We start from the raw sequence: 246,755 nt of genomic DNA on the forward strand, positions 1-246,755 counted from the left end.
GCCCCAAGGTATACAGGACTTCTCCTCCTCTCCACCTCTTCAACAAAGGACTCAAGAGTCATTTTCAAAAATAGAGGCAGGCTCTTCCCGTGCCTAGATTGCCATAGTTTACCTTAAGTTTTCCAGAAATGTGAAATGACTTTGAGTTCTGGTTGTAGGCAATGAGCACCTCCCTTTTGAAAGTGCAAAGATGATTTCATTCAACATCAGTTAGGTTCAGCTGTGTCAGGAGTTCCTGAAATTGCATCCTCTGAATTTGGGATAGTAGGATAACCAGTATGCTTGGTGCTGGCTGGTTGCAGCAGTCAAGTTAATGAGGTGGGTGTCGAGCTTTTGCTCTTTGATCTCTGCAGAATATCAATCTGGCATGGGTTCCTTAAGCAATACAATTCCAATGCAGGTTTTCCAGCACAATCTTAAGCTCTCCTGTGCACTTTATAATCTTGTAAATTTAGTACTCTGCCTTTATCACCTTGCAGCCATTCTAAATGATGGCTACCTTATCATACTCTCCAAATTAAACTTGATGCTGTAATTCATTTAATTTGTTCCCCATACTCTCTGAATTTGTATAAAACATAATTATTTGAGCCACAACTTAGCCCGTCCTGCTCTAATATTTTACTCACACATATTTCTCTCCCTTTGTTTATGCCTTTACAACTTTATATCATTAGTTTTTCATGTACTTGTGGTGTTTAATGTAAAATTTCTGATATTACCCTAATTATTTTGCTTGTTTTGGAACTTTTATACTATCTTTCCCTTAAACCTTGCCTCCATTTATTGGCTTAAAGTCCTCATGGCCAGCCTACTTGTCCTTTTCATGAGGACCCTGGATACAGCCCTGTTAAGATAGAACCTGTCCTGATAATACCATTCCTTCCAATTCCATTACTGATGCCATTTTCAATTTATTTATTGATTTTTCAGATCTAGTTGGTATTCATTGCTGATCTCTAATTGCCCATGAAATATTGGTGGTAAATGCCCTGCTTGAACCACAGCAATCATTCAGGTACTCCCACAGTGTTGTTGGGCAATTCAGAGATATGGAGGAAGTGAACGTGATATAATTCCAAATTAGCATGCTGTGTGACTTGGAAGGGAAGCTACAATTGGTGGTTTTGCCAAGTGGCTGCTGTCCTCATCCTTCTTGATGGTAGAGCTTGAAGTTTTGGGAGGAGCTGTCTGATTATCCAAGGCAAGTAACTCCACTACAATCTGGAGATGGTACACACTCCAGCCAGTGGTGGAAGGAATGAATGATTAGGGTGGTGGATGGGGTACTGGTCAAGCCAGCTGTTTTCTTCCAGAGAGTCGTTAAAGCTGCACACATCTGAGCAAGTGGAGAATATTGCATCAAATGCCTGAATTATGTCTTGTAGTTGGTGAGGTGTTGGGAGGTGAATTACGCACTAAGGATACCCAGCCTCTGACAAACATGTAGCTATGATATTTATGTGGCAAATCCAGTTGGGTTTCTGGTCAATTGTGACCTCCCCTAGAGGATGATGGTGGGGGATTGTCAAGGTTAGGTGATGAGACACTCTCATGCTGAAGATGGTCATTGCCTGGCACTTTTGTGACAGGAGTGTTACTTGCCACTTATCAGGTCATGAATGTTGTCTAGGGCTTACTGGATGGAGGTATAAATTGCTAGGTATCTGCCTCTAGACTGCTTCCAAATTGCTTACATCCTTCCGTAAATAAGGAGACCAATGTTGCTAAGTAAGCAGCCAGCACTTAAGTAAACTTAAACTGTACACAGTACAAATATGCCAGCTACCACATTGAATTAACACACCAATTCATTGAAATTCTGCCAATTATTTTCTCTCAGACGAAGAAATTCAAATCTGATTGTTATCCTCAGGTCAAGAGTAGGAGGAACCAGTAATGAGGATGCATTACCCTGGGTCATTGTTACTGGATGATTATTAGAAAGGGAACTGCAGACGTATTATCATCAGAGAAGAGGGAGGTTATTGCATCATTGAAGGTTCCCCAAAGGTTGCAGCCTCAGGAGTGACTTAACTTAATAATATCATCATTAAAAACATTAATAATTGTGAAAATTACAATCCTTTTCTTTCTTTTTCGATCTTTTTATTAGTTTTCAAATTAATACAGATTAATATATCAATGTTTATACATGTAATACAAAGAGATCAGGAGAACAATCAGGACATAGATAATCATAAGGAACAATAAAGTATAAAAAATGTGTAGATCCAACGACACTAGTGAATGAATATAATATGAAAGAAAAAGACTTATTATAAAATATAAAAGAAAGAAAAAAAATCCCCAAAACAATAAGAAAAATTATAAACGAAAATTACAATCCAATCAAGTCATAATTAGCTAGGTTTTGTCTTCAATGGCTAAATTGCCATATTTTAAAATTATGTGGAAGAATACAGAACACTTACATCGCAGACACTGACAAAGTCCAAGTTTCCACCCCACCTTTCTTTTGAAAAAGCATCCAACAAATGGAAAGTACTTGTTTCCGTCTAGTCCATTCTCCCATCATAATTCCATCTGCTGATTTAAGCTGTAGCAGTTAACATTTCATAAAGCCAATTAATGGTAGACATTGAATGTTTGTCTACTATTGAAGTTTAGTTTTACTGCTGCATTGTTATTGGCCAGAGTTTATTCATTATTGAAAGTGGGACAGGAGAAAACAAATGAAAATGATGAAATCCAATGTCTCCATAGCCATAAAAATTTATTACAGATAAAACCTAGTGTTATAAAATGTAAAACATTCATCTTGCTTTTTTTCAATTTCTAAATATTTTAAACATTTCAACTGAATTAATCCAAGCATCAATAACCATCAGTATAAATGAACTACACAACCTGTGTATACTGGTTTAGCATTGTACAGATTAATGAATAACTAAATGATGTTGAATTGAACAATAACATAGGTCTCCCATGAAGATAAAGAATTTAATAAACATCTTTTTCATAAAACACATTATATTTTGATGCTAATTGAAATATATATCAACATCATGTTTTCTCTATTCCATTACCTTATGTATGACCTGTACTTTTCGAACAAGATGGCCCAGGTCACATAGATTTCCAGGGCTTCTGCCAATATATGTGCCTTAAATTACTAACTGGCAAACAGAACACTTATGGGAACACTGAATATGAACATTAATCAAGGTTATTTTTCTATTTAAATTTGTCATTTCCCAGACATCGCTCGAACTATTTTGTTTTTGTGGGCTACATGCAAGTGTACTACATAGTTTCAGGGGCATATATGAAGTTTAAATTCATGTTCATATTAATTTCAAATATATCAATGCTTGCACGGTCTTAATGTTCTGTCAGCAAAACTTCTCGCTCTAAGTCAATTCTTTACCAAACCTTCAGTCCCATTGCATTCAATGGGATAAATAGGCTAATAAGACATCAGATATTTATTTAGATATTTATTTATTAGTCACATGTACTTCAAAACACACAGTGAAATACGTCTTTTTGCGTTACTGAGAATGTGCTGGGTGCAGCCCGCAAGTGTCGCCACTTTTTCAGAGCCAACGTAGCATGCCCACAGCTCCTAACCTGCACATCTTTGGAATGTGGGAGGAAACCGGAGCACCCAGAGGAAACCCACGCAGACACAGGGAGAACATACAAACTCCTTACAGATAGCGGCGGGAATTGATCCCCAATCACTGGCGCTGTAATAGCGTTACGCTAACCGCTACACTAGATAGCATTGAACCGAACAGCATCAAATGCTTGATTGCCAAGACTCATAGACCATCAGTAATCCTATCATAGTATGTTGGACCCAATGTTCTCGGGGAAAAACACGGTAAAGTAAACCACCAGCACATATGGTCATAGGCAAGGTCAGTTGACACTTATAAAACTTTTCCAGACTTCTCTAGCAAAATAATGGTTTAATACACCACAAGTGCTGATACAAATTTCCACATGAAGTACTAATTTTCTTTTCGATGGAGTCCTGTAGTTTTTGCATTCTACTTTTATTTGAGTGGCCCAGCATATATGACTTTTACTTCTTAAGAGAATGGTTATAGATTATTGTTCCTAAAGTTAAAAATAGCAATTAACTGCATCAATAAAATTCAGCTGAAGGCTGTTTCCAGCATTTTCTGTTTTTATAATAATAAAAATCATTTGGGGAGTTTGAGGAGTTTAGGGAGTTTGACTATTTTTTTCCAGCAACCTCTTAAACTGGCATATTTCTTATTATTTTATTTAGCTTTGAAGATCAATGAATATGCATACCCTACTAGGGTACTAGGGTACGTATGAATATACATACCCTAGTACAATAAGATGGACTCTTGATCTCACAATCAACCTCATAATGACCTTGCACCTTATTGTCTACCTGCACTGCACTTTCTCTGTAGCTGCAACACTTTATTCTGCATTTTGTATTGTTTTACTTTGTACTACCTCAATGCACTGTGCAATGAATTGATCTGTATGAACTGTATGCAAGACAAGTTTTTCAATGTACCTCGGTACAAGTGACAATAATAATCCAATTCCAAACAATAATTGTTTAAGATTATATTGTGCATTCTAAGGTATACGGTTTCTCACATTATAACATTTTGTAGTACATGTTATTATACAATTGTATTGTCTTGTCTGTAGAATGCAAAATGTTTCCAATGAAACTATAACTGTATTTCAAATTACAATTCAAGGCATGGTCTTATTTATTGTTAAAATGATTGCAAAACCTTGAGAATGAAAAGCTATTTTAAAAATCAAGAAACTATTAAAGACTGGAAAACAAAAAAAAAGATTGGAAAATGGAAAGAAAACGAAGGGTAGGAACTGAAGTCAGATGCCAATCTTGGATTTAAAAAAATACAGAGATGGAAGAAGAGGAGTTCAGCAGCTTTGACACCAATGGTTAAGAGAAACAAAGAAGGAGCAACAAAAGTTTCTAAATTCCACTGTACTGTTGTGCATGGTGGATTTTTCTGAGCTTGTCTTTCGAGAGAAGAGTAACACTCATTCAGACACAGAGCTTCGTGTAACGCAAACTTCTTTTGGAGCAATTAATTTTCATCTGATCTGTAAGCATGGTACAAGCAATGTTACGAGATATGACCAAGTGACACAGTTAGGTAAGGTTTTAGCAATGCATCAATTTTAAGATAGCACTTACCCCAGTAAACACTACTACCTCTAAAAGAAATATTCAAGATTACTGATAACACAAAGGTAGGTGGCAGTGTGGGGTGTGAGGAGGATACAGAGAGGCTTTGGGGATATGGACAGGTGAAGTGAATGAGCAAGGACATTGCAGATGGTACACTGGCCTTTATTGCAAGCATTTGAGAACAAGAATGAAGACAATGTACTACAATTAAATGCAGCCCAGGTGAGACTACACCTGGACTGTTGTATACACTTCTGGTCTCCCTGCCGAAGCAAGGATAAACTTATGACAAAGGAAGAGCAGCAAATATTCACCAGATTAATTTCTAAAATAGGTTTACCCTCTGAAAAGAGATTAAGCAGATTAGCTCTATAATCTTGAGTTTAGAAAAATAAGAGGTGATCTCATTAAAATATACAAAATTCTTCAGGGGTAGATGTGAGGTTGATATTTCTACTGTTTGCCTGTGTGGAACCAAGAGTCACAGCCATTCAGAACAGACAAAAAAAAGGGTGTGAATCTTGGAATTTTCCACCTTATATAGGCAGACAGAAGCTGGGTGGTTTCCTGACATTGGCTATAGGACCTCCTGTGTTTTACAATCACATGATCTGCAGTTTTCAATTCCCTCATGCCTCTGAATGCTCTTAATGCTCACATGACCTCATGGAAAGGTAATGGCTGACATTGCCAATACTGCCCCTGTAGTTTTCCCCAATAAACACACATCTGCCTTGGACTGGCTCAAGCTCTGTCATGATACTCAGCAGCATTTTCATTGAAAATGTAATTCTTATTACCCAAGTAAGGTCTTGCTTTTTAAAGACTTTGGCCTTTATATATCATCATCTAACCCACACACCAATCTCTCCTCAATATTGTGGCCCAGAATGTTCTGAAATTTTGCTCATTCCCTCCAAATGACAACATAATCCCCAACTGCTTCTTCTGGCATCTGTTAATGAGTACCAAAGGAACATCTCTAAAATATTTCAGATGGTGTTGGTTTCAAGTCTACTTCTTGCTTCATGAGAATTTAATTAACAGCTTAGTTATTAAACATCATGGTGCCAAAACATTTGCTTGAGTCATGTATATATCATAATCCACCTACACTTAGAAATATTTTCCATTTTTGCATCAATGCATTTCGCAAAATTATCACTCATAGCCTCTGCAACATTGTTAGCCATAAAAACATGGAATCATAATACTTAATGCCTCATACATAAAAGCATAAGAACATAAGAATCAGGAGCAGTAGTAGGCCATCTGGCCTGTTAAATTTACTCCACAATTCATCAAGATCATAGCTAATCGTCTATCTCAACTCCAGTTTCCTGCACATCAGCTTCTCCCTTGATACTTTTAAAATCCAGAAAGCTATAAATTTTTGTTTTGAATAAACTTAATGATTAAGCCCTCTGGGGTAAAGAATTCCAAAGACTTCCCATCATCAGAGTGAAGAAACACCTCATCACCTCAGTCCCAAAAGTCTTACCCCTTATTCTGAAACTGTGACTACTTTTTCTAACTCCTCAGCTAGGAAAACATCCTCCCTGCATCTACCCTGTTAAGCCCCGTAAGAATTTTATAAGTTTCAATGAAATCACATCGCTTTCTTTCAAACCCTAGAGAATATTGCTCAAGCCTACTCAATCTCTCTGCATTTGGCATCCAGAATAAGTGCGGTAAATCTTCATTGCATTTCCTAAATGGCAAATATATTGGTTTTTTTTTAGATAAGTAGAGCAAAGCTGTACACAATACTCCAGGTACAGTCTCATTAAGCCCCTATATAACTGCAGAAAAACATCTTTAACCCTTTGCTCGGATCCTCTCATAATAACAACAAACATACCATCTGTCCTCTTAATTGAATCGGAATTAGAATCAGGTTTATTTTCACTAACATACGTCTTGAAATTTGTTGTTTTGTGGCAGCAGTACATTGCAAGGCATAAAAATTACAACAAGTTACAAAAAAAATAAATGCTTTATTTTAGTTCCTGAGCTTTTAAGTTGAGTCATTCCCGAGGGGGTTAAGCAAGTAATTCCAGAGTAATAAGAAATGAAGCAAATGTAACTCTTCCACAACTCTTTCTCTGCTATATTCATGACTACATTGGTGCCACCTCTTACACCAGTGTGGAACTCGACAGTTTCATAAGTTTCACCACAAATTTTCACCCTGCCCTCCAATTCACTTGAACTATCTCTGACACCTCTCTCTCCTTCCTCGATCTTTCCATCTCCATCTCAGGACATTCTTTATCCACCAACCCCACAGCTACCTTGATTACAGCTCCTTCCACCCTGTCTCTTGCAAGGACGCTATCCCTTTTTCTCCGCCTCTGCCGCATCTGCTCCCATGATGAGGCTTTCCACTCCAGGATATCCGAAATATCCAACTTCTTTACTAACCATGGCTTTCCCCCTACTGCGGTCAGAAGAGCTCACACGCGCATCTCTGCCATTTCCTGCACCTCTGCTCTCACCACCCCCCCCCCCCCACCCACCCCTCCCAGACCCAACAGGAAAAGGGTCCCCCTTATCCTCACATTTCATCCTACCAGCCTACATATCCAACACATCGTTCTCTGTCACTTCTGCCATCTCCAAAGGGACCCCATTACCAAGCATATCTTCCCCTCCCCATCCCTTTCTACCTTTCACAGGGACCGCTCTCTCCATGACTCCCAAGTTCACTCCTCCCCCCTCCCCCCACCCACCCTGCTCCTACCTTGGGAACTTTCCACTGCCCCTGCCATAGGTGCAACACCTACCCCTACACCACTTCCATCACCTCCATTCAGTGACCCAAACAGTCCTTTCAGGTGAGACAGAGATTCACCTGCACCTCCCTTAATATCGTCTACTGCATTCAGTGCCCCAAATGTGGCCTCCTCTACATTGACAAGACCAAACACAGGCTAGGTGACCATGTCACAGAACACCTGCACTCTACCTGTAACCATGATCTGCATCTCCCCATTGCCAGACACTTCAGCTCCCCCTCCCACACCATCACAGATATGTCAGTCCTCGGCTTCCTCCACTGCCAGGAGATTTCCAAGCGCAAACTGGAAGAACAGCACCTCATTTTCCATCTTGGAATCTTGCAGCCTAATGACATGAACATTGAATTTTCCCACTTTAAATCATCACTACCCCCCCACCCCGCCCCCCACACACACACCCATCCCCAACCATGCCTCTTCTTTTCTTCCCTTTTCTAGCCTCTCTCTCTTTTTTCTACTTCTCCTTTTATTCCTCCTTACCTTTGACCCATCCCTCAGTGGACCTGCTCTCCCCACCTCCCCTGCACCTGCCTATCTCTATCTCTCACCTGCATCCACCTATCACCATCTTGTGCCCACCCCACCTCCCCTCTTTTGTCCACTTATCACTGCTCTGCTTTTCCCTCCTATATATTTGGTTTGCCCTTTCCCTATCTTCAGTCCTGAAGAAGGGTCCTGACCCGAAACATTGACTGCTTGCTTTTCTCCACAGACGCTGCCTGGCCTGCTGAGTTCCTCCAACACAATAGTGTTTTTCAAGCAAATGTAAAATTTAGTTGAAAGGAGCTGGTAAACAAAAATACAGAAACTTTCAAAATAATACAAAATAACCAATGTGTCACTGATTCCTTTGCTTGGAAGTTATGTTACAGGTGTACAATGCTCTGGTTGGACCATAGTTGGTGTACTATGAATGATTCTGGGCATTTATTGGCCTTATGGGGGTAGGTGGAAGTATCTGTATTGATTAATCTGAATGATACACATCCTACCCAGCTTATGAACACCAACTTATGTACAGCCCATACATACAAAAGAGCTTTTTTAAGACCGGCAGGATGGATTTGCCGGCTGCTGCAGGGGCACAGGCATCTTCTGCCATGTGGGAACTCAGCTCGTGGCTGCATTTCCAACTTGTGAACCATTTGGGTTACAAACAGTTCACAGGAATGGAAACGTGTCATAATCCGGGGAGAACCTGCACTTGAAATTCCGGGGTTAAGTAATGGAAAGAGATTATGCAAGTGATAGAAAAAAAGATATTGGTTGGAATCTAGAATTTTGTGGATGGTCTGATTGACATATTAACCAGAACTCTTTGGGTAGGGAGTATAGGACTAGGAAGCAGAATCAAAAAATTAGAGGCAGTTCTTTTTGGAGTAAAGCTAGAAAACATTTCTTTGTGAGAGAAATATTAGAAGTTTGGAAGTCCTCTTAAAATATCAATTGAAGTTGTGTCAATTACCTGTGTTAAAATCTGAGGTGGACAGATTTTTATTGAGCAACAGTGATATTGGCAAAGGTCAAATGTAAAAAGTCACAGATAATCTTTGATCACATTGAATGTCCAAACAGGCTCAAGGGACTAAGTGTCCTAATCTTGTTCCTATCTACCTATGAACTCAACCAATGCAAAATATTGCATACTTTCTTATCCATTCTGCATGTTCAAACTGCTGTCAGTGTTGGACTGTCCCAAAATTCATCCTGTTGATAATGGTAAACAAATTATGAAGTAATGGCTTCAGGTTGCATTCCACTTGTGAAATCTGATTCTATTTACATCAAACAAATTGAATTTCAGAAATGCAGTGCAATACACATCCACTATGATAAAGCTCAAAAAATGCTACTGACCAAAGATTAATTTCTCAGCTGTGAAGTCAAATGCAGAGTCAATCTGCATAAAAATCAAAGAGTAAATGCCTGTCACATTGATCAGTAGTGTTTTAAAATCCCATATACCTCTTTACTCTGCAAAGCAGATCATATGAATCAGGTGCACCTATCTCCAGGTGAAGGGTTTTGAGCCGAAACGTCAAATGCCCATTTCCCTCTAGAGATGATGCCTGACTCATTAAGTTCCTCCAGCTTTTTGCTTGTTGTACCTATCTCCATGCTCTGTATACAAGCCAGCACGTTTCTACATCACAATAATTGACATGAAATTTACCCTTTACCCCAAGACATTAAAATGATAAAATCAGAAAAGGACAAACAAAATATAATAAAATAGGCTTGTAATTGTAAGTTCTAATATACTGCTAACTTTATAATGCCACATATTGCATCAAATGCCAAAGATTAAAAATGGCTGACTTTATAAATGATGCCAAACTATCATTTGTAACAATTTTCTTCAAAACATAAAGAAACATATAAGCTGAACTACAAAAAATAAATCTGTATCACTTTGGAACTGAATAATGTTTAGGCTCGATAATTGTGTGTGTGTTTCTCTTAGATAATTTCTGGGTTGGGAAGGACTAAGGCACAGCCCATTATTTCCAGGCACAGAGTGCTGCTGCAACACTGAGGGGATGCACCTGCATCATTTTCAGATACTTGCTCCTGGCGAGGTGCCACACCATGGCTGAACTTAAAAAACATAATTTCGAATGATTTGGCTCTGGCTGGATTAAAACTATTTTCAATAGGTACAGTAAGCAATTCTGTAACTTGCTTTATTTTCTCAGTTCAGTGTCAACCAGTTCTCAACCTGAGCAGATATATTACCTCCATCCCATGTGCTTTAATTTTATCTTTTAATCTCTTAAAGGGAACCTTATCAAAAGCTTTCTGAAAGTCCAAATACAGCATATTCACTGGTCCCTCCTTGATGAAACTCTACTAGTTACATCTTCAAAATAATCCAGTGATTTGTTAAGCATGATTCCTCTTTCATAAACCCATGCTGACTCCACAACTCCATCCTATCCCAGTAATACTTTCCAAGTATTCTGTTATTGCATCTTTTAAGATAGATCTCACGATTTCCTCCACTACTGATATTAGGCTTACTGTCTATAATTCCTTGTGTTTTATCCCTTCCGCCTTTTTTAAATAGTGGGATTACATTTGACACCTTCCACCTGCAGGAACTATTCCAGAGTCTAAAGAATTTTGAAAGATGACCACTAATGCATCCATTATTTTCAGGCTCACTTCCTTTAGTCTTCCACATTGTGGATTATCAGACTCTGGCAGAACCACAGTATGCATTTAATTGTTCTGCCATTTCTTCATTCCCAACTATAATTTCCCCTGTTTCTGATGGTAGGGGGCCAATATTTATTTTCACTTACCATTTTACCTTCACATGTTTATAGAAACTCATTTAAATCGGTTTTATGTTCCCTGCAAGTTTCTTCTCATATTCTATCTTCCTTCTCCTAATAAATATTTTTGTCTTGCTGAATTCTAAACCGCTTGCAATCCTCAGGCTTGCTGCTTTTTTCTGGTAACTTTATGCCTCAGTTTTAGAATTAATACTATTCCCAATTTCCTTCATAAGCCAAGATTGATTGTTCATTTCTGACTTATTTTCATGTCAGATTGTAATGAAAAATTGTTGTCATTCATGTCTACATTCTTTAAATATGATCCATCAACCATCAACCTCCAGCACTTTGTGTGTTGCACCAGATTTCCAGCATCTGCAGTCTCTCTTGTGTCTCCATTTTGCTGCTCCACTGCAAAGTCTCTTTGAGGTATGCCTACCTTGAAGAAGTTTTCCTCCTCTCTTCGACAGGAGTTCCATGAGATCCTCTCTCACTTCTATTGGTTATCTCCCCTCTTTCTTTCCAGTCCTGATGAAGAGTCTCAACCTGAAATCTCAACTGACTATTTCCCTCCATAGGTGCTCCCTGACCTGTTGAGTTCCTCCAGCATTTTGTGTGTTGCTCCAGATTTCCAGCATCTCCAGTGTCTCTTGTGTAACCATCAACCCATTTAGATTATCTCTTCTTTATCTTCTTCCTCATCTTCTTCTTAGGCAATCCCTTGGGATTGAGGATGACTTGCCTGCACTCCAGTTTTGTGCATTCTAGGATAGCTCAGGGAGCCAGTGTGGGATCCACAGACTCTTTCACAGATGGGACTGCAGGTGGCTGATGAGGTAGTTTCTGAAGTGGTGTGCACCTTCCAGCACTTATGCAGAGCTTCTATATGTTTCTAATGCATTGTTCACAAGGTTATGAATTCCATCTTGAATGCTCCTTCTCCATTTTAAGCTGTTATGGACGAGAGGTTCCCAGGAGTCAGTGGGGATGTCGCACTTCTTCAAGGAAGCTTTGAGCACATCCTTGAGTCTTCTTCTCTGTCCATGTGGTAATCTCCTCCCATGACAGAGCTCAGAATCAAGTGTCTGTTTCTGGAGTCTGGTGTTAGGAATGCAAATTATTTGGCCAGCCAATGTAGCTGACTGGAAGCAAGGAAGGCCTTAATGCATGGGATGTTAGCCTGGGAGAGGACATTGACATTGGTTTGCTTATCCTTTCAGTGAGTTTGGAAGATTTTGCAGGGATTTCACTGGTTGTATTTTCCATGCCTTGAGATGCCTGCTGTAGATAATCCAGGTCTCAGAAGCATACTGGATGACAGGGATCGCAGCTGCTGGGGATACCATGGTCTGGGGTTTTGATCTTTAATTACATAGAACATAGAACATTACAGCACAGTACAGGCCCTTCAGCCCACGATGTTGTGCCAACCTTTTAACCTGCTCTAAGATCAACCTAGACATTCCTTCCCACATAGCCCTCCATTTTTCCATCACCCATGTGCCTTTAGAGTCTCTTAAATCTCACTAATGTATCTGCCTCTACCAGCACCCCTAGCAGCACATTCAACACACCCACCTCTGTGTAAAAAACTTACCTCTGACATCCCCCTATACCTTCCTCCAATCACCTTAAATTTATGCCCCCTCATGTCAGCCATTTTCGCCCTGGGAAAATGTCTCTGACTGTCCACTCGATAAATGTCTCTTGTCATCTTGTACACCTCTATCAGGTCACCTTTCATCCTCCTTCTCTCCATCGAGAAAAGCCCTAGCTCACTCAATCTATCCTCATAAGACATCCTCTCCAATCCAGGAAGCATCCTGGTAAATCTCCTCTGTACCCTCTCTAAAGCTTCCACATCCTTCCTATAATGAGGAGACCAGAACTGAACACAATACTCCAAGTGTGATCTAACCAGAGATCTATAGAACTGCAACATTACCTTGTGGCTATTGAACTCATTAACCCAACTAATGAAGGCCAACACACCATATGCCTTCTTAACAACCCTATCAACCTGCATGGCAACCTTGAAGTATCTATGGGAGTGGACCCTAATATCCCTCTGTTCCTCCACATTGCTAAGAGTCGTGCCATTAACCTTGTATTCTGCCTTCAAATTTGATCTTCCAAAGTGTAGCACTTCACACTTTTCCGGATTGAACTTCATCTGCCACTTCTCAGCCCAGGTTTGCATCCTGTCAATGTCCTGTTGTAACTTACAGCAACCTTCTACACTATCCACAATATCACCAACCTTCATGTCATCTGCAAACTTACTAACCCACTCTTCCAAGTCATTTATAAAAATCATAATGAGCAGGGGTCCCAGAACAGATCCCTGTGGAACACACTGGTCGCTGACCTCCAGGCAGAGTACGCTCCATCTACAATCACCCTCTGTCTTCTATGGGTGAGCCAATTCTGAATCCACACAGCCAAGTTTCCCTGGATCCCATGCCTTCTGACTTTCTGGATGAGCTTTCCATGAGGAACCTTATCAAACGTCTTACTATAATTCATGTACACCACATCCACAGCTCTAACTTCATCAATGTGCTTTGTCACATCCTCAGAGAAATCAATCAGGCTCGTGAAGCATGACCTGCCCCTCACAAAGCCATGCTGACTATCCCTAATCAGACTATGCTTCTCCAAATGTTCATAAATCCTGTCTCTAAGAATCTTTTCCAATAATTTGCCCAACACTGAAGTAAGACTCTCTGGTCTATAATTCCCAAGGTTATCCCTATTCCCTTTCTTGAACACAGGAATAACATTTGCCACCCTCCAATCATCTGGTACTACTCCTGTGGTCACTGAGGACGCAAAGATCATCGCCAAGGGCTCAGAAATCTCTTCCCTCGCTTCTCGTAGTATCCTGGGATATATCCTGCCCAGCCCTGGGTACATATCCATCCTAATATTTTTCAAAAGTTCCAGCACATCCTCCTCCTTAACATTAACATGTTCTAGCTTATCAGCCTGTTTTACACTGTCGTTACAAACGTCAGGGTCTCTCTCACAGGTGAATACTGAAGCAAAGTATTCATTAAGGACCTCCCCTAACTTTTTCGACTCCAGGCACATGTTTCTTCCTCTATCCCTAATCATTCCTACCTTCACTCTGGCCATCCTCCTGTTCTTCACATCTGAGTAGAACGCATTGGGGTTTTCCTTAATCCTACTGACCAAGGCCTTCTCATGCCCCCTTCTAGCTTTCCTGAGTCCATTCTTAAGCTCCTTCCTGCCTACCTTGTAACTCTTTAGAGCCCTGTCTGATTCTTGCTTCCTAAACCTTGTTAGCTTCCTTCTTCCTCTTCACTGGATATTCCACATCTCTTGTCAACCATGGTTCCTTCACCCCACCATCCTTTTCCTGCCTCAATGGGACAAACCTATCCAAAACCCCATGCAAGTGATCTCTAAACAACCTCCACATTTCCATTGTGCATTTCCCTGAGTACATCTGCTCCCAATTTACTCCCAATTTCCTGCCTAATAACATCATAATCCCCCCTCCCCCAATTAAATTACCATTATCCTTAATCAACCAGAGGTGTGTTGGTGCATGAAGGCAGTGGTGAATTTCATCATCAATATTTGTCATTGCTGAGAGGTGACTTCTGAGATATGGAAGAGGTGGGGTTTTGTTGTGAAACTTTATTGCCTAATTAGTAAAGGCATAGCCAATTCGTACCCCACAGCCTTGGACTTTCCTTTGTTCAGATTCATGTTACTTGTTTCTGATTCTACTACTTCATCCAGCTGTTACATCTTCACTTTCCGCTGAACACAGAACTGAAAACAAAAACAAAGCAGAAAATGAGAATGTAAAAATAATAAGGGAATGAGCAGAAGTAAAACTGGAAGACTAAAAGCAAATAGACGCAAAAGAAGGGAAAATATGCAAAGCACAGTAACGGGCAAGAGAGAATTTTTTACACAAAATCACAACATGCTGCACACGCCGCCCTGTCTTGGAAATATGTCACTGTCTCGTCATCATCACTGGGTCTATATCCTGGAACTCCTTGCCCAGCAGCACTGAGAGAGTATCTTGAAGAGAAAGGTTGCAATGGCTGAAGAAGGTGGCTCACCGCTACATTCTCAAAGACAATTAGGAATGGGAAATGATTGTACTAGACACTCAGATCCCACAAAATGAATACACAATTCATTTTCACAATAATACTTTAATTCTGTCGAATTAAGAATCTGATGACCAAATCTGAATTTTGTTTACAAAGAAGTTCTGTTTGGAACTTAAAACTATTGAAAATAAAATAATTGTATGCCATCATGTTTTTGTTTTCCCAACTATCACATTTATATTGTTTATTTATTTTCTCAGATTTTTTTTAATCCTCTCTAATTTCCAATTCTCTTTTGCTCTTTACTGTGCTTTTCATGTTTTCCCATCTTTTACGTCTACTTGCTTTTGGTCTTCCAGTTTTACTTCTGCTAATTCCCTTATTATTTTTACATTCTCATTTTCTGTTTTGCTGAACTCTTTTGCTCCTACATTACAGATGAGAAAGGTAACTTTACATTAGGGAGCTCTGAGTCTACTGCCATAACTTTGACAGGAGAACATCAAATACTCTGGAAAAACAGAGCAAACTGAAAAGTTGTTGAAAAAGAATTGAAGTAGGTTGAGGTGGGTGGGTTAGTTGAAAGTAAAGCAAAATTCATCCAAAATGCCAGGAAAGATTGCCTAGCTTGTCATTTTCATTTTTGGATGTTTCACAGAAGATATACACAGCCTAGATATCTTCTGCAGTTTCATTGATAGTACTTCCTCTGCATTGTGGGGAGCAGTGCTGTTCATTGATGATTCTGCACTGCTCAGCTCCATTCAAATTGCATCTAATAATACAGCAGTTCACATGATCCTACAGCAGAAACTAGAAAACATCTAAACTTGGACTCTTCCAACAATATTCACCATAAGTTTAAGGAACAGTATCTCATCTACTGACTGGGCAGATGATAACCCTCAGGACTCAACAATTAATTTAACTTCAGATACCAGCCCACCATGAGTTTTCCCCCTCCCTGCTTGCTCCAGTCCAACATCCCCTTGAGATTGCTATATTCCTCTCATGCTGACTCTCATGTACCCCTGATTTTCTTTGCTCCGCCAAAGTCAGCCACTCCCTCAGCCACCTAGACTTAAACACTGAACTTTCCAGCCTAACTTTTTAGCCTTTCTCCACTTTCTCCTCATTTAACACCCTGCTTAAAATTTACATCCTGGACCAATTGTTTTTCAACTGTGTTAATATCTGCATATACAACTCAGTGCAACACAAAAAGCGCTGGAGGAACTCAATGGGTCAGGCAGCACCTATGGAGGAAAGTGGACAGGTCGAGACCCTTCATCTGGACTGCATGCGACTCAGTCATGCTTTATTCAATTGTGAGATATTTTACGATATTCAAGTGCTATTTAAATAGAACTTGTTTTTGTTTTTGTGGTAGCTCCATTATAGCCAGAATTGGTGACAATAAATGTCTATGCACAAAAGTGAGTCTTGGCTAAAATGTACCAATGTTACATGAAACATTTTTTTGTGTGCTTTTAAGATACATCATCAAAGTGTGTGGAAAGTACATCATGGTGCGGAAAACTGTAGCTGAGATCTTGTTTAGTTAAATAACGCAAAACATAGTTTGTTCCTTAACTAGTAGTATCTATACCAAGTTTTAAATTTACTACAAATAAAGTAACATCCCATTGAATTGTACTGCTCCATAGAATTGTTCAGATTCACTGAGAAGTTTGACATGACTCAGTAGAATTACACTCCAACCTTTGAAGGGAATAAAATAACAAATTTTTGATATTTCTTAAATAAACAAATTTCATAACAATGTTTATGAAAAGAAATACACAGGAGGTAGTCTGATAAGTGAAATACTGTAAGATAAATCAAATTTTTTTTTATTTGGCAGAGAGTCATAAACATTATTTTTACTTTTGGCATTGTGCATGGCAAATTTTAATGACAGAATTTCTGTGTAAACAGGAATCTCTGTGTGAGTCAGGAGACTTGGTATTGAAATGACATTGTTGTATCAGGCAGGATCATTTTCCAGAAGAGTCATAGATTTCTGTTTTGAAAACTCTGTTAAATTGCTATAATGATGTCAGCTGCAAGAGATATGACCTTTGTAATGCTGCCTTCTGATTTCTGTCTTAGATTTTATTTTACTTCTTCTATTAAAAAAAGCAGCAGATACAGTCTGTAATTTGATATAATTACAAAATTGTCTGCATCATTCCAAGTTCCTGTTTAGACAGCTACAAAAGGGTGGAACATTATCTAATGAAACATGTCACCAGGGTATTCTGGTGACGCATAAAGCGCTTACAAATATCCACACCCGCAAAGTTACTTGGCAATGAAATGTATTATCTTCCACTGGCTAATATTTATTCACATAAGTAAAAGGATTGTATGTACCTTGAAGGATTATGGAGTTGTGCATTGCAGAATCAGTAATTTAGCACACAGGAGGAATCCATTTGTCCTATCAGGTCAAAGATGGGCAAGAAAGAGCTAAGTCCTCAGTGTGTAGCCTTGTAGGTTATGGCACTTCAGTTGCACATCCATGTATGAGATGTGATGAGAGCTGCTCCTGCTCTCACCCTTACATACAATGAGTTTCAGACCACCAGCACTTCTCTCTTATTAGGATGTAAATTAGAATTGTGAGAGTACACATCTGAGGAAACAATGAACTTGACAGGTCTCTTTACTTTTTGAGTAAAGAGGGCCAAAGTGTAACTGATTTAAAATTATGTGAGTTTTGATGGAGCAAATGCAGAGGGTATGTTTCTATGTGGGAAAAAAACACAACCAGAAACCATCAAGATAAGATTTCTGTTCACAAATTCTGGCTTCCTGTGACTAAGGTACTGCTTAGAATATCTAGACACGTGGACTAACTTTCCAGATATATGAGTTCAAATTTCTCCAGCTAAGGAACTTAAATTCAGGAAATTAAAGAAAGCTTGAATGAAAAATATAAATTAATAATAGTAACATTGAGCATGAAACACTGAATTGCCCTGGTGATCATTTCCAGTGTGCTAATAATCTTTAGGGAAGGAAATCTGCCATCCTGACTCATCACGGAATTTGGCCTGTATGTGAATCCAGACATACCAATGTGGTTATTTCCAAACTTCCTCCTGAAATGACGCCTCAAGTCATTCAATTCAGTGAGAATTTGAGATGGATAATAAAAGCTGGTCTTGCCATGACACTCACATCCTATGAATGAACATATTTAAAAAAAACACACATTTTGGAATTCCTTCCATTAAGTCTTCCACCTCTCTACTCTTGCTTTAAACTCTTTCTCAAAACATAGACCTTTAGCCAAACATTTATTCACTTTTCTCAATGTACTCCCTGCCAGCATCCAGGGTTTTTTTTTGTTTTAATCTCCATTAAAAGCTTTGGCATACTCTTCTCTGTTAAAAAAATAAATAAGTTTTTGTTGACATGACTACTGCTATTTTAACACACTACAATCAGAAGACAGTAATGAGTGACTGAATATTTCCTGAGACTTATCAGAGCCAGGCAACTGGGCATTGTTCTTCCCTGGACAGGAACAGCAACTAAAAGGATACTGACAAAGTATTAAATGAGCCAAGCAGCACTTAAAAGTTCAAGGCAAGGCTATGTACAGATAAGAAAACAATAAAGGTAAGTAAATAGCTGATTATACCAAAACAATTTGCATGTGTATTGTACTATTAATATTAAAAACAATCAAGGGGCAGCAGTATCTTCAGATCATTCCACCATTACTGACCTGCCCACCATTAAGAAGTCATAAAGGTCACAGCTGATCAAACACATAACTTCACAGCAACTGTAAGGACGTTTATGGCATGTTGTTCACATCTGGAATACTAATAACGCTACCAGCATTAGCAGAGATCATGGGAGGAGGCTCATGGAATACTCACCACTTGCACAGACAAGTCCAGCTGCAGCAAAAATCAAGAAGCTTGACAGTTATTCAGAATAATGCACGTAACTTGCTCAGAGACCCTGCCACAAGGCTCAATATACACCCACTACACATAAAGCAACAACTCATCATCTGCCTCATAAAAACTTCAAAACTCTATAATAATCAATGAGAAGGACAAAGCATCATTAAAATCATCAAGACCTTCACATTACCATCTTGCTTGTATACACTTTAAAACCTTCTAGGTCCCCATGTTAGCTGACATTGTTAAGTGTTCTCTCTCCTCAGGTACTGCCTCCATCACCTCCAAATCTACTACCACCACCCCTCACATCAACTATTCTTGATCCCTCTATCCTTCCAAATTATCATGTTTTCAAATTAATCCATGGTCTTGCACCTTCCTATCTCTGTTATTTTCTTTAGCCCTGTAAACCTCTGGGATAATATTGCTCCTCTAATTCCAATCACTTGATTATTCCTGAATTTGTTCCCCCTATTGATGATGTATCTTCAGCTCCCTGAGGTTCGAAGCCCTGAATTTCCCTTCCTAACAACTCTTGCTTTTAAAATGCTCATTAAAACTTACCCCTTTGACTGAACTTCTGGTCATCCTCACTAATAGGACAAATCTTATTGGTCTCAGCTGCAGTGATTTAAAAGCTTTTAGATGTATTAGACATTCATTAATATTTAGAAACTATTAAAATTGAAGTAAAAAATGAAAACATTGTTGGAATTATTTTCTTAAGAAAATTAGCCAAATACGAAGATAATTGAAAATAGACAAAAAACCTGAAATAAGAGAAATTTATCTTTCCCTTTGCCTTATATCTGTAGTCGTGAAACCTCCACTCAAGTCAATTGGATCATGGATCATGTGCCAGAAGTAACTTGGTACAGCATCCAAGAGGTGACTTCCCAACATAAGTGTTAGGAAAACACAGCAAGATGTCGTTCCGAGTCCAGCAGCAGAGCAAACTGACAAATGTATCGTTCAAAATCTATCAGCACATTTAGGACTTTCACATTTGACAGTGAATGCATGGAAGTCCTGGACTTGCTTACATGTAAATGGTCAAATGCCAGCAGCTTAGAATGGAGCCATTGACATTTGCTGGCAAAATCCAGGCCAACTACTTCTTATTGGCTGAGTGTCAATTTTTGTTTGATAGTGTTCATTTGAAGTGCCTTGGGGCATCTTGCTGCATTATTGGCATTATATAAATGCAAGATACTGTTATTATTCCTTTAGTAGCAATGGTCTAACTCTTGTAGCTCCCTACATAACAAAATCATGGGAGCATAATCATTGTCAGGAAAGTAGCTATTCAAGGACAGTTCACCAGCACGTTTCCAGGGGAATTAAAGATGAGCACCAAATGCAGTATTTCACACATTCTTTTATTTTTAAATTTTAAGGCCTCCCCACTTAAGAGTCATGAAGTTTCCCAGTAAAAGAAAATGTTCACATTCTCTAATATTTGCTGCAAAGCTATTTCTCTGAACCAGTTCTTTGCTATCCAAAAGGAAATCTCAGATAGAAACAGAAAATGCTGGAGCACTCTGCAGATCAGATGGCTACAGTGGAAAGAGAACAATTATTGAACAATTATTGAGAGAAGAGATAATGTTTCAGATTAGTGGCCTTTCATTAGAATTCTAATTTTTAATGTTCTGCACAACTTCTCTCAGCAAACTATCTCAGGGCAAAATTAAATATTGCAGATGCTTGAAAACTGAAGTAAAAACAGGAAGATTTTAAGTTGTTATTTGTCAAGAATCCAGGGGTCCAGACGGATGATTTGGAAACATGAGACTGAATCCAACTAGACCCACTGAGGAATTTAAAGTCAAGTAATTGTATGAAAAGCCAATATCAGTAATGGTGACAATGAAACTGCCAAATTGTTTACAACAAAACATTTAGTTGCTGATGTTCTTCAGGAAATGAAATCTGCTATACTTACTGGGTTTGGCTTATATGTGACTTCAGACCTACAGAACTACAGATGTACTGTTGAGAGTATGCTGACTGTTTGCCTCATCATCTGGTACAGCAATTTGAATGCGAAGGAATGTAAGAAGCTGCAGAGAATAGTGGACTCAGCCTAATACATTATTGACATATCCCTCCCCTCCATAGAACGTATCTACATGAGGCACTGCTTCAAGAAAGCAATATCTGTCATCAAAGGTCCCCACCATCTGGGCCATGCCATCTTCTCGCAGCTACCATTGGGCAGGAGGTACAGGAGCTTGAAGTACCACACCACCAGGTTCAATACCAGCTACTTCCCTTCACCCATTTGATTCTTGAACCAACCTGCACAACCCTAATCACTACCTCAGTACAGCAACACTCTGACCACTTTGACTGTTTTGCACTACAATGGACTTTGTTTTTTATTGTTCTAATTGTATTTCTTATAAAAATTTATATAATTTATGTTTAATTTATGTTTTTTCCTGTGAATGTTGTGTCTCCAATGCAGTGTGCCTGTGATGCTGCTGCAAGAGTATTTTACATTGCACCTGTGCATACGTGTACAGTAAACTTGACTTTGACGTTGAGACCCACCAATGATGGTTGACATTAAGTTCAATGATAAAAATACATAAATATTAAATGCTGACCTAGTCAGTGATGAAAATTTTTGGTGAATTAAAGTATGCTGGAAATATTCACTAGGCCAGCCAGAGTCTGAAGACAAAGTTAATGTTTCTGATTTGGTGATGTTTCATTGTAAGACAAAATTGTTATAGATATACAGCATTATAGGAAGCATAGATCCTGAAAAACAGAGGAAAGCAGAAAGAACAAAAAGAGAATGGCTGTGATAGGGTAAAAGGCAGCGGAGATTAAACGATGAAAGAAATTATGACAACAAACAAAGGGAGTACAAGGAAAGAAATAAGACTGGTGCCTCACAAGGCTGTGTCCTCAGCCCCCTACTCTACTCCCTATACACTCATGACTGAGTGGCCAGATTCTGCTCTAACACCATCTACAAGTTTGCAGATGATACCACCGTGGTGGGCCATATCTCAAATAACAATCATTCAGAGTACAGGAAGGAGGTAGGGAGCTGTCATGACAACAACCTTTCCCTCAATGTCAGCAAAACAAAAGAGCTGGTCATTGACTTCAGGAAAGGGGGCAGTGCACACGTGCCTGTCTACATCAATGGTGCTGAGGTTGAGAGGGTTGAGAACTGGAAGTTCCTAGGAGTGAACATCACCAATAGCCTGTCCTGGTCCAACTGCGTAGATGCCACAGCCAAGAAAGCTCACCAGCACCTCTACTTCTTCAGGAGGCTAAAGAAATTTGGCATGTCCCCCTTGACACCCATCAACTTTTATCGATGCACCAAAGAGAGTATCCTATCTGGATGTGTTACTGCTTGGTATGGCAACTGCTCTACCCGGGACCACAAGAAACTGCAGAGAGTTGTGGACACAGCTCAGCACATCATGGTAACCAGCCTCCCCTCCATCGACTCTGTCTATACTTCTCGCTGTCTCAGTAAAGCAGCCAGCATAATCAAAGATCCCATCCACCCCAGACGTTCTCTCTTCTCCCTTCTCCCATAAGACAGAAGATACAAAAGCCTGAAAGCATATACCACCAGGCTCAAAGACAGCTTCTACCATACTGTTATAAGACTATTGAACGGTTCCCTAGTACAATAAGATGGACTCTTGACCTCACAATCTACCTCATTATGACCTTGCACATTATTGCCTACCTGCACTGAACTTTCTCTGTAGCTGTGACACTTTATTCTGCATTCTGTATTGTTTTATCTTGTACTATCTCAATGCACTATGTAAAGAATTGACGGTATGCAAGACAAGATTTTCTTTCACTGTACCTCGGTACAAGTGACAATAACAAACCAATTCCAATTCCAAATTTATTTTTGAGATGTGAAACCAGAGTAGCTCTAGATACAAAATCAGAATCTACCATCTGCTATTTGAAAAAAAATGAAAAGTGGTTAAGATCTGAAATTTTGAACCCAATGTTGAGTCTGAAGCATTTTAAAATGAGTTTAGTAGCAAGGGAAACAAAAGACAGTGGAGGTGAATAAGGCTAACAAAAATGCAGATGAAAATCACAATAGAAAGAACAATATTACTTCTTTAAGGTATACAGTCTTCAAAGTGAACAGGCAATGAAATGCACAAGCAAATTACCAGAAGTATGAAATTATTGCAAATAATGGTGGGAATACTTATCAATTTAGGCAGCATCTGTGAAGAAGATGTTTCTGGTCTGTTCTATTTTTATTTCATACTTTTAAAGAGCCAGACAAAGTGTGCAGGGTACACAGAATCCCGAGGCTAATAAAGCAACCATCCAGAAGGATATCCAAAGAGTAACAGTGGTACAAAATACACTGTTAAAGTATGCTGTATGCCAGTAGCACAAAGACAAGTTCTAGATTAACATGATCAAAATTGCTTAGTAGGCTGCAAGTTTATGAGTTGCAAGAAAGTAATCACTTAACCAGATGTAAAATTATTATTTACAAATGTGGTTTAAATTGTGAATGTATTATGTTATTTGCCGGCCATGTAGACTGTAATCAAATGGCTTTCTTTTAACTTTCTTTCTAACATTATGGAACAAAATATTAGCTGGGAAATTCCTCACAACTGGTACCACTTTGCAACCTCAACCTAACCAGGAGGAGAATTCTGAGGTACTTCCAGTATAGTTATAGTGGCAGAGTGAAAGAAATTCCTGACCACAGCACATTACTTGGTATAAAGCTTTGAATATTATAAACAGTGAATCCTCTATTTTTAAGAACAATATCATAGCAGGCTTCCTTTATGCAGGGCAGTGTAAGAAATCAATAATAAATTTGACAGAATTGTAAGATTCTAATAAACGTTCCTATTTAAGGTAGCCTTGTTATCCTTCCTTCAGATGCAAACAAAAAAAAGTTTTATTTTAGATTTTCACATTCAGTTTTCTTTGCATCTCTATGTTTACATTCCTGTTTTGTTTATTCTTAAATCATGGGTTAGAATTTAGTTGCTTTACCAAGAAGAATATACTTCCACTTGGCACAGTTAAGATTAAAATAAACAATGACTGCAATACAATATTTTTCAAAGTAATCTGAGGATATTGTAGAATTATGTCATTGTAAGGTTGGGTAAATTAGTTAGACAAGGCTTTGCAGCAACTATATAGGGGAATAGAGATTGTTTGCTTGAGGATAAAAAAATTGTTGTATGCATTTAAATAAATAGCAGATTGAAAAGCAAATCGTTTGTTCACTTCATTAACTGTCAGGGAAACAGAGCAACAGATATCAAAGACAGAGGAAACTCAAAAAATTTAAAAAGAGACATCATCACCAATGTGCAGTTCAAGTAAGTCATAGATAAATTTTGTTGTTTCACATTTTTATTCGTATTTTCTATTTAGTCATTAGTGTTTGTGCTGTTGGAGTTAGACAAAGAGCTAAATAACCTTAAATCTAAAATGAATTGACGAATGAATATTGCCTTTGGATAAATATCAATGAACATATGGCAGAGCAGATTTTGTATATGGACTGCAGAGTATGGGAAATAATGCACAACTGACTCAAATTAACCCTTCTGCAGTGGATGACTCTGCTTTGAATTTCTCCTAGCTCTGAGTCATTGAGCTTCTAATGCTGGTTAGAAATATACTAGCTTTTAACTAGAGCAACTAACTGGAAATCTGAAATCAAAATCCAGGATCCTTCATCAAAACTGACATAAACAAAACTACAGTTCTGATGAAGAATCTTGAACTGAAATGTCAACTATTTCACTTTGCGCAGATGATGCCTGACCTGCTGAGCTTTTCCATCATTTTCTGTTTTGATTTCAGACATCCAGCATCTGCAGTTTTTTTAATTTTCATTAACTATCAGAAAAGTCTTCTCCAGACTTCTGAGAAAGGCATGGGATCAGACTCAAATTGGTTGAACTGATCATGAAAACCAGACGAGACAGAGAATAAGGAAAAATTGGGGCTAACAACTTGCTTGGATAGCAGTGAAAATTGCTGGCAGGCCAGTAAGTGTGTTTACCCTGACACCCTAGAATGATAGCCTGTCCAAAGGGAGACTGAGGAAAGCATAATGTGATAGTCGCAAGGGATTCAACAATTTGGAGATTGATAGGATCCCTTGGAATCATTGAGATTTCTACCTGAAAACTTGATACCTGATGCCAGAGTTAGGGACATGCCAAACAGACATGAAAGGATATTGGAAAAATAGTGGGGGGATAATCTAATTATTGTTGCTTATAACAGGATCATTAATGTAAAAAAGAGACCTGAGAAAAAAGTAACAAGAGCTAGCAGGCAAATTTTTTAAAAAAGACTTCAAGGGTTTCAAAGTCTATACTGGTGATCCAGCTGCATGAAACTTGCCAAGAGGATACATGTGGATGAACATGCAGCTAAGGGGTGATGCCAAATGAGATCCTCTACATGGGATTCTGGCACTTGCACAGAGACAGAAAAAAACATTTCCTTTGGGACAGGCTGATCCTGACTTGGACTAGAATCCCAGTAGGAAAGATAAACAGGACAGTAACAAGGGTTTTAAATTAGCAAATGGTGGAGAAGGGTCTGTTGTAAAAGACAATGCAAGTGATAATTCTAAAGCAAGTGAGAAATAAAATGAAAATAGCCAGGAATCATATGTTGATCATTATTGGTAAAGGGAATATTCAAAAAAATAGAGCAAATAAGTCAGCAGAAAAGAATAAGAAATATCTCCCAAACATTCCTCTGACTCCATTACCATCTCCCCAACCCCCGCAGCCATCTCCTGAGTTCCACCAGCCCTGACTCCCACTGCCTCCAATTCCCTCAGCTTCCCAACTCCCTCTGCTGCCTTCACGTTTCCACAGCTGACCCTGACTTCCTCTACAGGTCCAAATCTCACTGCTGCCCCCGAATCCCATTGCCCTCTCTCATCACAAGCTGTTCTCCCTATTGACCCCAGCTCCTGGTGCTGCTCTCAATTCCCTCACCTGCCACTGATTCCAGCTGCTGGCCTCAGCTCCCCCACCACCTGACACCCAGAAGCAGAGAAAGGTAGCAGTAAGAAAGCCGGGGGCAGAGCGAGGATGTGAAGACGTAGGAAAGCCCAAACTCTGTCAGTCACAGATTCTGAACTTGGAAAATAAATGAAACTGCAGGTGTTGGAATCGGAAACAAAAACCAGAAATGCTAGAAGGATTCAGCCAGGCAAGCAGCATCTGTGGAAAGAGTCAACCCATCAACATTTTGGGTCAGTGACCTTTTTTTTAAGAACTCCTCCTTTGAGTTCTGATGAGGAGTCACTGACCCAAAAGTTTATCTGGTTCCTCTTTCCACATTGCTAAGATATGTCTAATGGATGGTGAAATTGTAACTGAAGATACTCAGTTAGGTCTACAAGATTAGGGATTCTTGTAGGGACAAGAGAATAGGATTGGAGATTTAAAGGTGGAATTACTTCATAAGGGATGTAAATAATCAGAGGTATGTGGGTGTTGTGTACAGGCTCCCTGATAGTAGCTGGAATTCCAGAATGAGTTAATGCAGATTTAAATTAGCAGAATGGTTTTCACTTCAATATAGACTGCTTTAAAGAGCTTTGTTCATGCCAGAAAGGTTGTAAGTTTCTTGAGTATGTTTTGGATAATTTGCAACAGTATCAGACACACTTGGAAAGAAAGGAGTTGATTAGGGATAGTCAGCACAGTTTTGTGCGTGGGAGATCATATCTCACAAATTTAATTGATTTTTTTGAAGAAGTAACCAAGAAGGTCAATGCGGGCAGGCTGGTAGACGTGGTCTGTTTGGACTTCAGTACAGCCTTTGATAAGGTTTCCCATGGTAGACTGCTATGGAAAGTTAGATTGCATGGGATCCAGGGAGATCTAGTCAATTGGATACAGAATTGGCTTGATGGCAGGAAGCAGAGGGTGATGGTGGAAGGTCGTTTTTTGGACTGGAGGCCTGACAAGTCACAGGGCTCGGTGCTAGGCCCATTGCTATTACCAAACTCACCAAAGACTCTTGCAAATTTCTATCGATGTACGGTGGAGAGCATTCTGACTGGTTGCATCGCCGCCTGGTATGGAGGCTCCAATGCACAGGATCGCAAGAGGCTGCAGAGGGTTGTAGACTCATCCAGCTCCATCACAGGTACAACCTTCCCCACTATCAAGGATATCTTCAAGAAGTGGTGCCTCAAGAAGGCAGCATCCATCAATAAGGATCCTCACCATTCAGGACAAGCCCTCTTCTCGTTGCTACCATCAGGGAAGAGGTGCAGGAACCTGAAGACCCACACCCAATGATTCAGGAGCAGCTTCTTCCCCTCTGTCATCAGATTTCTGAACAGTCTATGAACCCATGAACAGTTTCTTTTTTTTGCACTATTTGTTTGTTTGGTAATTTATAGCTTTTTATATATTTGCATGGTACTGCTGCCACAAAACAACTAATTTCATGTCATATAAGACAGTGATAATAAACCTGATTCAGACTTCTGATTCTGGATTCTATTTGTCATCTATATCAATGATTTGGATGAAAATGTACAAGACATGGTTAGGGCTAGTAACTTTACCAATTATTCAGAAATAGGTGGTGTCATTGGCAGTGAAGATGGTTATCAGGATTCACAGAGGGATCTTGATCAGCTGGGTAAGTGGGCTGAGGAATGGCAAATGCAGTTTAATTTGGATAAGTGCAAGGTGTTGCATTTTGGGAAGACAAATCAGGATAGGACATTCACAGTGAACAGTAGGGCCTGGGGAGTGTTGTAGAACAGAAGGCCTTAGGAGTACAAGTACATGGATCTCTGAAAGTGGCATTGCAGGTGGGCAGAGTGGTAAAGAAGGCTTTTGGCATGCTGGCCTTCATCAGTCAGTATAGAAGTTGGGATGTTATGTTGCAGTTGGACAAGGCATTGGTGAGGCCACATTTGGAATATTGTGTTCAGTTTTAGTCACCCAACTACAGGAAAGATGCCATTAAACTGGAAAGAGTGAGAGGAGACTTATGAGGATATTGCCAGGACTCAAGGGACTTGAGTTATGGAGAAAGGTTGAACAGGTTGGGACTTTTTTCATTGGAGCTCAGGAGAATGGAAAGTTACTTTATAGGGGTGTATAAAATTATGAGGGGCATAGATAGGGTGGATGCACACACTCTTTTCCCCAGGGTTATGGAATCAAGAACTAGAGGGTGAGAGGAGAGAGATTTAATAGGAACCTGAGGGGCAACTTTTTCACCCAGTGATCAGTATATGGAATGAGCTGCCAGAGGAAGGGGTTGAGGCAGGTACATTAACAACATTTAAAAGGTACTTGGATAGGGAAGGTTTAGAGAGATGGGGTCCAAACACAAGGAAATGGGACTAGCTTAGATGGGAACCTTGGTCGGCATGGACCAGTTGGGCCAAAGGGCCTGTTTCCCTGCTGTATGACTCTATGACATTCTAGAAACATGCAACAATATTTCTCCATACTAGATTTAATAATGATTAACATACCAGATTTCTTTAAGTGTAATAATATGAGAATATATAAGTTACAGAAACCATAATGTTATGTTTTTTTCCAAAACAAACTTTATTCGTCATAAAAAACATACTATATACAACAATATGTGTTTGCGATTGTGCTGGCCATTTTGGATTTCAGAGGAAGTAGCAGGCAGCATCCAGTGCCGAAATTTGTGATGGGCAGACATGTCTGGCTCACATCATTGGCTAACTCAACAATATCATTAATCATTCCACTGAAATCAAATTATTGCTTGCTCACAACTGCTGGGTGTAAACCCACGCGAAGTTTGTCTCTTGATGAAGAACTGGGCACAGACCTAAAAGTTGTGTAACAGCGTGCTGTATCTAATAGATTCATAACAGAATTCCAAATACTGGTAAACCTGACACAATATTTCACATAGATGCTGCCAATCAAGCAAGCCTGCGAACAAAGCAGATCTGCCCTTATTTTGTGAAGATTGTGTTTTTATGCTAAAACAGAACTGCTTGGGGCTGCGGTGACTTTGCTGGGTAATGAACTGGCAGCGACATGTAACTAATCACATTGCACTTTCAAAGAGTTTGCATTCCAGTTGTGGCACTCTCCTTGCACTATTGCAGAATTCCACGCGGCCGTACCTCACGGCCAGAAATAGTGCGTGGGGGGGGGGGGGCTTGTGACCAGACGGATTCACCCGTCACGCACAATCGCACTTCAGCGACTTTCCGAGCGAGCAATCGCCCAGAGTGCGAGGCCGGACACCAGCGCTGGCCACATCGCAGGGCAGCCGACCAAGCCGATGGAACGCGGCGCCGGCCGGGCCCGTCGGCGCGGCGCGTGCTCGTGCGCGTTCGTTGCGGATGACGTGAACACGCTGAGGAGGAGGGGGGTGGGGAACAATGGCACGCGCTGCCGTTGCCTTTTCCGCCGCGAGGCACTAGGAGCGGTGTTAGAGAGGCGCTCCAGCAATAGGCAGGGAGGGAGAAAGTGCGTGCATGTAACTCGGCTCTTTACAACTTTACACAGGCACCGGCAGCTGTCGCGCCGGGGTATGGGGTGAGTTCACTTTTGTCTTTTTTTTAAATATACGGTTGCAATAAGCCAGAATTTTTTAAAAAAATTAAAAATGGTATGTTTTGGTTGCATTTGTCTCGTCGTCTCTTTCTCTTCCCTCCTCGAATTGTAAATAGAGCAGACGAGCGAATGAATGGGTTTATTGTTTGGAGCAGTGAAAGTTTCACCGCATGCATTGGGGTTTCCGAGGACTGTCACCCTCGAGCGGAGGGGAATTGAGTGAGGGTTGGGAGCAGATGGAGGGAGTTTGGGGAACGGGAATGAATGGGAGAGCTACGTACAGACACAAAAAGAAACACGGCGCTGCCTAGGAGGAGCGAGGCGATGATTTATTTAAAACGAGGAACGTCTTTCTGGAAACTGCCTTGGGAATAATCAAGCCGCAAAAGTTTCTCTATGAAGTTTGAGTAAGAAGCTGAAAGTTGTGTCAAACAAGGACTGTCAAACGGGCTCTCATTACTGTGAATACATGTTTCAACACCTCCGTTCGTTGTTTATTAAACTCGCTCTTTTCTCTTAACAATTTTGATGAATCTAATGCACATAACGTAATAAATGCAATGCTAGTTTTGGCAGCTTTTAACTTAAATACTAGTGAGTGAATGCACGAAAAGAACAGAAATCCAATTTTGTTAGTGTCGTGCAGTCAGTTCATGGGTATTGTCTGCCAACTGTGCAGAAAATGTTCACGGATTATGAGCAACCATTGAAGGTACCGTCATAAATTTCGCGAATTATGAAACACACTTCCCGATAATGTTGTTTTGTGTGTTTGTTTAGACTTATTTGAGGTTTGGTGCTCTGCCGTGACGTTGGACGAAAATGAAAAGCTTAAAAGCCAAGTTCAGAAAAAGTGATGTGAGTACTGTAGAACGCCTTCATGACTGTAACTGGTTGACCTCTCGCAAAGAACAATAGCTTTGATTTCGACACTCACAAGTTGATCAGAAATCTGTGGGAGTTTGACTCAGTGACATGAGTTTGTCTCCTGAATCTGCAGAAACGTTTAGCGTGCAGATATGTTGGGGCTCAAATTATTTTTCATTTATTAAATGAATATAGTTAAATCAGCAAAAACAGAAAATATTGCAAGCACTTAAGTCAGACAGCGTCAGAGGGGAGTGAAACCTTCATCAGAATCTTTACATAGAGGAAAAAGAAGTTTTCTAGTCCTGAGGGTCCTTGACTCGAAACAATAACCGTTTCTCTCTGCTAATGTTGTCTGATGCTGTGCACTTCCAACATTTTCTGTCTTTCTGTCTATATTTCCAGCATCTGTAGTTTCGTTTTGCTCCATATTAAAATGTAAAAAATGAAAATAGTTATTCTAATACCTCCAGAATAAGGACCGCTATCCTGACTGTAATCAGGGCTGTCCCGCTGCTCTCAGCCATGAAATTATAACGGGTGAAGTAGTTTGGGGCACTAGGGCTTACTAAGTTCTCCTGTTACTTCCACATAGTTGGTGACTGTACACTATTATTGGTAGTCTGCACAAAACTCCCGATGTTTGTAATAGTTTCACGTCCCCATGTAAAGATCCTTGGGGATCGTCATTGAAATTGTCCTTTTTTCACCACAGTTAAATAATGTTAGTTCCACACTTTTATTTGAAGTATTGGAATATTTCCTGTGGAAAATATTTATCAATAGGACAAAGTGTGTTGCAGTTGCAGGGCAGATGTCGGAAACGCTTTTCACTGTTTAACTTGCACTTGGAGAATATTTTAATAAATTTCTTTAAAATAAAGAATTCTGAGAAAAGTATTTTGGCTTGCATAATCCTGCACCTTTTCAGTTGTTATGTTAACTTAATTATCTAATTTTGATTACAATGTCACATTGTTCTATTTATTTTATTGAAACGTTGACTTCATTGGTACAGAACTTTTATTTTCTTGCTGTAATTGGCTTCATGGATGTTTTCCTAAAAATCAAATCAAATTTATGCCCTGGATTTGTGGTAAAAAGTGTGCTGTCATGAAATAAACAATTCTAAAGTTGACATGATTGAAAGATGGGTGTGCATATTTTAAATGAAAAAAGGGACAAATCGAAATTCTAAAAGTAATTGCTGACTTTCGCGCGTTAGTTTTCGCAGTCCTTGGATTAATCTAAACTTTATTTGCACATATCTTCATTCTGATGACATTTTCCAAAGCATTGTCAGTATATTACTTTTCAGTTACTTAATGCCTATTATAAAATCCCAACCAGTTTTGGTCTTGATCTTTAACTTGTTTTGAATTTGCTTGCACCTATTCTGTTTAAAGCATGGGCAAAAAATTTTATTTTGTGGTGGGGGGAGGTGGTGTCAGAGGCTTATTTCACTCCAACAATAGGAAACCTTCTCGATGTTCTCCAGCTGGCTACTGTATGGATAGCCTTAAGTTTTCTACTAGTATGATCTCTGACTTCAAAACATGAGCAATTCCTTCAGTGCTGGCTTGGGAGGTAAAAGCAGTGCTGGTGGTTGAAATTTGGGTTAATCCAGAGTGGAGCAATCTTGTGAACATCTAACATCTGATGGGAAATTTGACTCCTAACTCTTTGGCAGGATTTTCACTCACAATAGCACTTTAAGTATAAAGCTTTCCCAAAGGACTTTGTCAGCAGAGCAGTAGGGTTGTTCTAGCTAAGCCACTGTTTACTGTTACTTTTCACTGCTCTATTGAGAATGTCACCCAAAGTGCATACTCAAGCTCAGAAGACTTCATTGACATTCCTTTCAGCTCAGAGCAGACATGTGGATTTGTCTGTATTGCAAACTTCTCCACAATGTACCCACCCACTGGCTGCACTATGTTGTAATACTCCTTACAGATCTATGCTTGGAAACCTCCTGCCAGGAGCACCTGGCTCAACTCCAAGAGGATCTCTGTGGAGTCTAGACACTAAAATGTGCATCCCTTGGGTACTTTATTCTCTAGACACTCCAGGTTCCTTTTGAGCCTAGAATCATCATTCCATCCTCTGGCATCATTGCAGCATGCATTAAGCAGAAAAAAATCTCTTGTGGCTGGAAGACTATCATGTGTATAGTCCTTTAAGGAATGACTATCAAGGTTGTTGCAGTTGCTGGGCTAAACAAGCAGCTGCAGGAACTTGCAATAGAGCAAAATGATACCACCCACTCATATAGTGATGTTACCTAGGAGAAGCCAACAAGGCTGTTATGTGACACTTGCAATCGAAGTTAGTGATATTTAAGAGACCTTTACAGATGGTTTAACACCATAAAACTTTATAAAGTAATTTCTAAGCCTGAATGTTTTACTGAATATCAGTATGGGTAGTTTTGCTACTGGTGACGACCTGTTATTTTTGTGTTTTAGAACAATTTTAAAAGTAATGTATAGTTGTATTTAGATGACAGGTTGTTAAAGCAAAATATAAAGTGTCTGCTATCTCTCCATCACTTATGTTAAATTTAGAAATTATAAAGTTTGAGAATGAAGCTAGACTGATCTATTATCCTGTGCATGGCTGAACTAGGGAAGTATTGCCACTGTGTAGAAATCTATTAGGTTTGAAGATAGACATTCTCAGTGGTACCGAGAAGACTCATTTGGAGTGCATGACTGTGGATCCCTGAATATACCAAGATGGGTAGATACTGTAAAGTAATTGTGGAGGCTATTATTAAAACTAGAATATTAGAATTGGGAGGCAGTACTAGAACTGTACAAAACACTTGTTACTCCACAGAGAAATGCATACAATTCTACTCGTGTTGGAGGAAGACGGTGATAGTGGAGAGAGCACAGAAGAGATTTAAGGATAGTGTCAGCTGGACAACTCTAGCTATGAGGGAAGATTTGAATTGGCTGGGGTTGGTTTTTCTGAAATGTTGGCTAAGTGAAAATTTAATTGAGGTATTTAAAAATGAGAGGCCTAAATAGAGGGCGTAGGAAAGACCTAGTTCTTTTAGAAAAGAGACCAATAGCCAAAAAATTAGAATTATTGATAGAATGATTAGAATGGTAATAAAGACATTTTTCATGCAAATGCTAAGTGGGATCTGGAACCTGCTGTCTGAAATGTTGGTAGAAGTAGAAACTTTCATTGTTTTTTAGGGAGTACCTGACCTAGGTAGAGAGCTGGAAAGTGGAAATAGGCCAGATAACACTTTGGCCTGCATGTCCGTAATGGACTGACTGTCTGACCTGTGTGCTGTCAATTCTTATGGTTCTCTGAGTATTTGTTTATAAAGATACATTAGTGAGGCCACAGCTGGAGTATTATATGCAGTTCCAGTCACAATGTTTACAGAACGATTTGATTGCAGTGGAGAGGATGCAGAGGAGATCTGTTGGGATGTTGCCTGGAATAGAGTGATTTTGTTATGAGGAGACTTTGAAAAGGCTGGGTTTGTTTTCCTTGAAGTGGAGAAAGCTGAGGGGGGAACCTGATTGAGGTGTGCAGAATTAGGAGGGCCATGGATAGAACAGAACGTAAGACATTTTTTTTCTGTGTCTTAAATTAGGGGGGATAGTTTTAAGGTAAGGGGTAGGAGACTTAGAAGGCACCAGAGGAAGAACTTTTTCACCAAGAGGAATCTTCAATATATTGCCTGAGGGGGACGGGAGACTCACAGCATGTAAGGAGTATGTAGATGAGCACTTGGTCCATAGCATTCCATACCCTGTTGATCCAAGTGCTGGAAAATGGTATGGGTATAGATGGGTGCTTGATGGTTCACATGGACATGGTGGACAAAGGGTCTGTTTCTAAGGCTGTATGCATCAAGAGGTGAATGCCATTCAGAAAATAAAGTTTGGCTTGGCTAACTTGCTTTAAGCCTGAACATGTCCTCAGTTTTACATCCTGGTTTGGGTTTCATAATGTTTCATTTCTACTTGGACACAGTCTCACAAATGAAAACTGTTTTGTTATGCCCTATTGGTTGGTGTGTAAAACCACTTTCTTGCAATCATTGCACAAACACTAGCCTCCAGAGAATGGTTGGCATTTAGTTACATGTTGTGATAGCTCAGTAAAATGCATGGGAAAGGGGAAACCTACATCAGTACTTCAGCTGCACAACAGCATGAACGAATTCCTTAATACATTTGGTTAACCCTTTTAAAAGTTTTTCATTGTCATCTTATATGTATATCTTGTTAATTATTTATTTAATATACTGCAATATCTCAAGTCTTGACTTAATTTTGCATTTTTTAACAAAGTGAATTATTATATCTTTATTATTTGGCCAGGCATCATTGGCACTTGTACTGTATTATTTATTCTTGAGTCTATTAATACATAATTGTTTGGCAGACTGGGGAATATCTGGAGTGGATGATGGAGATAAGGGAAGGCAGCTTGTGGCCTCGAACTGCTGCATTGGACTGATTGCTTGTTAAAAATCATCGGCAAAGTGATCTCGTGTTGCTTTTGTTGTTTATAAGAAACAAATAATCTTTTAAGGTCTAGGTTAGACAGCTCTGAATCCTTTTTTTATGTAGTAATGAGGAAATGATGTTTCCCTTGGCTGGGATGTCTAGCACTGGGGATTGTAGTCTCTAGATAAGGGATCAGCCATTCAGGACAGGTGAGAAGAAACTTCTTTTCCCAAAGGATAGTGAATCTGTGGAATTTTCCACCATGGAGGGCTATGGAAATTCATTTTCTGAGTACATTCAGGAACTGATAACTTCTTAGATATTTGGGAAATCGAGGGAGAGTGCTAAAGGTAGCACTTGGGTAGAAAATCAGCCATAGTCCAATCAAGTGTTGCAGCAGGCACATCGGGGGTGACCAGAATGGTTTTCTCTCATTTCTGCTTGTTACGTACAAAAGGACAAAGTCTGATTTGCTGACTGCAATCATGCTGTAGCTTCCCTTCTCGCAATGTTGCATATGGTTTTCAAAATAGTGAACATAAGATCAACATGAACTTATTCCAGTGATGGTGGGTGAGCGAGCTTTCTCAGTAGACGTTGTCTAATGACTTCTATTATTTTCACTCTCCAACTGACTTAGAAGCGATGAAGTTATATAGTGGCTGTATAAGGAGCTGATCCATATTTCTAATGCAGTGGCAGAATTGGTTCATCATATCATACAAAGTGCATGATCAAACCAGCTAAACTTATGATATTGTTTTCAACTCTTCCCTCCTCCCTCCCCTGGCCTTCCATATTTGCAAATGATGCAGTGTTCTCTATTGCTGTTTTCTGTGTAAATTCCACATAGGAGGTCACAGAAAGCTCAATATAAGGTAGGCAGTGCATATGCACCGTTTTCTTTCTTACCACTCCAACAGTTTTGGCTTACTCACAGCAAAGATTTTACTTGCTTATTAAGCCAGTTGGAACCATCATTTCTCCAGCAGACCAATGTTTTTGCTCTGCAGTTTATTATCTCTCTGTGTGCCTGTCACTAAAAGCTCTTGGGTTTATTTACCACTTACCTACACTAAGGAGAAGCTTACAGAATCCATTTAACCTACCAGCATGTCTTTGGGGGTGTGGAAAGAAATTGAAGCACCTAGTGGAAACTTGTATGGTTGTGGGGAGAATGTGCAAACTCTGCACAGGCAGCACTTGAGGTGAGGACTGAACCTATGTCCCTTGAACTCTGAGGCAGCAAAATTTAACAGCTGTACTACTGCTACTCTTTTGATATTTATAGTTTCAGTATGGATTATACAAACTGACAACAGAAGAAAATTGGCTCAAGGGTGGCAACAAAAATTCCCCAGCATGATTTCCATCCAGCTACTATGTTGGTTGTAAGGCCCCTCATTGTTATATTACATTGCAGCCTCTTCTGTTTTCTTTTGCTTCTCCAGCACCATAAGCTCCTTCAAACATTTAATTTACTTCAATTTCTCCTGTCTCTCTCCGTCTAAAATCCTGTTGCTCAAGCTCAATGATGACTTCTCTAAAGAGACATCCTGGGTTCCTCTTCCCTTCTGTACTTTGACTCCTAATCCACTGTGATTACAATCGGCATCTCAACATCCCTAGCTAGACTACTGATAAGACCCTGTGCAGACTAATTGGGTGAGTCCAATATTGTCAAGGAAATTTACTGTGGATAGGTGTTAAACTGCTAATATTATAGAATAATCGTTGGTTAATGAGTAATCTAGTTCACTGTAAAATATAGTTGAAAAATTCTGCAATGTATGGAATAAGTAAAACTGAAGTACATTTGGGTAAATTCTTCTGATTGCATTATGATTTGGATGGTTATCCTGCAATAAGGCAGCAATATAAAAGCTGAGATTTTTGACTCATTCTCCAAATATGTTCTTAGTTTTCTGTGGAGATCTGAGTAATTTACTTTGGAAGTTGTATTTTCTGTAATTGTTATTGTTAGATGCATCTGGACCAGGAGCCTTTTACATTCCTGGTAGATCTAAATTTGCTTCTCAGAAGAATGACACTTTTCTACTACATGCTAATTGCAAATAGCTTTTTCCTTGCCTGCACTTGTATCTATGATTGTGACAGATTGATCACCTTGTGCTGTGTCCACAACTTGTCATTTCACTTGTCTATTAATGCTTTACTAGCCCAATTTTCTCAGACTGTGGATTTTGGATCAAGAATATAAGAAATAGGAGAAGTAGGTCACCTGGCCATTTGAGGCTGATCTCCCTCATCAACATTATGGCTGATATTCTACCCAAGTGCCATTTTCCAGTACTATCATCAGCTTGCACTCTTCACATATTCCACTGGTTGTGAGCTTCAGACTTCACGTCTCATTCCTAACCTGGTTCAAACCCAATCTCAGTTTCTTGCTGTGGAGACTCTTACCCATTTTTTTTTACGTAGGTTCATTGGTTCTTTTCTGAATTTTCTTCTCTTGCTCTCCCAAGTTCTTCCATGGATTACTCTGATACCTCCAACGTTGCTTATGTCATTATCTCTTGCATGTCACCCAAGTCCCTGCCCCTGCGTGTTCAGTAGCAATATTGTTTCCTTTTTAGATGTGCTAGATATTTACCTGCTCAATATTATACTTGACAGAATTTCAAGCAAAACCTTAAAAAGGAAGCAATGCCAGCAATAGGCAGTTTTCACATACTATGTCCATTAGTGGTCCATGCTTTTTCACATCCAGAATGATGGTAAGACTCAACCAAAGAAGAATCATTGTCTTCTCTAATATAACCTGCGGCGCTGCTCGATTATCTTTGCCTTTGGGAGTTTGTGTGTTTTCTATCATATAGAAACATGGGATGTGTAGCAGCAATTCATTTAACAAAGACCAGGCAATAATTCATGAACTTTGCCTTACTACTTGCAAGTTTTCTTGGTTTATTCAGGTCCTTATCTACAAATGAGAGGCTTTAGTTGGCTGAGTACAGGGGCTAGGAAATTTCTCTGCATGGTTCCCAAATAAGATGCACAGTGCAGTTGAATGTGGGCTTAATGTGTACAGCATTATTATGTCCATTTATGGCTGTTGGAGCTTTTTTTTTCTGGAGGACTTCATCTCCTGAACATTAGGTGAGCTTTTTGTTTGCCCTGACATTAATTTTCTAAGGCGATTTGCTCCCAACATGCAAAATTTATCTCGAGCATGATTTTCAACCTCGCTCATCTGAAAAGTTACAAGTTCTTATTTACCAACTAATTGAATTGTAACTTGTACTGAGATACAGTGGAAACACTTGTCTTGCATACCATTCATAGAGATCAATTCATTACACAATGCATTGAGGTAGCACAAGGTAAAATGATACAGAATGTAGAGTAAACTGTCACAGCCACAGAGAAAGCGCAGGTGGGCAATAAGGCGCAAGGTCATAATGAGGTAGATCCTGAGGTCAAGAGTCCATCTTATCGTACTAGGGAACTGTTCAGTAGTCTCATAACAGCGGGATAGAAGCTCACCTTGAGCCTGGTGGTATGTGCTTTTAGGCTTTTGTATCTTCTGCCTGATGGGAGGGGGAGAAGAAAGAATGTCAAGGGTGGGTGAGGTCTTTGATTACGCTGGCGGCTTTACCAAGGCAGCAAGAAGTACAGACAGTCCAAGGGGGGAGGCTGGTTTCTGTGATGTGCTGAGCTGTGTGCGGTGGAGGCTGTCGGGGTGGGTGGTGACATACCAATCCCCTTCTGTTCAAAGCATTCATAGAATGCATTAAGCTCATTGGGAACAACCAATATTTAGAAGTGGGACCCAATTGTTTATAATTTCCATGTGGAGGTGGCATATAAATATCATTTTGGGTATATTAGATGATGATAGTGCATGATAGGTTGATTAATGAGCTTCGGGAAATTGGCCTAGGCACTTCCTGGCAAGATTCATCTTAGTGCAGCTGATGACATCACAAGGTTGTGCAGCACGTATTTCCTTCACTGCCAATTGAATTTGGAGCTTCTGGAGGAAACCTATGACTCTTGTCAATAGTTCATTGAAAAAGAAAATCCAAGAGATTACACTGGCTTTGGAAAATAAATGGCAATTAAAAATTGCACACGTTACACTGATGTCCTGCACAAAGCAAACTCGCTTTTCAATGGCCAGCAATACATGAGATCATCCTCTGGAACTCCTTCACCACGGCCTTTTCTTGTCACCTGCATGCAACGATTCCTGGCACTTCATCAGCTTCAAGCTCTGGCTTGGGATTGGGCAGCAATATTGGGATGCTTTACCCTACACGATTGCCATGTTTTTTCTTCCTTTCATGGCAGCCTAATGTGCTGCTCTTCTGTGGGGAAACATTTTTAAGAGTTGATTCATTTTCCAGCAGGCAGCATGGCAATTCTGAGGCAACTGCTATTGAGAAATGCATATGCAAAGTTTTCTACATGATTCAGGGTATAAGACACCCACATTTTTTTTTAACTGGCTTTTTCACCAATTTTGCACATTTTTCATGGTTACCTTCTTGGGTGCAGGGCATGGAGCCCATTACATGAAAATTTCATTTTCTAGGTGTAGGTTTTTTCTAACTTGATTTCTCCTGATATGATCTACTTAAAGGGCTAACACTCAAACTGTCTCACTTTGTGACCTCCTGCAACCTCAAACACAACCTTGTCCTTGTTCCCGATCTACTTTGCCTGTGGAGTTTTGGCTTCCAGGATCAATCAATGCTGTGGCTGCTGTTGAACTATGCCACATCTCATCTATTGTTCTTGGCTGCATTAGGAAAGTCATCAAAGTCTATACACAAGGAGAGAAGAGAGGTTTATTATTTGCAGAGACCTCCTTGAAAACTACCAGCTCTGCTCCTTTTCACAAAGGAAATTTCTTCTACAGATACTATTCTTCCTGATGCTCATCTGGAACCCTCTAACCCTTGGCTTCACTCTTCCTTCACCTCTCCCCATTAGGGCAGCATTAAATAGCAACATTCTCTTAAAGCTGAAAGTGTGATGCTCATTTTGTGGTATGTGCTGAGATTTGCTTCTGCAAAACTCTTTTCTATCAGCTGTGAGAACTTGCATTAGATCAAAATAATAGTGCATGCTTTTGAGGTTTTACATAAAATATCCTGTTTTGGGAAACTTGGAAGTGAAGATGTAGATCTTCATGGGACTTTCACAAACAGCATTGGGATAACCCATAGTGTGTATTAAAGCCATTAGAAGATAGCAAGGTAACTTCTAAGTTTTGGCATTTTGGTTCAGTTTATCAGTAACTGGAAATTAATTCTTCATATTCTTTCACTTACTGATTGCTTGGTGAGATTCTGAATGCTGAAAAAAATGTATAATTAAAAAAAAGATGCATAATTTTTCCTCCATGAATCAAGTGAACAGTATTCCTAAAACAGGACAATAAAATTTAAAATTATTAAATATTGCAGGAGAAATTTGTGGCAGTGAGGAGAACAAGACAAGGTAACAAAAATAAGATGCTTGAGTGTTTTTGTATTGTGACTATTTTAGGATAAAGCTGCATGTCATTATCCTGCCTTATTGCTATATTGGTTTGTCAAGATGATCCATTATCCTGAATTGTGGGTGGGGCAGGAAGCAAGTCTAAGGAAACTGGGATGTTCCTGACTAATCTCAAGTGTAAGAATTAAAAGTATTGATCTAGCTAATGACGACAACAAATATTAATCATTTATCAATACAGCAGAGACAATCTTTCTAGTTTGTAAGTGATTTTGGAAAATAATCAAGTATTGATGTTTGAACTTTGAAGGGTTTAAAAGCTGATTTGGTTTTAATTCAATTTTAGGGATTTGGGCATTGCTGCCAATGCCAATATTCTTGCTGATCCTTAATTGCCCTTTGTAAGTTGGTGCTGTGCCGCCACCTTGAAGTACTGCAGTCCTTCAAGTGAATTACTTCTACAAAACTGTTGGATAGGGAGTTCCAGGGTTTAAACTTGGCAACAGTGAAAGAACAACAATGTATTTCCAAGTCAGGATGCTATGCAACTTGGAAGGGAACATACAAGTGGTGCTGTTCCCAGCCGCCATCTTTGTTTGTGGTAGAGGTCATGGATTTAGGAGGGGCTTATTGGGGTAGCCTAGGTGGGAAACTAGTGTGCATTTTGTCGATAGTATAACACTATATTGTGCTTGTGAAGAGAATGATTGTTTATGGGGTTTGGAAGGAGTCCAGTTAAATAGGCTACTTTGTCCTGGCTGGTGTCGAGCTTCTTGTAGTGTTGGAGCTGTGCTCATTGAAGTGAGTGGAGAGTATTCATTTATGCCCCTGACTTGTGTTGTCAATGTTGAAAGGCTTTGGGGTGCCAGCAAGTGAGTTGCTCACTTTAGGATTCCATCTCTAACTTGTTCTTGTAGCCATGGTATTTATATTGATGACCACAGGATTTTAGTGATGGGGACTTCCGATGATGTTTGTCACGGTTATGTGGTGAAACTCTTATTGAACATGGTTACTTGCTACCTGTCACACTATGCCTGAATGATTTCCCATTCTTGATGTGTGTGGGTATGATTGTTTCATCTCTTGAGGAATTGTGAATGGTATTGAATGTTGTATAATGATTGGTAAATATGCACATTTCTGATGTTTTGGAAGGAAGGCCATTGATGAATCAACCAAAGAATGTTGGGTCTAGGAAACTGCTCTGTGGAACTCTTGACACTCTACACATGAATGATAGAAAAATAGGGGGCTATGTGGCATGGAAGGGTTAGATAGATCTTAGAGCAGGATAAAATGTCGGCACAATATTGTGGGCCGAAGGGCCTGTACTGTGCTGTAGTGTTCTATGTTCTATGTCTTTGGCTGGGATGATCACCTTCCAACAAACAATACACATTTCTGTCTTCTGTATTGTACTCTGTGCGTGCTGGCTCTCAGAAGAGCAATCTGATTAAGTTGCTGGTGCTGTAAAGCGTTACGCTAACCGCTACACCACCGTGCCTGCCCATATCGTACCGTACTGTACCATGTCATTGATCAGACAGCCTTCCTCCATCATCCTTGTCACTCATGCTGTTCAGTGGGGAAAAATGTGAAAAAATGTAAAGATTTGCTGTTGTTTCCAAGCAAAGCCAAGAGATGCTCCTGTGAAATGTGTTTGGATCTGATTAAGTGGATGTATGAAGAAAGTTTGCAATAACAAGATGACATGAAAGCATCATTCTACTTGTTCTAAGTTTCCCAAGTTTCATGCAGTGAATTTTAAGTATATCTGTTAAAGTACAAATTTTTGTTCATCTTCATACAGTCTTTTTCCCAGGGAGGGGGTGCTAAAAACAAGAGGGCATAGGTTTACAGTCAGAGGCAAGAGATTTAAAAAGGACATCGGGGGCAGCTTCTTCACACAAAGGGTGGTGCATATTTGGAATGAGCTGCCAGAAATAGTGGTTGAGGCAGGCACGTTAGCAATGTTTAAAAGCCACTGAGATAAATCCATGGATAGGAGAGGTTCAGAGGGCTATGGGCCAAACGCGGGCAGATGGGACTAGCTCGCTGGGCAACACAGTTGGCATGGACCAGTTGGGTTGAAGGGCCTGTTTCCATGCTATGTGACTCTATAAAGATAAGATGAAATTTTTATTAGTCACATGTACATCGAAACACACAGTGAAATACATCTTTTGCGTAGTGTGTTCTGGGGGAGCCCACAAGTGTCGCCACGCTTCCGGCACCAACATAGCATGTCTATCACTTCCTAACCCGTACGTCTTTAAAATGTGGGAGGAAACCGGAGCACCTGGAGGAAACCCATGCAGACACAGGGAGAACGTACAAACTCCTTACAGACAGTGGCAGGAATTGAACCCGGGTCACTGGCGCTGTAATAGTGTTAGGCTAACTGCTACACTACTGTGCCTGCTGTTAGTCCCACTACTCGTCTCCTTATTTTCCTCTGTCCATGCAACTTATTCTCTCTCTCATGCTCAAAAACTTTCATTCTTTTTGCCATTAACCTACACCAGGGGGTAATTTATAGTATCCAGTTAATATATTAGCGCAGCTTTAGTATGTGGGAGGAAACCAGAGCTCACCCACATGGTCACAAGGAACGTACAAACTGCATAGATGGCATCTGAGGTCAGGATCAAACCTGGGTAGGCAGCAATACTAACTGCTGCGCCACTGTAAAATAATTTCATTTTCTTGTATGCTGTAGTTAATTTGACATCAAGAACTCCTAACTTGCTAGTGAACGGCCATTGTCCTACACTATTTTGCAGTTTTGATGAGATTTACATTGCACTTAATAATGCTTACTGTCAGGAAAGTTGCATTTGCGACCTGTTTTAGAAGTGCCTATATTTCATGTGTAGTTTTGTTTAGTAATTTTTGGGCATATTTTGTACAAACCCATCATTGAAGCTGTGTCAGTGAAGCACAGACAGTAAACTTGGAAAGCATGGTGCAGGACTTCCTCTTTCTCTTCATTATCTGAGATCTGGTCAAGCCCTGACTTACGATTCTGGCTGTGTTAGTATTATGCAGTGCATAAGGACACAAGAAAATGGGAGCAAGAGTAGGCCATCAGCCCTTCAAGCCTGCCCTGCCATTTAATATGATCTGTGTTGGCTTCGACGCCTCTCCTCTTCTGTGCCACCTTGTTATGTTGTGGTTTTGGATACTGTGGATATCATCATTATTCCAAAATAGAAGTGAGGTTAATGTTAGTTTCATGAGTAGATTAAAATATAGATGTTAAAGTTGTCTCCTGACATATGCAATGTATGAAGGCTGCACAATAATTACAATACAAGTGATCATAAAGAATTAAAACTTGTGATCTTATTTTACTTATCAACACTGCTGCATGTAATTTGCAATGATTTGATTTCTTTCTTTCCAGAAATAGTTCTGTATTGATGTAACATTGATTCTCTCTCCTCAGAGCAGTGAAATTATCTTTTTGTAAGTGCTTGATCAGTGCTGTTCTGATGTCTTGTGGGATTGCAGAGAAAAAAACTGGCAATGGACCAGACCATGTCATTTGTGCTCATACTGGTGGCCACTTTTCTTGATGGTTAATACAGAAAGTTAAGCCATTGACATTTCACTTTATAAATAAGTGTTTGTTCTTGCATTTTATAATGGAAAGATTGCATATTTTATTGGTTAGTTTGTTGATTGAATTTTTATTTTACAGAAAGCTTTGTTCATTTGACCATATTAATAATTTGTATATAAAGTGAAACTTTTAAATATTTTAGAAAATGCTGAATTTACATGAAAATGGGCACTGATTCCTTTTTTTAATTAAGTGGGCGGGAAATTCATCACTGAATAAAAATGCTTGTGCTGAAAACTTGCTATCAAAATATTCAGGAAAGTGGCATTAGCTATCCATGTTCAGTATTTCATAGTTTGCCATTTATAGCTTCCTGCTTATGAGTTATGGCCCTATTCATGGTTCCTTTTATACATCTTAACTGGTATTATGAAATGGGGCAAATGCAACGTAAATACACAATAAATATTGTTTTATGGAGTATTGACATTTTGGAGGAAAACAGACCTGATGCAGTTATCGTTTATGATTTTAAGTGATGGCAATTGCTGTAATAAAGTGTAGAGCATTGTGGCACTGAAATTTATGCTTCATATCCTCTTTGAGTTTGTTACTTGCAAATCCTATAGAGAGAGAGAGAGAGACTGATGCAGTGCAGACGGGATGTGGCCCAGTCTCTGACCTCATCCCTGGAGGAATAAAAATGTCCCAAAAGAATGGAAATGAACTTATCACTGAGTCAAAAAGGAAACAGAAATGTGTGGGGCCTTCAATTTATGGTTATTTGTAATGACATTCCTTTGGATTTATTCATAACGTCATTCCATTTGATACTCTGTTAAAGAGCTTATATAATTGTCTTGTTTTAGTATTTTAGGCAATCTGCAGGGGGTTTGGTTAGAACTTGACCAGCTGCCAAATATTCATGTCTAGATTTTAGCCAACTTCAAATTGTAACTATGCATCAATATTACCTCGCATGCATTCTTTGGCAGGCTGGTATATTGCAGCAGTTGAAGTTTTAAATAACTTGATCAAGAAAGGAGTTGATTCTATTTTAGACATCTTGTGGGTTTTTCACCAATGAAGGTCATAAATGAACTGGAACTTCTGGGAGAAAATATGAAAACAAAATAGGAGATCCATTTTGTTGTAGAAAGCACAAATTTCTATTTATGTAAATTGTCATAATCCCAATGTCCCCAAAGACATTACAGCCACAAAGTTAATTGTGCAGTTTGTAGATGGATGAAGCAACAAATCCAAGCACAGCTGAGGTCTGCAAATAAGGTAACAAATGCACAGTTTATGAGGGAAAAATTGTTGGCCAGTACATTGAAAGAATTATTTTGCTCTTCTTTGACTTGTACACCCTTTTATGTGCCTATGAGCAGTCAAATGGTGCTCAGATTAATTTTGCATCTAAAACTGGCATTCCCTCCATATAGCTCTGAACTGTAGTTATAGATTTGGTGCTATACATTTGGAATAAGTTAATAGGTGACACGGTGGCATGGTAGGGAATGCTGTTGTCTAACAGTTCCAGGCAGCTGAGTTCATTCCTGATCTCTGGTGCTGTCTGTGGAGTTTGCACATTCTCCCTGTGAAGGTGGGGGTTTCCCTCAGGTGCTTTGGTTTCTTCCTACATCCAAATGGTGTACTGGTTGATAGGTTAATTAACTACTGTAAACTATCCCCATTGTTGATAGATGGTGGGGAGGGGGGAGAAGCAGCATGGAGTTAATGAGCAAGTGAATAGCAATAAGTGGGGGAAATTGGTGCAATTTCTCTGAAAGCTGGCATGGACTAGATAGGCTGAATGGCCACTTTCTATGTCATAAGAAAAATAGTAGAAATCTGAAGCAAAAATATCAGAACTGACTCAAACAGGCATTAAAAAAAATCTATATTGTGAGAATAATTTTCTAAGAACCTGTTATACTAAGAAGCACTTTTCAGAATTAAGCCTTCCTCAATTGCTTTTAAGTGAAGACAAAGTGTTGATCATGGATCTGTCAGTACCTCGATATTACAATACCCTTCATCAGAACTTCTCCTTTTGGTATTTCATATTCCACTTATAAGAACATAAGAAATGTATCTGTCTTTCTGTCTGACTCTCCTTGTTAAGGTGGGGGAACAGAGGTTTTTTTCTGTTGCAATCTCGTTACAGGCAAGAATTTCTCTTTTATAATATCCAAAGGGTTTATTCTAAATATGTTTACTTAACCAACTAAGTGAGATTTTTCCTGGCCTGGTAGTTTAAATTGCAGATGCAATGCGTTATGTTTTCTTTTGCCTCAATTGAACCTACTTACAGGAAGTAGAAAAACAAGATAGCTGAATATCAGAAGTAACTATCTGCCTAATTACCTGCTATTTGGTATCTATTGAGTGTAGTAATTCGGTAGGGATTATACCACAAATGACATAATTGCAGTGTATACCTAATTACAGTTTTAGTTTAAAGTAGTAATTTGGCTTGTTTGTACACCAACACATCTGAGCCATAATGGATTAAGTCTAGTTTGGGAAGTGAGAATTTTCACTTATCTGCCCCAGACAGGATCAATGTATGCTTTTAACATGTGTATACTATTTTCTGTGTTTCAAATCACTTGGAAGTTACAGAGATATGTATTGCAAATCTTGGATTTGTGTCAGATTCTTTTACAAAAACCTCTACCTGTGTTTGTTGCTAAATAAGTATACCAGATATAAAATTTCCAGTACAAAGAGAACACTGGCAGATGGACTGGAAGCTCGGAGGTTATGCCACTTTCTTATGGAGGGTGAACTATAAAAGAAAAATAGAGAGAGGATGGTAGGGTGTGAATTATGCTGCACAATTTTATAGTGGAAACTTTACAGTGAGTGGTTTAAATTTTCAGAACTTTTATTCTGGTATATACAAGACTCGCTAGAACAAATGCTGATGCTGATTCAAGGGCTGTCTTTAATGATTAGCACTGCCCTTTTAAAGTTTGTCCCAGGATTGAACTTCTATACTCATTTTATGGGAGGATAGAGTCTAGAATTCAAGTAGTTTATGTCATTGTCATTTGCTGGATTTTTTTCTGCCATCTGAAGCACATTATGGAAGGACTGCAATGGGATTTTGTGCAGTAATCCATCTTTGCAGAGAATGTGGTGTAAATTTGTTAAATGGATAAAATTAATTCAGCTAACATCCTTCCAATTTTAATTGATGACAATTGAAGTCAGGCAGTTGAATCAATTTTGCACATTATATGCTTTCATTTACAGTCCAAGTTCCCATCGCCATCCTAATTACGTAGAAACATAGGCCTTTAATTTATATTACGCTATTAGTACACTGACTATTGGCGAGTGGTGCTACCTAAAGTTTAAAAATCTACTATGTTATAAAACTGCATTCCTTACTATATAAATTTTTTATTTCCGTTTAACTGATGCAAGTGTTGCTGATGAGGGCAATATTTATTTTCCATCGCTAATTGCTCTTCGAGGTTCTGCTGACCAGTTTTTATTTTAACTACTACAGTCTAAAAATGCTTCCACAATGCTGTTAAGTGGGAGTTCTAGGCCTGGGGTTTTGGGTTCAGCAATGATAAAAGGATAGCTATATCTTCAAATCAGTATAGTGTTCCCAGAAGCTTACCCCTCCTTAATTTCTCTCAGATGTTTGGGCTAAGGTAATATTGAAGAAGGCAAGTGTGTTTTTGTAATGCAATTTGAAAGTGGTATTCCTTGTAACCATAGCACACCAGAGGTTAAGGGACTTGGCCACGTTATCTTGCTTGACCGTTTGATGTGTAACCTAAAGGTTTGAAGTTCTGTTATTTCTAACCTGCATTGAGCTTCAGCATTAATTATGATGTTTTCTGACTAAATCACATGTAGGAAGAGCTTTACAACAAAGCTTCCTACAAAATGTTGGATAAGGAAGATAAGCAAACATTTCGGAGAAGTCAACCCTGCTGTAATAAAACCTGAGAAGGCAATTTTGGAAAGAGTTGAGCAGTAGAGGCTGACTTTGGAACAAAACTGGAAGAGTAAATTTTGGACCAGGGTAAAATATCATTTGTCCATTGCAAATGGATTTTGGGAAATCAACATTGTTTCAAAAACATTGCACTGATGGAGCGGTACTCTAATAGAGCAGGATCATCTGGAGGTTTGGAATTTATAATGTTTTGTCAATTAGGAGAATTGATTTTTGGGTCTCATTTCAAGGTGACATAAGTAATTAGGGAATCTATGACCTACATCCAGTTCAGTCCTCTATCAACTGGACCAAAAAAAACCCCTGCACTGATTACAAAATCTAGTATAGCTGTAGTTCTATTGAAGATGTGGATATAGCATCTTGGGAGGAAGCATTTCCCATTTTTTCCTGTTAAATTTGTCTCAGACCCAAACTTGTTTAGGTGGGAATAGGAAATTTATAAACTGCTCTTATTATGGATGTTCAATTATGAGCTTGATCCTTTAGTTAGCATCTGTACACATATCTGTTACCAATCAGGAGAAGGGAAGTGGCCCAATATTTGCATTTTATAAGCCAAGAGAGCTATTGTGGTACCCGTATGGTTTCCCTGGCTGTGATAGACTAACATATGTTATGAATCTCTGTAGGCTGGAGGGACATTCCATGTCATAGTTTAACTAATAACTTCCAGAGTCAAGTTGTTTTCACTTGAAGAGGTTTTTGTTTGCTATGGTGTTGCCGCCTTTATTCCACAGCTCTGAAATGGGTCATTCTTTGCAAGCTTTTGTTCATGCTCCAGACAGCATAAATTACAGATGAGCACTCAAATCCAACTGTCCACCAATTTTTCTATTTTTCCCCAAAGCTGGAATAATATTTCTATAGTAAATGCCTTAATTAAAAGCTTGTTAGTGTGTATTGGTGCACTTTGACATGGGTGAAGACAAAGGAGACTGCACCAAAAATAAACACAACACTGGAAGAACTCTAGGTCAAGCAGCATCTGTGGAGATAAAAGATGTAAATTGAAGTTTTCGGTCAAGACCTTGTGTTAGGACTGAGAAGGAAGAGAAGAGATTGCCTGCTGGCCTGCCTTGCCTCCTCCCAACCCTTCTCCATTCCCATTTTTTTTGTCACCACCACCTTGTCCCTGCCCCCTCCCCACCACCTTAACTACTCCCAAGTCCTCTCTTCTGTCTCCCTGCTCTGACGCCATGCCTCACTCCAGTTCTAACCTCTACCATGTCTTTACATCCCTCCCTCCCTCCCCAAAAAAAAACCTGGTGACCTCTCCCTCTCTGATCCTCAGTGGTCAGTCCTCTGTAGATGCCTCGCATTTGTACCTCTGTTCCTGCATCTCAGATGTCAAGCTTTTCTGTCACTACATGCCTACTTCTTCAGCAACGCCAGTGGGAACAGATCTTAGAAATAATCATGTACACTTGGATTTGTTTATAGGGCTACAGTAGTCAGCAGATCTGTGAGACTATTTCTTTACTGTTGGCACCTGATTGTGTTTGAATAGGCAGATCTATTAACCTCCATTAAAACAGCTGGACTGTGATATGCAGCCGCCTGTACAGAGCAAAGGCAACTGGCTAAGTATGTCATTTTGCCTGTTATCCTGTCCTTCTTGTTAAATATTTAAGGTTAAATGTTAGTCGTCTCAAATAAATAAGTAAATATTAAAAATGACTTGCTGCTATTCAATCTTCATTAAGGTATGTCATCTTCACTTTTGTTAACAGTCGTAGACATATGGTGTTCTCAATTTGCTTTGTGTATTCAGTTGCATGAATAATTTTTATTTTGTTTATACATGAAATTTTTAATGCCCTAATTAGGATACCATTGCCACTTGTGCCCATTTGTTATGTAATCTTCCAGATGCTGACTAAGTATTTTGTACATAACTCCTTGGTCCTGAGATGCAAGTTAAGGACAAGAAATTCTTTTGTATAGTCCAACATATTTCCTTACAAAACAAAAACATGCTTACTATGTAGTTTATGGAGAAGCAAAATTTGTCCTGGGTCCTTTGTTGCATTTACACAAGGAGTCATCCAGCCTGATGCAATAATGCAAAATACCGGAAGCAGACCTTCACAATGTGGTTGAGGCCTGCTTTCACGTGACCTAAATGGGATGACCACGATCTGGATTGTCATCAGGAACTGAGTGCATGGATTCTCTGAGGTAGGTCACTTTTAGTGTTTATACTTGTCCACTTCCTGCTTGCTTCAATCACGCACTTTCACTTACTATGAATATCCTTCATGTCTACTGCCTTGTCGCTTGTCCCATCCCTCATCCCATCGTAATGTGATCCTCAATGGTCTGCTCTTTATTCCCTCCTCCCCTGCTGCGGTCCGTCTTGTTGGAGGTGGTCATGAGTCAGTACTTGGGGTGCGAATATTAACTTGTCACTTTTTAAGCATAGAATAAATATTATCTGTCCTTATCTATGGAGTTGTGAATGGAACTTTCTGGAATCATTAAGGTGCATACCCACTTCTGAGTTCATGATAGAAGCAAGGTTCATTGCAGGTGTTGAAAATAGTTGGACTTGGAGCATTCCTGAATTGATGTCTTGGTGATGAGATATGTTCCATGAAAATCCGTCATAATTTTAAAGGTGTCTGTTAAGTCCTTTTTCCACTTCTTTGTTTGAAGTAATTCTGAAATCTAAGGTTTCTTCTAATAACCACAGGAGAAATTTGGGCTTAAAGTGTAATTCACAAGTTAGAGTTCAGTCATGGCAAGAGAGAATTGTTTGCACATTTTTAGATGGATACAATGGAAGCAATGAGTGAAAGCCAGAGTAATAATTACAAGAAAAGCTTATCATAAAGTGGGACCTGGGAACAGAAATATCTTTTGGCATGGGGAGGTCATATTTTGACATTGTGGAGTCTCCTACATATACTAAGTTAATGTTCATGGAAACTAATATGAAATTCAACTATTCCAAAATACTTTATAAAAAAAAGTGTCAGAAATTAAAGTTTCTTCTCTGGAGAATTCTTCTGACGTTTTTGTAGAGAATGGGTTTTGTAATATCAGAATTTTCTAAGCCCATTGCTACGAAATGTACATGAGCAGGGAGCTGAAGTCCATGGGATATTACTGTAGTTTTGTTCATGAGTAGTTTATCCCAGGCTGCATTTACTCATAATTCCTGACAGGAGCATCTGCTATTTGGTTTTCTGTTGACAAATACTTTGCATGCTTTTATTTTCAGTTTGAGGTATAAACTTCTGAAACTTTCTGAAAACTCCTGTGGGATCTTGAGGTTGTGTGAGGCGATATATAAATACTTCCTCTAAGAGGGAAGTTTGTAATGATATCTTAACATTTATAAGATCAATGGGCCCATGTTAATTTACTGTTCCTCAGCAGAGCCATCATATTTTAGGTCAATGTTCATGTAATCACATCTGTAAAATTGCTATATGTGTGCAAGACTCTGAGATGACAGTGAGTGGTGTTTATTAAAATTGACTAGCTATATGTGTATCATTGAGACACAAAAATGCTGGAATCCAGAGCAACAAACAATCTGCTGCAGTTGTATGTATTTCATGCTTGCATGAATTAAACGTCAGCAGCTATTACAGTTGTTTTGTTCCATGATTTATATATAGTTTGTGTGCTTTTGACAGACTTGAGTTGGGTGGAGACCATTGTATAATGCCGTGAGGAAATGGTATCCATAATGTTTGCTATTTCAGACAATGATATTTTGGTTAACTGGTTCATAAACTGTCACTGCAATGTGAACCATCACAAAGTACTGGAGGAACTCAGCAGGTCAGGTAGCATCTCTGTAGGGAAATGGACAGTTGACGTTTCGGGTCGAAACCCTTCATCTGGACTGGGCTCCTGCCTGGGTAGTAAACTTGTCTCCTCATACCTTGACTCCATCTTGTAATTCCTCACTCCCCACCGCCCCCCCCCCCCATCCAGTCCCTCACCACCTACATCTGTGACACCTCTCATGTTCCCCACCACTTAGCTGCTCCACTGCAATGGGAATGCTGCTCTACTGTTTGAATGTAATGAAGGTGTTGTAACGCTGCATGTAACCCAGGAGAATTATTTTATGATATTTTTGGTGTTCGTTTAAGAGCTGATTTAATATTTTTTTCAGGCTTATATTTTGCCTAAAATTCGAGGCTGCTATGGAGATTTCCAATATTGCTCTAGTCCGACTATATGTATTGGCTTTTATCCTTCTTATCATACAAAAGTTCTTCCTTTTTGTGTTCCCAAGATTGAAATTTAGATATCCATTTGAATTGGGTGCTCAGTTTTTGGGTTATGTGGGAGTTTGCTCATCCTCAGAATTCAGATGTCCTTCAATTCAATTCACTTTAAGTCTTTGAAACATAATTGCCTATTGATTCTCTGAGAGTTTGTAATAAATTCCATTTGCAATTCCAAAGCAAATGAAGCAGTCCATCCAGCAAGAACAAGAAAATGTGCAGAGATAAGAGGCAAGTATCATTTATGCATTGACGATTGCCAGTGGATCGACACTGGTGACAGAGAATCTAACAGCCTACTCTGGATATTAAGTGCATTGTCATTACCAAATTTGCTGCTATCAATGAATTTCTTGCCAGAAATTCAATTGGGCTGCCTTATAAATGAGTGGCTACAACAGCAGGTCAGAGGCTGGGTGTCTTGTAGCAAGTCACCTCTCGACATTCCAAAGTCTTTCTACCATCTACAAAGTACAAGATAGGAGCACGATAGAGTAATCTTCACTTGCTTGGAGGGATGCAGCTCCAATAACACTTGAGATGCCATCCTATCATCCAGACCAATGCAACTTGATGTCATGCAGGGCAAATCAGATTCCTGATTTGGCACCCCTACCATCCATCACTCTAAGTATCAATGGCCTCCACCACCAATACACAATGCTATAGTGTGAGCCATCTATAAAATGTATTGCAGCTGCTCCCAAAAGCACTTCCTAAACACATGGCCTTGACCTCCAAGGTCAAGGTTCTCATCTAGGACCCACTACATCCTGACTTGGCTTTTAGCTGTTCCTTCATCAGCACTAGGTCTACATCCTGGAAGATCCTACAACATTGTGTGTATACCTTCATTAGAAGGACTGCAGCTGTTCAAGAATATGGTGCTCCACCACCACCAAATAGGGATGAGCAGTAAATGATGGCCGTATCTTGAAAAATGATTTTTTTTGATCAGTATTAATCTTTTTTCCCCAAAGTACCCATAATGATGACTGGCTTGGTGTCTGTTTTGTGTGCCTTTTGTTTAAAATAGGTTGAGCAGCACATTTGACAATAGTTTGTGTGTATTGCTTTGGATTCTGCAGATAAGCCTTTCATGTTTTCTTTTAAAACGGCTTTCTAAAATTACTTAGTCCTACTTTCTGTCTATGAAACATGAATCACAGCAGTGCTCAGCTTTTCATGATTGAAGAGAGACATTATGCCTTTCATAATCTCAGTTTTCTTTATTTGAGTGTAAAGTACTTTGAACATTCTTGGTGTTGTCACTATTACAATGTAAAAGTAAAAATGCCACAGCCAATTTGATTAAAGCATGGTTCCAAAAGCAACCATGTGTAACTGACTAGATAATCTGTTTTGTGATGACACAAGAGACTTCAGATGCTGGAATACACAAAGGCACTAGAGGAACTCAGTGGGTCAGGCAGCATCTATGGAGGGAAATGGTCACTCGACATTTCGGGTTGAGGCTCTTCATCTGGACTGGAAAGAAAGAAGGGAGATAGCTAGTATAAAAAGTTGGAGGGAAAGGGTGGAGCAAGAGCTGGGATCATTCCCAGTCTCCTCCCTCCCTCATCTGCCTCACCTGGATCCATCTGCCAGGTGTTGTGTTGAATCTGTTTTGTGATGTTGGCTTGAGGGATAAATATTGGACACCACAGAATGGGGGCGTGCAATCTTTTATGTCCATTTTGGAGGACAGGTCAATTATGAGTTAGCTTTGTTGGGAAGTTAATGCAGAGCACTCTGCTGCATTGGATAGCATGCCTGGATTTTGTGCTCTGTTCTCTGCAGTGTGATTTGAGCATAACAACCCTCTGACTTGAAGAGGGGTCTTAATTTTTTTGGCATGTTGCTGCGCTAGAAGTGGTAATGGCCTGGCTTATTGAAAACCTGCAGTTCTTCCAGTGTTAGTACTCTCTCAGTGGTTGGGTAGGCAATTCCAGGGTGTAGACCCAGAGCCAGTACAGCAATAGTCAATGTTAGGAAGGTACATGACTCAATGAGAGCCATGGCCTTAGTGATAGAGTTGTGGGCTTAGCGAATGCTGTTGGTGTAGTCTAGGCACAGAACTGCAGTACATCTTGTAGATGGTGCACACTCTACCAATGTAGTTTGCTGCAGTATAGATCTTTCTGCATGCAGACCTGGACTGCTTTATTTACTTTGCAGTGTTCAATTCTATTTGCAATTCCAATCTACAGCATAGATCCTCACTCTGACCTCGTGATGGAAGGAAGGAATGCTGATGCACCAATTGTACTGCGATTGTTTTGAGACTATGTTAAGGGATAGATGGAGATCACAGAAGATGGACTTGATTTAACTGTTTTAAATCATTTAGCAATTGTATAATGAGGGTTTTTCATCAGCTTTTAAGAAGTTATTGTAAAAGCTGCTAAAAGTCCTTTGGAGTGGGGTAAAATAATAATCAGGCTTTAAAGTGCATTCTGTATAGTTTTTCTAGAAATTCATCTCTAGTTTGATATATTTCAATGGTACTGAATTTTGGAAGTGTATTGGAATGCATATTTGCTATTATATAGTGTAATTAGGTATACTACCCCAGTTTGAATTTCAGGATACTGGAATTAGGATCTGCTTGTGAAGAGACGTAGGATTCAACCAATCATCGGATTAAAATATTGCTAAACTTTGTGTCATAAGACTACTGAAACAGTGTTACTGTTGAATAAGACTTGTATCAAATAGTTTAGTGGAAATATTCATATAAATTCATAATGTTGGTGATTTATTTCTTGAGCAGAGTTAGTGAAAATAACACTGTACTGGCATGTCTTTTGTTAATCAGTTTGTCACTTATTTTCAACAGCACTTTTTGATTTCATTGGGAGAGGTCAATCTCATATTTAATGTGCCTAATTTTGTGAAATAGCTTGTGGTGATTTGATGTACTTGGACAGAAAGGAAAATGTACATGCATGTGGATGTCTGAAATTATTGAATTGGCTGTGATACTACTTACAGTCACATGTTATTGGTATTCATTGTGCTTTGTGGATGACTAACTATTTGGATGACATATGATTATGGAAAACTACATGTAAGTAGTGATGGTGGATTAAACAACAAAACCTGGAAAGCAGCAAATAATAATTAATACAGATTGTTGCTTCTCTGTCCAGAAAAATGGGACGATGTGATTTTATTTTTCTGGCACTACAAAGTTATGAACAGAAAATGAGTCCGAAACTTGTTCCATGCTTGCTGTACCTGTTGTACAACCTTGAATTTAACCTTCCTTTTCGTTCTTTGCAGGATTTGTCTTTCTGACTACCATTCACCTTTTTATGCGCTTATGGTCAAGTCAGTGTGTTTGAACTTTAAGTGTTAGGAATAGTGCCCAAGATTGATATTTATTATGTTGTAGTAGCATTGACTTGTAGAAAGCTAACATTGAAACAAGTATACTTGTAACCTGTTGGAATTACAGCAGACAGCACTGTTCATTTCCTTGGTCGCTTGTTTATATTTGCAATTTGATCATAAAGCGTGTGACTGTATTACACATTCTATTTTGCAAAATATTGTTGGAGTTCAGGCAATCTCTTCAATGTTAAATTTAGTGAATATCCCTGACCCTTGGCATATGCAAAAATAATAGCAATAGTATTACTGTTTGATTTAGCATGATGCAGAAGAAAATCTTACTTAGCAGTTTTGTATATTGCAAAGATGTACTAAAATCTCAAGAAACTGCTTAAATCATTTGTGTGAATGTGTTCACTATAGTAGGACACATCTGCCAGCAACTATGTCTACCATTAGCTCTGAACATTTCCTTTTCAATGTATTTTAGCACGAGTGGTTTTGATTACATTATGCATGGACACATTTTGTATATCATGAGCTAGATTTGAGGGCTAATATCTTCTCTGCCAACATTTAATAACTAAAATGCCTGTTGTACAGTATTTGCTGAACTAATCAAGATGGATAGGTTTTGGGGATCAAGATGCAAAAAAAAATCAAAATTCTATTATGATTGACTCCAGATTTGGATTTTTGTAAGCTTGTCGGTTGCAGGGGAGAAAGATTAAAATGGAAGACATCCACAGTTGTGAGCCGGATTATAAATGGAGTAGATCAATGTATGAAAGGTATCATAGTGCAAATTTAGAGGGAGAAAAGCATATAGGGATATTTGGATATTGTTTAAATGAAAAGGTTAACTTACTGACTACTCTTAAAACAGAAAAACTAATGAGGGTGTAGTAAGAATGAGAGGCTACAGATGAAAGAATATGATGTATTCAATCAAAATTACTTTGTAGAATTGAATTTTTTGTTTAATAATCAATTCCAAATTTTCTTTACCAGCTAGATTTGTCGAACTTTGTTAGCTCTGGGGCAGAAGGCTACTTTGCTTTATTCTTAGAACAAGGTTTAGACACTTGTGCTATCTTTAAGGGGAAAAATTAGAGCCATTACTTTTATTGAATTATTGCTTGGCTGTCATTATCCAATTTTAAATTGATATATTTCCAAAGAGTACTAATAAGGTTAATTCTTCACAAATAATTTGAACACAAGAAATAAAAGGAAAAGACCATTTAGCTTTTAGTGCCTGCTATAGCTCCCATTAATGTCTTGGTTGATCTTTTCTGTGTTCCTTCTTTCTCTTGGTATTGAAAAATCTGTTGATATTGGTCTTGAATATAGTCAGCGACTGAGACTCCACAACCCCCTTGGGTAGAGAATTTCAAAGATTCACTACCTTTGGGGTGAACAAATTTCTTTTTGTGTTTGGTTCTGGATGTTATTTTGAGACTCTGGCCCCCATCCAGAGGAGAAACCATCCCTGTATCAATCCTATCAAGCTCCATAAGAATTTTGTATAATTCAGTGAGATGTGATCTCATTGCCTCTCAACTCTAGAAAGTGTAGGCCAAATCTGCTTAAACTCTCATCATAGGACAATTCTATTTCCCTCCCCCTCTCCCCAACCAATTGATCCCAGGAGTTAATCTGCCGAACTTTTGTTGCACTACCTTATTCACAAGTATGACCTACCTTGGGTAGGAATATCAGAACTGCAAATGATATTCCAAGTGTGGTCTTACTTGGGCCTCATAGAATTTGAGTAAGACATCTTTACTCTTAAACCTTCTTGCAATAAGGGCCAACATACAATTTGCCTTCCTATTTGTTTGCTGTACCTTCAGAGTTGTACAGCATAGAAACAGGCTCTTCGGCTGACCCTGTCTGTGCTGGCCATCATGCTTATCTTTACTAATCCCACTTGCCTGCAATAATCCCATATCCCTCTGTGGAATTCTTATTCAAGTACCAGTCCTGATGCCTCTTAAATGTTGTTACTGTTCCTGCCTTCACCACCTCTTCTGGCACTCATTCCAGATATCAACTACTCATTGTGTGAAAAATTTACTCCACAGATCCTCTTTAAACCTCGTCCCTCTCAACTTAATCCTCTGCCTTTTGATTTGAGACACCCCCACCATGGGAAACAGATTCTGGGTATCTACCATATCTATGCCTCCTGTAATTTTATATATCACTCCTGTGTCACTCCTTGGCCTCCTTTGCTCCAGGGAAAACAGATCTGGTCTATCCAATCTCTCCTTGTAACTCAAGCCCTCCAATCTGGGCAAATTCCTTGTGAATCTTTTTCTGCACCCTCTCCAGATTCATCACATCTTTTCTGTAGTGTGGTGACCAGAACTGCACACCATACTCGAAGCGGATCCTAACCAACATTCTATACAACTGTAATATGATGTCCCAACTCTTGTAGTCAATGCCTTAGCCATTGAAGTCAAGCGTGCCATATGCCTTCCTCACCAGTCTACCTGTGTTGCCACTTTCAGGGAATGATGTACTTGTACCCCTTTGTCCTGTTTAATATCACTGCCTGGGTTCTTGCCATTCACTGTCTATGTCCTGCCCCAGTTTAACTTCCCAAAATGCATTACTTCACACTTGTCTGAGTGAAATTCCATCTGCTGCTCCTTTGCCCACTTCTTCAGTTGGTCAATATCTTGTGAACTTTTAACCTAGATCTTATAATCTATACCCTTAGACATCCTTTATCACTGTCCACGATACCACCAAATTTGGTGGCCATCTGCAAACTTGCTAATCATGCCACCTACATTCTTATTAATGTATATGACAAACAACATGACAACCCAACACCTATCCCTTTGGCACACCACTGGTCACATCCAATTGGCAAGTTCACTCTGGATCCTATGTGTTCTAACCTTCCTGACCAGCCTACCATTTGGGACCTTGTCAAGGGCCTTGCTAAAGTCCACATCAACAACGTCTACTGCCCTGCCCTCATCAATCCTCTTCAAAAGTACTCAATCAAATTTGAGACATGATTTCCCATGCACAAAGCCATGTTGACTTGTAGTGACTTGTGTAAAATGACATGCAGACTGTTCAGTGTCTCACTTTCTGTATTTTTTGTCTTTTATTGCATCTGCCATATCATCACCCATTCATTCCAGTCTCTCTGCATCCTCCTCAGCGCTCACATTGCCACCTAGCTTTATACCATTGGGAAACCTGGTCCCCTTGTGCTTCAGTTTGCTATGGGAACTACCATAATGAGCTTAATTGATAGATGATCAATTCATTTGCTTGAGAAGGTAACTGGAGCTTTGCAAAAAAAATCAAGAAGGATATTGGCTCCCAGACTCTCAAGCAAAGCAAATGAGCTGAGTGCCTCAAGAAGCTTACTAGAGGAACTGACAATGTGATCATAGGGAGGCAGACAAATCTGCCAGACGTGTGCTGTAGCAGTCCCTGTCAAAAGCATCCTATAAATATGGAACATAGAATTGTACAACACAGGAATAGGCCCTTTTGGCCCATCATATCTGAACCAACCATGATGCCAATTTTACTAATTCCATCTGCCTGGATATGGTCTACATCTCACTATTCGCTGCTTGTTCATGTGTCTGTCCAAATGCCTCTTAAATATTGCTATTGTATCTGCTTCTGCTGTCTCCTCCTGGCAGTGTTCCAGGTACCTACCACTGTGTTTCTTAAAAAAAAATACTTGCCTCTTGCATTCCTTTAAACTTTCTCCCTCTCTCCTTACACCTATGCCTTCCAGTGTTTGACATTTCCACCCTTGGAAAAAGACTCTGACCCTATCTACATTTCTCATAGTTTTATGTACTGTCAGGTTGCCTTTCAGCCTCCAATGCTAATACTCTCCAATCCTGGCAATAATCTTCCCATACCTTAACCCACCCTTCCAGTTTTGAGCGGATCTGAGTTTTATCAGCATTTCAGTTTTCTTTGGTTTAGTTATCTAATTGCTCGTAACAAATTAAAAGGTACTTAGCTATCAGCTTGCTTTCTAAACTCCAGGTTATAGTCAGGGTAAATTGTAATATTGTAACTGTAACAGATGGAAAATCATTTTCCTATCACATGTAGGTTCATAGCATCATTCATTTATAAATTAGATATGTGGGTACTTAGTATTTCTCAGTTAGAAACTCCATTGATCTTGGGCCGTTGACTGAATGTTTAAGTGTTGTGTTTGTTTATTACTCTACTTATTTGGAACTGTTTGCCTAAAGAAATGATATTATGGCAAAAGTATAGACATTGTGTTGATGTTCCTCACTTCTAGAGAATACCAGTGGGTTTATGAACAACTTTCTCATTGTATTTTTAGTGATGATTAATTATGAAAATGGTTGGGTTGGTTTTACCAGATGGACTTTCTAATGGCTGCTTGCTTTGTTCTGCTTATGATTCATTAAGACATGAGATGCTTGCAGTCAAGTGGTAGATGTATTTGGGTGTGATTTCGATGGATATTGCTGCCATCTATTGAGCAAATGATCTCTGGATGCTGCAAACTTTATTTCTCTCTCCACCCGTCTGTCTTTTGATTTGAAAGTTACCTTGTTGACGCTGCTATTCCTGATCAAATTGGACATCTGGCAAGTTAAATATAGTGGTAAGTGTCTGTGCAACCTTTTGAGCTTGCACCATTAATAGAAACTGGCTTATAAGGGACTTTCCTAATTGTCTGCTTTACGAGAACTATCTTTGATGGTTGCCATGTAGTAACTTCTGAGCAAAAACAACTGCTACTGGAAATAATATCAGGGTATTAACTACTGAAATCTTAAGGCTGTTTTTTTTCTGCTGTGATTTATTGGAATGTGTGCTGATTTTTATCCAAACTGAAGTTCATGTTGAGTAAATAGAACTATTGGGCAAATGTTTGAAAAAATTTAAGCAGAAGTTCCCATAGCTTTTATTTTGACATTAATATCATGTGTGTCTACAGTACAGATTAGACATAGTGTAATTGAATGGTAAGTTAGGCTTGAACGGCAATTGATCTTTTCCAGTGTTTCTCATTTTACAATTGCAAAGGATCTGCATACAGAAAAATACCCCCCCTCTTTCCCCCCCCTCCCTTAACCAATTTTCTCTTTGTAAAAATGGGTTTCTCCCATGTCTCTTCCAGTTTGTCTTGATGTTTCTTTGCAAGTTGATCCAGTCAAAGTCATCTCAGTTCTTTGGCTAATCCAAGTTCTTTTGTGCTTTGTTTTATTGTGCCTCCACTAACTTTACCATTTGGTGTACACATTTCTGTAACAGTGAGAACAATTTATGATATAACTGAATGTCTGGAGCCAACTCTAGCACCAACGTATTCTGATTCTTTATTTGTGTGATGTTTCAACATGTGTAGTATGGCATAGCATATTCTGAGATGGAATACTACATTTTGGCTTCACTATTTATAACATGTAATGTACTTGTTTTGATTTGATAAATCCTTTATTTTCATTGCTCTTGTCTGTGCAGAAGTATTGGGGACTAAAGGCCAGTGGTTGGGAGTTTGGTCATCCCCTTGTACATTCAAGGCTTCTTACGTGGTTATGTCTCGTCCAACCAGTTCCACAGTTGTAGATTGTGGCCCAGACTATTAATTTTCATCTTGGTATGTTCCTTTTCTAGGCAAAGTTTCCTTTTAATCACCTTCATCATTTTCTCCTCCTGTCTCCTTAAAATCCTTGTTTGCAAACTTTACAAAGGTGAAGTTTCTTACAGATATATCCTTATTGGTTTCATCTGTCTTTACACTAATAGACTTTTAATCCTCTGTGATTTCACTCTGCATCTCGAATCTTGCACCCTTCCCTGTTCAGAGCTCTCTGGACTAACGTAACTACTTGTTCCTTATAAACTCTCACCCTTATTCATGGCTACTTGCAGCTTTAGCATATCACAAGGCCTTCTATCTCTGTCATTGCAATCACAGTAAGAAAACCTTTGATTACTATCCTGTATGTCTGACCACTCTCATCCACGTTATAGCTCCAGTTCCTTCCTTATATACTGTGGAAAAAGAACAACTCTCCAGCCACTTGCAACCTCGCTTTTGATTTTAATAATCTAACTTTTTCCCTTCATTTGGCCATGGCCATGGTTCGTGGAAACAAGTCCTTCAACTCACCATGTGCATATTGGGCATCAAGTACCTATCTATTGCCAGCACTTGGCAAGTAGCCTTCTATCTCATGGTGTTTTGAGTGCTCGTCTGAATACTTAAATGTTGTGAGAGTACCTGCATCTACCACCCCAATAAAGATACCACAATTGCCATCCTCCAGTTATCCAGCACCTCTTCTGTGGTTGGAGAAGATTTGAAAATTTCTTTCAGGGCCCAGCAGTCATCACCCTTGTCTCCCATAACATCTCACCAGGGTCTGGGGGAATCTGTCTCCCACTTTAAACCTACTGAGACATTTAATATTTCTTTTCACTGGTTATTATTTTTTTGTCATAAAGTCATATAGCAAGGAAACAGGCCCTTCAGTCCACAAATCTGCACTGACCATAAAGCAGCCATTTAAATTAATCTCATTCAATTCTTCCCATTAACGTGCCCCAGATTCTAAAATTCAAATATGTTAGCAGTAATTTACAGTTGCTAATTAACCCACCAAACAGTACATCCTTAGAATATGGGAGTAAACTAGAGCACACTGAGGAAACCCCTGCAGTCACAGAAAGAAAATGTAATCTCCACACAATGCCAGAGGTCAGAATCAAACTTGGCTCACCAGTGCTTTGAGGCAGTGGCACTACTAGATGCACCGCAGTGCCACCTTGGTTCTATCATTCAGCAGATTGTGAATTCAAATCACACTCTTTAGCCATGAGCACAAAATTTCAGGGCTGGTTTAAAAATAGAAAATATTCTGGAATTCTATATAGCCCCCTCCTCACTCCCACATTCTTCAACTGCAGTGTTCTTCTCCATGGTGAATGCCGATGAGAAGTATTCATTTGAGACCTCACCAATGTCCTCTGGCTCCAGGCATAAATTGCTACATTGGGCCCTAATTGGCTCTGCTATTTCTCTGGTTATCTGTTTGCCCTTGATATACTTTTCTTTGCCACAATATTTCTTGACCTGCTGAATCTCTCTCTCTCCCTTTTGATGGTCCATCTCCAGTACAACATGGTTCTGAATGCCTGGTCATGTACCTTGGTGTACTTGTCTTTGCTTCCTAGGTCCCAGGGACATAAAAGGATTGACAGGAAATTGAGGATTTTTTTCTCATTCAGTGATGGTGGGCCTGGAATACATAGCTGGATAGCTGTGATGGAGACAAGAATCCTGATCACTTTCTGGCTTGATTATCCTTGAATTGATTTGCTCTACTGTAGATGGAAATGACTTGGCCCTGTACTCTGCTCTGGGATTCTCACCCACAGCATCTTTAACTCTTTCTTTGTCTTTGGGGCATTTCTTAAAGCCTACCTTATTCATTGAAATTTGGTCATTGGTCCTGCTATCACTTTTTGTGGTTTGGTTTGACAATCCCCTGAAGCAAATTAGGAAGTTGTACTCTAATACGATCCCTCATAAATGAACATTACTATTAACAACAGTGGAAAAGCAAAAGTTGTTTTTGACAAACATGGGGCAGAATGCATACTTGAATTGTGAGTATCTGGCACTTGAGGAGATAGTGGGAGTAGATGGGCCCACGCACAATAAGGGTAATCTAAAGATGCAGAGAACTGCAGTGTATGTGATGATTGAAGGAACAGTTGGAATTTTGGGCAGACAAACCTGTCGATAACAGATTATTTGGTCACTACCACATTGTTTGTGGGAGATTATAATACATAAATTAGCTGCTGCCTTTGTTACTTTTCAAATGTGACTGATTTTTATAATCTTAACTCTTGTTCTCTGTTTGACAGCCAACTTTCTATCTACAGTTATAATTCTCATACCAATTATAGCTGAATATATGCAACAGACCTGAGGAATGACTAGAACAGATGAAATGAATTTGGTAGGAACACATTATACAGTGGCATGCAAAAGTTTGGGCACCCCGTGTCAAAATTTCTATTACTGTGAATAGCTAAGCGAATAAAAGATGACCTGATTTCCAAAAGGCATAAAGTTAAAGATGACACATTTCTTTAATATTTTAAGCAAGATTACTTTTTTTATTTCCATCTTTTACAGTTTTAAAATAACAAAAAAGGAAAAGGGCCCGAAGCAAAAGTTTGGGCACCCTGCATGGTCAGTACTTAGTAACACCCCCTTTGGCAAGTATCACAGCTTGTAAATGCTTACTGTAGCCAGCTAAGAGTATTTCAATTCTTGTTTGGAGGATTTTCATCCATTCTTCCTTGCAAAAGGCTTCTAGTTCTGTGAGATTTTTGGGCCATCTTGCATGCACTGCTCTCTTGAGGTCTGTCCACAGATTTTCGATGATGTTTGGGTTGGGGGGCTGTGAGGCCCATGGCAAAACCTTCAGCTTGTGCCTCTTGAGGTAGTCCATTGTGGATTTTGAGGTGTGTTTAGGATTATTATCCTGTTGTAGAAACCATCCTCTTTTCATCTTCAGCTTTTTTTTTTACAGACGGTGTGATTTTGCTTCCAGATTTTGCTGGTATTTAATTGAATTCATTCTTCCCTCCACCAGTGAAATGTTCCCCGTGCCACTGGCTACAATACAAGCCCAAAGCATGATCGATCCACCCCCGTGCTTAACAGTTGGAGAGGTGTTCTTTTCATGAAATTCTGCACCCTTTTTTCTCCAAACTTTCCTGCATTGTCACCACAAAATTCAGCGTCAGAAGTTTGCAAGGGAACATCTAAACAAGCCTGATGCATTTTGGAAACAAGTGCTGTGGACTGATGAAGTTAAAATCAAACTTTTTGGCTGCAATGAGCAAAGGTATGTTTGGGGAAAAAAGGGTGCAGAATTTCATGAAAGGAACACCTCTCCAACTGTTAAGCACAGGGGTGGATCAATCATGCTTTGAGCTTGTGTTGCAGCCAGTGGCAAGGGGAACATTTCACTGGTGGAGGGAAGAATGAATTCGATTAAATACCAGCAAATTCTGGAAGCAAACATCACACCATCTGTAAAAAGAAAACTGAAGATGAAAAGAGGATGGCTTCTACAACAGGATAATGATCCTAATCACACCTCAAAATCCACAATGGACTACCTCGAGGCACAAGCTGAAGGTTTTTCCATGGCCCTCACAGTCCCCCGATGTAAACATCATTGGAAATCTGTGGATAGACCTCAAGAGCAGTGCTTGCAAGATGGCCCAAGAATCTCTCAGAACTAGAAGCCTCTTGCAAGGAAGAATGGACGAAAATCCCCCAAACAAGAATTGAAATACTCTTAGCTGGCTGCAGAAAGCATTTACAAGCTGTGATACTTGCCAAAGGGGGTGTTACTAAGTAGTAACCATGCAGAGTGCCCAAACTTTTGCTTCGGGCCCTTTTCCTTTTTTTCTTATTTTGAAACTGTAAAAGATGGAAATAAAAAAGTAATCTTAAAATATTAAAGAAATGTGTCATCTTTAACTTTATGCCTTTTGGAAATCAGGTCATCTTTTACTCCCTTAGCTATTCACAGCAACAGAAATTTTGACCAGGGGTGCCAAACCTTTGCATGCCACTGTATGGGCTATTCCTGTGCAGTTTGTTCTATTTGGTCCAACTGGTCTGCTGGATTTTATACTTGTCCTTTACAGTCTCGTTCCATTCTATTTGCTCCTTCTCAGCCTTTTTAGTGTATTTTTTTATTCCATTTTTACAAATGCACCTACCTAGTTTCCTTTGGAGGCCATCTAACCTATTTGCTTCAATCGAATCTTTTGGTTGTGTGCTACACGTTCTAACCAATCTGATTTAAGAGCATTCTCCTCAGATGGTAATTCAGATGGTCAACTTTTATTTAATATGCCCAATTTTATGTTCCTTTAAAAGTGGAAATGTTCTCTCTTTGCCTATGCTGTCATATCTTTATAAACCTCTGACATGCAGTTTGGGTCTTTTCAAAATGACAAATACTTCTTCAGTTTTAGGCCTTATTTCCTCTATTCTTTTACCATCCTTCTAAATCATCCCCCAAACCCCTTTCTATACACTTTACTCATTGCTTCTTATACATGAAGACTAGAAATTTGCACTCCCAACATGGCTTGACTGGGTCTTATATATAGGTTTGTAGTAACAACAGTATTTTGTTTGCAACTTAAATTGCTTTGCTGACTTGTGCTGTTTTTCTATATCTGTATCATAAATCCCCATTTGTTCAGCTTATTTCCAAAGTGTTTTGTTTATTTCCTACCATAATGTGTCACCTGGCATTATCTTTGTAAATCTTAATTTGCCACTCAACTGGACAGTCAGCAAGTTTTCTGATATCTTCCTGTTTGAGTTTGTTACTGGTACCTAAACCCAAATAATCCCTTTAAATTTAGGAACAGTGGTGTTCTGGCACACATCCTTCTCCTTTTGGAACACTGCTTCCTGCCTTCCTCTGGATAAACATCGTTTACTCCCATTATCTGTTTTCTCTCTTTTGCAAATTTGTTATGTATTTGGGCATTCTAGCTATTTGCAAGCATCTGTCTGTAGTTTGTAGAGACAAGTAAAAAATCAAGCATTTTTGCATTATACAAAACCCAAGTTTGAGTGTAATAGAAAAGCATGCATGCATCACCTAAAACGTGCTGCTGTAAAAGCCGGGACTTTGACAAGCATTATTTATAATGCAAATTGGACACAGTCTTAATTTTACTTCAACTATAGAACTTTTGTTATGCTTGGCTACAGTTGTTTCCTGCCTATGTAAACCTGGCTTCTCTGGAAATGATTGAGTGTGCATGTATGTTCTTAATGTTTTTAAATTCCAGACAATATTTGACTAATTTCCTTTAGACTTCTACTTTACTGTTATTTCCTTTTCTGATACCTTATACAATATATTTTATGAAATGGTGTTCTAAATTCCTTTGCAAAATTTCCTGTTACCTGCAGGAAATAGATAAACTACTTACTCTTTCCTAGATAATCAAAAAAACAGAATTATATCTTACAGCAGAGAAGCATTGAGAAAAAATGTATTAAGTTGCATATTAAAGCTCACACTGCAAGTGTCAGAATATCTTAAAATGGAGATGTGAGACTGCAAATGCTGAAAATCTCGAGCAACACACACAAAATGATGGAGGAACTCAGTGGGTCAGACAGCATCTATGGAGGGAAATGAACAGTCAACTGTTCAGACCGATGAAGGGTCTCAGCCCAAAATGTCAGCTGTTCATTTCCCTCCATAGGTGTTGCCTGACCCGCTGAGTTCCTTCAGCATTTTGTGTGCATTACACATAACACCTTAAGTTTTGTTCTATTGTAGTTGTCTGTTGGAAATTAGATATACAAGATTAGGCCTGGTCATTTCTAAGAACCTGGAGCTCCATACTTCAGCAAATACCAAGGAACTCGTTGGATGCAGTGCATAGTTTGCTAATTAAGTATACATATTGAGTGGTAGATTGTTGGATGAACTGAATAACTGTTCTCATGAAATTAATTTAGATTACTGTGCTTCAAAAATTTTATTCCAGTAATCTAGCAGGTTTTTGTGGATATTTTTAAATTAAAATTATTAAGGTAGAAATGGACTTTCTCTGAAGGTGGGCTAAGCTTCAGCAGTCATTTGGCTCTTAATCATTTAGATTATGTAAGTAGTTAATGTTTTATTCAGTTTTGTCTGGCTGGGTGTTATAGTATTTACTTTCAGTGGGGATATTATAAGGAAGAACAGTTTGGTTTCAGTAAAAATACTTCAGGCTTATTTTTCTCACAAAAGAAAACTTCCAGTGCAGCATTTCCAGCGATTCATTTCTTCTGCAAGTTTACAAAGTTCTTCATAGGTTGAAAGAATCTCTTTTTTTAAAAGGAAAAAAATGCATGTTTCTGTTATCTTTCCACTTTTAGTGCTGAACATGGAGGATAAAAATCCAAACCTCAGGAATGAAATGGATTTTATTTTTGTACTGTTAATATAGAAACTGGAGTTCGCCAACAAAAACATTTGTAACGGTATTATGTCTGGCAAAAAAAGTCTGGACTCTTTTGTGGTGTTTTACCATTTATCTGAACCCTGAAAATAAAATTGTTTATTTCAATTAAGTGACCTATAGATAATACATTTAAGTATCATGGGGAATACAGTAATGTAGTCAAAGTAGTAGCCTATAACTGGGGGAAATAAGTCATGGTAATTGACTAACATTCCTTATATTTACAGATATTCTAAGAATGTGAAACCTTTGAACTTTTTCATGTTGGTTCAAATTGGGATATTCTTGGGTCCAGAGCATTTGAGTTTCCAACATTTAAAATGTTTGAGTTTTTTTAAATATGCTAATAGGAAATCTAAGCTGTGCTTGATACTAATTGATTTAGTGTAAAACATGTTTAGATGTTTGCATTTTGTGTGTGGATACAATAAGGATATGAAATACATCTACAGTTGCTAAAATGAGTTCCTTTTTAGTACATGTACATGTTTATCACACATTTTCCATTGCAGTTTAATTTGGAAATTAAACTGCAATGTTTAATTGCAGTTAATTAAACTGCAATTTTAATTGAGTGCTATGGGACACTGAGTTACTGTAAATGGTTTTAAAAAAAAGCTTGCATACAACTTTCAAAATTTTACAGGTAGTGTAGTTCTGCAGCATTTGCTTCTAATAAACTTGAATGATTGCTGACCGTTTGTGACCAGAAAGATTGTAGTGGGGGGGAGAAAAGAGAACATGCAAGATAAATGAAGAGCTAATGAAGTGATGCAGACTTTTGCAGATTAAATGAGGTTGTACAAAAGTAGGGTGGTTTAGAACTAACATCAATCAAAGAAATAGGTGGTTCAATCTTTGGCAGCATAGAAGCATTTTATAAAAACAAGGAGTAGGCCATTCAGTACATGATTTGCTGATCATCTATTTCAGTGCAATATTCCTGCTGTCCTTCCATATCCCTTGATACCCCATGGATCTAGAAATATAATTTTAAACTTTTCGGTTCCTTGGCCTCTATGGCCCTCTGTTAGTGAATTCCATAGGTTCACCACCCTGTAAATAAAGAAATTTCTCTTAATCTCAGAATCACTTTCCTTGCCCTGTAATCTGAGACCATGACACCCTTGTTTTAGACACTCCAGAGAAGAGAAATATCCTACCCAATTTGTCTTTCCGGCCCTATCAGAATTTTGTAAGTTTCAGTTAGATCCCTCTTCTAAGCTTCAGTGAATGCAAGCTTAGTGGAGTTGTTTTCTCCTCGTATGGCAGTACCACCATTCCAAGAATCATTCTGGTGAACCCACAGTACATTCCTTCTCTGGCAAATATGTCCTTGGAGAAAGAGACTAAAGCTGCACCCTACAGTCCAAATGTGGTCTCATCAAGGTTCTGTAGAATTGTAGCAAGATGGCTCTGTAAAGAAAGTAGTATTTGCTAGAATAGAAAATAATATCAAGGCATTAATGTTTATGCAAAGATTAGGCTGCAATTTGAATATTGTACTTTTGAATATTCCATTATGCTAATAATATAAGGGCAATAGGAAGGTTGCAGAGTAGTTAATTGGGAATAAGCTTCATCTTCTCTATTAATAAGTTATTTGTTAGTTTGCTGTCATTTTAGACTGGGAATCAAAGATGTATACACCATTCAAAGAAGCTTTGTGCTCTATTTTATTTGTGACATTTGTTTGCTGAAGAACTTCTGAACTAGTTCCATGGGCTTGCATCTTCTCCTTCAGAATCAAAGCTTGTGCAGAAACAACTATTGGAACTTTATAAATGTGCGTTTTATTGAGACCTTAATCTGTATACACATTACAGAGAATCAGCTAACCCTCGTGTTTTGGTGAAGGCAGGTGTAAGAAACAATACATGGATGGCAAAACCACTATCTTGATAACTTGCTCATGTTTGCTCCAGAAAATCTTGCATTAGATCTCCATTTGTCTCTGAATTGCAATGTCAACCTTTTGCCTGTCACTTTTATTGTATTAAGCATGAAGTTTCAGCTTTCAAAGATTTTTCTGTCCATTTTCAATTGCTAATCTGAGAGTTTTGTTTACACTATCTGGAGGAATTTACATTCTTTTTTACTAGTTATAGTGGCTCGGTCAATAGGGCCACTATGATCTAATGCTAATACACATCCCAAAAGTCCTCTCTGCATAAAATTCAATCAGTAATAGTATGGAATAATGTTTCTGAATTGAATTGGCTTGAACTGTGTACATGACTCTAAAGAGAATGAGGTAGGTTTTAGTGTAGCGGTTAGCGTGACGCTTTTACAGCACCAGCGACCCAGGTTCAATTCTGGCTGCTGCCTGTTTGTACATTCTCCCCATGTCTGCATGGGTTTCCTCCAGGTGCTCTGGTTTCCTCCCACATTCCAAAGATGTACAGGTTAGGAAGTTGTGAGCGTGCTATGTTGGCGCCAGAAGCGTGGCAACACTTGCGGGCTGCCCCCAGAATACGCTACGCAAACGATGCATTTCACTGTGTTTCGATGTACGTGTGACTAATAAAGATATCTTACTTTAAGTGTAGTAACATTACAATTATCTCATGTAGATACAAAATTGACCAGAGATTGGACATATTCTCTTGTCTCCTTTTAATCAAATAACTAAAGTTCAAATATCTTGTGCAAGAATATTTGTTCTTAAACCTGAATGAAATGTCTCCAGTCTCCATATCCAATGTTTGACAGTAGTAAATCTTGCGGCTTGGGATTTCAAAGTGAAATGGTTACTCAGAATAATTGGATTTGATATCTTAATATCCATGATGTCGTATAATAATAAAATCTGTTTTCCTTTTCTGAAAACTCATGCATTCCAAAAGTTCCATCTGCATTCAGTTGTTTGAGTACTGATTGATTGCCTTCTAAATCATGTTCATAAACATTTTTAATGTCATTTTGAAGCTTATTTATTCTCATAAATCTTAGGGAAGTAAATGCTTATCCATCTAAAACGTGCAACAATAAACCATGCAGAGTCATAAAACTAAATAAATACAATACATTTGACAAAATAACCAGTGTGTAAACATGAGTTTTGTAGTTTCCTTTAGTAATGGAAGTATGGTTAACTTGGTATGCATTTCTTTCTCTGAACTGTCACTTAACTATGTTGGGATGATCATAACCACAGACTCCAGTCTGACTGGAGTTTATAGTTCCAGCCATGACCAAGCATTTGACACATTGAAGGAAAAATATTTCAAAAAAATTCAGTTTAATCTAGTCACAATGATGGATGTTTTTTTCATGATGAATAGTTTTCTTACTTAATTAGCTATAAATATTTAGAAGATATGAGCCCCTGACTTCAGAATAAATTGTAAAACTGATATTGCTAGCTTGTATACAATGTTTGCAAGTAATGGTATCGTGATCTTCAGTTAATTGAACAAGAACATTAAGTGATGTCCGGAATATATAGTTAAAGATGGTGGGAGAATTGGAAGGTTGCATTCCAAGTTGAAAGGCTTCCGATCCTCCATCAGATTAACTGTTATCCATCCATCCTTTTTATTATTGTAAGCAAATTTTCTGAGGCAGTACATCATTGCCCTTTGAAATTTTCCCTTGCAATAACTAACTCTTCTAGTTTCCATAGAATCATAGAACGGTACAGCACAATACAGGCCCTTTGGCCCACAATGTTGTGCCGACCTTTAAACCTCGCCGAAGGTTTAAACCTCTAACCCTTTCCTCCCACATATCCCTCAATTTTAAATTCCTCCATATGCTTATCTAGCAATCTATTGAATTTGACCAATGTACCTGCCTCCACCACCACCCCAGGCGGTGCATTCCATGCTCCAACCACTCTCTGGGTAAAAAAAAACCTTCCTCTGATATCTCCCTTGAACTTCCCACCCATTACTTTAAAGCCATGCCCCCTTGTATTGAGCATTGGTGCCCTGGGAAAGAGGTGCTGGCTGTCTACTCTGTCTATTCCTCTTAATATTTTGAACACCTCTATCATGTCTCCTCTCATCCTCCTCCTCTCCAAAGAGTAAAGCCCTTGTTCCCTTAGTCTCTCCTCATAATCCATACTCCTCGTAATGCATACTCTCTAAACAGGCAGCATCCTGGTAAATTTCCTCTACACCCTTTCCAAAGCTTCCACATCCTTCCTATAATGAGGTGACCAGAACTGGACACAGTACTCTAAATGTGGTCTAACCAGAGTTTGTAGAGCTGCATCATTATCTTGCGGCTCGTAAACTCGATCCCACGACTTATGAATGCTAACATCCCATAAACTTTCTTAACTACCCTATCCACCTGTGAGGCAACTTTCAGGGATCTGTGGATATGAACCCCCAGATCCCTCTGCTCCTCCATACTACCAAGAATCCTGCCATTAACTTTGTACTCCACCTTGGAGTTTGTTTTTCCAAAGTGTATCACCTCACTTCTCTAGATTGAACTCCATCTGCCACTTCTCAGCCCAGCTCCCCATCCTGTCAATGTCCCTCTGCAATCTTCGACAATCCTCCACACTATCCACAACACCACCAACCTTTGTGTCATCTGCAAACTTGCCAACCCACCCTTCTACCCTCTCATCCAAGTCATTAATAAAAATCACGAAAAGCAGAGGTTCCAGAACCAATTCTTGTGGGATACCGCTAGTCACAGCCTTCCAATCTGAATGCACTCCCTCCACCACAACCCTCTGCTTTCTACAGGCAAGCCAATTTTGAATTCACATGGCTAAGCTTCCCTGGATCCCATGCCCTCTGACCTTCTGAAGAAGCCTACCATGTGGAACCTTGTCAAATGCCTTACTAAAATCCAGGTAGACCACATCTACTGCACTACCCTCATCAATCTGCCTGGTCATCACCTCAAAGAAGCCTATCAGGCTTGTGAGACATGATCTGCCCTTCACAAAGCCATGCTGGCTATCCCTGATCAGACCATGATTCTCTAAATGCCCATAGATCCTATCTCTAAGAATCCTTTCCAACAGCTTGGCCACCACAGACGTAAGGCTCACTGGTCTGTAATTCCCTGGACTACCCCACTACCTTTTTTGAATAAGGGGAAAACATTTGCCACCCTCCGATCCTCCTGTACCATTCCCACGGACAATGAGGACTCAAAGATCCTAGCCAAAGGCTCAGCACTTTCCTCCCTCACCTCGCGGAGTAGCCTGGGGAATATTCCATCAGACCCCGAGGACTTATCTGTCCTAATATTTTCTAACAGCTCCAACACATGCTCTTTCTTGATATCAACATGCTCTAGAACATTAACCTTACCAACACTGTCCTCAGCGTCATCAAGGCCCTTCTCCTTTGCGAATACTGAAGAGAAGTTATCATGGAGGACCTCACCCACTTCCACAGCTTCCAGGCACATCTTCCCACCTTTGTCTCAAATTGGTCCTACCTTTTACTCTCGTCATCCTTCTCTTCACGTAAGTGAAAAATGCCTTGGCAAATCCCTTAACCCTACTCGCCAAGGCCTTTTTGTGTCCCTTTCTTGCTCTCATCAGCCCCTTCTAAAGTTCCTTCCTTGCTACCCTATATTCCTCAAGAGGCCTATCTGATCCTTGCTGCCTACACCTTGTGTATGCTGCCTTCTTCCTCCTAACTAGTTGTTCCACCTCTCTTGTCACCCATGGTTCCTTCACCCTGTCATTCTTTCTCTGCCTCACCGGGACAAATTTATCCCTTACATCCTGCGAGAGATCCCTGAACATCGACCACATCTCCATAGTACATTTCCCTTCAACAATGTCATCCCAAGTTACACTCTCAAGTTCTAGCCTTAGCCTCATAATTTGCCCTTCCCCAATTAAATATCTTCCTGTCCTCTTTGCTCCTATCCTTGTCCATGACAATGCTAAAGATTAGGGAGCGGTGGTCACTGTCCCATAAATGCTCACCCACTGAGAGATCTGTCACCTGACCTGGTTCATTACCTAATTCTAGATCTAATACGGCATTCCCTCTAGTCGGCCTGTCAACATACTGTGAAAAGGAATTTGTCCTGGACACACCTAGTAAACTCTGCCCCGTCTAAACCTTTGGTACTAAGCAGGTGCCAATCAATATTTGGGAAGTTGAAGTCTCCCATAACAACCCTGTTATTCTTGCACCTTTCCAAAATCTGCCTCCCAATCTGCTCTTCAGTATTCTTGCTGCTGCTGCTACCAGGGGGCCTATAGAATACTCCCAGTAGAGTAACTGCTCCTTTCTTCTTCCTAACTTCCACCCATATTGACTCTAGAGAGGATCCTTCTACATTATCCACCCTTTCTGCAGCTGTAATAGTATCCCTGACCAGTAATGTCACCCCTCCTCCTCTTCTCCTCCCCCCCCGCCCCCCATCCCTTTTAAAACACTGAAATCTAGGAATATTCAGTATCCATTCCTGCCCTGGTGACAGCCAGGTCTCTGCAAGAGCCACAATATCATAGTTCCGTGTATGTATCCAAGCTCTCAGTTCATCACCCTTATTCCTGATATTTCTTGCATTTAAGTAAAAGCACTTTTATACCCTATACTCTGCTTCTCCTTCCTCAAAGCCTCTCCATATGTTTGATCTGGCTTTACTCCATGCACTTCTTCCACTGACCTATCCCTCTGGTTCCCATCCCCCTCGCAAACTAGTTTAAACCCTCCCAAACCACCTCGCAAATCTGTCTGCAAGGATATTGGTCCCCCTTGAGTTCAGGTGTAACCCATCCAGTCTGTACAGGTCCCACCTTCCCCAGAAGCGGTCCCAACGATCCAAAAATCTAAAACCTTGTCCCCTGCTCCAACTCCTCAGCCATGTATTCATCTGCCATCTCCTCCTATTCTTAACTTTACTATCACATGGCACTGGCAGCAATCCTGAGACTGTTCTTCATCCTTCTGCCTAGCTCCCTAAACTCACTTCTCAGCACCTCATCCCCCTTCCTACCTATGTCATTGGTACCAACATGTACTACGACTTCTGGCTGCTTTCCCTCCCACTCAGGAATGCTGTGGACCCGATCAGAGACATCCTGGACCCTGGCACTTGGGGAATAGACTTTCTTTGGAATAGACTTTTTAATTGGGAGCAATGAGAGTGTATCAGGATAAATCTGTGTGCAGGGGTGCAGGTGCTGGGTCACTGTTTCCCAGCAGGCATAAAAAGTATAAGATTTGTGCTTGATAAGGGATTAATTATGTGACCTTTTGACTTTGAGTTGAGAACTGGCAAATCAAGCATATAGGTCCATATAAAAATGCATTTTAGAAAATGTTTTCCAAACATTATTAAATAAAAACTTGTCTTATAGGAGTCTTTGTTCATCTGCTGGTGGGGGTTGGTAAGCTTTGTCAAGAAAATACAAGCATAAACCTGTCCAGGCTCTTTTTATTTTGTGCATCAGGAGCTGCATTTTATTTTGTATAATTTGTGGTACACTAGTTGAAAATTGACAGTGGTGGCAGTGATTAACTGAGTCCATCCATGTTTGACCTTCAACTTTTGGTGAACCAATCTAATTTTGGGTTTTCAACAGTCGGGATTGGGATTCATCACCCAAGTTTTTCCATAACTGCTCATCTCAGTGTATCTATGTGTTGAGGAGGGAAAGATATACTACTTGTCTCAGCAAACTTTTTAAAGGACACTACTCACCAAAGAACATATAGGTGCTTCAAAGGGAGTGAGGGAAAGGGAAAGTGAAAATTTGGAAAGAGAATGAATAGGACACACTGTGCCAAAATTTCAAAAACTTTGAAGAAAGGAACTTTGGAAACTAATTGCATGTAAAACAAAATCGTGATGAGCATGTATGAGAATCTTGAGGTGCAGACTGTCTGTGCCTGGGCAATCTTCCCCAGTTAGAGCAAGGAGGATCCTGAACTTGGGAAGATTGGTGGAGCATAAAGCTGGTAGTTGTGTGCGCTCTGGATCAGAGGAAACGTTTTTGAATTGTATATGTAGGGCAGTTAGTGGGGAGTATATTTGGAAAAATCAATTGATAAAGGTACTAAAGGCTGAAGAAATCAGAACATATCAATGCTGCATTTTGTTGAAGATGGAAGAATTGCCTTTGGCCACCATCTGCAAAGGAATAGGTAGATTAAAATGGATCATGTTTCCTCTTAGTTCACTAATCCCATCGAGACAATCTCATAGTATGGTGATGTTTATTAATCCTAGGAAGTGATCTCCATCATTTAGTCTGCAGAAGACCCAAACATGATGCATGAGGGAAATGCAGTGGTGGACAGCAGTGGGAACTGTAGATCCAAAATCCTCTACTGTTCCAAAACATGCTCTGTTACCAAATCATGAATCAGATTACTTGGATTTCTTTCGGAGAATACAATGTATATCGAATCTAGTCAAAATAATTTCAATCCTCTATTTCATCAAGGAAGATGGGTTCAATTGGAGCTTTTTTGTAGCTGACTTCAGTTTGAAATAATTAATATATAAGAAGTACTGGATCAGCCAAGATTGCTACTTGAAGGACATAGATCTAATGCTGATGGGAGAAAGGTAGAGTGAGCCTCTTGCAGATATTTTTGGTATGATCTCCATGGAGCTTTGGAGAAAAAGAGTTGGTTTTGGAGGAGGATCCAGCAGAAAAGACCTCGAATAAACAGGAACAATCCAGGATATGCCATGGCAAATTAAAGAGGGGTAGATTGTCAAAAGTAGCATGGTTAGCAGAATGAGGGGCAAGTTTTTTTTCTCCCCCAGAGTGATAGATATCTGGAAAGTGCTCCCAGAGGAGGGGGTGGAATCAGATACTATGTAAGAGGTATTTGGACACTTAGAGGCAAGGCATTAGAAGGATATGGACCAAATGCAGGCAGATCGGAATAGTGGAGATGGACAAAAAGGTTGGCACCAATGTGGTGGTTTGAAGGGCCTGTTTCTGTGTTGTATGGCTCTTGATGATATTTGCAATTTTTCACTAGGACATTCTTGGTGCTGTTAGTCAGAACCAAACCCAAGTATTATAGTTCTGAGTTCTGGACCATTGATCCAGAGATGTGAATTTGAATCCTTCCTTATGCATTGGGGCTCATGAATTCAAGTAACTAAGTTTGGAACTAGCTTATTTTTTGAAAAAATCCTTGCCTAGAAATCTCAATGTCTACTTCAGTCAACAAACAAGGTTGAAGGAAGTGCATGTGAATTTCTGCCTCACCTGGTTGGGCTGATTAGAGCCTGGATGGTGAGGGGAGAGGTGTAGGGACAAGTGTTAATGTGTTACTGGCAGGGAAAGTTTCTAGGGAGGGGGAGGGATGGACCATGGGGGTGGTTGGTGGAATGCATGGACCAGGGTGTCATGGAGAAAGTTGTCACTGTGGAAAGCAGAAAGGGATGGGGAGGGGAAGATGTGATTCCCTGAATCTCGGATTCACTCAATCCTCCCCCCACCCCCACGCTGACCTGTCTGTCCTTGGCTGCCTCCACTGCCACGGTGAGGCCAAATGGAAACTAGAGGAGCACCATCTCATATTCTGCCTGAGTAGTCTACAACCCAACAGCACAAACATTGAATTTTCCACTTTCAGGTAACCTTCTCTCGCACGCTCTCTCGGTCTAGCCTCCTCAGTTCCTCCTCCACACAGTCAACACATCTTTCTCACCCCTTTCTCCCCTCCCCCCCCCACCCGATCACCCTGTTTCTTTCCCCTCCACCACTTACTCCATTTGCCTATCACCCCTCCTCACTTGGAGCTATCCATCAGCTTTGAGAAGAGGTGAGCCTCTGTGCATGTGCTTGTGAGTTTTACCTTGCAAGAGTCTACAAGAGGCACATTTGCAAATTGTTAACAGTTGATTGGCTAATTAATAGCAGCGAATAAAAGGAAATTAGGTATAAGTGGAGGGGCCATTGGGGAGTGGCCGTTGTTGAAGTGGGCCAGGGTTAGAGTGGAGCACCTGAGGCTTTGGCTCAAGAGGCTTCAGTGAGAAAAGGCGGAGGCAAAGGTAAGTCTCTGGCAAGTCCCTCCCTCCCTTCCTAGGCCAGAGTAGTTACAATGGCTCCAGGGTCAGTGGTGTGTTCATCTTGTGAGATGTGGGAGTTATGGGAAACCTCCAGTCTTCCTGATTGCACCTCGTGGAGATGTAGCTATCCGCTGCAGCTCATTGCAGACCATGTTAGGGAACTGGAGCTGCAGATGGATGACTTCAGCTCTTACGGAAGAACAAGGAATTCATAAATGAGAGCTACAGGGAGGCAGTCACTCCTAAGCTACAGGGAGCAGGTAGCTGGGTGATTGTCAGGAGAAGGAAGAAGAGTAGGCAGGTAGTGCAGAATACCCCTGTGGCCATTCCCCTGGATAACAGGTATACCGCTTTGGGTACTGTTTGGGGGGGGGGGGGGGGGGGTTGGTGGGGGAAGGACCTACCAGGGGAAAGCCGCAGTGACCGGGTCTCTGGCACTGTGCCTGGTTGTGTGGCACAGAAAAGAAGGGGGGGAGAAGAGGAAGCTGGTAGTGATAGGGGATTCAATAGTAAGGGGGCAGACAGGAGATTCATTGGATGTGAAAGAGACTCCCGGATGTCATGTTGCCTCCTGGGTGCCAGGGTCTGGGATGTATCAGAGTGGGTTCACAGCATTCTGAAGGTGGAGGTCGAACAGTCAGAAGTCATGGTACATATTGGTACCAATGACCTAGTTAGGAAAAGAGATGAGGTCCTGAAGAGGGAATATAGGGAGCTAGGTAGGAAGCTGAAAAACAGGACCTCAAGGGTAGTAATCTCTGGATTGCTGCCTGTGCCACACACCAGTGAGGGTAAGAATAGGTTGATTTGGCAGATGAATGCATGGCTGAGGAATTGGTGCAGGGGGCAGGGTTTCAGATTTATTGATCATTGGGATCTCTTCTGGGGAAGGTGGGACCTGTACAAAAAGGACGGGTTACACCTGAACTGGAGGGGGACCAATACTCTTGTGGGCAGGTTTGCTAGAACTGATGGGGAAGGTTTAAACTAGTTTGACAGGGAGATGGGAACCAGAGTAATAGGTCAGAGGTTAGTGCATTTAGTGTATAAGTAGAAAAACTGAGGAAGGATAGGTAGTTGAAAAGGCAAAATTGCAGTCAGTTGGATGGGCTGAAGTGTGTACTTTAATGTGAGAAGTATCAGGAACAAGGGTGATGAACTTAAAGCACGGGTAATTACATGGAACTACGACATTGTGGCCATTGAGTTCAAGAGTTGCAAGGTAATGTTGCAGCTCTATAAAACTCTGGTTAGACTACATTTGGAATATTGTGTTCAGTTCTGGTCGCCTCATTATAGGAAGGATGTGGAAGCTTTGGAGAGGGTGCAGAGGAGATTTACCAGGATGCTGCCTGGATTGAAGAGCATGACTTATGATGATAGATTGAGCGAGCTAGGGCTTTTCTCTTTGGAGTGAAGGAGGATGAGAGATGACTTGATAGAGGTGTACAAGTTGATAAGAGGCAAAGATTGAGTGGACAATCAAAGACTTTCCCAGGGCAAAAATGGCTAACACGAGGGGGCATAATTTTAAGGTGATTGGATTAAGGTATAGGAGATGTCAGAGGTAAGTTTTTTTTACACAGGGTGGTGGGTGCGTGGAACGCACTGCTGGCAGAGGTGGTGGAGGCAGATACATTAGGGACATTTGAGAGACTCCTAGCACATGAACGATAGAAAAAGGGAGGGCTATATGGGAGGGAAGGGTTAGATAGATCTTAGTGCAGGATTAAATGTCAGCACATCGTGGGCTGAAGGACCTGTACTGTGCTGTAATGTTCTATGTTCTATCACTTGGCAGCTCTTGTTTCACCTCTTCCCCTCACGTCTTTATACTTGCTATCTCCCCTTTACTCTTTCAGTGCAGGTGAAGGGTCTCAATCCAAAATGTCAACTGTCTATTTCGCTCTACAGATGCTGTCTGACCCACTCTATTCCTCCAGCAGTTTGTTTTTTGCTGTTGTAGTAGTGGTCTTGCCTTGGCTCCCTCCCAATTATCTTCCTGTACTTTCATTTCCACTTAAGGTCCTAGCTGACATTTTGTTGTAAGTTGATATCTGTCTCTGCCCAGGGCTATTCTTCAACTCTTGGGGTATTACGGAATTCTAGGATGCTCAGGAAGGGGTGTGACAATTTAGGTAGCTTTACCATTTCCTTAGCAACCATCATTTTATTCTGTGTTTCCGTTGCTCTGTGAAAAGTGAGGTGATATTGCCTCGTGATCACAAAGTTGTCTGCTGCGAACTGTGGTTTATTATCTATCAGAGATCACATGTGGCAAATTATCCTTTGAGCTTGCAAATGCTCATCAAAGAGTAGGTGGTTTTCTGAGAAGTCTACCTCTCAGAAATTTGATATGAATAATTTAGTATCACCAGATCACTTTTTTTTCCTTTTGATCAGGTCTCCCTGAAAACTGATGAAAATGAGTTCTTTTGATTATTTCTGGAGATCTGCAGGGTTTGTTTCTGTACATGGTCCCTGATCTCCCCATCTGTCCCTATACAATAAATGTTTTCTCTTGATCTCTGAAGGCAGCCAATCATTCCCAGGTCCAAGGAGTGATTACGATTCTTTTTATAGCTTGGGATTAATTGACCAGTTGCCTCTGTTTGGAAGCTACTAATAGTAACTTGATCTCCCTGATTTACTTCCTGCTTGAGAGCCATTGGATTACACCTTGGTGAATGCCTCCACTCATCTAGGATAAATGGCATTTGCCTTTTAGTCACCCTGGTCCCTGCTAGGTATCAGCATACAGTATTCATCTGTGAATTGCAAAGCTGAAATGAGTTCTTGTGTTGAAGTTATCTTTATGATCCTTATGCAGTGCACCTTTATTTGTCCCACCTGCTGTGCTGTACTACTTCCAAGTTCAGGTTTGAGATCTTTCTGGTTTACCATGATGATATCCACATCGTGCCTCGATGTTTGGTTCCACCACCATCAGAGAACATCTCCAGCAAGTTTCAGCATATTCTGGTGGTGCATCTGCTGCTCATGATCAGTAATGTCAGCATCACTGACTTGAAATTGATGACTTCTTTTGGGAGGACTTCTACATCATGCTCTGGAGTCAGGTTGAATTTCATTAGTTACCTTTGCACCATTATGTTGCATAGGTGCATCTAGTGGCTATTTCTTCCACAGAATTGGCCTCGCTTATCACCAAGTACAGTGTTTTCAACTGGTAATCTGATCCTGCCTCTGTCCCTGCATAGTTCATCTTGTCCACTCAGTGGATATTGTTTTTTTTTGTATACTTTTTTTGTACAAATGAGGTTTCAATTCACATTGTGGATATGCTTTCCCATATATGGAGCATTCATCTTCAGCAGCATCCTGGTAAAGGGTCTTGGCCAGAAACGTCACCTGTTCATTTCCCTCCATAGATGCTGCCTGGCCTGCTGAGTTCCTCCAGTGCTTTGTGTGTGTTACTCTTCATTCATTTTCAGCACTTGTGTTGCTTTCTGCAATGCTTGCAGCATTTAACTAATCTTTGCCGTACTTTTCCTCTTTTGCATTTTCACGTTTCATGTGCTTCTTTCTACTGCCAATCAAATATTTTTTGTCCAGTTCTGCAAACTGGTATACACTTTCCTAAGTTTAATTGTAACTTGCATGATTCTCCTTGCCACTGGCTGGACTCCTGGATTCCACAAATAACCCAATTTCTGATGGATTAGTCATTCAAATCTATAAAATTGCAATTATCTACTGATGATTTTAGTTCCATTGAGAAAGAGTCAAAGGATTTATTCTGCCCTTTATGCGTAATGGTCAACTGTTTCATTTTTAGGTGGATTGCAATGTGCTTTGCCATGCTTTATAATGGTACAGTTATCTGCCCTTGTGACAAGATTTAAAATATCCTTGAAATGCAAAGGGGCAGTAGACTGATAAGATAGGATTAAGATATCTTTATTAGTCACATGTACATCAAAACACATGACAAAAAGCATCTTTGCGTAGAATGTTCTGGGGGCAGCCCGCAAGTGTCGCCATGCTTCCGGCGCCAACACAGCATGCCCACAACTTCCTAACCTGTACGTCTTTGGAATGTGGGAGGAAACCAAAGCACCCGGAGGAAACCCACACAGACATGGGGAGAACGTACAAACTCCTTACAGACAGTGGTTGGAATTGAACCTGGGTCACTGGTGCTGAATCTTGGGGTCCAGGTCCATAGCTCCCTAAAAGTAGCTGCACAAGTTGATAGGGTGGTAAAGAAGGCCTATGGCATGCTTGCTTTTATTAGTCGAGGCAATAAGTTGAAGAGTCAGGAAATTATGTTGCAGCTTTATAAAACTCAAGTTAGGCTGCATCTGGAGTATTGCATTCAATTCTGATTGATTATCCCATTATAGGAATGATGGGGAGGGTGCAGAAGAGGTTTACAAGGATGCTGCCTAGATTAGAGGGCACGTGCTATAAGGAGAGGTTGAACAAACTTGGGTTGTCCTTTCTGGAGAGGTGAAGGCTGAAGGGAGATCTGATAGAAGTTTATAAGATTGTGAGAGGCATAGATAGGGCAGACAGCAGGCATCTTTTTCCCAGGGTCGAAATGTCTAATACTAGAGAGCATGCATTTACAAGGTGAGAGGAGGCAAGTCCAAAGGAGATGTGCAGGGCAAGCTTTTTTTTACAGAGTGACAGGAGTGCACTGCCAGGGATGGTAGTGGAGGCAAATACCATAGAGGTATTTAAGAAGCTCTTAGATGGGCCCATGAATATGCAGAAAATGGAGGGATATGAACATTGTGTAGGCAGAAGGGATTAGTTTAGTTAGGCGTTTAACTAGTTCAATGCAATATTGTGGGCCAAAGGGCCTGTTACTGTGCTGTTATATTCCTATGTTTTAATTTCATCTCCTCTGGTTTATGGGACATAGTCAGTTTTAATGTATGGTTTAAATAGTTCTATCCCCTCTTTTCAGTCTTTGGACAGGTTCCTCGCCTGGAGACCATTGGTTCGGGTAGCTTTGTTTGTTCCAATGTAAATTATTTTGTTTATTGTTTATTATTGTCATATGTACCAAGGTAGAGTGAAAAACTTGTCTTGCCTACCATTCGTGCAGATCAATTCTTGACAACAGTGCATTGAGGTAGTAGAAGGTAAAACAATAACATTGCAGAATGAAGTGTTACAGTTACAGAGAAAGTGCAGCGCAGGTAGACAATAAGGTGCAAGGTCATAACGAGGTAGATTGTGTGGTCAAAAGTCCATTTTATACTAGGGAATAGAAGCTGTCCTTGAGCCTGGTGGGGCGTGCTATCTGACTTTTGATTCTTCTGCCCGATATGGGGGGGGGGGGGGGGGGCGGGGTGGAGGGAGAATGTCTGGGATGGGTGGGGTCTTTGATTATAGTAGCTGCTTTACCGAGGCAGTGAGTAGTTTAGAAGTATACCATGGAAGGGAGGCTGGTTTCCGTGATATGCTGAGCTGTGTCCATAACTCTTTGCAGTTTCTTGCAGTCATGGCAGAGCAGTTGCTATACCAAGCCATGATGCATCCAGATAGGATGCTTTCTACGGTACATCAATAAAAATTGGTGAGGGTTGACAGGGCATCCCAAATTTCTTCATCCTCCTGAGGATGTAGGGGCACTGGTGAGCTTTTTGGCCATGGCATCTGTGTGGTTGGACCAAGACAGGCTATTGGTGGTGTTCACTCCTAGGAACTTGAAGCTCTCAACCCTCTCGACCACAACACCATTGATGTAAACAGGAGCATGTGCACTGCCCCCCCCCCCCTTTCTTGAAGTCTTATGTTTTGCTGATATTGAGGGAAGGTTTGTTGTCATGACACCATGTCACTACATTCTCTGTCTCCTTTCTGTACTCTGCCTCAGTGTTATTTGAGGTTCAACCCACTATGGTGATATCATCTGCAGACTTGTAGATGGAGTTAGAGCAGAATCTGGCTACACAGTCGTGAGTGTATAGGGAGTAGAGTTGGCTGAGGACGCAGCCTTGTGGGGCACAAAGTGGCAGCAAACCTGAGGACTGGGAATAGTTTAGAACCTGGCGAAGGATGAATAGAGATTAATTGAGAGGGGGAAGTTTGAGAGTAAGCTTTCAGGGAACATTAAAACTGATTAAAGCCTTCTATAGATCTGAAGAAAAAAAAGATTAAGATTCCTTACAAATAAAAATGGCGATTTATGATATTAAAGAAGAGAAATTGCAGACTTGTTGAAGAAATACTTTGGATCTGCTCTCACAAGGATATCTTCTCACAAATAACCCCTCAAATGTTAGGGAACCTTGGGACTACTTTGAGGGAGGAACTGAAGGAAGTTGGTATCTGTAGAGAAATGGTGTTGGGAAAATTGTTAGGATTGAAGGGTGATGCATTGCCAGGGCCTGATAGATTTCATCCCAGAGTACTTATGGAAGTGACTGTAGAAATAGAGGATGTATTGATTTGTAATTTACCAACATTCTTTGGATTCTGGATCATTTTCTGTGGAGGGGAGCCAAACTACACTATTTGAAAAAACGAAAGGGAAGGAAAACAGAAAATTATAGATGAGTTAACCTGATGATGGTGGTGGGGAAAATGCTGTACTGCATTATTAAAATATAACATTACAGCACTTGGAAAACAGTGACAGGATTGATGAAAGTCAGGATGGATTTATGAATGGAGACTTTTAAAAGACTTAGTGGAATGTTTCTGAGGATGTAACTGGTGGATTGAATGAGTGTGAACCAATAGCTGTGGTATATTTGAACATTCAGAGTACCATTTTCAACAAAGTGCTACATTAAAGATGAGAGGGCAGAATTATCGATCGTGGTATTGGAGGTAATGCATTGATGAGGACAGAGAAACTGGTTGGCAGATGGATAGCAAAAATTAGAAATAAATGAGTGGCAACAGTGACTAATGAAGTGCTGTAAGTGTTCAGTGCTTGGACCCAAGCTATCTATAATATGTTTTAGTAATTGGATGAGGGAATTAAAAGTAATATCTCCAAGTTTGCAGATGATGCAAAGCTGGGTAGGAATGTGAGTTGTGGGGAGGATGCAAAGAAGCTCCAGTATGATTTGGACAAGTTGACTGAATGGGCAAATGCATGGCAGATGCAATATAATGTGGATAAATATAAGGTTAACCACCTTTGTGGCAAAAAAGAGAGAGGTAGATTGTTATCTGAATCCCAATAGGTTAGGAAAGGGGGAGGTGCAGCAAGAACTGGATGTCAATGAAAGTAACCAATTAGATACAGCAGCTGGTTAAATAGGCAAATGTATTGGCCTGCCTTGCCATATGAATTGAGAATAGGAGCAGGGATATCTTACTGCAATTATACAGGGCCTTTGACACCACACCTTGAGTATTGTATGTAGTTTTGGTCTAATTATCTGAAGAAGGGTATCCTTTCATTGGAGTAAGTACAGTTAAGGTTTATTGGACTCTATCCTGGGATGGAAGAACAGGCATATGATGAGAGATTAGCAAGAGGTTAAAAGAATACAAGGAACTTTCATTGTAATTTATGAAATCCCAAGAGCACTGAACAGACCAGATGTAGGAGGAAGGTTCCTGATGGTGGGGAAGTCTAGAACTACAGGTCACAGTCTTAGAGTGCAGGCTAAGTCATTTAGGACCAAATGAGAAATTTCAGTGACTTGAAGAGTGGTAAGCCTGTAGAATTCAGAAAGCAGTTGATGCTAAATTGTTAAATGTATTTGGGGAGTGAAATACAGCTCTTATGGTTAAAGAGTTCAAGAGATACGTGAAGAAAGCAGGAACAGGGTCCTGAATTTTGACAATAGCTGTTGAATGATGGAACAGTCTTGAAGGGCTGATTGGCTTATTCCTCCATGTTTTCTCTGCTACTTTTGATTTATTTGCACATCAACATCTTTGGCATCAGTATTACTTGTCTCTTTCTTTTAATTTTTAACTTTTTTCCACTTGATTTTTCTCTAGAGTTTTACTCATAGCTTCCAACTTTGCTCAGCTAATCTTCCATGAGTGTTTTTCTTTACAAAGCATTACATAACTGGAGAAACATTTCATGGAATATAAATGGAAGAATATATTAGACTTGTGTCTCTGACTTGATGTACAGAGAATAAATGTCTAACACTGATGCAGAAACTGAACATGGATACTTGGTATGTGCTATGAGAATATTTGCCATCCCTGACAGAACAAATTTAGCAGGTTGAAGCATTGAAAACTTGTGGCAAAATTTCACATGCACTGGCAAACTAATTTTAAGTACGACATTGTTTTGTATTGTGTTACGTATGGTTTAAAAACCAGAATGAATCTTCAGTGGAAAAGTAATGAGTTATGATATAAATGTGTAAGTATAAGAGAAGCCTCATCTAGAAATTCATCTTCGCTTGGCAGCGCCAAAACACATCATCTGTAACATTAACACATTGTACTCTGCCTCTGAAATTCATTCTATTGAAGTCTGTAATGTTTAACACTAAGAAGGATGAATTGATAAGCCTTTAAGCTTGTCAGTGCAGACATCAAACATGGATGCATAAGTATATAGGTGGGTCATTTGGCCCTTCTAATCTGCTCTGCTGTTCAATATAATTATGGCAAATCAAGGAAAGGCGATCTCAACAGTGTAAAAATGATCTCAATAAAAGTAACCCAGTTAGTTGGTCCCTCAAAGTAAGAGTATGACGCATGGAAGTCAGTAAAATGTTTGTTTTAAAAATTATCTTTACTAATACTTGCTGTAATCTGTTGGACAAGAAATAGAAAAAAAATATTGAGTTGTTCAGATTGTATTTGGGAGAAGTTTCAATTACCTTAGTGCAGGAATCACTGAATTTCCATATTAAACACTTGGTTGCTATGTAAAAAAAAATCTGAAAGGTGTGTGACAGGTGGTTGATAGTGATATGGTTTGAATCTACAATTCTGGCATTAATATAAACTTTAGCTCAGCAGATCACAAGCCAATCTACAGCCTTGTATGGTCTGCCATGGTATTTGTTTTTCATACATGCCTTTTGTAAATGATTTTCTTCCCATTTAACCCTTAATGTGGCAAGCACAGAAGGAATGGTATGAATTTTAAAGGAAAGTTAAAGAATGGGGGTTGGGAATGTTCTAAGATTTATCTCAATTCATTATCATAGTATGGTTCTCAAACTTTTTTAAAAAAAAAAGTATTGTAAACAAATGTATTGCATTACATGTTGAATACTGAAGCCACAATTGGTAAAGGTGCCAGTTTCATTTAATGAATTCTATCCTTAAATGAGAACTAGATAGGTTTGTTGGTTTGTGAGTATGTACACTACAAAATGTCTTTGCTTAGAGATGTTCACTGGTCTGTTAAAGTCTGCAGTCTCAGAAACCTGTTGGATTCTGTAATTTTGTACCTGCAGTGGACTAAAATAAGTTAATTTTCTTATTACCAAGGTAATGTAGTGATTCTTGATTGCAAATTCTTTTTCACAAAATTGGAAGAGCTTGTGTCTCATGTGGCAAATAACATTCTACACCCCAACTCATTCCCAGAACCCTGCATTCTTGGAGCCACTTCTCGCACCTTTCCCCTCTTCTCATAGCTAAGGGGTCCCACTCTCTTCAGAACTTCAGGGTGTGTTTTTTTTTGCCCATTAATTTTCAAGCAATCAGTGCCTCCCTTGCAGTCTCCTGAGGGAGTTTAGTGATTTATTTTTATTTCTTTCTCCTTTGCCCTTTTCTATTTCAGTGACATCCTTTCACTCCTGTGCTTGCTAATATCAGTCCCGTCCAGCACTACCCTGATACTTCTGTTCAACCTTTTTTCCCCTCTGACATTGATAACTCATTGTGGTGTAAGTTGGTATTACCGATGTGACAAATTTTTATTGAGATTGGGTATTCTATACAGTGTGGTTATTAGTCTGCTGCTAGATTGATGTAACTTCAGGGTGTAGGCAGAGGTTTTGATTAGCAGAAAACAAGTATTTAGAGATCAGCCCAATAAGAAGCTTCTGAGGTTGATCTTGTGGTTTCCTGCCTGTAATCCTCCCCTCCTCCCCCACCTCTCCTTAGACTGGTGTTCATTTAGTACATGGGTAATGATACAGTAGTGGAGGAAAAATGATTTTGTAATATACAGCTAACAGCTTTGTTAAGGAATTCGAAGTATATTCTCGAGACTGAAATGAAGAATCAAATGAACATTGTTTTCCCAAAATTTATTTTTAAAAAAACTACCATGAAAATTTCAGATAGGTACCAATGCACTTCATTGGAATTGAAAAACAATACTTGGAATACCACTGCTAATTAATGGAATAAAATTGCAATAAAAACAAAACATGTTTTTTGACTTCCTGTGTAGTTATTGTACCTGTAAAAAGGGAAACAGCATTAATGATGTACACGAGTGATCTTTCATCAGAACTGATTTCTGTTGAAAGGTCATTGACCTATAACGTTAAGATGTTATCTGCAGATGTTGCATGACCCAGTGCATATTCCCAATTTCTTCTGTTTTTTAGTTTAGATTTTGGGCAAAAACGATGTGTTGCTTTTGACTGAATTGCTCTCTTTATTGACACAAAGAAATAGGATTTTTTTTTGTTCTAATTGCCAGCAAAGTATGAAATTAAAATCTGCTGCTCTTAGTTTGTTAATTCTGGAGCAACATTTTTGTTTCTCTGCTTGTCCATTACCATCAAAGTTTATTTTGGATTCTCATTCCTATTATCCTTTAATCCTTCCTGTCTTTCATCCCATCACAAACCTTGTATTTTGTTCTACCTTCGCCAACCCCAATTCCTTTGCTGCTAAGCATTTTATAGCCAGGATATTCCTAACTTTTTCCACTTCTGATGAAAAGTAATTGATTTGGAACATTTGCTTTGACTTGTTTTTGGGTAGTTGCTATGTTCTGCAGATTTGCCATTTTTGTATTTCTGTTCAAGGGTTTATAATGTTGCCAATGGATGCTGTTTTCTCCAACATAATTGTACCTTCTCATTTTTTAATGAATTCTTTTAAATGTAAATACATCCATTCAGTGACGCCTTGTAGTTAGCATTGATACAGTTGTAGACCAAATGTTTTTGATGTGATTGGAGCAGTTACCAGTACAGTTTCCTTCTCTTTGGTGCAGTGAGATATGAACACTGTGCTTCCATTTGATTTACTGTGATGACAAATGAGCCATGAAAATGAATAAATCATTTTAGTGTCATTAAAAACAACTGCACATATTCCATCAATCTTATTTAATTGTGGCACCTGAACAACGTTGTCACTAGGTTTCCATTCAGGTTAATGGTGAAGCAAATGAAATTTTCATTCAATATTTACCTGAACAGCTTTTAAGGGAAAACAGTATTATGATTGGCCATTTTTAAATGTTTTTGGATTAAATCTGGAGAACCTATTGTGCTATGCAACATGCATAGATGCTGGGAATAACTGCGGACAATAAATATTAAACAAAGGAGCAAGACACTAAATTTTGCCCAATACTATGTTGCCACCAATACACAAAATCAATGTTTTGCAGGGAATGTGGGTAGTGCACAAGCATTTAAATCTGACAGTGCCTGGAGAAGCAAGTTAGACGTTTATGTACATATCTGTTCTTACTGTGTTTCATAATTATTGTAAAGGCCTGCTCTTCCACTGAGGAATGAATGCTGATCCCTGGGGACGAGGGGTGGAGGAGGGGTTTGTGGAGAGAAGGGGAGCAGGGTGAAACCGGTTCACTTTCCGAAGCTTTTTCTTCTGAGCTGATATTTTCTGCTGCCTGAAACTTCTTTCTCCTGTTTAAAACCACTTCAATCCAGCATGGTTGACTGTCTCCCACAATTGTGGGAATTCCTTTTCCCAGTAGGATCCACCATATATGGAAAGTAATTCAACCAACATGAGAGGAACAATGACTTTCAAGCTCAACAGTACACAGGGATGTCATTTTTGACAACCCTGCTTTATGCCTATAACTTGGACCACATGTTAGATTCAGAAACTGAGATTAATCAGTAATCAAAATAAAACCACTGAAGCCCAAGTGTTTATTTTCAAGAAAAGAAATGATGTGCCAAGCAAAGATACTCAGGGCATGAAGACTTGGCTAAAGTGGTCAAGTTACGTGATGCAAATATCTGATGAACAAATGCGGAAGATGGTTTGTGGTTGCTGCAAAGAAGGAATAAAGACAACTTTATGACACAAAGATCGGTGGTGTAGTGGATAGTGTGGAGGGCTGTCGAAGTTTACAGAGGGATATTGATAGGATGCAGAGCTGGGCTGAGAAGTGGCAGATGGAGTTCAATCCGGAGAAGTGAGAGCTGGTACACTTTGGAAGGACAAACTCCAAGGTGGAGTACAAGGTTAGTGGCAGGATTCTGGGCAGTGTGGAGGAGCAGAGGGATCTGGGGGTTCATATCCACAGATCACTGAAAGTTGCCTCACAGGTGGATAGGGTAGTTAAGAAAGCTTATGGGATGTTAGCATTCATAAATCGTGGGATCGAGTTTAAGAGCTGTGAGGTAATGATGCAACTCTACAAAACTCTGGTTAGACCACACTTAGAGTACTGTGTCCAGTTTTGTTTGCCTCATCAGAGGGAGGATGTGGAGGCATTGGAGAGGGTGCAGAGGAGATTTACCAGGCTGCTGCCTGGATTAGAGAGTATGGATTATGAGGAGAGACTAAAGGAGCTAGGGCTTTACTCATTGGAGAGGAGGAGGATGAGGGGAGACTTGATAGAGGTAGACAAAATATTAAGAGGAATAGATAGTGGACAGCCAGCGCTTCTTCTCCAGGGCACCAATGCTCAATACAAGAGGACGTGGCTTTAAGGTAATGGGTGGGAAGTTCAAGGGAGATGTCAGAGGGAGGTTTTTCACCCAGAAGGTGGTTGGTGCATGGAATGCGCAGTCTGGGGTGGTGGTGGAGGCTGATACATTGGTCAAGTTCAAGAGATTGTTAAATAAGCATATGGAGGAATTTGAAATAGAGGGATATGTGGGAGGAAGGGGTTAGATAACCTTAGGCGTGGTTTGAAGGTTGGCACAACATGGTGGCCGAAGAGTCTGTATTGTGCTATGTTGTTCTATGGTTCTATAGTTTAATGGAAAGGTTGCTGTGTAAATTGATAAAATTAATCCCACTGAGTAGCTTTCAGTTGAATTTGAGGGAGCCAGTTTGAAAACTGGAGTGTTGGATCTACTTGCTGCTCGAAATACTTATTTCCTTTCTATTGCATTCCACTTCTGAATTCTTGGGAAGTCAGGTCTGATGTGTGGGCTTGACATAGCTAGAAACTGAGGTATAATTGTCATGTTTGAGAAAGGTTGGTGTTTCCTCTGATTATTTGTTTCCTGTATTTCAGTACAAGTTTATATATAAATTTAGTAATTGTACCTTGCTTGCTCAACTATGATATTGTGGCTCTTGCAGAGACTTGGCTGACACCAGGGCAGGAATGGATATTGAATATTCCTGGTTTTCAGTGTTTTATAAGGGATTGGAGGGGGAAAGAAAAGGAGGAGGGGTTGCGATACTGGTCAGGGATACTATTACAGCTGCAGAAAGGGTGGATAATGTAAAAGGATCCTCTCTAGAGTCAGTATGGGTGGAAGTTAGGAAGAAGAAAGGAGCAGTTACTCAGAGTATTCTATAGATCCCCCGGTAGCAGCAGGGATACTGAGGAGCAGATTGGGAGGCAGATTTTGGAAAGATGCAAAAATAACAAGGTTGTTATCATGGGAGACATCAAATTCCCAAATATTGATTGACACCTGCTTAGTGCCAAAGGTTTAGACGGGGCGGAGTTTGTTAAGTGTGTCCAGGACGGATTCCTGTTACAGTATCTTGACAGACTGACTAGAGTGAATGCCATATTAGATCTAGTTTTAGGTAATGAACTGGGTCAGGTGACAGATTTCTCGGGTGAGCATTTGGGGGACAGCGACCACTGCTCCATAATCTTTAGCATTGTCATGGACAAGGATAGGAGCAAAGAGGACGGGAAGATATTTAATTGGGGAAGGGCAAATTATGAGGCTATAAGGCTAGAACTTGCGAGTGTAAATTGGGATGACATTTTTGAAGGGAAATGTACTGTGGAGATGTGGTTGATGTTCAGGAATTTGCTGCAGGATGTTAGGGATAAATTTGTCCCAGTGAGGCAGAGAAAGAATGGCAGGGTGAAGGAACCATGGTTGACAAGAGAGGTGGAACATCTAGTTAGGAAGAAGAAGGCAGCATACATAAGGTGTAGGCAGCAAGGATCAGATAGGCCTCTTGAGGAATATAGGGTAGCAAGGAAGGAAGTTAAGGGGCAGAGGAGAGCAAGAAGGGGACATGAAAAGGCTTTGACGAGTAGGGTTAAGGAGAATCCCAAGGCTTTTTTCTTGTACGTGAAGAGCAGAAGGATGACGAGTGTAAAGGTAGGTGTGATTAGAGACAAAGGTGGGAAAATGTGCCTGGAAGCCGTGGGTGAGTTCTCAATGAATATTTCTCTTTGGTATTCACCAAGGAGAGGGGTCTTGATGACGCTGAGGACAGTGTTGGTAAGGTTAATGTTCTAGAGCATGTAGATATCAAGAGAGGATGCATTGGAGCTGTTAGAAAATATTAGGACAGATAAGTCTCCGAGGCCTGACGGAATATTCCCCAGGCTGCTTCGCGAGGTGAGGGAGAAGATCGCTGAACTGTTAGCTAGGATCTTTGAGTCCTTGTTGTCCACGGGAATGGTACCGGAGGATTGGAGGGTGGCAAATGTTGTCCCTTTATTCAAAAAAGGTAGTAGGGATAGTCCAGGGAATTACAGACCAGTGAGCCTTACGTCAGTGGTGGGCAAGCTGTTAGAAAGGATTCTAAGAGAGAGGATCTATGAGCATTTAGAGAATCATGGACTAATTAGGGACAGCCAGCATGGCTTTGTGAAGGGAAGATCTTGCCTCACAAGCCTGATAGTGTTCTTTGAGGGGGTGACTAGGAAGATTGATGAGGGTAGTGCAGTAGATGTGGTCTACATGGATTTTAGTAAGGCATTTGACAAGGTTCCATGTGGTAGGCTTCTTCAGAAGGTCAGAGGGCATGGGATCCAGGGAGGCTTGGCTGTGTGGATTCAGAATTGGCTTGCCTGTAGGAAGCAGAGGGTTGTGGTGGAGGGAGTGCATTCAGATTGGAGGGCTGTGACTAGCGGTGTCCCACAAGGATCGGTTCTGGGACCTCTACTTTTCATGATATTTATAGATAACTTGGATGAGAGGGTGGAAGGGTGGGTTAGCAAGTTTGCAGATGACACAAAGGTCGGTGGTGTTGAGGATAGTATGGAGGGCGGTCGAAGCTTACAGAAGAATATTGATAGGATACAGAGCTGGGCTGAGAAGTGGCAGATGGAGTTCATTCTGGAGAAGTGTCAGGTGGTACACTTTGGAAGGACAAATTCCAAGGCAGAGTACAAGGTTAACGGCACGATTCTGGGTAGTGTGGAGGAGCAGAGGGATCTGGGAGTTCATATCCACAGATCACTGAAAGTTGCCTCACAGGTGGATAGGGTAGTTAAGAAAGCTTATGGGATGTTAGCATTCATAAGTCGTGGGATCGAGTTTAAGAGCTGTGAGGTAATGACGCAACTCTACAAAACTCTGGTTCGACCACACTTGGAGTACTGTGTCCAATTCTGGTTGCCTCATTAGGAAGGGTGTGGAGATGTTGGAAAGGGTGCTGAGGAGATTTACCAGGCTACTGCCTGGATTGGAGAGTATGGATTATGAGGAGAGACTAAGGGGGCTAGGGCTTTACTCTTTGGAGTGAAGGAGGGTGAGGGGAGCCTTGATAGAGGTATGCAAAATATTAAGAGGAATAGATACAGTAGACAGCCAGCACCTCTTCTCCAGGGCACCAATGCTCAATACAAGAGGGCATGGCTTTAAGGTAATGGGTGGGAAGTTCAAGGGAGATGTCAGAGGGAGGTTTTTCACCCAGAGAGTGGTGCATGGAATGTGCTGCCTGGGGTGGTGGTGGAGGCTGATACGTTGGTCAAGTTCAAGAGATTGTTAAGCACATGGAGAAATTTAAAATAGAGGGATATGTGGGAGGAAGGGGTTAGATAGTCTTAAGCGTGGATTGAAGGTTGGCACAACATGGTGGGCCAAAGTGTCTGTATAGTGCTGTATTCTATGGTTCTGTGGTTTAACTTTAAAAAGCTAAAAGGAGCAAAATAGACATTGATAAGAGGGAACAACTTGCTCAAGATGTTGAAGTAGATTGGACAAATTGATTTCTGTCTTCAAAAAAGTGATCTCTGAAAACCTCTGTACTTTTCAACAATGAGTAACTGTGACTGAATAAGCATGTCAAATTTGGAAGTCTTTTCTGGCTGTGGATAGAAAGTGTCAGCCATTGCATTAATTTTTGTAACCTGATGCCAAACCCAAGCATCGTTTGCAAATTTTTTTGTCCTGAACATTGAAGCCAGATGGGCTTAAACACCTGGTCCCTGATTTGATGTATCCCCTAGCATATTCTCCTGAGACACAAGAGATTTTAGTTATACACGCCAGAAGTGGCTGTTAATAGAGCTGGGCTGTAATAGCATTTTTTGAGTGAGCTTATTCAATAGTTTTTGCATCATGTATTGATCTGAAAATCTGGTTCTATTAATACAATTTTTGCAATGTTGAGCATTTTTGATAACTTAAAACAATATTTGACAACTTATCATAGATTTAAATTCAATCAATTTCATGAATTCAGATAAAACATGATAAATGGTCAGAAATAGCAATGTTAAATGTACATGCGGTGGTTACAGCTGTCCATGGCTAATATATTTGCATATGGTTTAATATCACAGCAGTAATATTGGTGGGGCAAATATTTTAAGTAATTTACTGTAGCAATGATAAAAGGGAAGAGAAGGTTTGCATTTGCAACATCCTGTGAAATTAGATGTTTTATGTGTGACAATAAATCAGATGCACAGTGAGACCCCAGGGAAGCAAAGGTACTGTTAGAAAATTCTATTCTGAAAGCATTGATTATTTATCAAGACCCATATCATGTGCCAAGCAAGGGAGACCTTCATTTGACCTCGTCTTAAAGAGCGACATCTCCAAACCAACTGTGCACCTCCATTAATATTTCATTAGATTGCTATTTTGATGGATGAGGTCAAATCTTTGGCTTTTTCCCAGTCTCTTCACTTTCACACTGGATTGCAGCATTAGTACAATATGTTAGATTTGAAATTGGTGATCACTAAAGAGATGATCAAAATCGTGCTCAAAAGCAGGTGATTGTTGAAGGTTCTTTGTAGTGTGTGGATTACATTGTAATTTTCTGTTTACCATTGATTAAACAAAGTAACTTTGAATGTAAATTAGTGTTTTAAAACAGGTGCCTAAACTTTTGAATGTGTTTTAATTTCAGAATTCTTAATCTCGTTTCTATTGGGTGTAAAACACAGGATGCTACTTACTGACCATTTTGGTACTGATCTTGGCCTAACATAGTGGAAGTAAAATTACTTATTCTTGGTAATTGAGTGGCAACATCACTCCCATAAGCGATTAATTGGTAGGGGAGAGCAGTTTGGTACTAATTCATTATCCTTGGAAGTAATAACTTCTAGATAGAGCTGTCCACTCAAAAGGACTATAACGGATTAGGATCTATCCATTTCAGAAATCACTTCAATGTTCTCAGTGTAGAGGTGAACTTTGAGAGCTTCCCAGGACCTTGTAGGAACAATTGTATGTGATTTAGTTCCTTCTCTTGATGGGTACACCATTTTGTTTTAACTTGGATTTGTCTTGCAACTAGATAATCAAGGAACCTGGACATGTAATGGTGAACATCAGCCATTCCAGTGATAGTTTGCAATAAACAAAAATCAGAAGGCAGATCGTGGGCATTCTTTTGCAGTATGCATTGATCAGTTGTAAACTCACCATCTGTCTAATTCCAGATACCAAAAATATGAGAGGGAAATAATAGACTTTGATGGGAAGGGGAGGCAGTGGGGAGAATGATTCTGAACCAGTCCACTTCAATGATGTGTGCAAAGTGGTTAATAAAACCTAAAAGGACCCAAGTAAAACAAAAATAGAGGAATGGAATACTTGAACGTATTGAAGAGGGTATTAAAGACATTTTTCAGAATAGAACACAGAGCAATAGAGCACAGTACAGGCCCTTTGGTCTACGATGTTGTGCCAACGTTTTATCATAATCTATCTAACCCTTCCGTCCCACATAGCCTTCCATTTTTTCTATCATTTGTGCCTATCTAAGAGTTTCTTAAATGTCAGGAATGTATCTGCATCCACCACCTCTGCCGGCAGTGCATTCCATGCACCCACCACTCTGTGTATATTAAAAAAAAACAATACCTTCCTCTAATCACCTTAAAATTTATGCCCCCTCATGTTTAGCCATTTTCACCCTGGGGAAGAAGTCTCTGACTGTCCACTCGATCTATGCCTCTTATCATCTTATACACCTCTATCAAGTCACGTCTCATCCTCCTTTGCTCCAAAGAAAAGCCCTGGATCATTCAAGCTATGCTTTCTAATCCAGGCAACATCCCGGTAAATCTCCTCTGCACCCTCTCCAAAGCTTTCACATCCTTCCTATAACGAGGTGACTAGAACGGAACACAATTCTCCAAATGTGGTCTAACCAGAGTTCTATAGAGCTGCAATGTTACCCCAAGATCCCTCTGTTCCTCCACACTGCTAAGAGTCCTGCCATTAACATTGTTTTCTGCCTTCAAATTCGATCTTCCAAAGTCTATCACTTCACACTTTTTCAAGTTGAACTCCATCTGCCACTTCTCAGCCCAGCTGTGCATCTATCAATGTCCTGTTGTAACCTACAGCAACCTTCTACACTATCCACACCGCCACCAACCTTCGTGTCATCTGCAAACTTAGTAACACACCATTCAGCATCTTCATCCAAGTCATTTATAAAAATCACAATGAGCAGGGGTCCCAGAACCGATCCCTGCAGAACACCAGTGGTCACCAACCTCCAGGTAGAATACGCTCCATCTACAACTACCCTCTCTCTTCTATGGGCGAGCCAATTCTGAATCCACACAGCCAAGTTTCCCTGCCTCCTGACTTTCTGAATGAGCCTTCCATGAGGAACCTTACCAAATGCCTTACTAAAATCCATGTACACCACATCCACTGCTCTACCTTCATCAATGTGCTTTGTCACATCTTCAAAGAATTCAATCAGGCTCGTGAGGAATGACCTGCCCCTCTCAAAGCCGTGCTGACTGTCCCTAATCAGCCTGTGCTTCTCCAAATGCTCATAAATCCCTGTCTCTAAGAATCTTCTCCAGTAATTTGCCCATCACTGAAGTAAGACTGGCCTGTAATTCCCAGGATTGTCTCTACTCCCTTTCTTGAACAACATTTGCCACCCTCCAATCATCTGGTGATACTCCTGTGGCCAGTGAGGACGCAAAGATAATCACCAAGGGCGCATCAGTCTCTTCCCTTGCTTCCTGTAATAACTTGATTATATCCTGTCCAGCCCCAATGACTTATCTATCCTAATGTTTTTTTGAAAGTTCCAGCACCTCTTTCTTCATGGCGACATGCTCTAGCATATCAGCTTGTTGTACACCATCCTCACAAATGTCAAGGTTTCTCTTTCTGGTGAATACTGAAGCAAAGTATTCATTAAGGACCTCCCCTATCTCTTCTGACTCCAGGCACGTTTCCTCTTTTATCTCTGATCGGTCCTACCCTCATTCTAGTCATCCTCCTATTCTTCACATACATGTAGAATGACTTGGGTTTTTTTTAATCCTGCGCACCAAGCCTTCCCATGCCCCCTTCTAGCTCTCCTCAGGCCATTCTTAAGCTCCCTCCTGGCTACCTTGCAACTCTCCAGAGCCCTGTCTGATCCATGCTTTCTAAATCTTGGGTAAGCTTCTTACTTCCTCTTGACAAGGTATTCTATGTCTCTTGTCAACCATGGTTCTTTCACTCTACCATCCTTTCCCTGCTTCAATGGGACAAACCTATCCAGAACCCCATGCAAGTACTCCCTAAACAACCTCCACATTTCCGTTGTTCACTTCCCCAAGAACATCTGTTCCCAATTTACACTCAATTTCCTGCCTAATAGCATCATAATTTCCCCCTCCCCCAATTAAATACTTTCCCATATCATTTGCTCCTATCCCTCTCCAAGGCTATGGTAAAGGTCAAGGAGTTATGGTCACTATCTCCAAATGCTCTTCCATTGAGAGCGCTGAAACCTGATCAGGCTCAGGTACTAGGTACTGGCTAGTAGCAGGTCCAGTATGGCCCCTCTTCGTTGGCCTGTCCACACACTGTCAGGAATCCCTCCTGGACACTCCTAACAAACTCTGACCCATCTATCCCCTTTACACTGAGGAGGTGCCAATCAATATTAGGGCAGTTGAAATCACCCATGACAACAACCCTGTTGTTTTTGCACCTTTCCAAAATCTGCCTCCTAATCTGCTCCTCAGTGTCACTGCTGCTCTTGGGGGTGGGGGGTGGTCTGTAAAATGCTCCCTTCCTGTTTGACTTCCACCCACACTGACTCGGTTGACGATCCCTCCAGGACATCCTCCCTTTTTACAGCTGTGACACTGTCCCTGATCAGTAAAGCCACTCCCCCACCTCTTTTACCTCCGTTCCTGTCCCTTTCGAAACGTCCCACTCCAGATCTCTCTCCAACTCCTGACTCTGCAAGGTGAAACTCACAAGCACAGAGACTCTCCTCTTTTCAAAGTTCCCTCTCCAGATACCTTCAGGATGTGGGATTACATGAATAAACTAGAGAATCTGTAGCATACAGAGGTATTAAACCATTGGAGCGCTTAAAGCCAAGGGAATCTATTTACAATGGCTGACAGGTCAGCAACCAGGTAGCATCAATTTAAGGTAATTGGATTAAAAAAAAATAGGTGATGTAGTACATATTGCTGCAACAATTGGGATTTGAAATTCACAGCCTGATTGGTGAGATAAATAGATTCAATAACAGCCTTTAAGGGAGAATTGGATAAATATTAATGGAGAATATACTGAGTGATTATGGAGAATATACTGAAAAAATAGGTGGGGGAGACTGGATTGCCCTTTGAAAGATCTGATGTAAGCTCCATTGGCCAGATATCCTCCTTGTGTTTTGAAATGTTATGTTGTTCTAATATATAATTCAATGTCAGATATGTATTCTGAGAAGACAAGTTTGAAGCAAGGTTACTAAGAGATGTTCAAAACTAGAATGGATTTTGATAAGACTAAGGAAGAAGAAACCAAAGGATTCCCAGTGCTCTGGCAATATTTATGTGCTACTTCTGTGTTGCATTCCCTTCATATAACAGAAACTATACTTAATATGTTTGCTGTAAAGCAGTTTGGGTTGTTCTAAAGTTGTGCATAATGTAACTCTTGGCTGGGCCAAATTGGCTCTGTGGAATGTTATGAAAGTAACTCGATCATTCATTCCAGTTTCAAATAATGGAACATAACACTTTTAGGGAAATTCTCCATCTTGTATCGGTTTCATAAGTGGTTCCAGCATCAGGGATTTCTCTCACCAATTTAAGAGTGTGCTAGATGGATTTGAATTGGATATAAAGTTTAAAGTAATCGCAATGATATTGGTATTGCCTCTTCTCTGATAATGATTTATGAATGTATTATACAAGAAGTATTGAGTGCCCTTATCTATTCTTAAACTCTCATTTGGCTGGCTGAAAAATAAAGCATTTCTGGCATGCTGAGGGAGTAAGAGAAGTTGAAGTACACACTTCTGTAGAACACTCATGTTGCAGATGTATTGAAGGAAGAAATGAATACTGAATGCTTGTGATTTAAGTAGAAGTGAAAAAATGACTTTGCATTTCACCATCAAAGAAAGTGTGTGTTGTGCCTATTCTTTGAATCCAGCCTAGTAAACAATTTCAAGAGACAATTATTTGAAATAACTGAAATGAATCAAAATCCCTTTTCAGTCATTTTGGTCAATCTCAGTACCCCATTCATTGAGTTGGGTAATTGGTAGTTGGCATATACTGTAATTTAGAAAACAAAGATTAGTTGTATAGTTTCCTGGATAGTACATCATTCTGGAGTCTCAGCTTCAATCATTTATTTAGAAAAGCTTTAAAAGTTCTGAGCTTATGTTTTTAACTTGCAAAAAATTATAAGAAATAACTTTTTAGACTTGCGCTTGCACATGCTATTCATGATCTCAACGTATACCAAAAAAAATCAATCAATTTGTACATAGCCAGCTGTCTCAAATAGCAATATAATAATGAGTAGATGGTCTATTATTACTTTTAAAAAAAAGAAATAAATTGCCAGGAAATTTTAGCAGAAATGTTCCCTGCTGCCCTTTAAGTCATTCTCTGGATCTTTTGTATCTGTCTGAGAGAGCTAGGTTCAATATCTCATCTGAAACGGAGTACCTCTGACCATGTAGTATTCACTCAGAATGTTACCAATTGGCAGTTAGCACTGTGCAGCCAATGCAATGCAGTGAGGCTTATTTGAAAGAGTGGATATTGTGATATTGGGGTCTCTAAAATCCAAATGTGTGAAATGAGATAAATAGGGAAGAGTTGCAACTACAGCCGGGGACATTAGTTATAGACCATTCTTTGGATTTGGGTATCACCTACAATTGATAGTGTAGCTTCAATGCATTTATTTGGGGCAACCAATCCATGTTTTCACATTTCTGCTGCAGTCTATGATCTACTTAAAAATTACTGAAAGTATTCCAGGAACATGATAGTTGTCGAGATGTCTGTATGGCATTTTACTTTTGTCTTATCCACCTCTCCCTTCCCCCAGTGATGCTACAGATTCCAATCAGCACTTGCATGATGAGGGGAAGACTGGTATGTCTAAATTAAACATCCTCTCTGCTACTTTTGTGTTGAGTGGTACTGCTTTGATCCTTTAGATTTTTGTAAATAATTGAACATCTCCCTAAATGAAGTTTTGTCAAGTCTTTTAATGGAGCTCGGTTTTAATTACATAAATATCGTGGTCATGGTGTTACTTAATACATGCTTTCAAAAGCACTGCAATTTGAAATTTGACTCTTCTACAGCTGTGAGTTTAAAATTTGGAGGGGAAAAAAAGTTAGCCTCAAATCGATATTTTGTTTTTTGTTTCGTTCTAGTTGACAGCTAATGGACTTTTGTATAAGTATGAGCTCTGAAGCCTAATTTCCGGTTATTCCATGCATTAAGGTTCCATGCCACTGATGTCTCTTATTGATGGACCCACAACAAAACTCTGACGTCTGCTCTGGAGCTTGTCTGAATAGTTGGTGTATTTATGTGCAAGAAATAATCAACTGAAAAAAATCACTTGGTATGGCAAAAAAAAACAGTCCTGCTGTTCCATGATGAACAAAATTACAAGAAGCTGTCATATTACTTTTATTTGCTTGGGCATCACAGGTGATATAAGCATTATCATGTAAGTAATCATAAAGCTCCACAATGGGTGGCACGGTGGTGCAGCGGTTAGCATAATGCTATTACAGCACCAGTGACCCAGGTTCAATTCCTGCCTCTGTCTGTAAGGAGTTTGTATGTTCTGCCTGTGTGTCTGTGTGGGTTTCCTCTGGGTGCTCCGGTTTCCTCCCACATTCCAAAGATGTACAGGTTAGGAGTTGTGGGCATGCTATGTTGGTGCCGGAAGAGTGGCGACACTTGCGGGCTGCACCCAGCACATTCTCAGTAACACAAAAAGATGCATTTCGCTGTGTTTTGATGTACATGTGACTAATAAAGAAATATCTTGTGTCTTATCTGGACATTTAAATTGTGCATATTTTATATGCACCAACTCTTCCCTAGACCTTATCTATAAAACTGCATTGTAATAAGTTATTTCAGAATACTCAGTGATTTGTGAAATAGAAAAGCTTTTCATTATATTTGATACCGTGAAACATGCACACTGAAGTGCAGTTGCTGCAGATTTCAAGTTTATTTTTCTGAAGTTCCATTGGTTGCCTGACACATTACTCTTCCCAAATATTTGGGACTGGTAAGCTGACAATAATGTTGGGTCGTTTCCCTGAGGTTAATATTTCCTTGTAATTAATTTAGTCTCTGAGTTAGTTTTTAAGCTTCCCATATCCAAAATAACTCAAGTTCTTGAAGTAACTTGGGCTATTTTTATACTTGTCAGTAATTTACTTTGCCATTTTGAGGCAACTCGCTCTTCTGCGGATTGCTGAAGAACCGATTTCGATCTATGATCATGTTAAACCACATATTTGATATTCTTTTCAGTGTAACCAATGATCTTAAGGGATTTTCAGGTTTAACTTGGTGCCAGACATCTCAAATAGAATTCTGACTACTTTCTGAAATTTTTCTGATACAGCATAACTGTGAGCACAATCAGGGATATTTGCTGGCTTTTACATTAAGTATTGAAGTGAAATCAATAAATTGTCTGAGACCATGAAAAGTCAATATTTTCAACCGTTGCTAAGTGGCTACTTTTTGTTCAAGAAAATAAATAGATTGGACCTTGGAGATGCTTTGAGACCTTTGAGTATTGTGTTCATTTCTGGTCACCTCATTATAGGAAGGATGTGGAAGCTTCAGAGAGGGTGCAGAGGAGATTTAGCAGGATGCTGCCTGGATTGGAGAGCATGCCTTATGAGGATAGGTTGAGTGAGCTCGGGCTTTTCTCTTTGGAGTGAAGGAGGATGAGAAGTGACTTGATAGAGGTGCACAGATCGAGTGGATAGTCAGAGACATTTTCCCAGGGCAAAAATCGCTCACATGAGGGAGCATAATTGTAAGGTAATTGGAGGACGGTATAAGGGGGATGTTAGAGGCAATTTTTATTTTACACGGTGGGTGCGTGGAATGCACTGCATGGAGAGATGGTGGAGGCAGATACATTAAGGACACTTAAGAGACTCTTAGCCACATGAATGGTAGAAAAATGGAGGGCTATGTGGGAGGGAAGGGTTAGATAGATGTTAGAGCAGGATAAAATGCTGGCACAACCTCGTAGGCCAAAGGGCCTGTACTGTGCTATAATGTTCTATGTTCATGAATTAGTATGTGCCAATTTAGTCCCTTACTGTTATTTCAAAGGATGATTAACATCACTAAGCAGACATGCAGTTGCTAGCAGGAAAGTTGAACTTGCTCAGAATGATTTGTAAGACTGATCTGTATATAGATTTTTACTTGGTCAAGAATGTGTAGTTTGTGTCCTAAGTCCTTTGGGAATGACAATTTTCTTACCCCAGTGTGGACAGTTGCTTCTATCTATCTGGTGATTTAAATTTCTAGGACCAGGAGAAATGCATTTGTATGAAACATTTTTGAGTTGAGGATAGTAAAAGTTTTGGAAGCTTTATGCAACCTTTTATGTGGACATAAAGACTAATTAATTTTTGCCGAAAATGCTATTCTTTGTAATTTTAATCAGTAACGTCCCTTAAATATTGACTTGGCGTCTTGAAATAGTGCCAGTGATAATATAACAATTTGCAACTATTATTGTGCAAAGTACAATTTTGGCATTAAGTCTTGCAGATTTTGAGGAGGAAATGTTTTATTGTCTTCATCAAAGAATGTATAATTTTCTGTTCAGTGCAGAAACCGCACTTCAAACGCTTATGTATTTTTTTAAAAAATGATTGTAGGACATTTTATACAAATGCACAATTTACACTGGATTGGAGATAACATTCAAAGGAAGGAAATAGAAACTGGAAGTGTGTTGGAGATGGGTGCCATGAAAATGGTTTATGATCATCTACAACTTGATATGAAGTTGTGTGGATGGTACAACTGGGCAGTTAAGTTTGATTGCTTGAGGTTTGTGATGAAGTATGCACATTATTTCCTTCCCTACTTCTGAATTTGCCAATGCATTGTTCTCCTTTATGCACGGACTAGTTGCTTATACATACTCGGGCTTGTATAGACTTGTTCATGCTGATGCTTATTAATTGCTGCGCTTCCCTCAATCTTTTTTGTGCACATCCATTCCATCCTAATTGTAGTAGTGCTTTGCATATTAATAAATTTTAAAATGTTTGGCTGCATTTTCAAATTGCGATGTTCCTTCATGTTCCCCCTTTTAGAGTAATCCTCTCCAATCAATTGATATTATCGGTCCTCCATAGCCATTTATCCAAGATCCTTCTTTCTCACAAACTAATGCTCCTAAGCTTAAAATCTCAACCCAAACTTCCTCACCTCGTTAATTTTTCTCACCATTTTTCAGAAGTGCCTCAAAACCTATCTGCAACAATGCCTTGAATTTCTGTTTCCTTTCAGTGTAGATCTTGCTTGCAAAAGTTTTTACATGTGCACTTTAAAAGTGTACTTGAGTGCAAAAGTATGAATGTTATGATGATCACTCTTTCCCTTTCCCACCCCCACCCCCCCCCCCCCCCAAACACACCTCCCCATCGGCTATTTTCTGGTGTAGGAAAGGAATTTGTTGAGAAGCTGATGGATAAAAATAGTTGGCTAATATTTGTGGTTTAATATTTAACTGAATTCATTAATTCTTTGCACGCTTGCCCAATATTTTATTGTGGAATGCACTTTTTGTATAAATGAGATTGGAGCTAATTTATGATTTCTTTGATGGAAAGTCATTTATTTGTTTCACTATTACACAATTACTACTGCAGTAACAGTGGTCCATTTAAGAAATTTAAAATTTAACTCGCATTCTTTTGGGGAGAAAAGAGTTTAAATTACTCTATTCAACTATTTTTGCCGACACTAAGCTTCACTTTTATCAAACATCTATGGCTGAGCAGGATTTATTGTAAAGGTCAAACCTATTAAAGCATGCATTGTTTTAACAAATTTACAGTCAGGCTGTGTTTTCCAGTGAAAAGAACCATGTCGTCATTGAAAGCTGAGCAGTATAATGTACCATGCAGTTTTATATTTTTTAGAACATTTATTGAATATGGAAGAATGTGATTATGACAATTCAGCATAGTAGATTAAAGAAATAACTTTATAGAATCATAGAATGCTATCATACAAAGATCATTATACATATGCTAGCTCCCTGGTGGAGCTGTCCAACAACCCAACCCTCCTGCCCTTCTTGTATTTTGTTTCCCTTCAAAGACTTACCCAGTTATTTTTAGAATCTATCTACTAAATTTGCTTCCACTGCCCTATCGAGCAGTCCCCTTTAAAATATTCTTGATTTCAGAATTGCTCTTGTGCCTCATTTTCTCCTTAAAACTGAAAAGGAAAATAACCCCAGCTTCTCTGTTCTTTCTTTGAATATTAGTACCATTCCATTAAATCTATTGTGCCCCCTCTCCAAGGCCTTGACATCATTCTAGAATTGAACACAATATTCAGATTTGGGTCTAAACATTATACAGTAAGTATTTAGCATAACTTCCTGCATTTGTGCCCTGTTTCTCTTCTAATAAAACCAGCAAATTTCTCAGTTTTTCCTGTAAGCATTGCTATACCCTTCTTCTAAAACACTAGCACTTTAGTTAAGAATAAGGTTTATTATCATTGACACATTAAATTTTCTAAATTTTTGAAGTCTTATTTACTGCGTGGTAACAGGCCCTTCTGGCCCAACGAGTCCGCGCTGCCCATTTTAAACCCAAATTAACCTACCCGTACGTCTTTGTAACGTGGGGGGAAACCGGAGCACCCGGAGGAAACCCATGCAGACACGGGAGAACGTACAAACTCCTTACAGACAGCGACGGGAATCGAACCCCGGTTGCTGGCGCTGTAATAGCATCATGCTAACTGCTATGCTACCATGATGTGAAATTTGTTGTTTTGTGGCAGCAGTACAGTGCAAAGGCATAAAAATCTATGAATTACAAACATTCTTTTTGGAATAATGGGGTAGTGTTCATGGGTTTGTGGATCGTTCGGAAATCTGATAGCGGAGGGGAAGAAGCTGTTCCTGAATCGTTGAGTTTGGGTCCTCAGGCTCCTGTTCATTTCGCCGATCTCATCCTTTACCAAAATATGTCACTTCATTTTTTTTCTTCTGACATTTAAATTTCATCTCCCTTCAGTACAGCATCTTGCTACTTTGTCTGCTTCCCTGGGAGTTATTACTTATCTGGTTCATTGTTCACCAGATTTTCAATATGCTTCTCTATTTACTTATGTCCAGGTCACTAATATATATCCAGTTCTGGACCTGAGAACACTGATGTTTATTTCTCTCTGGTCATTGCAAACCACAGTTCATTGCAACTTTCCTCCCAGCCCCTTATCCAATTGCCAGTGTCTCAGTTATCCAAAGATCTTTGATTTTAACCAGCCTTTACTTTGGTACTTTGTCAAACACCTTTTGAAAGTTCACATACACTGTATCAACTCTTGTTACTTATTGAAGATAATTGGTTGTGTTAAGCATGTTTAGTTTTTAACAAATCTATGCTGGCTTTCATTACTCCACCCATTTCACAATAAATAATTTCTATGCTAAAATAAGTCTTTTCCCACCACTGCCTTTATGTTAACTGGTCTATGGTTCATCTGCTCATGTCCTTTTTAAATGGGTGTAGCATTTGTTATTCTCCAGCCTGCTGCCACCATCCCAGTGTTGAAGGAAGTTTGGAATATTGAGCTAAAGCCTTAGAATTTTCCACCCTGGGTTCCATCCATAATTTTTAATACATCTCACTGGGATTACATATGTTTTTCTTTGAAAACTGCTATTCATTTAAGTGGCTCTTCATTTTTACCCTATCTTCACCCTTCACTGAGCCTCCACAGCTTTCTTGATGAGAGTATTCTCATGATTCACTGTCCTCTCTGTTAAGAATGTTCTTTCATCTCTGCTGTGAATGACTGACTTTTTTTTTAAGACTCACCCCTGGGTCTATACACCCCAGTAAGGGGAACATCAGCTCTACATCTCCCCTGTTAAGTTCTTAAGAATTTTGTAATTTTGAAGGAGGTCACTTCTGATTTTAAACTCTTTAGAGTACTGGCCCAATTTGCTTTATTCCACCATTCCAGAAATCAAAGCTGGTGAACCTTTGTTGCACTCCACTTATCACAGTAATCTTTCCTTGGTCAGCCTCACCAGGGCACTATATAATTGGAACAAGAAGACACCACTTTTGCACTCAGTTTCCTTTAGGATAATGTCCAATGTACTATTTGTGTTCCTAATTTGTTTGTTCCATGTGACTATTAACTTTCAGTGACACGCATACAAGGACACCCAGGTCCCTCTGAATATGTATCTTTCGGTTTCTCATCAGTTGAAAAATGCTCTGCCTTTCTGTTTATTTTTCTACTCGTATATGTCCTCACATTTTGCACATCTTTTTATTCCATCTCCATGCCCTTGCTTATTCAATTAACCGGCTGATGCCCTGGACCCTCCACCTCGCCCTCAACCCCACTCCCTTCCCCTGCAATTGTTTGCTGTACATACATGTAAGTTAGCAGTTTTTTTAATGTGAAAGGATACTCTGGTTCCTGTAAACAGTGTTTGATTTATTACCTCTTTTTCCATGAAATGCCATCCAATTAGCCTGTCCATACCCTTAAAGTGTCTCTGCCTCCTCCTCACAGCTCACATTGGCACCTGTCTTTATATTATCTGCAAACTTGGATATATTGCAGTTGATCAGTTGAGTGCACAGGTTGATAGGTTCCCTGAAGGAGGCTGCTCAGGTTGATAGGGTGGTAAAGAAGGCTTATGGCATGCCTGCCTTTATTAGTTGAGGCATTGTGTATAAGAGTCAGGAAGTTATATTGCAGCACTTATAAAACTCTGGTTGACTGCATCTGGAATATTGCATTCAATTCTGTTTGCCCCATTATAGGAAGGAGGTGGGGGCTTTGGAGAGGGTGCAGAAGAGGTCTGATCCAGGATGCTGCCTGGATTAGAGGTCATGTATCATAAGGAGAGGTTGGACAAAGTAGGGTTGTTTTCTCTGGAGCAGCAGAGGCTGAGAGAAGCACATAAAATTATGAGAGGCATCGAGTAGACAGCTGGTATCTTTGTCCCTAGGGTTGAAATGTCTAATACTAGAGGGCATGCAGTTTAGGAGAAAGGGGGTAAGTTCAAAGGAGATGTGTGGTGCAAGGTTTTTTTTTACAGAGTGGTGGGTGCCTGGAATGTGCTGCCAGGGGGTGGTGGTGGAGGCAAATACAATGGAAGTTTTAAAAGGCTCTTAGGCAGGTGAATGTGCAGAGAATGGAGGGATTGTTTAAACAGAAGAGATTAGTTTAGTTTGGCATTTAATTACTAGTTTAATTAGTGTGGCATAACATTGTGGGCTGAAGGGCCTGTTCCTCTGCTGTACTGTTCTGTTTTTAGATTCAGATCATTGATCTAGAATGTGAAGAGCTGGGTTCCAGCACTGGTCCACTGAGTTCCAGTCACAGGCTCCCAACCTACCTTCTGCTTTTTATCTCCATTAACCAATTCTTAATCCACAAAACTATATTACCTTTAATACAGTATACTCTAATTTTGCTTAATAGTCTCTTGTGTGGAATGTTATCAAAGGCCTCCTGAAAGTTCAAATACACCACATCAACTGGTTTTCTCTTGTCTATTCCACATTTTACAACCTCAAAACTTTGAGTTTGTAGCAGCTCTTTGGACATTTTGGCCACAAATTTGCCTGACCTTGGCAGGTAAGTGCCCAAAATGATGTGCAACCAACTTCATTTGAGAAGTGCAGAGGAGATATTCCAGCTTGGCTTCCTCCTAAGGTTTCCACCTCACTACAGAAACTAGTTTTCAGAAAATTTGATTGAGTGCCTATGCTATATGACTGCAAGGACTGGAGCATAGCAAAGGCTCTTGGACTGGGAAACATTGTGCTGTAGTGAATATAAAGCTGTGCTCTGGAACTGACCAAGCTGTTCCAAAATTTATAACATTGGCATCTATTCAACACTGGAAGTTTGCTTGGGGATGCTCTGTCCACAAAAGATAGGACACATCCAATCTGACTAATGACCATTCAATCGATCCATTTTCATTCATTAGCAAAGTTAAGGATGCTTTGAGATGCTTTTAAGGGCTATTGACTCAATGAAAACGGTAAGCTTTAGGTTTTGCTAGAGGTACCTGTACTTTTTTTTACATCAAGGCAGTATTTGATCAAGTGTGCCTCCAAGAACCCTTGATTAAGAATGGAAGTTGGTTTGAACTGATGAGAAAATTTTCCATTGGCTGGAGCCATTGCTTACACAAAGGAAGATTGTTATGATTGCTGGAGGTCAATCATCTCTCGTCCAGGACATTGAGTGGAGACCCCGAGGGCAATGTCCTGAAGCTAATGGTTAGCTTTCTTCAATGAAGGTAATTAGTAAACCAATATCTCCACCCAATTTGATGTGCATGTGACACAATATCTCATTATGTGCTCTACTTTGAAGCAACCCCATAAGGTACTCAGTAATATATTTTTAAAAAACTGCTACTCAAGATGGACAATAAACCTAGCCTTTCCACAATCACGGATTGAGATGCCATTGTTACCTTTTATTGCTTTAACAAACTCTTTGAAGTAGGATGCGGAGAAGGTTCCATCTGATTTTGGCCTTAACTGGTAACATTTTTGCAAAAAATCTATTGGTCACCTAGATAGTACACTTTTCAAGGTGTAATTGAAATAACATGTACATTTTATATCCTGCAGACTGTTATGAAACTGGAATCCGCATAGAAAAGAATAGGTTCCTTGGTTGGCTGAGTACGAGTTTCAATGGTTGGCTTTACAGTCAATCAGATTACTGAACGTAACCTGGCTAGCTGCATCCAAGTTTGTCATTGCAAGCAAGCATTCAAATGCTTTATGCTTGATGAAATAACATGCCAAAAAAAACACGTGCACTGAAACAAGTTCTTAGAAGACCAAAGGTTATAGCTATACTGAAGCAGACATCATGTAATGGCTGTAATGATGCAGAAGTTTGGAAATTCTTTTGCGTTGAGTTTGCATATTCTTCCTGTGATTGCATGGAATTCCTCTGGGTCCTCCAATTTCCTCCCACACCCCTACGGTGTGTGGATTGGTAGGCTAATTGACCACTGTAAATTACCCATGGTGTGTAGGTTTGTGGTAGAATCTGGAGGAAATTGCTGAGAAAGTGGGGAGAATAAAAATGGGATTAGTGTCGATGGATGGTTGATAGTTGGCTTAGACTAGGAGGCTGAAAGGCTTGTTTCCATGCTGTATCTCTATATCTTGCATTTCAGTAAGCAGAATCTAAAGGCAGACTATTATCCAAATAGAAAAAGATTGAAGGTAAGTGAAGTATAGAGCTACGTGTTCTTGTGCATGAATTGCAAAAGGTTTGCAGGCATATGCAGCAAGTAGTTCGAAAGGAATATGACATCTTGTTGTTTTTTGCAAGAGGGTTGGAGTTTAGAAATGGGGAAGTACAGTTACATTTGTGCAGCGTTCTGGTGATGCTGCACCCACACAGATTTGGTCCCCTTATTTAAGAAAGGATGTACTGGCATTGGAGGCAGTCCAAAAGAGATTTACTAGATAATTCCCAGGATAAGAGATTTATCCTATAACAAGAAGCTAAGGAAATTAGATTTGTATTCTTTTGAGTTTAGGAAAATGAAGGGTGATCTTATTGAGATGTGCAAGATCCTTGGGGGACATGACAGGGTGGATATTAAGATGTTTCCACAAGTGGGATAATCTCAAATCAGGGGACATAGTTACAAGGATCAGAAGTGGTTATTTAAAACTGAGGTGTGCAGGAACTTGGGCTGAGTGGTGAATCGCTGCAATTTTTTTTATCCCAGAGGGTTTTGGCAGCCTTATCCTTGGAGGTATTTAAAGAAGAAAAATTTTGGAACATCAGGGTTATGCAGAAGTGGCACAAAAGAGTTGAAGCTTTGGGTAGATCAGCCATGATCTTGTCGAATGGTGGTGAGGGAGGGGCTGTGACTTCTGCTCCTATTTTTTACTGTTCTTGAATCAACTGCATTACATAAGTTGTTGCCTTCTGTCTCGCAGTTGTTCAGTCATATATCAATATATATGACTCCATTGATGAAAGGACTTTAATGGAAGTGAACAATATCTGCAAGTCCTGGTTCAATTAATTTTCACTCTCAAATCAGCTTCTTCTGAAAATTGTGCTTGGTCTAGTTCTCCATTTGAAACCTGATAATAGGTTGATTATTACATTAGGAATCTACCAAATGGTCGCCAGCCATAATTACCCTTAATTCCTGCATGACAACTTTTGTATGATGCATTGGGTAACAACACAAGAATCATAACCTAACATTTATTACGGGGAAAAACCCTGTGTCAATCTTTGTTGATCATGCTGTAATTAAATGTTTCCTGTCAGCAGCTGGTATGGCTGGATCTTCCCTCTACCTCAGCCACAATGGGCTGCAAAACTTCAGCCACTTTTTTGTTTCTTTTGACATTCATCATTTGTTCTAATGGTGTAAGATTCCTGCTGCTATAAATGGCACCTACCTTCATCCACATTACATCTGACTGCTTAACCTTGCGCTCTTCTGATGCTCTTGCAAAAAAAAATGCTCATAACCTGGTTCTGCTTGTGATATTGTAGACATCTCCATTCATTATGGAGATTGTGGACCTTTTGAATATATGTTCTGAGCTACCTACCTGTGTCATCCGCTGCTTTTTCAAAATTCTTTTGCATAGCTTAAGTTTCACAAAAACTATTAAGGAAATAAGATATTTTAAATTTTCAGCAGGGTAGTTGAGAGCCAAGTCTGAGGATGTTGTACAAAGGAAAAAAGGGAGAATTGATGCACTACAGTCCTTGAACAATGAATGAATGACAAGTATGGTCATACATTGCTGTGGAATGGGCTATGAAAGCATTGAGGTGTAGAGAAGGGGAGTTGAGTTCATTAGCACATTGTATGAAAATGTATGGGAAGAGAATTGGAACAGACTTTGAGTCAGGTGAAGAGGTAATGTCTGTGAGGATGAAAATGATGGATAAAATTCTCATGGTATGAAATAAAAGAAAATGAAGCATAAATTTGAGGAATGATGGTTTGCGTTCATTCTGTTTATTTGACTGAAGTTGCATCCCACAGTGCTTTGCACGTAGACATAAGAAAACTGGTGCCAAGCAGGAAGGATGGGTAGGAGATGTCACTGAAGTTTGACTTTTCTGAAGCATTTTAAAGGATAAGGAAATGGAGAAGTGCAGAGGTCCAGGTAAAGATCAGTGGACAGTACTTCTCGGGTTGCTGAAGGCTATAATGTCAAGAGTATGATGGGGAAAAATAAAGGTTGTATTGAAGGTGTGCTAAGCCAGTGAATTGGGTTGTTGAAAAGGGGAGGTGCTGGGATTTTGCATACATTTGTATACATACTGCTATATTTCATATTGTTACCATTTCACTGCAGATATTCAGCAAAGAAAGTATCGAGTGTTTATTACTCGTATTAAAAGACAATGCTTTGCAGAGTTGTAATTAAGGTGAGGGAATATGCTCATTTAGCAACATTGTGGTCCAAATTTCCCATCAGACTTTTGTTGATTATTATGATGTTTGGGTATATATCCACTAATGTATGCCTTTATACATAATTATAATAATTATGTTAGAATTAGAATGGAAGAAATTTTATATACACTGTGAATGCTAACAGAGATCATTTGAGCTAATTATCCTGTGTTTTTTCCTGAAGGTTCTAATTAATATTCTTGCTGCCTGTTCCTATGGCAGTGGTAAACTTGCAAAATGACCCTAGAAACTTTAAATAAACATAATGGCAATACATGTGTAATGTCGAAAGGGAAGTTATGCTTGATGAATTGGTAATATCACATTTTAGCTACCTTGGATTGTCTTGCTGGTTTCAGTTTCTGATAGAGATACATAGTCATACATCATTGAAACAGATTGTTTGTCCCACCAAGTTTGTGCCAACTATCGAGCATCCATTTTACACTGGTCCTATTCTAACCCCATTTTATTTTTCCTGCATTCCTTTCGACCTGCCACAGATTCTATCACTCACCACACACTGAAGACAATTTACAATGACCAATTAACCTACTGACCCACAATCTTTTGGATGTGGGAAGAAATGGGATCACCCAGAGGAAACTTGTGTAGTTACAGGGGGAACATGCAAACTTTGTGAAGACTGCACCAGAGCTCATGAATGGACCTGGGTCATTGGACCTGTGATGCTGTACTGGGCTTGAGTAGCACTTTCTGCTATCTATTGAGAATTAAAATACAGATCATAGTTGCATTCATTCACAAGGTTGGTGACTTCCACATATTCAGTTATGTATCTGTGCCTCATTCTTCTGGACTCACTGTAAGAAAGTTGATCTGCTGCCCCTTTCATCATTTTAAATGCTTGTCAATCACCACACTAATCTTCTCTTTGCAGTTGTAAATAGTTGGTTCAAAGGACAATGTGCTATAAACTGATTAAAGCAATTGGTGGACTTGTGTACTCTTCCCAGTAGAAAGACATTGGAATCATTAGATTTGGTCCGTGCTTGCAGAAGCTACATAATAAAATCTGTTTTTTATGGATGGCACTTTGAGACGAGGTTATGCTGTGGAATAACTCACTTCACTATAATATGTTGTTATGCTATGTTGTAGCAGAGAAAATTTTACCAAAATCAAGAATAGCATACTATGAAATTCAGGAAGTGCATGGAATGCATTTTACATATAGTAAAAGATATAAAAAACACATCAATAATGTGCTAATAAAAATAGAATTTATCAGCTATGATTTTTTATAGGTGAAATCTATCTGGGAACTTTTAAAGCCAGTGTTCATTTTTCCTGAAAAACTGCACCAAGACTAGTTGCTTTAATCTTTTATAGTTTTGGTTTGAGGTTTTAAACATTGCATTTCATGGCCAAGGGTTAAGCAACCATGGGGACTGAGAGTTCAATGGAAGATGGCATTTGAGATTCTTAGCAATCTCAGGCTGCAAGGTTCAGGAACCATCAGATTCATGTGATATGCATGCCAGCTATGCAAACATGTCTCTGTCTACTTGAGTACATTATGGCTGTTTGGAATGGGGAAATTCTCCGTTGCAGAATTCACAAATCACATCCAAAAATTTAAGGTACAAAATAAAATTTGCTGTCACAAAATTTGTGTGGGGAAAAAGTAAATACATTAATATGAATCATGTTCTTAATGCATGTACAGATGACGTGGCTTTGTAGTGCGTTTTCTAGGATCACAGCCTCACACACTCCCATAATGTGGGGGGTAACCTGTAGTTTATGTTCTGGACTGCTTACCTGCTGACACTTAATAGTTGTGTTAGGCACAAGAATGTTTCAATTGATCATTGCAGTCCTATTTTTCAGAGCTGGTGAAAATGAGCAATTGAAAATATTAAATATTTGTGCCACACGAAGAAAAATAGGGAAGTGAAGAGTGTGTGCATGTGCACATAAACTAGAAAATGCTGACGGTAACATTGTGTGTGGTGTAATAAAATTGCCAATTTTTAAATTGTTTAGTTATTAATATTTTACTTTACAAGTTTATGGTCAAATGCTAACCATTTGATGGGAAATGTTCACTTTCCCAAGACGAGGTCAAGAGAAAAGTACTGGGTAGATTTCCTTGGCTCAGCAAGAGGGCCAGAACTAGTGGGGAGAAACCTGCTTTAACTTTCTTATCTATTGATCCAATGCTGCTATGTACAGAGCAAATAATATGTACATTGGCTCATGAAATATAAATAACAATGCTTGAAAACTTTATAATCACAGCATGCCTCTTTTTTTTAAAAAGAATCCTCATACAGTTATAGGCATGATTTTGGTTTTTAGAACCAAGCTTTTAAAATAACCTCTATGATCTACAAGTAAACATGAAGCTAACACATACCTTTTCCCTATTGTGTATATTAGACTAGCTGGCTGATCAGCCTATAATGCATTTCTTTGTTCTTGAAATATCTCATGTCCTTGGGTGTTGGCTTAAAGGGCAATCCGCTGAAAATATTCTGCACATCTCCAGTCGATGATCACAGTTGTGCAGTATTATCAATGTCTGGCAAAACCTGATAGCTTCTTTATTGCTGCTGAGTGTTCAAGAATGTGGCTGACCACCACCACCTTGGAGTATTAGAGATGGGCAATAAATGCTGACCTCGCCATTGACACCCGCCATTGAAAAATAAATGAATAAAGAAAAAATCAGTTTACTTAAGATGTGTGAAAGGAAAGGGATAATCCACCTTTGGATTTCAGATGATATTTCTTTTGTCCACCTCCATAGCTAATGATATTATGATTACTGTTCCCCAAATGTTCCTCTATGGACAGGTGCACCACTCGATCAACCTTGCTCCCTGGAATCCTGCAGTACCACCTTCCTTGTTGGGTTTGGAAAATACTGGTCAAGGAATTAATCCAGAAGACACTCTACTCTTTACATTACTAATATCCCAGTATATGTTAAAATAATTGAAGTCCCCATTATCAATGGTGCTTTTACCTCTGAACTAAATTGTCCTTCTGTGTCCTTTCCACTGGCTGGTAAGCCTATATCATACACTTAATAGTATAATGGCACTTGTATTGTTTGTTAACCAAGCCAAACATATCCTGTCCTTGATCCCTCTGTATAGTACTGCAATGTTCTCTTCAACCAATACTACTGCTTTGCTTTGCTGAACACCTTGGCTTACAAATTAATCTGCATATTTTCCACTGTTATCGCAGTCTTAACAAATGTGCAATTCCTTGGCATCGGTTCCAAAACAGCAATACTCTGAGGAACAGCAGGTGAATGTGTCTTATTTCCTGCTTTAATAATGCCTTTCTTCACAACTCTCAACTAGGAATGATGCTATTTAACAAAAAATCACACTACTACACAAGCCAGCACTCTTTCTAAACTACTGGGAGGGCTTGGTAGAATTCTCAAGCAGATGAAGGAACTCAACAGGCTTTTGAAGAATAATGCATGAAAGGGGCATCTTCCTTGTACGAAGGCACTCATGGCAGGAAATTGCCATGGATGTAATTGTCCTTTATAAATGTGGGCACTCTGGGATATCTGCACTGCCCCTTTATGGGTATGAATACAAAACCTGCATTTATCAAATATGAAAGGATTCCATTTTACAGTGTAGAGATTTTCTTGACTTGTGCAATGTAGCAGTGTGTCATATCTCAGGAGGGAGGCTACAAGGATCTTGAGACAAGTTCTTTGATGGTGAAGATGATGCTGACTTTCATGTTAAGAGCAGTGTAACAACTTGCGTTTGATTACTAGAGAAACCTCCAATAGTAAACAAACTCAAGTGCCTGCACTGCCCTCAACTTGAAAGTTATGGTAACCCTTGCTGTCAGAGAGTTTGCCTCAGGATCTTTACAGGATTACTCTGCTGAGTTATATCACATATATGACACTTTACTGCTGGTTTCAGCATTACAGAATTCAAGAGAACTCTCATCTCAAAGCTAAATTTGATGATTTGCAGATGTCCCAAAAGTGTAAGCATTCATTGAAGGCAGTCATGCACTTGCTGTAACTTTGCTGACAGCTTCCTGCCCAGTTAGGGTCAGCCTAAAGTATGTTTGGCAAGAACTCAATCTACCTCTGACTGCAGGAGAGCTGTCCAACCCTTTAAATAATATTCGTTTTGAGTCTGTGATGTTAATCGAAGCTGTTTCACTGTGAGCAAACAGAACCAGTTGTAATTCTATATAATATGGTTAAAATTCTAATTTTGAGTAAAAACAGAAAATGTTGGAAACATTCAGCAGATCAGACAGCATGGAAAATGAAACAGTTATTGGTTTGGGTCCAAGACCCTTTGTCAGAGCTTAAACTCCCCTCTTTTGCTTGTTTGCACTTCTGTGGGAATTTGTCAGTGGGATTGGCTGTTTCATGTGTCAGATAGTACCTCATTCATATTTGCACTCCCATTCATACACATACTCATCCATATTCATGCTCGTCATGAGATAGACCACTATTTGCCGTTCACTCTTTCTGCAAACCTCCCCATTCTTCTCAACACCCCTCTGCCCTTGTCCTATTACATTTTGCCATGACTCCATGATAATTTGTAACAGGCACCTTAGAATACAATATATTGCATATTGTTTTCCTTTCTTGATTTTTGTCTTCTTCCCCCCCTAAAGACATTGACTCTCGGCAAGGATGAGTATATGTGTGCTGTATTGGTGAGTGTGTGCATCCCCTTAAACAGTGCAGGAACAAGTCTATTTTTTATTCGATGTAGTGTTTTAATAATGTTGGTGATGTCAGAATTCTCTTAATGGCAGCATTGAAGTTGGATGTGGATTTAACTGTTGAACCCAAGCAAATACATAGAAACACTCCAAGCTGTGAAATGTGCCCTAGCCCTTTCACTATGTTTGTTTTAAATTGTAACAGGACCTGCATCACACCACCACTCAAGGTTATGATCTAACATAAACAATATTTTCTATTCTTAACTAATATCTGTGGATAAAGCAACAAATTCAAAGGACTTTAATGCAATATCGATAACCTGTGTACTGTCTTATACTGCATAAATATTACTACTCGTCTGCTTTTGTAAGACTATTAAAATTTGGTATTTCATAACCACTCTCTGTCGGTTTAACATTCACTTTCTTCAAATGATACGACCTGTGAACATGAACTAATAAAAACGTCATCTGATATCAACCATTCCTTTTCTATTAAAAGTTTCCAAAGTCAACAAATGAACTATGCCTTACAGCCAAGATATAATTGCCCAATTCCGGCTGCTATCATTTGTTTTGAAGCAAAGCTGTCTCATTCTTTTCTAACTGTGCCAACATGGTGTCATCCTCCTCCTTGCCTTGTTTGCTTAATATGAATAGTATGTCATTACAATTTGGTATCTCAGTAACACACAAATGGCTGGTTCCAGATATCCTCTTGTACCGTCGTACAATAGAAATTCTTTATTGTATAAAACTGAATGACATTAGGCTCTGAAAGACGGCAGAGTCCTATTGAATAGGGTCTAGTATATGTATTCTCAATGCATTGCTTTGATTTAACAGTACTGAGAAAACTTGTTTCCTCAGTACTGTTTTTAAAATTTTAAAGCAGCATACTTTCTACCAGATTTTGACAAGTGAAAAGCAGGAGATAAGTAAATAACCACAGCAACACAATGAAATGCATGTTTCTGTGCTCGTTTCTGTCTGCTGGTGTAAGTACTCCAGTTGAAATTGGAATTAGGTTTTTTTCCTTTTTGTATTTTAGTAGTAGTTATGTTTTAATACTTTTCTCTGGTTGCAAATTGCATCATTGATTAGGTTATTTGTTTGTAGATCTCTTGTGGTTGTGGTCTGTAACAAAAAAAATAGAGTTTAGAAATCTGGATGGATTTTTGGATTAAAGTAAGGCCACAATCCTGAAACATTTAAGATGTCCATCAGGGTGTTTTTTTTTTAGTGCATCTGAAATTTTGTTTTGGTTGAAATTGTCCATCTGAACTTGCCAGCTTTTTGGAATTGTAAAGTTATTTTCCTTACAGCCTGTAAATTTACAATGTAACAGTAAATTGTTGGATCAATGCAACAGTCACGTTCAAAATTCTTGATGTTATCTACATTGTAAGTGTGAGATTTGGATAGAGGATATGAAAATAAGAGGAAAATTCAGATTTTGCTTTCTATTGAAAGGTGAAAGTAAATGGCTCATCATACTCCATTCTAGGTATGTTTACATGATAAAGCTTGAAGATAAGAGTGGAATATCTATGATGAATTAACTGATTTCTGAGCAAGATAATGAAGGCAGAACTTCATTAGCTCTAACGTTCATGTTTTAAAATACTTTGCAACAAAACAGTAATCAAACACAATTGTTTTAAATCTAATGTAAAGTGTTTTATTTCAGCAATATGGTTTACTGCAATCATCCCACAATCAATACCTTAGATAGTATACTGTTAGAGTGTTTTTTTTAAAAAAAAAGGAATCCTTTGAGGTGAAAAGCAAAAATGTTGTATATTCACAATTTAGCAATTGAGGGAAAACGCAATGATGCTGGAGGAACTCAGCAGGCCAGGGAGCATCTGTGGAGAAAAGCAGGCAGTCAACGTTTCAGGTCAAGACCCTTCTTCAGGACTGAAGATAGGAAAAGGGGAAGCCCGGTATATAGGAGGGAAAAGCAGAGCAGTGATAGGTAGACAAAAGAGGGGAGGCGGGGTGGGCATAAGGTGGTGATAGGTCGATGCAGGTAAAAGATAGTGATAGGCAGGTGTGGGGGAGGTAGGGAGAGCAGATCCACCAGGGGATGGGTTAAAGGTAAGGAGAGAAAGGAAAAAAAAGTCACGGGAGGTTAGACTGTGGTTGAGAAAGCTTGCACCCATATTTCTGCTCCCACCCCCACCCCTCCCAGACCCAACAGGGATAGGGTCACACTTGTCGTCACATCTCAGCCTACCAGCCTATGTATCCAACGCAGCATTCTCCACCACTTCTGCCATCTCTAACAGGACCCCACTACCAAGCATATCTTCCCTTCCCCACCCCTTTCTGCCTTTCGCAGGGACCACTCTCTCTCTGCGACTCCCTAGTTCACTCCTACCCATCCCGGGAACTTTCCACTGCCCCTTCCATAGGTGCAACACCTGCCCCTACACCACCTCCACCCAGGGACCCAAACAGTCCTTTCAAGTGAGACAGAGATTCACCTGCACCTCCCTTAATATTATCTACTGCATTTGGTGCTCCGGGTGTGGTCGCCTCTACATTGGTGAGACCAAACACAGAGAAGGTGACCGTTTCGCAGAACACCTGTGCTCTGTCCGTAACCACGACCTGCATCTCCCTGTTGCCAGTCACTTCAACTCCCCCTCCCACACTATCAGATACGTCAGTCCTCTGTCTCCTCCACTGCCAGGAGAATTCCAAGCGCAAACTAGAGGAACAGCACCTCATTTTCCATCTTGGAACCTTAGTCTAAGGGCATGAACATCAAATTCTCTCATTTAAGTAATCCGCAAAACCCCTCCCCCCAACCATACTTCTCTTTTTCCCTTTCCTAGCCTATCTCTTTTTCTACCCCTTTTTTCATTTTCTTTTTTTCCTTTCTCTCCTTACCTTTGACCCATCCCCTGGTGGATATGCTCTCCTCCCCCGCACCTGCCTATTACTATCTCTTAGCTGCATCTGCCTATCACCACCCTGTGCCCACCCTCCCTCCCCTCTTTTGTCTACCTATCACTGCTCTGCTTTTCCCTCCTATATATAAGGCTGCCCCTTTTCCTGTCTTCAGTCCTGAAGAAGGGTCCTGACCCGAAACGTTAACCACCTGCTTTTCTCCAGAGGTGCTGCCTGGCCCTCTGAGTTCCCCCAGCATCATAGTGTTTTTCATCTACATTCCAGTATCTGCAGTCCTTTTTGTTTCTCTTCTTTAACAATTGAGGGCATTGGATATGGTGTATATGAATTTGTTTCTATTTTTTCCCGATGTGAACCTGAGCACTATTCTCACTTTGTTTAGACAGTCCCATTATTTTCCTTGTGGGCTGTGTTTTGGAATTCTAGTTGAATGTTCTGAAAACATCTCAGTCATGAGATTGACACTTCCCCTGAATGGTGAATGATCAGTTTCAAACTTGACACACTCATTAATAAGTGTGTTTAAATCCAGTGTAGGATAATGGGGAAGAAAGCGTGCTTATGATTTGTAACCCTTGAGGAAAGGAACAAAAAGTGCCTTATGGGAGTTTTTAGGATCAGAATTTCTCACGATTGCCTGCTACTACACTGGTCCAGATCTTGGACCTGGCCTGCCACCTGTGGTCCCTGCTCACCATCAATCATCTCACCTGGATCTTGGTGGCCTTCTGTGCACTCAGGCTGAGCAATGAGGTCTCAGCAAAGAATAGGCTTCAGATATTGTAATGGTGAATTCTTGCTCCTGACAGACTTCATTACAAAAGCAGATCTAAGATTGGGGCTTTGGGTTTAACCAAAGCTGACATGTACTTTATTAGTTTTTAAGTGTCTCTGACATTCATGGATGTTGAACAAATTATTAAATCAAATGTATCAAAAATGTTTTTTTTAAAACAAACTAATAACTAAAAACACAGATCTGGAAGTTCATCCAAAAACACCACTAGTGCTATAGTAAATGGTCTATCGCAACTTAGACCAACTTTGTGCATGTTTCTAGGTCATTAGAGATGATCAAGAAATGTATTCCCTGAATTATTGATGGATTTCTGTTCTCTGTAGCACCTATTTTCCCGCAGCGTAAGATTTTTCTAAATGACATCAACAGCAGTGCAATGTGCAAATTCGTCTCCAGTGAGATATTTAACCTTTGATCTGAAAAAACGATCTGAATATTTGTTGTAGAATCATACAGCATGGAAACAGGTCATTCGGCCCAACTCATCCATGTTGATCAGTGGTACCTGTCAGTATTAATCCCATCTGCCAGTTTTTGGTCCAGTGCCTAGGTGATTTAAGTGCTAATTTAGACCATTCTTAAATGCTGTCAGTGACCCAGCTTCAACCACACTCTCAGGAAGTGCATGCCAGGTACTTGCTCTTTGGGTGAAGAAGGTCCCCCTCGGATACCCTCTAAATCTCTTCCCCCTTGCCCTAAACCTATGTCCTCTAGTTTTATCTCCCTCTCATTTCGGGAAAAGTTTTCTGCAGTCTACCCTTTCAGATGTTAACAAAATTGGTGGCGTGATGGACAGTGGAAAAAGGTTGTCTGAGGTAACAACAGGATCTAGATCAACTTGGAAAGTGGGTAAAGGAATGGCAGATGGAATTTAACTTGGATATGTGTGAAGTAATGCATTTTGGGAAGTTAATCCAGGGCAGGATGTACTCAGTGAAATGACAGGACCCTGAGGAGTATTATAGACCTAAGGGTGCAAGTACATAGTTCCCTGAAAGTGGCGACACAAGTAGACAAGGTGGTGAAGAAAGCTATGCGGCATGCTTGCCTTCATTGGACAGGGAACTGAGTATAAGAGTTGGGATGTCATGTTACAGCTGCACAAGACATTGGTGAGACTGCACCTGGAATATTTTATGCTATTCTGGTTGCTATACGACAGGAAGGATGTGGTTAAGCTAGAGAGGGTGTAGAAAAGATTCACAAGGACGTTGCTAGGACTGGAGAGCTTGAGTTTTTCCACATAGTGTGGTAGGTATATGGAATGAACTGCCAGAGGAAGTGGTAGAGGCAGGTAAAATTGCAATGTTTAAGACATTTGGACAGGTAAGTGGATAGGAAAGGTTTAGAGGGATATGGGCTTAAATGCAAGCAAATGAGATTAGCTCAGGAAGACACCTTGGTCGGCATGGATGAGAAAAGCCTTGTTTCAGACTGTGCTGCCTTAGCTTAATCAGCAGGAGTCCAGACTGCTAGCTGTTGGTGGAATGGCAGTGTTGGGAGCCCAAAGACTTCTGGATCCACAGAGACTTTGACATTGCTCAGAAATTGTTGGAGGTTAGGATGCTAGATTCCTGTACTGGCGGGGTGGATGGATGGGTTTGTGAGGTGGGTGCACTCCTTCCACCACTTTGTGTAGGGTTTCTGTGTGCATGGCCTTGATATTCTCAATATCATCCCAAATGCTCTTTCTCCAGTTTGAGTGGTCATGGGCCAGGGGTTCCTAGGAGTCAGTGGGAATAGTGCACTTTTTCAAAGAATCTTTGAGTACATCCTTGAATCTTGCTCTCTGTCCTACTGATAATCTTCAATGACAGAGCCTGGTTGTCTGACTGTTTTGAGTGTCTGTTTTAGGAGTCAAGCATGCAAATGATGTTGGCTAACCCAACATAACTGGATAAAAGCAACTTGGTCCTCAATACTGAGGATGATGGCAGGGGCGAATATGCTGATGATATTTTTTCCAGTGAATTTGGAGGATACGTGGGAATAGGATTGTTGCTATTTTTTTTCAGTGCTTTAGCATGTGTGCTACAGATAGTCTACGTCCTGAAGAATATAGGAGGGCAGAGATCAGTGCTGCCCAGTAGATCACAAGTTTCAGATCAGGTCTGAGGTTTTAATCTTCAAGATCCTTTTTCCTCAGTTGACCAAAGGCCATGCTGGTGCATTGGTAAATTTCATCAATATCTGCCTTTGCCGAGAGGTGGTTCTAGAGGTAGGGGAAATTTTCTAGGTTCCCGTTGTGATCTTGTATTATATTTTAACATTTAATTCTCAGTCAATACCTTCAAAGCATACTATTTCGTAGCGCTAAGCATTGTAATCTTTGAGGCTGTGCTGGTATATTGAACTGTTTAACAATAGTAGTAAAACCAGAAATAATCCACTGGCTGTGGTTTACATACACCTGAGGATGCGAAAGTGCTGTACAAATTCAAGTTAATTTTTTAAAATTACTTATTCAGGAACTAGTTGTTGCTGGCAAGATCAGCATTTGTTGCTCTTTCCGTAACAGCCCTTTACCTAACAGTCGAATGGCTTAGCAGGCCATTTTAAATGGGAGATTAAGATTTGACCACATTGATGGTCTGGAGTTGTACAAATCATAAAGATGGCAGATTTCTCTCCATCAGTATATCAGATAGGATTTTGTAACAAACCACAATCACTCATTACTTATGACTATATTTTTGATTTCAGAATATGAACTAACTGTAACTTCTATAGCTGCCATGGTAGGAAATAATTAGTTTCTGGTTGTTAATCAAGGCATCTAGATTACTAGTCCAGCAAATTACTCCTGTATTACCACCATTTGACTTTTTTCTAGTGTACCATTGGAAAGTATAGACAAATCATCAGGAATTATTGAATGGTTGTTATTACACCATGTGTAAATTTCATTTCTTGCTGAATTATAATTATAAATCCTGTTAACTAAAACATCTGCAAATACATGTTCATGGACTAGAGAAATTATTGGATAAGTATAGATAATAAAACATGTTGTACTTTTTATTATTTTCAGTCATAGTGACCATGCACCACTTGAAGCTCCAGGTAATGCTGAAAACATCCTAATATAGTATTAATACCCTTAGATGCTATAAATAGCTTTTCATTTTGGAAAAAAAAATCCCTTCCTCTCCTCTGTGCCAACTTGGCTGGTCGATAGCATTCTCTGCTTCAAGTTAGATAGCTAAACATTCAAGCTCCTTGAACACGCATTCTAAGCTAACTTTCCAAGTACAATACCGAGGGAGTGGTACATTGTTGATTGCACCATTTTTCTGGATGAAAAGTTTAGCCAAGTTTTTGGTCTGCCTATTCTGTGGACTAAAAATATAATTGGATGCAATCAAAGAGGAGGGAGGGCTCTAGCACTACAGCCAACAACTCTGCCACATATAATGCCATGTTTTATTTTAATAACTAGTTGTTAGTCTCATTTTAAAAAAATCACTGTGGGGAAAATAGCTACATATTTGTTTTATGTAAAGTCTTTTCATTCAAAGTAATTATACCTGAATACTTCTGTGGTATATTTCTGAGCTCTGGCAGCCTTTGGTATTTGTCTTAGAGATTGCTCATGTAATGTTAGATGTTGAATAGAGTAGGGTATCGTAGTTAAAGCACACATGCTTTCAGCTTGGATTACGGGGAGAGACCAGGCCTGGAAGCCATGTTAAAATTTCTTAAAATTCCTTTGCACCAAAACATGAGAGAGGAGATTAAATACTCATTTTGAAACTCAGAGAAAATGTATTTAAATGTCATTCATTTCGCTGCTCGTCTTTTTTTTGTCATGGGGAGGAGTTTAATGTTCTGTTAGCTTCTGACAAGTAGTCCTGTTCAGTTCACAGTCCTGAAGTTTCCACTTCCCTGGTCCCAACAGGCTCATCTTTACCATGGATGTTCAATCCCTTTACACCTCCATTCCGCATCAGGATGGTCTGAAAGCCCTCTGCTTCTTCCCTGAGCAGAGGCCCAACCAGTTCCCTGCCACCAACAAACTGGGTCGCATGTCTGAACTTCTTGCACTGAACAATTTCTCCTTCAACTCCACTTGCTTTCTGCAGACCAAAGGTGTAGCTATGCGCACTAACATGGGCCTAAGCTATGGCTATCTTTTTGTGGGATGTGTGGAATAGTCTATGTTTTCAGTCCTATGTGGGCCCACTCCAACTCCATTTTCTGGTATATTGATGACTGCATTGGTGCTGTTTCCTGTACTCGTGCAAAACTTGACAATTTCATGACTTTTGTTGCCAATTTCCACCATATTCTCACCTTCATGTGGTCAGTCCTTTTATGGACCTCTGTCTACATCTAAAGAGAGGCTAGCTATTAACATACAAGCCTATTGACTCCCACAGCTATTTCAACTTGATGACATCTTATCCATTTCTTGTGCCCCTGTTTTCATTCTCTCTCTTTGTTGCAGAACAACGTTAGAATTCCCCAGGTCCTCACCATCGGCTCCACCAGCCTCCACGTTCAACAGATTATTCTGTTCAATTTCTGCCACCTTCAAAGAGTTTCCACCACCCAGACACATCTTCCTCTCCCCTCCCCTTCTGCCTTTTGCAGGGACCATTCCCTTTGTGACTCCCTGGTCCACTCTTCCATTCCCACCAACCAATTCTTGAGGCACTTTCCCTTGCAACAGCAGGCGATGTAAAACTTGTCCCTTCATCTCTTCCCTTCCCACCATCCAGGGACCAAAACAGACTTTCCAGGTGAAACAGCAATTCACTTGCACTTCTTCCAATCTCGTGTACTTTATTTGAGGTTCAAAATGTAGTCTCCTCTACACTGGAAAAATCAAACACAGTTTGCATGGCTGCTTTGCGGAGGACTTGTGTTCAGTCTGCAGGAGCAACCCTGAAATAACCGTTGCCTACCAATTTAATTTTCTACCCCATTCCCACTCTGACCTATTGGTCTGTTGCCTCCTGTACTCTTACAATGAGGCCCAATGCAAGGCATGTCTTCCTGCTCTGCATTTCACAACTCCTGTATTCTTCTGCCTATATTCTCACTCTCTAACTGCTTCTATTCGCTCATTAACCAGATAACCTTGTTTAAAGCTTATCCCCACATTTCATCCTTGTCTTGCCTTATCGGAGACCTCCCCATCCCCCACCCTTCCTGCAGCTTAATGAGCTTCTTTTCTCACCTTTCCAGATGTGACAAAAGGTCTTTGACTTGAAATGTTCGCTCTGTTTCTTTTCCCACAGATGTGACCCGACCAGCTGAGTATTTCCAGCACCTGCAGTTTTTTTTGATTTTGTGTTCAGTAAAATGCCTAGTTGACTTGGCGTTCTGAAACCAGTGATTAAGATTCAAGAATTCTTCCTTGGAATGATTTTTTTTAAATAAACCCTCTTTAACCTTTCTATGTGTCCTCACAATGATATGGATCCATTTAGAAGCTCAATTAATAGGGTTGTGGGAGTGAACTTTTGTACTGTTGTTCACTGATCTTTACTATTGATGCTTCTAATGTTACATTGTACTCTCCCCATCCCAGCACCACCAGAATGTTTCTCAATAATTCCATGAAGGCTGGAAGTCATAAGAGTTCTCAGTTAGCTATGATTTGTATGAATGAATATCAGATGATATGATTCCAGTTGATTTGCATCCCAACCTTGCAGTATGCTTTTTATTTAAGGGGTCATTGAATGACGGGAGCAGTCACCTTGGCCCATCTCCTTCGTTGTTATTATAGCTAAGAATGCTGATGGCTAATTATAGTGGGATAAAGCAAGTTTGTTGGAAACTAATAAATAACTTGAAATCGGTTTGTTGTTTGAATTTGGTTCATTGCAAGCATGGAATTATCTGAAGCTTTATTTGAAGCTATAAAGTCATGGTACTACTAGTAATGTTAGCATATGCTTACGTTGATAGTAAAATTAAATGGATTAAGAGAGAAATTATGCTTGAATAGAAAACAAATTCTGGAAATGTCTCAAATTTGTCAGCATTGGTCGGGGAGAAAAAGATAAGCTTGTATTTTCGAGTTTGTTGTTAGTCCATTGAAGGTGCAATGTATAGGCTGATCAAATGCTGAACAGCCAATGAATTAACGTAATACTCATAACTATGATGATACTTAAATCTCAATTAAATTACAAGCATGTAGTGCAGTCTTGGGTGCAGAATCCACTCGTCATATTATTTAATTACATCAAGTATTTTGTTGTACAGGTGTTAAATAAATGAAAATCCATACTACAAAATCAAGTATTTGCATTAATCACAATAGGAAAATACGTTTGCAATAACAGATGAAGTTTTGTTATCAGCCTTTGTGTCTTCGAAACCACCTTGCATAGAAATTCATAATGCTATTCCCACGGGATCAGTTTGGGCAGAGAGCCAGTCAGTATCTTAAGCGGCTGATGTCAGCAGTTTTCAGTGGCATTCGTGGTGCAGCATATGCAATTTGATGGGTCTCTGACTAGTGCAGCTAAATGTTGTTATGGAGAATGCCTTGCAAGATCTGAAATTCTTTTGTCTAGATATGTGTGTCAACTGTAAGGTCTTTTCATTCAGCTTCCTTTTCAGATATTTGGGGCCTGGGAGGGAAAATCTGAAACCTATCATGGATGTGCATCATATTCTTCGAATTAGGTTTCTGCTTAATGTATTGCTTGTGTCTGAGTAGTTTAAGTGCCTGAACACACAATCCTATATCTCTGCACTCATTCTGCTTCTCTTTCTGCATTGCAGGCACATGAATGGAACAAAAATGATGAGCGACTACTGCAAGCTGTGGAGCATGGCGACACAGAGAAAGTGGCAGCTCTCTTGGGCAAAAAAGGGATCAGTCCCATCAAGCTGGACAGCGAGGGGAAATCTGCGTAAGTGAATCAAATACTAGACCCTGTTTTTAAAAGGCTGTGTGTGTATTGGTTATCAACCTTTGTGAAAATTCCTTTTTAAAATGTCCTATCTATTTTTAATAGTTCCTTTTTATTGGTACATCTTCAGTATTAGATCTTAGTACAACTTTAAGTAGTAGAAAACAAGGCCAGAGTTGCTGCATTGATAGTGATGCCTCAAAATATATTGATTTTTTTTTTGGTTAGAGTTAAATATTTATTATAGTCCAATAAATATGTGGCTTCTTTCATTTCTATCCTCAGATCTCCATTCTAAATTATCCACAGTATCTGACTTTGGGGGAAAAATATGTATTAGTGACGCATCCATTGTTATAAATTATTGCAATCATATTGTGAAATTATTGATTCCTCCATAAATTCTACTTCATTGGCATTGATGGCTGACATGTTTAATATTAATTGAGAAATTTATCTGCATTAGTTGTATTGTAATGAAATGTGGCATTTTGCATCATAGTGGTTTTGATTTTTATACATTTTGCAAAAATCTTATTTAAAATTATCTTTGTAGTAAATGTGATTTATTGCCGTAACTGTTAAATATTAAATTTATCCTGTATGGTTAGTCTACACCTATCCTATCTTTTCAGAATAAACCAGCAGCTTAGATAAGGAGCAGCTGCCTTCCATCACTCATTTAAAAAAAAATTGCTTCACTTTGTTACTGGTACTTGTACAATCAAAATTTAGAAAAATGTCAAATCAGGTTAGGGTTCTATCTCGTTTTTGCATTTTGATCTTGCCGAAACTACTTAATCTTGTTTACTTCCGAAGATGATCATCATTTACTTGGTAGCAAATGTCTGTCTTAAAATGTAATTAATACACAAATTATTTTGGACATTCCCACCACCAGTTGGATTGAGTTGAATGTAGTGATAGGTCATTTTAAGGAGTGAAACAAAATCATTTATTTAAAGCTATATGCATGCCATTGAAAATTGATGCTTCATCTTCATGCATTTAATAGAATTTGAAGAAATTAGCCAGTTCTACTGTGCAAAGAAGCATACTTAGCAAGGGCCGGTGTGTTACAGTTGGCCTATGTATCTCAGTGATAATGTTATAATGGGATTGGGGGTGCGTGTGGAATCAGAATCAGATTTATTATCACTGACATATGACGTAAAATTCGTTGTTTTGCGGCAGCAATACAGTGCAAAGACACAAAAATCTATAAAATATTCCTTTTTTTGCACTATTTAGTTAATGAGGTGGGGTTCATGCATTGTTCAGAAATCTGATGGCGGAGGGGAAGAAGCTGTTCCTGAATCATTGGGTTTGGGTCTTCAGGCTCCTGTACCTGATGGTAGTAACGAGAAGAGGGCATGTTCCAGATGGTGAAGGTCCTTGATGGATTCCACTTTCTTGAGACACTGCCTCTTGAGATGCCCTTGATGTTGGGGAGGGTTGTGCCCATGATTGAGCTGGCTGAGTCTATAACCCTCTGCAGCCTTTTGTGATTCTGTGTATTGGAGCCTCCATACCAGGTTGTGATGCAACCAGTCAGAATGCTCTCCTCTGTTTGTCTGTAGAAATTCATAAGAGTCTTTGGTGACATACCAAATCTCCTCAAACTCCTAATGAAGTAGAGCTGCTGGCATGCCTTTTTTGTGATTGCATCAATCTGTTGGGCCCAGGATAGATCCTCTGAGATGTTGAATGCCCAGGAATTTGAAGCTGTTCTCCCTTTCCACCACTGATCCCTCAATGAGGACTAGTGTGTGTTCTGGTGAACTGGTATGTGGAAGAACATTTGTTCCACTAAGTATCATCCACTCCTTCCTGCTGAACAATGTGCACAAATAGATATCAGGAGAGGACCTAAGAGATGAATTCCAGAAGTGAGGTGAAAGTGTTGATGAGGCTCTACGGGGCACTAGTAAGGCCTCATTTGGAGTACTGTGCACAGTTTTGGGCCCCATATCTTAGGAAAGATGTGCTGATGTTGGAGAGGGTTCAGAGATTTACAAGGATGGTTCCCGGAATGAAAGGGCTTACATATGATGAGCGTTTGTCGGCTCTTGGACTGTACTCACTGGAGTACAGAGGAATGAGAGGGGACCACCTAAAGATATTTAAAATGTTGAAAGGACTGGACAGAGTAGATGTGGCCAAGCTGTTTCCCTTGGTGGGTGAGTCCAGGACCAGAGGACACAATCTTAGAATTGGAGGGTACAGGTTTAAAACAGCTATGAGGAGAAATTTCTTTAGCCAGAGGGTGGTAAATTTGTGGAATTCCTTGCCACGTACAGCAGTGGAGGCCAGATCATTGGAAGCGTTTAAGGAAGAGATAGATATCTGAATAGTCGGGGTTTCAAGGGATATGGTGATAAGGCTGGAAATTGGGGTTAGAATAGTGTGGGTTTTTTTTGCCCCCCCATTTCTCATTTTCTTTTTTCCCTTTTCTTTGGAGCAGACTCAATGGGCTGAATGGCCTACTTCTGCTCTCTTGTGATCTTGTGACTGCATTGACCTCAAGGCAGCATTGACAGAGTGTAACATCATGAGCTCTGGAAGCATTTAGATCAATGAGACTTGAGAATAACTTTTCACTGGCTCAGTCAGACTGCACACAAAGAGAAAGTTGTGCTTGTCGAGGGTCAATCATCCAAGGATCAGTGCATCACTGTAGAAGTTCCTTGGGGCAGGATCTTAAACTAAATCCTTTTAAGCTATTTCATGTATGATGTTCTGTTCCCCGTATGGCTGGAGTGGGATGTTCATTGATTTAATGCAGTTAATACATTTGCAACTCCTTGGGTAATGAAACTGTCCGTGCATATTGTAACATCTAAGTAATATTCAGGTATGAAGTGGCATGTAACACTTGCACTGCTCAACAATGACAACCTCCAACATGAGAGCCTAATCCCTTACCCATGACATTTGAGCAACTTTATATTACTGAGTTGCTCGGCATCAATATCCTGTGCGGGGGGCTGGGGGGGGGGGGGTCACTGATCAAAAATTTAACAGCATCAGCCACATAATTATGACAAGAGCAGGTGGTTGGATATTGTGCAGTGGGTGACTGCCCTCTTGACTCTCTAAAGCCTTTGCACAGTTAACCACATTGGGAATAGCATAAGAATATCTTGCACTTGTCAGAATTGATGGGCACTTGAGAGAATAGGTTACAGTGAAATAATTGGGGGAGTGGAGTTGGTGGGATTGCTCCGAGATGGAAAATGACTCGTTGGGTCAAATGGCTGCAGTCTGTGTGATTAGAAATGTGAGTGGATGCTTCTGGAGTTGATGTTAAAATGGCGGGAGGAATGCTTGGAGCCCTCAACATTGACTTCAGGCCTCGTGAAGTTTCCTGACATCAGGACAAATATGGACAAGCAAACCTTCTCTTCTCGAGGACCCCCTATTGTCCTCTCAAAAGTGATGAATTAGTGCTCCTCCATGTTGAACAGCACTTGGAAGAGGCACAAAGTATCAAGGGTACAGTGGGGGACTTTAATGTTCATGACCATGAGGTAATATTCATCACACCTCCTGCCTGAAGAGGTGGGGGAATCGGATACAATTAATACACTTAAGAGGAATTTAGACAGACATTTAAATAAGCAAGGCATTGAAGGATGCAGTTCAAATGCAGACAGATGGGATTTAGTGTAGATGGGTAGGAAGGTTATTATGGATGTGATGGACTGAAGGGCTCATTTCTATGCAGTACACCTCTGACTATGATTGGCTTGGTAACATACAAGTGCTGACTGTGCTGGCCAAGTTCTGAAGGACATAGCTGTTAGACTGGATCTGTATCAGGTAATGAGTGAATCAACATGTGGAATAAACCTACTTGACCACGTCCTCATCACTCGGGACAGATGTAAGTGCTCATAATGGCTTTGGTAGCATTGACTGGTGCAGACGAAATCTGGTCTTCAAACTGAAGACACTCTTCATCCTATTGGTGGCACTACAGTTGTGCTTAATGGAATGGACTCAGAAGAATTCTGGCACCTCAGAGGTGGGCATCTATAAGACCTTGTGGATGACCAGCAGCAGAAACATTCACCACCACAATCTGTAAGTTCATGCCTGGCATATCTCACTCTAGTGTCAAGCCAGGGCATTGATCTGGGTTCAATTAGAAGTGCAGAAGGGAGCAGTAGCAGCTTACCTAAAAATCAAGATGTCAACTGATGAAGCTGTAATACAGGACTGCCTGCATGCTGAACAGTGTGTGGTAGACAGAGCCCACTGATTATGTAACAAATGGGTTAAGTTGAAACTCAGTTCTGCCTCATCTTTTGGAGGAAAATTAAACAGATAATGGGAGGAGAAGGATCCAAGAATAGCCCCATTCACAGAAGAGCCCAGCAAGTGAGTGCTAATGACAAGGCTGAAGCCATCATTAACAATGCTATTAAGTGGCAGTTATTAATCAATAATGGACCTGCTGATGCCTAGTTTGGGTTTCACCAGGGCCACTTTGCTCCAGACCTTATTGCAGCCTTGGTCCAAGGAGCTGAATTGGAAGTGAGAGGAGAATGATTGCTCTTAATATTGAGGTAGCATTTGACTGAGGAGAGCATCAAGGTGTACTGGTAAAACTGGAGTTAATGGGATCAAGGGGGAAAATAACATTGGGTTGGAGCCGTATCTCTCTCAGAGGAAACCGGGTGCTTGTTGTCGATCTTCCCAGCCATGGGACATCACTGCAGGAGTTCCTCAAGGCAGTGTTCTATCTTCAGCTGTTTCATGGCTGTCCTTCCAGTGTAAAGTCAGAAATGTGTTTTTTTTGTGCTGGAGATTGCAATATGTTCAATTCCATTTGTAACTCCTCAGCAAATGAAGCATACCATGTCTGCATGCAGCAAGTCCTAGGTGGCATTTGGGCATAGGCTGATAAATGGGAAGTGAACTTTGCATTGCAAAAGTGCTATTCATTGACCATCTCCATCAACTACTCAACATGGACATGTAGTGGCATTACTATTGCCGAGACTCCACTGTCAACATCTGGTCACTGTTAACCAGAAACTCAACCTGACCAACCACAGAAATAGCGTAGCTACATGTGTCAGTCAGAGACTGGGTATCCTGCAGCAAATAACTTACCTCCTAGCACCCAATGGCCTTTTCAACATCTGCAAGGCACAAGAACAGGATGGAATACTCTCCTTTGCCAAAAAGAATGCAAGTCTGATGCTATTCAAGAAGGCAATGTCATGAAGGGCAAAGCACTCTGCTTGATTGGAAATAAAAAGAGAAAATGCTGGAAATACTCAGATCAGGCAGCATCTGTGGAAAGAGAGAGAATTAATATTTTGGGTTGAAGAACAATTCTATTCTGATTTCAGTTTTCTAGCATCTTTTAATTTTCATTTGCTGCTTGGTTGGTAATCCATCAATCACCATAAATATTCACCCCTTCTACCACCGGCACACAATGACTGCAGTGTGTACTATGGAAAACACTGCAGTTACTTGCCCGAATCTGCAACCTTTACCACCAAGAAGGACAAGGGTAGCAGGCACATGGGGACACCCCCACATGCAAATTCCCTGCCAAGCTGCACACCATCCTGGTTTTGATCCTTCATATTTACTGGGTTTAAATCCTCGAACTCCCTATCCAGCAGCACTGTGGGATTCACCAGAAGGACTGCAATAGTTCACCAAGGTGGCTCACCACCATCTTTTCCTAGGCATTTGGGGATGCACAACAGATGCTAGTCTTGCCTTTAAAGACCAGTTCCCAGAAAATTAACAAAACACTGAAGCTCTGCCTTATTCAAAACAAAGCTGTCCTACTGATTAGCATTACATTTTCTCTCCCAAGCATTCATTTTGTATACCACTGGAACACTATGGTTGCAATATGTACCATCAATAAAATGCAAGTTGCCAAGAATTCCTTAACAGCATCTATCAAAACTGCATCTTTCATCTAGAAAGGCAGCAGACATGGAATTTCTTCAAGTTGCATTAGATTAGATTTCTTTATTAGTCACATGTACGTCGAAACACACAGTGAAATGCATCTTTGCATAGAATGCTCTGGGGGCAGTCCGCAAGTGTCGCCACGCTTCCAGTGCCAACATAGCATGCCCACAGCTTCCTAACTTGGAAGTCCATTACAGTTGCTTTCATTTGCAAAGTCTAAATTCTGGAAACATCTTTTCAAAAGCATTGTGAGAGGTTTTTAAACCAGATGAATTCCAGGGATTCAAGATGGGGACTTTTAACTGTGCTTGAGAAGGCGGTTATAAGGGGGAAAATTGTAGCTTTCCCACATCCCATTAATGAATTGAAAATTTTGGAATATTGATACTTCTATCTTTTTAAGCTTTTTTGCCTTTTTATTTGAATTTGTTTATTGCTTTATTGCCTTTACTGAAATATTTACAACCTTTCCCTCAATGCCAGAAAAACAAAAGAGCTGGTCATTGACTTCAGGAAAGGGGGCGGTGTACATGCACCTGTCTACATCAATGGTGCTGAAGTTGAGGGGGTTGAGAGCTTCAAGTTCCTGAGTGAACATCACCAATAGCCTGTCCTGGCCCAACCATGTAGACGCCACCGCCAAGAAAGCTCACTAGTGCCTCTACTTCCTCAGGAGGCTAAAGAAATTTGACATGTCTCCTTTGATACTCACCAACTTTTATCGATGCACCATAGAAAGTATCCTATCTGGATGCATCATGGTTTGGTATGGCAATTGCTCTGCCCAGGACTGCGAGAAACTGCAGAGAGTTGTGCTTGCAGCCCAGCCCAGCACATCACGGAAACCAGCCTCCCCTCCACGGATTCTGTCTATACCTCGCTGCCTTGATGAAGCAGACAGCATAATCAAAGACCCTACCCACCCGGGTCATTCTCTCTTCTCTCCCATCAGGCAGAAGATACAGAAGCCTGAGGGCATATACCACGGGCTCAAGGACACTGTGATAAGACTAATGAATGGTTCCCTTATACCATATGGACTTTCGACCTTGCAATCTACCTTGTTTGACCTCGCACCTTATTGTCTACCTGCAATGCACTTCCCTGTAGCTGTGTCACTTTACTCTGTATTCTGTTGTTTTTACCCTGTACTACCTCAATGCAGTGTGTAATGAATTCATCTGTACAAATAATATGTAAGACAAGTTTTTCACTGTATCTTGGTACAAGTGACAATAATAAACAAATACTAAAATGTGAAAATGTGATCTGTAAATGTATTAATACTTAAGGGAGTGTGGGAGAGTTCTGGATTTGGGTAAAACTAGAACTTGGCCTGCTGAGTTCCTCCAGCATCATAGTGTTTTTCATCCGGTTTTGAGTAGCATCCCTACAGCAACCTACTCCACTTGCAGTTCATTATTTGGCTCAGTGCTGTTTTGCTTGTTCAGTTCCATTCTTAAATGATGTTGTAAAATACATGACATTTTATTTGTGACTGTCTTCCAGCATTTTTGCCTCCTTGGATTCCTCATCTAATTGTTTCTCCTTGGGAACATTTGCAGACAAGACAGTCAATGCCCTATCCTTTTCACACTTCAACTCCTTTCCATGAAATACTTAATCTTCCCATTCTGCACATTTTAAATTTTCTCTTTGGTCTTTTTAATTGTGTGGCTACACAGTCACAAGTTTACCCCTGCATCAGATAAGATGTTAAGGTTACAGTTTGGCTTGGTCACAGACTGCAGAATTCTAATAAGGTAACTCACTTCATCTTTCTTCCCTGAGATTACATTATCAATTAATGTGGCACTCAGTTCTTTACCAGAATAAAATTGGACCGGGCATGCAAATTTGTCTTTTTGCTCCAGTGCCTGATGTTTTTTTATGTAGAGACTGGGAAAAATAGCTAGAAGTTAGTTCTAATAGCCTATTGGTGACTGAGTTTAGTGATTTTTTTTTATATATATGTACAAAAATATGTTTGATCAGCCTAAAAGTTGGAAAAGATACTGAACAGGTTACAGATTTAAATTTTAACACAAATTTAAAGCAAAAGTTCAGAAATTTGGTGAATGCAGAAAATGATGAGTTTGGAGAAAATGTTCAGAGCAAAAACATGATATTTGAAACTTTAAAATCTGCTTTGCATTATTAGTATGGCATTTCCTGACATTTAAATAGCTTTTCTGTAATCATCACTTCATGCACATCCTGTGAAATTTCAGAAATTCAGAAACAGTGTTCCTTAGTTTCCAGCAGTTTGAGCTCGAGGTAAATCTTAAATGAACATTATTGCTATAAACACACCACAGCATTTCCTCAATCTACAGTGAAATGTAAGCTTCAATTACATATGTGTATTACTGAAACACTACCTTCTCCCCTTGTACTCTGATTTTGTGATTCATGTGTGTTTGTATGTGTACATCTATGCACATATACAAGCACATGTAAACGTCAGTTGGAATTGGTTTATTATTGTCCCACATACTGAGCTACAATGGAAAAACTTGTCTTGCAGAAAGTTCATCCAGATCAATTTATTACACAGTACATCGAGGTAGTACAAGCTCACACAATAACAGAATGCAGAATGAATTGTAACAGCTACAGAGAAAGTGCAGTGCAGGTAGACAATAAGATGCAAGGTCATAATGAGGTAGATTGTGAGGTCAAGAGTCTATCTTATTTTACGAGGGAACCATTCAATAGTCTGATAACAGTGGAGTAGAAGCTGTCCTTGAGCCTGGTGGTATGTGCTTTCAGACTTTTGTATCTTCTGCCTGATGGGAAAGGGGCGAAGAGAGAATGTCTGGGGTGGGTGGGTTCTTTGATTATGTTGGCTGCTTTACTGAGGCAGCGAGAAGTATAGACAGAGTCCATGGATGGGAGGCTGGTTTCCGTGATGTGCTGGGCTGTGTCCACAACTCTCTGCAGTTTCTTGCCGTCAGGGGCAGAGTAGTTGCTATACCAAGCCATGATGCACCCAGATAGGATGCTTTCTGAATTGGGGCGGGTTGACAGGGACATGCCTAATTTCTTTAGCCTCGAAGTAGAGGCACTGGTCAGCTTTCTTGGCTACCAGGACAGACTAGTGAGGTTCACTCCTAGGAACTTGAAGCTCTAAACCCTCTTGACCTCAGCACCATTGATGTAAACAGGAGCATGTGCACTGTCCCCCTTCCTAAAGTCAATGACCAGCTCTTTTGTTTTGCTGATATTGAGGGAAAGGTTGTCATCATGACAATATGTCACTCAGTTCTCTATCTCTTTCCTGTACTCTGCCTCATTGTTATTTGAGATATGGCCCATTACGGTGGTATCATCTGCAAACTTGTAGGTGGAGTTAGAGCAGAATCTGGCCACACAATTGTACGTGTATAGGGAGTAGAGTCAGGGACTGAGGATGCAGGGGCATCAGTGTTGAGAATAATTATGCTTGAGGTGTTGCTGCCTATCCTCACTGATTGTGGTCTGTTGGTCAGGAAGTCAAGGATGCAGTTGCAAAGGGAGGTGTTGAGTCCCAGGTCTTGGAGTTTGGTGATGAGTTTGCTTGGAATTATAGTATTGAAGGTGGAGCTGTAGTCAATAAACAATAGTCTAATGTAGGTGTCTTTACTGTCCAGATGCTCCAGAGATGAGTGTAGGGCCAGGGAGATGGTGTTTGCCGTGGACCTGTTTCAGCAGTAGGTGAATTGCAGTGGGTCGAGATGTTCTGGGAGGCTAGAGTTAATGTATGCCATGACAAGCCTCTCCATTTCTCTTATTTCAATTTAATGTTTTCAAAGTCAGAACTAGGAAACTTATTTCACATGTAAAGGATTTTCTTTATTCCAATTTTTAAAACCTTAGTGTGGCACCAACAAGTGAGGTCTTAATCGTGCTGCATCTTTATACTTAACCCAGCACCTTCAATGAAGATTTCTTTTAATCTGCACATTCCAAACATAATGTATCTCATTTAATAAAGCAATATTCATATTTAATTTTACATCAGGGGTTTTAAACTAGCATTGAATAAAACGTGCTGTGCCTTCTGTAAACTCTGTAGTTGTTGGCTCTATCTTTTCTTCTAAACAGTTCTGGTGCTTTTGTTACCTAATGCTTTCTTTATACAAAGCTGCTGTGTTCCATTAATCCTATTTGAAGGACACACCCGGTAAAATAACAATGTTCCGAATAGTCAACTGTAACCAGAGTCACTGTATGGCCTGTTAAGTCTTCTACTCTATGGCCAGATGGATGTGGCCTAAACATGTACTTTTAAACATTTATTACATTTCCACTGGTGTAATTCACTAAAACTACAAAAGCCACGATAAAACAAACAATGTAAATTGACTGCATTTTATTATTTATGTAAGCTGTAACCCATCTACAAGAAGGGAAATTGGCAAACTGAGAAGTGTGTGCATTAGTCAAAAATGAAAGGAAGACGCATCTTGGATCACAATATCGTGTATAGACAAGTGGTCAGATATCGGGCACGTGACATTTGCACTGAGGAAACTATCACTGTTCACATCTAGCAGACGAGCTGCAAAGTCACATATGTTTGAGGTATATGACCTGCTGCGACTGTTTTCTTTTCCTCCTCTTTGGCAACTGCCAGAGATGAGTGGTTAAATGTGTCTGGTGTGTCTGTTTCAGAGCAACAGATGATCACATGTGAATCTAATTATCTAACAGTTTTTCTAAGACTTTAACATGGAAACTATAGTTGATCTTGTGCACTTAGATTTTCTATACACTCTTCGGTTTATGCCAAAGGGCCATGGAATAGGAAATAATGATGCACTGAACCAACGCAAAGTATCATCATAACTTCAACCTTTATTCAGCTCTCAGATGTTTGGGGCTATTTGTTAGTTGAACATATTACAGATTTGGGTAACTGTGCAGCAAAAATAAAATCTACATTTGATGGAAGGTGGGTACACGAGCACCTAAGTCTATTCATCCTTTTAAATACTACTATTGGAGCAAATAATGAAGGAACATATAACTGAATTCAGAAATGGGTAACTTTTTAGATAAATGGACCAAAAAATGGCAAATGCCAGCCATTCTATAGAGAAATAGAATAATCAGATGTAAATAGAAGTAAAATTATTAGCATGGCAACAAAATCAGTGAGAAAAATTAAACCAGACAATGCTATTGCAAGCTGATCATCCAAAAGTATAGTGATCGGAGTGGATTAATATGTAATATCATCACACTGCTTGGTTTCTGGGGAGGGAAGAAGGGGGCTAAGGGTACTTAATTATCAAGGAGATGAGAGTAAATTTAACAATGTTGTAATTTTGCTGCATGAATAAATCCGTACCCAATCCATAATCTGCCAATCTTATCTAATAAATTTATGGTAATGTTTGCCTTGAAAAGGTGCAAAGTTGAAGAAAGTATATTCTGCAAGTTATGAAGAAAAATTGAAAAGGCTAAGCATGTTTTCAGTGGAAAATGAAAGGCATTAAGATGGACTAATTGGTAATGAAAGAGATTGACAAATTTGATAATGGGCAAATAGTTCACTACAGACAGGCTCTGAACCAGAGGATGTAAATGAGAAGCCAGTCAGATTATTCTTTTGTATGTAATAGAAGATGAATATGAGAGGTTTTTGGATGCTGCTGAAAAGAACAATATAGTGGGGCTGACATACAACTGAATGTATTTCTGAATATCAATTATTGTGGTGCACTTGTACAGTCCTCTAAAATTATCCATTGCTTCAACATTGCTCTGAATCTACACCTTTGCTGTTTGTCATCTCATATGGTTCAAAGGTCATTTTAGTCCAATTGTGCTTCTTTAAAATGCACTGATTCACTACTTAGTGCTGTTAACAAAAAACATAAATGCAGGTTATTCTAAACTGAGTCATAACTTGACTTCTAGCAGAGAAGTGAAGGCTGACATCAATGTAAAGGTGTATGCTTCAATTAGTCAGTGACATTTGAACTGTTTTGTTTGATATTGGCTGAGGAAATGAATACTTGCTGGTTGCATGTCATCACTATTGTGCATGGTATTCATACAAGAGCCTTTTCATGGAGGTGAGATAATGGCTAATAACATTTTTTTAGATAAATCAGTATATGCCACTTCAACTTGGATCCCCACAGTGTAATGTTTAATGCCGGATAATATTTTTGAAGCAGCCCATTTCATCAAAACACAATATATTGCATCTAGGTAAAAGAAAAGCTTTATACTTTAGCTTTTATTTTATCCTCATGCTCTAATAAATTCTCAGTATGCCGCAGTATTGCAATAGGGGGAAATATGAATTTTGAACCTTCAAATTCCCATCACTCTAGATAATGGAATGCCTTTATATCTGGTCGTGAAATTCTTGGGTGTCCTCTTACACTATAATTTCACAAGCGTTTATTCCAGTTCAGTCAAAGTTAAGTATGCCAAATTCTGTGCAGTTCTGAGCTGTGGTCAATTTTAAACTTCAAGACAAATTTGGTGTTTTCTTTTGTGCAGAGGGACAATCTGGATATTTACCAGAATTGCCACTGAAGCAAGGAAACATTATAAAGAAATGCAGTTTGAACACTAATTTCTATCATTTTGTATGTTCTTTTAATGGAGGTTTATTTTTGTATCTTAAAGGAACATTCAGACATTTAACAACAGTGAAAGGAAATTAGGTTAATGGACAAAGGTGGTAATTGGCATCCTGCAAAATTAACATTCCATCCCTTCGAACACAGATTAGTTCTTTAGTAGCCTTTACTAGAACTGCTGTGAGAGCAGCTAATGTGGTGGGCAGCCATACAGGACCTAAATGGGGTTGAGAGACCAAGCAAGTGTGGGCTAGATGGGTCATGAGTTTACTGAGACTGAGTTGGTTTTCAGTGAGTTGAATTTCATTGACTTGGTCTACTGTGCTTGTATCCATTGTGTTATGGCATAGTCAAGTCATAATGACCACATTTGATACTTCAGATTCTTTCAGAGTTCATTCAAGTAATGGATTGAACGTTTAGAAAAGATCAAACAGTTTTCTGTTGCAAATAAGATTTCAGAAGCAAAGAAGTTATTATTTTGCTCTTGTATGTGCTAAGCCACCAATTGATTAAAAAAAATCTTGCTGCTTCCATCCAAACAGAAGATAACAAGAGGTTAGTGCAGCTAGTATAACAACTTCCTCAGACGTCCAGCGACTGTATTCAGTCCTAACCACCGGTGATACCCTTGTGCACACTCTCCCTGTGACTGTGTAGGTTTCCAAAGATGTGCAGGCTGGTAGGTTAATTGACTATTGTAAATTGTCCCAATTGTTAGGTAAGTGGTAGATTCTCGGTGGAGTTGAGAATATGAAGAGAATAAAAAAGATTAGTGTAAATGGGTGTTTGATGGTAGGCGTGCACTCGATGGACCAAAAGGCCTATTTCAATGCTGTATGACTCTGATTCTTAGCGAGTTGATTAAACTAGTTGAACAATATGAGAACCCTTCCACAGTCCTCATTAAACCTTACAGGTCCAAAGTCTGCATCAGCATCCAGATGAAACCTGCAGATTTGAGGTGGACTGCTGAACGCTGCAAGTATTGTGCAAGCTTGGAGATGCTTGCACAATACTTGTGCAATGCTTGGCCTCTGACCTTCTGAAGAAGGTCAGAGGCCAAGGGATCCAGGGAAGCTTGGCTGTGTGGATTAGGAATTGGCTTGCCTGTAGAAAGCAGAGGGTTGTGGTGGAAGGAGTGCCCTCGGATTGGAGGGCAGTGACTAGTGGTGTCCCGCAGGGATCAGTTCTGGGACCTCTACTTGTGATATTTATAGATGACTTAGATGAGGGGGTGGAAGGCTGGGTTAGTAAGTTTGTGGACGACACTAAGATCGGAGGTGTTGTGGATAGTGTGGAGGGCTGTCGGAGCTTACAGAGGGATATTGATAGGATGCAGAGCTGGGCTGACAAGTGGCAGATGGAGTTCAGTCCGGAGAAGTGTGAGGTGGTACACTTTGGAAGGACAAACTCCAGGGCAGAGTACAGGGTAAATGGCAAGGTACTTGGCAGTGTAGAGGAGTAGAGAGATCTGGGGGTTCATATTCACAGTTCACTGAAAGTTGCCTCATAGGTGGATAGAGCAGTTAAGAAGGCCTATGGGATGTTAGCTTTGATAAATCGTGGGATTGAGTTTAAGAGCCGCGAAGTGATGATGCAGCTTTACAAAACTCTAGTTAGACCACAATTAGAGTACTGTGTTCAGTTCTGGTCACCGCATTATAGGAAGGATGTGGAGGCGTTGGAGAGGGTGCAGAGGAGATTTACCAGGATGCTGGCTGGATTAGAGCGTATGGAATATGAGGAGAGGCTTAAGGTGTTAGGGCTTTATTCACTGGAAAGGAGGAGGATGAGAGGAGACATGATAGAAGTATATAAAATATTGAGAGGAATAGATAGAGTAGACAGCCAGCGCCTCCTTCCCAGGGCACCAATGCTCAAGACAAGAGGGCATGGCCTTAGGGTTATGGGTGGGAGGTTCAGGGGAGATGTCAGGGGGAGGTTTTTCACCCAGAGAGTGGTTGGTGCATGGAATGCACTGCCTGGGGTGGTGGTGGAGGCAGATACATTGAACAGGTTCAAGAGTTTGTTGGATAGGCATATGGAGGAATGTGAGATAGAGGGATATGCGGGAGGAAAGGGTTAGATAGTGTGAGGGTGGTTTGATGGATGGCACAACATGGTGGGCCGAAGGGCCTGTTTTGTACTGTGTGGTTCTATGTTGTGGGATTGCATAGTGTGTGGAATCCATGACTTTTACTACCCTCTCACTACAGTGAGAAGAAATTGATTTACAAATAGGGATTTAGTATTAACAAGGCAATGGAGGCAGTTCTCAAGCAAGTGGTGGATTTGCACTATCACTCAGCAAAGACGGTGCTCACAATTTGATGTCTAGCTATATGGTAACTTCTTGAAAAGGTTAGAAAAACTTGATGGGGAATTGTTACCATTGTAGTAACATGCAGCATTGGGCTAATAAGTGCAGATACAGAGTCTGTTTGCAACTATAGAGGTGTTCAGGGACCTCTGTCAAAAGTTTGGTTGAAAACAAAAGCAGGCAATCAAGTAATGTGAAGCCTGCTGGGAAGAAAAGTAAAGGTATTTGTATATGGGAGCTTAGGTGAAGGTGGTGGTGACCTGAGTGGATCATATAGACTGTTCACATTGTCAGAATTTTACTGAACCTTTCCTGACATCAATGTATGATGTATTGTTGGAAATTGATATTGCTGTTGGAGTATGGGCATGGATTTAAATGACATTAGCCAAATGGTGCAATGAAATTCAAGGAATCTTCCACTTCCTTCCCCCAGTGTAGCTATAAGATCCAAGTTATGGGAATATAAAGTCTTATGGTTGTTCCAGGGCAAGGATCAAAATTGATAGGTAGGAACTGGCTGTTGATGATAAAACTAGATGAAGCGATTAAGAGCATGAAAGGACTGTCTGTATCAGCAGTATGTGATGAGTCCCAAGGTATTTTGTTGTGAACTTAGAAGCATTCAAGCTATGAAAGCCAAAATTAGCCCAATTGGAACACATTAGTCCTATACCACAGAGTATGCAGGGAAACAACTGCTGGAATGAGTTGAGCTTTCTGACTGGGCTGCTCCATTTGTTCTTGTGCTGCCATCTCGCTTTGCTATCGGGATCTGTGGAGATCGAAAAATTTACCTTTAACAGAGAAGCAAAGGTAGATGTGTACCCCTTACCTCTGGTGATTTGTTAGCTCAGCTAGTAGGCAAACGAGCCATGACATGTCGCATGAATAGCAGCTGATTGAGTTAGGCAAAGATTCAAAGCAGTACTCAATGATAGGTACTTGCGTAGGACAGTCCCAATACAATAGACTTCCGGTTGGAATAGCATCAGTTCCACGTATTTTCAAAAGGTTGAGGGATAAACTGGTCCAAAGTTGCCCTGGTGCACAGCCTTACAAGATGATGTATTGCTCTCTAGAAAGGTATTGGTTTATTATTGTCACATGTACCAGGAGACAGTGGGGGTTAAAAAAAACTTAGTTTTGCAGGGCATCCATATAGATCATTTCAAAACATAATTACTTTGAGGTGGTACAAGGGAAGGCAATAAGAGAATGCAGAATATAGTTCCACCAGACTTAAGGACAGCTTCTACCTCACTGTGATAAGACTATTGAACGGTTCTGTTATACCATGAGATGGACTGTGACCTCATGATCTACCTTATTGTGATCTTGCACCTTATTGCACTGCACTTCCTCTGTAGCTGTGACACTTTACTCTGTACTGTTATTGTTTTTACCTGTACTACATCAATGCACTCTGTACTAACTCAATGTAACTGCAATGTGTAATGAATTGACCTGTATGATTGGTATGCAAGGTGAGCTTTTCACTGTCCCTCGGTATGTGACAATAATAAACCAATACCAATTACAGTTGAGAGAGTGTAGGTGGACAATAAGGTTGCAAGGGCCATGATGAGGTAGATTGTGAAGGCAAGAGTTCATCTTTATCATACAAGAGGTCTGCTCAAGAGTGTTATAGCAGCAGAATAGAAGCTGTCCTTGAGCCTGGTGGTGTGTTTTCAAACTTTTCTATATTCTGTCAGATGGAAGGGCGGAGAAGAGAGAATGTCCGGGGTAGGAGGGGTCTTTGATTATGCTGATTGCTTTTCCGAGGTAGCAACAAGTGTAGACAGAGTCCATGGAGGGGTGGCTGGCTTTTGTGATGACTGAGCTGTGTCCACAACTCTCTGTAATTTCTTGCCGTTTTGGGCAGGGCAGTTGCCGTACCAAACTATGATGCATCTGGATAGGATGCTTTCAATGGTGCATCTATAAAAATTGGTGAGAGTCAAAGGGGATAGTCCAAATTTCCTAAGCTTTTTGAGGAAGTAGAAGTGGTGGTGTGCTTTCTTAGCCATAGCGTCATGGTTTGACCCAGGATGAAACTATTAGTGATGTGTACACCGAGAAACCTGAAACTCTCCACCTCTGCCCCGCTTCCTGAAGTTGATGACCAGCTCTTCTGTTTTGCTGACATTGAGGGAAAGATTGTCTTGACACTGTGCCACTAGGCTCTCTATCTCCTTCCTGTGCTCCGTGTTGTCGTTATTTGAGATCCATTATTCGAGGCAGCAAGAACAAAAGGAAAATCTAGAAGACCTTTTATTCAGGGAAATGGGAGTGAGTTGAGGAATATCTTTGTTGCTTCAGAAGTAATCCATCTTGATGACAGATGCTGAAGGAGTTCTTCTAGTTGAGAACAAGATCCAAGGTGCTGGAGGAACATGGTGGATTAGGCAGCATCTATGGAGGGAAATGGACAGCTGACATTTCTGGTTGAGACCCTTCATCTGGACTGGAAGAAAAGGGGAGATAACCAGTATAAAAAGCTGGAGGGAAGGGGTGGAGAAAGAACTAGTGGGTGATGCATGAGTCTAGGTTTGGGGGCGGGGGGGGGGCGCGTGATAGGCAGATGAGGGCAGGAATGATGTCAGAAGCTGAGAGGTGATCGGTGGAAGTGACAAAGGTATGAAGATGGAATATGATAGGGGGGATGGTGGAGCATGGAATAAAGGCAGGGAGGTGGGGAGGGGAACTGGTGGGAGGAGTGTGTGGGCAATGGACAGATGGGGAGGGGAGGGGAAAGACATGGGGTGATGGGGGCCAGTTGGATCAGGAGATGAGAGAGAAAAGGGAAAAAGGGACAGTTTGTTCTTGCTCCACCCCTTCCCTCCACCTTCTTATACTGGCCATCTCACCCTTTCTTCCAGTCCAGATGAAGGGTCTTGATCCAAAATGTTGACTGTCCGTTTGCCTCCATGGATGCTGCCTGATCTGTTGAGTTCCTCCAGTGTTTTTTCTATGTTGCTCCAGATTTCAGCATCTGCAGTCCTTTGTGTCTCCAAGGTGCAAGGAGTGTTGAATCAGAACCAAGTTTATTATCACTGACATATGTCGTGAAATTTGGTGTTTTGTGGTAGCAGTACAGTGTAAGACATAGACATGAAAATTACTATAGGTTACAAAAATAAATAGTGCAAAAGAGGAATAATGAGGTAATGTTCATGGACCATTCAGAAATCTGATGGCAGAAGAGAAATAGCTGCTCCTGAAATGTTGGGTGTGAGTCTTCAGGCTCCTGTACCTGCTCCCTGATGTGAAGAGGGCATGTCCCAGGTGGTGAGGGTCCTGAATGATGGATGCTGCCACCTTTTAGGTACTGCCTCTTGAAAGTATCCTCTGGTGGGGAGGGTTGTGCCTGTGATGGAGCTGGCAAAGTCGACAACCCTCTGCAGCCTCTTTCGATCCCTCACATTGGATGTTCTATACCAGGCGATGATGCAACCAGTCAGAATGCTCTCCGCCGTACATCTGTAGAAATTTGCTAGAGACTTTGGTGACATATGAAATCTCCTAATGAAGTAGAGCCGCTGGCATGCCACCTTCATGATTGCATCAATGTGTTGGGCTCAAGATGGGTACTCTGAAATGTTGATGCCCAGGAACTTAAGGCTTCTCACCCTTTCCACCGCTGACCCCTCAATGAAGACTGTGTTCTCCTGACTTCCCCATCCTGAAGTCCACAATCAATTCCTTGGTCTTGCTGATGTTGAGCGCGACACCACTCAACCAGCTGATCTGTCTCCTGTATGCCTCCTTTCAGTGATTCACGTGTTAGAACATCCCGGTCTCTCTGAATACCGACAATCTTTCATCACTTATAGTTTTAAAAAAATGCTGCACTTTTCCATTCTACCAAATTGTAAGACCTCACACTTTTCAATATTCCAATTGCTGTATCCTTAACCATTCATTTCATCTATATCTCCTTGAAATCTCTCTGCATCTTCTCGCAACCTACACTACCACCTAGCTTTGTATCTTCACAAAACTTAGATCTATTAAACTTGATGCACTCAACCAAATCATTGATGTAGATTGTGAACAGCTTGGTACCCCAGCACCAATCCCTGTGGTACCCCACTACTCATAGTCTCCCAGTCTGAAAATGACCTGTTTGTTCCTATTCCCTGTTTTGTTTGTTAACCAATCTGTAACCCATGCCAGTATATTACTCCCAATATTGTGCTTGTTTGGAACATGCATGACACCAGAGCTCATAAGTATATTAACAGCAAGATGAATAGTGCCAATAATGGACCAAAGGGGCAAACTGTACTTGGAGCCAGAGAACATTGGTGCAGTCTTAACTGAATACTTCTCATCTGCATTCACTAAGGAGAACGACTTTGTAGTTGGAGAATTCAGGGAATGGGTCAGTGAAATTCTAGAACAAGTTACCTTTAAAAAGAAAAGCGTATTATGTGTCTTAGTGGGCTTAAAGATGGATAATTTGCTGGGGCCTGCTAAGGTCTATCCCAGGCTGTTATGGTAGGCGGGGAGGAGATTAGTGATGCCCTGACAGATTTTTAAATCTTTGCTGGCGGTAGGTGGCAAAAGGTAATGGTGGAGGGTTGTTTCTGTGGTCGGAAGTGTGAGATCAGTGGTGCACCTCAGAGATTGATGCTGGGACCCCTACTATTCATTATACATAGATTTGAATATGAATATAGGAGATTTGATTAGTAGGTTTGCAGATGACATGAAAGCTGGTGGTGTTGGTAGAGAGAAGAGTAGTGTTAGGCTACAGTTTGATATTGATGAGTGGATAAGATAGGCAGGCAAATGACAGATGGAATTAAATCCTGATAAGTGTGAGATGTGGCATTTTGTGAGGACTTTAGAATGCTTCATGTGCTTTAGAAATTGTTGAGGAACAGGAAGTCCTTGGTGTACATGTGCAAGGATCCCTGAATGGTGCAACGTAGATAATTAAAGCAGTGAAGATGACATTTGGGATGCTTGTCTTCAGTAGCTGGGGCATAAGTGTACCAGAGAAGGGAAGTTATGGTTCAACTTCATGAATCTTTGGTTCGTACACAGCTGGAATATTATGTGCAGTTCTGGTCCCTGCGTTATAGGAAGGATGTTATTGCACTAGAGGGAGTGCACAGGAGGTTCCCCAGGATGTTGCCTGGGATGGAACATTTCAGTTATGAGCAGTGGCTGGATAGGCTAGACTTGTTTCCTTTTGGAGTGGAGGAGGATGAGGGGGGAACCTGACTGAAATATACAAAATTTGAGGGTCTTAGGATAAATAATAATAAACTTTTCCCCATGGCAGAGGTGTCTAAAACCAGAAGGCATGCATTTAGTTTACGGGCAGTTCTGGTACATACTCATCTGGTTGAGTCATAACTGATGGACTGCCTGGGGGGATGGAGAGGCAGAGAGACTTGCAACATTTAAGTAGTATCTGGATGAGCGCTTGAATCACCAAGGTATTGAAGACTCCTGGCTAAATACTGGAAAATGGGATTAATATAGAAGGGTACTCTGGTCTTCACGGACATGGTGGACCAAAGGGCCTGTTCCTGTGACTCATGACTACCACCTGGTAGTAAATGATCCTATATTTATGAGATATAACATGTAGAATCCAGTTGTTGGAACACATCATTGATTTGTTTGATTTGTGATTTGTCTGGATAATGGTTGCATGATGAAACATCAAGCCAGCCTTGGATGTTGTGTGATAACCATCAGCTCAATCAGATGAATATGTGCTAGAACTAGAAAGTTACTCATCTTTTTACTGAAAACAATGTAATGAAGGAGTACATAAATAAGAGGCTTTCTATATGTATCTGCATAAATTAAACTGCTTAATAATAAGTGGTGTTTCTACTTGATGTTGGATTACATTGCTGTGCACATTCACAGTTTAAGTAGGGATTTGGGGGAAAGGGAGGGTTATTGGTAAACTGTCTTGAGTTTTCACTTGTACTGTGAAGATTAAGAAACCTAAGATTATGAAAAAGATTGTGATTGCTTATACTGACTGGCAACATATAGAACGTAGAACAGTACAGTACAGAACAGGCCCTTTGGCCCACAATGTTGTGCCAACATAGCTAATCCCTCCTACCTACAGAATGCCTTTATCCCTCTATTTTCCCCTCATTCATGTGCCCATCCAAGCCCCTCTTAAAAGCCCCCAGTGAATTTGCCTGGTATCTAAAAAGCATGCATTTAAGTTGCTCAAGTTGATCCTTGACAGATAATGCAGAATTCCTGTATGTACCATTATTAGGTGCATGTTCCTTAAATAAGTATTAAAATGAATGATGAATATCAGAGTTGAACTAGATGGGTTGAATTGGAGGAAAAACCCCTGGATAGACTTAAAAGACCAAATTATCTATTTGCTATAATATTCTCTGTTTCAGATGAATAGTATAACACCTTCTTATAATAGTGTTGTGAAGCTAGCCCTGTGCCAAATTAAAACAACTGCCAGTAATGTAACAACTGCTTAAAAGCAGCCAACGCTCACGGCTTCTGTAAACCAGCAAAATAGTGTAATTTAAACAAAATTATGATAATGGAGATGTTTTCAACTAGATAATATTTGTATTGTGTAATTTTTTAAGTGGGAGTTTTCAAAAGTACTAAAATAAAAGTGTGCATGTCAGCAATGTATAAGTATTTATGGTTCATCAAAAGTTTTTATCATGTTAATATTAATTTGGGCAAATGATGGAAACATTGGTTACATAAAGAAAAAGTGATATCTTTGCATTTGCCTGAGAATATTGCAATAAAATGTGTAGTAAATCTGAGTTCTGTAATTGTTGTGTTCAATTCGTGCTTTTTTGCAAATTATGCCCTTCTAGACTGAACTTTTCTGTTTTAATGTGGGGACAGTGATTTCTTTTGGGTGCAGCTGGAAGAAGAAAAAGCTATCAATCTGTGAACAGCAATTTCCCACAAATAGCAACATGTCACGAACCAGCAACAAAAGAAACACACTGAGTCATAATTCAGTGTTTAAAAACTTATTTTATTAATCACTACTTATGATAATACGTAAAATAAAAGTAAGAATGTTAGTATGTTAGAAATTCAAAAAATGTTAAACCTTGAACATTAACCCCAAAAACTAAAATCTTCGTGTGTGTGTGTGTGTGTGTGTGGCAAAGTCCCAAACTCCAAGTCCAGGAATGGTTCTTAAAGTTCAGCTCTGCAAGCCATAAGGTGAAACATGAGCAAAGTCTTCTTTAACAACCACCGTTGTCTGAAGATAAGACGTAGATGTAGAGAACATAGGGAGAGTAAATACGAAATCCAAATGTTCCACGATGGAACCCAAACGACACTTCAGTGTTTACTCGGTAGTGACTTCCTCACCCCGAAAAGCATTCAAATCGTGGTCGTCCACACAAATACCTGTTTCCTTCTACAGGTCAGCAACAAAGTGAACTCCACCGGATTACTTCCAATTTCCATACATGGATTTCTGTGGCAGACACAGTTATTGTTTCTCATCCATCGATAGAGAATACTAGCAGGCTGGTGTCTCTCTCCCTTTTCCTCCCTCTCTCTCTCTCACTCTCTCTCTCTCTCTCTCTCTCTCACTCCCTCTCTCTCTCTCACTCCCTCTCTCTCTCTCACTCCCTCTCTCTCTCTCACTCCCTCTCTCTCTCTCACTCCCTCTCTCTCTCTCACTCCCTCTCTCTCTCTCACTCCCTCTCTCTCTCTCACTCCCTCTCTCTCTCTCACTCTCTCTCACTCTCTCTCTCACTCTCTCTCTCACTCTCTCACTCTCTCTCTCTCACTCTCTCTCTCACTCTCTCTCTCACTCTCTCTCTCACTCTCTCTCTCACTCTCTCTCACTCTCTCTCTCACTCTCTCTCTCACTCTCTCTCTCACTCTCTCTCTCACTCTCTCTCTCTCACTCTCACTCTCTCTCTCACTCTCTCTCACTCTCTCTCTCTCACTCTCTATCTCTCACTCTCTATCTCTCACTCTCTATCTCTCACTCTCTATCTCTCACTCTCTCTCTCTCTCTCTCTCACTCACTCACTCACTCACTCACTCAAAGGGACTTTCACCGAGTCCGTAACAAACATGATAACAATTATATAGTTGCATTTAATAATGTTTCAGGGAAAAACCTTAACCAGGATAACATTTGACAATATTTCATTAATTATTTCAGTATCTTAACAGGATGGTGATTTAGTTTTAAATAGCCCAGCTTCTTGTATTTGAATACTCTAATTTTTAATTGGAATTCTAGTTTTAGTAATACATAACCTGAATAAATATTTCCCATAACCATTTGTTCACCATTTACTTGTGATTGAGAATTTGATTAGCTATGGCTCAGTTAGTAGAGCACATCTTTTGGTCTTAATTTGGATGCTTGCGAGCAAAATTCTAAACTAAGTACAATATTGAGAGATAGCTGCACTATCTTTTGTTTGAGACAATAAACTGAGGCTCCATCTGCCAATTCCATTAACATAAGATTCCATATCACTTTACAAAAAAAGAGCTTGATTTTGATCTTGTGTACCTTGGCTAATGTTTATCCTTCAATCAACAATGCTAATTATCTAAACATTTATTACATTGGTGCCTTATATGTCTAAGATAATAATTATAAGCATCAGGTATTTTGAGGTCAGAGGGTGTTGCCAAGATGGAGGCTTGTAGGTGCTCAAAGTCATAACTCACCCAAGCATCCATAGATTGTGACAATAGTGCTTGATTGAAGAAAGGACGAGCTGAGACTGTAGTGAGACTTTTGTATGCATGATTTAGCTGCCACATTTCCTACACTGCAACAGTTATCACACTTGAAAGTACTTCAGTGGCTTTAAAGAACTTTGGAACTTCCCAAGCTCATAAATGGTGCTATATAAATGATAATCTTTATCTTTTTCAAGAAGGCTGTCAGATTTTCTGTGACTTAAATAGGTCAGTGTAATTATGGTCGTACATTCCTGATTTATTCAAAGCACGCAAAAGTATGCCCATGGATTTCTTGAACTTCTCAAAACTACCTCATTTATTTAATTAATTTTGTGACTGCCAGACAGTTGAATAGTTTAAAGACTGAAAATGACATTGTGTTATACAGTGTCAGTGCAAGATGACACTTTATTTTGATGAAGTCCTGATAACTTGCACTCTTTCTGTTTGTAAAAGTAATGAAAATATAGTGATGCATTTTTAGAAAGTATAATTGCATTTTATAGACTACAATGGTATGAGCAGAATTTTTTTTGATATTATTGAAGAACTACAAGCTGTGGTCACTAGGTGCTTCATTTTCAAGGGTACAAAATAGGTTTCTTAAAAATTTGGGATTACAACTTCAAATCAGCAGTGCCTTTTTGTACCTATGTAATCCAAGAAATCACCACACAGCAACTACTTGCACTTTAATTCGACTTGAGCAGAGAAGTCTCAAAGCACAACAAACTTTGGTCAGTGAGGGAAAAGAGAAAACATGGAGTATGTTAAAATGGATAATTGTTTAAAGGAGGTCTTTGAAAACTGGTGGGATTTGAAGATTTAATGATGTTGAGAAGGACAAGGCAGAAAGACAGATACAGGCCTATCAGCCTACCATGTACACACCAACCATCAAACATCCAATTTTTTTTTACACTAATCCTACTCTAACCCATTTTATTCTACCCACTCTTTCCTATAAATTCCTTTCCAGATTCTACCACTCATTCATATATGAGAGGCAATTTATAGAGGCCAATTAACTCACCAACTTGGAGCTTTTTGGGATGTGGGAGGAAAATAAAATACCAGATGAAACCTGCGTGGTCACAGGGAGAAAGTGCAAACTCCATGCAGATAGCACTGGAGATCAGGATGGAACTTGGGCTGTTGGAGCTGTAAGGCAGTAGCTCTACTGCTGTGTCACTGTGCTACATGAAGAAAAGAAAGTAGATCCAAGACTGAGAAGCGGCAGGAACCCAATTATGTTCCAAACAAGGAAAACTTGGAAGTAAAGGGACTGTCTAAGAAAACCTAGTGCTATGACATTAAAGTAGAAGGTACTGTAAATGCACAGCAGCTTAGACAGCATCTGAGGAGAGAAAAACAGGCAGTATTTCGGGTCCATGACCTTTCATTAATATTAAGAGTTTTAAGATGCAGCTAAAGTGATGGAGCAATGGATTGTACGGACAAAAGGATCACAGGTACATTTTTTATGTAAGAACGTTAAAGATGGTTTTCCTCAATACCTGAGAGAGGGATCCATAGTTAGGATTGGGACCAGAGGGAAAGTTAATTGGTCAAGAATAATCAAAAGACTTTACAGATCAAAAGATTTTATGTTGAAATAAATAGCCTGGGATAAAATTTCACACATACTTGAGAGCGAATTTAAGCAAAATTAAAACACCTGTCATCTTGTTTGAATCTGGACTGGAAGTCTGGCCAGCAGTTGTGGTGTTGAGGAGAGATGTAAAAACAGCTGAAACTGATTTGTGCGGCTGGGAGTTAAACCAGAAAGAAAATGGGCAGCCTATAATCAATAACTGTCCAAAAATATTTTAAAAGGAAAAGATTAAACTATTTTATGCATACTTGAGAATAAACGCTAGTCTGAGCCTTCAACCGAAGTAACATTCAAACCATGTTTTCCTTCACTTCTGATGTTCTTGCAGAAGGATTAAGATGTTAAACATGACTAAATTTGGTCAAGAAAAATTTAGATGCCTCAAGTGCCAGAAGAAATTCAAAAATAAATGTAAAAATGTGGGCACATTTTGTTTACTCTTTCTTTTCTTTTAGTTTTCATTTGGCTGCCACCAGGGGACAGGTGGACTGTTTGGGAGCGATGCTCACTCATGGTGTTGACCTAACGGTACTGGATGGCTCAGGTAATCAGTTTATTTCTGACATTGTATGTGTTACGGAAGATTAAAACACAGGTAAAACTCACTGGATTGCACAAGGTTTTTTGAAGTATTAAGGAGCCATGATAATGCTAATCCTAATTTTTTTTTCTTTTTTTACATGATCAATGTCTCTCCTCATCACCTTTAACCTCTGACATTTAACCAAGTTGTTCACTCCTTTCTACCATTCCCTTATCTGCATTTGACTGTTGTTCCATGGCTCCACTCTTCCTTATAACTCCAGAACCGGCTATTTTTTCAGCCACCATGGGATCACCTTCAGAGATGCAGCTTTTGGCTCACTTGCTTCTCCTTATCTACATCCAGAACCTGGATATTATCGTTTACCAATTCTGCCTGCAAACTGACAAAACAAATCTCCATTTGAAGATTCAATAAACTGAAGCTATAGTTGCTACAGTTTTTGTCCCTTGAAGCAGGGACAAAAATATGCACAGTTTCCATTTGATTCCAAGCCCCTTAACTAGTCACCAATAAGGTTTCAAAAGGATGCCTGAAATAGTGGTGGAAGTGGATTCAACCATTGAAGGATAATATATTACAAGGCTTTGGGGGAAAGAATTAGGGAAGGGGATTGACAAGATTGCTCTTATAGGGAACTGATAGGTCCCCTTGGGCTGAAGGACCCCACTCTTTGCTGTAATGATTGTTTAAAGGCTTCTGATAAGTTAAAGAAACTTGTTTCTGTGACCATGAAGGTTGGTAATGAGAGAAGAGTGGGGGTTTATTCCAAGGTTTACAGGTCAAGTTCTGATCTGGAATATATAACATGAAAGAGTGATGTAGAGAGATTACATTGGAAATCAAAAAAAGAAATGGTTATACATTTGGAGGTAGAAAAAAAATTGCACATCTTTAGGGAATGAGGAAGGAAGTGGGTCAAAGTGGAACACTTATCCAAAACGCAGATTAGGGAGATTAGCCACCTTCTTGTGGCGAATGAGTTAATAATTCTAATCTCTCCATTCTTTTTTGCTGGAGATTAAATCAAACTCGAAGCCTTATCTTTAATTAAGCTCATTATTTGAAACATAGGAAATAGAAGCAGAACTAGGGCATTTGGCCTGCACTGATTCCTCTGCCTTTTCATAAGATCATGACTGATTTTTTTTTAATATCAGGGCCACAATCCTGTACTAACCCCATATCCATTGATTCCCTGGATATCTAAAAATCTGTTGCTCTCTGACAATATATTCAAGGGCTGATCCTCTTGGGGAGAGAATTCCAAAGATTCATTACACTCTGGGTAAAGAATATTTCTCTCATCTCAGCTTTTAATGGCTGATGCCTTTTTTTGAAGTTGTGACCCTTGGTTTTAGATGCCACAGCCTAGTGACACATCATCAACTCTACATCTACCCTGTCAATCCTTGTACATTTCACCTCCCATTCTTCTAAACTTGAGAATATAGGTCTAGTCTGCTTAATCTCTCCATTAATGATAAACCAATTATTCCAGGAATCAATCTGTTTAATCTGTACTGCTCTTCCACCATTGCAAATATATACTTCATTAGGTGAGCAGTCAAGACCTGTGAACAATACTCCAGATGCACCCTCACCACAGTGCTGTAGAACTCCTGTACTCAAATCTTTTTGCATTAAAGACCAATGAACTACCTGGCTTCCTAATTTGGTGGTTGTACCTGCATGTTAACATTCATTGATTCGCATATAAGGATACCCAAACACACAGACCTTTCAATCTCTCACTATTGGGAAAACAATACTCAATCTTTTTATTTTTTCTACTGATGTAAATGACCGTTGCCTTTTTCTTTCACATTGCTTATATCTGCTAAAGTTTCCTGCATCTATTTGCAGCCCACATTTGCCACTTAGTTTTCTATCATCAGTAAACCTAGATATATTATTCTTGATCCACTCATTGAAATCATTGAATCATACAATCATAGAAACATACAGCACAGAAACAGGCTCTTTTGGCCTACCTTGTTCAAAAATTGATATAGATTGCCATCAGCTGGGTCCCTAGCTCTAAAACTGCAGTCACATCCTAGCACTCCCGTCTTCCCAACCTAAAGATGACCCATTTGTTCCAACTCTAAACAATCCCCAATTCATGCCAGTATACTACCCCAATACCCTACTCTCTGTTTGATAATTTCTTGTGTGACAGTTCATTGAAGGCCTTCTGAAAATCCAAATAAACCACATCAATTGATTTGCTCTCATCTATTCTACTATATGCAAACTCAAAGAAATGCAGAAGTTTCGTCACACACACACTTTCATAAATTCATGTTAACTCAGCCCAATCCTATTATTATCCTTGTATTAATCCTCACTGCAGCTGAAATCCTTTTGCCACTGTTACCTTGATATTTCTGAAGTTTCTTTACTGTCGTATACCCTCTCTTAAATATGTGTAACGTTTGCAGTTTTCCAATTCTATAGCAGTTTCTGCATCTAAAGGATTTTGAAAAATAACTGACATCTGCAATTCTCTAACCATTTTCTTTTCATATTTTGAGTTAATTTATCTGAAGCCCTTATTTATTCTATTACTGTTTTTTCTATTACATATTAAATACTCTAAAAGTTAGAAACCTTGACTGACTTCTGGTTCCCTTGCACCTCTGGGGAAAAATGCTGTCATTCATTACTATCTCACCAGCATCCATCCCTTTTTGTGCCTCTCACCACTTCATTATGTATTACTTCGTTTCTTTTAATAGCTTTCCTAATTCACTAAATCTACCCTTGTGTAATAAAAAAGATTTACTGTGCTTTATGTATTGGTTGGCCAAAATTGTTTGATTCCACCAGTGAAGTCGTATTGCTCTTTAGAATTCGGTTCAGTTCATTTCTTAACTCTTCAAAGTTTCCTTTACTTAAACTTAAATCCTTGTTCCAAAACCCTTGCATTTTATCTTAACCTAAACTGTAACTCAGTCATTGTATAGTCCATATTTACTTGATAGTGTAAATTTTCCTTTGTGATATATCATGGCCAAGAGTGTGAAGAACAATGTGCTCATGTGACCTTCACAAGCAACCCATCAAACAACTTTGACTTTTCAGAGTTTTGCCTTTCACTTAATGCTAGCCCATAGCAAGGTGTTCAATGTTGTGAATGACGTCACCTGAAGGAATTGTGCTTTCGATGTGGGTACGATCCACAACATTTTTGTATTCCAATGCTGACTAGTTTAATTTTATTTCAGAGATAATGTATAATGTTATGTCTGAGGGGAAATAAGTCAAATTATTATTCAAGTTAAATTGGAAGGTTGATCATTGGATTACTGCAGCAAACCTGAGTAACAGAGCTTTCTAGCTTTTGTGTGTTGGAGCTGAGAAATTTAAATGGTCAGCCCAAGGAGCCTCGGCGTTTCCTGATTTTTGCTGGCAGTCCTAAAGAGAATATTTGTAATGCAAACATGATTTTATCTTGGCTTTCATCAACAAGCTGAATATTTTGATGAAGCTTTGATAAGCCTCTTTTATACTGTTAATCTGTCTGTCTTTCTGTTGTTGGTAGTTGCACACGTTTCCAGTGTTCCTAACTTTCACTGGATTTCCATACCAGCAGCATTATTTAAATGTAAAAATAATTCCCATTTAATTTTAGTTATCTCGTAAGAACTTCCTTCTGTTACTGATCATCTTTCTGGCAGTTGGTGATTCAGAGAGAAAAAAATAAAATGCATGTTATCTTTTAGGTTGGGTTTCTTAGCAGTACAGATATTTGTAGCTAAAAATGTATTATCACCTTTCTCGATTAAAGAATCTTTTAGATGATAAATGTAACTTCTGCATTTAAAGCTTGGGAACTAATATTTAATTGGCACTTGTGTATTCTATAGTTTCAAATGTAACCATGGGTTCAAAGATGTTAACTCTTTTCCCCTTGTTTGAATTGCAGGCTATAATGCTTTACATCTTGCTTCAAAACACAGTCATCAAGAATGTGTGAGAAAGATCCTTCAGGTAGCAGATACTCATATTTTTGTCAATGATTTATTAAACATGTTGTTCTAATTTCCTGCAGCTTAGATTACAGAATACCAGCACATGAGAGAATAGGGATGCAAAATGCATTAAAAGTCGAAACGGAGCCAGGTTTATTTTATAATGGGTACATATCACAGCACAATTTTCTCCTCACCTCTTATCTCAGACTTAAAGTATTTACCCATTACTTTAAGTTTGTGTCCCTGGTTACTAGCGTCTTGGCTAAGGAAAATCTACCCTTCCTATGTGTCCAGGCCCTTAATTTTAAAACTTCAATTAAATCTTCCTTTGCCTTCTCTACTAAAGAAAACAAACATAGTCTAGCCAACAGTGATTGAAACAACTTAAAACATTAACTCCACTTCTCCTTCAATAGATGCTACCTGACCTGCTGAGTTTTTCCAGCACTTGTATTATAGCCCAGCTAACCTTTATTCACAGTTAAAATTCTCATGTCTTTGCAACATCCTCATAAATCTCCTCTTTTAGTGCGAAAACATGTTTAACAGACTGAACATTGCACTCTAGTTGTGGTCTAATGAGTGTTTTATATAATTCTGGTGTAACGTCCCTGATTTTTTTTTAAACTTTATTCCTTGCATCTTGAAAAGAAGCATCCCATGGATAGTGATAAGATTAGATAGATTTCTTTATTAGTCACGTGTACATCAAAACACAGTGAAATGCATCTTTGGCGTAGAATGTTCTGGGGGCAGCCCGCAAGTGTTGCCACGCTTCCAGCACCAACGTAACCTGCTGCCTTTGACCATCTGTGGCCAAGCCTGTACTTGTCAGGTGGGCAAAATAAGAAAGGGAATCCTCTTCTTTATAACCAACATTTATTATGTATCCCTTTGTCTCATTGGCCTCATCAATCCTTCTTAATATTTAACTTGTAGCCAGTAATTGTCAGTGTTTAATACATGAAAATTTGGCATTGCTTTTAACTTAATCCATTTGTTTTGTTGGCACTTCATTGACTTCATCAAACTTCTCAATCCAGCCATCACTGATTGGTAAACTGTGGAGGTTTGGAATATACACTATCCATCTTCTAGTTTCGATGAAAATTCTCAGACATAGACTCATTCTAACACTTTTATTTTGCTGCCAATTAGATAGTCATCAACCCTCTACTTTCTGTCTTGGAAGAGATCAGCCAAATAGAAAACAAATTTGAGTTTAAGCTACATTCAAACCTCTGCCACCCACCACTAAAACAATGCAAATTGAAGTAAAAGTGCTGTTGTTGCAAATAATTAAACTTTTTAATACAAGTGTGAATAACTTTTGATATTATTTGGTTCATTATGGAAATGTTTTCTAATCTAATTAAATTCTAGATGGCTAATTTTCAATATATTAAGCTTATTTGTTCCCAATATTGTGAAACTCATCAGAGAATACACTCCACCATTATAAGGGTGCATGTGAGTTTCATCATATCTAAGTGCATCATTTCAAGATGCAGTCGCAACTCAGTATTTAACTTCCACTAATGCACAAATTCTATATTATATATATTGGAGGAGATTGCTTTCCAATATATCTCTTCTGTAAATATCCTCCTTTCTATTTCTTCCTACTTTGTCATTTATTTAAATTCTGTTCTCTCTCAATTCTCTCTCCCTCTCCGCTTCCTGTGCTTGCACTCATTTCTTTTCTCCCCCACCATCCTTTTATTGCCCATTCTTTGAATAACTCTCAACCCTCCCCCCCCCCCCCATTGGTCTTTTCTCTGCTCCCTTTGTGCTTTTCCATTCGAACATACAAAGTTGAAGAATGGAGTACAATTTTCCATTATTTCTATATGCTGCCTTTAGTGCTACTGACAGGATAAACCTGTGTTTGCTTTTCTCTTATGTGCCCCATCCTTTTTGTCATTGGACGGGTTTGGATGAAGAGGACCAAAAAAGATGTAGATGGAACTTTAAGGAGTAAAAGAGTAATTGCAATCAAAGCTCTTTTTACTGTTGGTATAGATGCTTTGTGATGCACCCTTCTTTCACTGTCCACTAATGCACATAAATTGAATATGAGAATTGAAAATGGCAACTAGGTCAAATTATTAAAGACCAGTGTTTAATGCATTATGAACAAAAAATGGAATCAAAAGGATTAAAATCATTTTCTACCAAAAAATGTTAACTTGGGATATCATCTTTAGGCAAGCCCTTTATTGTTACGTATGCATAGGGAATTCCCATTGTTTTTGTGGTGGGTGGTAAAACTCTGAATCCCGGCCAATCTCATATAAAATGTGTGATTTACATAGATTTCTGTACGGCTGATCTTTTCTGAACCAGCAAAGCAAAAAGACCAGATTAACTATTTTATTGGTATCAAAATAAAAGTGTCAGTGTAGCTACTGCCAGAGAATTTTTATTGAAACTAGAAAGTGGATATTATATATACTGAACTTTCCCATAAATTGCCACACAGCATAGTGAATAATTTCAGTTTTGTAAGATTGTTTCTTCTGGTACTGACAATTTAATGACTTTTAGGATTGGCACGAAGGACATGTGGCTTGGCTTCAGCTGTTTATGTGCATTGTAAAGGCAACATAGATTATGTAGGAATGTTTTCACTTTTCATCCAGAAGGAAACATGGTTACTTTCTCCCTCGTTAAATGGTGCCTGTTTCTTGTCCAAGTGAAGTTGAAAGCCCAGTTTCCGATATTAATGTAATTTGATCATTTATTTCTGAAGCTACTAAACTGTTATTGTCATAACTTTTGGCTAAATTTATTTCTCCAGGATAAGGCAAGAAAATTATCAAAAATGAAAATGTGTTGCTTCACAATTGCTCATGCTTAGAATTGTATAAATGAACCTCATTATTTTAGTTTGCATTTTTTGAAATGGATTATGTCACCATTCAAAACAATTGGTGATCTGAACAATTTGAATTTATTGCCCAAGGTATAATAAACTTGAGAGGTTAAGTATTTGAGCAAATAACCATTGCAATGTTTGATTTTAGAAGTCAAGGACTCGTTATGTGGTCTCACCACCCACTGCACACTACACTGTGGTATTATAATCATCAGCATATTCATTTTGAGGTCAGTCCTGCAGGATATGTCAGACTGATATAAGGAGTATATGGTGACATTTAACACTGGAACATCTGTTCTGGATACAATTACAGAGTAGAGCAGTAAACTGAATTCTGTCTTTTTCTTGTTCATAGTACAAATGTCCAGTGGAATGTACTGACAGTAATGGGAAGACAGCATTGCACCATGCAGGTAATGAAATTTCTTTAACTTTTTGAAGAAATTGTTCATTTTACAATTGAAGGACTAGTAGATAGTTAAGATCTCACTGGTCATTTACCCCACAATACTTAATGAAAAGTGGTAGCTGGCCAGCATTAGTTAATAAACATTGCAATGACCTTTTGCTTTGCAAGGGAAGGTGAGTGAAGGGAGAGGCATCAAAGGCTCATCTTCCTTTGTAGGGCAAGGAGGTGCTTTCTTCACTTAAATTTTTTTTCAAAACTTTAAGGAATCCCATCAGCCTAGTAACAGTTTACCTGGCCTCAGAGCAGGTTCCCATGTCAAACAGGATGAAATACCATTTATGATCCTCAATGGCATTTCATAATGAGCTTCCTGCTGTCACTGATAATGAGCTTGCTGCTTTATTTTGTGTTCTTCTGCCCCATTTGCACTATATAGAAAATGTTAAAATTCCCTTTTTTTTAAATGTTACATTTGTGATATTCAAAAATATTGGATTGCTTCACATGCCTGTATCTAGCTAAATGGTTATTAAATTCTTAGTTCAAATAGGATGTGAATAAATTCTGAATAGTTATTAATGAGTCTTTCAGAACAGCTGTGATAAAATTGATTAATCTGCTTGGAAAATCATGCAGATTAGTGAGTTTGTAACCAAGTGGTGAATAGCCAAGGTGCCTTAAGTTTGAAATCTACCAAGGTAAATTACATAAGTGATTTCAGTAAAATTGGTCTTCTGTGAGCTGGTGATAGCAACAATGTAAAAAGAACTAGCTTATTAATATCCTTAAGATCACTGAAATATCTCTGGTGATGTGATTCCCATCTCACCATAAAACTGACTTACTAAACCATCATAATGGCCAGAAATGGGGAGTAAATACTGCTTTATAAGTACATTCACATCCCAAGAACAATTGGATGAAAACATTCAAGCTTGAAATATACCTGCAAATTTACAAGGAGTCCACCAAGGGAAATTCTTCTGTTCATGTGCAGAATGTTACTGCCAAAGGTAGTAGGGGAGCTAAAATGAACAAGGACCCCATAGAGCAGAAAACAAAAGAACATTCTGCTGGAAGGACTCAGAGTGGAGCAACCTCTGTGGAGGCGAAGGAATGGTCAATGTTCAGACTCGAGACCCTGTATCGGGACTGAGAGTGCAAACAGAAGGTGGCCAGTATATAGAGGCAAGAGGGTGGGATCCACTGTGACCTCGCACAGCAGAGTGATCTGTATTGGGTTACAGTGAATCACACCCTCTGACCTCTATATACTGGCCATCTTCAAGGAATCCACTGTGACCCCATACAGCGGAGTGACAATAATCCATTCAGATGAATCTAGCTTTAATATTAATTTTATGCACCTTGAGATGAAAAACTGAAATAACTGGTCAAATTTCCTAGATGAACGTGTTTTAAAATTATTTTCTTATGTAGAAGTGAGTTCTGTTTTTAAACATAGCAGTTTTTTTAGTTAAGAAGAGTGTATCCTTTTGACATTAGTTTCATACTTGTGCTATAAAAACATTATAAAGGCCATTGGTGTAAGTAAATATATATATAGGGCATTGTACTAACTCATTATTTTTATTTCTAGCTACAAGTGGTTCTATTTTTATTGTTCAACTGCTGTGTGAACACAAGTGCCCTGTTAACACTAAAGACACAGTATGTATTTTCTTCTTTCAAAGAACAATAGAAATGCAGTTTGTAGAATCCATCTGTGCAATTTTTGAATGCTTGATCTCACAACTGTAAAGTTTAACCTATGTCTATGTAATATTATCAAAGATCTCATGTATAATTGCACCATTCCTTTAACTTTCATCCCAAATAAGCATATGATTTTGGTGTGCTTGAAGCTATCTATTCATCTCCCTACAGTCTATTCTATAACGCAGAAAGCTAGAAAGGAGTGTGTTGAATAAGGCAAGTCAGTATAGAAGTGAAAGAGGCAATGATATGGATTTGGCCACAGAAATTTGAGTCACATGGGATCTGTGGTGAGTTGATGAGTTGGATCCAAAATTGGCTAGGCCATAGAAGGTAGAGGGTAGTGGTGGAAGGGTTGACAGGAGAATAATATACATATAAGATACCTTGGGATCCTCCTTAATTGTCCTTGCAGCGCATCTCATGGCTTCTTTTTGCCCCCCTAATTTCTTCAAGTTCTTTACTGCTTCCTTGATATTCCTCAAAGGCCTTGTCTGATTTTTGGGTTCCTAAACCTTGCATGTGCTTCCTTTTTCTTTTTAATTAAACTTGCAATATCTCTTGTCATCTAACGTTCCCAAACCTTGCCATCCTTATCTTTCATCCTCACAGGAACATGCTGGTCCTTAACTCTAATCAACTGGCCTTCAAAAGACCCCCACATGTCACATGTGGATTTAGTCTTAAACAGCTGACCCCAATCGACTTTTTCCCTGTTCTTACCTAAGACTGTTATAATTAACCTTCCAACCCCCCCCCCCCCCCCCCCCCCCCCCAAATTTAACACTTTGACCCAAGGAACAGTCTTGTCTTTCTGGATAACCATCTTAAAATTTAAGGAATTTTGGTCACTATTCCCAAAATGTTCCCCACTGAAACTTCGGCCACCCTGCCAGGCTCTTTCCTCAAGATCTAGTGCAGCCCCATTCTTAGTTGGGCTTTCTGCATATTTTCATAGTTATACAGGCCTAACTCATCCATGATGCCTATCTACGCTAATCCCATTTGCCTGCATTTGGCCCATATCCCTCAAAAGCTTTTCTATCCATGTGCCTGTCCAAATGACTTCTAAATGTTATAATTGTACCTGCCTCTGCCACCACCTCTGGCAACTTGTTCTATATACCTACCACCCTCTGTGTGGAAAAACTTAAAGAAGATCTGAGTGGCAAATCTTTCCTTCTCACCTTAAACCTCTGCCCTTATTTTTAGATGCCTCTACTGGTGGGGGGGGGGGGGGTGGTGTGGGTGTGGAAGAATGACTATCTGCCCTATATATGTCCCTCATAACTTTATAAATCTCCATAACATCACCCCTCAGACTCCTTCACTCCAGGGAAAACAGTCCCAGCTGATCTAATTGTTGCTTGTATCTCAAGCCCTTTGGTTCAGGCAACATTCTTGCAAATCTTTTCTGCATCCTCCTCAGCTGAATCATGTCCTCCTTATGGTGAAACAGCCTGAACTGTACACAATACTGCAACTGCAGCCTAACCAAAGTTTGTACAGCTGTAACATGTCATCATAAATCCTATACTCAATGCCTTGGCTGAAGGCAAACATACCTTCATTTTACAAGGTCCTTCATGGTAGGCTGATCCAGAATAATAAATGACCCAGCACTGATCCCTTTGGCAGACTACTGGTTAGAGGCCTCCAGTCTGAAAAGCACCCCTCCACTACCACCATCTGCCTCCTATTGCCAAGCCAATTTTGTATCCAGTTTCCTAACTCTTTGTGGATCCCATGTATTTTCACCTTCTGGACCAATCTACCGTATTGGACCTTATCAAAGGCCTTGCTTAAAGATCATTTGGGCAACGTTCACTGCCCTGCCCTTGACAATCCTCTTTGTCACCACCTCAGAAAAAAACTTAGATTTGTGAGATGTGATCTCCCACAAACAAAGCCACAGTGACTATCCCTAATCAGTCCTTGCCTTTCCAAATGCAAATCAATCAGAACCCCTTCCAGTAACTTCCCTAATACTGATGTAAGGCCACCAGCTTGTAGTTCCCTGGCTTGTCCTTGCAGCATTTCTTAAACAAAGGCATAACATTAGCTATCCTCCAGTCTTCTGATACCCCATCTGTGGCTAAAGAAGATACCAAACCTTCTGCCTGGATGCCAGCTTCCCACAACATCTGAGGAAACACCTGTTCAGGTCCGGGGATTCATTGATTTTTATCGACCAACACCACCACCTTCATAATGTTGATGTGCTTCAGGATATCACTATTCTCTTCCCTGAAATCATTTGCTTCCATGTCCTTCTCCAAAGCAAATACAGACAAGGTTTTATGTGGACTTGTTGGAGGCATTTGACAAGGTCCTTCATGGTATGCTGTTCCAGAAGATTAAGATGCATACGATCCATAACTTGTTAGATTGGATTCAAAATTGGCTGGCCATAGAAGAGGGTAGTGGTGGAAGGGTGTTATTCTGACTGGAGGTCGGTGACCAGTCATGTTCCACAGGGATCAGAGCTGGGACCTCTTGTTTGGAAGCAAATGACTTGGATGAAAATGTAGCAAGTTTGCAGATGACACAAAAATTGGTGGAGTTGTTGATCGTGACGAAGGTTGTCAAGGGGAACAGCAAGAAGAATATCGGTTGCAGATATGGGCAGAGAAATGGCAGATAGTTTTATTTGGGCAAATGTGAGGTGTTGCATTTTTGAGGGGTCAAATGTGAGGGGGAAGTAAACAGTAAATGGCAAGACCCTTAGGAGCATTCATGTACTGAGGGATTTTGGGGTCCAAGTCCATAGCTCCCTGAAACTAGCAACACAAGAAGGTAGAGAGGTAAAGATGGCGTATGGCATGCTTGCCTTCATTGGTTGAGGTATTGAGTATTAGAACCAGGAAGTTATGTTGCAGCTGTATAAAACTTTGGGCAGCATTTGGAGTATTGTGTGCAATTCTGGTTGCCTTGTTACAGGAAGGATGTGGAGGTTTTGGAGAGGATGCAGAAGTGGTTCATCAGGAAGCTGCCTGGATTAGAGAGTATTAGCTATAAGGAGAGGTTGGACGAACTTGGAGTGTTGGAGGCTGAGTGGAGATTTGATAGATGTTTATAAAATTCTGAAGGTCGTAGGGTAGGTAGTCGGTCTTCTTCCCAGGGTAGAACTGGCAAATAGTAGAGATAAGATATCTTTATTAATCATGTACATCGAAACACACAGTGAAATGCATCTTTCACATAGAGTGTTCTGGGGGCAGCCTGCAAGTGTCACCACACTTCCAGTGCCAACATAGCATGCCTACAACTTCCTAACTCCTACGTCTTTGGACTGTGGGAGGAAACTGGAGTACCCAGAGGAAACCCACACAGACACTGGGAGAACGTACACACTCCAGTGGCCAGAATTGAACCTGGGTCACTGGCGTTGTAATAGCATTACGCTAACTGCTACACTACAATGCCTGCCCCAGGACGTAGCTTTAAGATGAGAGGGGGAAAGAATAAATGAGATGTGTGGGGTAATTTTTTTTTTAAACAGAGTTGTAGGTGTCTGGAATGCACCACCAGGGGTGTTGGTGGAAACAGATGTGATAGTGGTGTTTAAAATGCATTTAGACAGGCACATGAACATTCAGGGAATGGAGAGATACCATGTGCAGGCAGATTGGTTTAGTTTAATTTGGCATCATGGTTGGCATAGACATCGTGGGCCGAAGAGCCTGTTCCTGTGCTGAACTGTCTAGCGAAACAATGTTGGCAAATACTGTGCAGTTTCCATTGATGGATATATGGCAAAAAATTAAAATTCTTTCATAGTATTTTCCCAAGCTTAGACTTTAATAGTTCAAAGTTGAGACTAAAATACTCAGTTTATAAAATGCACAGTAAAGATTGACATTTCAGCCTTTATTCTTATGGTATGGTCACACCGAGATGTATTTGTAGAAAATTCACATTACACGTGTTAAGATTCCAGAACATCCACAAAACCCACAGAGCGTTCAAATGAAAGAGGATTTTTCTTCAGTTTAAAAAGCTCTTTTGTTTCCATGGCCGGAAAGGGGAATTTTGTTCTGTTCAGTCACCTCTTCCTGCTCAGAAATACTGTGTGTATTCATCATGATTCATCCATTTTTAAGATGGATTACTTGAGAATTCTGTTTCAGATCCTTTCAAAACTATACGTGGAATTGTTGCAGTTGTTCATTTATTGACGGAATATATTATTTTTAAAATCTGTATTTAAGTCACAGATGCGAGTAAAATGCTCTTGTCTATAATTCACATGCTAACACTCTAAAGTTGGTAGAATTGCTTTCTGTTCCCCCACTCGACTCCCTCCCCCCCCCCCCCCCCCCCCCCAACCCATTTGATCATGTATCTCCATATTACTCTCTGGGGTGATTCTTCAACTGACAATCTCCAAAGAATTGAAATTTTGTTTTACAGACAAATATAAGTGCAAGGCCCTGTGGAGCAAGGAATTTTTTTTCCTTCATTCTTTTATGGTCGTAATATTGGCCATATGTGAGATGCAAGTAAGCAAATGTCAGGCATTTCACTAGAGGAGGGAATGAAACAATCTTTGGGGAAACTGACTTGGCAGTCCAGTTTGGAGAATAGTGCAGAATGAAAAAAACAGCTCCCTTCTGTACGCGTAAATGCTTGGAGGAAAATTTAAGAGTGCTGAATTTTTAGTTTTGTTAAGAGCCTTAATTGCATTGCAGTCCACGTGCTTTCCAGGTTAACAAGTCTGAAAAGTCAACATGTGTAACCCAAATATGTATTCTAATCGTATTTTTCAATGGAATTAGGGAAGACGATATTTTATTAGTTGATCATTGTGGCCATTTGTTGCGCTAAAGGTCGTGACTAAGTATTGTACAAGTGTGTTTGAACACTTGAAACTTGTTGAACAAGGATCAGCTTTTCAATTTTCGTTTGATAAAACTATGTGGAAAAATGTTAGAACTTGTATCCTTTGTCGGCTTTGAAATGATTAGTTTCATAATCAGGTGAAACTATACCTCTCAAAGTGAACTCACAAGTCTGAATTAAGAGCCTCACAATATTGTTTTGGCGTATCTTTTTTCCAAACCAATATAGCGGAAAAAATTAAACCAGAAATAAATATACATGCTTTCACATTTCAAAGCTCACAATTGACATGGGCAATTAGTACAGTTCAAACCTCAGATTAATAAATTCCTGGTATAGGTTTGCACTCATTTCTAATGGTTAGCCTAGCATTTGCTTTGTCTGTAAAATAATATTTTCATGGCTATGACAAACTTTAATATATGTAATAAACTACTTGGTTTTAAAAAGCAGTGTTTACATAACATGGGTAACCTACAGTCATCAATTGTGACATTTGATCAAGCAACATTGAAGATAGACCCAACATTGCTTCATAGACATGTAAAGTCAACAATTATTAAGTAGTTGGTATGAAAAGGAAAAAGTTAAAAACCAAATGTACTTGTTTCTGGTACACTCCCTTTGGAACTGAGAAAAAGAGAGCTCTAACTGGTTTTGAAGTTTCCCAGAATGAGATTTCTCCTCATATCTTTGAGGCTTATTATGCTCAGCTCATTTTCCATACTTGTTTCACAATTACAGAAGCTCTCCTTCTCAGCTTCTACCAATTGGCCTCTGTAGCTGCTTATTTTGTTTCCAATGCTTTGCCATCTGTGGCCTAATCCCATCAGGAAGAAAACATTTTTTCCCCCCACTTAGAATTTTTTTGATGAACATCTGCAACATAATTGTTCACTAGCTTCAGTGCTTTACAGCTATTCCTCATAAACTTACAGTTTACAGTCACTCTCCAATAAGCATTGGCATGGGTGACCACCATATGCTTATGAAGACAACATACCATCTTCACATTAAGAACCCTTTCCATAATTTAATGTGGCACTATTCCACTATGTGAAGCAGAATTAGGAATTATCTATCAGGACAAAATTGAGCATTTGTAAGATAGTAGCTGAATTGCATACCTTCATAAATTGAGATTTTATGAACTGACATATCACCACCTCTTCAGTCACCATCAAAGTGTGGAATTGCCAGTTGATTTAGTTGGGATTTTGGAAGAGCCTACCAGGAATCAGATCTGATACTAATTTAGTGAAACTGCAACAGAACTGCCTACATGTTGAATACAAGCAGATTATTGAAAGAGCTGAGCAATCCAAAATTATCTGCGACAGAAGTTCTGAATCTCCTGCATTGGGGAGTGATGACAGGCAATTGGCAACTAACAGGAAGAGGAGGAGGCTTATTGAACATTGCCATCCACATCTATGACAGAGTCAGAATGTAGTCAGGAGAAAAGGCAGAAAAGTTTTCAGGGTTGCAACCAGAAGTGGTAACTGAGTGATCATTTTGGTCTTATCTTGACATTACCATGAAACGGATGCCAATTTCTAACATTTAATTGATTCAATATGGCATTAGGATGCCCTGATAATTTGTGAATGCAGTTTTGAAGCCCTGTGTACCAAAGACTTTTAATGCCAAAAGACTGTTGAAAATAGCTGCCTTCAAATCAAGCTGACATTTGACTGAGCAAGGCAGTACAGAGCCCTAGTAAATTATCTAGCTCAGTATTAGACTGCTGATGAAACCTGGTAACATCCTGATCATTATGGCTCAGTGGTGTACTTAGGGTCACATTTTACCTGTGAATTCATTAAGGGACCCTTTTACATATAAAAAAATAATTTCTTCAATTTCAAATCCACTTTAGATAGCGAGTCATTTGTTCTAAAATGAAAAATCATCAATGCAAGATCTTACCTGTGCAGAATTAACATGCAAAGTTCATTTATTCTGTAACCCTGCATTTATTTGAAATTCTAGGAAGGTTTTACACCACTGATCCAGGCTGCACAGGGCAACCATGCTGAGGTGTGTCTTTACCTGATAGACCAAGGAGCGGATATTGATGCACAAGACAAGAATGGCAGGTAAAAAATGGTGTTAACTCAAGTTTTAAATCATAATTTGACAGTATTGGAGATTGGATAATTTTAATTTATCTCTTTTTCTCATGATCCTCCTCTTCCTCCTGAAACCAGTGAATTATATCTTTGCAGCAGGATTAAATTGTAATTGAAAGCAATCTGAGAATAGTTGCACCAAAATATAATCTGTGATTACTATGTTTTCAAGACCCTTGATAGTCATAGAACAATATAGCACAGATACAGGCCCTTTGGCCCAACCAGTCCATGCTGACCACATTGTCCACCCAACTAGTCCCAACTTCCTGCGTTCGGCCCAAGCCCCATTCCTCCATGTACCTATCCAAGTGCTTCTTAAATGATACTATTGTATCTGCCTCAACAACTTTGTCTGGCAGCTCATTCCATATACTCACCAACCTCTGTGTGTGAAAAAGTTGCCCCTCGGGTCTCTTTTAAATCTTTCCCCTCTCACCCTAAACCTATGCCCCCTCGTTTTGGAGTCCCCTACCCTCGGAAAGTCTTACCATCTACCTTATTTATGCCTCCCATAATTTTAAACAAAAATAAGGCTCTTGAAGTGCTCAGCTTTTGGCATGTGGGCATTTAAATGCATGTCTCTAAACAACTGAAGAGTATAATTTCTTTAAATGGCTATTTTAAATCCAGCATTTTTCCAAATTGCCCTTAAGTATGAAGTCTGGAACCACTAAACTGATGCAGATCATAATTTTTCTTGATTTTATTCATGACTTTGCAACAATGGATTATTTGTGTGTCCAGTCAAAATTAAGAACTGGTATTGTCATTAAGAAACCCAGTAAGGAATTCAGTGGAAACGCTGTTAATTGGAATTACAATGTGGAGCTTCCAACCACATGCAATAGTTGAAGTGAAGCACATATATCAATAAGGTTTGAAGAAGAAAGGAGGGAAGATGTGGAGCATAAAAGTTGGCAGAGACTTTTGGGCTTTGTGGCTTTGTTGTCAATGCTCTGAAATTTAAAAATGTATAGACTACTATGGCACTTTATAGGGGATTCTACAATACGTGCATAGTTTTTAAAGGTAGTAATCAAACCAAAAGTTGGCTATGTATTCCAGTACATAAATCTGGCTCAAGTAAAAGTATTAACTGTCCCACTGTTTAGCACAGTCCAACAAACTATTTGCCCTCACAATCCTTCTACTGTACAATCCTTATAAGTACTTTCAAACATTCCCTTGATGCAAGTTGTTTTAAGGGAGCATCTAAATCTACAATGGTTTAAAAGTTATTCCTCTGATCCCGTTTGCCCCACCCATTTAACCCCTGTTCTAAGGTGTTATCTCCTCTAATCTATTTGATTTATTCTCTGTCTAGTTCTGTTTGCACTCTAGTTCATCGGCTATCAAAAGAATATTGATATATCTCTTGAATAGGTTCTAATGCTGCTTTTGATTAATTATGTAATTATGGCACAGAGGTAACACAATAAAAATCAGCTTCTGTGAAATTACAGCCAAAGTTTTATACAGAAATATAACCAAATCTAGCCACAAAATGAGGTTACAGTCAAGGTTACAAATTGAACAGAATCAAGACACAAAAGTAAAAGTATATTTTCTCCAGTTGGTGAGGATAAAGGTAGAAAGCAGAATGGCAAAGTGAACATCTTTATAATCCATATTTAGAACATTAAACATCCATTTTACTTGTTTGTTGGAATCACTTTGACAGGACTCATTAAGTTTGTCTTCTATTATTAAGTTATGAACAGATGCTTTTAATGTTGCTGAGATGTTCTGATGTTTTTTTTCCTCTTTCCAGACGGCATCTAAAATATTTAATTCCTAAGGTTACAACAAGATGTGGTGTACCATCAGAAATATCAGTTTCTATTGCATTTTGTGTTAACTTTTAAAGGGCATTCTTTTTATTTTGTCTATGGTATACCAATTGAGGCAATGACCTATTACAAGCATTTATTGATGGAGGAATGCCGTTTTTGAAATGTCACTTGTTACAGATTCATAGTGGATAGCACCCAGTGATGGCGAAAGAGGCAGTCACACAAGCAAAGCTTTGACCAATTCACTTGCAGATCCAGTAGTGATCTGAAGAATGATGTAAAAATAATGGAATCAACAGCCAAATTTAAACTTTGTATATTGCCTTTGAAACAACCTGATGTAGTTTAAGAAAAACAGACTGCCACATTCAGCTGCATCACTGTGCAGTTAAAATTCAGTTTGGTCTTTACCAGATAATAAATGCAGCAAACACATTGCCTACATCAGGTATCTTTTATAGCCTTTTCTGAGTGTAATTTAGAAAGGCAGTTTGGAACGTACAAATATTTTTACTTCATCATTTACATTGGTGCTCCTGTTTCAAGGATGATATATAAAGTTTAAAATGATTGTTCATTAATTTATAAACATCACAAATTGCTCAAATAAATCTTGGTGATCTCATTTCAGATTTGTTCAGCAATGACAAAGGAATGCACTTGGCAAACTTTTTCAAACCTTCGAGTGCGCACAACACAAACCAGTTGCTTGGAAATCAAGGGTGGGCTGCAAGGAATTTAAGCCACCATTAGTTTTAACCATGCTTCCACTGCTTTCATGTAACACCACAAGTTAAAGATGGATGCCATGGGAAAAGGATAGCAAATACCAGTGGCTGCAAATAGCTCAGCAAAGCGAGTTTGTAGCAGCCCAGAATGTTAATCATGGGGTACAGCAGCTTGTTTAAAGTATTGGACTTGTCTCCAGAGGTTTCATTCATTGATTTGGTGATGGGAATTAGAGTCTCATCACAGGAGCTGAGTGCTTTAAATTCAATTGATTACATTAACTTGGAATTAGTCGTATGACATGATTGTTGTTAAGACCCATCTGGTTCACTGGTGTCCCTCAGGCAATACGCGGTTGGCCTTTACAGATTCCAGACTTGACAGTGTGGTTGACTGGCCCCTGAGATGATCCAGTAAGCCAATCCGTTACAGGGGGAACAAGGGATGGACAATAAACATTGTGCTTTGGCTGCAGTGTCTGCCTCTTGTGAATTAATTCAAAAATGAACTGAGTCTTGTGATATAATCAACAAGCTTTTATAGTACATTGCATTTTGGGACTTAAAATTCTAAACTAATGTATGACATGAAAACGTGCATGAGAGGTGATATTGAGATCAGAGGGTGAGGGTTATAGATAATTCAGAGTTGTGGTAGTGAAAAAAGCTTGGCAAGAGAAAAGTAATCACAGCTTTAAATCAGGATTGCTTTTTTGAAGCCATCTGTTCTAGAAACTTCCCATCGCTTGGGCCTGAGAGGCAAAATATTTTCAACCATTCCACTGATTGTTGAGATATATGCTAGAATAAGTCCTTCCTTGGCTCTATCCTTTAGTGACATTGGAAACTTGGTTTCAAAAACATGTCTGTGTTACATTATATTGGAGCAGCAAACTAGGGTATCATATTAAATAAATGAAAATGCGACAAACACTCAAACTCCGGCAACGTGTGTAGAAAGAACAAGAGCGTTAATGTTTCAGATTGAAGACTCTTCATCGGAACTGGAGAAAAAAGATAACAAGCCAGTTTTAAGTTGCGGAGAGGTGAGGGAGGGAGATGGATAGGACAAAGGGAATATCTCTGATAGGGTGGGGCCAGGATTGCTGTGGGGATAATTTGTAATGGTCATCCAATCAATGGATTAATGTAGAGAGAGAGAGTGAAAATGGAACTAAAATTATGAGATGGGAACAGTTAGAGACTGAGATTACAGACAAAGGAATGTGAAAAGATGCAAGATTTCCGGCTGTAGGTAATGCCAAATGGGTCAGGCTGTGCTCATGGAAAGAGAAAAGCTGAGATGGATAACATGCAGTAGAAATGGCTACTTCTGATACAGATTGAGAAAGTGGATTACCTGAACTTGTTGAATTCAATATTTATCTGGAAGGCTGCAATTTGCCCAAACAGAAGATTAGGTGTTGTTCTTAGTGCAGGAGGCCATAGACAAATTGGTCATAGTAGGAAGTAGGATTGGGAACTAGGCAACAGGCAGCTCAGAGTCGCCCTTAAGGACAGACAGTGCAGGTGCTCCGCAAAGCAGTCACGCCATCTGCATTTCTGCCATCTCTGTGGTCTGCTCTACATTGTCATCATCAAATACTTGGAGGGTGGGGGGGAGCTGCAAATAAATCACTGCTTAACCTGGAAAGGCTGTTTCGGTTTTGAGATGGAGGGAAAGAAAGATGTGAAAGGATGGGTGTTGCATGGGAAAGTGCCTCAGGAGTGGTTGGTGGAGATGGAAGAGTGGATTGGGCAATTCGAAAGGGAATGGTCCCTTCTGAGTGATGAAAGGGGAGGAGAGGGGAAACGTTTGGTGGTAGAATCCTGTTGAAACTGGTGGAGATTGTGAAGTATGACCTGTTGAATATGGAAGCCTGTGAGGTGGAAGATGATGACCAGCAGAATTTTATCCTTGCCCTGTCCAGAAGGAGAGAGAGCAGAAATGTGGGAAATCAATAAGGTGGTCAAGGGTCTGTCAGTTATGTAGAGGAGAAGCCAAAGTTCAGGAAGAAGTGTGACGATGCAGAGCCACTGCTGTGAAAAGTCTCTTCATCTGATCAAATATGATGGAGATGGAGGAACTGGGAGATTGGAATGGAGTGTCTACTGGAGGCAGGGTGGGAGGAAATATAGTTGAGCTGGCTGTGGGAGTCCGTGGGCATGTAATGGATGTTCGTTACTTGCCTATGTTCTGATGCAATAAATCCAGAAAAGGGAGCGAAGATTCAGAGAAGTGTAGGTGAAAACAGGAAAAGTAGTGACAATCTTGAATTTTGTATAAGTGCAGGAAGGAGCACCAATGCAGTCCTCAACATACTAGAAAAGGTGAGAGGTGACTTGAGCCACACTGAAACAAAAACTGCTCCATGTGTGCCATAAAAAACTCAGCATAGCTTGGTCCTTTGGGTTCCCACAGCTATGCCTTTGATCTGCAAAAAGTAGAGTTGATGGAGAAATTGTTCAATGTAAGGACAAGTTCATCCAGGCAAATAATTGTGTTGTTGGAGAGGAACTGATAGGGCTTTTGTTCAAGGAAGAAGTAGAGGTCCTGTAGATCACCCTGAAATGGGATAATGGTATAAAGAGAGTGTGCGTCCTTGGTTACAATGAGCTAATTACAGCCAGGGAATTGGAAACTCTCAAAATGGAAGAGGACTTCAGATTCGTTACAGATATGGGTAGGAAGGGACTGGATCAAGGGAGAAAGAGTCTAAATAGGCGTAAGTAAATTTGGTGGACATGAGCAGGTTGAAGTAATGGTTTTGCCTGGACAGTCCTACTTTTGGATCTTGAGCAAAAGATAAAAATGGGCTGCGTAGAAGACTACAAGGTTGGAAGGTGTGGAGGAAAGATCTCCTGGGGAAGTTAGTTCTGTGTCTGTCATGGTGTTATGTTGCCCCTGCAATAAGAACAATGTAAAACTGCAGGTTTAGGCAAAAGGTAACAATAATATTATTTCTACAGAGGCAACAATTAAATCTAGCCATTATCATTGTTTTTAGCTCTATCCTAAATGCTTTTGCATCTGTCAAACATTTTGGCCTTATGGGTGTTGCAGCAGGGCACCAGTGGTCAACCAAGGCCAGAATGATACGAGTGTGAGCAAACTGAATGAGGTTTTAGTAAAGTGTTGTGTTGGAAAGAAGTTGTCAGTTTGAAAGATTATCTTGGTCCAGGAAGTACCTAGTTAAATTTCTGGAGAGTTGTGGAACAACCTGGAAAATATCCTTTTTTCATTTAATTCTGGGGGAGGTGGGGGGGAGACGGAGGAGAAACTACTTTTCATATACTGTACACAGTGCTAGACAAAGTCATGTGCTGTTGAATTTCTAGGCCACTGTCCTCAAACTATTTTTACATTGCACCTTAGCTGAATGTGCCTCTGAGACTGCAAAGTTACGTTCCACAGCAGCAGTTGTTTAGGTGGTGCAGATGCCAATTACTTCAGATTGCTTGCACATTCCAATCATGTCTATATTCAGAAAGATGGTGGTGCTGCTCGAATTATAGATGTATATCAACAAGTATTTGCGGACATATTCAACTTCTCCCTGCTTCAATCTCAGGATCCTTCCTGTTTTAAGAAGACCACCATCATCCTGGTACCAAAGAAAAGCAAGGTAACATGCCTCAATGACTACCGACCAGTGGCTCTGACATCCACCATCGTGAAGTGCTTTGAGAGGTTGGTCACGGCACACATCAACTCCAGCCTTCCAGACAACCTGGACCCATTGCAATTCGCCTATCAGCGAAATAGGTCTACAGCGGATGCCATCTCCCTGGCTCTTCACTCAGCTCTGGAGCATCTGGACAGTAAAGACACATACGTTAGACTATTGTTTATTGACTACAGCTCTGCCTTCAATACAATAATTCCAAGCAAGCTTGTCACCAAACTCCGAGACCTAGGACTCAACACCTCCCTCTAACTGGATCCTTGACTTTCTAACAAACAGACTGCAATCAGTGAGGATAGGCAGCAATACCTCTGGCACGATTATTCGCCACACTGGTGCCCCACAAGGCTGTGTCCTCAGCCCTCTAACTACTCCCTATACACTCATGACTGTGTGGCCAGATTCTGCTCTAACTGCATCTACAAGTTTGCAGATGATACCACTGTTGTAGGCCATATCTCAAACAGCGATGAGTCGGAGTACAGGAAGGAGATAGAGAGCTTAGTGGAATGGTGTCATGACAACAACCTTTTCCTCAATGTCAACAAGACAAAAGAGCTGGTCATCGACTTCAGGAAAGGGGGCGGTGTACATGTACCCGTCTACATCGATGGTGCTGAGGTCGAGAGGGTTGAGAGCTTCAAGTTCCTGGGAGTGAACATCACCAACAGCCTGTCCTGGTCAAATCACGTAGATGCCAAGGCCAAGAAAGCTCACTAGCGCCTCTACTTAGGAGGCTAAAGAAATTTTGGTTTGTCCCCTTCGACTCTCGCCAACTTTTACCGATGTACCATAGAAAGCATCCTATCTGGATGTTTCACAGCTTGGTACGGCAACTGCTCTGCTGAAGACCGCAAGAAGCTGCGGAGAGTTGTGGACTCTGCCCAGCGCATCACGGACACCAGCCTCCCCTCCTTGGACTCTGTCTCTACCTCTCGATGTCTTGGTGTAGCAGCCAGCACAATCAAAGATCCCACCCACCCGGGTCATTCTCTCTTCTCTCCTCTTCCATCTGGTAGAAGGTACAGGAGCCTGAGGGCACGTACCACCAGACTTAAGGACAGCTTTTACCCCACTGTGATAAGACTATTGAACGGTTCCCTTTTACCATGAGATGGACTTTGACCTCACGATCTACCTTGTTGTGACCTTGCACCTTAGTGCACTGCACTTTCTCTGTAGCTGTGACACTTTACTCTGTACTGTTACTGTTTTTCCCTGTACTACATCAATGCACTCTGTACTGACTCAATGTAACTGCACTGTGTAATGAATTGACCTGTATGATCGGTTTGTAAGACAAGCTTTTCACTGTACCTCGGTACAAGTGACAATAATAAACCAATACCAATACAATCCTCATGGAGTACTGACTTGTCTCTGGTGTAGCCAAATTGTACTGCAGCAATCCAGCTAAAGCTAAATGTTAAGCATGAATGGAGGACCCAGCTTTTAGCAGCAGGAAGAGCCAATCCAACAAAGCTCTTAAGGGATTGTCTGTTGTTTGCATCTTAGTTTCTGCTGTAGTTTCTTTGTCCTACAACGTTCAGGCTTTTAAAACTGAGTATTGGAATCAATTCATAATTGTGTCAATTATGTCTTCATTTATGCCATTTTACTTCCCAGTCTCAGAAACAAACCTGTAATATGCAGGAATACTCTCGAGTTTTGTTGGGTAATTATCAAAAGATTTTCTATGTACAAAAGAGATTTGAGTGAATCACATTTTTTTGTTCTTTCTCTTACCCCTAGGACTGCTGTAATGCTGGCCTGTGAGCACGGTAGTGGAAACGCTGTCGAAATTTTAGTCAAGAAGGGTGCCAATTTGAAGTTAGTAGATGCATTGGGTCATGATGCACTTCATTACTACAAGCTCTCAGGAAATGCCGATATCCTAAATTTCCTGCAGGCTGCACTTAAAAAGGTCTCTGAGGATTCTGGTACGTGCCCTATCTTATAATTGAGGAAGCCTTTGAATTTATGCAAAATGAATTTGAGAGTTGTCAGTTGTAGATCAATGTTCTAGAAATATGAAGCATCAGTTTGAATATCCTACTTCCTGCACTTAGCATAATTGCATGTAATTAAAAAAAAGCTCATTGTTAACAGTTCCTCTAAGTTGAGCATCCTAGTGATTTTGAAAAAAAAACACTTGTATATGTCTAGTCTCTTTATTACCTCCTAGATGTCCCAAAGCATTTACAGCCCATGAGGCACTTCTGAATTGTAGTTGCTGTTGCAATGTAAGTAAACACAGACTGGATTTGCATCTAATGAAATCCCCTAGGCAGCTGGTTGATAAGTAACTAACTATTGGCACAACCTCCAATTCTTGGTCCAGGTCAATAAGCATTAGAACTTCTTTCTCCCATTCCACTCCTTTGTTTCTGGTGCTGACCTGAACCTGTATTTAAAGTTCTGAGGCCACCACACCCTAATCCCATTCATCTACAATTCCTGTCACCTCCATTTCTCCACAATGAAGTCAGGGCTGAAGTCCAAAATCGAGGAGCCTTAGGCCTTGCCATTCACACACACCTTTTAATCTTTTAAAGGTGAGTTGCAGATGATTCTAACTTTATTGTAATAAAATCCACATTTTTCAAACAAAGATCACTCATTGTTGAATTAGAAAACTTTGGATTTTGAAAATTGTAAAGGGACCAATTATTGAAATTATATTTGTGGGTTTGTAGAAATTACATTTGTGTTTTGCTGCCATCTGGTGGGTATAGGATAAGAGTGAGTTCATACACCAGCCTTTTACTTGATTCTAAATGTCCAGGGAACATGTAGTTTGTCCTCGCCAACAGAGGAAAAAGAGACTGGATCAGTTCATTGTTTTTAGAATACATTCTCCGGTCATGACCTGCTTACCAGGTTGACCTTTTAATAATGGTGAGCTACCTTTTTTAACCACTATAGTTTGTGATGAGGATGCAGCCAGTGAACCAGATTGTCCAACTGGATGTCCATCCACCACTCACCTTGTGACGATGGCTGTAATGTGCAGTGAACACAGTGTTTGACAAACCGACCCAGTGATGTATTCTGTGCTGCGCTAGACCCATCCACAAGTTGGGGATGTTATGTGACCCCTCTGTCGACGCAACAAGGATGTAATTTCCTCTGTTTCTCAGATGACTGCCTTGGAGAACTTGGCTTTCTTTGGTGTGCCTTTTTTTGGGATCAGATGTAGCCTTGTACCCATTCTCAATCCCAAAAGGAAGTCTGAGAAAGCTAACAAAAGTTTCATTTGTAGCGGTTGCTACCGCGAAATAAAACAAGACGCTAGTCGAAGGATTGCCAAACAAGAACTGGTTTATCTTCCCGCCTTGCGTGGGCCTTTTAAGGGAGACTGTTCCCGCCCAATGCAACCGGCAATGACGTATATGCTACGTCATCAAGTCTTTCCCGCGCGCGGGTTCTCCCCGTCACTCGGGGAAGACGAAGGCCCGCTGCCATCTTGGGCCTCGTCGCTCCGACGCCGTGCGACCTGACGACCGAGCTGGTTCGCTTGCCCGGATGGTGAGTCGCTACACAACCACCCCCCCCCCCACCCCCCCAGAACCGGCGATACAGTCCCCAAGGTCCGCGGGCTGTGCCAGCCGCCGCTTAGGGGGTCAGCCTCTGCGTCGTGGCGTTGAAACCTCGACCGGTTGTTGCAGATCTAAATGGGCCGGTTTGAGGCGGTCCGTCGTGAAAACCTGTTCCCTGCCCCCATGTCCAAAATAAAGGTGGATCCATTATTCCTGATGACTCGGAACGGTCCCTCATATGGTCGTTGCAATGGCGCCCGAGGTGTGCCCCTGCGAACGAAAACAAACTTACAGTCTCATAGTTCTTTGGGCTGACAAGATGGGGCTTGACCGTGCTGCGAGGTGGGAATCGGGGCTAAGTTGCCGAGCTTCTCGCGCAGTCTTTGTAGGACTGCTGGGGGTTGTTCCCCTGGGTCTCGAAGGGCAGGTATGAAATCCCCTGGCACAACTAGGGGCGCCCTGTACACAAGCTCAGCTGACGAAGTGCGGAGGTCTTCTTTAGGGGCAGTGCGTATGCCGAGCAGGACCCAAGGCAGTTCGTCAATCCAGTTAGGACCCTTCAGGCGGGCCATCAAGGCTGATTTCAGATGACAGTGAAAACGTTCCACTAACCCATTTGATTGAGGATGGTAGGCCGTGGTGGTGTGCAGCTGCATCCCTAGCAGGTTCGCTAATGCAGACCAGAGACTGGAGGTGAATTGGGTTCCTCTGTCTGAAGTGATGTGGGCTGGAACACCAAAACGTGAGACCCAAGTTGTGAGCAGTGCCCGGGCGCAGGAATCATTCATGATGTCAGTCAGGGGGGTTGCCTCTGGCCACCTCGTGAACCGGTCCACGATGGTAAGGAGGTACCAGGCTCCTCTTGAAACCGGCAGAGGGCCCACGAGGTCGATGTGTATGTGGTCGAACCTCCTACGGATAGGCTCGAACTGCTGTGGCGGGACTTTGGTGTGTCATTGGATTTTCGATATCTGGCAGTGCGGACAAGTCCTGGCCCACTCACTGACCTGTTTGCGCAGGCCATGCCAGACAAACTTGCTGGCGACCAGTCGGACAGTTGATCTGATGGACGGGTGCGCCAACCCATGTACCGTCAAAAATGTGTCTCCGCCAAGCTGCAGGGACTATAGGGCGGGGCTGACCAGTCGCGATGTCACAAAGTAGAGTCCGCTGACCTGGACCAACCAAGAAATCTCGGAGCTGCAGGCCCGAGACTGCGGTTCTGTAGCTGGGCAGCTCGTCGTCGGCTTGCTGTGCGTCAGCTAGGGCCGTGTAGTCGACACCCAAGGACAGGTTGTAGGTGGTCGGTCTGGAAAGTGTATCAGCAACGACATTATCCTTTCCGGAGACATGTTGGATATCCATTGTGAATTCAGAAATGTAGGATAAATGTCTCTGCTGACGAGCTGACCAGGGGTTGGAGACTTTGGAGAAGGCAAAGGACAAAGGCTTATGATCGGTGAAAGCGGTGAAAGGCCTGCCTTCTAGGAATTACCTGAAATGCCGGACCGCCAGATACAGCGCTAGAAGTTCCCGATCAAAAGCGCTGTATTTCAGTTTGGGTGCTCTGAGGTGCTTGCTGAAAAATGCCAAGGGTTGCCAATGGCCTTCGATTAGCTGTTCCAATACCCCACCCACCACGGTGTTGGATGCATCCACCGTGAGGGCGGTTGAGACGTCTGTCCTAGGGTGTACAAGCATCGTGGCGTCTGCCAGGGCATCCTTGGCCTTAACGAAGGCAGCCGCAGCCTCGTCAGTCCAGGCGATGTCCTTGCCCTTACCAGCCATCAGTGAGAACAGAGGGCGCATGATACCGGCTGCTGCAGGGATGAACCGATGGTAAGAGTTGACCATCCCAAGGAATTCCTGTAGGCCTTTGACCATGTTGGGGCAGGCAAAATGGCGGATAGCGTCTACCTTGGCGGGTAGGGGTGTTGCCCCGTTGCTGGTGATTTTGTGGCCGAGGAAATTGATAGAGTCTAGTCCGAATTGGCACTTGGACGGGTTGATCGTGAGGCCGAAATCGCGGAGATGGGAATACAGCTGGCGGAGGTGGGAAAGGTATTCTTGGCGGTTACGGCTGGCGATCAGTATGTCATCTAAGTTAAATGAACACGAAGTCCAGGTCTCGGCCTACCGTGTCCATCAGCTGCTGGAAGGTCTGCACGGTTAAGGCCGAACGGCATTCGAAGGAATTCGAACAGGCCGAATGGGGTGATAATCGCAGTTTTGGGGACGTCATCTGGATGGACCAGAATTTGGTGGTATCCCCGAACGATGTCCACTTTGGAAAAGATGCGGGCCCCATGTAAGTTCGCTGCAAAGTCCTGGATGTGAGGGATGGGATAGCGGTCCGGGGTGGTGGCATCATTCAGCCTGCAGTAGTCGCCGCAGGGCCTCCACCCTCCGGTGGCTTTGGGGACCATGTGCAGGGGGGAAGCCCAGGGGCTATCTGACCTGCGAACAATCCCCAGCTCCTCCATGTGACAGAACTCTTCCTTTGCCAGGCGGAGCTTGTCTGGAGGTAGTCATCGTGCTCGGGCATGAAGGGGTGGCCCTGTAGTAATGATGTGGTGTCGTACCCCATGTTTGGGCCTAGAATTTGTAAACTGAGGTGCCAAACTTGATGGGAATTCAGCTAGGAGCTTAGTGAAATCGTCGCCAGAAAGGGAAATGGAGTCCAGGCGCGGGGCTGGTAGGCTGGTTTCTCCCAGGGGATAGGGCTGGAAAGTGCTAGAGTGGACTAACCGCTTCCCTCGCAGGTCAACTAACAGGTTGTGGGCCCAAAGGAAATCGGCTCCTAGGAGTGGTCGGGCGATGGTGGCAAGGGTAAAGGTCCAGGTAAAACGGCTGCTGCCGAATTGTAATTGAAATGTATGGGTACCGAAGGACCGTATCGTTGTGCCGTTGGCGGCATTGAGTACAGGACCTGGTTGCCTGTTACGAGTGTCGCGGCTGGTCGGGGGCAAAATACTGACCTCTACTCCAGTATCAACGAGGAAACGCTGTCCAGATTTCTTGTCCTGAACGAATAGGAGGCTCTGTCGGCGGCCAGCTGCCGTAGCCATCAGCAGTGGCTGGCCCTGGCGTTTCCCTGAAACTTGCAGGGTGGGCGGCATCGACGGGCCTCTGCGCCCCACCTCTGATGGTAGAAACACAGCTGGTCGCCCGTGTCGTCGTCTGTGTTCCTGGGGTGTGGCTGCTTGGTTGCTGGGACTGGACGAGGCGGGCGTTGGGCTCGCGGCCTGGTGATTTGGCCAACGGATGAACTGCTCTCGTGTTTGGCCTTCCACAGGACATCTGCCCGGGCGGCTACCTCACGGGGGTTGCTGAAGTTGGCGTTGGCTAACAGCAGGTGGATGTCATCGGGGAGCGGTTCGAGGAAGGCCTGTTTGAACATCGGGCATGGCTTGTGTCTCTCGGCCAATGCCAGCATCTCATTCATTAGGGCGGATGGGGATCTGTCCCCCAGGCCATCCAGCTGAAGCAGGCAGGCGGTGCGCTCCTGACGGGAGAGGCCAAAGGTCCGAATCAGAAGGTCTTTGAAAACCGGGTACTTATCTTCCTCCGGAGGCGACTGGATGAAGTCTCCGACCTGGGCGGCTGTCTCTTGGTCCAGAAAACTAACCACATGGTAGTACTTCGTGGAGTTGGAGGTGATCTGCTGAAGGTGGAATTGTGCTTCGGCCTGGTCAAACCAGATGCTGGGATGAAGTGTCCAAAAGGTGGGCAGCTTGAGAGCCACTGTGTTGGCTGCTGCGTTGTTGTCCATTGTGCGGGTCCAAAATCTGTTTGGACCGTCGGCGTCACCAATGTAGCGGTTGCTACCGTGAAATAAAACAAGACGCTAGTCGAAGGATTGCCAAACAAGAACTGGTTTATTTTCCCGCCTTGCGCGGGCCTTTTAAGGGAGACTGTTCCTGCCCAATGCAACCGGCAATGACGTATATGCTATGTCATCAAGTCTTTCCCGCGCACGGGTTCTCCCCGTCGCTCGGGGAAGACGAAGGCCCGCCGCCATCTTGGGCCTCGTCGCTCTGATGCCATGCGACCTGACTGCTGAGCCAGTTTGCTTGCCCGGACGGTGAGTCGCTACACATTGTCAATTATCTGGACACAAGCAGAAATTAGACATTTTTAAAGAATATTTAAAAACCAAATATTAGGACCAGCTTGTGTTCATTTAAATTTTTATGCAAAATATCTCCACCACCTTGGCAGTATTTTGGGCAGACAATTACACGAACACATTGTTTACAAAATTCCTTCCCTTGGAATCCCAGACTGAGCCAAGAGACTCCAGTCTTACCTGAGTCTTGCTCAGCAAGAAGCCTCCTGCCACAGTGGTCAAGTAGGGCTGAAAATTTCCAGCAGAGCTAGATTGTTCAATGGCATGGATTGCCTATAGACAAAGGGGCCAGCAGATTGTAGTTTCAAGCAGCTCAGCAAGGGACTGGCTTCACTGCCAACAGGTGGTTGAAAGGTGTCTGGCTCAGTGATCGGCAGGTCTGTCTCCTCATTTGGCTAGCATCTTGCATTTGTTGGTGGAAGCTCATTTAGAAGCTACTGCTGAAGATGTCTTGATGATTTGCACTGTCAGTTGTTTGCACTGTAAACTGTAGTTAGTGCAAACAACTGACTTGGTGAGCTGATGGTGGTGTTTAAGATGGTGGTTGAGTTGCTGATTAATCTGATTGCTTTGTCTTTGATGTTAAGCTTCCAAATTATTTTTACTTGCAGTCACATAGCAAGTCATTTGTAGTCCACTGTGCCTTGCAGATGCTTGAAAGACTTGCCACAGATTGGTATTGGTTTATTATTGTCACTTGTACCAAGGTACAGTGGAAAAACTTGTCTTGCGTACTGATCATGCAGATCAGTTCATTACACAGTGCATTGAGGTAGTACAGAGTAAAACCAACAACAGAATGCAGAGTAAAGTGTCACAGCTACAGGGAAGTGCATTGCAGGTAAACAATAAGGTGCAAGGTCATAACAAGGTAGATTGTGAGGTCTAGAGTCCATCTCATTGTATAAGGTCGATGCCGTTCAATGGTTTTATCACAGTGGGATAGAAGCTGTCCTTGAGCCTGGTGGTACGGTATGTTTCCTCAAGCTCCTGTATCTTCTGCCTGATGGGAGGGGGGAGAAGAGAGAATAACCCATGTGGGTGGGGTCTTTGATTATGCTGGCTGCTTCAACAAGGCAGCGAGAGGTATAGACAGAGTTCATGAAGGAGAGGCTGGTTTCTGTGATGTGCTGGGCTGTGTCCACAACTGTCTGCAGTTTCTTGTGGTCCCAGGCAGAGCAGTTGCCAGATAGGTTGCTTTCTATTGTGCATGGTAGGCTTCTTCAGAAGGTCAGAGGCCAAGGGATTCAGGGAGGCTTGGCCGTGTGGATTCAGAATTGGCCTGCCTGTAGAAAGCAGAGGGTTGTGGTGGAGGGCTGTGACTAGTGGTGTCCCACAAGGATCGGTTCTGGGACCTCTACTTTTTGTGGTCTTTATTAATGACTTAGATGAGGGGGTGGAAGGGTGGGTTAGCAAGTTTGCAGATGACACAAAGATCAGTGGTGTTGTGGATAGTGTGGAGGGCTGTCGAAGCTTACAGAAGAATATTGATAGGATGCAGAGCTGGGTTGAGAAGTGGCAGATGGAGTTCAATCCGGAGAAGTGTGAAGTGGTACACTTTGGAAGGACGAACTCCAAGGCGGAATACAAAGTAAATGGCAGGATTCTGGGCAGTGTAGAGGAGCAGAGGGATCTGGGGGTTCATATCCACAGATCACTGAAAGTTGCCACACAGGTGGATAGGGTAGTTAAGAAAGCTTATGGGGTGTTAGCTTTCATAAGTTGTGGGATCGAGTTTAAGAGCCGCGAGGTAATGATGCAGCTTTACAAAACTCTGGTTAGACCACACTTAGAGTACTGTGTCCAATTCTGGTTGCCTCATTATAGGAAGGATGTGGAGGCATTGGTGCAGAGGAGATTTACCAGGCTGCTGCCTGGATTGGAGAGTGTGGATTATGAGGAGAGACTAAAGGAGCTAGGGCTTTACTCATTGGAGAGAAAGAAGCTGAGGGGAGACATGATAGAGGTATACAAAATATTAAGAGGAGTAGATAGAGTGGACAGCCAGCACCTCTTTCCCAGGGCACCAATGCTCAATACAAGAGGGCATGGCTTTAAGGTAATGGGGGAGAAGTTCAAGGGAGAGGTCAGAGGGAGGTTTTTCACCCAGAGAGTGGTTGGTGCATGGAATGCACTGCCTGGGGTGGTGGTGGAGGCTGATATGTTGGTCAAATTCAAGAGATTGTTAGATAAGCATATGGAGGAATTTAAGATGGAAGGATATGTGGGAGGAAGGGGTTAGTCTTAGGAGTGGTTTGAAGGTCGGCACAACATGGTGGGCCGAAGGGCCTGTATTGTGCTGTATTGTTCTATGGCATCGATAAAAGTTGATGAGTGTCAAAGGGGACATGCCGAATTTTTTTTAGCCTCCTGAGGAAGTAGAGGTGCTGGTGAGCTTTCTTGGCCATGGTGTCTATGTGGTTGGACCAGGACAGGCTATTGGTGATATTCGCTCCAAGGAACTTGAAGCTCTCAACCCTCTTGATCTCAGCACCATTGATGTAGACAGGTGCATGTGCACCGCCCCCTTTCCTGAAGTCGATGACCAGCTCTTTTGTTTTACTGACATTTGAGGGAAAGGTTATTGTCATGACACCATGTCACTAGGCTTTCTATCTCCTTCCTGTACTCCGACTCATCGTTATTTGAGATACAGCCTACTACAGTGGTATCATCTGGCAACTTGTAGATGGAGTTAGAGCAGAATCTGGCCATGCAGTCATGAGTATCTAGGGAGTGGAGTAGAGGGCTGAGGACGCAGCCTTGTGGGGCACCAGTGTTGAGAATAATTGTGCCGGAGGTGTTGCCTCCCTATCCTCACTGATTGTGGTCTGTTGGTCAGAAAGTCAAGGATCCAGTTGCAGAGGGAGGTGTTGAGTCTCAGGTCTCGGAGTTTGGTGACGAGTTTGCTTGTAATTATAGTATTGAAGGTGGAGCTGTAGTCAATAAACAATAGTCTAACGTAGCTGCCTTTGCTGTCCAGATGCTCCAGAGCTGAGTGTAGGGCCAGGGAAACAGCGTCCACTGCAGACCTGTTTCAGTGATAGGCGAATTGCAGTGGGTCGAGGTTGTCTGGGAGGCTGGAGTTAATGTGTGCCATGACCAACCTCTCGAAGCACTCCATGATGGTGGATATCAGAGCCACTGGTCAGTAGTCATTAAGACATGTTCCCTTGTTTTTCTTCGGTGCCAGGATGATAGCGGTCTTAAAACAGGTGGGAACCTCGGATTGAAGTAGGGAGAGGTTAAATATGTCTGCAAGTACCTCTGCCAGCTGATCAGCACACTATCTGAGCACATAGCCAAGGACTCCATCTGGGCCAGATGCTTTCCTCAGGATCACTCTCTGGAAGACTGATCTTGCGTCCTCGACGGTGACCATGGGTTCAGTTGCATTGGAGGCTGTCAGGGTGGGTGGTGACAATCCACTCCCCTTCTGTTCAAAACGTGCGTAGAATGCATTAAGCTCATCAGGAGGGGATGCACTGTTGTTGACTATGCTGCCCCACTTCATCTTGTAGCCCATTATAACGTGTAAGCCCTGCCACAATTGACGGCTGGTCTGGGACTCTAATTTGAACTGGTATTGTCTCTTGGCATTCCTCATAGCTTCTTGGAGGTCATATCTCAATTTCCTGTTAAGGTCAGGGTCACCTGATTGGAATGCAGCAGTCCTCGACTTCAGTAGGGAATGGATCTCCCATTTCATCCATGGTTTCTGGTTTGGGAACACCCATCTTGTCGTCTTTAGTGCACAGTTCTCAACACGCTTGCTGATAAAGTCTATGATGGTAGTGACATACTCATCAAGGCTGGCAGGTGAGTCTTTGAACATGGACCAGTCCACTGAATCAAAGCAGTCGCGTAGATGCCCAGATTTTGACCTAGTCTAATAGCCATGACATTTTTGTGGCAAGTCTGTGGTGTGACACTTATCTATCACTTATCTGATGTCCCCCGATTGCAAACAAACTGCTTCATTATCTGAGGTGATACAAATGGAGCTGTATAATCATCAACAAACATTTCCACTCATGACCTTTGCAGGGAAGATCATTGAAGCAGCTAGAAATAGTTAGGGCAAGGATATTGCCTTGAAAAAATGCTTGCAGTGAGTCTGTGATTGGTATGATTGACTTGCAGCAAAAGCACTTTCCTCGTATGTTTCAATTTCCTATCTCCATTTTGTTGGTACGGGCAGGAAAAGAAATTAGTAAGAAAGAATAAACCAACAAATATCATACTGAGGCTGTGAGTAAATTCAATGCTAAGCTCATCAGAAAATTTAACAGAATGATCAGAATTTGAATGAGCAACAGTGTAAGGGCAGGGTGGAGGGAGGTATTGAACAATCGAGTGTAATCGTGCTGATTTTGTTTACTGATGTAGCTAGTTGATGAAAAAGAAAACTATTACTTAGGAATTTAACACAAAATTACCAGCCAGTTTCCTGGTTTGATGCTTCAATTCTCAAATGCCTTCAACCTATTTTATAATTTATAATGTAGCCATTATGCCATTTGCGTGTTTGAGCCTCATTATGGTGTACTGTGGAATGGTTGCTTCTATACTCCAACTGTCGGTTTAATTTATAGTTTGATCAAGTTGGAAATATTGAATACCAATCTGTTTTCCATTGTGCTAAGATTGCAAAAGGGTGGGAACCACTCTGCTATACCTTGTTTTGTTTGACCACACAATTGCACACCCTCTTTCAGCATCTAACCTCTAACATCCATTGCAAATATATTTCTCCTTAAATAAGGAGACTAAAGCTAGGAGTTGGCTGCTGTCTGTGGGGAGTATCCCTGATACCATATGGGTTTCCTCTGGGTGCTCTGGTTACCTCCCACGTCACAAAGGCCTGAGTGTCGGTTGGTTAATTGGCTACTGTTAATTGACCCTGTTGTGTAGATGAGTGGTAGAATCTGGGAGGAGTTGAAGAGAATGTGGGAAGAATAAAAATTGGGATTAATGCAGGATTAGTGTAAACTGGGAGGCCGATGGTCACTGTGGACTCAGTGGGCCGAAGGGCCTGTACATCTCTCTGACTCTATGAATAAGAAAATCCTTTCTTTTGAGCTACTGAATTAGATCATTATTTTCTTTTGATTGTTTTCTCCTTTTAATTTTATTTTTCATGATCTGTTACATTTTTAATCGTATTTCTCACTTCGCAATATGCGATGCCTAGCACCATATTTTGACTCATTTAATCTACAGATTTACACTATTTTTGATGAATGAGACATTGTTTCAATTTAAAAACTCCTGATTAATATCTCAGTGTATGCAAGTTTGCACGGATGAAGACGTATTTTGTATTTGTTGCTGGTACATTCACTTTACAATTTGTGATTATTGTTCTAGGACCCCTAAGCAGAAAATCCTTTTCATTTGTACTCCAGAGAAGATTTCACAGCATCAGAACAATATGAAATAAATGTAGCTTGAGAAGCTGTCATGCATGAAAGCCTAAAATTAAATTTATTTACTGCAGTTCCTCTGACTCGTGATGCACCATGGTTAGTGTTGATGTGCAAGCCCGTATCACATTCCCATGTAGATGTCTTGTGATACAAGAACACAAGAAAATAGGAGGAATAGGCCTCAACTCCTCTTCTGTGCCAGTTCCCCATAACCCTCAATTCCTCAATCTTTCAAATATTTATCTGTCTCCACCTTAAGGATATCTAATAATCTGTCCTCCACAACCCTTTGAGGCAGAGAATTCTAGAGATTCACTATCCTCTGAGAGGAGAATGAGGCTCAGATCTGCAGTCTTCCTACAAGTGTCGCACTTGTCAGCGCACAAGACCTCAGACGCAACAGGAAGGCAGGTAGATCAGAGGGATTAGGTTTGTCTGCTCTCAATTTAATTCCTACCTGGTCACTTGTCAGGCAGAGCAACTTGAGACTTGGCCTCTTAGTCATTGAAGGAAGTCTTTTTTTTTAATCATTCCTATTCAGCTTTGTACCCAGTCCCTAAGAACTATTATAAGAAAATAATTAAATGAGAATCTAATATGAAATGCAACTAAAATCTGCAGCAAACAGCAATGTATCTTTCACAAACCTATTCCATTTAGTTTGAGTAAGCAGGAACAACTACAATATTTAAAAGACATTTGGACAGGTACATGAATAGGAAAGGTTTAGAGTAATAGGCGCCAAACACTGGCAAATGGGACGAGCTCAGGTAAAGCACCTTGGTCGGCATGGAGGAGTTGGGCCAGAGGGCCTGTTTCTGTGCTGTATAACTCTGTGACTCTGAGTACTAGCCATCAGTTTCCCCAACAAATCTTATAAAGTTAGCTTGGCAAAATGTTGAAGCAATAAATCTGGGATAAATATATTAGTGGTTATTAATGTAATTGCTTGAACATTACTCTCTAAAAATAGGGTACATGTTATGCACATGTGTTACAAGAGAGATCCGTAACTTGGTGCTGGTGACCTGGTCCAAAAAATTGCAGTCTACAATTTCCACAAACTTGCAATTTGGATGCCTTTATTTATCTTTCTATTGACTTTAACTTTAAACATTTCCACTTAGATTAGGAGAGATAAGAACAAGAGGACATGGCTTTAGGGTGAAAGGGGAAAGGTTTAGGGGGAACTTCTTCCCTCAGAGTGGGGGGACTGTGGAACGAGCTGCCATCTGACGTGGTAAATGCGGGCTCACTTAAGTTTTAACAATAAATTAGATACATGGATGGGAGAGGTCTGGAGGGTTATGAACTGGGTGCAGGTCACTGGGACTAGCAGAATAAAGTTTCGGCACAGACTAGAAGGGCCGAATGGCCTGTTTTCTGTGCTGTAGTGTTCTATGGTTCTATTTAGTTTTTTAAAAATCCTTCACCAGTAGTAATTAGAATAAACATAAATCATTATCTTTCAAAAAAAAAAGCTTTAAATATATTCAATTGTAACAATTACGTACACTTAACAATGAGAATTAACTTGGAATAAATGAACTGCAGAAGTCTAGAACATAAGAAATCATATGTAGTATGTATAATTTTAAACACATGATCTGGTCAACATGTTAATTGAAACAGATTATGGGATGGTGATAAGACTTGTGCGTGAAATATAGGCAAGCTTATTTCCATGGCGACATAAAAAGCCTAGTATGACACGTTCACGATAACAATGAGTCGTGCAGGGCTAACTAAGAATGAGCAGCATCATTCAAAATTTGAGGTAGGGAATTAAGACCAGTGTAATTATGTCATGCTGTCAGATGACTTAGTCATTATAGTTGCTAGACTTGAAACAAATTACTAAATTGATTTGTTTGTATTGTATTTTGTCATAATGTATTAATTTTCCTTTTTTAATTTTTTTAACCAGATATGAAATCTGCACAAGTGTCGAAACAGGTAACACTTAAATTTCTGACGTAACATGACAGCTTGTTTAAAGATGACATTAATAACAACTGCAATATAGTTCTAGCACATTTCAAGATAGACTTATCAGCAATCAGTTACTTGCTTTGACAATTATCTTTCACACCATTTTTGTATTAATAACAATGCTAGGTTTTTAACACTTGCTACTTGTCTTGATCTGCTTAAAAAATCATCTTTCTTGTACTCATGTTTTTATTCTGCATTTAGCTGGTGTCCTTCAAGCTAGAGTGTGACGATCAAGGCAAAAAAATAATTGTCTGACGTACTAATTCTAGCAGTAAATTAAGCTTTGCAAATTTTATTAAGGTGCTTAAAACCTTAACTGACTTTGTAAAAGATGAAACAGTTCACTTTTATTCAAAATTCAAAATAGATTTTTTTTATTGTATGATGTTTCTGGTCTGCACAAACTCAATCAGCTTGATTGAGTTTTCAAATCAATCTTCCAAGAATTTACACTATGGTAAGTGCCTTGCATGGGCACTTCTTGGAAGTCTGGAGAACATTAAGTGCAATTATTAAATATTTAGATTTAGATCAATATTTAGATCAATTGAAAGATTAACTTACCAGGACAAAGAGCATTTGTTGGCCTCCAGCAGTTCTTGTTCAGCCAACCTGCGTCCTTCAAGTACCACCATATCCTTAATGTCTTTTGCCATTAAGACGATTGAATGTTCACTACAGCTGTGTGTGCCTCGAACCAAAATACTGTTTAAGAAAGACGCTTGTCCCTGCATGAATTCAGAATGTTGCAAGGTATTTAAAACCAAATGAAGTACATTGAAAGTGTATTCATCAAGTAGTCATTGATGTAATGTAGGAACCCGACTGACCTGCAATGTAGACACCATGGTCCCATAAGCAGTAAACTGAGATCAAGGCTAAATATCTATTGTCGATAATGTTGACTGAGGAATGTTGCCCTGGACTGTATGGATGAATTCTCTTTTTTTTTCAAAATAGTGCCAAAGGATATTTTGCATATGCTTGAGGTGCAGATGAGATTAGGGACAATCAGCAAGGCTTTGTGCAGGGCAGGTCATGCCTTACAAACTTGATCAAGTTTTTTGAGGAGGCAACAAAGGAGCTTGATGAGGGTAAGGCAGTGGGTGTCATCTATGTGGACTTCAGAAAGGCATTTGATAAGGTCCCTCATGGTAGGTTGATTCAGAAAATAAAGATGATTCAGAAAATAAAGATGCATGGGATCCAGGGTGAGTTGCAAGTTTGGAGTCTGAACTGGCTTGCCCATAGAAGATGGAGAGTAGGGGTAGAAGGCTGTTGTTCTGGCTGGAGGTCAGTGACCAGTGGTGTTCCGCAATGAAAATGTAGGTGGGTGGATTAGCAAGTTTGTGGATGACACCAAGATTGGTGGAGTTGTGGACAGTGTAAAGGATTATCAAAGAATACAACAGTATATCGATCAGTTCGAGAAATGGGCAGAGAATTAGCAGATGAAGTTTAATTTGGGCAAGTGTGAGGTGTTGCACTTTGAGGTCAAATGAAAGTATGCAGTTAATGATAGGTCCATTAATAGCATTTGAGGTACAGAAGGATCTTGGGGTCCAAGTCCATAGTTTGCTGAAAGTGGCTACGCAAGTGGATATGGTGGTAAAGAAGGCACGTGGCTTGTTTGCCTTCATTGGTAGGGGTGTTGAGTATAAGAGTAAGGAAGTCATGCTGCAGCTATATAAAATTTTAGTCAGACCACACTTGGAATATTGTGTGCAGTTCTGGTTGCCCCATTATAGGAAGGATGTGGAGACTGGAAAGGGTGCAGAAGAGGTTTATGAGGATGCTGCCTGGATTAGAGGGTATGAGCTGTAAGGAAAGGTTGGACAAACTTGGATTGTTCTCCCTAGAGTGTCGGAGGCTGAGGGGAGGCCTGATTGAGGTTTTTAAAATTGAGAGGCATAAATTGGGTAGAGAGTCAGAATCTTTTCCCCAGGGTAGAAAGGTCAAACACCAGAGGAGATGCTTTTAAAGTTAGAGGGGGGAAGTTTAAAGACAACATGAGGGGCAAGTTTTTTTATGCAGAGAGTAGTAGGTGCCTGGAATAAGTTACCGGGGTAGTAGTGAAAGCAGGTAGTTTGGTGGCGTTTAAGAGGCTTTTAGATGGACACATGAATATGAAGGGAATGGAGGGATATGGATGATACAGGAGGAGGACATTTTGTATAAAGTAGCATCAAGATTGGCCGGGCATCGTGGGCTGAATGGCCTGTCCAGTGCTGTACTGTTCCATGAGAACTTATTAGCATTACACTGGATTGTTAGCCCAGCCTTTGTGCTTAAGTCTCTGATGTGGGCCTTGCACCTACAGCCCTCTTTCTTGATCAACAGTGCTACCGACTGAGCCAAAATTGACATCCACCTTGGCCAACATTGTACAAGTGATTTTCTATCACCTGTGGCTGTCATTTGTTGTCCTTCCTTTCTACCTAAACTCTGAATGGTGTTTCCTTTTGTCAATATAAAGAAGCCTGGTGTCTGCAGGAAGTATGCAAAGCAATGCAATACTGATTTGAAGTTAGCACTATCATTTTGGGGAGTTGGAGATGAGCATCAGGACAGCAGCTCCAACAGATGAGGCCATTGAATGCATTCTGCAGATGGCATATTCATCACCCAGAGCATCCTGAGCCAGCTGCCAGAAATGCACAGCAGAGGTATTGGATGAGAATGGGTATGCTGTCACCCTGAGAGAGGAAGGCTGTGCGTTCCATGGAGTGTGAAAAAAGTCATGGTGCTGTGCTGATGAATATCCAAAGGATCATAGAAACCTATAGCACAGAAATGGGCCCTTCTGGCCCATCTCATCCACGCCAACTGTGATGCCTATCTATGCTAATCCCATTTACCCACATTAGACCCATATTCCTCTGTGCCTTTTCTATCCCGATACCTATACAAATGTCTTTTAAACACTGTAGTCATATCTGCCTCCACCACCTCATCTGGCAGCTAATTCCAGATATTCACCACCCTCTGTGTGAAAACTGTATCCCTCATCCCTTTTAAATTTCTCCCCTCTCACCTCACATCTGTGCCCACTAGTTCTAGACTCCCCTGCCCTGGTGCTTCTCATAATTTTATAACCTCTGTAAGGTCATCCCTCAGTCTCCTATGTTCCAATGAGAATAAACCTAGCATATCCAATTTCTCCTTATAACAACAGCCCTCCATTCCAGGCAACATCCTGACGAATTTCTTCTGCACTCTCTATTGTTACCATATCCTTCCTATAGGTGGTGACCAGAACCGTACACAATATTCGTGGTGCGGTCTAACCAAGGTTTTGTACGACTGCAACGTGACATTCCAATTCTTATATTCAGTCCCTTGGCCTATGAGGGCTAGCAATACAAAATGCCTTTTTTCACTACCCTATCCACATATGTCACCACTTTCAGGGAGCTGTGTACTTGTAATCCAAGTTCTCTCTGTACATCAACACTCCTAAGGTCCCTGCCATTTACTCCATATGTCCTACCAGGATTTGACTTCTTAAAGTGCATTACCTCGGATTTGTCGGATTAAGTTCCATCTGCCACAGTTCCACCCAACTTTCCAGGTGATGTGTTTCCTTGGACAACCTCCTTCACTATTTACAACTCAGTAATTTTTGTGTTGTCTGCAAACTTACTAATCGTATCACCTACATTCTCATCAGGTTCCAACACCAATCCATGCAGTACACCACTCTCTACAGATTTCTAGTCAGATGAACACCCATCCACCACTACTCTCTGCCTCTTATCACCAAGAGTGCAGTGTTGTCCTGTAAGTCACTTTCCATGTTCTCCAGATGAATTTGTGCTCTCCGAAAGTGGATAGAAGAATGGGGACGTGCTCAATTCCAGAGCCACGGTGGCAACAATCAGAACTCTGGCTGAAGTTCTTTGAATTCTTGTTGGAAGTTGTAAACTCTCCACTGCAGGGCTTAGAGTTTTAAATTTCCTCCTCTGTTGTCTGAATGGCTTTCATGTGGTGCTCAACAGAAACTGGAGTTAGACTCCATCATGCTCTGTAATATTGGGCTCAGTCTCTCCAATTGGGTGGAGGGAAAAAAGACTTTCCTTAATTTGAATGAAGAACACTTGAATTAAGATGGGGCCATTTACAAATTAGGAAATCCCAAGGAACTTCACAGTCAGTCAGTTTGGAGCGTAATCATTTTATTTAAACATAGAAAATGTAGGATGGAGAGACAAGAGGCAGCTGATGTTGGGATCTGGAGCAAAAAAAAAACTGCTGGAAGAACACAGCGGGTCAGTCAGCATCTGTGGAGGCAAAGGGATGATCAGGTCTGGGTCTGAGTGTAGAAGAAAGCCAGTACATAGGAAGGGTGAGATGGAGGCTGTTAGGTGATAGGTGGAACCAGAAAGGTTGGGGGGGGGCGGGGGGGTTGATGGGCAGATGCAGCCAGGTGGGGGAGGAGGAGAGGAGAGTGCTGAGACAACAGAGGCTTGCCACAAAATTTCTAGCCTCTACCATAAATCTGCCCCTTCCTGTCCCACACCCGGCTCCATCTGCTTTTTTTTTCCTTATCTGTATCCAGCTAGTACACTAATGCATGAATACATTAGCATTTTAATTACTTCTCATCACTGCCATTTTAAAAGTTACTGGGTGAATATACTTAAGGTCAATATTTTAAAACAATTTATTCTTCCCATACCTCACCTGTGAACAAAAGTTCCAAAATGCAACAATACTTTGCTGTGCCTCAAAACCTCAACCTTTCCTGTTTTTTTAATATTCAAATTCAAACTTGGACCCTTTTGATTCTTAAATCTGCTATTCTGTTGCAACTACAATGATCAGGACTTTTCTATTCCATTAGAGTATTGCAGAATAGTCATCTCAAATGTTAAGATGGACTAAATATAGCTCTCCCAGTAGTTAAGCATCGTGATGGTTTGTGAGTAGTCTTGTCTTTTAGATGTTCCAGTGAATCATGGACCTGGGGAGTAGCTAGTGGGAATTGTATTCTTATTTTGTTCAGATCTTCTTATGACATGGAAGGAGGCCATTTTACTCATGAGGCGAAACTGCAGATGCTGGAATCTGACTCCATCGAGTCTGTGGCACTTGGAGGAATCCCATACCTCTCCTTATTTCCCTGTAGCCTATCCTGTCTCACATATCCATCAACTCCATCCTAGTTTTCCTAATACCTACCTACACTGGAGGTAATTTACTGTAGTCAATTCATCTCCAAACACATCTGTAGGATATGGGAGGAAACTGGAGCACCATGGGGAAATCCCACACATTCACAGGGAGAATATGAAAACTTCTCACAGAGCATCAGAAATTAGGATCACACCTGAGTTGCAGTTGAGGCAGCAGCACTACCTGCTGCACCATTGTGCTGTAAATTAATCAATGTTACTTTTACAAAAAAAACTGACCATTGCAGTGACCATTAAAAAAACTTACACAAATGTAAAAGCAACATCAAGCAATGGTCTGGATTATCGCTTGGTCGTCATTATTGTCGAAGACCAGGACTTGCTGAGGGATTTGGAAGATCGATTCTATCAGTTATTCTGCCACTGAACTCCATTTGAAGTCCAGTGGCAAAAACTAATCTTGCTGACATTCTCTTGTATTGCATTAGGAACCGCCTCTCAGCTGTCTCTCTGTTCCAGCTAGCTTAGGAGTCTTTGGTCACTGGGACATGTGAAATTTGTCTTTGTACTTCTGTCAACTGTATTTGCAAATTAGAAGCCTGTTGGTGGCAGTGATTTTTGGAGCCTTGTAAATGATTTCTGCATATTTCTACCTTTTCAAGCCTGTTCAAAAGGGTTATTAACCCTTTCCTTCAGAAATCTATCACTACTATAGCAGCTAATCCATGTGCTTCAAACTTGTATGAATCCAGCATTATTACCTATTTTAAATATAGATTTTTCTAATGCATGATAAACTCTCAACTGAGTGAACACTCACGAGCCTGAACAAATAACTGAAGAAGGCATGTATTAACTCATTGTTTCAATTTAACATTCACAATCTTTACTAACAGAATTAATTCCTCTACGTTTCTGATCTGTAAAATTTTCAGCTGGATCCTGGCATTAAATTCAATGCAGATAGAAGTGGAACTCCCAAAAAACGAAAAGCACCACCACCACCAACCAGTGTTCTGCAGGTAAAAGTAAAAGCAAACTGATGGCCCTCTGATTTAATAATAAAAATAATTACAGAATGCAAATCAGTTTATGTGAAATATATTAAAAATGGTTTGTCACTAGCTTTGTCATAGTTTTAATCCATGCATAAAGGTTTGATTTTTCTTCAATTACTTATGAGGACCTATTACTGGAGTCAGTTCTTTAATGTGATATTTTATCCTAGGGGCCACAGTCTGGTGAAGTACCTTCTCCAGAGTCCCATAGTTGTCGTTCATCAAAGCCTGCACCATCTGAAGAGGAAGAAACATCTGTTAAGGTGTTTTTTTAACCTAATGTTCAACATTATTATTTCTGTAACCCAAAGAAATATTACATACTTGACTGTAGAGATCTGGGTTACAGGATTTTAACTTTGCTTCAACAGTCAGTGGATTATGCCGAGTATCAATCGGGAGGAAAAAAGACCTATTACGGACATTTCAGTGTTTGGTACTGATAGTTAACTGAGTTCAGGTGACAGCTGATGCATCTTACTATGCTATTTTTTTCATGCTAGAGGGAAAAGGGATCTGGTACAATGACTTGTATAGACTTGCAAGAAGATTTGCGGTACTTGAATCTTATCCAAAAGGTTCTTTTTTTTTTCTGCTTTACCTGGAGTTTAAAGAAATATATCTAGTGTTGTCTTTGCAAAGTAGTAGATAATATGGTCTGTTGGGGAGCCAAGGACTAATCAATTTATTGCATTTTGGACCAAAAAAAAACTTGATCTCCACAGCACTCGGAAAATAATGCATGAACCACAATTGTAGATGTTCTTTAAAAGCAAGAGGTTACATTTTTTTTGTAAGTTTCCAAATGTCAATTGCGGTCGCAGAACATGTACTATTTACAAGCAATATAACATTTTGTTCCCATTCTGAGATGGTCTTTGTTCATTTTGATATAATTGTGGGATAGGAAGAAGAGAAAAATGATGAAATGAGAAAACTTCAAGCAGAAAAGGCAAATCTATTGGAGGTGATACACAACCTAAATCAACAACTGCGGGACAAAAACTTGCAAGAGGTAATTATGTTTGAATAATGTAAGAAACAAGCAGAAGTATGTCTCGCAGCACTTCGAGCCTGCTCTACCATTGAGTCGGTTAAAGTCGAGTTAATTGCCATATGCGCAAATACATGTATGCACAAGTGCAATGAAAAACTTGCAGCAGCATCACAGACACACAGCATCAGATATAAAGCATAAATTAAACATAAATTAAACATAAATTGTACATAGTTTTTGCATGGAAGAACACAATTAGAACAAAATAAAAGTTCATTGTAGTGCAAAGTGGTCAAAATGGTCAGTATTGCAGTACTGAGGTAGTGATTAGGGTTGTGCAGGTTTGTTCAAGAACCAAATGGTTGAAGGAAGAAGCTGTTCTTGAACCTAGTAGTGTGGAACCTCGGGCTTCTGGTACCTTCTGCCCGATGGTAGCTGCAAGAAGATGGCATGGCCTGGATGGTGGGAATCTTTGAGTATGTCATGGTCAATCTGAGCTTGGCCTATACTCCTAGCTCCTGTCTGTTCCCCATAACCCTTGGTGCCTGTAACCCTTTTAGTCCAATATGTATTTATCTCTGCCTTGAATATATTCTGTGATTCAGTCCCTATGGCTCTCTAGAGTAGATTCATGATCCTCCAAGAAGGGATGGATCCTCTGAGAAGGAACTTATCCTCCTCTCTCTCTTAAATTCTGAAACTATGCCTGTAGTTCTAGATTCCCCACAATGAGAATACATCCTCTCAGCATCTACTCAATCGGGTTTCCTCAAAATCTTGTGGAAAGACAAAGTCATGTTTCATTCATCTAAACTGCAATGAGTATAGGCTCAATCTTTCCTAATGAGATGACAACTTCATTCCAGGCATCAACTGGGTGAATCTTCCCTTGAATTGCCTCCTGTTTAACTATTTCCTTTTAATACATGCTGAGGACTTCCCTGATTTCAACATTTACTTTTTATTTCCAGACTTCTTTTAAAAAAAAAGGTTGCTTCTAGAAATTAGTCAGTCTTGAACTTGGATACAGTATGTCTGGGTCGTTAAGCACTGTATTTAGGCCCTTTGAAATTGGCATCAATTGCCATTATTTGACCTTGTTTGTACTCCACTGTCCTGCCTGTTCCCCATAAGATGAGATATCTTTATTAGTCACATGTACGTTGAAACACAGTGAAGTGCATGTTTTGGGTAGAGTGTTCTGGGGGCAGCCCGTAAGTGTCGCCACGCTTCTGGCGCCAACATAGCATGCCCACAACTTCCTAACCTGTGCATCTTTGGAATGTGGGAGGAAACTAGAGCACCCAGAGGAAACCCATGCAGACACAGGGAGAACATACACAGTCCTTGCGGACAGCAGCCAGAATTGAACCCGGGTTGCTGGCGCTGTAATAGCATTACGCTAAGCACTACGTGTACCAATTTAGTGTCCATAATCCATTACCTTATGAACATGTTTGTGGGGTGGTGGCTTCTGGCTGCCTCAGATCTCCAACTTTGGAATACCTCAGCCAAACCCTCCAGTGTAGTGATTAAACAACATGGAGACCTTTGCTTACCAATATTGTACCATTCAGTGATTGTCAGTACCTCTCTTTTTTTTTAAAAGCACTGGCAAGTTTGTGTTTCTCCAAGGAAAGATGGATGTACAGTGTCTTCAAAACATTAAAGCACCACTCATATGATATGTGTCTTCATCAGTGCAGTATTTCTCAGTCCAAGCTTGCTTCAGTTTTTGCATTTTCTATCATGTCTTTCTCCTGCATTCTTTTCATATTTGGGCTTTGCTGTCTTGGGTGCTCACTTTTCTGGCTTTTCCCAGTTCTCTCCACCTCTGTTGTCCCTTTCCATATTGCCAGTGGCCTAGATGTCTCCCTCGAGCTTCCCTCTGATTAGTAGAGAGAGTTTTATATGAATGGCACAATCAGCAATAAAGCCAACACTGACTTGATGGGTCCAATGATCATCTGTGCTGTAATTTTAGATCTGTTGATAACAGATGGGCATAGATGTGGTCCATGGGACATTCTTCAGCTTAAATTGTTGCATCAGCTGATGTGGATGAACCTCTGTGTAGTTAGTACACTGGCTGTATGCTTGAGTTATTGAAATGAGCAGATAGCAAGAAGTTAGTGTTGCCTGCTTTGCAATCATTGAGTACGAGTTGAATATGTATTGCAATCTCCACATTCACTTTCTGTGGTGATCCAGACTGGTTCCCGAATGCTATTGAAGTGTTGTCGGACCTTGAAACTGATTCTCCTTTAGGTTAATGCTTTTTCTTCTTCATTTTAGGCACAACAAAATGACCTCAAAAGAAAAGTATGTAGGAATAATGAAGAAATACCAGTTGAATCAATAGGTATAACGAGTTTGTTGACCTGCTTGTGGCTAATCTTGATTATTTGTGTGTAGTATGTCATTCCCAATTCACCTCCATTGTAAAAACAGGCCAAATTCAGCACAACTGTTCAATTTCCAGTGAAGCAGTTCTATATTATAAATTCAAAATGAAATCTGTTACTGGTTTAAGAAGTTGAGCTGGACTCTCTATTACTCTTGGCAACTTAGAGTCATTGAAGGCAACATTAGCATGTATCCCCCAGCTAATATTCCTCCAAGCTGTGTGTCAAACTCTGAAAGCCCATCAACAGGTATTAGCTTTTCTTTTTAATAAGGCCTGTTTTTTGAAATCAACGAGGAGATTGCTCCACCTACCATGTAGCTATTTGATTTAGATATTGTACATGGAGGGAATCAAGAATGTGATGATGGGGAATTGCCTACAAGATATTGGAATCTTGCTGTTTTACAATTTTGAATTGTGATCTGCAGAACATTTTGTAAGCCAAGCGTACAACAGTTTCTGCCTTGTGGAATTACTTGAATTTTACAGCATATCATTCACCCCATTGCGCTTCTGTGAGCTCAAAGTTGTGAACTATGCCTATCCCTGGCAGTTCCTGATATCCTTTAACTTTTCAAATGATTTTCCAATTCCCTTTTAAAACATATGATAAATTCTGCTTTGACTACTGTTTGTGTATGGTCTTCATGTTCTGGCAATTCTTTCCTTTCTTTAAAAAAAAAGGGCAGATTACTCCATTCAATAATCTGGCTACCACCTCAATAATCTGTGGAAAATATGTATTTTCTCAAAACTATTCATAATTTTAAATACCTCAATTAGATCTTTGCTTGGCCTTTTGTTCGTATGTAGGCTAAGAGTTGGTATCTTTAGTATTTCATCATAAAATAAGTATCTCATTCCTCAACCTATGATTAATTTGCAACCTAGTCATAAAATCACAAATTTGCGGCATGAAGGGACATGTGTCCAAGGTGGCCAAAAATGAACATCAGGTTAATCCCACTTACTAGCTCTTGGTTCATGGTCCTGCAAGTTATGACTCTACTTCCACTCATCCAGATATGTTTTCTTAAAGTGATGAGGGTTTCTCTCTCCACTTTCTGGCAGCGAGTTCCAAATGTCCTTCCACTTGAGTGAAATCACTCCCCTCTAATCCTTTTGTCTGGTAACTTAAATCTATGCCACCTAGTTACACACTAAGAGAAAGAGGTCTTTTGCTAACCCCATCTAGGCCTCTAATAATTTTATACACTGCAGTTAAATCTCCCGTCTCCTTCATGCCGAAGGAAATAACCGCAGCCCAGCCAGTCCCTCTTTTGTAACTATAATTCTCCAGCCCTGGTAACATTCCTGTAAATCTCAACTCCTCCTTCCACTCTCGTGCAATCATGTCTTTCCTGTAGTGTGCTGACCAGACCAGTACCCAAGTTGCAGCCCAACAAATGTTTACACAGTTACAGCATGACTTTCCTCAGTATGTATTTTGTGACTTGGCCAATAAAGAGGTATATCCCATACAGTATGTCACCTTAATCTCTTTATTTGGCTCTCCTACTACCTTTCAGGCAAGATCCCTCTGTTCCTCTACAGTCCTACATGATCTTAGTATCATTCCATCATCCTTCCTAAAGTATGGAAAATTGACATATTTTAGCTGCAGTCTAATTAATTACACATGCAGGCATAGCATTCTAGAAGCAGGAGTAGACCATAAGGAAAACAGTCTTTCGTACAGTGAGTGGTTGGGTCTGGATTGGACTGAAGGATGGTAATGGAGATGGATTTAAATGTGTTCAGAAGGGAGTTGGATAAGTGTCTGTAAATAAATAAATTGCAGGGATGTGGGAAGATGGCAAGGGAGTGGGATTGACTAGATTGCTCTTGTATAGAGCTTGTACAGGCTTAATGGGCCAGATGACCTCTCCATGTTGTGACCATATTATTCCAGCAGTTGATGAGATTGTGAATGATTCCTGGCCTAACTTAATATAATTTCTTTTTCATAACTCTTAATATCTTTGAATAACAGATCCATTAGTCTCTTAATGGAAGTTGTGGGTTTAAGTCTTACTCCAAACACTTGGAGCATAACAATCTAGGCAGGTGCTCCACTGCAGTACTGATGGAGTACTGCACTGTCGTAGACTTTCAGATAAGCTATTAAACTAGTCCTTTTCCCCCTTCAGGTGGATGTGAAGGTTACCTTGGCACTTTGAAGGGTGACAAAGTTATCTCTGGTGTCCTGGCAAATATTTATCCCTTAACCATGTCAAATACCTTATTTAGTTATTTTTACATGGCTGTTTATTGGAGCTTGTTGTGATAAACTGGGAGTCATTTATGAAATTGACTTCACTGCCATCTTCTTAAAGGTGATTAGGGATAGACAGTATATGCTAGCCCACAAATGAACAGTGACTATATTGGGAAAGTTTTCATCTAATTTAATTTAAAAGCATACTTTTTCAGATGGTGTCTTCAGTTCTTTGGTTTTGCTGCTTTCACTTCTCTGTGCTTCCAATACAAAGCACATGGAAATTTGCATGAAAAAGTACTTGAAATTATAATTACTAACTGCACGTTGGTTTTTATTGTGTGTGAATTAGTTTTAAGTATTTAACTTGATTTACAGTTTAAATTTAAAATCTTTTTTTTTAAAAAATGGTTCTCAAGTATGTGTATTTTCTGATCTAATTGTCTTTAGGTAGTGGAAGTGAGGAAACCGTAAAATCTAGTGTAAAAGGACCTGACCAGATAATGGCATTGCAATCACAAATTGCTTCTCTAGCAGTGCAAAATAAAGAGCTATGGGATATACTACAGGTATTTTGGATATTTCTTAACAGTTAATCTCCACTATATTGCTTACACTTTAAAATACGAAGCAAAATATGAAGTTTGTTAAGCAAATAATTGTTACCTTAACTAAAGATGCTTTTATCTTTATGGCATCAATATATGGCAAAGTAATTTGTGTGAAGTACTGATATTACATAATTTGTGTATTGCACTGCATGAACACATATCTCTTGGTCCTATTTATGGCCAAGGATGAAGCCAAGAATATTGTGGTAAATATAGAGGTTTAGGAGCAAGAGAGTGCAGTGAAGACTTGCTACACTGGTTCTGGAGGATGATATGATTTCCATATGAGGTGAGATTAAGTAGACTGGAACTGTATTCTCCTAAATTTAGAAGAAAAAGAGATCTCATCAAAACATACAAAATTCTTAAAGGGCTGGACCGGCTGATACAGGGAAGATGTTTCTTATGGCTGTGCAGACTAGGACCGAGGATAGAGTTTAGGTTTGAGATAGGGAGAAATTTGTTCACTCCAGTGTGTAGTGAACCTTTAAAATTCTCTCCCAGAAGTCTATGGAGACTCGGTCTTTGTGTTCATTCAAAATACACATCAGTAAATTTCTGGAATGTTAAGGGGAACTTGGGATATGGAAATAGTGCTGGAAAATGGTGCTGTGGTAGAAGATTAATCATGATCTTAATGCCTGGTAGAGTAGGCTCAAAGGATCGGATAGCCTGTTCCTGCTGCGATTTCTTGTGTCTTTTTCACAGCAGCAACTTGTTTTTATGTAGCACCTTCAACCAATGTTAGTTTAGAGTGTCATTTCAAGAATTTTATTTTGCTAATCAGAATATCTGAAATATCGAAGCAATGGGAAAACTTGAATGTGAACTTGCAGCTGATCAGATCATAAAGCTTTGGATGTTTAAAATATCATTGGAAATTGAAATTTGAATGCCTGTTGTATTTCCATAGGAAATAATTAAGATTCATTATAAAGAATTTAATAAAGGGTAGACAGAAGGTAATTGATGCAACAAAATAGTGAGAATGCACCAGTAACAGTGCAGATATAAAGACAAATTTTAAAATGCTTATCCAGAATGTTGGTTTACAGTACTTGTTCTAAACAAGGATGTACTAAGAGTTTTTTGTTGGAAACAACACTAAATCCATGAAAAGTTTTTAAACTTTGTAAATTCTTGGTGCAAGTTTGTAAATGGCAATGAAAGGTATTTGCGTGCCTCAAACAATTGCCAAAATAAAGTTTGCCAAAGAAACTTTTATGAAAATGGGGGCTCTTTAAAATCTGTATCTTGTGTTGTAATTGTGAATTTGATTTATTTTATAGGGAAAAGAAAAAGTAACAAACATAAAGCCACAGGATGAACAATTGAGACCGAATCTAGAAACTCCATTTGACCTAAATCTTAATTCAGCCGATGCCCACTGTATTCTTGAAGCTAATTACATCCAGTTAAAGGAATTGTATAAAAATGCTGAAGCTGAAATTACTAACCTAAGAGCAGAAATGCTTTCAAACATGCCTAATGCTCCAGTAAAAACTGAAAATTTTAATAACAGTAGTTCTAATACAGAGGTAAAGGATTTGGATGAACAAGAAACTCAGCATGCTTTGGCAATGGAATTATTGGCTGAATTATCTGAGGAAAGGATGCAGACATTAGGAGGAATTAATGAGAATGGTTATTGCCTTGAACAAAAGCTCCAAGAGACACAAAGTAAATATGAAGAGGCACTGAAGGAACTTTCAAGTCTGCGGGCACAGGTACAAGAAGACTTGCGCCTCAGGGAAGAGCATTTATCTTTTCCAAATTTGGAAGAGTTGACACAGTCCTATGAAGATGAGTTAGAGGAAATGAAGCAGAGACTTAAAAGGGCTTTGGAAGATGAAGAAAGAGCAAATAATAGTGTGAGAGAAATAGAGGAGCTTCTGGAGATAAAAGATAAATTATTGTCCAATTGCATGTCTCAGGAAGAGTGCGAGGAGATGAAAAAATCTCATGCCCTACTTGTCGAGAACATCAATCAAGAGAAAACATTGCTAATTGAGAAGTACAAAGAATCACAAGAAGAAATTAAAAAGTTACAAGAAAAGCTGAACCATCAGGCATACGCTCAAGAAAAGGAAAACGACTTTCAAGAAATGCTGACTGCATTGAACAAAAGAACAGATGAACTGAAAAATCAACTAACTGCAATGACACAACAATACAATTTAGCAGAAAGTGAATTAAAAGAGCTGAAAAATAAAAAGGCTGAAGTGGTATCTGAACATGTCAATTCAAACTATATCCATAAAGAGCAACATGAACAACTAGTTCAAGTTCTAAATGAGTCCATTGATGAACTGAAAGAAAAGTTGTCTGACCTGGAGATGAAGCTTAAGGGATCTGAGCAAGACAATGCTAAATTACAGAAGGACCTTGAAATTCATAAACAGACTTCTGTACCTCTCTCTGAACATACAGAAATAATAATGTCTCTTGAAAATACCATAAAGAATTTTGATGGAAAAATACGGCAGATAGAGCATGAGCTTGAACAGAAGGAAATACAATTGAATGTATTAGAAGGAAATTTGGCCACAGAGAAGGCTGCTGTTCAAGAGGCAATGGTTCCAAAATCAGAGTGCGAGAAGATGAGAGCTTCATTTGAAGCGGAATCGAAACGGTTGACTGTTAAAGTAAGTGATTTATTGAAAGAGCAAGAAAAACTATCTGCAGAAGCTGCACAGGCTAGGAAGGAAAACCTACTAGCAAAAAATGAGCGAGACACAGCTCAAGCTCAGCTTTTGAGCAAAGAGCAAGAAATCAAGAGACTTCGCATCAGGGGCCATGATATGCAGCAAGCTATGGAAGAATTGCAAAGGCGGATTAAAGATTCCTTGAAACTAGAAGAAGATAAAGACAGGAAGGTAAGACTTTTCTGTCAGATTTTACTGAAATGCACATTTTCAGACTGAACTTTCCAGCTGAAATATATAACTTTGGAATTCTAATTTGTGAAATATCAGGCAAAATATCACAAGTTATTGAACAAACAATTCCTTCATAACATTAAAAGGACTACATTTTTCTGTAATTCAACTATGCAAAGACCTTTTGAGTTGGTCTAGAAAAAAAACTGCTTTCTATTGAAAATTAAAGATAAAAGATTTTTTTAATTATTTAATTTATTTTATTTAAAATTTAATTGAAATATAAAGGCATGCAGAAAGTGAAAATATAAGGAAATGGTCAGCAGAGGAAGAATGCTCATGTTTGATCAATTATAGTGGTTTCTGAAGAAGCATCAGGAAGTTAAGGGGAGTTTAGGAGGTGGAAGACATCTGAATTTATAAAAAGCCTCTGGTGATTTTTTTACATTGAAACATAAGAAATAGGAACAGGTGGGGACCATATATCCTCTTGAGCCTGTTGTGCCAGAGAAAACTGTGAATTTATCTCCAAAATATAGGCCTTGTGTATAGGGAGATTGCACAGTGACCCACAACTAATATGAAATTAATTGAATCTGGGGATGTAAGAGCTATAGATGCAAGAATTATAAGAATGGTTAAAGCATGGAAGGAGGTCATTTAGCCCATACCTTCAAATTTTGTAATGACTGAAGTAAGATCAATCCAGGTAGAACCACTCCTGCCTTTTCCTATAGCTCTACAAATTTATTCCTTTCAAATATTTATCCAGCTGCATTTTGAATGCTACTATTGAATCTGCCTTCAGTATTAGCATTGCTTTTCTAGAGCATGGCTACTTGTTGGTGTTTTAAAGAAAAATAAGGTTTTTTTCATGTTGGTTTTGGTTCTTCTGCAAGTTACCTTTATTCTGCCTCCCAGTTCTTAAACCTTCCACCGATGAGAACAGTTTCTCTCTATCTACTTTACCATTTTTAAACACTTCTGCCAGATCCTCTTTGCACTCGCCAAGGAGAACCCCAGCTGTTTGCATAACTTAAGTCCCTCATTCCTGAATTGATAAATCTCTTCTGCACCATTCTAAAGCCTTGACTTTTATTTTAAAGTGTAACCCATCTGAACTTCATGCAATCAGCCTGGTTCTCACTTGTATTATATGTCAGATGCAATTTTTTTTCCCTGCTCTATTTCACTTTACATCTTTCTGGTCATCCGTGGAGCTCTGGATTCAGTTACCCTTTCCTTCCATCTCATTGTGATATATCTAGACTGAACCTGACACATCACTGCTCTTAAAGGCCTCCTGCTTTTCAGTTACAGTTTTGCTTGCCAAGCTTTGATTCCATTTTCCCCAAGCCAGATCTGTTCTCAGCCCATTGAAACTGGCCCTTCCCCAACACACTATTTTTAACTTGGAATGACCTATATCCTTTTCCATAGCTATTCTAAATCCTATACTCTTACAGTTTCTGTCTTCTGGATGCTTCCCCACTGATATTTGATCCACTTGGACAGATACAGTTCCCAGAACCATCTTCCTCCTGGGCCAAAAACATACTAAACAAGAAACTTCTCTCGAATACATTTCAGAAATTTGCCCCCGCCCCCCCCACTCCCCACCCCGTATCTTTAATTATTACTATTTGGATATTTCAAGTACCCCATTATTTCTACTGTATGAGTTTTGCAAGTTGTTTCTCAAACAGAAAATGCAGAAGGTTTAAGGATAGTTATCCTACTGTGGAAAATATTGGAAATAACATTCCCCCAGAGTCAATGCTGGAAGCAATATTTATATAAATAATGCCGAATCTGAAGTATTAAAAATAGGAGAATGCACTAATTTAAGGATTATGGTTAACAAGAAAACTATGACACAGTATCCCCTGGATATTGGAAATCTTAAAAGAAAAACGATGGAAATACTTGGCAGGCCAGGCAACATCTGTGGAGAGAGAAACCAATAATATTTTTGGTCAATGAACTTTCATAAGCACTGGAAATTCTGAAAAGATGTATCAGGTTTTCAGATGCAGAGTAAGTTAGGGAAGGAACATTGGGAATGGTGGGGGGGGAGGTGCAGGGAGAGAAAGGAACAAAAGGATCATTTTGTGGAAGGCAGGAGAGATTAACAAAGGAATTAATGTACAAGTCAAAATAGTTTGGTAATAGAATTTAAAAAAAACAAAAGGTTAAGTGGGAATAGCAAAATTATCATCTGAAACTTTGAACTCGGTATGAGGCACAGAGACTATAATGTGCTTAGTTGAAAAATGAGGGCTTATTGCTCAAGTTTCCTCAGAACAGAAGAAGATAGCAACAAAGGGGGTGTTGGCATGGGGCGAGTTGAGAATTGAAGCCACAAACCTCAGGAAATTTAGTGTTAAGCTAACTGACTGAACTGAGGTCACCTAATCTGTTTGGTATCACCAATTTGGGAGAGGTGCACCATGAATTGAAAGTAAAAATAACTTGCTACTTCAGTTGGAAAGAACATATTGGGGGAGGGGGGGAGGGTGGGGGGGGGCGGTCTTGATGATGGATCCCTTTTTGTGATTTAAGAGGAAGGGTTATTGGTAATAATTGAAGAGTCGACCAGGAAATACTGAAATGGGGGGGACCCCGAACTGTTTTGGGTGGTGGAAGTGGACATTGATAAAAGAGATGGCCAAGGATGTTCAGATGAAAATGGAAGGTGGTGGGTGGATGATGAGATTTGGTGGGGGGAGCAGTTGAGGGGTAGGGAGGGAGGAAAAGTGGTGAGAACAGATGTAAGGAATGGGGTCTTTCAACCAGGGTAAAGGGGAACCTTTAGTTCAGAAGAAGAGCCATCAGAAGCACTACAGTAGAGGTTGTTATAGTATGAAAATAAGACCATAAAACATGAGAGCAGAATTAGGCCATTCGGCCCATCGAGTCTGCTCTGCCATTTGATCATGGCTAAAACTGGAAGAAAAAACTGAGAAAATGGAAGAAAGTCCTTTCGGAAGGCTGAGTCTAAACTGCTTTGGACCATTTTTCAAGTATTGTGTGCATTTCTGGTCTCCATATTGTAAAGAGGGTACAGAGGCATTGGAAAAAATTGTAAAAGGCTTGTATCAGAAGTAAATTATAACTTTTAACTTTGGCTGTAGGAAAGAGAATGCTAGGGACTCGACTAAGTGAGGTCTTTTTAACTGGTGCAGTAAATAGTGCCTTAAAAAACACGTATGCTGTAAATTTGGAAGAAAGACCAAAAATACTGGGAGCACTCACTCAGCAGGTCAACTAGTATCAGTGGGGAGAGAAACGTTTGACGTTTTGGATCAAGGATCCATCAGAACTGGAAAAGTAAGAAAAAAAGCATGTTTTAAACTGCGGAGAGAAAGGGTTGAGGGAACAGAAAGAATGACTGTGATAGTGTGACTGACTAGGCTGAATCATGTGGAAGCTGTAACTGGGAGATCAACACTGTTATTCAACACAGCAGATCTTCTGGAGGGAATCTAGTTCTCCTCTCCTCAAACAATATTTTATACATTTTAAACAGAAAGCCAACAATAAAAGATTATCTACAGTTTCAATGGCTATAATTACCTACTTCTACATTTTGAATGTAGATGGGTAACTTTCCAGAATTACGTGCTTACAATGGTAGCACATCACAACTAGCAGAACCCCTTTGAATATTTTATACTGGTGGCTAGTCCAAAAGCTTCTGAGCACAAACTCCAGACACCCACAATATATACCCCTTTTGTTGGTGTTGAGGGATGGCATTAAGTGGCAGAGATACACCTTTAACAATGTGTTAATACAGGAGATAGCCACTTAATGCCTTCCCTGATCTCATCCTGAAGTTTTCAATGACCAGTGATTGACGTGACATTCATCTATTGTCTTCACCTGCATGGTACAGAATTAGAATGTCCCACCCCCAAGATTAAGGTTTTAATAGCCTTAATGTATCAGTTGAAGTTAAATTGTTAACAGGTTTTATTTCTTGAAGACTGGTTCTCATTTTAATTAATATCTGCTATCCATAATTTCATAACTCCAGAATGATCCCTAACAATAGGATGCAAGTAATTATTTTAAAAAGAGGGCAGTTAGGAATAAAAAAGGAAAAATAAATATTAAGGCACAGACATAACAACATCCGGAGAGAGAGGGGGAAAGAGGTGGGAAAACAATTGGTAATGTGAAATTGTTAAATACGATATTAAATCACAAGGGCTGCAAAGTGCTGTTCCTTGAGCTTTCATTGGAGTAGTGAGAAGTGGCTGATAGAGGTGGAAGAATGGACCTGGCAATTATAGAGTCATGCAGCATGGAAACAGGCCCATCTGGTCCATGCCGACCGAAATTCCCATACAAGCTAGTCCCACTTGCCTGTGTTTGGCCCATATCCCTCTAAACCTTTCCCATCCATGTACTTGTCCAAGTACCTTTTAAATGTTGTTAATGTACTTGCCTCAAACACTTCCTCTGGCAGCTTATTCCATATACTGACCACTCTCTCGGTGAAAAAGTTGCCCTTCAGGTTCCTATTAAATCTTTCCCCTCTACCCTTAAACCTATGCCCTCTAGTTCTCGATTTCCCAACCCTGGGAAAAAGACTCTGCACACTCACCCTATCTATGCCCCTTATAATTTTATACACACCGATAAGAACGCCTCTCATTTTCTTGCGCTCCAATGAAAAAGTCCCAATCTGATCAACCTCTCTCCATAACTCAGTCCCTTGAGACCCGGGAACATCCTTGTAAATCTCCTCTGCACTCCTTCCAGCTTAATAAATGTCATCTTTCCTATAGCAGGGTGACTAAAACTGAATACAATTTTCCAAATGTGGCCTCACTAACATCTTGTACAACTGCAACATCCCTACTTCCATACTCAGGGCCTTGAATGATGAAGGCCAATGTGCCAAAAGCCGCCTTTGCCACCCAGTATACCTGCAGCACCACTTTCATGGAACCATGTACTTGTACCCCCCAGATCCCGTTTTCTGCAACACTCCGCAGGGCCCTACCATTCACTGCAAAAGTTCTACCCTCATTCATCCTCCCAAAATGCAACATCTCAAACTTACCTGAATTAAACTCTATTTGCCATTCCTTTGCCCACTTACCCAACTGATCAGGGTCCCTCAGTAAATCCTGATAACCATCTTCACTGTTAATTGCAGAAGGAACAGTCCCTTTTGGAGTACTGAGTCACTGAAAACAATGGAGGATACTATGTGGTATGTGGCAGTTTTGGGGGAGGGGGGGAGGTGAGGACAAGAGGAACCTATTCTTGTTCTGCTGGCAGTGATTGAGAATAGTGATGTGAGAAATAAAGGAAATGTAGTGGAGAGCTTTGTCCCGTATTGCAGAGGGATAGCCACTGTTAGGGAAAGAAGAAAACATCTTAGTGCACTGGTGTGGAAAGCCTTATTATCAGAGCAAATATGACAGAGGAACTGGGAGAATGGAATCCTTGCAGAAAGTAGGATGGGAGGAAATGTAGTTGGGATGGCTGGAGGGGTTGATGGGCTTTTCATGGATATCAGTAGCTAACCTGTCCCCCTGAGATTTAGAGAGAGATGTCAAGAAAAGGAATTGCCAGATATGGACTGTTTGAGAAAAAGAGCAGGGTGGAAATTGGCAGAAAAGGTGGTACAATTTTCAAGTTCTACATTATACACACCGATATTGCAGGATGCTGCATCCTGCAATAATTAAAGTTGAGGGTGGGGACCTGAATGGGACTGAAATAAAGGTTGTTTCACCCATCCAAGAAGTGATGGTTATAGCTTGGGCCTGTGTGAGTTCCCATTACTACACCTTGGGCTGAGAAAGTGAGTAGATTTCAATGTAGGAATTGAGTTAGGTCCAGCAAGGAAAGAGTAGGGGTGAAAAGACCCCGGTTGAGCCTCTGTTTGAGTGAAGAGCCCTCAGACCGTCCTGGTTGTGGGATGGAGGTATAGAAGGTGTAGGTATCCATGGTGAAGATGAGCCAGAGGGGACCAAGAAACTGGAAACTGTCAATGTGACAGAGGGCATCAGAGGTGTCATAGATACTAGTGGGAAGGGACAGGAAAGAAAGAATAGGCAAGGTAGGAAGAAGTAAGCTCTGTGGGACAAGAATTGGCTAAAACAATGGAGCTACCAGGATAGTCCTGCGTGTGGATCTTGGGGAGGAGGTAGAAGCAGGCTGTACAGTTGGGAGCCAGTGAGACTGGAGATTGTGGAGGGGAAACCTCCTGAAGAAGTGAGGTCAGAGAGTGCCTGGGAGACAATGACCCAATGTTCTGTGGTGGGATCATGCTCCAGTGGGAGTTGAGGTGTCCGGTTGGTTTCTTGAGAGGTTGAAGTCAGTTTGCCAAAACATAAAGTAATGTAAAATAATTATTTAAATGATTTTAAAGCAACTGTTAACTCGACAACTTTGATCTGTGCCCTATCACAGGTATTCCCTCTGTTTTGTCTACCCCACATTCACACCCTACTGCATTTCTCATTTTTCCAGTTCTGATGAATGGTCCTTAATGAATCAGAATCAGGTTTATTATCACTGACCTATGTTGTTGTTTTGCTGCAGCAGTACAGTGCAAGACGTAAAAATTACTATAAGTTACAAAAATAAATAAATTCGTGCAAACGAGGAATAATGAGGTAGTGTTCATGGGTTCATGTGTCGTTCAGAAATCTGATAGCAGAGGGGAAGATGCTGTTGAATGTTGAGTGTGAATGTTGAAATGTTGAGTGTAGATCTTCAGGCTCCTGTACCCACCTCCCTGCTGGTAGTAACGTGAAGGGGGCATGTCCCGGATGGTGAGGGTCCTTAATGACAGATGCCACCTCCTTGAGGCACTGCCTCTTGAAGATGTCCTTGATGGCAGGGATGGTAATGCCTGTGATGGAGTTCACTGAGTGTACAGCCCTCTGCAACCTCTTTTAATCATGTATTGGCGCCTCCATACCAGGCAGTGATGCAACCAGTCAGAATGCTCTCCATTGTACATCTGTAGAAATTTGCAAGGGTCTTTGCAAATTTCTATAGAAATGCCAATCCTTGTTTCTCTCCCAACTAATATTGCTTGATGTTGCTTCAAGCATTTTCTGTTTGTTTGTGACCAAATGCTTGATGTAAAGTGGTAGGTTTAAAGAAAAGAGAGAACTTTGAGCGATACAGAGCTCAGGCCCAAGGCAGAGCTGTCACTGGGGCAGTGACTTTGTCAAAAGAGCAGGTCACAGGCTGGACTTACTACAGTGAGTGAGTGCTCTCTAGACCCTTTTCATTTCTCACTCCACAGCTGTGTATTTCCAACAGTTTCTGTTTTTCAGATTTCCAGCGTGTGCAATATTTTTTCAGTTTTGTTGTTTTCTAAAACCATATTCATCTATGTCAGTTCTATTGCTCACACAAACCACTGAATTCTAACAATAGAGCATCATTTATATGTTCATTTTTTGTGATCTGGGTATTGCTGACAAGGTCGCCAATTATTGTGCATTCTGAATTGCCTTTGGTAAGGTGGCACTGAGCCACTTTGAAATGTGCCATCCTTCTAGTGAAGGTATTCCCAAAATGCTGCTGAATAGGAAATCCTAGGATTTGTACCTTGCAATGATGAAGGAACAGTGATATTTTCCAGTCAGTATGATGTGAAGCTTGGAGGAGAACCTGCAGGTTGTGATGTTTCATGCACTTGCTGATCTTGTCCTCCTCGGTGATGGATGTTGAAAGTTTGGAAACTTCAGTTGGAGTCATTGACTCACTGAGTGTTACTGCATTTTCTGTTTTTTGTTAAATCCTTTGGAGCAATGAGCTTATTTTCCCCCTCAGAAATGCTCTTCCCATTAATTTTTTACCAGATCCAAATGTTTAATTTAAAATTCTGGTCTTCACTTTCATTCCTCTCCACGAACTTACCACACGTCATCTCTAACCTCTTGCAGCTGTGTTCCATTCCTTTTCTGACTGCATCAGTTTTATTGTTCAACCATTAATGAATCTGCTGTCTATCCTCAAATTTATAACACCTTATTTTGGTGAACTTAAACAGAACAATGAACTGTCCAAGGAAGTAAGCAAATTGAAGGAAGCACTGAACAGTCTTTCTCAGCTTTCCTATACAGCAAACACCCTCAAAAGACAAAACCAACAGCTTGAGATTCTTCAGCAGCAAGTGAAGCATTTACAGCACCAGCTATCTGTAAGTATTCTTCACTTGTATTCTAGTTTATTTGTCAATAATAAGGATAATCTGTGGCGGCCCGCAAACACGGAACTCGAACCGCCATCAGGCGCCGTGGGCGCATGCGTGGAAGTGCGTCTTGAACTCTCTCCTGGGGGCAGCCCTTCCAGGAATGTTCTGACGTGGTCGGGGCCCGCGCGGTGGCGGGGGCTTGTGGGTAGAGTGTTTTGGCGCACTTTGGTGTGGTTGAAGCAAAGTTTCTGGTGATCAGCTCTCTCCACCTCCGCCTCATTCTTCCGTAGCGCGCCGCGATCGGCTACACATTGGTGACCCCGACGTTCCAGACAGCATCTGGAACCGACGACTCAGCGCCCAGCCGTGAGTTCAAGCAGCTCACACAGCGCGGTTGCTCTGAAGCTCCCGACTTTCTGGGCCACTCAGCCCCACGTCTGGTTCGAGCAGACTGAGGCCCAGTTCGCCATCAGAGACATTACATCTGATGCCACAAGGTACTACCAGGACACGGCAGGCCGGATCATCGACTTCCTACGCCAGCCACCAACGGAGGACAGGTACCCTAGGATTAAGGCGCTCCTGATCCGTACTTTCAGACTCTCCAGCCGCAAGCGAGCCGCGCAGCTCCTACACATGGACGGTCTGGGTGACCGCATGCCATCCAAGCTCATGAACGATATGCTGGCGCTCATGGATGGCCATAAACCATGCCTTTTGTTTGAGCAGTTATTCCTCGAGCAACTGCCAGAGGACATTCGCTTCCTCCTCACGAGTGAGGATTTCAGCGACCCAAGGGGGGATCGCGGCCAAAGCAGACGTCCTTTGGCAGAGTAAGCAACGTGGAGCAACCTCCATCGGCCTGGCCATGACCGCGCGGCCCAAAGCCCAGGCCCTGCAATCGAAGCCGTTGAGACCCATGGGGGAGAAGGACGAAGCTTCGGAACAATGGTGTTTCTTTCACCGAAGATGGGGTTCAGGTGCGTGCCACTGCCGTCCGCCATATGCCTTCCCGGGAAACGCCGGGGCCAGCCGTCGCTAATGGCTACGATGGCTGGCCACTAGATAGCCTCCTCTATCTCTGGGACTGACACTCCGGGCAGCGCTTTCTGGTAGACACCGGGGCCGAAGTCAGTGTACTTCCCCCCTCGAACATGGACACTCGTAACGCGGTCCCAGGCCCCGAGCTCACCGCTGCAAATGGCACCAGCATTCGAACATACGGCTCGCAAACCATCCCACTGCGTTTCTGGTCCAGCCGTTTCACTTGGACTTTCATGTTGGCAGCGGTGTCGCAGCCATTAATAGGGGCAGGTTTCCTATGGGCCAGCTGCCTCCTGGTCGACCTGAAAGGCCGGTGTTTGGTCCACGCTGAGACATTCCAGACTTTCCAACTCGGAGAAGCCAAGCTACCGGTCCTCCACCTGGATTCCGTGACCCTCTCGGGTAACAAATTTGCCAGGGTGTTGGCGGAATTCCCCTCCATAGTGACCCCGCAGTTCTCCACGGCTGATCCCAAGCACGGCGTGCAGCACCACATCCCCACGCAAGGACCACCACTGCACGCCTGAGCTCGCAGGCTCCCACCCGACAAGTTCCACCTTGCCAAGGAGGAGTTCCATAAGATGGAGGAGATGGGAGTCATCTGCCGCTCAGACAGCCCGTGGGCATCCCCACTGCACATGGTGCCCAAGTCCACAGGAGAATGGAGGCCCTGCAGAGACTACAGGAGGCTCGACAACACCACAACCGTCAACAGATACCCGGTGCCCCACATTTCACGGCGAACCTGCACAGAGCGACCATCTTCTCGAAGGTCGACCTGGTCCGGGGATACCATCAGACCCCAGTGCACCCCGACGACATGCCCAAAACAGCACTCATCACCCCGTTTGGCTTGTTCGAATTCCTGAGGATGCCTTTCGGTCTCAAAAATGCAGCCCAAACTTTCCAAAGGCTCAAGGACTTGGTGGGACACGGTTTTCATTTACTTGGATGATATCCTGGTGGCCAGCAGTTCACACCAAGAACACGTGGCACATTTGCGCCAGCTCTGCCAACACCTCAGCGACCACGGACTGGCAATCAACCCGGCGAAGTGCCAGTTTGGACTGACGGAGATCGACTTCTTGGGCCACAAGGTTAACCGACATGGCGCAGTCCCCCTACTGGACAAGGTCCAGGCCATCCGCCAGTTCCCCAAGCCCCGCAGGGTCAAGGGCCTGCAGGAGTTCGTAGGGATGGTCAACTTTTATCATCGGTTCGTGCCAGCGGCGGCACGCATCATGAGACCCTTGTTCAGCCTGATGGCCGGCAAGGCCAAAGAGGTGACATGGGACGCAAAGTCCACGGAGGTGTTCGAGCAAGCCAAGACTGCGCTGGCAAAGGCGACCCTCCTAGTACACCCGAGAGTCGATGTACCCACGGCACTCACCGTCAATGCTTCTGACACGGCTGTTGGCAGAGTCCTGGAGCAGCTCGTCGAGGGCCAGTGGCGACCACTCGCTTTCTTCAGCTGGCACCTACAGCCACTAGAGGTGAAGTACAGTGCTTTCGACAGAGAGTTGCTAGTGCTCTACCTGGCTGTCTGGTATTTCCTCGAGGGAAGGGAGTTCGCCATCTATACAGACCCCTCACCTTCGCACTGGCCAAGATATCGGATCTATGGTCAGCTTGGCAGCAGAGGCACCTGTCCTTTTATTTCAGAGTTCACATGGACATCCGCCACATCGCAGGGAAGAACAACATCGTCGCCGACACACTGTCTTGCCCCTGCCTCCACTCAGCGGGCATATCGTCCTCAGACATTGACTACGCAACACTGGTGGAAGCACAACAGTCAGACACCGAGATCCCGACTTACCGCACCGCCGTTTCGGGACTCCAGTTGGAGGACGTCCCCACTGGCCCGGCAGCGATTTGACTCCTGTGCGATGTGTCTACTGGCAGACCCCGGCCTGTGGTACCAGCAGCATGGAGGCGCAGGGTGTTCGACATGCTGTACGACCTGGCCCATCTGTCCATCCGGGCATCCATCAAGCTCGTAGCAGACAGATTTGTCTGACACGGTTTGCGCAAGCAGGTCGGACACTGGGCCAGGACCTGCGTACACTGCCAGACCGCCAAAGTCCAGCGGCACGTGAAGGCTCCCCTCCAGCAGCTCCAGCCTACGCACAAGAGGTTCCAACACATCCACGTGGACATCGTCGGCCCCCTGCCAGTATCCCGGGGCGCCAAGTATATCTTTACCATGGTGGACAGGTTCACCAGATGGCCGGAAGCTGTACCGCTGGCAGACACATCCACTGAGTCCTGCGCCAGGACGCTTATTGCGAACTGGGTCGCCAGGTTAGGCGTCCCTATGGACATCACCTCCGACAGGGGAGCGCAATTCACATCTGGTTTGTGAACAGCACTGGCACAGCTCCTGGGCACCCAGCTGCATCACACCACAGCATACCATCCCCAGTCCAACGGTTTGGTCGAGCAGTTCCACCGGCACCTCAAGTCGGCCGTGATGGCGCGCCTCAAGGGCCCCAGCTGGACAGACGAGCTTCCCTGGGTTTTACTGGGCATCCGCACATCCCCAAGGAAGACCTGGGCACCTCCTCGGCAGAGTTGGTCTACGGCGCTCCCCGACAGTCCCGGGTGAGTTTGTACCAGGGTCCCGTGGTCCGGAAGAAACTCCGGCACAGGTGCTGACTAGGTAGGGACCCTGGCACTGGTCCCGACCTCCAGGCATGGTCCCACGCCGGCTTTCACCCCTAAAGACCTCCGGGACTGTGAATATGTTTTTATTCGCAGGGGCCTGCGCAAGTCACCTCTACAGTGACCATACGAAGGAACCTTCAAAGTGATCCGGCACAATGGATCTATGTGTGTCGTGGAGGTGGGTGGTCGGGAAGAGACTGTTACAGTGGACCGCCTCAAACCCGCGCACCTGGACATTGAGCAGCCAGTGAGGGTACCCACACCCCGCCGGCGTGGCCGGCCACCTCAGCAAGCCACACGGATTGGGGGCTCCACTTCCCCGATGGATGTTTGGGGGGTGGGGGTGGTGGGGGGGGGGGGGGGGGGGGTTGCTGGCCTGCATACGTGGAACTCAAACCACCATCGGGCGCATACGCAGAAGTGCGTCTTGAACTATCTCCCGGGGGCGGCCCTTCCAGGAACGTTCTGATGTGGTCGAGGCCCGCACAGTGGCAGGGGCTTGTGGGTAGAGTGTTTTGGCGTGCTTGGGTGTGGTTGAAGTAAAGTTTCTGGTGATCAGCTCTCTCTGCCTCTGCGTCATTCTTCCGTAATGCGATCGGCTACAAATCCATCTTTGAATTAAAAAGACAGATTTTGATTCTTATCTAAGGTGTAGATTTTGAAATATTCTGGTACATTTTCATCTTTTGGAACATAATACAAAAACAACTTGCAACTATAAAAGAATTTCAAGGTAGTAAAAGCTTCCAAGCTGTTTCACAGGATGCTTATCAAACAAAATCTGACATCGAGCTATGTTGGGAGATTTTGGAAGAGATGACCATCTTCAAGAAGAGTTTCCATGAACTTCATTTCACAAACTTTTCAGTCATTGTACTTTAACTGTGTTTTAAACTGCTTCAATTAATGAAATGTTATAATTTTATTCATAGGAAGCGAATCAACGACACCACGAAGTAGTATCTGTCTATCGAATGCATCTTCTGTATGCTGTCCAGGTAAATTTCCTTAATTATCTTTTTATGTACTTCAAAAGGCATTTTGCGAGGAATTCTGAAATGGAGGGTTCCTTTATTTCTCGAGGATTTCTTTCCTATTTCATATCATATTTAATAATGACATAGCGGAAGGCTATTCAGTCCATTGAGTCAACTGGTCCTCAGAAATCCCATCCCCTCCCCCCATTGATTTTTCTGTAACCTTTTCTCTCACCCATGCAATCACAGAAGAACATGCAAACTCTGCGCAGCCTGCACCTGCGTTCATAGAGCTGTGACACAGCTGCACTACCTGCAGCACTGTGCCACCCATTTTTATACTACCAGCTTTTACCTATCTTAATAAAATGTGCTATGCAAAAAAAAGAAATTCTTTAGGAAACAATGCTACGGGGAAAGTGACTTGTATGTAGCTGACAAGAGAAAGTAAAGAAAGTGTTAAATCCAAGGAAGGGGCTAACAAAGTTGCCAGATCTGAGAACTGGAAGCATTTTACAACTCGATGAAGGACAATCAAGAAATTGATAAAATAAGGCAAGATAGAATGAGAATAGACTGGTGCAAAACAAAAATGGATTATAAGAGCTTTTAAGGTTAAGTAAAAAGGAAAAGAGTAGCGAGGGCAAATGCAGGCCCCTTACGGACAGAAACAGGAGAATTTTATAGCAGGGAATTAGGAAATGGCAGAGAAATGCATTGATTGCATCTGTCTTCATTTTTTGCACAAAACCAGCCAAATATCAATCAAGAGCCTACTGAGAATAGTGAACTGGAGGAACTAACTGTTCGTCAAAAAATAGCACTAAAGATGTTAGTGAGCTTGAAGACTGATAAATGATAAGGAAAGGCAATTCTCTAACAGATTTTACCATTGTTTGGAACAAATTTATAATAAAGGTCCCTAGTTATTGTAGTCTGTTTAAAATCCAAAATTATATTGACATCTTTGTGGCAGTATCCATCTGTACTCCTTGTTTCAAAGAAATGACTATTTTGTATCATTCTTCACCTGCTTCAACAGCTTTTATTTGGTGGGGTGGAGATCTTCAATTGTCATAAATATAGATTAGGGCAAGAGAGTGAGGGGACGTGTAAAGGAATTCCTGAAGTAGACGTAAGAGAACATTTTTATTTCCAGTCCACTGATGCAGAATGTTACACTGAATCTAGATCTGAGGAATGAAGCCAGACAGGAGGAGAATTTTTCAGTGGAAGAGCATTTGGGAAACAATAACCACAATATCACAGAGTGTAATGTAACTATGGAAAAAGATGAAGAAAAAACAAAAGTAAAGATATCTATACTGGAGGAGGGCTAATTTCAGGGGGTTGCAAAGCTGAATGGAAGGAAAAAAAGTATTTGGTAAAATAGTGAAAACAGTAAAGGAGCAGTGGGAAAGGCTAAAAGGGAGATTGCTGAGATTCAGGCTAGTTATATTCCTATGAGGGTGGGAAGGGGTGGGGAAAGAAATGATATCCTAAGCAAGGCATTCCTCTATTATTAAAGAAATTGAAAACATGAAATACAAAAGAAAGGCTAATAAATGTCAGGTTCATAGTACAGTATTTAATCAAGCAGGGAAGTGCAGGGGTATTCTGTAAAAGCAGACAAGAATGTACAATATACCACAGAACATAAAAGCATTTTATACAAAAGTAAAAGACAGCCAAAGAAAATGGATGAGGTGCATTATTCTTTTTGTTGAGACAGAGTATTGCTTATGTACCAAGTGAGTACTTTGTATCTGTCTTCACTAAAGAAAAAGATGCTGTTCCATACTAAGGGAGAAATAGCTGGAGGCACTTAAATGCTTGGCAGTACTCAAAGTCGTGTAGATTGCTGAGGAAAATAGGAGTGGAAATGGCAGAAGCCCTGACCAGAATGCTGTAACCTTGTTTGGATATCAAGTGATGTCAGAAGCTTCTAAATGCCAAGCCCCTTTTTTTTAAAAAGAGGTGACAGCAATAAACAAGAGGTCCTTAAATTTTCAACATCCCATCTGACCAAAGCCCACACGTTTGAGAGGGAGGGGTAGCGATGGTAAGAATTATCCCCGTAAGAGGAAGTTGTGGTAAACTTAAGTGTTAAGAAACCCCTAAAAACAAAAATTCAAGGAGGATTTTTGGAGGAATTCAAAGTGAAGTTTGTCCAATGTGTACAGGACACTTCTTTCACAGAACTGGGATCAGGAACCTGTCTTTCCAGCTACAACTGTTTGCCATTACTTTCCTCTTTCTATACTGACCACAAGTGACATCAAGTAGCATCTTAAAACTGCTACTCTTGCTGTACCATCCTCAAACCTGAAGGACCTTAATTCTTCTACTACGTTTGTTTTGGAGCCAGAAGTTTTAACTTTGACATATTGCTTTAATGCTGTTCTGATGTTATTTTCCACATATTTACAGGGTCAAATGGATGAAGATGTTCAGAAAGCTCTGAAACAGATTTTGACAATGTGCAAAACTCCAACACAAATGAAGTAAAATGTATAACATTACCTAAATATACTACTTGTGTAATATTCATTTGTCACTGCTGTTAAACAATGATCGTGGGATAATGGACCATTAAAGTTGCAAAGAAAAATAATTTTCAGATGCTTTATTTGTTCTACCTACTAATTGTGTGTTCCTTGTTATCCTGTTCTAAAGTATGTAGTCAGTATGTTTGTTATATGCCCATGGTAAATTTGTAGAACTTCACTCTGCCATGTTTGTTAATGCTTATTTAGTTTGTCAAACATGGCATTGTAAATACAAAATCATGGTATTTTTGGTTAGGGTAATAATAACCAGAAGCAACTAGCATCAGATATTTACTAGTCCAATTAGATGATAAATTATAGCATGTGCTATTTTGAGATGCATAGCAGACACAGAACACAGTGATGAAGCTTAAAGCCATCTTGTCATCCCAAACAGTGCCTGTGGCTCTCAGGAAAGCAGTGCCAAATGAAGACAAAGACATGGAAATTAGCTGAAAGACTTGTGTTGGAATTATAGATAGAGGTTAGAGTGCCAGGAACGGATAAAGATAGGTCATATGAAAATCTCTGTTATCGAATATTGCATATGGTTTTTTTGACTAGTGCTGCTCCAGGAATCATGTCAACATTCATCACATTGGCCTCTGTTTTCTTGTCAGTGTAGTTTGTGGAGACTTGGTATTCTTGTTCTGTGAGGTATTCCAGTTCAAATCTGTATGTATTACCTGTTTTTTTTTCTCTTCTCCACCTCCACCGCCTCCCCCCACCGGAATGATGTATTCATTGCCCACTCACCTCCACACCCCATCCCATTATCTCAACATGATGTAGAAATTAAAATGCAATTTCTTTTGCTCCATGTTTTTTGTAAAACCTTATTTGGTTTAAGTAAATTAAATGTTACCTTGTACTTATTCAATAAGTCTATTTTATACAATTTGAGAAGTAGTTAACTGATACTTATAATTTTTCAGTAGTTACTAGCTTAAATGCCTTGCCTCTGTTCTAGAACGTTGAATGGCAGGCCTGTTGAAGGCTTGAAACAGAGTACCTGAGAAGCCCAGCCATTATTCAATTGATTATTTGAATACAATTTGCTGCATTAAGGCTATAGAGTGTACAGTAAATTTTGGTAGATCTGTACAAAACTGCAATTGCAACTTGTTAATTATACTATTTGTATAGTTAAGTGATAGATTTGTAAATTAAATGACTATTGACAAGATTTTTTTTTACTTACTCTGTAATCCCTTGTGTGATCTTCTCTAAATCAGGAACACCTAACAAATTAGTTATTAAAAAAGACGGTTTCACTCTACAGCATAATCCTGCATGTAATATTTGATCTGACAGTATATTTAATACTAATTTAAACAATGAACAGATTTGCATGTCACATTGATGTGTTTATGTAATATCCAAGTTTTCACATCTTGATGTTGTGAGAAAATAAATCATTGTTTAAAAAAAAGTACATTTGAAGCTCAATATTATGAAGGATTTCCAATAAAATGAAATATTGTATGAGTGCATTTTATTAAGTAACTAGATTAGCGACTCAACATAATTCCAGCATGGACAGCATTATAATCTCCATTTCAGTTCAAATTCTAGATGTATTTGATTAAAATTGGCAATATTGGAAGATCAATTTTGGAAGATGAATTATTTTGTATACAATTGGGGGGAGCATAAAATAGTACTGTTCTGAAGAGGTGCACGGAATTTGATGAAAAGCTAAATACAACTAACTTGGAATAATCATACAGTAACAAGAACTTGCAGTTGAAGCTGCGTAAACTGACCTAGTGTTTATGTTAAGATTATACTGTTTATTTTCTGAACAAACAAATTAAAGCATGGAACAATTAATGGTCAGCATTTATATTGTGCATTGCTCCATTGGAATTTGCACATGCAATTTTGAGCTATTTGTGAACTACTTGTTATGTTTGAAATATTTTAATCTGTTCCTATAAAATATGTGAAGAAATTTACAGTTTAAAAACAACCATGTTAGTTAGGGATATTTTTAACCCATATTCAGCAACTTACTCAATTGCCTTATTTTCTGTTTATATTGAACCATCACAAAACATCTATTATTCACTGCGCAACATTGTGCATCTGTAGCAATGTGCATAACAGTTAAAGTATAAATTAATACAAAATTTGGATATCTTGCAGTGTACTACAGGTTTTTCCCAATAATGAGTATATGATGAATTTTGTTTGATTTTCTTGACGTTCAATGTGTAATGGATGAATGTGAATATTCAAGGCAATGTAAGAATTAACTAAATCCAATAATATGACTATTTATGATACAAAATTGTACACAATGTTGTGAAGCTAAAGAAAATATAGGCTGCAAGAATGACAGGTGGAAAAAGAAATACCTAGTTGTGGATTTCTGCACTTAATGAAAGAATACACATTCTCTAGTTTCACGCATTGTGCTAAGTATTGAAATGACATCTAACTGTAGAAGAGGAGGTCTCCCCTCCATCCAGACATGTAAATGTGTTCCGTGGCTCAGTGAAAGATAACTTGGGCTGTGTTTCTCATGGGCCACCCAAACCAATAGTATTGTTCTGACAGAGATCAAACTCCAGGTTGAGCATTGATTTGAATTCTTCCTGGTCTGCATGACTTGAGACCACTCTTACTAGTGTATGTAAGATGAAACCATTAGAAGACCTATAGAAAATGTAGTTTATAGAAATGATTGAATTGTTAGAGCACATTCAATATTTGAATAGGAAATTATGTAAAATACAACTGTCATTCTCTGTAGCAGTTGAAGTTTAAGGTCATCATATGATCAAAAAGCAAAAAAAATGCAGATGATGGAAATGCGAAATAAAAACAGGAAATGCTTAATACTGAACAGGTCAGGCAGCATTTGTTGAGACAGTTAAAGTTTCAGTTTGCTGACATTTCATCAAAAATCAAAAGTTTAATGTTTCAGAGGATGAAAGTTAAAACAAAAATGTTTCCAAAGGAGTGAAGATCAAGAAAGGCTGAATAACACAAGTGATAAGAGGTGGCAAGGAGAAGCTGGTGAGGTTTGTTAATTGCTTAGGCTTTGTGCTTCCAGTTTCCACAATATTCTCTCATGTGATCCACCTGAGTCTTCCCTTTCTTGACTTCATCTCTAGCTCAGTTGAAAGTTCCAATATCCATTACAAGCAGATTTCAGCAACTCTCTAGGCTAGACCTCCTTATCTCCCCCATCAACCTGCCCACTGCCACCCCACCCCCCAAAACCACTTCCTGTAGGGGTTCTATTCCATTCCCCAATGAAGATACCATCTACACTAGTTCTGCGAGATGCCTTTTTTCCCTTAATTGTAGTTTTCCCTTCACCAGACTTGACGGGGGTCCCTGACATCTGTTCCATTTCCTGCTCTTTTCAAACTCCTCTCTCAAAAACAGATTGGAGTTCCCCATGTCCTCACCCTCCTCCTCCCTCCTCTCCCCTGGTCTCCACCTCTAATTTTTCATCCTCTGTAATTTCTAGCACCTTCAACATGATGCCATCTCCAGACACAATCTCCCTCTCTCCTCCCCTTTTAGCATTCTGAAGGGACTGATCACTCCATAACTGGTTGGTACACTATTTCATCTCCAAAACTCACTCCCCTTCTCACTGCATTTTCCCATACAACCACAGGAGATGCAAAGTAGTCCTTCTGACTACTTTGCTTCTGTAAAGGGAGCCAAATACTACTACTAGGTGAAGCAGCAACTCACTTACACTTTTCTCTAATTTTATGAAATCCATTCCATGCACTTGATCTGATTTTTTTTTTGCTCTCCATTTAGATAAACCAAATGCAGTTTGCTTGATCACTCTGCCAAAAAACTTCATTCAATCCATAGGATTGATTCTGAGCTCCCAGTTGCCTGGCACTTTAATTCTCCATCCTACTCCCACTTTGACCCCTTGCACTGTTCCAAAGTAGGTTCAAGGAACAGCATCCATTCTTCTGCCTAGGCATGTGACAGACTTGAGAACTGAACAGTGAATTCAACAATTTCAGAAAACCATCCTTTTCAGTTTGAATAGGAACTGGCCTGTTCTGATGAAAGTACTAATGAATACTACCAGTCTGTATTTGCCAAGGAGAGGATGTAGGATAGTGAGTTCAGGAAAGAATACACTGATTGTCTGGAGCATGTCAGTATTAAGAAATGGAAGTGTTTAAATGTCTTGGAACACAAGGGTGGACAAATCCCCAGGGTCGGATAAGATCTATCCCGGAATGCTATGAGAAACGAGGGAGGCAATTGCTGGGATCCTGACTCAGATTTTTCCATCTTTGTTAGCCACAGGTAAGGTACTGGAAGACTGGAAGATAACTAGTGTTGTTCCTTTAAGAAGGACAGCAGGATAAGCCATGTAACCACAGGCCAGACACCCTTGTGTCAATAGTATAGGATTTGTGTACATTTGGAAAAGCAAGGACTGATTAGGGATAGTCCACGTTACTTTGTGCAGAGTAAATCCTGTCTCTCTAATTTGAGTTTTTTAGGAGATGACAAAGGAGGTTGAGTGGTAGATATAGTCTATGTGGACATCCATAAAGCATTTGACAAAATCCCACATGATAGACTGGTCCAGATGGTTAAGGTACATAGAATCCAAGGTGACATGGCTAATTGGATCCAAAGTCAGCTTGGCGATAGGAGGCAGAGGATAGTGATGCAGGTTTTTCTCACTGGAAGTCTGTGACTAGTAGTATTCTGCAGTGTTCAATGCTGGGATCTTTGCTGCTTGTGATGTATACTAATGACGTGAATGTACAAGGTATGATTAGTAAGTTTGCAGATGACATGAAAATTATGTGGACAGCAAGGAATGTTGTGTTAGGCTTTATCAGGATATAGGAAGTTATGCAGAATATTGGCACATGGAATTTAATCCCCAGTGTAGGGTGATGCATTTTGGGAAGTCAGATAGGACATATGCAGTAAATGGTAGGGCACTAAAATGTTGATGAACTTAGACTTGGGGGTTCAAAATTCCCTGAAAGTGGCAACACTGGTTGATTAGGGTGGTGAAGGCTGTCTTCATAGGTCAGGACACAAAATATAAAAGTTGGGACATTATATTTCAACTTTACAAAGCACTCGTTAAGCTTCTCGTGGAGCACTGTGTGCAGGTCTGATTGCCACAATAGAGGAAGGATGTGATTATGCTGGGAAGAGTGCAGAGATAATTCATCAGTAAATTGTCTGGATTGGAAAACTCTAGTTATGGGATGAGATTGGGTAAGCTGCACTTGCTTCCCCTGGAGTGAAGAAGACTGAGGGGTGACTCCAAGTGTACAAGATTGAGAGGTGTAGATAAGGTAGATGATCAAAATATTTTTCCCATGGTAGGGATATCTAAAAGAAGAGAGCATAGGTTTAAGGTGAGAGGAAGGAGATTAAAGAGCATTTGAGGTGTAAGTTTTTTTATACAGAGGGTGGTTGATATCTAGAATGCATTGACAGAGGTGGTGGTGGAATCAGATACAGTAACTATGTTTAAGAGGCATTTAGACAGACTCTTAAATAGGCAAGGCATAGAAGAATATCACCTTAATGCAAATGGAATTAGTATAGCTGGGCAAAAAGGTCGGCATGGACAGAAGGGCCAAAGGGCCCATTTCTGTGCTGTATACATCTATGAAAGGTCATCAGTCTGTAAGATTAACTCTGTATTTTCTCTCTCTGCAGATGCTGCCTAATCTAATGTGTATTTCAAGGATTGTATTTCTGCAGTGTTTTGTATTTCACAGTTCCAGTTTTAGACAGTATTATCCAGTATTTGACAAGGTGTCAAGTATTCCGCAGGGGTTGGTGTTGGGTCTGCTACTTTTCACGTTATATGTTAATGATCGGGATGATGGAATTTATGGCTTTGTGGCCAAGTTTGTGGATGATACAAAGATAGGTGGAGGGGCAGGTAGTGTTGAGGAAGCAGGCAGTCTGCAGAAGGACTTGGACAAGTTGGGAGAACGGGCAAAGAAGTGGCAGATGGAATACAGCGTAGGGAAGTGTACGGTCATGCACTTTGGTAGAAGGAATAAAGGTGCAGACTCTTTTCTAAATGGGGAGTGAATTCAGAAATCGGAGGTGCAATGGATCTTGGGAGTCCTAGTGCAGGATTCCCTAAAGGTTAACTTGCTGGTTGAGTCGGTAATAAGGATGTGATGCTGAGGCTTTTTAAGGTGTTGGTCAGACCATATTTGCAGTATTGTGAGCAGTTTTGGGCCCCATATCTAAGGAAGGATGTGCTGGATGTTGGAGAGGGTCCAGAGGAGGTTTACAAGAATGATCCCAGGATGAAAGGGTTAATGTATGAGGTGCGTTTGATGGCTCTGGATCTGTACTTGGTGGAGTTTAGAAGGATGAGGGGGGATCTCATTGAAACCTACCGAATATTGAAAGGCCTGGATAAAGTGGACATGGAGAGAATGTTTCCAGTAGCGGGAGAGTCCAGGACCAGAGGGCACAGCCTCAGAATAGAAAGACATTCCTTTAGAACAGAGATAAGCAAGAATTTCTTAAGCCAGAGGGTGTTGAATCTGTGGAATTCATTGCCACAGACGGCTATGAGGGCCAACTCACTGGGTATATTTAAAGCGGAAGTTGATAGGCCCTTGATTAGTGAGGGCATCAAAGGTTACAGGGAGAAGGCAGGAGAATGGCGTTGAGAGGGGAAAAATAAATCAGCCATGATTGAATGGCAGAGCAGACTTGATGGGCTGAATGGCCTAATTCTGCTCCTATGTCTTATTATTTTTCTCCCTTTTTCATTCATCTGCTCCTATTTACAGCTGTGATTATCAAGCACAGTCTTGCCACTGGCACCGCAATCACTTGTGTCATTTGGTCTCTCCACTCCACCACCCCCCCCCTCCCCAAATTGGACATTTTCCTTTTCTTTCCACCACTTCCCTCTCTCTTCAACCTAAAGTTAAAAATTAAGCATTCTTTCAGTTCTAATGCCTCAGTGTTTCATCAACCTGAAATGTTAATCCTGTTTCTCTCTTCAGAGATGCTACCTGACCTACTGAGCATTTCCAGCATTTTTGTTTTAATGAATTGTTTTTATTCTATCATATTCTGCTAAGTGAACATGGTTAAGATTAAAACACATTAAGGCTGATGTATGACTGCATTCTCAGGATGACTTCATCTGAAAGGTATTTATTACCTGGTATAGCCAATTAATGATCAAAATGATATTTAATGTGCATCTGAACTAAAAGCTTTGCAGTTTGCAAGCTATCTTTGTGCACTTAAAAAAACACAATTAAGATTAAGTCAAACAGTTTTTGTGCAGAATATATTTGCCAGTTCCTCCAATTAAAAAAAATGATTAACAAAAATACATGATGTCTAAAATTACACCAGCTACACCCAGCCCATCCAAAAATTTGTATAATACTTCAGATAAGTTGCACTGAGATGGGGACACATCCCTGGGGTTTGTGTCAAATGTTGGCTTGTAAACTCTGGTGTTAAACTGGTAAAATATAACACTTCTGAAATAAAATTTAACTACTATATTGACACGATAAGAGCAATAAACCATGCTTTTGAAGGTATTTATTGCAGCTGCCTAAACAATATCTTAAAAAAAATTAGAATCCAATGAATTCAGTATTATGTATGTTTTGGATAATAAATTGTTTTTGTTATTAAAGGCTTCTTGGATGTGTCATAATCTTTCATACTTTAAGAACCAAGTGAGTGTCCTAAAATTTAATTTTGCTTGCGTAGGTTGTTAGGCCTAAATTAAAGGGAGACTGGGAATATTGCTCCCTTTCAGGAAAGTCACTTTGTCTTTGTTCAAAACTTTCCATTGCAACTTGTGTTTCGTCCCCTTTGTTGTAATTTGAAGAGGGGTTAGGTGTCCTGCAGCAAGTGAGTTGCCACCTGATTCCTCAAAACCTTTCCACCAGCTAAAAGTGGAATACACTCCATTTTCCTTGAAAGTGTTCAACTCAAACAACACTCACAATGCTTGACTGGATCAACAAAGCTGACTTCTCGACTGGTACCTTTCCACTGCCCCACATGTTCATTCCCTCGGTCACCAGCCCATTGGTTGCAGTATAAAGAATTGCCATGGCATAGGCACTTGCAAGCACTTTTGACCTTGTGACTTCCACTACTTAACAAGAACCGCAAGTGCATGGGACACCAGCAGTTACAAGTTCCTCTACAAACTGCACAGTATTCAAAAATACATTGTTTATCCCTGCGAAGCAAAAATCCTAGAACTCCCTAAGAGCATAGGAGGATTAGAGTAGCTCACCAGCACCCCCAAGGGTAATCAGAGGTGGATTACAGCTGCCAGCTCTGCTGTGTGATTTAAAGTTTTACAAATGATGTAGCAAAGCAAAATAAGATGTTTCTTCAAGCAAAATAATTTGGTTGAAAAAACAAACTGCATCAGGTGTACCTCTAGCCTAGTGAATATAAAACAGTTTACAGAGAAGTTCTAGATTACAGGCATTATTTCTGGTCAAGTGGAAACACAAAGAAAGCTAATGGCATCTGTTCTATGGGAAGGGGTGTTGTGAAGGTCTTAGCAAGAGCTTCTGTGGAGTTAAATTAAATTTGGAACTTAATTATAATATAATTAGAAGGAGAATTGAGATTGTTAGATAAATGAATGCCAAGCTAAATAAATGAAATTGAAGACAATACTCTAGAAATCACTACCTACCTACCTACCTACCTACCAACCAACCAACCAATCCACAGAAATGCCACACATGGTATCTGGTTTATTAAGACAAAACCACTCTGCCCCTTAGGCACTCTCACTTAGTGACAATCACCACACTGCCTTAGCCTGTTAGTTTTACATGTGTGTGAACAACAGTTTAAAAGGACATTAAGGTTTTAGAAAGCATACAAAATATTTTGATCAAAAATTGTTCAAGTGATTAGGAAGTTTAGATATAAGATTTATTTATTAGTCACATGTACATCGAAACACAGCGAAATGTGTCTTTTTGCGTTACTGAGAATGTGCTGGGGGCAGCCCACAAGTGTCTCCACTCTTCTGGCACCAACATAGCATGCCCACAGCTCCTAACCTGTACGTCTTTGGAATGTGGGAGGAAACCCACGCAGTCATGGGGAGAATGTGCAAACTCCTTACAGACAGCGGCCAGAATTGAACCCGTGTCTCTGGCACTGTAATAGCGTTACTCTGACTGCTACACTACCGAGTTATGTGAAGAAGCTGAGGTTCTTGAAACAGATGAGTTTGTGAGGAAATCTGAATGGGAAATTTAAAGTCTTGTAGGATATAGAAAGTAGATGCAAAAAAATAGTTTCCATTGGCAGAAGAGTCCACAACTATGGACATGGAATGAAGGTCAGGGGCAAAAGGATCAGAGGTAGCGTGAGGATTATACTTTGCAGTGTGAGTGCTTGGGGACTGGAATGCAGGAGTAGCATTTGAAGCAGATTCGATATTTGCATATAGAAGGGAATTGGATAAGTATCTAAGAGGAAAGATTTGTAAGGCTATATGGAATGTGCTAAGGAGTGAGAGATAAATCATCTGCAATGAAAATATCGGTGGACTGACTTGTACGTTTGCAGACAACACAAATATTAGAGTTGTGGGTAGTGAGGGAGGTTGTCAGAGGATACAGCAGGATACAGATCAGTTGGAAGTTTGAGCAGAGAAGTAGTTGATGGAGTTTAATCTGGACAAGTGTGAGGTGTTGCATTTTGGGAGGTCAAATGCAAGAGGAAAGTATACGGTAAATGGCATGACCCTTGGGAGCATTGATGCATAGAGGGAATTTGGGGTGCAAATCCAATAGCTCCCTCAAAGTGGCAACAGAAGTGGATAGGGTGGTAAAGAAGGCACAGCATGCTTGCTTTGATTGATTGGGGCATTGAGTATAAACGTTGGGAAGTCATGTTGCAGCTGTATAAAACTTTGGTTAGGCTATATTAGGAATATTGTCTGCAGTTCTGGTCACCATATTACAGGAAGGACATGGAGAGTGCAGAAGAGGTTCACCAGGATGATGCCGGATCAGAGAGCTATAAGAAGTTGGACAAACTTGGTTTGCTTTCTCTAGACTGTCAGAGGCTGATGGCTGACTTGATAGTATATAAAATTATGAGAGGCATAGATAGGGTTGGAGATGTCAAACACCAGAGGGCATAGTTTTAAAATGAGGGGGGAGGAGTTTAAAGGAGATTTCCGAAGCAAGTTTTTTTTTAAAAAACAGGTCCCTGGAGTGCGCTGCAGGGGAGGTGCTGGAAGCAGATCCAGGAGCCACGTTGGAGGGGCATTTTAGACGGAATGGAGGGATATAGACCATGTGCAGGCAGATGGGGGGTTACATCGGCACAGATATGGTGGGCGGAAGGGCCAGTTCCTGTGCTGTACTGTTTTATAAGTGGAAGAGTATAGATTCGACGGGCCTAATGCTCTTCCGCGCAATATTGAGATAAGGGACAAGCCAGTCCTGCCGAAGTCGACGCGTCAAAAGGCTACGGCGCACGGACAGGGGGACCGGGTCTCAGTGCCGCCGCCTCACCAACCACGTGGGAAGTTGAGGACCATTCATCGATCGCTGTTACATTCGACCAATTTTGATTGGTGAAGCAGGCAAACAGGCAGCCCTAACCGCCAATCCCCGCAGGCTGTGGGCGGGCCACCGCGTACTGCGCAGGCGGCGGCAGGAAAGCACGTATGATCGACGCAAGAAGCCACCAATTGCCTGACGGTTCTGAGGAATGACCACCAATTGGTGCGGGGTTTAGTCAGGGGGGCGGGTATAATGGTGCACTGAGTGAAGCAGGTAGGTGGGAGGTGGAGGAGGTTGAGTTTGGTGTCGATCGGTACCATTGAATTCCTTTGTAGTAATGATGTGTTTGGCGATGATACGTTGTGCTGGAGCTCACTGAGGGGTATGAAGCCGTATGCCACTGATAGTGTGGGGGTAGGGCCCACGCCTCAGGGACCGGCTTTAATGTTTTTCATTTAATTCGACGTTGATCCGTGCATCGATCCTGGGGCTGTTTGTGGCCGATGTCCGTCGGCTGAAATAAGGTAAAGGAGAAATCCAGCTCTTGGTTTTCTGCGAGATATGGGGATGTGCTCTGAAATATTGTTTAAATGGGGACTGACAACAGAGGTTGCTTGGGATGCGCAGCAAGTCCGCCACCATCCATCAAAGACCGGTTGAAGCTTTTATGTCAGAGTCGTCATCGAATTTTCTTGCTAACAAAACGTGAAGCGTATGATTTATGGCTCATTTTCCACACTTTTAACGCGTTTCCAGCTATAGGTTCTCAGCCAGCTGCTTAGTTTTGCATATTTATCGAAGTCTTTGGAGCGTAATACCAGAGGGCATGCATTTAAGGTGAGAGGGGGTAAGTTCAGAACAGACATGAGGGGTATATTTTTTTTAACTGAGTGGTGGATGCCTGGAGTGCTTTGCCTGATAGGGTGGTGGAGGCAAATTCATTGGGGGCTTTTAAGAGGGGCTTGGAATTGGCACATGAATGAGAGGAAAATAGAGGGATATGGGCATTCTGTAGCTGTGTTGGCACTACAATAGAACATTACAGCACTGTACAGGCCCTTTGGCCCATGATGTTGTGCCGACATGTTATCCTGCTCCAAGATGTAGCTAACCCTTCCCTCCCATGTAGCCCTCCATTTTTCTATCATTCATGTGCCTAAGAGTCTCTTAAATATCCTTAATGTATCTGCCTCCACCACCTCTGCCAGCCATGTGTTCCACGCACCTGCCACTCTGTAAACAAAAAACTTACTTCTGATATCCCCCCCATACCTTCGTACAATCACCTTAAAATTATGCCTCTTCGTGTCAGCCATTTTTGCTCTGGGAAAAAGTCTCTGACTGTCCACTCGATCTATGCCTCTTATCATCTTGTACACCTCTATCAAGTCATCTCTCATCCTCCTTGGTTCCAAAGAGAAAAGCCCTAGCTCACTCAACCTATCCTCATAAGTCATGCTCTCCTATTCAGGCAGCATCCTAGTAAATCTCCTCTGCATCCTCTCTAAAGCTTCTACATCCTTCCTATAATGAGGCGACCAGAACTGAACACAATACTCCAAGTGTGGTTTAACCAGGGTTTTATAGAGCTGCAACATTACCTTACGGCTCTTGAACTCAATACCCTGACTAATGAAGGCCAACACACCATACACCTTCTTAACAGCCCTATCAACCTGCGTGGCAACCTTGAGGGATTTATGGATGTGGACCCCAAGATCCCTCTGTTCCACACTACTAAGAGTCCTGCCATTAACCTTGTATTCTTCCTTCAAATTCGATCTCCTGAAGTGTATCACTTCATACTTTTCTGAGCTGAAATTCATCTGCCACTTCTCAGCCCAGCTCTGCATCCCATCAATAACCTGTTGTAACCTACAGCAATCTTCTTCACTTCCCACAACACCACCAACCTTTGTGTCATTTGCAAACTTACTAACCCACCCTTCCACATCCTCATCCAAGTCATTTATAAAAATCACAAATAGCAGGGGTCCCAGAACAGATCCCTGCGGAACACCACTGGTCACTGACCTCCAGGCAGAGTACGCTCCACCCTCTGTCTTCTATGGGCAAGCCAGTTTTGAATCCACGCAGCCAAGTTTCCCTGGATCCAATGCTTCTTGACTTTCTGAATGAACCTTCCATGAGGAACCTTATCAACGCCTTACTAAAATCCATGTACACTACATCCACTGTTCCACCTTCTTCAATGTGCTTTGTCTGATCCTCAAAGAATTCAGTCAGGCTCGTGAGGCATGATCTGCCCCTCACGAAGCCATGCTGACTGTCCCTAATCAGCCTATGCTTCTCCAAATGCCGATAAATTCTGTCTCTAAGAACCTTCTCCAGTAATTTGCCCACCACTGAAGTAAGACTGGCTTGTAATTCCCAAGGTTATCCCTACTCCCTTTCTTGAGCAAAGGAACAACATTTGCCACCCTGCAATCATCTGGTACTACTCTTGTGGCCAGTGAAGATGCAAAGATCATCGTCAGAGGAGCAGCAATCTCTTCCCTTGCTTTCCATAATAACCTTGGATATATCCCATCCAGCCCCGGTGACTTATCTATCCTAATGTTTTTCAAAAGTTCCAACACATCCTCTTTCCTCATGTCGAGATGCTCTAGCGTATCAGCCTGTTGTACACCATCCTCTCAAACATCAAGTTCTCTCTCACTGGTGAGTACTGAAGCAAAGTGTTCATTAAGGACCTCCCCTACCTCTTCCGACTCCAGGCACATGTTTCCTCTTTTATCCCTGAATGGTCCTACCCTCATCCTAGTCATCATCTTATTCTTCACATATGTGTAGAACGCCTTGGGGTTTTCATAAATCATACTTGCCAAGGCCTTCTCATGCTCCCTTCTAGCTCTCCTAAGTCCATTCTTAAGCTTCCTCTTGGCTACCTTGTAACTCTCCAGAGCCCTGTCTGATCCATGCTTTCTAAACCTTAGGTAAGCTTCTTTCTTCCTCTTGACAAGGTATTATGTGTCTATTGTCAACCACAGTTCCTTCACTCTACCATTCTTACCCTACCTCAATGGAATAAACCTATCCAGAACCCCATGCAAGTGATCTCTAACCAACCTCCACATTTCTGTTGTGCACTTACCCAAGAACATCTGTTCCCAATTTTCACTTCCAAGTTCTTGCCTAATAGCATTATAATTCCCCCTCCCCCAGTTAAATACTTTCCCATATTGTTTGCTCCTATCCTGTCCAAGGCTATAGTAAAGCTCAAGGAGTTATGGTCATTGTCTCCAAAATGCTTTCCCACTGAGAGATCTGAAACCTGATCAGGCTCATTGCCTAGTACCAGGTGTCACGAACCAGCAACAAAAGAAACACACTGAGCATGATTCACTGTTAAAAACTATTTTATTAATCACTACTTATGACCATACGTAAAATAAAAGTAAAAATGTTAGTATGTTAGAATTCAAAAATGTTAAACCTCGAACGTTAACCCCAAAACTAAACTCTTTGTGTGTGTGTGTGTGTGACAAAGTCCCAAACTCCAAGTTCCGGAATGGTTCTTAAAGTTCAGTTCCGCAAGCCATAAGGTGAAACATGAGCAAGGGCTTCTTCAACAACCACCGTTGTCTGAAGATAAGACGTAGATGTAGAGAACATAGGGAGAGTAAATACGAAATCCAAATGTTCCACGATGGAACCCCAAACGACACTTCAGCGTTTACTCGGTAGTGACTTCCTCACCCCGAAAAGCATCCGAATCGTGGTCGTCCACACACAAATACCTGTTTCCTTCTACAGGTCAGCAACAAAGTGAACTCCACCGGATTACTTCCAACTTCCATACATGGATTTCAGTAGCAACCACAGTTATTGTTTCTCATCCATCGATAGAGAAAACAAGCAGGCTGGTGTCTCTCTCCCTTCTCTCTCTCTCTCTCCTTCTTCAACAACGTCATTACGTCCTTTATCTTCTATTGACGTAAGCACGCCCCACACACACATACACACACACTCTCTATCTTAAAGGGACTTTCACTGAGTCCGTAACGCAGGTCCAGTAATTTTTTTTATATCAAAATAAACTTTATTCATAATAAAAGACAAACTATATACAATTATAAAACAGTGCAAGCCTTTACATTCTTGTATACATCATTCATTAATGTTACCGTATGGCCTTTCCTCTAGTCGGCCTGTTCACATACTGTGTCAGGAATCCTTCCTGGACACTCCAAACAAACTCTGCTCCAACTATCCCCTTTACACTAAGGAGGTGCCAATGAATATGGGGGAAGTTGAAATCACCCATGACAACAACCCTGTTATTTTTGCACTTCTCCAAAATCTGCCTTCCGATCGGTTCCTCAATGTCTCTGTTGCTATTGGGGGGCCTGTAGAATATTCCCAATAGACTGATCACTCTCTTCCTGTTTCATTTGTCAAATTTTAGTTTTTTGAAAGGAGGGAGCAAAGAAATAAGATTTCATATCCTTCCAAAAATGCAATTTCTGTACGAAGGCCTAATTCAATTAATGCATTTTCTCAAAAATTTATGGATTAATTAGTGAAGCATTATTTACTCTTTTTTAAAAAAAACTGCTTTTGTACTGACTTCAGTAATGTGTTGATTGGAAAATGAAGCTTTATATTTCAAACAGCATTTCTTTCCAGCCCTTCTTATTTTGTCACTTTAAATTTGTGATAACCGACAAATCTGCAAGTGGAATTCTGACAGTTGAAAATAGAAAATGTTCGAGTAGATAGAGGAAAGAAAGAAATAATACAAATCCCATCTTTCAATTTGATAATATTTTTCTCCGGAGACAATAAAAGGCACTCAGAGGCAAATGTAATTTTATATTTTGAAAACTAGGCCAGTGGATGTATTTCTAATCATTATATATTTTAATCATTACATATTTGTTTCTCAAATCTCTATTTACCATTGAAGTTAATGTTTTAATTTCTCTGCATGGGTGAATGTGTCATTGTCCTGCTACATATAATCTGAAATATTTGCCTTCTGCCCTAATAACATGTCTGATAAATTAAAATGTCTGCAGGAACAGCTGCATGACTATTGATATTCTAGATAAAACGATGTTAATGAATATTTAACATATTAAAAGCAGCTCATGTTAGTGATTTGCACATCAATTCTGCTTCCTTATCTCGGCCATACAAAAGTGTGGCAGAACGTTGGCCCAGCAATTAGTGCTGCTGCCACCTTGCTCCATCAACCTGAATATAATCCTCTGGAATTTGCACGCTCCTCTTGTGATTACTTGGGGTTTCCCCTGGGAGGTTCTAGTTTCTTTCCAAAGATATGCTAGTGGGTAAATTGCCCCTTGATCTGGGTATGTGGCAAAGGAAACAAAGGTGGACACATGAAGAGGATAGATTAAAGGAAATATGAGGGGGAATGGGAATGATGTGCTGGTAGCTGATGCAGACCAATAAGCTGAATGGTCTCTTCCTATGTCATACTAGGTAAGTAATTAAGATAGGACCACTTTTTCACTGAGATCCACATCTGTGCAGATAGCTATGCCCATAATTGAGCTAATCTCAGGTAGAGCCTGTAGCCTGGTCTTGCATTCACTTGATAGATTCACCGGATGCAGGAAAACCTTTGACCCTGTTGGACACATCATGGAATGAACTTCAGATTTTCTAACTCTCATTTTAGGAAATCCACGAGCCTAGCATAAGATAGAGTAATCATAGCAATTGTAGGTGATTCCAACCTGTGCCAGGTACAGGCCATCCCCAGATAACAAACTAGTTCTGTTTTTCCAGACCTGCCATAAGTCGATTTTGGCCATGTTGGAAAATACACAAAAATCACCTGACATAGTAACCGTACCTCCACAGTACTGTAATGAATGGCATGAAAAGCACCTAAGGCTGTTAACAATTACTGAAAGTGGAGAGAAGGAGGGAACTAGTTCTGACTTGTGTAGGAATGAACGTATGTATGTACTTTGGGCTTTTGAATTTAATAATATTTTGGGAGTTCACTCGTATATAGGGGTAACAAATTGAGTGTTTGTAACCTGGGGATAGCCTGTATGATATAAGAGAAAGCACTAATGGATGCAAATTAACTGCTTCTCCAAAGCATAATGCACTTGATTTTTTTCTGCATAATATATTCTAAAAGAAATCTATCTGATTTGTATCTGCACAAATCAATGTGAAAAAAATGTTGTAAATGAATTGCACCGATTAGGCCATCAATCTGTCAGATTTTATGAAATGCACACTTCAGCAATGACTTCATGCTTCACTGTTTGTATAATGTGATTGCTTCAGGTTGTATTATTAAAAGGTTGCTGCTATACAGCAAGACTTGGAGTTCATAGATAATAGTAATAGGTAGTGGAGCATTTGAAAATCAGAGAAAGCTCCTAACTCCCATTTAAAATAACAATAGAAAATACTGGAAACCCAGTTCTCAGGAAGGGTCTTCAACCTGAAATGTTAATTCTGTTGCCTTTTTTTAATAGATATTAAGTGTTTCCCACACTTCCTGTTTTTATCCAGATTTCCAGCATCTGCAATTTCTGATTTTTCAATAAATCAGATTTAAATTGAATTCCCCCCGCCTCAAATATTGTGAACAATCTCCATATAAAGCCATAGCTAATGAACATTGTTATTTGGACAAATATCTGTCATAATCATATTGAAGAATTGTATTTCATAATTTATCCAGATAATTTGTTCCTTTACTGCAGGAACTATTTACATATGTGTATATTCTTGTGGTTCTGCTGGAACATGTTACGTGCAACTTCCCTGCAGTCACCATTGTTGCTTAAGGACGTAGGCTGCTAGCTTCACCTCGGAAGGCCATTAGAAATTGACAAGCAATCGCTTCTACTGACACTTGTGCAGTGATACTCAATTAAAGAACGTAACATACTGCCTTTAGTATTTTTAGCGCAGTAACAAAATAAACTTATAGCTATTAAAAACGGTTTTTGGGGAAAATAACTGTTATTGTGAGTCTGAAACTCACCAGCCCCTAACCCCCTTTTTCCCATTGACACAATTGGTTCTATAACAGAATTTTCTATAACTCAAGGTTTCTTAGGAACGCAACTATCGTGTTATAGCAGACCTGTATACACCTGATAGGTAGTTGGTTTACAAAGAGTTTCCTTCTCTGATCTACAGTTACTGTACAGTGTTTATTGCACTCAAATCTAATTGTACCAGAAGTGTAAAAGATGTTTTCTGATTTAATTGAACTTTGAGGTTGACACTAATAAGACCTGTTACTTTCTTGGTCTAGAATGAGGAACATGGATGTCAAATATCATGGATGATACTTTGTACGATGTTCAAGTCAAAACAGTCAACGATTGCAATGGCAACAGAGACAGAAAATGCACAAGCACTGCTGAAAACATTCAGCACAGCATCAGTCATTTCGAGCATTGGACTAGGAGTCTTCTGCTTCCTCTCTGATCAGTGTTTACAATTTTCATTTATACAGAGCAACTATTGGCTTAGGGCTCTTTCAGACAATGCAGTACATGGTGCCATTGGACTGTGGTCTTGGGCTATTGTGATTGGATTGCGAAAGAAGAGTGATTTTTATGAAGTAATTTTAGCTGGGCTTCTGTCCTCTGTCATTGATGCTGACCACTTTGTTGAAGCTGGATCCTTGTCTCTGAAGGTAAGCACAAAATTGGATCAAATGGCATAAATATTAGACCATAATAAAGTCTAATGTACTGCATGTCCTGTGAACATTTTGTTGCAAAGCAATTAGTTTCTTATAACTTAAATGTAAAATTTGATATAAATATGATGTTCAGTGGCTGCCTTTTTAATAAGTCCAAATTGCAAGTAAATAGATTGTAGTCCTCTATATTACATGATGCATTCTATAGAAACCAAGAAGTTCTGTTACTTTTTAAAATCCATATTCGGTAACTGAGCCTTATCGTATTTGGGAAATTGAAAGGTAGCCTTACGTTGGCAAAGTGTAAGGTAGTAGATGGGGACCAAACGCTAACTGTGTATTTGATCTATTAGAAGTTGTTGAGGAATGATACTACGTGAGACGATAATATTAGTACTGGTGCAGTCTCCAGAATTGCAGTTGTTTTGCATTCGACTGGTGTAATCAAAGCAACAAAAGAGAAGTCCATCAACTTTAAGACTAGAACAGGATGATTCAGTATAACACTGTTATGCTTTTAGTCCTTTTACAAGCTACTGATGTAATTTTTAATTGGAGGTTACACATTTGCTAGACACATAAAGCAATCTTACTGATTTCTTAAGCATTGTGAAATGAAGAAGCTCATATATTTTCTGAAAACACTTTCCACTTGCACATCCTGATGTCAGGACATGGAAGTCAGGACATTATATTTGTGTAGCTGACTGTTGGTTTTCCACATATTATCAAGATATTGTCAGAGTTACTCATTCGGTAATCTCTTTAACACCTTTTTTTCTTTGGAAAGACCTTTTGTATCTCATAATAATCATTTTTAAGAAACAAGTCAGGAGTTCTTCTATCTGACTAATTTTGACCTATTCTCTGGCCTTGCTTTGTTTTGTAAATCCTATAAAGAGGCATTTCCTAGATTCAGTGAAGAACTTGTATGTTTCTAACTGTAATGCATACATTAAGTAAACAGCTTATTGCTGACCATTTTAATTAATTATTTAATAGATTAACTCTAATTAAATTTAATAGATTAAATTTAGCACAATGCATTCAAGCCTTATTGTAAGTATTGCAGTAGGCTCCATGTGCACTGTAGGTGAAGCCATTATGGATCTTTGAGAATGGATCTTTGTGGATCTTTAACACAAGGAAGATAGACAATAGCTCTGTGGGATATTAATTATATTTGTGTCGCTGACTGCTGGTTTTCCACATATTATCAAGATATTGTCAGAGTTACGTTTCAACTGCATTTTGTCTTCTCAGTAAGTGAAATTTCTAACCTTTAAAAATTGAACCAAATGACGCAGAAGTTCAATTGCATGGTGCAACTTTTAATGTACTACATGGTAGAATTATTTTAAGTCAATTCACTCTTTCTTTGGCAAATCTACCAAACTGCTTCCAGGTGGTCTGTGCATTTGGCCATTTTTGGAGGAAGGTGTCCAGATCCGTGCAGTGACAAAGATCACATACAAAGCTGTTTTAGTCTTGACTTTCACAAAATTCAGTCAACCTTGCAGCAGCTGGCCTTCACATTAAATGTAAGGGCTGTATCAGATTGAAGATAATATGGAATAATCTGAGGTCAACCACTTTGATGAAAATCTAGTGTATTTCTAATAGTGAGAGATTGGAGAGGCTAGGGTGTCCTTGTATGTGAATCATTGAAAGTTAACATGCAGGAACAGAAAGCAATGGGAAAACAAACAGTATGTTGGTCTTTATTACAAAGGATTTGAGTACAAAATTAAAAGTGGCTTACTAAAATTATGTGGTCAGAGACTGCACCTGGAATATCGTGTAATGATCTGGTTTCTCTACCAAAGAATGGATATACATGTGATAGAGGGAGGGTAACAAAGATTGGTCTGTGACCTGTGAAAGAGATTAAGCAGACTGGGCCTATATTCTTCAGGGTTTTGAAGAAGAGAGGTAATCTAATTGAAGTATGCAAACTCTTAGAGGGCTTGATTAAATAGATGCATAGAAGTGTTTAGGCTGGCAGGTATGTCTAGAACCAAATGCCACACTCAAAATAAGGGATCAGCTGTTCAGGACAAAGATGAAGAGAAATTTCTTTGTTCTCAATGTTGTGATCTTTGGAATTCTGTCCCCATGAGGGCAGATGAGACTTAGTCACTCAAAATATAGTTGGGGAATCAAAGCATTATGGATTTAATATGGGAAAGTAACAGAGTTCAAAAATTCAAGCCCTGAAAGATTTTGCTTAATGTACAAGGACACCTAAATCCCTGGGACATCAACATTTATTAGTTTCTCACCATTTAAAAAAAAATAATTTTTTTCTATCCTTTGTATTAAAGTGAATATATTTGGACACCCCTAGATTACATTTCATGTTCTTTGCCAACTTCTAGGTCCTCTCACCTAGCTTGCTATCCCAACCAACTCTGCACTGTCACCAAGCTTGGATAGGTTACATCCATTCACTTCATTCGTACCCTGCCGTGTTGTATGCAGGTTGTAATTACTCAGTTTTTGTGCACAATATGATGGTTACAAGAGTTGCTCATCAATATAATTCTTCTAATGGTCTCCAGTAATGGATTTGGCAAACTGCTTAAAAGTTGTGGATATCTTTAAATAAAACTTTGATTGGAATGATTTGAAAATAGTTTCTTTTACTTTTCAGTAATGACATTTTTCTCTCTCTTAGGCTGCATTGCATCTCCCACAGAGGTCTCCGCTACATTGTTCCACAGTGATACCTGTAGTGGCCTTTTCAGTGAAACTTGCCATGTGGATATTTAGACTTAAAGATTCTTGGTGTTTTCTCCCATGGATGGTTACCATTTCATGGGTTTCTCATCACATCCGTGATGGTGTCCGCCGCGGTCTTTGGTTCTGTCCCTTTGGAAATACAGCTGCTGTGCCATATTGGACCTACATAGCAATTACATCCTCATTCCCACACCTTTGTTCTGTTCTCATGTACATGACTGGTACCAGAGAAACAATGTCCATGTCCCACGGAATTGCAATTGATGTGTAACAACATGTAATGCTTTCCTTTTTAAAGGTACAGCACCCTGCACTGAATTGTGTTAATTTGGAAATGCTAACTAGCAGTATACTACTTGTGAAACTTCTGTGTAACAGGGGAAAATACACTGTGTAATACATTCTAAAATATGTGCTACATTCCATTCACTGAAGCTGCTTAATGTTTGTGTTTTTAAGAAAGTAGCTGTAATATTTTAAATTTGTATTCTTCATTGCTTCTGTTCTGAACGTGATCAAATCTTCACACACACTAGTTTTCAGTTGATCAAATAAATGTACTGTGATTGTTAGTTATAATAGAAATTTATTTGTATAAAGATGTTAGTTTGTTGAAAATAGATGCTATGTTGTGATAGCATTGAATTATCTATAGCCAGTATAGAAGTTGTGACTATAATTTATGATTAACAATTGATAGTTTATAAACAGTGAACAACTTTGTTTATAATGACCCAAAAGAATTCATAATTTCAAATTAAATTAGATGGTGTTTTCAGTTAATATCCCAGCCTCCTTCTTGTTTCAAAAACGTGCATTACTTTTCACTTTGTTCTGCATTGATTTCTTTAAACGAAGTAGTGTCATTTTACTTATTTAAAGCCTACTTGACAGAAAATGTCTGCTGTATTTTTTTTTAAGACAGCAAATATGTTCAAAACATAATTAACAACTTTCTCAGAAGCTTTGGGATTTTACCTCAGTGGCCAAATGGTTATACCACTGGACCGGTAACCAAGCGGCTTGAGAAATCAAAACACATGACGATAGCTTAGGAAATTGACTTGAATTGTCTGGCACCAGAAAATGGCCAGAATAACTTCTGATTTATTTGTATTCATTTTCAGGAAGATCTTAGCGATGCACCTGGTGAACGAAATAGGGAGCTAAGTTTTCCCCCAGGGATAATAAAGTTATGATTTTATGTCCCAAGTAAAATGGTGTGTTACATTAAGGTTGTGCCATTTCAATGTACCTGCTTCTCTTATCCTTCTAGGTGATTATGGAAATCAGATTTGGGGGTGCATCCTTCAAAAGGTACACATTGCAGGAAGGAGTGGATGTTTAAACTGAGTGAAAGGTGTCAATCAAGTTCTGGATTGCAATTGAGCTTCCTGAAAGTTGTTGAATCAACATCCAGCTATTCAGTTAGATACTCTGTTGGATTTTGACTAGTGCCTTGTTGCAAGAGGAGCTCAAGGAAGTCAGGAATTGTCATTTGGCACAGGAAATCCATTCTCTGGCCTGCTCCAGTTCACTCTCTAGTGAGAATGTGTATGGTGGGGCCGAGTGATAAGCCCATTGAATGGAAACAGGAGCCAATGAGAACCATAACTGGAGTTTTTTTTTCTCCACATTGCAATATACATGGACAGATATCACTTCAGTAGCTGGAGAATTATAAATACACCTGAAAGTTCTGCATCTATCAGCAAGCAGCCCCATTGTTAACCTTCTGCCAAAAGGAAGTGAGTAAAGCAGAAGTTGTGAATCTGCTATAAAGAACTTAGAGTGGTAATATCCTGTAATTGAAATGATCATCCAATGCCTACTTTCAAAATCTAAAATATTTTGAAATTCTGGAAATAATCAATGGGACATACAGCATCCTTTGTCTTTTCAATATTTCATATTTTTACTGTAACCATCTTCCAGAGGTGACTCAGCCCCTGGTAGGTTTATCCTGATTGACTGTTATTAGGACAGTTGCACTCTATGACAGGAGTTTTAATTAGTTGATGAAAATCTTGCAACAACACACTTCCTGGCTAAACAAAAATCTCTCATTGACAATCTTTTACTTCAACATTTTCCATTAGAAATCCCTCTAAGCAGGTTAATGACAAATGTGTAAACTTTTATGTTCTGCTATAATTATATCCACCTGCCAGTGGCAGTAGTGAAGTGTCCTAGTTTTACATTTCCTATTTCATTACCCTGGATAACAGCAACACTACAACAAGGTTTATAACTTCTGTTTGCAAAAGTGACAAGGTTTTCTATTTAGTACTTTAATTTATATTTAAAATTATGTATTGTGGAATCTACACTTCCACGTATGTGTCTTGGTCTAATCATCACTATTGCAATAGAAAATCAATGTGAAAAATAAACTGCAGATGCTGGAAGTACTGAAATAAAAACATACATAAGCTAGAAATACTCAGTAGATTGAGCAACATTAACTGACCCTCTATCAGAAGTGTAAAAGTGAGAAAACATGTTTTGATTTGAAGAGGTGAGGGAGCAAAGAAAATATCTATAATATTATGGTGAGACATCTATAATGTTCAGGTAAGGCAATGTTTCTGAAGCTATCTACTTAATAGACAAGGGAGGAATTGAGAGAAAAAATAAACAGCAGTTGCATTCTTTTTAATTTTTTCTTGCATGTCCAGTAGAAATACTCAGTAGAAAAGGCAGCCTCTGTGGAGGAGGAAAAAAAATGTTACACCTTGCAGCAGAAATGGCTAGTTCTGACACAAACAGGGAAGGCTGATTACCTCGAATTCTTTAGAGGCCCCAGGGCTGCAAAATGTCTAGACAGAATATGAAATGCTGTTCTTCAAACTTGCACTGGATCTCATTTAAACAGTGTTGGAATCAAAAGACAGAGGTCGGAGTGGAAGTAGGATGGAGAATTAAATTACATGCGACTTGAAGCTCAAGTTTATCCTTCCAGACTGAAGGGATGTTCTATGAAGTAGTCACCCAATTTACATTTGGTTTCTCCAATGTGGAGGAGACAATGAGCACAGAATGCAATTGAAAGATGTGCAAATGAGTTGCTGCTTTAACTGGAAGGATGGTTTGGGTCCCTGGATGCTGGGAAGGGAATGAAGTAAAAGGTAAGTGTTGCATCTCCCACAGTTGTGGGGAAAACAGTGCGAGAAGGCAGTAAATGGAAGAATGAACCAGGGGCCACAAAGGGAACCATCCCTTCAGTGCTGAAAAGGGAGGGCGAGGAAAGGGTCTAGTAGTGGAATCTCATTGAAGGTGGTGTAAAATATGAAAGATGATCCATTAAATGTGAAAGCTAGTGAGGGATAAGGGAACTTGCTGACTGGTTAGAGAATGGGCAAAAGCAAAAATGGGAATTGGAAGAGATGCAGCTGACAACCTATCGACTCTGGGGAGACAAATCTATGGCTAAGGAAAAAAGACATCTCAGAGGTACTGGTGTGTAAAGTCTCATCATCAGAAGATACAATGGAGACACAAAGTAGGAGAATGGAAAGAAGTTTTAAAGGAAGCAGAATGGGAGAGCATGTAGTTGAGATCTCTGTACTATTCTTGGAATTTTAATCCCTTGTGGCTTTTAGGACTTACAATAGCACAGAGAGAGGAGTAAAAAATAAAGTCCTGTGTTTCACCTGCAACATCTGGAGTGCTAGACAAGATCCATAAGATATTATTGCAAGTTAATTCATTTCCTTTTTTGTTTTAGTGTCCTTTACCCTCCAGTATTTTGTACAGAAATAGTGGCACCAAAAGAGGGCATTTGCTGGATCAGTCTTGACTAATTCATTCAAGTTTTCATGTGGCCCTGCATTTTTTCCCCCTCATGTACCCATCCAATTGCCTTTTGAAATCTTTGGTTGACTGATTCTCAAAAGGCAATAAGTTCCAGAGTTCCAGTTTATAAAACTAAGCTTTTCTTCATGCCCTCTCTCCATATATATATATGGCCCATCACTTGGGATCTACACTCCAGTTGTTGAACCATCCGCTAAAAGGGGGAAAAAAAAAACTTCTATTTGGGGTCTCTGAAACCCATAATAATCTTGTACACCCCTTTCAAGTTTCTTTGCTTTAAAGAAAGCAAGCTCCATTTCTCAAGTTTAATGCAAATCTCAGCCCTGGAACCAGTTTTCCTTGAAGCACTCATGTTTGGTATTTATTGAACTTATTTTAATATGAATTGTTTTGACATTTGACAAACTATCACGAAAGTTTATAAGATCTATAAGATGTTCTATCTTATAAACTATTTATAAGATCTATAAAACATAAAACATCCAACTATCATGTACCCATCTATAACAAATTCCCTGTAGCACTTGGTCAGCCTTCCAAGCTTTGGCAAATTATTATTATACATGGAGGCAATGCTTCTGAAATGTTGTGAATACCTGCCTCTATCC

General features: G+C 40.4%; 2 protein-coding genes across 5 annotated transcripts; both read left to right on the top strand.

Moving 5' to 3' along the window:
* The first annotated feature begins 29,663 nt into the window (after positions 1-29,663).
* rai14 (retinoic acid induced 14) lies at positions 29,664-229,042 on the top strand. 4 transcript variants are annotated; one of them, XM_052010039.1, is made up of 19 exons: positions 29,664-29,876; positions 30,675-30,752; positions 127,545-127,675; positions 153,314-153,402; positions 157,334-157,398; positions 160,619-160,676; positions 162,273-162,343; positions 169,223-169,329; positions 177,325-177,512; positions 190,597-190,625; positions 196,735-196,821; positions 197,028-197,120; positions 197,765-197,872; positions 200,150-200,216; positions 202,930-203,048; positions 204,380-205,966; positions 214,005-214,154; positions 218,792-218,857; positions 221,267-229,042. In XM_052010039.1, the coding sequence occupies exons 2-19, from the start codon at positions 30,717-30,719 to the stop codon at positions 221,342-221,344; spliced, it is 3,129 nt and encodes a 1,042-aa protein (XP_051865999.1). In that variant the 5' UTR covers positions 29,664-29,876; positions 30,675-30,716; the 3' UTR covers positions 221,345-229,042. The 4 variants fall into 4 exon arrangements, with proteins under 4 accessions (XP_051865999.1, XP_051866000.1, XP_051865997.1 ...); XM_052010040.1 differs by lacking the exon at positions 29,664-29,876 and adding an exon at positions 30,167-30,301; XM_052010037.1 differs by lacking the exons at positions 29,664-29,876; positions 30,675-30,752 and adding an exon at positions 117,945-118,080.
* Positions 229,043-232,208: 3,166 nt separating this feature from the next.
* On the top strand, positions 232,209-243,108 carry tmem267 (transmembrane protein 267). Its single transcript, XM_052010050.1, has 3 exons — positions 232,209-232,438; positions 239,194-239,580; positions 242,267-243,108. The coding sequence occupies exons 2-3, from the start codon at positions 239,224-239,226 to the stop codon at positions 242,600-242,602; spliced, it is 693 nt and encodes a 230-aa protein (XP_051866010.1). The 5' UTR covers positions 232,209-232,438; positions 239,194-239,223; the 3' UTR covers positions 242,603-243,108.
* The last annotated feature ends 3,647 nt before the right edge of the window (positions 243,109-246,755 follow it).

This window comes from Pristis pectinata, chromosome 2, assembly GCF_009764475.1.
Source record: "Pristis pectinata isolate sPriPec2 chromosome 2, sPriPec2.1.pri, whole genome shotgun sequence".
NCBI lineage: Eukaryota > Metazoa > Chordata > Chondrichthyes > Rhinopristiformes > Pristidae > Pristis > Pristis pectinata.

Excerpts from the sequence above, each read along its gene's own strand:
- rai14 (XM_052010037.1), top strand. The coding sequence starts at position 118,042 with ATGAAATGCATGTTTCTGTGCTCGTTTCTGTCTGCTGGT. Across the intron at positions 203,049-204,379 it reads AGCTATGGGATATACTACAG|GGAAAAGAAAAAGTAACAAA; the intron begins GTATTTTGGATA and ends TTTATTTTATAG. Across the intron at positions 205,967-214,004 it reads AAGAAGATAAAGACAGGAAG|AACAATGAACTGTCCAAGGA; the intron begins GTAAGACTTTTC and ends GAACTTAAACAG.
- tmem267 (XM_052010050.1), top strand. The coding sequence starts at position 239,224 with ATGATACTTTGTACGATGTTCAAGTCAAAACAGTCAACGATTGCAATG. Across the intron at positions 239,581-242,266 it reads CTGGATCCTTGTCTCTGAAG|GCTGCATTGCATCTCCCACA; the intron begins GTAAGCACAAAA and ends TCTCTCTCTTAG.